Here is a 243,793-nt window from a genome sequence, read left to right on the forward strand (position 1 = left end):
TAACATTTTACATGTTGCCCTTTGCCCAAATTAGAAAACGGATCTAGCATTAGAAAATTAGAAAATAGTAATAAAAATTATTTTAAAATTTCTCTGTCATTGATTCACACACAGCAAACTGCAGTTTTCAGCAGCTGACTTGAGAGCTACTGCTTCAGGAGCAATTTGCTTTTTCAAATAATCTGTCTACTGATGCCATTCTATGTGTTACAATTGATCTTCCATCAGCTTTAGGACAACCGAGCTTTGCAGTACCATGCGCACATATTGGGAATTAATTGTGAAGTGCTATACAGCTGTTAATATCTTGGACTGTCGAAGTTATGAATTTAGAGATCACCATGAAAGGGGAACCAAGCTGACAGTAAATAATATGACGGAACATTTGCTCTGTCTACCCTATAAAATGACCTCATTTTATACAAAGCAGAATGCTGTAGAGGAAAAGCAACTAAAAATTTAAGCCAACACAACATTATGGGCCTGTTCCTGTGCTGTACTGTCCTACATTCTACTTTCTATGTTCTAACTTAACATACTAAAAATCTGTATCAAAAATTTAATAAAATGATGTGAATTCTCAGCAGATCAGAGATCACCAGAATGTACATGGTTGGTAGGGATGTGGAGGTCTACGGTCCCAGTGCAGGGCAATGGAAGTAGGCAGTTTAAATGGCTCAGCACAGACTAGAGGGGCTGAAGGGCCTGTTTCTGTGTTGTACTTTTCTATGACTCTATGACAGCAGACTCTAGGAATCAGATCTAAAAACAGAAAATGCTGCAAATTCAGCAGACAACATTGCCTGGTTATTGTTTCGTGTTGATGAACTTCCATCGTTAAGGAGTAGAGGGTTAATTATCAAGGATGAGGTTACGGAGTACCTGGAGGCATATGACAAGATAGGCAGAATTCAGCATGGTTTCCTTAAAGGAAAATCCTGCCTGAAAAAGCTATTACAATTTTTTGAGGAAATTATAAGTAGGCTAGACAAGGGAGATTCAGTAGATGTTGTATATTTAGATTTTCAGAAGGCCTTTGACAAGGTGCCACACATGAGACTGCTTAACAAGATAAGAGCCCATGGAATTACGGGAAAGTTACATGCGTGGATAGGGCGTTGACTGATCGGCAGGAAATAGAGAGTGGGACTAAAGGGATCCTATTCTGGTTGGCTGCTGGTTACCAGTGGTGTTCCACAGGGGTCCGTGTTGGGGGCCGCTTCTTTTTATGTTGTACATCAACGATTTGGATTATAGAATAGATGGCTTTGTGGCTAAGTTTGCTGATGATATAAAGATAGGTGGAGGGGTCGGTAGTGCTGTGGAAACAGAGAGTCTGCAGAGAGACTTGGATAGATTGGAAGAATGGGTAAAGAAGTGGCAAATGAAATACAATGTTGGAAAGTGTATGGTTATGCACTTTGGCAGAAGAAATAAATGGGCAGACTATTATTTAAATGGGGAGAGAATTCAAAGTTCTGAGATGCAACGGGACTTGGGAGTCCTCGTGCAGGATACCCTTAAGGTTAACCTCCAGGTTGAGTTGGTGGTGAAGAAGGCGAATGCAATGTTGGCATTCATTTCTAAAGGAATAGAGTCTCGGAGCAGGGATGTGATGTTGAGGTTCAATAAGACTCTGGTAAGACCTCACTTGGAGTACTGTGGGCAGTTTTGGGCTCCTTATTTAAGAAAGGATGTGCTGACGTTGGAGAGGGTACAGAGAAGATTCACTAGAATGATTCTGGAAATGAGAGGGTTAACATATGAGGAACGTTTGTCCGCTCTTGGACTGTATTCCTTGGAGTTTAGAAGAATGAGGGGGGACCTCATAGAAACATTTCGAATGTTGGAAGGCATAGACAGAGTGGATGTGGCAAAAATGCTTCCCATGATGGGGGAGTCTAGTACGAGAGGGCATGACTTAAGGATTGAAGGGCGCCCATTCAGAACATTTTTTTTAGCCAGAGGGTGGTGAATCTATGGAATTTGTTGCCACGGGCGGCAGTGGAGGCCAAGTCATTGGGTGTATTTAAGGCAGAGATTGATAGGTATCTGAGTAGCCAGGGCATCAAAGGTTATGGTGAGAAGGTGGGGTAGTGGGACTAAATGGGAGAATGGATCAGCTCATGATAAAATGGCGGAGCAGACTGAATGGCTGACTTCTGCTCCTTTGTCTTATGGTCTTATGGAATAGAGTCATGGACTCACAGCATCTTATCACAGAGTTATAATGAAAAATTGGATAGGCTGGGACTGTTTTCTCTGAAGTGAAGGAGGCGGAAGGTTGAGCTTATAAAGATTTATTAATTCACAAGGGACATAGATAAAATGGAGTGTCGCAGTATTGTTCCCAGGGAGGGGAAATGAAAATTAGAGGGTGTAGATCTAAAGTGAGAGAACAAGTTAAAGGGAACCTGAGAGGCAGGACTTCCACATGTAGAGGGTGGTGGGTATAAGGAACAAACTGCCAGAGGAAGCTGTAGAGGCACTTACACTGTTTAAAAACCATTACGACAGGTGCATGGATAGGAAAGGGTTACAGGATATGGGCCAAATGCAGATAGACGGGACTCATTCTGGAGGACAAGTATCATCTAGAATTCAGGTTTTCAAGCTACATAGAACATAGAATAGTGCAGCACAGGAGCAGAGAGTTCATCCCACAATATACTGAACTAATGAAAGTAGCAATTAAATGCCGAAATAAACGAATCCCTTCTGACCATATCCCTCCATTCTCTGTACATTCACCCCCCCTATCGGGAGCTTTTTTTTAAAGCCTTTATTGTATTTGCTTCCACTACCATCCCTGGCGGAGTGTTCCATGCACCCACCACTCTCTGTGTAAAAAAACTCCTTTGAACTTATTCCCTCTCACCTTAAATACATGCTCTCCAGTATTTGACATTTCGATTCTGGGAAGAAAGATACCCACTGTCTACTCTAAATATGCTCTATCCATTTATAGTCTTAGATCATATCACATCTCCTCTACAGAAAGGATGTGATAACAATATGTCACACAAAAGAGTTTCACCAAGACGTTGCCTGGATTGAAGGCTTGAGGTTGGATTGGCTGGGTTATTTCTCACCAGAACACAGAAGGTTGAGGGATGGTCTTATAGAGGTTAATTACATTATGAGGGGCGTAGAAGGGATGAAGAAAGTCTTCTTCCCAGGGTGGGGAAGTTGAGAACTGAAGGGCCCAGGCTGAAGTTGAGAACAGAAGTCTGATGAGTAGCTGTTTTTTACATAGCGGTGATTCAGAATCAGATTCATTTATTATATGTACATCAGAACATACAGTCAAATGCACCATTTGGTTTAACAAACAACACACCTAAGGATGTGCTGCGGGCAGCCCATAGGTACTGCCACACGTTGCAGTCCCAGCATAACGTGCCCATGATGCTCGGCAGAACACAACAACGCAGAACGCGCCAAGTAACAAAGCAACAATAGCAGAACAGGCCCCGTTTCTCCCTCCCACCCACCCACCCACTCACTCACATACACAGTCTTCTAACCCCAAGACAGACCATCTTCAGCCTCCAGACTCCAGTGGATTCACAAGCTTCAACTTCAGCTCAGGATTCCGGGCAACAGGCCTTGAATTTTGAACTTTGGATGGACCCTCGGGCTTTGGCCTGGGCTCCCAATGTCTTTCAGGCTTCAATGAGCTGCCAGGGGAAACGGTGGAGACAGATTCAACTACAATGTTTAAGAGGCATTTGGACCGAGATATGGATAGGTGAGGCACAGAGGGATACATTACTAAACCAGGTAACTGAGATTAAGCATTGAAGTCAGTTTAGGCATCTGGGCCAAAAACCATATAACCATATAAACCATATAACAATTACAGCACGGAAACAGGCAATCTTGGCCCTTCTGGTCCGTGTCAAACTCTTACTCTCACCTAGTCCCACCGACCTGCACTCAGCCCATAACCCTCCATTCCTTTCCTGTCCATATAGCTGTCTAATTTAACTTTAAATGACAACGTTGAATCTGCCTCAACCACTTCTGCTGGAAGCTCGTTCCACACAGCTACCACTCTCTCAGTAAGGAAGTTCCCCCTAAACTTTTGCCCTTTAACTCTCAACTCATTTCCTCTTGTTTGAATCTCCCCCACTCTCAATGGAAAAAGCCTATCCACGTCAAGTCTGTCTATTCCCCTCATAATTTTAAATACCTCTATCAAGTCCCCCCTCAACCTTCTACGTTCCAAAGAATAAAGACCCAACTTGTTCAACCTTTCCCTGTAACTTAGGTGATGAAACCCAGCTAACATTCTAGTAAATCTTCTCTGTACTCTCTCTATTTTGTTGACATCTTTCCTATAATTCGGTGACCAAAACTGTACACAATACTCCAAATTTGGCCTCACCAATGCCTTGTACAATTTCAACATTACATCCCAACTCCTATACTCAATGCTCTGATTTATAAGGGTCAGCATACCAAAAGCATTCTTCACCACCCTATCCACATGAGATTCCACCTTCAGGGAACTATGCACCATTATTCCTAGATCCCTCTGTTCTGCTGCATTCTTCAATGCCCTACCATTTACCATGTATGTCCTATTTTAATTAGTCCTACCAAAATGTAGCACCTCACATTTATCAGCATTAAACTCCATCTGCCATCTTTCAGCCCACTCTTCTAACTGGCCTAAACCTCTCTGCAAGCTTTGAAAACCTACTTCATTATCCACAACTCCACCTATCTTAGTATCATCTGCATACTTACTCATCCAATTTACCACCCCATCATCCAGATCATTAATGTATATGACAAAAAAGTCCTGTTTCTGTACTGTACAATTCTATGATTATATGATTCTATTTTTATTCCATACATTTTACCCCTCAGCCTGGGAATCATTGATTACCTCAATCCTATAGCCCATGTATCAAATGCACACTGAAGCTCTGTGGAAGCCCGGTGGAAAGAGGACGTCACTTCACCGAAGACCCATATGTTGGATACCGGTCCCAACAGCGGCTCCTAGTCTGGTCACCTTGGAACACACAAAAACCCGAGTGGAAGCAAATGATCCTCAATGTTGAAGGATTGCTTAAGTAAAAGAGCCTCATTGATCTTAGTTTTTTTTAAATAAACAAATCCAACATGAGATAATTTGCAGAACACCTTTTATTAATCCATAAACACAAGAGGTGCTGGAGATCCAGAGTAATGCATGCAAAGTGCTGGAGGTTCTCAGCAAGTCAGGCAGCATCTCTGGAAAGGAACAAACCCATCCCTCTGGGCCGAGATCCTTCATAAGTTTTTTTTTGGAAAGGAAGGGGGAAGAAGCCAGAATAAGAAGGTGGGGAGGGGAAGGAGTACAAACTGGAAGATGATAAGTGAAGCCAGGTGAGGAGGTTGGTATGGGTGTGGCGGGGGGGGGGGAGGGGGGGATGGTGTAATTTAAGTGAGAAGCTGTGAGCTTTTAGGTGGAAAAGGGCTGAACAAAATGGAGTGTGATAGGAGAGGAGAATGGACCATGCATGAAAGTGACAGGCAGAAGAGAAGAGAGAAAGATTTTTCTAATCCATATTTGCCACATTAATTACATACATCAATCTTCACATGAACAAAAACCTCCATCAGGTTTGCCAGGCAATATATACTATTAACATATTGGTGCATCAATCATGAGCCCAATAGGCAATTAATTGTGTCCTGGGTGAAAGACGGTAGCCCTTGGCTTTGGCTAGTGCAGAAAAGATGGCTTATAAAAGACATGTGAAATTCCAGAGCAATTGTGGTAAATGTGATCTTCTAGTCACTAAGTGAGTTTCAGAGGAATCACTGAAGGGTTGTCTACAGAGTCTCTGTGGGTGGAAGTTAGGAATAGGAAGGGGTCAATAGCTCTACTGGGTATTTTTTATAGACCACCCAATATTAACAGGGACATTGAGGAGCAGAGAGGAGACAGAATCTGGAAAGGTGTAATAATAACAGGATTGTCATGGTGGGAGATATTAATTTCCCAAATATTGATTGGCATCTTCCTAGAGCAAGGGATTTAGATGGGGTGGAGTTTGTTAGGTGTGTTCAGGAAGGTTTCTTGACACAATATGTAGATAAGCCTACAAGAGGAGAGGCTGTACCTGGTCAGGTATTGGGAATTGAACCTGGTCAGGTGTCAGGTCTCTCAGTGGAGAGCATTTTGGAGATTGTGATCATAATTCTATCTCCTTTACCATAGCATTGGTGAGGGATAGGAACAGACAAGTTAGGGAAACGTTTAACTGGAGTAAGGGGAAATATGAGGCTATCAGGCAAGAACTTGGAAGCACAAATTGGAAACAGATGTTCTCAGGGAAACGCATGGAAAAAATGTGGCAAATGTTCAGGAGATATTTGCGTGGGGTTCTGCATAGAGACAGGGAAAGGATGGTAGGATACAGGAACCGTGGTGTACAAAGGCTATTGTAAATCTAGTCAAGAAGAAAAGAAGAGCTTACAAAAGGGTCAAAAAACTAGGTATTGATAGAGATCTAGGAGATTATAAGGCTAGCAGGAAGGAGCTTAAGAATGAAATTAGGAGAGCCAGAAGGGGCCATAAGAAGGCCTTGGCGGACAGGATTGAAGAAAACCCCAAGGCGTTCTACAAGTATGTGAAAAGCAAGGGGATAAGACATGAGAGAATAGGACCAAACAAATGTGACAGTGGAAAAGTGTGTATGGAACCGGAGGAGATAGTAGAGATACTTAATGAATACTTTGCTTCAGTATTCACCACGGAAAAGGATCTTGGTAATTGTAGGGATGACTTACAGTGGACTGGAAACCTTGTGCATGTAGATATTAAGAAAAAGGATGTGCTGGAGCTTTTGGAAGGCATCAAGTTGGATAAGTCACCAGGACCAGACGAAATGTACTCCAGACCACTGTGAGAGGCGAAGGGGGAGATTACTGAGTCTCTGGCGATAATCTTTGCATCATCAATGGGGATGGGAGAGGTACCGGAGGATTGGAGGGTTGAGGGTGTTGTTCCCTTGTTCAAGAAAGAGAGTAGAGATAGCCCAGGAAATTATAGACCAGTGAGTCTTACTTCAGTGGTTGGTAAGTTGAAGGAGAAGCTCCTGAGAGACAGGATTTATGAACATTTGGAGATGTATAATATGATAAGGAACAGTCAGCTTGGCTTTGTCAAAGGTACGTTGTACCCTATGAGCCTGATCGAATTTTTTGAGGATGTGACTAAACACATTGTTCTGGGACCCCTACTCTTCATGATTTTTATAAATTACCTGCATGAGGAAGTATAGGGATGGTTTAGTAAATTTGCTGATAACACAAATTTTGGGGTGTTGTGGATAGTGTGGAGGGCTGTCAGAGGTTACAGCGGGACATTGATAAAATGCAAAACTGGGCTGAGAAGTGGCAGATGGAGTTCAACCCGGATAATAGTGAAGTGGTTCATTTTGGTAGGTCAAAAATGATGGCAGAATATAGTATTAATGGTAAGACTTTTGGCAGTGTGGAGGAACAGAGGGATCTTGGGATCCGAGTCCATAGGACACTCAAAGCTGCTGCGCAGGTTGACTCTGTGGTTAAGAAGGCGTATGGTGCATTTTCCTTCATCAATCATGGGATTGAGTTTAGGAGCCGAGAGGTAATGTTACAGCTATATAGGACCCTAGTCAGACCCCACTTGGTGTACTGTGCTCAGTTCTGGTCGCCTCACTATAGGAAGGATGTGGAAACCGTAGAAAGGGTGCAGAGGAGATATACAAGAATGTTGCCTGGATTGGGGAGCATATCTAATGAGAATTGGTTGAGTGAATGCAGCCTTTTTTCCTTGGAGTGACAGAGGATGAGAGGTGACCTGATAGAGGTGTCTAAGATGATGAGAGGCATTGATCATGTGGATAGTCAGAGGCTTTTTCCCAGGGCTGAAATGGCTAGCACAAGAGGGCACAGTTTTAAGGTGTTTGGAAGTAGGTACAGAGGAGATGTCAGGGGTAAGTTTTTTACTCAAAGATTGGTGACTGCATGTAATGGGCTGCCAGCGATGGTACTGGAGGAGGATATGATAGGGTCTTTTAAGAGGCTCCTGGACAGGTATATGGAGCTTAGAAAAATAGAGGGCCATGGGTAACCCTAGGTAATTCATAAGGTAAGGACATGTTCAGTACAGCTCTGTGGGCCTAAGGGCCTGTATTGTGCTGTACGTTTTCTATGTTTCTCTGTTTCTACCAGAATAATTTTTGCCTTTATTTGCCTATGGTGTATTTACTTTACTACAACTTCAGCAGGATTTTGTGTCGGCTGATTCTAGTGAAGAGAACTAGTGTCTACCTTCTCAAAATTTAGTCCTGTAATCTTTTTCAAGTACCTTCGACTAAATCATCTGTCCATCTAGCTCAGGGGTTTTTGCCAATCTTGTCCATCCTTTTCCCTTTATCCCATATTAGCGGCCATGGCTTAAGCCCAATACTTTTGCATTTTCTCCACAACTCTCTGTCTCTCCCCATCCTTTTGAAAACCTTCTTAAAACCCACCTGTTTTTGGATTGAACTCCTGCCCACTCTCTGGCTCTCCATCCACGTCTTTTACATCACCGTGAAGAGATTTAGATGACGTTTTATTCTGCGCGTGATAATAGGTGCTTTTCGCCCACAGTGCTGCTGATTTTTACTGCACATCATTTTCAATAGCTTTGTTTTCTGTTTTCCAAGAGCAAACCATACCTGAACAGATCTGAAATTACTTGCAGTCATAGTGGAATCAGTAAACTCGAGAGTATGCATTATGCAGACTTGAGAGAGCTTATGGCACTCACAAAATGATTTGGCGATGGGCTCAATATAAATGAATGAATTGAACTGATATAAAACTTCTATGTGCATTTTAAGTGTCATTCACAAATCCTGCATTCTGGCATCAGGCTGACTTGCTAAGAATGCTGAAACCTCAGTGTTGCCATGGTTTTCACTGACTATATTGAATTTTGATATAGATAACAGTAGGAACAGCTCATATTATTAATCGTACACTTACAATGGCTTAAAGCCAGACACCTGATAGTCATTTCTTCCCTGAACACAGAAGAAATCATTAAAATTTTATAACATTTGCCTCTATTAAAGGCATGGAATCATTTTAACAGCAAATATAATTTCTTTCTTCTATTTTATATATATTTTAGTCCTCCCTCTAACATTTATCCAAATGCCTTTAATATATTGCGTAGGAGTTACTTAATTACATTTACATTATGATTAACACCCAATTCTGTCATTAGTTGGTATTTTTAATGTAGATTAATAACTGTGTTTTAAATATCATTCCTTTTAAACATTTATTTTCATAAGCAAGGGAAATGGATGATAGGAATACATTAGACACTTCATTTGTTATTAGGTTGCAAAGTGTCACTTTCCCTCAGATGTAACATTCTATAAATGAGTTATATTATTATCATGAGACCCCCTTCATAATAGTCAGGCTAGATTCATCATACGCAGTAACAAAAGGATATTCAGCAATTTGTGCAGGTAGGTCCAATAATAACATCTCTTTACAATAAATCAGCTCCATCAACTTTGCTTCTAAACATATCTCTCATTCCCGCATACTTGGGCTTGCCTCCTGTGTCCAATAGCTCTGCTTGCGTCTTATGCCTGAACCTCAGATTTTATAGTCAAAGTGACTTTGCAAAGTAGTCACAGCACAAAAGCAAGCTACATGGATCATCAAACACATATTTAAACTAAGCTGGCAATAATTCCATGTCTTATTCTCCCTCCATTCTCTTCAGCCCTCTCCACATTCTAACACCCACTCGGAAGGGTGGGGGGGGGGTGGAATTTACAGCAGACAGTTAATTTTCCAAATGCCACATCTTTGTGATGTGGAAGAAACAGAACACCTGGAGTAGCCCACACAGTCAAAGTTCAAAGTTTAGGTAACTTTATTATCAAAGTACACATGCATCACCTGAGATTCATTTCCTTGCAGGCATACTCAATAAATCCAATAACCATATGATGAAAGACTGCATCAAAAGGGCAGACAACCAGTGTGCAAAAACAACAAACTGTGCAAATGCAAAAAGAGAGAAAAAAGAGCGGAAATAATAATAATAATAATAATGGCAATAAGTTCAAGGGGGAGGTTCCAAACAAAGATTGAACTCTACGGTGGAGCTGGTGGGAGACGACGACACATCTCAAAGGCAGTGAAGGTGGAGAAAGGCTGCAACACTGAGGGGTGCCCTGCCACCCCTGCACTCCACACTACCGGACCCCGACCCCGATCTGTCAAGTGCCATGTGGTGGCTGCCCACGCGTCAGCCTCCCCACGTAAAACAAAATCACACAAGGCATTTTTTCCATTAAGGAAATCCATCCGAACATCTCAGATTAAGTCCTGTGGCGATCATCAAGTGGTGACGGGGCCAGGGTTGTGAGGTCTGAATATGTTGATCCCAAGCTGCCCTTTCCAGCCTCCCGAGGACCCAACAAACCCCTTAGGAAAACATCATACTCGACTCTAGTGACTGCACTATTATCATCTATGGCTTCATTGAATGTTGGAGTAGTCATGAGGGGCCGAATGGCCGCCTCCTTTTTCTATTTCGTATGTTTTTAAATTCTTTAACCCAGCTTTCAATTTCAAGTTCACGTGATCAAAAACAAATAAAAAAGATATCTAAAGCTGGAAAATCTTTCTACTTAATTTGACAATTAAAATATGTAGCAGTTATAACACAAAAGTACTGGTGTCCCTCACGGTTAAAAAGCAACTTAAAGAAAGGGTCTGTATTATTTGAGAACTGCCTGCTTGTAAGAACTTCATGCTAGCTAAAGTAGTCTGAATGAGACCTCTTCCATCAATCACACGTTTGTCCTTCACTGGCTGTGGGAAGGCTTGAGACGTGGAACATTATAAATGTGCGTCTTTCTTCATTCTTTAATAGTTAGCTCCACCATGTGCCCCATATTCTTTCAGAGACCCTTATGGCCATTTATTTTAAGTCATACTTCAGCTGATCAGTGGAGCAGGAGACAAATGCTGCCCTGTGGCAATACTCTTGTCAGCACACTTCCTACAGATGCATTCCAGTCAGAGGACTTCAGCAGGGACCCAATTGTCTTTTTATATTGTGGGTGTGGTTAAGTGGCCACTTAATTGATGTGAAGTCAATTTGGATGAACATCAGTATAGACAGAGCACTTTTAGTTCCGGGGGTTACCGAACACATTTAGGACTTGAGGTGGGAGGTCTGCCCGGGAAACGGCCTCACACTCGTTGAGGTCGACCTGGGTGTGAAGATAAGTTGCTGCCGGAAAGCAGGCTTTTTATTTGCTGCAAGAGAAGATCTACAGATGCTGGAAATCAAAGCAACACACACAAAATGCTGGAGGAGCTTGGCAGGCCAGGCAGCATCTTTGGAAAGGAGTGAACAGTCGATGTGCCATGCCAAGACCTTTCATCAGGACTGCGTTAGGCTGCATTAGGGTTATCTGCTGCCGTTGCTGCAAGTGCACGTCAATCTGTCTCAAAAGCCGACGGAAGGGCTTAACTCTGGTTCACCGTTACTGTTGTTACAACCAGCAACAGCCTAGTATATTGTAAGACGTGAGGTAGCCCATTACAATACAGACTGGGTTCACCGACTCACTGAGGTGAATGTAGAGAACCTTAAACATGCTCTAAATTGATAAACGATTCATTTGAAAGACCCGTTATAGATTTCCAAGAAGCAATATCTCATCATTAAACCTTCCTACAAAGCGGAAAGGTTTACTCTGATGGGATATTTGTTTGGAGGCAAATTTTAAAGGATAAAGTCACAGAATGAATTGCTGCCACAAAATCCTTAACGTTATCGGGGATGATATCTGCACATTTGTTGGTGCCTCTAAGCTTCCCTTTGTTCCTGTATTTTAATCTTTAAACCTGCTGCACAGAGATAACTTCAGAGCAGACATTTTGTACAAAGACTTTCTGGTTAAAGTGCTGCCCACAAATCTTGATTCCACCCCCCAACACCTTTTTTTTTGTTAAAACTCACTATGTCTGGAGTTTCATTATGTCATTCAATGGAGAAACCTATATAAAAAACTTGTTCGAGCAGTTATCTCATTGAGAGCTATTTACATTTCTCAAACTCTTCACACAAATATGTCCATTTCCATCTCTGTAAACTAACCTACTCACTTAGGGATGAACATCCCAGCCATGCCTGTAACCTCCAAAACTCTGAGGCACAGGGGATAACTAATACCGAGTCTCCAATTCCATGCTCACTGACCAACATCAGACCGCAGTAAAGTACGTTTTAAGATTATCATCTTTACTTTTAAATCCCTCTCATTGCAACTGCAAAGATCTCCTGCCTGCTGACCCTCTGGAATGTTTAAGCTCCTTCATTCCTGCAGACCTTGAAATCACAGAAACCATTGCCTGTGGAGTTTACGCCAAATTTGAAAAGCGAGTGGGGCCTGTCCTGTTTGAACTTCCTTTGGAACTGTTCTATGTTCAGGCCTCTTGCTCATTTCCAAACTTGATTACTCCACAATCAGCACCAGTGTCCTCATCTACCAATGGATTAGAATTCCCTCCCTGACCCTCTCCATCGCCCTTGCTCTCGTTCTCTCTTGCTCTTTACGAAAAGCCTTACAACTTGATGGACAGTGTGGTACTGCTGGTAGAGCTGTTGCCTCACTAGTCCAGCGACCCTGGTTTGATCTGAAGCTGATTCTGTCTATGTGGCGTTTGCGTGCTCTTCCTGTGATATACAACGTAAAAAAACAATGCAGGAACAGACCCCTTAGCCCACAATGTCTGTGCCAACCCTGATGCCAATGTAAACTAATCACTTCTGCCTACACATGGTCTATATCACTCCATTCCCTGTCTGTTCGTGTGCTGTCTAAATGCATCATAGGTGTTATTCCACCACTTCCTCTGGCAGTGTGATCCAGGGACCTATCACACTATGTGTAAAAACCATGACTCATAAATATCCTTTAAACATATTACCCCTTCACCTTAAAGCTATGCCCTCGAGTATTTGATGCTCCTCACACCCAGATTATTCCCCTACACTTCCTCTGGATCATCTCCAATGCTACCTCACCCTTTTGGGATATGAGGCCTAAAACTGCTCCTTCAGTGAGAGGTGAGCAAAAGGAGGTACAGCCAGTCAGTTGTACATTGGTGGAAATAAGTGGGCTCAGTGATGGTGTGAATGCTAAAGGCAGCCTGGTTCAGGGTCAGCTGTGACTGCAGGGTTGCTGTGAATTTGGGTTAGTGGTACAGCAGTTAGATCATTGAACCAATGTTCAGACCTCTGGGTCATCGTTTGGGGGACACAAGTTTTCATTCGATCCTGGCAACTGGAATGAAAAGCTACCGCATGAAAGTAGGCTGGAACAACTGGGCAGCCACATACCCTCACCTTCTTCACCTGTGACTCCAGACCCCCAACGATCTGGTTGACACTTCCAAATCAGAATCAGGTTTAATATCACAGGCATATGTCATGAAATCTGTTATTTTGTGTCAGCAGTACATTGCAATACATAATAATAAAATCTATAAATTACAATGAGAAGTATGTATGAGAACACAAAATTAAATTAAATAAGTCGTTCAAAAAGAGAGTTAAAAATATACTGAAGAAGTGTTCATAGGTTCATTGTCCATTCAGAAATCTGATGGTGGAGAGGAAGAAGCTGTTCCTGAAATGTTGCATGCCTTCAGGCTCCTGTACCTCCTCCTTGATGGTAGCAAAGAAGGCATGCCCTGGGTAATGGGGGTCCTTAATCATAGATGCACCTCTTTGAGGTATGGCCTTTTGAAGATGTCCTGGATGCAGGGGAGTCTAGTGCCCAGCTGGCAGAGTTCACAACTTCCTGCAGTGTCTACCAATCCTGTGCAGACACATAAATTTCCTCCAAAATGGCTTGACAAACTATTTGATCAGTGTTGATATAGGGATGGGCAATAATCTCCACATCCCATTTGCTGACAAATATTCAATATTCAGGAGGGATAGACATGAAGGAAGGGGAGGTGGGGTGGCGTTGCTGGTTAAAGAAGAGATTAACGCAATAGAAAGGAAGGACATAAGCCGGGAAGATGTGGAATCGATATGGGTAGAGCTGCGTAACACTAAGGGGCAGAAGACGCTGGTGGGAGTTGTGTACAGGCCACCTAACAGTAGTAGTGAGGTCGGAGATGGTATTAAATAGGAAATTAGAAATGTGTGCAATAAAGGAACAGCAGTTATAATGGGTGACTTCAATCTACATGTAGATTGGGTGAACCAAATTGATAAAGGTGCTGAGGAAGAGGATTTCTTGGAATGTATGCGGGATGGTTTTTTGAACCAACATGTCGAGGAACCAACTAGAGAGCAGGCTATTCTGGACTGGGTTTTGAGCAATGAGGAAGGGTTAATTAGCGATCTTGTCGTGAGAGGCCTCTTGGGTAAGAGTGACCATAATATGGTGGAATTCTTCATTAAGATGGAGAGTGACATAGTTAATTCAGAAACAAAGGTTCTGAACTTAAAGAGGGGTAACTTTGAAGGTATGAGACGTGAATTAGCTAAGATAGACTGGCAAATGACACTTAAAGGATTGACGGTGGATATGCAATAGCAAGCATTTAAAGGTTGCATGGATGAACTACAACAATTGTTCATCCCAGTTTGGCAAAAGAATAAATCAAGGAAGGTAGTGCACCCGTGGCTGACAAGAGAAATTAGGGATAGTATCAATTCCAAAGAAGAAGCATACAAATTAGCCAGAGAAAGTGGATCACCTGAGGACTGGGAGAAATTCAGAGTTCAGCAGAGGAGGACAAAGGGCTTAATTAGGAAGGGGAAAAAAGATTTTGAGAGAAAACTGGCAGGAAACATAAAAACGGACTGTAAAAGCTTTTATAGATATGTGAAAAGGAAAAGACTGGTAAAGACAAATGTAGGTCCCCTGCAGACAGAAACAGGTGAATTGATTATGGGGAGCAAGGACATGGCAGACCAATTGAATAATTACTTTGGTTCTGTCTTCACTAAGGAGGACATAAATAATCTTCCAGAAATAGTAGGGGACAGAGGATCCAGTGAGATGGAGGACTGAGCGAAATACATGTTAGTAGGGAAGTGGTGTTAGGTAAATTGAAGGGATTGAAGGCAGATAAATCCCCAGGGCCAGATGGTCTGCATCCCAGGGTGCTTAAGGAAGTAGCCCAAGAAATAGTGGATGCATTAGTGATAATTTTTCAAAACTCGTTAGATTCTGGACTAATTCCTGAGGATTGGAGGGTGGCTAATGTAACTCCACTTTTTAAAAAAGGAGGGAGAGAGAAACCGGGGAATTATAGACCGGTTAGCCTAATGTCGGTGGTGGGGAAACTGCTGGAGTCAGTTATCAAGGATGTGATAACAGCACATTTGGAAAGCGGTGAAATGATCAGACAAAGTCAGCATGGATTTGTGAAAGGAAAATCATGTCTGACGAATCTCATAGAATTTTTTGAGGATGTAACTAGTAGAGTGGATAGGGGAGAACCAGTGGATGTGGTATATTTGGATTTTCAGAAGGCTTTTGACAAGGTCCCACACAGGAGATTAGTGTGCAAACTTAAAGCACACGGTATTGCGGGTAAGGTATTGGTGTGGGTGGAGAGTTGGTTAGCAGACAGGAAGCAAAGAGTGGGAATAAACGGGACCTTTTCAGAATGGCAGGCGGTGACTAGTGGGGTACCGCAAGGCTCAGTGCTGGGACCTCAGTTGTTCACAATATATATTAATGACTTGGATGAGGGAATTAAATGCAGCATCTCCAAGTTTGCGGATGACACGAAGCTGGGTGGCAGTGTTAGCTGTGAGGAGGATGCTAAGAGGATGCAGGGTGACTTGGATAGGTTGGGTGAGTGGGCAAATTCATGGCAGATGCAATTTAATGTGGATAAATGTGAAGTTATCCACTTTGGTGGCAAAAATAGGAAAACAGATTATTATCTGAATGGTGGCCGATTAGGAAAAGGGGAGGTGCAACGAGACCTGGGTGTCATTATACATCGGTCATTGAAAGTGGGCATGCAGGTACAGCAGGCGGTGAAAAAGGCGAATGGTATGCTGGCATTTATAGCGAGAAGATTGGAGTACAGGAGCAGGGAGGTACTACTGCAGTTGTACAAGGCCTTGGTGAGACCACACCTGGAGTATTGTGTGCAGTTTTGGTCCCCTAATCTGAGGAAAGACATTCTTGCCATAGAGGGAGTACAAAGAAGGTTCACCAGATTGATTCCTGGGATGGCAGGACTTTCATATGAAGAAAGACTGGATGAACTGGGCTTGTACTCGTTGGAATTTAGAAGATTGAGGGGGGATCTGATTGAAACGTATAAGATCCTAAAGGGATTGGACAGGCTAGATGCAGGAAGATTGTTCCCGATGTTGGGGAAGTCCAGAACGAGGGGCCACAGTTTGAGGATAGAGGGGAAGCCTTTTAGGACCGAGATTAGGAAAAACTTCTTCACACAGAGAGTGGTGAATCTGTGGAATTCTCTGCCACAGGAAACAGTTGAGGCCAGTTCATTGGCTATATTTAAGAGGGAGTTAGATATGGCCCTTGTGGCTACGGAGGTCAGGGGGTATGGAGGGAAGGCTGGGGCGGGGTTCTGAGTTGGATGATCAGCCATGATCATAATAAATGGCGGTGCAGGCTCGAAGGGCCGAATGGCCTACTCCTGCACCTATTTTCTATGTATGTTTCTATGTATATGATTTAAAAAGTCAACATCTGAAGTCACCAGATGAAATTTTAACTGACTTTCTCTCCATAGATACTGCCTGATCTGCTGAATATTCCTACATTTTCAGAATCAAACATCAGCTATTTCTTAGTTCCAACAGAAAACAGTTTCGATCAGTCTCTGACAAAGCTGTGGAAGACCAGATTGAAGCTTAGGAAATAAAACTTGTTACAGGGAAGAAAGATATTGGCTTTACACTCCCCAAAACTGGAACAAATCCAACATATTCAGTATCAATGTTGGGTGGAACAGTGGTGCAAATAAGGGAGACTTTGGTGACATGTAATCGGCATATGTGCGGAAGTTAACACCGTGTTTTGGGATTTGGGGACTTGACTGCAGGAAAGATCTCTTTCAAAAAAGAAAAAGCAGGCTTTCAACCAAGTCACCAGCTGAGCTTAAGCTGGAGAATTGCTCAAACGATCAGCAATTATCATTTCACAAGCACCAAGCTCAAACAGGCCTGTTTTGGTAAACAAATATCACTTCCAGCTATGTGGTTTGAAGATTCAATTGAAATGCTCTTCATCCTGCATTGCCACAAGCCCAGCAGACCTTAGAGTCATTATGAAGTATTAGATTACGGCACAAATGTAAGCTGACATCTAAGAAAAGCTGTCAGAACCTTCGTGGTGTATTAACACACAATAATTCCTAGCAGCTGAGCACTTAAGAATAGAATAGAAAAATGTTTTTTCCTTGCAGCCAATATGAATTCCATTTACTTAGGTCTTTGCGTACCTGTCTGGGCAGAGCTTATCCCTTATTAAGGAAAATTACTCTTTATGGCAGATTAAAGATAAATAAATATTTATAAATGCTGTTCATATGTTCTGTGCTTCAAAGTCCAGTACAATACTCAGATTTAGTCGAGGTCAAACTGGGTCCAATAGAGATTTGGGTATTTTATACAAATATAACTAAATGCTATCTCCTGGTGTATTCTGTTCATCCCACACAAACCCCAACCCCTATTCCCCTGTTTCTCTCCCCTTGTCCACACACTCTATCTGCCCATCCCCCACACACAACCCTCCCCTCTCCTTACATAGGAACATAGAACATGGAACAGTACAGTAAAGAAATAAGCTCTTTGTCCACAACACTGTGCCAAACTAATTAAACTAGCAATGAAATGCCTAACTAATCCCTTCTGCCTACACAATGTCTATATCTCTCCATTCTCTGCATATTCAGATGCCTGTCTAACAACTTCTGTAAGACTAGTCTCATACTTGCCTCTATTACCACCCCTGGCACCCAACACTCTCCGTGCAAAACAATTGCCTCACACATCTCCTTTGAATTTATGCTCTCTCACTTTAAATGCATGCCTTTGAGTCTTAGGCATTTAAAGTCCGGCTGTTCCTATCTGTCCATATTTGATTCTAAGTTCAAGCTCCCTTTCCTATCGCCTACAGCCCTTGGTATCACCTCCCAGCCTCTGTCATTATTTCCATTGTTCCCTCTTCCATCTGCTTATGACCCCCCTCCCCGTCTGGATCCATCTATTACTTCTCAGCTCTTGCTTCAACCCTGCCCTCACCTCTTTATACGGACTATCTACCCTCTATCTTGGGTTCCAGATGGAAAGACTCAACTCAAACCCACTTTCCTCCACAGATGCTGCCTGACCCGTTGAGTTCCTCCAGCAGTTTGGTTGTTTGGTCAAATGGCATTGTGTGCATACGGATGAAATAGGAAGAGAAGTAAGATATTCATCACCACAGTAAGTCTTCTGTTGCCCTGGACTATGACTATTCCAAGGGCACTTAAATCTTTGTGAAGCTGAAGAGGCTACAAACAATTTTTGTGTGCAACAATGATCAAAAGGGAGAATAATTTGCCGTGCCTTTAGAGAATGAGTAGAGGAATAGCACTGACCATCTTGCTCTACAGGGAGCTGGCATAGGCTTGCTGAGCTGGGTAGACAGACTTCGATTTTATGATGCTGTGAGCAGCATCGTCCGAGGCAACCAACATGACGAGAAACACAACAATTGTTCTCAAGTTTCTGAGCTCAAAATCTTGCCTGATGCTAAACCAAAAGCAATTGCCCTGTTGAGTGAGTGTAGATTTACCACTTTGCCTGAACACTGCTACATTTTGTGGTTAAATCCTGATAGGTTTTAAAGACTAGGCTGAGTGGTGGCAAGTGCAATTTAGTCCAGACCAGTATGAGGTAATGCATATGCTGTGTGTCAAATTCAGGTACGACATCAACAGTAAAAGGCAGGGACTTTCAGTGCATTCATGTCCAGAGAGACCTTGGAATGGGGATACTGGAGATGCTGGAGCCTAGTTGAGCTACAGGATGAACCCAACAAGTCAGGCAGCAGCCATAAAGGGAAATGAAAAGTCAACTTTTCAGGTCAACATTCTTCAACTTAATTGGTCTGACATGATGTGGAAACTACGGAAATGTTAATTTTCCACTTGCCATTCTATCTATCCGACAATTCAGAGTTAAGCAGAAATGAGTTGTCCATTGTGATTGCTAATGTATCATGGTTTCAGCGAACATCTTGAAGTGTCTCAGAATCATTTTCCTAATGGCCCTTACAACTAATCCTTTGCTGATTGACTGATCGTTATGAAAATGTCCCCACGTCTGAAATTAAAAATCTGTTGCCTAGCGCTTAACAGACTCTTAACAGAGTCAGTGCCTAGAGCAAAGCAGAATGGAGGGAGAGGCACAGTAACATTACAGTTAAAGTAAGTCTATTAGCAGCAGCTGAATGATCAGGGCTCTATTCCTGCAGCCGTCGGTAAAGAGTTTGTATGTTCTCCTTGCGATTACGTGGCTTCCCTCTGTTTGCCCCAGTTTCCTCCCACAGTCCAAAGGCGTACAGGATAGGGTTAGTGGGGTGTGGACATGTTATGTTGGCACCGGAAGTGTACTGAAAACCTAGCGGGCTGCTCTGCACAATCATTGCTGATGCAAACAATGCATTTCACTGCATGTTTTGATGTACATGTGACACATAAAGCTAATCTTTTTTTTCATATAAAGAATACCAGCCTTAACCCTCTGAACATTGAAATGTTTACCCAGTTTATTGATAAATGTGGACAATTGTTCAGATTTTTACCTATTCACACTTACTTTTTGTATCAATTTTTAAATAAAATGGGGAAAATGTGATTAAGATAAAGATTGGCTTTATTTGAAACAGGTACATTGAAATATTGAATAAAATACGTCACTTGTCTCAATGACCAACACAGTCCAAGGATGTGCTGGGGGCAGCCTGCAAATTAATAATTTTGCATACTGACAGAGAAAATTGACTCCGGCTAATTAAAAATTGCTTCCCTGATAATATGCACCAATTAGTGGTCAATGAATTCAATGGAATAAATATTAAGGATACAGTATGTGTTGACTGCAGATGTTAATACTTAACACTATGGACCAAACGTTAATTTCTTGGAAAGATTCTGGCCCACTCAGTTTAGGTGATACTTTAAGGATACAACAGGAATTTACAGTGGTACTTCTCCAATATAGCAAAGAGTTAAACAGGGGTTAAACACACAGGAGATAAGTAGAACTGATGACAGAAGAGCTGCTTAAAGTGAGAGAGAGATGAGGAAAACAAAGCAAAGCGATTTAGAGAGAGAATTCCAGAGCTTAGAAAACAGACGATTTAATGGTGGAGCAAAAGAAATTAAGGAGGTGCAAGGATGAAAGTAATGGCAAAGGAGTTTATAGAGCACATTGAGATCTGAACAAAGATAATTCAAAACTAAGGACAGACCACAGAAAGAACGGAGTAAGAAATGAACAGTCAGCAGGTCAGGACATGGGCAGGTGAGTTTGCATTGGGGAATTGGCCTATGCTTGCTATCCAATACCTCCTACTGGAAGGACCAGCGAAGAAGACAAAGGAACAGAGGAAGCAACACACACACAAAATGCTAAAGGAACCCGGGAGGCCAGGCAGCATCTCTGGAGGGGAATAAACAGTCACAAACAAGAAAAAATCTGCCAATGCTGAAAACCCGAGCAACACACACAAAATGCTGGAGGAACTCAGCAGGCCATGCAGCATCTATGGAAAAGAGTGAACAGTCAATATTTTGAGCCAAGACCTTTCATCAGGACTGGAGAAAAGAATGAGAAGTCAGAGTAAGAAGGTGGGGGAGGGGGAGGATGAAGTACAAGGTGGTAGGTGATAGGAGAGGAGGGGGGTGTGAAGTAAAAATCTGGGAAATTGATTGGTGAAAGAGATAAAGGGCTGGAGAAGGAGGAATCTGATAGGAGAGGACAGAAGGCCATTGGAGAAAGGGCAGGGGGAGGAGCACCAGAAGGAGGTGATGGGCAGGTAAGTAGATGTGAGAGAGGGAAATACCGAAGGAGAGGAGGGGTCATTACCGGAAGTTCAAGAAATTGATGTTCATTCCATCAGGTTGGGGGCTACCCAGATAGAACATAAGGTGTTGCTCCTCCAACCTGAGCGTGGCCTCAACACAGCAGTAGAGGAGGCCGTAGACTGACATGTCGGACTGGGAATGGGAAGTAGAATTAAAATGGGTGGCACTGGGAGATCCTGCTTTTTCTGGCGGAAGGAGCGCAGGTGCTCGGCAAAGCGGTTTCTCAATCCACGTACGTTGGGTCTCACCAATATACAGGAGACCACACTGGGAGCACCGGATACAGTATATGACCCCAACAGACTCACAGGGCCCTGAATGGTAGTGAGGGAGGAGGTGTAGGGGCAGGTTTAGCACTTGTTCTGTTTGCAAGGATAATGCCAGGAGGGAGACCAGTGGAGAGAGACAAATGGACAAGGAGTCACATCGGGAGCGATCCCTTCCCACCCTGTTACTTGTAAAAATGCCATCCCCCCCCTTCTCTCAATTCCTCCATCTCTGCCACATCTGCTCTCAGGATGAAGATTTTCATTCCAGAACTAAAGAGATGTACACCTTCTTCAAAGAAAGGGGATTCCCTTCCTTCACCAACACCACTCTCGCCTGCATCTCTTCCATTTCACGCATATCTACCCTCACCCCATCCTCCTGCCACCCCATTAGGGATAGGGTTCCTCTTGTCCTCACCTACCATCCAACCAGCCTCCGTGTCCAGCACATAATTTTCCGTAACTTCCGCCATCTCCAATGGGATCCCACCACCAAACACGTCTCCACCACCCCCTCCACTACCCCCTCCACTTTCTGCTTTCCGCAGGGATCGCTCTCTCTCATCCACTCATCCCTCCCCACTGATCTCCCTCCCAGCACTTATCTTTGCTACACCTGAACAAGTGCAAGTGCTACACGGGCCCCTACACCTCCTTCTTCACTACCATCCAGAGCCCTAATCAGTCCTTCCAGGTGAAACGACACTTCACCTGTGAGTCTGTTCGGGTCATCTATCCAGTGCTCCCGGTGTGGCCTCCTGTATATTGGGAGACCGCTTCACCAAGCGCCTAAGCTCCGTCTGCCAGAAAAAGCGGGATCTCCCAGGAGCCACCCAATTCAATTCCACTTCCCATTCCCATTCCAACATGTCGGACCTTGGCCTCTTATACTGCCGCAATGAGGTCACGCTCAGGTTGGAGGAGTAGCACCTTCACTGGGTAGCCTTCGACCTGACTGCATGAACATCAATTCTCAAACTTCCAGTAATGGCCACTCCCTCTCCTTCACCATTCCCCATTCCCATTTCCCTCTTTTATCTTATCACCTTACCTGCCTATCACCTCCTTCTGGGCACCTTCCTCTTCCATGGCCTTCTGTCCTCCCCTATCAGATTTCCCCTACTCCAGCCCTTTATCTCTTTCACCAATCGACTTCCCAGCTTTACTTCACTCCCCCCTCCTGTTTTCACCTATCACATACAACCTTGTATTTCTTCCTCCCCTCCCTCCTCCTTCTTACTCTGACTTCTCATCTTTTTTTCTCCAGTCCTGAGGAAGGGTCTCAGCCTGAAATGTCAATTGCTTACTCTTTTCCATAGATACTGCCTGGTCTGCTGATTTCCTCCAGCATTTTGTGTGTGTTGCTGGGAGTCAACAGTTGATGTTTTGGGTTGAGACACTTCATCAGGACTGGAAAAGAAGGGGACAGAAGCCAGGATAAAAAGGTGGGGGTGGAGGGTGGGGGAGGAGTACAGGCTGGTAGGTGATCAGAGAGACCAGGTGAGGGGGAAGGTGGATGTGTTGGGCAAGGAGTGATGACGTAAGAAGCTGGGAAGTGATAGGTTGAAGAGGTAAAGGCTGATGAAGGAGAAATCTGATAGGAGAGAACAATGGACAACAGAGTATAGGGAAAGAGGAGGGGAACCAGAGGGAGGTGATGGGCAGATCATGAGGATGGGGAGGGGAAGAGAAGGAGTGTGAGACCAATTGATTCTGTTTCCTCATGCCTGCTCCTTTGTCCAGTAAAGCCAAAGCTGATCTGATTTTAAACTCAGCGTCATCTTTTTGTTTGTTCTCTTGACTTCCCACATCCAAACATTAATCCATCTCATCTGTGAATTCAATGACTACACCCACTACAATATCTTTGGAATAAACAAAGACATCCATTAATTCCTGACCGTCTGTGAGAAGAATTTCCTCCTCAACTCCACCTCAATTAAAGTAGTTCATCAATACTCATTATTCAAGCTCAGACACATTTCTTTTTTTTAAATTTTGCCAATGTTTCATCTTGCCTTAGAAGCAAGATTGCCCAGAAGCAATTATTTATACAACTCAGAAGACTAACTCATGGAGTAATTAAGAATCATTTGCAAAGTCACGCTGGAGTCATCCACGCCGGACATGATGAGTAATAGGAGCCAATGGGCCCTCTTCCTCGCTGCTAATTCGGAAATAAACCAGCAGCTACCTCATCAGTTTAAAAATAAATTCAGTGAAAGAAGACTCGCATTTGCTTAATCCTTTCGTCATCTTTTCAGGAAGGTGCTGGAGCGCAAGAACTAGGGAAACAGGAGCGGGGGGAGTAAGCCAAATGGACCCTTGAGCTATCTGTTTCTGTTGGTTATCTGCTCCCCTATCTGGGCCAACATATTACTGGAAATCCTATGCACTTTTATCTTGCGAAATGGCTTGGGTCTGTATTCATTGGAGTTTAGCAGACTAATAGGTGACCTTATTGAGACCTAAGGGTTCCAGAGGGGGCTTGACCAGGTAGATGTTGAGATGTTTTCACCAATGGGAGCGTCTTGAATGAGGGGGTATAAACAGCACGGTAGTGTAGCTGTTAGCAGATTTACTTTGCAGTAGCAATGATTACCCATCGGCATTCCATTCCTGCCACTGTCTGTAAAGAGCTTGTGATACATAAAATATATTATAAATTACAATAAAAAATAATAAAATAAATGCAAGAAGAGAGCAAAAATGGTGAGGTGTTCTTCTTGGGTCGGTTCGGTGTCCATTCAGAAATCTGATGCCAGAGAGAGAGAAGTGTATCTTCAGGCTCCTCTGTGATGATAGTGATAAGAGAGAACACGTCCTGGGCGATGGGAGTCACTAATGATGGATGCCGCCTTTCTGAGCCGCCACCTTTTGAAGATGTTCTTGGTGCTGAGGAAGCAGGTGACCATAATGGAGCTGGCAGTGTCTGCAACCGTCTCCAGCTTTCTCCAGTCCTGTACAGTGTCTCTTTCATATGAGACGGTGATGCGAGCATGGTGGTTCGAAGGGCCTGCCTCTGCACTATTGACACTAGTCTACGTTTGATATGACTCTGAGATTCAAAACTGCAGCTGTACTCGGCTGTACTCAGGGTGTAGTCCCATAGCACCCCTGTGGAGCAGCATCAAAGCCTCCCAGTGAGAGACGAGTTTAATTTCACAGCACCGTCGGTGACCAAGTTTGATTTTCTGGAGTGAGTCTTGAACCTACAAAATTATAATTCAGATGCGAGAACGGTACTGATTGAGCAGCAGTTGACAGCAATTTCATATTTTGACACAGACTGACCACAGAGCCAGCGACATATACAGTTCACTGTTGCACCCGCATGAATAATCGCTCTGCCCAACCCACGTACACCAGCTACCCCTACCCACCACCTCCCTCCCAGCCAGGTGAATTGAACAGGCATTATTCTGCAAAGGCAGGGGACTGTAGAGAAGAAAAGCAATCAAAACATAAACCCAAGTTAAACTCCATTTCATTTGTTATTATGTTTAATATATATCAAACTGAATAACTCCATCATTAAAATATAAAGGAACCCCCCCCCATAAGTCGTATTGTATTTGATCTTGGAACCGGTTAGACTGATATAAACCCTGGAGAGAAAAGAAATTGTTTGACACTGCTAAAGGACAACAGCTCCATACAAATACCTCCAGATCAATTGAAATAAAAGCTCACCAACAACTGTAGTGAGCTTTCATATATTTGTATGTATGTATGCGTTCGTATATTTAAGTGTAACGTACACTTTATTAGATACACCTGTGCACCTGCTCAAGAATGCAAATATTGAATCAGCTTATCATGTTGCAGCAGCTCAATGCATAAAAGCATGCAGACATGGCCAAGAGGTTCAGTTGTTGTTCAGACCAAAGGCCAGACTGGGGAAGAAATGTAATATAAGTGACTTTGACCATGGAATGATTGATAATGGCAAATAGGGCTTGAGTATTCATTTATTTATTGAGACACAGCACAGGATAGGCCTGTCCAGCCATGCCACCTAGCAACCCCCCAATTTAACCCTAGCCTGTGTCCTCAGCACACTCCCCTGGTGTAAAATCATGGTCCTCCAGCACAATAAGTTGGACTCTTGACCTCACAGTCTGCCTCTTCATGATATTGCACCTTATTGTCCACTTGCACTGCACCAGCTATTGTACTTCTTTCTGCATTACCTCAATGTACTGTGCAGTACAGTAGCATAGTGGTTAGTGCCATTATTTTACATCACCAACAGTCATTGATCAGGTCACTGTCTGAAGGAGTTTGTACGTTCTCCTCATGATTGTGTGGGATTCCTCCAGTGCATAGGACCATAAGACCATAAGATATAGGAGCAGAATTAGGCCATTTGTCCCATTGAGTCTGTTCCACCATTTCATCATGACTGATCCAATTTTCCTCTCAGCCCCAGTCTCCTGCCTTCTCCCCACATTCCTTCAAATCCTGACCAATCAAGAGTCTATCAAACTCTGCCTTAAATATACATAAAGATTTGGCCTCCACTGCTCCCTGTGGCAAAGAATTCTACAGATACACCACTCTCTGGCTAAAGAAATACCTCCTCATCTCCATTCTAAAAGGACGCCCCTCTATTCTGAGGTTGTGTCCTCTGGTCTTAGACTCTCCCACCACAGGAAACATCCTCTCCACATTCACTCTATCGAGGTCTTTCACCATTAGATAGGTTTCAATGAAATCAACCCTCATTCTTCTAATTCTAGTGAATACAGGTCCAGAGCCATCAAACCCTCTTCATATGACAAGCCATTCAATACTGGAATAATTTTCATGAACCTCCTTTGAACCCTCTCCAGTTTCAGATAAGGGGCCTAAAACTGCTCACAATACTCCAAGGGAGGCCTCACCAGTGCTTTATAAAGACTCGATATTACATTCTAGCTTTTATGTTGTAGTGCTCTTGAAATGAATGTTAACATTGCATTTGTCTTCCTCACCATAGACTCAACCTACAAATTAACCATTAGGAAATGAGGGAGACTGGAAACTATGAGAAATTATGAGACTTACAGATACATATATCTATACATAAATATATGAAGGCCTTTTCCCTGGTACAGGATGCTTGCTGTCAGCAAATTTGGGCAGGTATAGGGAAAGAAAAGACTTAGCGTAAGTGCTACACCTGTCCCTACACCTCCTCTCTTGCCACCATTCAGAGCCCCAAACAGTCCTTCCAAGTGAGGCAACACTTCACTTGTGAGTCTGTTGGGGTCATCTATTGCATCCAGTGCTCCTGGTGCGGCCTCCTCTACATCGGTGAAACCCGACGCAGATTGGGGGACCGCTTCATTGAGCACCTCCGCTCCGTCTGCCACAACAGACAGGATCTCCCGATAGCCATCCACTTCAACTCTGCTTCCCACTCCCATTCAGGTATGTCCATACATGGCTTCCTCTACTGCCATGATGAGACTAAACTCAGGTTGGAGGAGCAACACCTCATATACCGTCTAGGTAGTCTCCAGCCCCTTGGTATGAGCATAGAATTCTCCAACTTCTGGCAATTCCCTCCCCCTCCCTTCCCCTATCCCTATGTCACTCTGCCCCCTCCCCCAGCTGCCTATCACCTCCCTCATGGTTCCGCCTCCTTCTACTACCCATTGTTTTCCTGCCTATCACCTCCCTGCTTCCCCTCCCCCACCCCTTTGTCTTTCAAATTACTGGTTTTTCAACTGAACCTACCAGCCTTCTACTTCCAACCCTCCCCCACCTTCTTTATAGGGCCTCTGCCCCTTCCCTCTTCAGTCCTGACGAAGGGTTCCGGCCCGAAACGTTGACTCATCGTTTCCACATGGATGCTGCCCGACCTGCTGAGTTCCTCCAGAGTGTTGTGAGTGTTGCTTTGATCCCAGCATCTACAGATTATTTTGTGTTTAGACTTAGAGCAATATGGGACAAACATAGGCAAAGAGCTTTGGTGAGCCTTCTGGTCAATATGGATGAGTTAGGCAAAATAACCAACTTCCACACTGTATGACTTCACTGAAAGCAGTCCCAGACCCAGCCCAGGTGGAAATAGGCCTTTCTGCCAACTGTCAATTGCATGCCATCCAATTGACATTAATCCCATGCTAATTTGAATTTAATTTCCCAATATTCTCACCTGTCTCCCCAGATTCTATCACTCACCTACACACTGTGGGGACCGGGGCGGGGGGAAGAGGGTGAGTGTAATTTACAGTGGCCAATCCACAACTTCCTCTGGTAGCCAAGAGGAAACCTCTGCAGTGAGAGGAAGAGGGTCCAATCTCGACACACACAGCTCCGAACGTTAGTCACTGGAGCTGTGAGCCAGTAGCTCTGCTGATGAATACCAAGAGCATACACATAGCATTTCGTGAGGCAAAATTCTCCAGCCACAATCAGGCTCCGTTTGTATCACATTGCCCTTGATGAAGTGATGTCAGTTCAACTTAAATCAGAAAGAAAAGTAATTCACAAGATTTCAAATGAACTCGATGAAAAAGAACTCAATCAAATGCCGCAAGACTGCTGATGGGCTGTGTCTACACCAGAAACTGTTTTTCCCTTGTTACTGCTACATTGATCTGTTGTTACTTTCAGCACTTTCCAGCTTGTATTCCATTTCTCACTCATTACCTTTCCTTACGTGCTTTGATCTCGACTGTACTCTGCGGCCGGTCAGTCCATCTGCTTTGAAGTTGTTGGCAGGGTTGTTACCCCCAACCCCTTGTCCCACTCCTGACCCGTCACCATCCCTGCCCCACCCCACACAAACCCTAGACTTACACTGCTGGAGCCTAGGACTAAATATTTGCTAAGTAGACACACTTGCTTCATCAGCACGGCTCCGGGTAACAAAAGCTGACGCAAGGTCATCTCGATTTCAGCTACATGAGACAAAGATGAATTTCAGGAGAAGCAACTCCTCGAAGATCAATGGCAGCACGCTTCAATCATGACAAATATCTCCCTTCATTACGTATAGTCCAACTTAGCTATTCACAGAAAGCAATGAGACACTGACATTTTACACAGTCTCAGCTGATAATGCAATTGGGATACTTGTGACATTTAGCTTATCATTTTCATCAGTGTCATCTCGGGAATGACCACAGCTGGCCTCAATATCAGACTCTGTCAGTCATCATCAGCGACTTTATCTGCATGTTTCTAATCATAATCGGTCGGCTATTGTTAACCCTTTCACTTATTCCTTTAGTAATTTCATAACGGGATTGCTTTGTGTGTGTGTTTGTCTCTGGAGTCCACATGAAAAGGCCTGTCAACAATATGTGCACACATGTCTGTGTTCATGGATCGGTGTGTGCATTTCCCATGCATTGTATGTTTGTGTTCATTTATATATATATATACAGTAATTATCTGTGCTGCTGTTTACATTACTTCATCTGTGTGTGTATGTGTGTGTGTGTGTGTGTGCGTGTGTGTGTGCATGCGTGTGCGTGTGTGTGTGTGTGTGTGTGTGTGCGCGCGTGTGTGCATGTGTGTGTGCGTGTGTGTGTGTGTGCATGCGTGTGCGTGTGTGTGTGTGTGTGTGTGTGTGCGCGCGTGTGTGCATGTGTGTGTGCGTGTGTGTGTGTGTGCATGCGTGTGTGTGTGTGTGTGTGTGTGTGTGTGTGCGTGTGTGTGTGTGTGCATGTGTGTGTGCACATGCACATATATACGTTAGTCCCTTCGCATTTGGGTTAATTTTGTGCTTACACACGTATGCCTATATGCGTAATATTACGTGCATTTAGTGTACGTGCATGAATGTGTATAGGATTATTTCTGCACTTCTGTGTTCACTGTCATGCCCCCGATGTCATCAGCACTTCAAACTGTTTTTCTGGAGTCCACTTTCACTACCATCACCACTGCCTTTAAATTTTGTTCGTTGTCCTATCAGGAAAGCAGCAACCATCAGCAGGAACCCCCAACACCCAGCCCATGCTCTCGTCTTGCTGCTGCCATCAGGAAGAAGGTACAGGAGCCTCAGGACTCACACCACCAGGTTCAGGAACAATTACTACCCCTCAACCATCAGGCTCCTCAACTAAAGGGGATAACTTTTCTCAATTTCACTCGCCCCATCACTGAACTGTTCTCACAACCTATGGGCTCACTTTCAAGGACTCTTCATCTCATGTTCTTGAAACTTATTGCGTATTTATTTTTCCTCTTCTGTATTTGCAGAGTTTGTTGTCTCTTGCACGTTGGTCGTTTGTCTGCCTTGTTGGCTGCGGTCTTTCATTGATAATATCATAATTCTTGGTTTTACTGAGTATGCCCACAAGAAAATAAATCTCAGGGTTGTATCTGGTGACTTTGATAATAAATTTACTTTGAATTTTACTTTTAACTTTCCCAACACTCCACAAGCCTGTGGACCACATCCAAAACCTTCACCCTCCCATTCTCTCAAATACAACTCTTATTGTTAATGCTGTAGAAATGTTCAATCTGCCAGCAGAACCTTTTCATTGCATACTCCTGCCGTTACATGACCTTGCCATTGTGTAGAGTGTCATGCAGCAAGCGGACAAACACCAAGGAATCACAGAGTCATTCAACACAAAAACATGCCCTTTGGTCCAACGTATCCATGCTGGCAAAGTCACAAAATCAGTGAAGTTCAGTAGCAAACTTATTAAAGGATGAAGAGATACGGAACCTTTATGAAAAGGTAGGGCCGTAAAAATGTTTCAGATGATTCATATGTCCATGTCATTTCGCTCCTGAAAATAAACACTCTTGAAGAAAAATCATCAAGAGCAGATCAAAGACTGCTTAAAATTGAGGGACATAGGGAACACTTACAGCAATAACAACCCAAACTCTAGGAATAGTTACTGAATCTGTTCTATTTGGAGGGAATATAGCTGCAATTAACAAAGATGAACACAATCAAACGGGAAGGATTCTGATCTGGAGCAAATGATTCAGATTTAGGGGAAATATGCAGAGCAGAGGGGCACAACTTCCCAATCCAAATCAGAATCACTGGCACGTGACGTGAAATCTATTAACAGCAGCAGCAGTCCAATACAATACATAATCTAGCAGAGAGAAAGAAAACAATAAATTAAAAAAAACAAGTAAATCAATTACATATATTAAATAGATTTTAAAAAACATGCAAAAGCAGAAATACTGTATATTAAAAAGAACTGAGGTAGTGTCCAAAGATTCAATGTCTATTTAGGAATCGGATGGCGGAGGGGAAGAAGTTGTTCCTGAATCACTGAGTGTGTGCCTTCAGGCTTCTGTACCTCCTACCTGATGGTAACAGTAAGAGAAGGGCATGCCCTGGGTGCTGGAGGTCCTTAATAATGGATAATTAAGGTCCTTAATATTACTAATGACTTTCTGAGACACCACTCCCTGAAGATGTCCTGGGTAATTTGTAGGCTAGTACCCAAGATGGAGCTGACTAGATTTACAACCTTCTGCAGCTTCTTTCAGTCCTGTGCAGTAGCCCCTCCATACCAGACAGTGATGCAGCCTGTCAGAATGCTCTCCACAGTACAACTATAGAAGTTTTTGAGTGTATTTGTTGACATGCCAAATTTCTTCAGACCCCTAATAAAGTATAGCCGCTGTCTTGCCTTCTTTATAATTACATCAATACGTTGGGACCAGGTTAGATCCTCAGAGATCTTGACACCCAGGAACTTGAAGCTGCTCACTCTCTCCACTTCTGATCCCTCTATGAGGATTGGTATGTGTTCCTTTATCTTACCCTTCCTGAAGTCCACAATCAGCTCTTTCATCTTTCTGATGTTGAGTGCCAGGTTGTTGCTGTGGCACCACTCCACTAGTTGGCATATCTCACTCCTGTACGCCTTCTCGTCTCCACCTGAGATTCTACCAACCATGATTGTATCGTCAGCAAATTTATAGATGGTACTTGAGCTGTGGCTAGTCATGTGCATATCGAGAGTAGAGCAGCGGGCTAAGCACACACCCTTGAGGTGCGCCAGTGTTGATCGTCAGTGAGGAGGATATGTAATCACTTATCCGCACATATTGTGGTCTTCTGGTTAGGAAGTCAAGGATCCAATTGCAGAGGGAGGTACAGAAGCCCAGGTTCTGCAGCTTCTCAATCAGGATTGTGGGAATGATGGAAATAAATGCTGAGCCACAGTCAATGAACAGCATCCTGACGTAGATATTTGTGTTGTCCAGGTGGTCTAAAACCGCGTGGAGAGCCATTGAGATTGCATCTACCGTTGACCTATTGTGGTGATAGGAAAATTGCAATGGGTCCAGGTCCTTGCTGGGGCGGGAGTTCAGTCTAGTCCTGACCAACCCCTCAAAGCATTTCATCATTGTCGATGTGAGTGCTACCAGGTGATAGTCATTAAGGCAGCTCACATTATTCTTCTCAGGCACTGGTATAATTATTGCCTTTTTGAAGCAAGTGGGAACATTCACCTGTAGCAATGAGAGGTTAAAAATCTCCTTGAATGCTCCTGCTAGTTGGTTGGCACAGGTTTTCAGAGCCTTACCAGGTACTCCATCGGGACCTTCTGCCTTGCGAGGGTTCACTCTCTTTAAAGCCTGCCTAATATCGGCCTCTGAAACAGAGATCACAGGGTCATCAGGTGCAGCAGGGATCTTCACAGCTGTAGTTGTGTTCTTCCTCTCAAAGCGTGCATAGAAATTGTCGAATTCATCTGATAGTGAAGCATCGCTGTTATTCATTCAACTTCATCCATGGCAAGAAAACACTAGCTTTATCTGTCAGGTGTACATCAAAACACAGCTACATACAGTGATATGTGTTGCTTTGCGTTAACAACCAACACATTTCCAATGATACAACACAAGTCCAAGGATATGCTGGGGTCCCAACATAACAAACTCACAACTAAGTAACCCTAATCTGCACAGTTTTGGACAGTGGGAGGAAACTGGAGCATCTGGAGGAAGCCTATGCCGTTATGAGGAGAAGGTAAAGAGAGCAGTGGGAACTGAACCCCAATCTTCCAATTGCAGATTCTGCAAAGCAATTGCACTAACTGCTACATTACCATGGAAGGGGAACCAGAGGCTTTCCATGAACTCTGTTGGGGCGTTAACTTTTTAATCTGCATATTTCAATTTTTTTAGCATGAGCCAGAATTTGGAATGCAAGTGGACATCTTAAACACAAGGAATTCTGCAGATGCCGAAAACCCAGAGCAACGCACACAAGATGCAGATCTCATACAATCAACAACCCCAGCGACCTTGGTTTTCATTTTGACAATGCAAGATCCAGACAAAACGCAGGTGCAAATTGGGGCAGACCGCTGCGTAGCAGCTGCCTAGGTTCAGTTTCGGCTTCCTGCCTGTAAGGGGTTTGTACGTTCTCCCTGTGACTGCGTGGGTTTCCACCTGGTGTTCTACTTTCCTCCCACAGCCCAAAGACACACTGTCTAGTAAGTTAATTGGTCATCGTAAATTGTCCCGTGATTAAGCTAGGGTTACATCAGGAGTTGCTAGGCGTCGCAGCTCGAAGGAGGGAGGGGGCTGTTCCACACTGTAGCTCAATAAACAAATAAATAAGTAAAAATCTCCTGTGAATTTCTCTGCATTACAAACTGGTTTGCAATGTGATTTATACTGTAGAATTATTCTCCAGTCACTGTTGGAGAATTAATCTTATATCACAAGGCTTTGTGCTAGTTTCACACGAGTTCAGAGACCAGGGTTCATTCTTAACCGCAGGTTCTGTCTGTGTGGAGTTTATGCATTCTCCCTATGACCGCATGGGTTTCCTCTGGGGTGCTCTAGTTTTCACCTACATCCCAAAAACGCACGTGTTGTAAAATTGCTGCTAGTGTGTAAATGAGAGGTAGAATCCTTGGGGAGTTGATGATAAAATAAAGAAAATGCAGATTAATGTAGGATTAGTATATTGGTGCTAGAAGGTTGGCATACACTCAATGGGCTGAAGGGCCTATTTCTGTACTATATCTCCCTATGGCTCTGTGACTAGGGAGACCAGAGCAAAACTTCACTAGAGCTGTGATTTGTCAGGAACCATTATTATAGTTATACGACATGGAACCAGGGCCCTTTTCCCAACTCATCCGTTGCATCTATCCCATTTGCCTGTGCTTGACCAATGACCCTCTAAACTTTTTCTTTCAATGTACCTGCCAGATGTCTTGTAAGCATTGCAATTGTATCAACTTTCACCACTTCTTCAGGTAACTTGCTACCCACGTCTGTGTGGAAATGTTGCCTCTCAGCTCCCCTTTCATCTCTCAGCCTAAATCTATCCAGTAACTCGTACGTGCCTGCTCTGTAAAGCCCAGCAATAGAGTCTTGGTGATCCACACAAAATGCCGGAGGAACTCAGCAGGTCAGGCAGCTTCTATGGAAAAAAGTACAGTCAACGTTTTGGGCCGAGACCCTTGGGCAGGACTGGAGGAAAAACGATGAGGAGTAGATTTAAAAAGTGAGGGGAAGGGAGAGAGAAACACAAGGTGATAGGTGAAACCGAGAGGGGCAGGGATGAAGTAAAGAGCTGGGAAGTTAATTGGTGAAAGAGATAGAGGGCTGGAGAAAGGCGGAGTCCAATCAGAGAGAACAGAGGTCATGGAAGAAAGGAAAGGGAGGGGAAACACCAGAGGGAGGTGATGGGCAGGCAAGGAGATAAGGTGAGAGAGGGAAAAGGGGATGGATGGGGAATGGTGAAGCAGGGGCAGCCATTACCAGAAGTTCGAGAAACCAATGTTCATGCCATCAGGTTGGAGGCTACCCAGATGGAATATAAGGTGTTATTCCTACAACCTGAGTGTGGCTTCATTGGGACAGTCGAGGCGGCCCTGGATTGACATATCGGAATGGGAATAGGGAGTGGAATTAAAATGGGTGGCCATTGGGAGATCCCGCTTCTTCTAGTGGATGGAGCATAAGTGCTCAGCGAAATGGTCTCCCAACCTACGTCAGGTCTCACCGATATACTGGTAGCCACACTGGGAGCACCGGACACCGTATATGACCACACCAGACTCACAGACAAGGTGCCGCCTCACCTAGAAGGACTGATTGGGGCCCTGAATAGTAGTGAGGGAGGGTGTAGGAGCAGGTGTAGCACTTGTTCTGCTCGCAAGGATAATGCCAGGAGGGAGTTCAATGGGGAGGGACGAACGGACAAGGGAATTGCAGAGGGAGCGATCGCTGCGGAAAGCAGAAAGTGGGGGTGGGAGGGGTAAGATGTGCTTGGTGGTGGGATCGCGTTGGAGGTGGTGGAAGTTCTGGAGAATTATGTGCTGGATGCAGAGCCTGGTGGGGTAGTAGGTGAGGACAAGAGGAATCCTATCCCTGGTTGGGTGGCGAGAGGATGGGGTAAGAAGAGACGTGCATGAAGTGGAAAAGATGTAGTTGAGGGCAGCATTGATGGTGGAGGAAGGGAAGCCCCTTTCTTTGAAAAAGGAGGGCATCTCCTTCTTTCTGGAAGGAAAAGCCTCATCCTGAGAGCAGATGCGGCAGTGACGGAAGAATTGAGAGAAAGGGAAGGCATTTTTACAAGTAACAGGGTGGGAAGATGTACAGTACAGGTAGCTGTGCGAATTTTGGTGATGTTGATTCAAGGCTAAGTGTCTGTACACTGTGGATGACTGCCTTGCTGTGTTCCATGAAACTCATCCAATACTGAAAGGCCTGGATAGAATGGACGGGGAGAAGATGTTTCCCTTAGTAGCAGAATCAAGGAACTAAAAAATGACTTTTCTTTAAAAGTTCAAAGTAAATTTATTATTGAAGTACATACATGTCACCATATTCTACCCCAAGATTCATTTTCTTGCGGGCATTCACAGTAGGACAAAAAAATAAAATAGAATAAATGAAAATTGAGGAATTCCTTCAAACAGAAGGTGGTAAATTTGTGAAATTCATGACCACATGGGCCAGGTCATTGTGTGTATGTAAGACAGAGATTGACAGATTCTTGAATAGTAAAGTTGTGTTCAGGATCACTGGGAGAAGACGGGAGAATGGGTTTGAAAAAGAAAATTAGCCAGGGCTGAATGGCAGAAAAGACCCAATGGGACAAATGGTTTGATTCTGTTCTTACATCTTACTGTCCACGGTCTCATGGCATCTTTTACAATGACAATGCAGGATTCGCTCAGATTTTTGTCCTCTGGGAAGAGAATGTGACCATTCTCCTCCACCCTGTTGTTTGGTCAGAACCAAATTTAGACAAGAATCATGAGCAGAATAATCTTTTGCTCCTGAGACCTAGGCCTTTCAATTTTAACCTCAATGGCCTGAAGGTAATGAAGGAATAACTACAAATGACAACCTGTATGATTTTAAGCACAGAGAACAGCAAGATACAACATTGTTGAGCAGTTAGCAACTTTAGCAAAAACTCTGCTGTACAATACTGTGGGAAAAATAGATTCTGACCACTTTATCACAAACTTAAACCCCAGCACAAAAGGAGGAGAATTTAAAAGTCTGCTTCCTATTTGAATCAGAATCAGATTTAACATCACTGAATGTTGTGAAATTTGTTGTTTTCTGCCACAGTACAATGTAACACATCAAATACTATAAATTACAATAAGAAATATATACAGCATATAAAAAATTAAGTCATGCAAAAAGAGAGTAAAAATGGTGTTCATGAGTTGTTTCATGTTCATTTACACATCTGATGGCGGAGAGAAAGAAGCTGTTCCTAAAACATTGAGTATGTGTCTTCAGGCTCCTGTAGCTCCTCTCTGTCGGTAGCAGTAAGAAGATAACATGTCCTGGGTGATGGGAGTCCTTAATGATGGATGCCACTTTTTCAGACGTTGCCTTTCGAAGGTATCCTCGATGCTGGGGAGGCTAGTACCCACGATAGAGCTGGCTGAGCTTGAGACAATTTAAAGGATTTCCCTATCCTGAGAAAATTGAAGGAGGCATCCCAAGGGATCTTTAGTGAGGTAAACTCCGTGTGCCTGGCCCTCTGATAGTCCTGCAGTGAGATGCACAAAGCATCTGGAAGGTGGAGTGAGGAGGAAATTCTAATAGTGCTTGAGATACCACCACAACAAGCCACACGTCAAGCCTGTCCTTTCTCAGCTTATCTATAATGCAACCATCAAAGCAGACATGTTATGGAGTTAATTGTGGAATAGTAATGAAGCTAACACACAAAGTGGAGAAAATCACTTCAATGTTCTGCTGTTCATCTCTAGGCCACGAGAAGGAGTTGGTTATCTGCCCCCTCCAATACCCAGCACACCTACTACAATATACCTGACATCTTTGCAGCCAACATTATGGACTGACCTGAACAACTTAGAACATAAATGATCAATGTAAAAGAAAGGGTTTGCATTTAAGTATCACCTTATCACATCCTCAGGCTTTCTGACTTCTGGCAGCATTTCATACTGGCAATGTTCCACAGTTTGGTTTTATATACTGTATATATAGATCTCAGAGAAAGAAACCATTTATTTCAACCAAACAGCCTAATCTGGTATCTCTAGGGACATATGGTAAACAGTTAAAGCACATCAGAAATTTCTAATTTCTTGAAAATCATCAATTTCATTCGGTGATGGGATGAATATATTCATCATCTCCAAACAGCTCTTGTTTAGTTCTTCACCAATATTGTTTGAGGAAGGGCTAGAAGATAATTAGGTGTGCACATGTTTATGTTTCTGTGAAAGAGTCCGAAAAAAAACATTGAGACACTAATTGTCTAATGATAGGATAGGGTTTTACATTCTATAACCTTTAGAAATATTATTATCTGAGAAAATAAGAGTCTTTCCTCAGGCGTTGTTTGTTCAATTTAAACAAAACATTGAATTCTGAATCCCATCAGCTCCCTTGCTAGTGAGTTATTGGAAATTAGAAGTTGTACGTATTCTAATAACTTGAATGAGTGAGAAGAATCCAAGTACTTTAATGGGCAAGGCATAGATCAGAATCTGCTTTAATATCACTGGCATATGTCATGAAATTTATTGTCTTTGCAGCAGCAGTACAGTGCAAAGCATAATAATAGAAGGAAAATATAAATTACAGTAAATATATATATAACTAGTTAAATTAAATAAGTAGTGCAAAAATAAAAATAACAATTAAGTATTGAAGTAGTGTTCATGGGTTCCATGTCCATTCAGAAATCCGAAGGCAGAGGGGAAGAATTTGTTCCTGAATCATTGACTGAGTGCCTTCAGGCTTCCGTAGCTCCTTCCTGATGGTAGCAATGAGAACGGGACACATCCTGGGTGATGGGGGTCCCTAATGATGGATGCTGCCTTTTTGAGGCATCGCTCTTTGAAGATGTTCTGAATACTACAGAGGCTAGTAAAGGTGAGGGTGGAGCTAACGAAGTTTACAACTCTGCAGCTTATTTCAGTCCTGTACCGTAGCCCCCCCCCAATACCAGACAATGATGCAGCCAGTTAAAATGCTGTCCATGGACATCTGTAGAAATTTGAGAGTGTCATTGGTGACATACCAAATCTCCTTAAACTCCTAATGAAGCATAGCTGCTGTCGTGCTTTCTTTGTAGCTGCATCGATATGTTGGGTCAGAGATATTGACACCAAGGAACGTGAAATTGCTCACCCTTTCCACTTTGATTCCTCTTTGAGGACTGGTGTGTGTTCCCACATCTTACTCTTCCTGAAGTCCACGATCAGTTCTTTGGTCTTGCTGACATTGAGTGTAAGGTTGCTGTTTTGACACCATTCAACAAGCTGATCAATCTCGCTCCAGTACACCCTCTTGTCTCCATCTGAAATTCTGCTAACAATAGCTGTGTCGTTAGCAAATTTATAGAAGGCATTTGAGCTGTGCCTAGCCACACAGTCATTGGTATAGAGAGAGTGTAGAGCAGTGGGCTAAGCACACACCTGTGAGGTGTGCCAGTGTTGATTGTCAGTGAGCTGGAGATGTTATTTCCAATCTGCACAGATCGTAGGTGGATACAGACATAGTGCGGGTAAATGGGGTCAATGCAGATGGGCAAAAAGGTCAGCATGAACACAGTGATTGGAAGAGACTGTTTCTGTCCATACAGTTAGTTCTTTGACTCTAAACGAAGAGAGTAAGGGAAAAGAGAGTGATAGAGAATGAGTCTGATAGAGGAAGGACGTCAGAATTCTTTTTCAGCTGCCAAAGTCTGAGAAGTAGATCACTGAGGGAGAATTAGAAAAAAGGTGGTAAAGGAGAAAGGAGTGCTGTGTGTTAAGGTGAAGAAATTAAACTACTGAAGGAGAGGTTAGAGTATTCAGATCTCTCAGATGTGTCAGATTTTCCATGACGACACCACGGTAGGGCACTTTGGAAGATTTGCTAAGTTGTGGGTGCTATATAAATGCAGATCGTTAATGTTAATGAAGATGAATAGGCCTCTGGTGGCCCTTCCTTGGAAGGCATAGATGAGGAGTTAAGGTTGATGGCAGTATTGGTAGGGAAGGAAGAATGAAGATTTACAGTAATTCAGGATGCATGAAGCAGTGAGGTAGAAAGTGATGCCACTGATCTGTAACCTCAGATGAAAAGCTGGGAGATATAGAACAGGGCCACTACAACTTCACCATGAGTGCGTTGGTAAAATTACAGCATGATAAGGCACACATAGTTACCGTTAGCTGACGAAATGGCATCAAGTTGAAATGTTGACTCTGTTTTCTTCTCTCCAAAGATGCCGTCTGACCATTTGAGTATTGCCAGTATTTTCTGCTTCTCATTTTCCTTTTATTATCAACATAGGGAGGGAGGAGAAGATGGCGACGCGACGCAGCGCGTGCGGCTGTTCCGAATGAATATCGTATGTGTTAACTAGGGGGCCGTGCACAATCCACATTTGATGGAGACAGCCGTGAGAAGCATGGAGGAACACCTGGAGTAACTTCTGAAATGCCCGCTTCACTGCCGCTGCTACTGTGTGATCGAGAATCTCCGGAGGGGAAGGCCCCAAATCCTCGGCTTTGCCTATTGCCTGTTGCCGGGGCCGGGGTCGAAGCGCTCGGCAGAGATGGTGCTTGGTGCTCAATGCCGGAGAGCTGGTTGGAGGCTCGGAATTTTCGGATGGACTCGGAGTCGGACTGCGGTCGGATGCTTCCAGGATGCTGCATCGGCAAGTTGGTGGTGCTGGAGGTTTACCATCTGCGTGAGATGATGGGACTTTCGAGAGACTTTGAGACTTTTACCATGCCATGGTCTGTTCTTATCAAATTACGGTTTTGCTTTGCACTGTTGTAACTATATGTTATAATTATGTATTTTTTGTTAGTTTTTAAGTTGGTTTGTCATGTGTTTCCGTGATATCATTCTGGAAAAACATTGTATCATTTCTTAATGCATGCATTACTAAATGACAATAAAAGAGGACTGCGTGTCCTCATAATCATAATCATAATAATATGGACAAATAATTTATGATGGAATAACTTGGGCATAAAAGTGAGCAGAGAGCAGTGGGCGTGAGAAACACGCTGCCAGGGATGGTGGTAGAGGTACATTAGGGACATTTAAGAGATACTTTGATAGGTACATAGATGCCAGAAAAATGGAGGATTATGTGGGAGAGAAGGTTTAGATTGATCTTAGACTAGGTGGAAATGTTGGCACAACATCATGGGCCAAGGGGCTTGTACTTTACTGGAATGTTCTATGTTCTACAGAGCTGCAAAGGAATGGCACTAGGCAACAAGAGCCTATAATGCATTCAGAAAAGAGATTGAAACCTAAAGTGTTCAATAAGTTGCCACTTATTCCTGATAGCAAAGCACATTCACTGGTCAGTGAAGAGCTTTGGACTTCCTGAGAGTGAGAGAAACACCTCTTTTGTTCTGCCTTTCTGTAAACTGGACTGTTACCTTTCTGTAAATGTCAGCAAGTAACAGGCACAATTACAACTTTTAGAAGACCTTTGGCCAAGTACATGGATTAGAAAGGATCTGACGTCATGTGCCAAACACTGGCAAATGGGGTCATCTTGGACATGGCACTTGTGTCAGCATGGACCAATTTGGCCAAGGGGTTTGGTTCCTTGCTGTAGAATTCTGTGAGTCTGTGAATATTACGGACGGGAATTTAAATGCTGGCACAGCTTGCAAAGCCCGCATCCCTTGAATGATGTTTTAATATCAAAGCCAGAAGCAAAAGTTGGCCAACTGGTTCCTTCAAGCCTGTCCCAACATTCAATAAGATCAAGCCCACTCTCAACACCACTTCCCTGCTCTCTCCCTCGTAGTTCAAATATTTGTCAATATTCATATGAATATATTCAATGACTGTCTCCACAGCTCTCTGGGGTAGAAAATTCCTCCTCATCCTTGCCTTAAATGGGCAATCGCTTATTCTGAAACTATATCCTCCCGGGAGGAGGGGAAGATGGCGACGCGACGGCCACTTTGGTGGTGATGTCTGTTGTCTGTCAAGTAGGGGACTGTGCACAATTCTGATTTGATGGAGACAGACGTGAGAGCACGGAGGAACATCTGGAAAACTTCTGAAATGCCCGCTTCTCTGCCGCTGCTACTGTGTGGTAACCGGAATCTCCGGAGCAGAAGGCCGTGAAATCCTCGGCTTTGTGTGTTTCAATGGCCAGGGAGAGGTCGAAGACACTCGGCAGAGGATGGCACTCGGGAGGCTGTATCGGAGAGGCTGGTTGGAAGCTCGGAGTTTTCGGACAGATGGACTCAGTGTCGGCTGTGGTCGGCTGCTTCCAAGGCATCGGCAAGTTGATGGTGCCTGGAGGTTTATGGCAGGGAGTTTCTCCCTTTTGTCGTCTGCTATCGGGGACTCGGTAGTCATACATAGAAACATACATAGAAGATAGGTGCAGGAGTAGGCCGTTCGGCCCTTCGAGCCTGCACCACCATTTATTGTGATCATGGCTAATCATCCAACTCAGAACCCCGCCCCAGCCTTCCCTCCATACCCCCTGACCCCCGTAGCCACAAGGGCCATATCTAACTCCCTCTTAAATATAGCCAATGAACTGGCCTCAACTGTTTCCTGTGGCAGAGAATTCCACAGATTCACCACTCTCTGTGTGAAGAAGTTTTTCCTAATCTCGGTTCTAAAAGGCTTCCCCTCTATCCTCAAACTGTGGCCCCTCGTTCTGGACTTCCCCAACATCGAGAACAATCTTCCTGCATCTAGCCTGTCCAATCCCTTTAGGATCTTATACGTTTCAATCAGATCCCCCCTCGATCTTCTAAATTCCAATGAGTACAAGCCTAGTTCATCCAGTCTTTCTTCATATGAAAGTCCTGCCATCCCAGGAATCAATCTGGTGAACCTTCTTTGTACTCCCTCTATGGCAAGGATGTCTTTCCTCACATTAGGGGACCAAAACTGCACACAATACTCCAGGTGTGGTCTCACCAAGGCCTTGTACAACTGCAGTAGTACCTCCCTGCTCCTGTACTCCAATCCTCTCGCTATAAATGCCAGCATACCATTTGCCTTTTTCACCGCCTGCTGTACCTGCATGCCCACTTTCAATGACTGGTGTATAATGACACCCAGGTCTCGTTGCACCTCCCCTTTTCCTAATCGGCCATCATTCAAATAATAATCTGTTTTCCTATTTTTGCCACCAAAGTGGATAACTTCACATTTATCCACATTAAATTGCATCTGCCATGAATTTGCCACTCACCCAACCTATCCAAGTCACCCTGCATCCTCTTAGCATCCTCCTTACAGCTAACACTGCCACCCAGCTTCGTGTCATCCGCAAACTTGGAGATGCTGCATTTAATTCCCTCATCCAAGTCATTAATATATATTGTAAACAACTGAGGTCCCAGCACTGAGCCTTGCGGTACCCCACTAGTCACCGCCTGCCATTCTGAAAAGGTCCCGTTTATTCCCACTCTTTGCTTCCTGTCTGCTAACCAACTTTCCACCCACACCAATACCTTACCCGCAATACCGTGTGCTTTAAGTTTGCATACTAATCTCCTGTGTGGGACCTTGTCAAAAGCCTTCTGAAAATCCAAATATACCACATCCACTGGTTCTCCCCTATCCACTCTACTAGTTACATCCTCAAAAAATTCTATGAGATTCGTCAGACATGACTTTCCTTTCACAAATCATAGAAACATAGAAACATAGAAAATAGGTGCAGGAGTAGGCCATTCGGCCCTTCGAGCCTGCACCGCCATTTATTATGATCATGGCTGATCATCCAACTCAGAACACCACCCCAGCCTTCCCTCCATACTCCCTGACCCCCCTAGCCACAAGGGCCATATCTAGCTCCCTCTTAAATATAGCCAATGAACTGGCCTCAACTGTTTCCTGTGGCAGAGAATTCCACAGATTCACCACTCTCTGTGTGAAGAAGTTTTTCCTAATCTCGGTCCTAAAAGGCTTCCCCTCTATCCTCAAACTGTGACCCCTTGTTCTGGACTTCCCCAACATCGGGAACAATCTTCCTGCATCTAGCCTGTCCAATCCCCTTAGGATCTTATACATTTCAATCAGATCCCCCCTCAATCTTCTAAATTCCAACGAGTACAAGCCCAGTTCATCCAGTCTTTCTTCATATGAAAGTCCTGCCATCCCAGGAATCAATCTGGTGAACCTTCTCTGTACTCCCTCTATGGCAAGGATGTCTTTCCTCAGATTAGGGGACCAAGACTGCACACAATACTCCAGGTGTGGTCTCACCAAGGCCTTGTACAACTGCAGTAGTACCTCCCTGCTCCTGTACTCAAATCCTCTCGCTATAAATGCCAGCATACCATTCGCCTTTTTCACCGCCTGCTGTACCTGCATGCTCACTTTCAATGACTGGTGTATAATGACACCCAGGTGACGTTGCACCTCCCCTTTTCCTAATCGGCCACCATTCAGATAATAATCTGTTTTCCTATTTTTACCACCAAAGTGGATAACTTCACATTTATCCACATTAAATTGCATCTGCCATGAATTTGCCCACTCACCCAACCTATCCAAGTCACCCTGCATCCTCTTAGCATCCTCCTCACAGCTAACACTGCCACCCAGCTTCGTGTCATCCGCAAACTTGGAGATGCTGCATTTAATTCCCTCATCCAAGTCATTAATATATATTGTAAACAACTGGGGTCCCAGCACTGAGCCTTGCGGTACCCCACTAGTCACGGCCTGCCATTCTGAAAAGGTCCCGTTTATTCCCACTCTTTGCTTCCTGTCTGCTAACCAACTCTCCACCCACACCAATACCTTACCCCCAATACCGTGTGCTTTAAGTTTGCACACTAATCTCCTGTGTGGGACCTTGTCAAAAGCCTTCTGAAAATCCAAATATACCACATCCACTGGTTCTCCCCTATCCACTCTACTAGTTACATCCTCAAAAAATTCTATGAGATTTGTCAGACATGATTTTCCTTTCACAAATCCATGCTGACTTTGTCTGATCATTTCACCGCTTTCCAAATGTGCTGTTATCACATCCTTGATAACTGACGCCAGCAGTTTCCCCACCACCGACGTTAGGCTAACCAGTCTATAATTCCCCGGCTTCTCTCTCCCTCCTTTTTTAAAAAGTGGAGTTACATTAGCCACCCTCCAATCCTCAGGAACTAGTCCAGAATCTAACGAGTTTTGAAAAATTATCACTAATGCATCCACTATTTCTTGGGCTACTTCCTTAAGCACCCTGGGATGCAGACCATCCGGCCCTGGGGATTTATCTGCCTTCAATCCCTTCAATTTACCTAACATCTCTTCCCTACTAACATGTATTTTGCTCAGTTCCTCCATCTCACCGGACCCTCTGTCCCCTACTATTTCTGGAAGATTATTTATGTCCTCCTTAGTGAAGACAGAACCAAAGTAATTATTCAATTGGTCTGCCATGTCCTTGCTCCCCATAATCAATTCACCTGTTTCTGTCTGCAGGGGACCTACATTTGTCTTTACCAGTCTTTTCCTTTTCACATATCTATAAAAGCTTTTACAGTCCGTTTTTATGTTGCCTGCCAGTTTTCTCTCATAATCTTTTTTCCCCTTCCTAATTAAGCCCTTTGTCCTCCTCTGTTGAAATCTGAATTTCTCCCAGTCCTCAGGTGATCCACTTTCTCTGGCTAATTTGTATGCTTCTTCTTTGGAATTGATACTATCCCTAATTTCTCTTGTCAGCCACGGGTGCACTACCTTCCTTGATTTATTCTTTTGCCAAACTGGGATGAACAATTGTTGTAGTTCATCCATGCAATCTTTAAATGCTTGCCATTGCATATCCACCGTCAATCCTTTAAGTGTCATTTGCCAGTCTATCTTAGCTAATTCACGTCTCATACCTTCAAAGTTACCCCTCTTTAAGTTCAGAATCTTTGTTTCTGAATTAACTATGTCACTCTCCATCTTAATGAAGAATTCCACCATATTATGGTCACTCTTACCCAAGGGGCCTCTCACGACAAGATTGCTAATTAACCCTTTCTCATTGCTCAAAACCCAGTCCAGAATAGCCTGCTCTCTAGTTGGCTCCTCGACATGTTGGTTCAAAAAACCATCCTGCATACATTCCAAGAAATCCTCTTCCTCAGCACCTTTACCAATTTGGTTCACCCAATCTACATGTAGATTGAAGTCACCCATTATAACTGCTGTTCCTTTATTGCACACATTTCTAATTTCCTGTTTAACACCATCTCCGACCTCACTACTACTGTTAGGTGGCCTGTACACAACTCCCACCAGCGTCGTCTGCCCCTTAGTGTTACGCAGCTCTTCTTTAACCAGCAACGCCACCCCACCTCCCCTTCCTTCATGTCTATCCCTCCTGAATATTGAATATCCCTGAACGTTGAGCTCCCATCCCTGGTCACCCTGAAGCCATGTCTCTGTGATCCCAACTATATCATAATCATTAATAACAATCTGCACTTTCAATTCATCCACCTTATTACGAATGCTCCTTGCATTGACACACAAAGCCTTCAGGCGCTCTTTTACAACTCTCTTAGTCCTTTTACAATTATGCTGAAAAGTGGCCCTCTTTAATGCTTGCCCTGGATTTGTCGGCCTGCCACTTTTACTTTTCTCCATAGTACTTTTTGTTTCTACCCTCACTTTACACCCCTCTGTCTCTCTGCACTGGTTCCCATCCCCCTGTAGTGAACTAACCTCCTCACGCCTAGCCTCTTTAATTTGATTCCCACCCCCCAACCATTCTAGTTTAAAGTCACCTCAGTAGCCCCCGCTAATCTCCCTGCCAGGATATTGGTCCCCCTAGGATTCAAGTGCAACCCGTCCTTTTTGTACAGGTCATGCCTGCGCCAAAAGAGGTCCCAATGATCCAAAAACTTGAATCCCTGCCCCCTGCTCCAATCCCTCAGCCACGCATTTATCCTCCACCTCATCGCATTCCTACTCTCACTGTCGCGTGGCACAGGCAGTAATCCCGAGATTACTACCTTTGCGGTCCTTTTTGTCAACTCCCTTCCTAGCTCCCTATATTCTCCTTTCAGGACCTCATCCCTTTTCCTACCTATGTCATTGGTACCTATATGTACCACGACCTCTGGCTCCTCACTCTCCCACTTCAGGATATCTTGGACACGATCAGAAATATCCCGGACTCTGGCACCAGGGAGGCAAACTACCATCCGGGTCTCTGGACTGCGTCCACAGAATCGCCTATCTGACCCCCTTACTATCGAGTCCCCTATCACAACTGCCCTCCTCTTCCTTGCCCTACCCTTCTGAGCTACAGGGCCTGACTCTGTGCCGGAGGCACGGCCACTGTCGCTTCCCCCGGGTAAGCCGTCCCCCCCCCAACAGTACTCAAACAGGAGTACCTGTTGTTAGGGGGCACAGCCACCGGGGTACTCCCTATTACCTGACTTTTCCCCTTCCCCCTCCTAACCGTGACGCACTTGTCTGCCTCCCGTGGCCCCGGCGTGACCACCTGCCTGCAACTCCTCTCTATCACCTCCTCACTCTCCCTGACCAGACGAAGGTCATCGAGCTGCAGCTCCAGTTCCGTAACGCAGTCCCTTAGGAGCTGCATCTTGATGCACTTGGCGCAGATGTAGACGTCCGGGAGGCTTGGAGACTCCAGGGCCTCCCACATCCGACACCGAGAACAGCAAACTGCCCTCACACTCATACTGCCCCTCTCCTCAAATAACAAGAGAAAATGAATGCCAAACCTCCCTCGCCTCGCCCGTTTCCGCCTAAGCCAGTTGAGCCGAAGCCCTTAAGTCTTCACTCTGCTCCCGGCTCACTCCGCAGCCCGCAAACTACGCTGCCCGCTCTATGAGGCGCTGTTCCTTTTAAATCTGCCGCGCTGCACAGCCCGACGTCACATGCCTGCGCAGTCCCGCCTCTCAGAACGCCGTTGGAGAAAAAAAATAACGAAAATTTCAAAAATGTCTTTCTCGGCACTCCCACTCAGACACTCAGACTCCTTCTTCGATCGACTCGGGACTTTGAGACTTTTTTTTATTGTGCCCATTGTCTGTTCTTCATCAAATTATGGTATTGCTTTGCACTGCTGTAACTATATGTTATAATTATGTGGTTCTGTCAGTGCTAGTCTTTGGTCTGTCTTGTGTTCTGTGATATCACGCCAGAGAAACATTGTATCATTTCTTAATGCATGTATGCATTTCTAAATGACAATAAAAAGGGGACTGAGTGTTCTCATCATCTAACACCATCTAGATCCACAGGATGTTCAGTTTCCCAGCAGAAAGGATAATGGAAGTGAAGTTGGCAAATATATTCAAGATTAATGCAGATTAACTTCTAAATGTAGACATCAAGGGGAATGGGGAAACTTCAAGAAGGGAATTTGCCTCAATTGGTAGAAGAGGCTCAAGTACCAAATGGCCAACACCTGCCTTTATTTTCATCTAGAATCATTAACATTAACATTAATTGCACTGTTGACTTTATCCACAAATGATCTTCAATGACATGGAAAAGTAAGGCATGCACTTTTCTGAGCTTTACCAATATGCCCATAGAGTATAAATGCTGGGCAGTTATGCTGAACCTTTGTAAGATACCAGACCAGGGAAAAGCTGAAGTCAGATGTATCAGTGTAACCATGGAGTAAAGAGAACTACAGAGCCATGAGAGAGGAGCTGGCCAAAATTGATTGGGAGGGGCCACTAGCAGAGATGACGGAAGAACAGCAATGATGGAGTTTCTGGGTGCAATACAGAAAGTGCAGGGTAGATACAAAGATGAAGAACTATTCTAAAGGGAGGATGGCACAACCATGGTTAACAAGGGAAGTCAAAGACAGCGTAAAAGCAAACCAGAGAGCATATAATACTGCAAATATTTGTGGGAAGTTAGAGGATTGGGAAGCTTTTAAAAACTAACAGAAGGCAACTAAAATAATACCACAAGGTGAGAAAAGATGAAATATGAAGGAAAGCTAGCCAATAATATTAAAGAGAATACAAGAAGTTTTTTCAGATATATAAAGAGTAAAAGAGAGACGAGAGTGGATAATAGACCGCTGAAGAGATAGTAATGAGGGACAAAGAAATGACAGATAAACTAAGTAAGTATTTAGCAATAGACTTTACTGTAGAAGACACTAGCAGTGTGCCAGAAATATGTCAGTATGTCAGGAGTCAGAAGTGAGTGTAGTTACTATTACTAATAGTTTCAATAGTTTCAATTGTTCCATTTAATACAACCTGAAACTTTTGTTCTTATAGACATCCATGAAAATAGGAGAGTGCCCCCAAGAATGAGAGACAATAAAAATGCTAGAACCCCAAAGACCCCCCTACTCCCCCTCCTCCCCTCCCAAGCACAAGCAGTAGAAAAGAAATTACCCTCTTCCACCCCCACTTACATCTGCAAAAAAGCATCAGCACTATCCACCCACCAAGCAAGCAACAGCAAAGCCCCCAAGAAAGACTATGATCTGCAGTGCAACAAAAACTAATTGTTCACCTGACAATTCAACATACTACAGGCTCTCTCTCTCTCTCTCCCTAATAAAGGGAAAGAGAGTTGTCTCCCTTTCCCAGCGAGAGGGGAGACTTAAGCAAAACAACTTGCTGTTTCATAGCGTTAAAGACTTCCACGTGTTTTGTTTTCTGAGTTCTCCAACTTGAGAATCGGCAACAAACTCTCCCCCACCAACGAGAGAAAGAGAAAGAGCATGCAATTTGCCGAGTACAGAGTCCTCAAATGCTGATATTCCGTTTTCTCCAGCAATTCTTCAGTCAGCAGCACCAGCATGGGATCAGGTCATCCCCGGGGCTGCAAAGCCTCGGAACCCCGAAGGTGTGCTCATCGTCCAGGACGTGCCCTTGAGATATCGAAAAACAGCCACAAAGATCCGAAGCCCCAGGTCAGGGTCTTCGACAGAATCCCATCCACCTTGAAATGGAACAAAAGAGAGGCATTAAAGGTAGAAATTAAACTGTTTCTGCAGATGAGCTCGGAGAAGGCACTGTTGAGCTCCATCGTAGCTCCACTAAGAATGGTGGAGCTGAAATCTGAAAGGTCTGAAGTAGATAAGTCACTTGTACCAGATGCACTACAACCCAGGATACTGAAGGAGGTAGCTGAAGAGATTGTGGTGGCATTAGTAATAATCTTTCAACAATCACTAGATTCCGAAATAATTCAGGAGGGCTGAAAAACTGAAAATTTCCCTCCACTCTTTAAGAAGGGAGGGGGACAGGAGAAACAAAATTATAGGCCAGTTAACCTGACATCAGTGGTTGGGAAGATGTTCGAGCCCATTATTAAGGATGAGGTTTTGGGTACTTGGAGGCACATGATAAAATAGGCCAAAGTGAGCATGGTTTCCTTAAAGGAAAATTTCGCCTAACAAATCTGCTGGAGTCCTTTGAGGAAAATTACGGGCAGGGTAGTCAATGGAGAATTATTGGATGCCGTTTATTTGGATTTTCTGAAGGCCTTTGACAAGGTACACACAAGAGGTTGTTTAACAAATTAAGAGCCCATGTTATTACAATAGAGGTACTGACATGGATCGAAAATTGCATGATCAGCTGTAGGCAAGGAGTGGGGATAAAACAGGCCTTTTCTGATTAGCTACCAGTAGCTCGTGATGTTTCATAGGGGTCAGTGTTGAGACCCCTTCTGTTCATGATACAGGTCAAAGATTTGGAAGACAGAATTGATGGCATTGTGGCCAAGTTTGCAGACAATACAAAGATAGGAGGAGGGGCAGGTAGTATTGAGGAAGCAGGGAGTCTTCAAAAGGACATTGACAGATTGGAGAATGGGAGAAGAAGTGACAGATGGAATATGGTTTGGAAAATGTATGGTCATCCACTTTGCAAGACAAAACTTCTTTCTAAATGGGGAGAAAATTCAAAAATCAGAGATGCAAAGGGACTTGGGATCCTGATGTAGGATTCCCTAAAGGATAACTTGCCAGTTGAGTCAGTGGTAAGGAAAGCAAATGCAATGTTAGTGCACATGGAACTAGAACTAGAATATAAAAACAAGGATATGCAGTAATGCTGAGGCTTTATAAGGCACTGGTTAGACCACACTTGGAGAATTGTGAGCAGTTTTGGGCCCCTTATTTAAAAAAAGATATGCTGACATTGGAGAGGGTCCAGAGGAACTCACAAGAATGATTCCAGTAATGAAAGGGTTAACATATAAGAACCATTTGATGGCTCTGGGTCTGTACTTCCTGGAGCTTAGAGGAATGATGGTGGATTTCAATGAAACTTATCGAATATTGAAAGGCCTAGATGGAGAGGATGTTTCCTACAGTGGGGGAGCTTAGGACCAGAGGGAACAGCCTCAGAATAGAGGGATGTCCATTTAGAACAAAGCTGATGAGGAATTTCTTCAGCCAGAGGGTGGTGAATCTGTGGAATTCATTGCCGTGGGTGGCTGTGGAGGCCAAGTCATTGAGTATATTTAAAGTAGAAGTTGAGAGCTTCTTGATAGGTCAGGGCATGAAAGGTTATGGAGAGACAGCAGGAAAATGTGTCTGAGAGGAACAAGAAATCAGCCACGCTGAAATGGCGGAGCAGACTTGATGGGCCGAATTGCCTAATTCTGCTCCTATGTCTATGGCCAAAAGAAGACTAACTGTGCAAATAAAATTAATCTGAAGGTAGGTTCAGCGATCAAGAGGTCATCGTTATCGTATAAGAGACCCTGCAAGAGTCTTATAACAGCAGGATAGAAGTTATCCTGGAGTCGAGTAATACTCGCTCTCAAGTTTTTGTACCTTTCATCCGACGAGAGGGGGAGAATAGAAAATAAGCTCAGTCATCTATCAGTGCAAGTTGTTGTTGCCTGGTATGTAATTTTTGATTTTAATGGATGCTTAGAGGCTCCTTACCTTCGAGGTGATCATATTACTGAAGACAGGTGATTGCTATTGATGGAACTGAAATACTGAAAATAAAATTTTGATACTGATATCCCAGTATTGCCACAAAGCCAATAAGGAATTGGCATTTCTGTCGTGCATTTAGAAAGCCATCGCACTTAACTATTTATTTTATTTGGAGGTACAGCACAGAACAGGCCCTTCCTCATGAGCCGCACTGCCAAGCAACCCTTAACACAGGACAATAAACTTGCGTCTTTGGACTGTGGGAGGAAGCTGAAGCCCCCCGGAGGAAACCCACGCCATTCATGGAGAAAGCATACAAATTCCTCACAGACGGCGCCAGAATTAAACTCTGAACTCTGGAACGCCCCGAGCTGTAATTGCGTCGGGATGTTCCACAGCGCCCAGAGTTAAACTTCTGAAGTTCACAATGTCATAATAGTTATTGAAAACAACATGACTATTAGAGAGTGAGCATTGTATGCCCCCTATAGGAACACACATCTTGCACCGTTTTATGCCTTTTTGAGTAAGTGACAGTTTTAAATCTCCTATCTGGATTAACATCGGTGATATTGTAATACTAACTGTAGGCCGATTTTGTTAGTATTTCATTACACTAAAGAGCTTCATTTATATAACAATTTAATATGGATCAATGTTCAAATGTTTGTCTTCATTTTGGCCGGGTTCGGAACCAGTTGGTGCTTCATTATGTGGTTTTCTTTATTTTAACTCCTGCACCATAAGGAATTAAAATTTTAATAAGTACGTTATTTTTACATTTTAAATAATGAAAAAGGGTTCCTGCTCTGCGAAGATCCATTTCAATGTCATTGGTAGTTTTTAAATGTATTTGCCCATTTACAAAAAGCTAGTAACAGGAAGAATAAATTGCTTGATGCCCTTCGAAGTGGGTAATTTGGAACAATTTTAATGAATCTCTGTGGCACAAGATCCTTGCTTACTGCCATATTTCACATCCTTAATTCCAGGGGCCTAGTCTCTGAGCAAGTGGGAGGGGGCAGAGGTCACAGGCCCTCTCATCCACACCAGACCACTGAAGAAGAGGCAGACAAGAAAGCACTCCGAGTGCTGAAAGTCAGTCTGTGAAAATTTTGGAGGGAGGGGAGGGAGGCCAAACACAATAGTTAAAACAAAAGAAAGGTCACACATCAGGCTAAATTCCCCTGTCAGTGACTAAAAAGTATAAAAGTTTCAAATGGCAGGATTTGGCTTAGCAGGCAAAATGATTTTTTTCCTCTCTGAAACAAAGCAGGAAGAAATTGGATGAATACTCAGTTCCATATTGTACATCACTTTCCCTCTGAAGCTTAAAGATACTACAAAGGTCACAGAGTTCATTAAACATTCTATAGGGCTTCAGTGAATAAAAGCAGATAGTAACTCTTATTTTACTCTTTGCATAATAATTGACATTAACCGTCTGCTCTCTCCGTCGTGGCACCTGGGACTATGTGGTTGGCACATTCTGATTTAATGTTGAGGATTGTTATAATGAACCAAGGAGTACAAGAGATGGTATTTGAACTCATCTGCATTTCAGATCAGACAGCACACAGAAAATCAACCATCCATAATTCATTATACGCTTCCTACTGGGTCTAGACACCACAGAGATCCTAGCAACAGAGTCATGGCAACAGAAATTTATTTGACCAATCAAGGCATCTAGCCGTTGGATTGCAGTCGACCAATCAAAAGAGATGAGAGAGTCAGAAAGACCTAGCGGCTGGTTGAATTGACACCTGACCTGTTCCTACTGATCATAGTTTAAGGTTGAAGCAGAAAATTCTCAAATGAACTGAGATGGAGAGTTACAGCAGTAAGGTTTCACGGAGCTCCTTAGGCCTAATATAAGACTTGAATCTGTCTGATTCTAGGCTTTTAAACAAATCCTAAACTGGAAGAGGATTCCCCCAAATTAATCATTGAAGCAAAACAATCATAGATTGAAACAGAATGGAAACAGACCCTTCAGCCCATCGTGCCTATGCTGACCCTTAGCAGCCATCTAAACTAATCCCATTTACCAGCACTTAACCTGAAGCCTACTATGCTTTGGCAATTGAAGTACTCATCTATGTACTTGTCTACATCATCTATATGTTATGGGAGTACCTGCTTCCACTAATCCCTCAGGCAAATTTTCTCGGATTAAAACCACTCTGTAGTTGAAAATAATTTTCCTCAGATCCCTTCTACTCTCTTTCTCCTCAACTTAAAACAAGACTTTCTGGCTTTGGATGTCTCCACCATGAGGAAGCGTTTCACTCTATGCACTCTATACCCCTCAGTTCTGTTTGAATACCCTATAGCAAGTTTTCCAACTCTTACAAAGGAACTGCACTCGATCTTCACCCATGAGCCTCTTTCAATGAGGGAGATGGAGGGCAATAAGATAGGGGAAAGACGGAGGAAGAGTATGAGGAGGAGGGAGGGAAGGAGGGAGGGAAAGAGGGAGCGAGAAAGCAACAAGGAGAAGAGGAGGTGAGGCAGCCACAACAACAATAACATGATTGTAGCATTGACACAGTCGGCCGAAGGGCCTGATCCTTATTTTGAAAACAACAGGAATTCTGCAGATGCTGGAAATTCAAGCAACACACATAAAAGTTGCTGGCAGCATCTCTAGGAAGAGGTGCAGTCGATGTTTCAGGCCAAGACCCTTCGTCAGGACTAACTGAAGGAAGAGTGAGTAAGAGATTTGAAAGTTGGAGAGGGAGGGGGAGATCCAAAATGATAGGAGAAGACAGGAGAGGGAGGGATAGAGCCAAGAGCTGGACAGGTGATTGGCAAAGGGGATATGAGAGGATCATGGGACAGGAGGTCCGGGAAGAAAGACAAGGTGGGGAGACCCAGAGAATGGGCAAGGGGTATATTCAGAGGGACAGAGGGAGAAAAAGAAGAGTGAGAGAAAGAATGTGTGTATAAAAATAAATAACAGATGGGGTACGAGGGGGAGGTGGGGCATTAGCGGAAGTTAGAGAAGTCGATGTTCATGCCATCAGGTTGGAGGCTACCCAGACGGAATATAAGGTGTTGTTCCTCCAACCTGAGTGTGGCTTCATCTTTACAGTAGAGGAGGCCGTGGATAGACATGTCAGAATGGGAATGGGATGTGGAATTAAAATGTGTGGCCACTGGGAGATCCTGCTTTCTCTGGCGGACAGAGCGTAGGTGTTCAGCAAAGCGGTCTCCCAGTCTGCGTCGGGTCTCGCCAATATATAAAAGGCCACATCGGGAGTAGGTTACATGGTTGGTACAACATGGTGGGCCGAAGGGCCTGTAATGTGCTGTAGATTTCTATGTTCTATGTTGGAATGTTTGGGAGGGTTTTACTCATGATATCCTGGGTCCAATTCACTACCTTTTGTAGGATCTCCTGCTGAAAGACTTTGGTGTTCCCATTCCAGGCTGTAACGCAGCCAGTCAACGCACTTCCCAACACACATCTATAGAGGTTTGCCAAGGTTTTTGATGACATGCCAAATCTCCGCAGGCTCCTGAAGAAGTAGAGGCGCTGTCATGTTTTCTTCGCAATTATATTTATATTATGGGTTCAGGACAGGTCCTCTGAGACAGTGTCAATAAGGAGACACAACCTCCTGAGAGAACGTATTGTGATTATCTCCAAAAAATTTGATGAAAAATTCAAAATGTTCAATGGAAACTCTTCACACTTTAAAAAGTGTTAAATTTCATTTATTTTTCAGGATGTAAGTGTGAATAATATTTATTGTCTCTACACAACTGCCCTTGAGAAAGTGGTGGGACGGCTCCTTCCTGAAAATCTGCAGTCCGTTAGGTGAAGGTATGTCAATGAATTGCATGACTGAATTGATAGCTTTGTGGCCAAGTTTGCAGACAATACAAAGATAGGTGAAGGAGCAGGTAGTGTTGAGGAAGCAGGGAGGCTGCAGATGAAACTGGACAGATTAAGAGAATGGGCAAAGCAGTGGCGTATGGTCATGCACTTTGGTAGAAGATATAAAAACATAAACTATTTTCTAAATGGGGAGAAAATTCAAAAATCCAAGATACAAAGGGACTTGGGAATTCTTATGCAGGATTCCCTAAAAGTTAACTTCCAGGTTGAATTAGTGGTGAGGAAGACAAATGCAATGTTAACATTCATTTCAAGAGGTCTAGAATACAAAAGCAAGGATATAATGCTGAAGCTTTATAAGGCACTAGTAAGGCTTCACTTGGAGTAATGTGAGCAGCTTTGGGCCCTTATTTAAGAAAGAATGTGCTGACATTGCCGAGAATTCAGAGGAGGTTCAGGAGAATGGTTCCAGGAATGAAAGTCTTATCGTACACGGAGCAATTGATGACTTTGGGCCTTTACTTGTTGGAACTTAGAAGAATGAGGGGGAGATCCCATTGAAACACTTGAAATGTTGAAAGGACATAGAAAACATAGAAAATAGGTGCAGGAGTAGGCCATTCGGCCCTTCAAGCCTGCACCGCCATTTAGTATGATCATGGCTGATCATCGAACTCAGAACCCTGTACCAGCCTTTCCCTCATACCCCCTGATCCCTTTAGCCACAAGGGTCATATCTAACTCCCTCTTAAATATAGCCAATGAACTGGCCTCAACTGTTTCCTGTGGCAGAGAATTCCACAGATTCACCACTCTCTGTGTGAAGAAGTTTTTCCTAATCTCAGTCCTAAAAGGCTTCCCCTTTATCCTCAAACTGTGACCCCTCATTCTGGATATCCTCAAACTGTGACCCCTCGTTCTGGATTAGGATTAAGTTCAGGACTAGGTAGACTGGATATGAAGAGGATATTTCCTATCATGGAGGAGTCTAGGACTAGAAGGCACAGCCTAAGTTTACAGGGATGTCGCTTCAGAATGGAGATGAGGAGGAATTTCTTTAGCCAGAGGGTGGTGAATCTGTGGAATTCATTGCCACAGGCCAGGTCATTGAGCGTATTCAAGGCGGAGGTTGAGAATTTCTTCATTGGTCAGCACATGAAAGGTTACAGGGAGAAGGCAGGAGAATGGGGTTGAGAGGGAAATAGATCAGCCATGATGGGATGGCAGAGCAGATTCAGTGGGATAAATGGCCTAATTCTGTTCCTATGTCTTATATAATGGCAGAATATAGTATTAATGGTAAGACTCTTGGCAGTGTGGGGGATCAGAGGGATCTTGGGGTCCGAGTCCATAGGACGCTCATAGAAGCTGCGCAGGTTGACTCTGTGGTTAAGAAGGCATAAGGTGTATTAGCCTTCATCAATCGTGGAATTGAATTTAAGAGCCAAGAGGTAATGTTACAGCTATATAGGACCCTGTTCAGACCTCACTTGGAGTACTGAGCTCAGTTCTGGTCGCCTCACTGCAGGAAGGATGTGGAAACCATAGAAAGGGCGCAGAGGAGATTTACAAGGATGTTGCCTGGATTGGGGAGCATGCCATATGAAAACAGGTTGAGTGAACTCGGCCTTTTCTCCTTGGAGCGACGGAGGATGAGAGGTGACCTGATAGAGGTGTTTAAGACGATGAGAGGCATTGATCATGTGGATAGTCAGAGGCTTTTTCCCAGGGCTGAAATGGTTGCCACAAGAGGACACAGGTTTAAGGTGCTGGGGAGTAGGTGCAGAGGAGATGTCGGGGTAAGTTTTTTACTCAAAGAGTGGTGAGTGTGTGGAATGGGCTGCCAGCAATGGTGGTGGAGGCGGATACGATAGGGTCTTTTAAGAGACTTTTGGATAGGTACATGGAGCTTAGAAAAATAGAGGGCTATGGGTAACCCTAGTAATTTCCTAGGTAGGGACATGTTCGGCACAACTTTGTGGGCCAAAGGGCCTGTATTGTGCTGTAGGCTTTCTATGTTTCCATGTCTTATGGTCTTATGGTCTTACCACATACCTTCTTTGCCACTCTTTCTGGCTGTATCGCCATTTTTAGAGAACTACAGTATGTATTTGAACCCCAAGGTTCTGATGTTGAATAACACTCCCCAGGCCTGATCAGTCACTGTATAGCCCTGGTCTGATTTAACTTCTCAAAATACATCACTTTGCCCTTGTCTGAATTCCATCAGCCATCCCTTGACCCCTTTGCCAGTTGATCGTAATGCTAATGGAAGCACATGAGACTGCAAATCATTTTATCCCAAGCCGAATTGTTGAGTAACACTTCTCATGACCTTGCCTTGCCATTCACTGTAGTCTCCACCTTCCCAAGTGATCTAAATCCTTTTGTAACCAACCTTCTTCACTCCATCACAAATTGTGGAGTCATCGACAGACTTACTAATCATGCCAATAACATTCTCTTCCAAAATATTAGTACGTACAAAATGTCTGGATAGAATGGACATGAAGAGGAGGTTTCCAGTAGTGGAAGAGCCTAGGACCAGACGGCCGAGCTCAGAGTAAAAGGACATCTCTTAGAAAAGAGATGAGAATGAATTTCTTTGGCTGGAGGACAGTGAATATGTGGAATTCATTATCACAGATGTCTGTGGAGTCCAAGTCATTGGTTATATTTAAAGTGGAGGTCATTAGGTTCTTAATTAGTAAGATTGCCAAAGATTAGAGTGAGAAAGCAGGAGAATGGGGTTGAGAGGTAATAGTAAACCAGCCATGATCGAATGACAGAGCAGACTGGATGGGCCAAATGGCCTAATCCTGCTCCTATATCTTCTGATCTTATGAACAACAGAAGACCCAGCACTGATCCCTGAGGCATGTCACTAGTTACACGTCTCTGATCTGAACATTAACTCCCCACAACCCTACTCTGCTTCCTTCCACCAGCCCAATTTTGAATCCGTTTTTCTATATCACCCTAGATCCCATGTATTCTAATATTCAGGGCTAGCCTCCCATGTGGGACTTTGTTAAAGGCCTTGTTAAAGTCCATGCAGACAACAATCACTACCTTGTCCTTGTCAATCTTCTGGTCACCTCCTCAAAAAAACTCAAATGAAATCTGAGAGAAGTGATCTCCAATGAACAAAGCCATGATGACTCTCCTAAATCAATCCTTGTTTTTCCAAATACAGATCATCTTGTCCTTCAGAAATTTATAACTTTCCCACCAGCCTTTTTTACTTCCTGGCTTGTCTTTGCAGCTCTTCTTAAATCAGTGGCACTAGATTATACCTTATCCAGTATGATGGATATGGTATAATTTCCGATAGGATGGTGGCGTGTGCATTCACAGCAGTCTCTCGGGGGCCAACCAAAGGTGCTTTTTTCTTTGTTAAATATGTTTTTTTTAATCATAAGACTATATCTGACTCCAATAACTATGGGTTCAGCAGGTCTACCGCATCATGAGCTGTTCGTTGTTCAGAGTAGCTGGCCCAGGTGTCATAGGAGCCCGTCATTGACTGTGGGAGGAGAATCAGGCCCTCGGGCTGTGGGGGGAGATTTGGGCCAGCAGACCATGGGACGAACCGGATTGGGTTCGGATGAGCTGACCTGGGTGCAGATCATGCTGCTGCCTGCTACTCAAAGCCACTTAAGTTGGTACGCGAGGGCGGCGTGCAGTGAAACCACGAATGGCTCTCTTGGACGCTTCTCTTGTGATCACAAGACCCTGTTGGACATTGATTGCTGCAGGCCTGTTTTCACTGTTTGGTGGAGGAGACTGGCGGTGAGGCAGCAGTGTCGCCTCAGTTGTAGCAAGGACTAGGCCTCAAGCCAGTGGTGTGTCTGCTGCTGCAGTGCAGGTGAGGAGATACCAGAGGCAGTGTAGCATGGCATCCATGCTCAGGCAGGGGTGACCTCTTCCATCAGTGCTGCCCTCCAGTGTTGTACCAGTGGAATTACAGGCTGGACTGACAGAAACCATCAATTTGGGGGACTCATTGCTTATGGTCTTGGACTAAAAATGTGTTTTCTTGCATGACTATGTTCCTTTTTTTTAATTCTTCCTTGATATTTTGAATGCACGTGTGTATTTTTTTGCACCTTGGCCCCAGAGAAACACTGTATCGTTCAGCTGTATCCATGTATGGTTGAATGATAATTAAACTTTATTTGATTTGATTTGATTTGATTCACATCCTGTTGGAGGATCTGATGAAGCCTGGTCTCAGCCCTAAGCATTGACAATAGCTCTACCCCTATAGATACTGCTCAGCCCACTGGGTTTTTCCAGCAGACTCTTTGCTGCTCCAGATTACAGCATTTGCTATCTCTTCTGCCTCTACCTTGTAAGATAATTCTTTTTACCTTTCTGCCCTTACCCATGGCTCATTTCCCTTATGACTGGAACTCAGAATTCAAATCAGGAATGAGTAGCCCAAAAGTTCAACTACCTTTAGATGATATTACTATTACGGTGTTCATTAACAATCTACTGAGGCAATGAGTAAGTGCTTAAGTCAAATATAAAATAAAACCATGCTGATCCTGCATGTTCTACTTTCACCTTTATGCATAACCCCAGTATTGGTTTTCAAATCCAATGAAAAATTAATATGCTAATTTACTACCACAGCTAAAGCTTGCTGACTTAAAGTCCTTTCAGACATGGCTGTCTTGATTTATTAGTATCCCGAAAACGAAAAGGAGATGAGTTTAAATATGCTGACGGTCTTTCTGGTGCCAAAATCACCACTGTGAATTTCCTTGCATGCTGGGACCCACAGTCCAAGGCCAACCTCAAGCATTTTGCACAGGTGACCATTCAGGGGCATGACCCTCAATGAGGGTCTATAGGCCATTAACTGGCAGGATGATCGGTCAGGGACATAGATATTCTGTTGTTTTTGATTACCTTGAATGCCAGTGCAGTCTAGAATAGGGCTAAACCATCTGACAAAGCTGCAGATTAGAACTGCGTTTTCTCAAGGAAGCTCTTGCCAAGGTACCTGTTCAGTGCACGGGCCGGTTTAGCAGGTAGGCAACCAGTGAGTGGACATTACATGTGCAAACAATAAGTGTGAGCAGTAAGCTGCTCAGAAGAAATTCCAAATCAATGAAATGGAAGCAGGCAAAGACTGCCAATCACCTGTCCAGCTCCTGGCTCCATCCCTCCGCCTCCTGTCTTCTCCTATCATTTCAGATCTCCCCCTGCTGCGTTCACCAGCAACTTTGATGTGTGTTGAAAGACTATTCAACTCCTCATTTGTGTCCTACCATTCAATAAAACTTTGAATGACCTTTTACCTCAAAACCATTTTGCTGCTGTAACCCTATATACTTTGATTCCAATAACATAAAAAAATCTGTTGAGTTCTTTCTTGACTGTTTCTCCACAGCTCTTATGTCTAAAGAATTTCAAAGACATCCCATCTTCTTGATGATGAAACTTTTCAACTCAGTACTGAATTGACAACCACTCCTTCATCTCCATATCCATTCTGTAAAGTCCTTTGTATATTTCAGTGAAATCACCTCACATTCTTCTAATTGCTATAGATGATCATCTCAGTCTACTTAATCCCTTTTTTGTAGAAGAAGCCATCACTTACAATATGAGAAAATATTTCCTGCAATGAGTATATTGGATGTTTGAGGATATCAGTGAAAAATTGAAGAGGAATGTCAAGGTTAACTCAAAACATTTATCAAATTATATAGAGTAATCCACAGAAAATGCTAGAAGAACTCAGCAGTTCAGGCAGCATCTATGGAAAAGGATCACGTTTCAGGTCAAGGTACTTCATCATCATGTGTTTATCAAATTATTTTACAAGTCAGTAGCCAAGGATGAGGAGAATCTGATAGAATCTAGAACAAATGTAAAAATAGAAATAAGAGATAATTTCATAAATGGTTTGTGTCAGTCTAGTACGTATATAGTCATGGTCATATTTTTAATAAGTGTATGATATGGCCATACTGCATACAGTATATTATTAGTAGAGTATATAATCATATTCTCTAGTCATAGGGAGAAAGAAATAATAGAGGGAAAGTAATCAAGAAAGTAGTGATGCATCAAGGTTTGAATATTCTTAAATAGAGTCATTGAATGATAAAGATTACAACACAAAACAGGCCCCTTGGTGCAACAAGTCAGCACCAGCCAACAAGCACCCATTTACACTAATCCTACATTATTCCCACTTTTATTCTCCTCACAGTTAACCTCAGTACTAAAAAGAACAATTGCACGAATAACTGAGAACTCACCAAAGCCTGACAGTTTCTGGTCTTGCACAACAAACACAGTAAATACTAAGTACACAGATACTGCAGCCATAACCTAAAAAAGAAAATTAGTATTTAGGTCCCGTCAGATTTGAATATTGTAAATTTAATTCCACAATTAAAAAAGGTGTGAGGGGTTAAAAAACAGGAAGAAATTAGCATTAGCCTAACAGCTGCTGTAGGGAAGATAGTGAAATTTACAATTACCGACAGAGTGACTCAGCACTTAGGCAAGTTCCAGCTGATTAAAGAGAGACAAAATTGTTTCATACAGGGATGTTATATCTCCATGAACTTAATTGAATATTTAAACTGAAGTTGTAGACAGGAAGTTGTCTAAGAGTCTGCTTTATTTGGACTTGCAGAAGGCATTCAAAACTATTTCATGTAAAGTATGATACCCTTAAATTAAATCTCTTTGGATTGAAGACAAACTATTGACCCAGTTGAAGATTGGTTAGACAAGAGAAACAGTAAAGGATATTACTCAAGTAGGAAGAAAGTTACAGATATTGTGTCAGAAGAATCAATGCTGAAAGCTTGAAAACTCATTATATTTATTAATGGCTTAGATAACACAATAGGGGGCCATATATATCCAGGTTTTTCAATGACATGAAGATTGGTGGCATAGTAAATAGTGTAGATAAGAGCATAAAATTACAAAGAGACATTGATAGATTATGTGTAGATAAAACAGTGGCAAATAAATCTCAGATCAAGTGAGAATAAGGCCATCTATTTAGAAACCATAGATCCAGGTATAACTAAAAGATGAAAATCTGGAACTAGTGATTACTAGAAGATTACTATTGATGTGGAAGCATTGGAAAGGGTACAGAGGAGATTTACCAGGATGCTGCCTGGTTTAGAAAGTATGCATTATGATCAGAGATTAAGGAAGCTAGGGCTTTACTCTTTGGAGAGAAGGAGGATGAGAGGAGACATGATAGAGGTGTACAAGATAATAAGAGGAATAGGTAGAGTGGATAGCCAGCGCCTCTTCCCCAGGGCACCACTGCTCAATACAAGAGGACATGGCTTTAAGGTAAGGGGTGGGAAGTTCAAGGGGGATATTAGAGGAAGGTTTTTTACTCAAAGAGTGGTTGGTGCGTGGAATGCACTGCCTGAGTCAGTGGTGGAGGCAGATACACTAGTGAAGTTTAAGAGACTACTAGACAGGTATATGGAGGAATCTAAGGTGGGGGCTTATATGGGAGGCAGGGTTTGAGGGTCGGCACAACATTGTGGGCTGAAGGGCCTGTACTGTGCTGTACTATTCTGTGTTCTATGTTCTATGTTATCCTCAAGCAAGATGTCACAAGACCAATGTGTTCCTTTGTTCTAGAAGGCAGAAGAGTTTAGTGAGGTAAACAAGAGCCTGTTTTGGTGCTGTACTATTGTAGGACGACTTCTCACAAAGGATGGCTCATTTGTGGAGTTCCCTCCCACTAAGGCGGGGGGCGGGGGGGGTGTCTCTTACAACGTCTTGACAGATATTGCTCATCAAGGAGTGAGAAGGAATATGTAGAGGCAAGGCATTGAGTTAGGATAGGGAACAGACGTGATCTTATTGATGATAAACTGGTTCAGTGGGCTGAAGATACTGAATGGCATGTTCAGATGTGACAGGCAATCCCCTGGTATCCAATGCTATTTGCCGAACTGGGGCAAGGGATTCATCACAGATACAGAAATCTTCAAAATTTACAGATGATTCAATGATACAGACATTGCAGTGGGAGGACCCTCAGGCCCTTGGCATTAAGTTCAGAGTTTAAAGTATATTTATCATCAAAGTATATATTGCAGTATACAACCGTGAGATTTGCCTTCCCACAGACAGCCGTGAAACAAAGAAACCCATGGAAACCATTCAAAGAAAAGAGACATCGAGCCCACAACACGCAAAAAAGAAAAGAACAAATTGTGCAATCGCCAAAAAATTGAGTGAAAAACACAGAACACAAAACATCAAACTGCAGAAGTCATCAAAACAGACCAGGAATGCCCAATTCACCGCAGTTCAATCCAGCACCATGTCGGCCATCAACCACAGACTGCAGAGTTAGTCCACACTGATCAAAATCCCTCAAAACAGCAACAAAAGGGAGCAACCAGAAAGCAGAAACACGTCATAACATGAACCACAGAGTCCAATCCATAAACCACGTCGATTTAATTTGCTCAAGACCCAAGACTCCAGCACCATCCTCCAGCAGCACAGAGCAAGAGGGGGAGAACTGGAGGAGCAAATTTGTAAGGAGATAGCAGATACTTGTAGTAAGCACAAGGTTGTCATTGTGGGAGATTTTAAATTTCCACACATAGACTGGGAAGCCCATACTGTAAAAGGGCTGCCTGGTTTAGAGTTTGTAAAACGTGTGGAAGGTAGTTTTTTGCAGCAATACATAGAGGTACCAACTAGAGAAGGGGCGGTGTTGGATCTCCTGTTAGGAAATGAGATGGGTCAGGTGACAGAGGTGTGTTGGGGAGCACTTCGGGTCCAGTGATCACAATGCCATTAGTTTCAATATAATTATGGAGAAGGATAGGTCTGGACCCAGGGTTGAGATTTTTGATTGGAGAAAGGCTAACTTTAAGGAAATGCAAAAGGATTTAGAAGGAGTGGATTAGGACAAATTGTTTTATGGGAAGGATGTAATAGAGAAATGGAGGTCATTTAAAGGTGAAATTTTGAGGGTACAGAATCTTTATGTTCCTGTTAGGTTGAAAGGAAAGGTTAAAAGTTTGAGAGAGCCATGGTTTTCAAGGGATATTGGAAACTTGGTTCGGAAAAAGAGAGATATCTACAATAAATATAGGCAACATGGAGTAAATGAGGTGCTCGAGGAATATAAAGAATGGAAAAAGAATCTTAAAAAGAAATTAGAAAAGCTAAAAGAAGATACGAGGTTGCTTTGGCAAGTAGGGTGAAAATAAATCCAAAGTGTTTCTACAGTTATATTAATAGCAAAAGGATAGTGAGGAATAAAATTGGTCCTTTAGAGAATCAGAGTGGACAGCTATGTGTGGAACCAAAAGAGATGGGGAAGATTTTGAAAAATTTCTTTTGTTCGGTATTCACTAAGGAGAAGGATATTGAATTGTGTAATCTAAGGGAAATAGGTAGGGAAGTTATGGAAACTATGATGATTAAAGAAGAGGAAGTACTGATGCTTTTGAGGAATATAAAAGTGGATAAGTCTCTGGGTTCTGATAGGATATTCCCTAGGACCTTGAGGGAAGTTAGTGTAGAAATAGCAGGGGCTCTGACAGAAATATTCCAAATGTCATTAGAAACGGGGATGGTGCTGGAGGATTGGCGTATTTCTCATGTTGTTCCATTGTTTAAAAAGGGTTCTAAGAGTAAACCTAGCAATTATCGGCCTGTGAGTTTGACGTCAGTGGTGGGTAAATTGATGGAAAGTATCCTTAGAGATGGTATATATAATTATCTGGATAGACGGGGTCTAATTAAGAACAGTCAACATGGATTTGTGCGTGGAAGGTCATGTTTGACAAATCTTATTGAATTTTTTGAAGAGGTTACTAAGTTGACGAGGGTAAAGCGGTGGATGTTGTCTATATGGACTTCAGTAAGGCCTTTGACAAGGTTCCACATGGAAGGTTAGGTAGGAAGGTTCAATCGTTAGGTATTAATATTGAAGTAGTAAAATGGATTCAGCAGTGGCTGGATGGGAGACGCCAGAGAGTAGTGGTGGATAACTGTGTGTCAGATTGGAGGCCGGTGACTAGTGGTGTGCCTCAGGGATCTGTACTGGCAACAATGTTGTTTGTCATATACATTAATGATCTGGATGATGGGGTGGTAAATTGGATTAGTAAGTATGCAGATGATACTAAGATAGGTGGCGTTGTGGATAATGAAGTGGGTTTTCAAAGCTTGCAGAGAGATTTAGGCCAGTTATAAGAGTGGGCTGAAAGATGGCAGATGGAGTTTAATGCTGATAAATGTGAGGTGCTACATTTTGGTAGGACTAATCAAAATAGGACATAAATTGTAAATGGTAGGGCATTGAAGAATGCAGTAGAACAGAGGGATCTAGGAATAATGGTGCATAGTTTCCTGAAGGTGGAATCTCATGTGGATAGGGTGGTGAAGAAACCTTTTGGTATGCTGGCCTTTATAAACAAGAGCATTGAGTATAGGAGTTGAGATGTAATGTTAAAATTGAGCAAGGCATTAGTAAGGCCAAATTTGGAGTATTGTGTACAGTTCTGGTCACTGAATTATAAGAAAGATGTCAACAAGATAGAGAGAGTACAGAGAAAATTTACCAGAATTTTACCTGGGTTTCATCACCTAAGTTACAGAGAAAGGTTGAACGTTGGGTCTTTATTCTTTGGAGCGTAGAATGTTGAGGGGGGACATAATAGAGGTATTTAAAATTATGAGAAGGATAGAGTTGATGTGGATAGGCTTTTTCCATTGAGAATGGGGGAGATTCAAACAAGAGGACATGAGTTGAGAGTTAAAGGGCAAAAGTTTAGGGGTAACATGAGGGGGAACTTCTTTACTCAGAGAGTGGTAGCTGTGCGGAACGAGCTTCCAGCAGAAGTGGGAGAGGCTGTCATGGTCCGGTCCATGAAGTCCGCATTCCGGTTCACGGTTCGGTCCATCGACCCTTGCTCCAGGTTTTCCTGTCTACCCTGTTTCTGTTCCTGTTGAGCACTAATTGAGGCAGCTGATTCTCGTTAGGGCTGGCTGCATAAATACCTCCAGAGATCAGAGCGTGGCTGCTGGATTGTTCTTGTCCTTACTCCTTGTATCCATTCCCCTGTCTTTTGTTTCCTCACCTGAAGCCCTGCCTTGTCTTGCTGGTAACTCTCGCCTCGTCTCGCCTGCGGTCTTGTCCTGGAGCCACCCTGTACCTAGGTCCCTTTCTGTCCCTTGCCTCTGCCAGGTAAGTCAGGCCGTCTTGCTGTCACCTGTGGTTGGTTCTGTCCCTTGCCTCCATTGGGTAAGCCAGGCCATCTTGCTGTTACCCTATGGTTGATTCTGTCCCTTCCTGTCCCTTGCCTCTGTTAGGTGGAGATCTGTGCCCTGCCCAGGAGTATCGCACCCTACCCAGGAGGAGCTTCAAGACCCCAAGCCTTGAGCCTCACCCCAAGCCAAGCTTCAAGACCCCTAGCCTCAAGTCTCTAGTCTCAAGTTTTTGGTCTCCGACCTCACCCCAAGTCCCTGGTCTCAAGCCTCCAGCCTCATCCGGCCTGCCAACCAAGTCACGTCCTTGCCTAGTTCTGGGGTCTGAGCCAGAGGCAAGACCCAGGTTCTGGGTCCTTGTCCAGTCTCTGGCTTGGAGTCCAAGCCCGGGCCCCTGGCTCTCTTGTCCAGTCCTGTTCCAGGTTTCTGGTTTTTGAGTCTGTGTCCTAGCCCTCACCCTGTATTTTAGTCCTGCCCCTAGTACTTCAGTGTCTTGCACTTGGGTCTGTTCCCAGCCACACCCTTATGACAGAGGCAGGTTCGATATTGTCATTTAAAGTAAAATTGAATAGCTATATGGACAGGAAAGGAATGGAAGGTTGTGGGCTGAGTGCAGGTCGGTGGGACTAGTGAGAGTAAGCGTTCAGCACGGACTAGAAGGGCCGAGGTGTCCTGCTTCGGTGCTGTAATTGTTGCATGGTTATATGGGGAGAGAGACCTGTCGAATGTAGGCACCTTCCTCCAGGAGAGTGAGCAACAGACAGACATATGGTGCTGAACACCTGCTTGCCTTCAGCTCTTGTCCTCGTTGACTTCAATCTTCCTCACTGCTTTAATCAGTGAGATCAGTGAGAAATGGAGTTGATCATGGGTTTGCACCACGTCTCAGCCTCCAGACCACACTCTTCGTTGGAAACCTCACCGAACTCCTCAGAGACAGCAAAGTGCCAGATCGCTCAATCAGCCCAAGAACACACCATCAAAAGGTAGACCACGGGCTCCAATAGCAGCAGAACTAGACTGGAAAGAAGAAGAAGAGGTATAAGAAATGAAAGAAGTAGTTTCATGGACTGTCCGAAGGATTTTTAAATCGGAGCAAGAGGCCGAGAGTGAAGGAGTAAGGAATCTCGGAGATGAGACATTTTTTTTACACTGCTCGGGGAGAAGGGTCTGCACTGTGCAGGCGCGTGAAGTAGAGCGCCAAAGGTTTAAAAAAAGACCACCATATACAGCAGGCAGTAGAGTGAGAGGGAGCAGAGTGGGATGGCTTTGGCTCAACAGGCTTTGGCGTTAGTAGGTTCTGGTGAGGTTTTGTTTGTTTAGAGTAGAGAGAATGCCAGGCAGGATGTTGGAATGCTCCTCTTGCAGGATGTGGGAAGTCAGGGAGACTCCCGGTGTTCCTGACAACGACACCTGCAAGAAGTGCATCCAGCTGCAGCTCCTAACAGACAACATTAGGGAACTGGAGCAGGAGCTGGATGACCTCCGGATCATTCGGGAGAATGAGGAGTTAATAGTCGTAACTTCAGGGAGGTAGTTACGCCAAAGGAGCAGCGCACAGGTAATTGGGTTACGGTCAGGCGAGGGAAGGCGAAAGGGCAGACAGAGCAGGGTTCCCCTGTGGCCATTCCCCTCAACAACAAGTATACCGATTTGGATACTGTTGGGGGGGATGACTTACCTGGGAAAAGCTGCAGCAGCCAGATCTCTGGCACTGAGTCTGGTTCTGCAGTGCAGAAGGGAGGGTGGAAAAAGGGGAGAGTGGTAGTGATAGGGGACTCGATAGTTAGAGGTACAGAAAGGAGGTTCTGTGGTCGTGAGACTCCCAGATGGTTTGTTGCCTCCTGGGTGCCAGGGTCAGGGATGTCTCTGATAGTGTGCACAGCATTCTGAAGTGGGAGGGTGATCAGCCAAATGTCATGGTATACATCGGTACCAATGACTAGGAAGAAAGAGTGAGGAGGTCCTGAGGAGTGAGTATAGAGAGCTTGGTAGGAAGTTAAAAAGCAGGACCTCGAGGGTGGTAATCTCAGGATTGCTACCTGTGCTACGTGCCGGTGAGGGTAAGAATAGGATGCACTGGCGGATGAACATGTGGCTGAGGAACTGGTGTAGGGGGCAGGGTTTCAGATTTCAGGATCATTGGGACCTCTTCTGGGGCAGGTGGGACCTGTACAAGAGAGATGGGTTACACCTGAACTACAAGGGGACCAATATCCTTGCAGAGAGGTTTGTTAGTGCTTTTGGGGAGGGTTTAAACTAGATTTGCAGGGGGATGGGAACCAGAGTGCCAGAAAAGATAGTGGAGCGGGGTGAAAATAAATGATGTTAAAAGTTCATGCAAAGTCACAAATAGAAGGGTTGTGTGTGGTGGTAATAATCTTCTGAGGTGTGTCTATTTCAATGTGAGGAGTATTGTGGGGAAGGCAGATGAGCTGAGGGCGTGGACTGACACATGGAATTACGACGTTATAGCCATTAGTGAAACTTAGCTACAGGAGGGGCAGGACTGGCAGCTTAATGTTCCAGGGTTCCGATGTTTCAGACATGTGTTACGTACCCTGTAACGGGGTTGCCAAGCCAGCAGAAATGGATCACTCAGTTGGAGTCTGGATTACTAGAACTAAGAAAGTTTTATTAAAGAAATAAGCAACACAGTACTCTAATCAAAAGGATAATGAATGCAACAGTTCAGCAATGATAAACATACATGTATACAGAATTAAGATAACAGGATCAATCAAACTCTATCGTTGTCTAGGGGTAAATGACCAGTTTCAAAGTGAGGCAAAGTTCAGTTCAATTTAGTTCAGTTCAGTTCGCAGTAATCGCTGCCATGGCGATGGACAGTGGGGGGAAGGAGAGAGAGAGCAAAATGAATGAATATTCAAAACGGCTTCCACACAGACCTTCGCAGTCAGCTTTCGGGCGAGTCCTTTGTGATGTCATCTGAGGTCACCGACCGTGAACCCTCCGTTTCCAGATACGATCGTTTCTCTGCGGTGAACCCAGCACCCAGGCAAGGGTGGACACACACCAGGTTCCCGCCGATCGTGCCTTTCCACCCTAAGCGTCTATGGCTTGATCCCGCGATCAGCCGTCCAAGAACTTCCCACTGGCTTGTGGGAGACGCACCGCTTCCAGGGTCTCGTTACCTTGGGGTGTCGTGTGTGTCTTGCCTTAGCGAACCTGTCCCTTTTTATTCCCCTGCTGGGGTATCGCCTGTCCATCACTTCAAACAGTTCAGGGTTCAAAGGGGGAGCCGATCTTGACAGCTCTCCTTCCTTCATTAACATCTCCAAGTGCTGCTCCATTGTTTTCCTTATCTCTATCTCTCCTGAAGACAGATGGCAGACCAACTGCTGATCCCACTGGTGCCAGCACAGGACAACTCACATCTTAATCTATGTGTATTCTTGTCACACATGATAGAGGCAGAGGAATGAAGGGTGGCGTTGCTAGTCAGGGAAAGTGTTACAGCAGTGCTCAGGCAGGACAGATTAGAGGGCTTGTCTACCGAGGCCATATGGGTGGAGCTGAGAAACAGGAAAGGTATGACCACATTAATGGGGTTGTATTATAGACCACCCAATGGTCAGCGAGAATTGGAGGAGCAAATCTGCAGAGAGATAGCAGACAACTGCAGGAAACCTACAGTTGTGCTAATAGGGGATTTTAATTTTTCACATAGATTGGGATTCCCATACTGTTAAAGGTCTAGAGGGATTAGAGTTTGTAAAATGTGTTCAGGAAAGTTTTCTAAATCAATATATAGAGGTACCAACTAGAGAGGATGCAATATTAGATCTCCTATTAGGAACTGAGTTAGGACAGGTGACGGAAGTGTGTGTAGGGGAACACTTTGGTTCCAGTGATCATAACACCATTAGTTTCAACTTGATCATGGATAAATATAGATCTAGTCCTCGGGTTGAGGTTCTAAACTGGAAAAAGGCCACATTTGAAGAAATGAGAAAGGATTTAAAAAGCGTGGATTGGGACAGGTTGTTCTCTGGCAAGGATGTGATTGGTAAGTGGGAGGCCTTCAAAGGAGAAATTCTGAGAGTGCAGAGTTTGTATATTCCTGTCAGGATTAAAGGCAAAGTGAATAAGAATAAGGAAACTTGGTTCTCAAGGGATATTGGAACTCTGATAAAGAAGAAGAGAGAGATGTATGACATGTATAGGGAACAGGGAGCAAATAAGGTGCTTGAGGAGTATAAAAAGTGCAAAAAAAACTTAAGAAAGAAATCAGAAGGGCTAAAAGAAGACATGAGGTTGCCTTGGCAGTCAAGCTGAAGGATAATCCAAAGAGCTTCTACAGGTATATTAAGAGCAAAAGGATAGTAATAAGATTGGTCCTCTTGAAGATCAGAGTGGTCGGCTATGTATGGAACCAAAAGAAATGGAGGAGATCTTAAATGGGTTTTTTCCTTCTGTATTTACTAAAGAAACCGGCATGGAGTCAATGGAACTAAGGCAAACAAGTAGTGAGGTCATGGAACCTTTACAGATTGAAGAGGAGGAGGTACTTGCTATCTTGAGGCAAATCAGAGTAGATAAATCCCCAGGACCTGACGGGGTATTCCCTCGGACCTTGAAGGAGACGAGTGTTGAAATTGCAGGGGCCCTGGCAGATATATTTTAAATGTTGGTATCTACGGGTGAGGTGCGGAAGGATTGGAGGATAGCTCATGTTGTTACGTTATTTAAAAAAGGCTCTAAAAGTAATCCAGGAAATTATAGGCCGATAAGTTTGACGTCGGTAGTAGGTAAATTATTGGAAGGAGTACTAAGAGATAGGATCTACAAGTATTTGGATAGACAGGGACTTGTTAGGGAGAGTCAACATGGCTTTGTGCGTGGTAGGTCATATTTAACCAATCTATTAGAGTTTTTCAAGGAGGTTACCAGGAAAGTGGATGAAGGGAAGGCAGTGGATGTTATCCACATGGATTTCTGTAAGGCCTTTGACAAGGTCCCGCCTGGGATGTTAGGAAGATTCAGTCACTAGGTATACATGGAGAGGTAGTAAATTGAATTAAACATTGGCTCAATGGAAGAAGCCAGAGAGTGGTAGTAGAGGATTGCTTCTCAGAGTGGAGGCCTGTGACTAGTGGTGTGCCACAGGGATCAGTGCTGGGTCCATTGTTATTTGTCATCTACATCAATGATCTGGATGATAATGTGGTAAACTGGATCAAGAAAATTTGCTGTTGATACACAGATTGGAAGTATAGTAGACAGTGAGCAAGGTTTTCAAAGCTTGCAGAGGGACTTGGACCAGCTGGAAAAATGGGCTGAAAAATGGCAGATGGAGCTTAATACAGACAAGTGTGAGGTATTGCACTTTGGAAGGACAAACCAAGGTAGAACATACAGGGTAAATGGTAGGGCAATGAGGAGTGACAATAAACTGGACTGGTCAAAGAACACTGAGGCTGTCTACAAGAAGGGTCAGAGCCGTCTCTATTTCCTGAGGAGACTGAGGTCCTTTAACATCTGCCAGACGATGCTGAGGATGTTCTACGAGTCTGTGGTGGCCAGTGCTATCATGTTTGCTGTTGTGTGCTGGGGCAGCAGGCTGAGGGTGGCAGACACCAAGAGAATCAACAAACTCATTCGTAAGGCCAGTGATGTTGTGGGGATGGAACTGGACTCTCTGACGGTGGTGTCTGAAAAGAGGATGCTGTCTAAGTTGCATGCCATCTTGGTCAATGTCTCCCATCCACTACATAATGCACTGGGTGGGCACAGGGGTACATTCAGCCAGAGACTCATTCCACCAAGATGCAGCACTGAGCATCATAGGAAGTCATTCCTGCCTGTGGCCATCAAACTTTACAACCCCTCCCTTGGAGGGTCAGACACCCTGAGCTAATAGGTTGGTCCTGGACTTATTTCATAATTTACTGGCATAATTTACATATTACTATTTAACTATTTATGGTTCTATTACTATTTATTATTTAAGGAGCAACTGTAACGAAAACCAATTTCCCCCGGGATTAATAAAGTATGACTATGACTATGAGTGCAGTAGAACAGAGGGATCTGGGAATACAGATACAAAATTCCCCAAAAGAGGCATCACAGGTAGATAGGGTCGTAAAGAGAGCTTTTGGGACATTGGCCTTTATGAATCAAAGTACTGAGTATAAGAGTTGGAATGTTATGATGAGGCTGTATAAGGCATTGGTGAGGCTGAATCTGGAGTATTGTGTGCAGTTTTGGTCACCAAATTACAGGAAGGATATTAATAAGGTTGAAAGAGTGCAGAGAAGGTTTACAAGGATGTTGCCGGGACTTGAGAAACTCAGTTACAGAGAAAGGTTGAATAGGTTAGGACTTTATTCCCTGGAGTGTAGAAGAATGAGGGGAGATTTGATAGAGGTATATAAAATTATGATGGGTATAGATAGAGTGAATGCATGCAAGCTTTCTCTACTGAGGCTAGGGGAGAAAAAAATCAGAGAACATGGCTTAAGGGTTAAGGGAGAAAAGTTTAAAAGGAACATGGGGCGGGGGGGGGGGCGCTTCTTCACACAGAGAGTGGTGGGAGTGTGGAATGAGCTGCCAGATGAAATGCGGGCTCATTTTTAACATTTAAGAAAAACTTGGACAGGTACATGGATGAGAGGTGTATGGAGGGATATTGTCCAGGTGCAGGTCAGTGGGACTAGGCAGAAAAATGGTTCGGCACAGCAAAGAAGGGCCAAAAGGCCTGTTTCAGTGCTGTAATGTTTTATGGTTCTATGGATGTCGCATTGCTTTCACCTAGAACACTCAGTAGCAATTTGCTCATTCCAGTGCAATCTCTGCAGCTAACATTTGTCCCAAAACTGATAGCTTATCATTTACGAAGGACATTCACGTAACCATTGACATTGTCATTCTCAGCACGGAACAGGCCCTTTAATCTGATTTCTTCCTGTCTATCAAAGCTAGTCCCATTTGCTTGTATTTGGCCCATAGTCCTCTCTGCTGTTTATCAGGCTACTGTTTATCCATTACAGTTTGACCTTCAACACGATCTATCCCTCAGTACTAATCAACAAGCATTAAAACCTGGGCCTTGTACCTCTCTCTGCAACTGGATTCTTGACTTCCTCATCAGTATAGATTAGTGATGACATATCCTCCTCACGGACAGTCAGTGAAGGTGCATCTTAAGGACGTGTGCTTAGCCCAGTGCTCTACTCTACACTCATGACTGCATGGCAAAACATACCGTAGCTCAAACACCATCTATAAATTCTCCAGTGACACCACTGTTGCTGGCAGAATCTCAGATGGCAAAGAGGAGGCATAAATGAGCAAACTAGATCAGCTGGTTGAGTGGTGAAGCAACAACAACCTTTCACTCAACGTCAGCAAGACCAAGGAATTGATTATAGATATCTGGAAGGGAAAGTCCAGAAAACACGCACCAGTGCTTGTTGAAGGGTCAGCGGTGGAAAGGTGACCACCTTCAAGCTCCTGAGAGCCAACGTCTCAGAGCACCTATCCTGGGACCCCCATATTGATGCAATCATGATGAAGGCACACCAGCAGCTGTACTTCATGAGGAGCTTGAGAAGATCTGGTGTGTCACCAAAGACTCTAGCGAATTTCTACAGATGTACCGTGGAGAGCATTTAGTCTGGTTGCATCACCGTCTGGTATTGAGGTGCCAGGATACAGGGTCATACGAGATTTCAGAAGATTGTAGACTCAGCCAGCTCCATCACGTGTATAAACTTCCCCGTCATTGAGGACCTCTTCCAATGGCAGTGTCTCAAGAAGATAGAATTCATCATTAACAACCTCGCCCTCTGGGATATGTCTTCTTCTCATTACAGCCATCAGGTAGGGGGTATAGGAACCTAAAGCCCCACACTCAATGTTTTAGAGAGAATATTTTCTCCTTTGACATCAGATGTCTGAATGGTCTGTGAACAAATAAACACTACCTCAATATTCCTCTTTAGCAATATTTATTGATTTTTACTGTAGCATTTTATGCCTGCACTATACTGCTGCCACAAAACAAAATTCACAGCTTATGTCAGTGACAGTAAACCTGATTTTTATTCTGATTCTAAACATTTTCTATCCATTTACCTTTCTATGTATCTTTTAAACATTGTGACTGTTCCCACCTCTGCAGCTTCCTCAAGCAGCTTGTTGTACCCAGATCCACTGGCACGAAAGGCCAATCACTTGCTTAGGTGCATTGAGTGTTCAATCAAGAACTGTGACAAGGAACCTGGGGAAGTTAACGGGGCTGGAAAGCTGTGATGAGGAATACAATTCTGCCCACGCAGGAAGTGGTTGCATCACGGCAGGCACAGAAAAAGTGATCGGCCACGTACGGCTGCGACTTGAATGAAGTGGGCACCCCAGTGAGCACAGCATTCATCACCTTCTTCATGAACTTGCACATCAGCAAAGCAAAGCAGCTCTGAAATTCATTGCCACAGACGGCTGTGGAGCCCTAGTCATCCGGTGTATTTAAAGCGGTGGTTGATAGGCTCTTAATTAGTCAGGGTACGAGGAGAAGGCAGGAGTATGGGGTTGAGAGGGATAATAAATCAGCCATGATGAAATGGGGGAGCAGACGCAATGGGTTGAATTGGCTAACTCTGCTCCAATGTCTTACGGTCTCATGAACTTATAGGTCTGTGGCACATTAACTGCAGGACTACCATAAGAATATAAGATATAGGAGGAGGGTAAGACCATTTGGCCTATTGAATCCTCTCCACCATTTCACCATGGCTGATCTACTTTCATTCTCATCCCCAGTCTCTTGTCTTCTCCCTGTATCCTGCCAGGCCCCAACTAATCAAGAATCTATCAAACTCTGCCTTAAATATACCCAATAGCTTGGCCTCCACAGTCACCTCTGGCAACGAATTCCAGAGATTCACTACTCTCTGGCTAGAAAATTCCTCCTCATATCCAATTAGAAGGACATGTCTCTATTCTGAGGCTCTGTCCTCTGGTCTTAGGCTCCCCCACCATAAGAAACACCTTCTTCACGTCCACGCTATCAAGGCCTTTCAACATTTGATAGGTTTCATTTAGGTCACCCAGAATGAGTATAATAGAACATAGAAACATAGAAAATAGGTGCAGGAGTAGGCCATTCGGCCCTTCGAGCCTGCACTGCCATTCATTATGATCATGGCTGATCATCCAACTCAGAACCCCGCCCCAGCCTTCCCTCCATACCCCCTGACCCCCGTAGCCACAAGGGCCATATCTAACTCCCTCTTAAATATAGCCAATGAACTGGCCTCAACTGTTTCCTGTGGCAGAGAATTCCACAGATTCACCACTCTCTGTGTGAAGAAGTTTTTCCTAATCTCGGTCCTAAAAGGCTTCCCCTCTATCCTCAAACTGTGGCCCCTCGTTCTGGACTTCCCCAACATCAGGAATAATCTTCCTGCATCTAGCCTGTCCAATCCCTTTAGGATCTTATACGTTTCAATCAGATCCCCCCTCAATCTTCTAAATTCCAACGAGTACAAGCCTAGTTCATCCAGTCTTTCTTCATATGAAAGTCCTGCCATCCCAGGAATCAATCTGGTGAACCTTCTTTGTACTCCCTCTATGGCAAGGATGTCTTTCCTCAGATTAGGGGACCAAAACTGCACACAATACTCCAGGTGTGGTCTCACCAAGGCCTTGTACAACTGTAGTAGTACCTCCCTGCTCCTGTACTCCAATCCTCTCGCTATAAATGCCAGCATACCATTCGCCTTTTTCACCGCCTGCTGTACCTGCATGCCCACTTTCAATGACTGGTGTATAATGACACCCAGGTCTCGTTGCACCTCCCCTTTTCCTAATCGGCCACCATTCAGATAATAATCTGTTTTCCTATTTTTGCCACCAAAGTGGATAACTTCACATTTATCCACATTAAATTGCATCTGCCATGAACTTGCCCACTCACCCAACCTATCCAAGTCACCCTGCATCCTCTTAGCATCCTCCTCACAGCTAACACTGCCATCCATCTTCGTGTCATCCGCAAACTTGGAGATGCTGCATTTAATTCCCTCATCTAAGTCATTAATATATACTGTAAACAACTGGGGTCCCAGCACTGAGCCTTGCGGTACCTCACTAGTCACCGCCTGCCATTCTGAAAAGGTCCCGTTTATTCCCACTCTTTGCTTCCTGTCTGCTAACCAATTCTCCACCCACACCAATACCTTACCCCCAATACCGTGTGCTTTAAGTTTGCACACTAATCTCCTGTGTGGGACCTTGTCAAAAGCCTTTTGAAAATCCAAATATACCACATCCACTGGTTCTCCCCTATCCACTCTACTAGTTACATCCTCAAAAAATTCTATGAGATTTGTCAGACATGATTTTCCTTTCACAAATCTATGCTGACTTTGTCCAATCATTTCACCGCTTTCCAAATGTGCTGTTATCACACCCTTGATAACTGACTCCAGCAGTTTCCCCACCACCGACATTAGGCTAACCGGTCTATAATTCCCCGGTTTCTCTCTCCCTCCTTTTTTAAAAAGTGGAGTTACATTAGCCACCCTCCAATCCTCAGGAACTAGTCCAGAATCAGAACAGTGGATTAAGTTACAAAACAGAATTTAGGGACCCAAACTAATGACCCAATGACTGCCCGAAGAATTTAAAGTCATCTGGCTTACTATTATCCTTCACTGAAAATACCTGTATCGTTCCTTGCTTGGTGTAAATACCTTCTCTGAGGATCATCACCTTGTTGTGCTGGAGAGGCTTCTAATTTCCTGAGATCCTAAGAAACATGTTGTCTGGAGTTTATCCATGAGGCACTAGGAACTGCTAGGGTCACCCATGGAGGAAAGGTCAAGGGGAAGGTTCTAGAGAAAGAGTGATCTGACCAAAACCTCATCAGTGGAGATGGCGGTAGACGATGACACATTATAATGGCAGTGAATGTAGAGGAAGACTGCAACAGAGAAGGGTCCCCAGCTGTCTTGCATTCCACGCCACTGGAACCTGGCCCCATTCTGTCAAGGACCGTGTGGTGGCCACCCATGTATCGGCCTCCCCATGCTAAACAAAGTCACTCATAGGAGTTCTCCATTACAGGAGTCCATCCTAACATTCCATACATTGGATCTTGCATCAGCCTCTACACCCATCAATGGACAATCTCTTTGGAGAACATGATACTTAACTCAAACGATCGCTCTACTAGAGTAAATATGAGCCACGAAAATGCCACATTTGATATTTGACTCCTAATCACCCTGTGAAACAATCCAGTAAGGAAATCAGTTCAAGAAACAATTAGGGACAGACTATAAACGACTTTAATAGTGAGATTTTCAAACAGCTTAAAAATATGTAAACAGATAAACACAGGGCAGTGAGGGAGAGTTAGAGACCGACAGTTCTGGTAATATCATTGAGATATCATTGTGAATGGTAGGACCCTAGGGAGAATTGAGGATTGCAGTGGAACACTCATACAGTTAGTTGGATCTTTACATTAAACAGAAAAGGAAAACATAATGAGTGGGTAATGACTGAAAATCTTGGCAGTGGTGAAACAGAATTGGCACACTTGAAGGCTACTGTAGGCAGAAGTAATCTCCACATATACTCTCATATCTAAATCCTCCAGAAGCTGGATGAGGTAAAGCCACCAGATTAATCATTTGTTATTCACTAATCCTGTTACTGCCTTCATTCGCTCTGCTCTGTAACCCACTTCTATCACTTCTCTGTCCTATCACAGAACTTCCTTTGCTGTCACTCTCCCCGCCCCCTTTCTCCTTAGATGAAAATTTGCTTTAATTCGAACTTCTCCAATTCTGATGAAAGAATATAAACCTGAAATGTTAACACTGATTCTCCCTCCACGGATACCGCCTGACCTGCTGTGTATTTTCAGATTTTAACTTCAGATTGCCAACATCAAGAAGTTTTTGCACTTCATTTGCCACCCAGTAGTTTTATCACCGGACACCATTTACTTCCAGTGCGTGCCTGGGCAGCTGAATAATACAGGCCGTCCATGAGTTACAAACTCCCAAATTATTGATGCACCTACAAATAAGTGACCTTCCCATAATATTATTACATTCAAAAGTCCAGCGTATGCACATATTGTATATTCATTCCTACAAATGACAGAACTTGTTCTCTCTTGCTCTCCAATTTTAGTAATTGTTCCTTCGTATCAGCCTTGGGTGCTTGTGATGCCATTCATTATAATACTGAGGAAGTCTCGTTGTCATGTTGAGTGATTTTTGTGTATTTTCTGACTTCTGGACAGATCGAGTTATATAAAGAGGAACCTGTTCATTACCCAGGGAAGGCCTTGTTGGATTAGGGTCTAACTTGTTATTTTTCTTGTAGTTTAACTTTCTTTATATTAGCTCATATGTTAGTATAATCACCAGTTTGTCTGTAAATGTTCTGTAATTTGCAGTATGGCTGGTTCAGTATTTCTATGTTATCTTTGTCTGCAAGCTGGAGACAACATGGCAGCATAAAACAAAGCTATCCTCATTGGCCCACTGGAAATTTTCCTCATCTCCCCACTTGAACCAGTTTTCAATATAAAGAACAACCACAAGGCAAGTTCTTTGTTCTTCTCTTTTCTCTTTACTTTATCTTTATCATGTCCAGATCCAACTCCCTTTTGGACAATATCATGTCCAGATCCAACAGCCTGTACCTAATAACAACAAGACTGGAAACCAGCTAACAAAATGGGGTAGAAACTTTCTTTGGGGAAGAAAATAACAAAATGATTTTAGAAATCCTCAAATGTGCTGAGCCATGAGAGAGTTTGATTTAAAAAAAAGACTTTGCATTTCATACATTGCACAAGTTTTGACATCTTTTAATTCTGTAACGACCACCTGAAAACAAACTAAAAGTCACTGAGAGGCCCAGTGAGGGAGTATCTCGCTGTATGACGCGCTTCCAGTTCTTGGGAGTGTGGAGGATCTGGAGGTCCGTGTCCATAGGACACTCAAAGCTGCTGTGCAGGTTGACAGTGTCGTTAAGAAGGCATATGGTGTGTGGGCATTCATCAACCGTGGGACTGAGTTCAAGAGCCGTGAGATAATGTTACAGCTAAGACCTTGGTCAGACCCCACTTGGAGTACTGTGTTCAGTTCTGGTCACCTCGCTACAGGAAGGACGTGGATACTATAGAGAGAGGGGGTTATAGCTTTAGCTTGGAAATAGGTACCGAGGAGTTGTCAGGGGTAAGTTTTTCACACAGGGTGGCGGGTGTGTGGAATGCATTGCTGACAGCAGTAGAGACGGATGCAATAGGGTCTTTTAAGGGCCTCTTAGATAGGTACAAGGAGCTTAGAAAAATAGAGGGCTATGCTCTAGGGAAATTCTAGGCAGTCTCTAGAGTAGATTACGTGGCTGGAACAACATTGTGGGCCAAAGTGCCTGTAATATGCTGTAAATTTCTATGTTCTATGTTCTTCCAACTAACCATATTCCAAATCGAAAAAGTACAGTTAATTCTTTATTACAAACCAACATTAAAATCATTCGACTCTTCCATAATTCATGTCAAACAAAAATGAGTAAGACGAGCACGTCTGGATCAAATTCAAAGAAAGACGAGCGGTCAACAAAAAGTATGCGCTCCCTATGCCACCGTGCAGGTGAACAGGTGAGTACATTCATTTATTGCTGCCATCACCCAAAGTGACATGACAGATTACCTTAACCCAGACCTGAGGATGTGCAACACAGGATGTACTGAAACTGGAGAGGGTTCAAAGGAGGTTCATGAAAATGATTCCAGGATTGAATGGCTTGTCGTATGAAGAGCTTTTGATGGCTCCTGGGCCTGTATACACTAGAATTCAGAAGAATGAGGGGTGACCTCAATGAAACTTGAAGTGTATGGATCTATTTCTTTTAGACCGTTGACTGCTCTTAGCACATCTGCACCAGGTGTGTCGAGCTGCAGCTCCTTAGGGATCGCATTAGGGAAGTGGAGCTGCAGCTCGATGACCTTCCTCTGGTCAGGGAAAATGAGGAGGTGATAGAGAGGAGCTATAGGCAGGTGGTCACACGGGAGCCTCGAGAGACACATAAGTGGGTAACAGTCAGGAGAGGGAAAGGTAAGGGTCAAATATTATAGAGTACCCCTGTGGCTGTCCCCCTTAACAATAAGTACTCCAGTTAGAGTACTGTTGGGCAGGGGGGGGGGGCAGCCTACCTGGGGGAAGCAACAGTGCCTGTGCCTCCCCCACAGAGGCTGGCCCTGTGGCTCAGAAAGGTAGGGAAAGGAATAAGGCAGCAGTAATAGGGGACTCTATAGTTAGGGGGTCAGACAGGCAATTCTGTGGACGCAGGAAAGAAACACGGATGGTTATTTGCCTCCCAGGTGCCAGGGTTCAGGGTGTTTCTGATCTTTTGGAAAAGCTTTTGAAAAGCATCAAGTTGGATAAGCCTCTGGGACTGGATGAGGTGTACCCCAGGCTACAGTGGAAGGTGAGGGAGGAGACTGCTGAGCCTCTGGCAACGATCTTTTAACATCAATGGGGACAGGAGACATTCTGGAGGATTGGAGGGTTGAAGATATTGTTCCCTTATTCAAGGAAGGAAGTAGAGATAGCCCAGGAAATTATAGACCAGTGAGTCTTACTTCAGTAGTTGGTAAATTGATGGAAAAGATCCTGAGAGGCAGGATTTATGAATATTTGGAGAGGAATAATAGGATTAGGAATAGTCAGCATGGCTTTGTCAATGGCAGGTCGTGCCTTATGAGCCTGATTGAAATTTTTGAGGATGTGACTAAACACATTGATGAAGGTAGAGCAGTAGACATAGTGTATATGGATTTCAGCAAGGCATTTGATAAGGTTCCCCATGCAAGGCTTATTGAGAAAGTAAGGAGGCATGGGATCCAAGGGGACCTTGCTTTTGGATCCAGAATTGGCTTGCCCATGGAAGGCGATGAGTGGTTGTAGTCGGGTCATATTCTGCACAGAGGTCAGTGACCAGTGGTGTGTCTCAGGGATCTGTTCTGGGATCCCTTCTCTTCATGACTTTTATAAATGATCTGGATGAGGAAGTGAAGGGATGGATTAGTAAATTTGCTGATGACACAAATGTTGGGGGTGTTGTGGATAGTGTGGAGGGCTGTCAAAGGTTACAATGGGACATTGATAGGATGCAAAACTAAGCTGAGAAGTGGCAGATGGAGTTCAACCCAGATAAGTGTGAGGTGGTTCATTTTGGTAGGTCAAATATGATGGCAGAATATTAATGATAAGACTCTTGGCAGTGTGGAGGATCAGAGGGATCTTGGGGTCCCAGTATATAGGACACTCAAAGCTGCTACGCAGGTTGATTCTGTGGTTAAGAAGGTGTACAGTGCATTGGCCTTCATCAACCATGGGATTGAGTTTAAGAGCCGAGCAGTAATGTTGCAGCTATATAGGACCCTGATCAGACCCCACTTGGAGTACTGTGCTCAGATCTGGTCACCTCACTACAGAAATGATGTGGAAACTATAGAAAGGGTGCAGAGGAGACTTACAAAGATGTTGCCTGGATTGGGCAGCATGTCTTATGAGAATAGGTTGAGTGAACTCAGCCTTTTCTCCTTGGAACGTTGGAGAATGAGAGGTGACCTGATAGAGGTGTATAAGATGATGAGAGGCATTGATCGTGTGGATAGTCAGAGGCTTTTCCCAGGGCTGAAATGGCTAACACAAAAGGGCACAGTTTTAAGGCGCTTGGAAGTAGATACAGAGGAGACGTCAGGGGTAAGTTTTTTACACAGAGAGTGGTGAGTGCGTGGAATGGGCTGCCGGCAACAGTGCTGGAGGCAGATACGATAGGGTCTTTTTAAGAGACTCCTGGATAGGTACATGGAGCTTAGAAAAATAGAGGGCTATGGGTAACCCTAGGTAACTTCGAAAGTAAGTACATGTTCGGCACAGCATTGTGGGCTGAGGGGCCTGTATTGTGCTGTAGGTTTTCTATGTTTCGATGTTATGTATGGAGTGATAACTTACCTATGCGTATTGATCTGTTGTCTTGCATGCGTATTGATCTGTTCTGTCTGTCCCTCTCTCTCTCTGCAATGAGAACACACCAGTTAAAGCCACCAGCCCTGTGCGTGTTTTATTTAATTGATATGTAGTTGCACAGACACAACAAAACCTATCGAATGGTGAAAGGCCTTGATAGAGTAGATGTGGAGAGGAGGTTTCCTATGGTGGAAGAGTCTTAGACCAGGGGACACACCCTCAAAAAAGAGGCCTTATAAACAGGTCCTTCATCCCATAGTCCATGCAATCATCAACTACCCACTTACACACTTACACTAACATTAATTAATATCTGTTTTTATTTATTCCCACTACATTCTCATCAATCCCCCCAGATTCTACCAGGTACCGACACACTCAGAGTGATTTACAGCAGCCATTAAAACTACCAATCCATAATTCCTTGCAAAGTCGGAAGTCGGACGCCAAGGAAACCCAAATTGTCACATGGAAAATCTGCAAACTACACTCAGACTGCACCCAAGGTCAGGATTGAATCCACTTCTCTGGCGTTGTAGTTCTATGGGCTATGCCACTCTACCACCGGCGCTTAAGAAATCTTTTCCATGTCTTCAGAAGGTAACTATAGTGTGCCACCAGGATGAAGACGTGTCATTTGGTAGTCATGTGGTCCTCCCTTTGGGTGGCTGGCTTCAATCACCCTGCGGTGCGGCAGAGTCTCACTTAAACTTTTAAACTTTTCCAGCTACGTCTATTGGCAAATTGAGTTGATTCATATTCTCAAGCATGAAACATAAGACGTGCCCCAAAGTTCGGCAACTGAATGATAAAAAGATTTGGATTAACTACTTGCACTGAGCATTTCTACTTAACGTAAGGTCCACCATTCATGTTGGTCTCAATGTTGTCAACTGTTCTGTGCAGTCAGATAAGATTTTCACCCATAGTGACTGTGAACATAGACACTAAAAAACAAAATTATTATGGATAAAACTATCCTACAATTTCGAGTGCTTTGTAAAAAAAAATTAGAAAACCCGGAAGACAAGTGAATAGATTTAAAATATCCAAGCTGTCACTTTTGTTTAAGCTGGAGCTGTTTCGAAATGCCTTTGTGAGCAATGATTTATTATAACATCTCAAAATGAATCATTACTTCATAAAATTGTTGCAACACCGAAGATAGCCATTTGGCCCATTAAACCTGTATTTGTCTGCAACAGTCAAGAAGAATATCAATGGTTATATCTGTGTTGTCATTTCAGACACTAGTTCTGCTCACTGTGTTATAATAAAGTACGATAAAATGGATTCTTGACTTCACAATCTACCTTGCAGCTTACCCATACTGCACTTTCTCTGTAACAATTTTTTTCTGCACTCTGTTGTCACTTCATTTTGTACTATCTCAATATATTATTGTAATGAATTAACCTGTATGGACAGTACAGCAAACAAGTTTTTCACTGTACCTCTGTAAACTAATTTACTGATTTATCAGCAATCTGGAGTTTCAGGATGTTTACTTATATAAAGCTTGAGACCAACGCGAAAGTAGCTTACAGGAAGCAAACTTTAAAACTTAACATAAAGTTCAGGCTGTTATCTGATACGTACAACAGACAAGAAACAACAAGGTGGAAAAAGTTGTGCATTGAGTCCATGTTTAGTGCATAAAGAAACTTTGAACTTTACTGTGTTCATGGACTTCTCCATCAAGTTATGGTATTGTTGCACTGTTGTAATTATATGTTATAATTATGTGGTTTTGTCAGTTTTTTCAGTCCTGTGTTTTGTGATATCACACCGGAGGAAATAATGTATCATTTCTTAATGCATGTATTACTAAATGACAATAAAAGAGGACTACGTGTCTTCATAATTATCATAAAATAGACAGAAAGCAAACCCTGCATCACCGTCCGGTACGGGACAGGATCAAAATAAACTGCAGACAGTTGTGAACTCAGTCAGCTCCATCATGGGCACTAGCCTCCCCAGCATCCAGGACATCCTCAAGGAGCAATGCCTCAAAAAAGGTGGCATCCATCATTAACGACCTTCATCACCCAGGACATGCCCTCTTCTCATTGCTACCATCAAGAAGGAGGTGCAGGAGCCTGAAGGTGCCCACTCAACAATTCAGGAACAGCATCTTCTCCTTTGCCACCAGATTTCTGCATGGATTTTGAACCCATGAACACTAGATCACTACTTTTTAAAAATGTTTTTGCACTACTTATTTAACTTAACTTCTGAATATATATACTTAATTATATAAATTAGTCATAGTCTGAAATGCCCACTTCGCTGCCGCTGCTACTGTGCGATCAAGAATCTCCGGAGGGGAAGGCCCCAAATCCTCGGCTTTGCCTATTGCCTGTTGCCGGGGCCGGGGTCGAAGCGCTCAGCAGAGATGGTGCTCGGTGCTCGGTGTCAGAGGGCTGGTCGGAAGCTCGAAGTTTTCAGACAGACTCAAGGGTCGGCTGTGGTCGGGCGCTTCCAGGATGCTGCATCGGCAAGTTTGCGGTTCTGGAAGCTCATGGCAGGGAGAGTTTTTCTTCCTTCTACCGTCTGCGTGAAATGATGGGACTTTCGAGAGACTTTGAGACTTTTTTTTACCATGCCCATGGTCTGTTCTTTATCAAATTACGATATTGCTTTACACTGTTGTAACTATATATATTATAATTATGTGGGTTTTGGCAGTTTTTTTAGTCTTGGTTTGTCTTGTGTTTCTGTGATATCATTCTGGAGGAACATTGTATCATTTCTTAATGCATGTATTACTAAATGACAATAAAAGAGGACTGTGTATCCTCGTAATCTAATCTAATCTAATAATCTAATCTAAACTGTAATTTGCAGTTTTTTATTATTATGTATTCCTGCTGCATAACAACAAATTTCATGACATATACCATTGATATTAAACCTGATTCTAATTCTGATTCTGAACACTGTCAGCTTTGGGAAGGACTGGTGTATTGCACAGGCTATGCGTCAGCTATTAAAACCTGGGGTGTTAGCTCTTTGCATATGTTAATTAGGGTAAAATTGATTTCCTGAATAGTTTAATAGATCAGTGCTTAATAGTTTAATAGTAAAGGGAGACCTTTCCCTCCATTATAAAACTAGTATGTAAATGGCAGATTGGGGAATAGGTCCTCTTTGCTTGTGGAGACTAAAGTATATATCAATTGCTTGCTAACTATGATTAATTTTAAAAAAACAAAATCCAAATCTGATTATTATTTTAGAAATCAGGATCATAATTTGCACACAGTTCCCATTCTCCTCCGCATGAGTCTACAATCCATCAGTACATCTCCATTGTAAATCACTATAAACATCTCAAGGAATTTCAGCTCAGCAATGGAGATGGAATTGGAGTTAGTATTGGTTTACAGACAGTCCCCGGGTTACAAATGAGATCCATTCCTAAATCTGTCTTTAAGTCGGTAAGTCGGAACAGGTACATACGGTTCTTATTTAGCGTCATTTAGTCAAATGTTTGTCTTAGTATATATTATATATTTTACCTTTCTATGCATATAAAACACTTAAGAAACACTTCCAAATACACTGAAACATCTTAAGCATAATAATACAATACAGGTCAGCCTTCTATAATCCGGCACCATTGGGACCTGAGGAGTGCCGGATTTGTGAAAATGCCGAATTACAGAAGGATCACATTAAGCAATAGTTAACCACCTCATCATACCTTTAAAATATCATGTAAATCAGTACAAGTTCATCTTTCAAAAGTTGATAGATTCTGGCATGGTTCCGGAAGACTGGAAGATTGCAAATGTCACTCCGCTATTTAAGAAGTGGGCAAGGAAGCAAAAAGGAAATTATAGACCTGTTAGCTTGACATCGGTGGTTGGGAAGTTGTTGGAGTTGACTGTCAAGGATGAGGTTACAGAGTACCTGGAGGCATATGACAAGATAGGCAGAACTCAGCATGGATTCCTTAAAGGAAAATCCTGCCTGAAAAACCTATTACATTTTTTTGAGGAAATTACTAGACAAGGGAGATGCAGTGGATGTTGTATACTTAGATTTTCAGAAGGCCTTTGACAAGGTGCCACACATGAGGCTACTTAGCAAGATAAGAGCCTATGGAATTACAGGAAGTTACATACGTGGATAGAGCGTTGACTGATTGGCAGGAAACAGAAAGTGGGAATAAAGGGGTCCTATTCTGGTTGGCTGCCGGTTACCAGTGGTGTTCCACAGGGGTCCGTGTTGGGGCCGCTTCTTTTTACATTGTACATCAACAATTTGGATTATGGAATAGGTGGTTTTGTGGCTAAGTTTGCTGACGATACGAAGATAGGTGGAGGGACCGGTAGTGCTGAGGAAACGGAGAGTCTGCAGAGAGACTTGGATAGATTGGAAGAATGGGCAGAGAAGTGGCAAATGAAATAAAATGTTGGAAAGTGTATGGTTATGTACTTTGGCAGAAAAAATAAATGGGCAGACTATTATTTAAATGGGGAAAGAATTCAAAGTTCGGATTTGCAACAGGACTTGGGAGTCCTTGTACAGGATACCCTTAAAGTTAACCTCCAGGTTGAGTCAGTAGTGAAGAAGGCGAATGTAATGTTGGCTTTCATTTCTAGAGGAATAGAGTATAGGAGCAGGGATGTGATGTTGAGGCTCTATAAGGCACTGGTGAGACCTCACTTGGAGTACTGTGGGCAGTTTTGGTCTCCTTATTTAAGAAAGGGTGTGCTGACATTGGAGAGGGTATAGAGAAGATTCACTAGAATGATTCCAGGAATGAGAGGATTAACATATGAGGAACGTTTGTCTGCTCTTGGACTGTATTCCTTGGAGTTTAGAAGAATGAGGGGGGACCTCATAGAAACATTTTGAATGTTGAAAAGCATGGACAGAGTGGATGTGGCAAAGTTGTTTCCCATGATGGGGGAGTCAAGTACGAGAGGGCATGACTTAAGGATTGAAGGGTGCCCATTCAGAACAGAAATGCGAAGAAATTTTTTTAGTCAGAGGGTGGTGAATCTATGGAATTTGTTGCCACGGGCAGCAGTGGAGGCCAAGTCATTGGGTGTATTTAAGGCAGAGATTGATAGGTATCTGAGTAGCCAGGGCATCAAAGGTTATGGTGAGAAGGCGGGGGAGTGGGACTAAATGGGAGAATGGATTAGCTCATGATAAAATGGTGGAGCAGTCTCGATGGGCCGAATGGCCGGCTTCTGCTCCTTTGTCTTATGGTCTTATGGTCTTAATCCAGCCCCAGGGCATCACTGTGGTAGCTAGTTAGGACAGTGACAAAGGCTAATAGACATAAACATAGATATACTTTATTGATCCCAAGGGAAATTGAGCTTCATTACAGCTGCACCATCCAAGAATAGCGCATATATATAGCAATGCAAAAACCACAAACAATCAAACAACAATATGCAAACTATGCCAGATGGAAATAAGTCCAGAACCAGCCTATTGGCTCAGGGTATCTGACCCTCCATGGGAGGAGCTGCAAAGTTCGATGGCCACAGGCAGGAACGACCTCCCATTACGGAGCACTTCAGATGCTCCATCAAGGTTGGAAAAGGGGACATTCTAAAAAAGAGACTCACTTTATTTGTTACATGTATATTTAAACATGCAGTGAAATGCGTTGTTTGGTGTCAATGACCAGGGATGTGCTGGAGACAACCAGCGGGTGTCGCCATGCTTCTGGCACCTACATAGGATGCCCACAACATATTAACTCGAACCTGTACCTCTTCTGGAATGTAGGAGGAACCAGAGAACACGGAGCAGATCCATGCAGTCACAGGGAGAACGTACAAGCTCCTCACAGTCCGTGGTGGGAACTGAACACCGTTCTTCCAGTTGCTGGCTCAGTAAAGCATGATACTAATCACTATATCATCATGCCACCCTTCTAGTGTTCACTGATAATTGCACATCATCCAATTCTGTTTCCCATTCCTCAGAAAATAAAGCACCAAGCGGCTCGATCTGGATCTAGTTGTGAGCTGTTAGGTGGCAGCTATCATTCATCTTATAAGCATCCAGACAATGAACTATACCACCAAGAGAATTTCTCATTTTATAGTTCTTCCTCACAGCATACAAGGAAGTTTTTTTTTGGCCCATCCTGCCTTTGACATCTTCTATTGCATCGCCCCATTTATTCCCCTGTAACCTACTCTCTCTCTCTGATGCCTATCAGCACCCTCCCTATGAGTCTGAGGGTGGTGGCCCATGAAAAGCACTGACATTGGTTGGGGTCTCTTGAGAAAGTGTGGCAATGGTGCTAATGACAGACAATCAGTCCAGAAGAGGAGTAACTAGAGGAAGAACAGGCGAGGAGAAAGGACAAAAAAAATCAAATGCAGCAACTGTGAGAAATGTTACAGAGCAACGAGTGGAAATCTGAACTAAAGGAGAATGCTGGGAAAGCTCAGGAGGCTGGCAATGGTCAGATACTACAGATGATGGGAACCTGAAAGGAACCGCAGAAAGGTGAGATACTACAACCATTCAAACGTATGAATTAGAAGTTGGAATACACTCGTCTCTTCACCGCATAATGACATCATGCTTGGTCTGATTGTAACCTGAACTCCAGGTTCATAAGCACCTGCAGTTTGGTCACTTCCCTTCTGTTGTCATATGTCTGTCACTTCTTCCTTATAAACATGACACCATAAGACCATGAGATACAGGAGCATAATTAGGCTATTTGGCCCATCGACTCTGCTCCGCCATTTCATCATGGCTGATCCATTTTCCCCCTAATCTCCTGCTTTCTCCCCATATCCCTTCATGCCCTGACTAATCAAGAATCTATCAATCTCTGCCTTAAATATACCCTATGACTTGGCCTCCACAGCTGCCTGTGGCAATGAGTACAATATCCACTCTCTGACTAAAGAAATTTTTCCTTGCCTCCATTCTAAAAGGACGCCCATCAATTCTGAGACTGTGCCCTCTGGTCTTAGACTCCTCCCAATCTTTTCCATATCCAATCTATTGAGGCCTTCCAACATTCAATAGGTTTCAATGAAGTCACCCCTCATTCTTCTGAATTCCAGTTTATAAAGCCTCAATATTATTCCTTGCTTTTATATTCTAGTCCTCTTGAAATGAATACTAACATTGCATTTGCCTTCCTCACCACTGACTCAACCTGTAAATGAACCTTTAGGGAATCCTATACCAGGACTCCCAAGTTCCTCTGCACCTCATATTTTTGAATTTTCTCTCCACTTAGAAAATAGTCTTTCCTTTTATTTCTCCTACCAAAGCGTATGGCCATTCACTTCCCAACACTGTATTCCATCCTTTGCCTAGTCTCCTAATCTGTCTAAGTCCTTCAGTAGCCTCTCTACTTCCTCACATCTACCTGCTTCTCCACCTATCTATGTATCATCAACAAACTTGGCCACAAAGCCATCAGTTCTGTCATCCAAGTCATTGACATAGAATGTAGAAAGAAGTGATCCCAACACAGATCCCTGTGGAACATCACTATCACTGCCCACCAACCAGAAAAGGTTTCCTTTATTCCCACTTTTTGCCTCCTGCCATTTAGCCACTGCTTTATCCATGCTAGTATCTTTCCTGTAATGCCATGGGCTCTTAACTTGTTAAACAGCCACATATGTAGCACATTGTCAGAAGCATTCTGAAAATCCAAGTACACAACATCCACTGATTATTCTTTGTCTAAACTGCCTGTTATTTCTTCAAAGAATTCCAACAGATTTGTCAGGCAAGACCGAAAGAACATCCTTAACAATTGACTCCAAAATCTTCCCATCCACTGAAATCAGGCTAACTGGCCTATAATTTCCTTTCTTCTGCCTTTCTCCCTCCTTGAAGAGAGGGTTAACATTTGCAATTTTTCATTGCTCGAGAACCATCCCAGTATCAATTATTGAAAGATCATTACTAATGCCTCCACAATCTCTTCAGCCACCTCTTTCAGAACCCTGGGGTGTACACCATCTGGTCCAGATGACTTATCTACTTTAAGACCTTTCTGTTTCCCAAGAACCTTCTCTCTAGTAATAGTAACCTCACTCACTCTGCCCCTTGACACTCTCGAACTTTCAGCACACTGCGAGTGTCTTTCACAGCGAAGACTGATGCAAAATTCATCCACCATTTCTGTGTCCCCCATTACTACCTCTCCAGCATCATTTTCCAGCAGTATGATATCCACTTTCATCTCTTTTACACTTTATGTATCCGAAGAAACTTCTCGTATCCTCTTTAATGTTATTGGCTAGCTTACTTTCGTATTCTATCTTTTCCTTCTTCATGACTTTTTAGTTGATTACTTGTGGTTTTTAAAAGCTTCAAGAATCATCTAACTTTCCACTAATTTTTGCTCTATTATATGCCCTCTCTTTGGCTTTTACATTGGCTTTGACTTCTCTTGTTAGCCACGGTTGTGTCATCTTGCTTTAGAATATGTGTTTGTCTTTGGGATGTTTGCACCCTGTGCCTTCAGATTTGCTTCCAGAAATTCAAGTCATTGCTGCTCTGCCAACATCCTTGCCAGTATTCTTTTCCAATCAATTTTGGCCAGCTTCTCTCTCATGCCTCTGTAATTCCCTTCACTCCACTGTAATACACACTGATATAACTGTTTTTAGCTTCTCCTCCTCAAATTCGAGGATGAATTCTATCATATTATGATCACACACCTAAGGGTTCCTTTACCTTAAGCTCTCTAATCAACTCCAGCTCATTGCACAACACCCAATCCAGAATAGTTGATCTAGTGAGCTCAACAATGAGCTGCTCTAAAAAGCCATCACGTAGGCATTCTGGAAATTTCCCCTCTTGGGATCCAGCACCAAATTGATTTTCCCAATCTACCTGCGTATTGAATTTCCTCCATGATTATTGTAACATTGCCCTTTCGGCATTCATTTTCTATTTCCTGGTGTAATTTGTAGACCACATCCTTACTACTGTTTGGGGGGTCTATATATACAGTAATTCCCATCAGGGTCTTTTTACCCTTACAGTTCCTTAACTCTACCCACAATGATTCAACACCTTCTAACCCTATGGCACCTCTTTCTAATGATTCGATTTCATTTTTTAACAGAGCCATACCACCCCCTTTGCCTACTTGCTGTCCTTTTGATACAGTGTGTATTCTTGGAACTCAGAACATTATCTTTTCTTGTACCTATCAGCGAACCCCTCTCTTATCCCCTCACGTATAGATGGGGCCTTTGATGCGCGGTGAGAATTAGGGATACGAGGCGTTGGAGACTTACACATGCAAAGGATTTTTGCGTCATTTCGGAAGCTCCAGGACAAATTCTGATTGCAAAAGAGTCATGTTTTTCAGGTATCTCCAGCTAAGACACTATATAAGATCACACCTTTCTGGTTTTGAGATGGCAGAACCTGATAAATTAGATAATCATTTAAGATCATGTTTACATAGAAACATAGAAACATAGAAAATAGGTGCAGGAGTAGGCCATTCGGCCCTTCGAGCCTGCACCGCCATTTATTATGATCATGGCTGATCATCCAACTCAGAACCCCGCCCCAGCCTTCCCTCCATACCCCCTGACCCCCGTAGCCACAAGGGCCATATCTAACTCCCTCTTAAATATAGCCAATGAACTGGCCTCAACTGTTTCCTGTGGCAGAGAGTTCCACAGATTCACCACTCTCTGTGTGAAGAAGTTTTTCCTAATCTCGGTCCTAAAAGGCTTCCCCTCTATCCTCAAACTGTGGCCCCTCGTTCTGGACTTCTCCAACATCGGGAACAATCTTCCTGCATCTAGCCTGTCCAATCCCTTTAGGATCTTATACGTTTCAATCAGATCCCCCCTCAATCTTCTAAATTCCAACGAGTACAAGCCCAGTTCATCCAGTCTTTCTTCATATGAAAGTCCTGCCATCCCAGGAATCAATCTGGTGAACCTTCTTTGTACTCCCTCTATGGCAAGGATGTCTTTCCTCAGATTAGGGGACCAAAACTGCACACAATACTCCAGGTGTGGTCTCACCAAGGCCTTGTACAACTGCATTAGTACCTCCCTGCTCCTGTACTCCAATCCTCTTGCTATAAATGCCAGCATACCATTCGCCTTTTCCACCGCCTGCTGTACCTGCATGCCCACTTTCAATGACTGGTGTATAATGACACCCAGGTCTCCTTGCACCTCCCCTTTTCCTAATCGGCCACCATTCAGATAATAATCTGTTTTCCTATTTTTGCCACCAAAGTGGACACCTTCACATTTATCCACATTAAATTGCATCTGCCATGAATTTGCCCACTCACCCAACCTATCCAAGTCACCCTGCATCCTCTTAGCATCCTCCTCACAGCTAACACTGCCACCCAGCTTCGTGTCATCCGCAAACTTGGAGATGCTGCATTTAATTCCCTCATCCAAGTCATTAATATATATTGTAAACAACTGGGGTCCCAGCACTGAGCCTTGCAGTACCCCACTAGTCACCGCCTGCCATTCTGAAAAGGTCCCGTTTATTCCCACTCTTTGCTTCCTGTCTGCTAACCAATTCTCCACCCACACCAATACCTTACCCCCAATACCGTGTGCTTTAAGTTTGCACACTAATCTCCTGTGTGGGACCTTGTCAAAAGCCTTTTGAAAATCCAAATATACCACATCCACTGGTTCTCCCCTATCCACTCTACTAGTTACATCCTCAAAAAATTCTATGAGATTTGTCAGACATGATTTTCCTTTCACAAATCTATGCTGATTTTGTCCAATCATTTCACCGCTTTCCAAATGTGCTGTTATCACACCCTTGATAACTGACTCCAGCAGTTTCCCCACCACCGACGTTAGGCTAACCGGTCTATAATTCCCTGGTTTCTCTCTCCCTCCTTTTTTTAAAAAGTGGAGTTACATTAGCCACCCTCCAATCCTCAGGAACTAGTCCAGAATCTAACGAGTTTTGAAAAATTAGCACTAATGCATCCACTATTTCTTGGGCTACTTCCTTAAGCACTCTAGGATGCAGACCATCTGGCCCTGGGGATTTATCTGCCTTCAATCCCTTCAATTTACCTAACACCACTTCCCTACTAATATGTATTTTGCTCAGTTCCTCCATCTCACTGGACCCTCTGTCCCCTACTATTTCTGGAAGATTATTTATGTCCTCCTTAGTGAAGACAGAACCAAAGTAGTTATTCAATTGGTCTGCCATGTCCTTGCTCCCCATAATCAATTCACCTGTTTCTGTCTGCAGGGGACCTACATTTGTCTTTACCAGTCTTTTCCTTTTTACATATCTATAAAAGCTTTTACAGTCCGTTTTTATGTTCCCTGCCAGTTTTCTCTCATAATCTTTTTTCCCCTTCCTAATTAAGCCCTTTGTCCTCCTATGCTGAACTCTGAATTTCTCCCAGGTGATCCACTTTCTCTGGCTAATTTGTATGCTTCTTCTTTGGAATTGATACTATCCCTAATTTCTCTTGTCAGCCACGGGTGCACTACCTTCCTTGATTTATTCTTTTGCCAAACTGGGATGAACAATTGTTGTAGTTCATCCATGCAACCTTTAAATGCTTGCCATTGCATATCCACCGTCAATTCTTTAAGTGTCATTTGCCAGTCTATCTTAGCTAATTCACGTCTCATACCTTCAAAGTTACCCCTCTTTAAGTTCAGAACCTTTGTTTCTGAATTAACTATGTCACTCTCCAACTTAATGAAGAATTCCACCATATTATGGTCACTCTTACCCAAGGGGCCTCTCACGACAAGATTGCTAATTAACCCTTCCTCATTGCTCAAAACCCAGTCCAGAATAGCCTGCTCTCTAGTTGGTTCCTCGACATGTTGGTTCAAAAAACCATCCCGCATACATTCCAAGAAATCCTCTTCCTCAGCACCTTTACCAATTTGGTTCACCCAATCTACATGTAGATTGAAGTCACCCATTATAACTGCTGTTCCTTTATTGCACACATTTCTAATTTACTGTTTAATACCATCTCCGACCTCACTACTACTGTTAGGTGGCCTGTACACAACTCCCACCAGCATCTTCTGCCCCTTAGTGTTACGCAGCTCTACCCATATCGATTCCACATCTTCCCGGCTTATGTCCTTCCTTTCTATTGCGTTAATCTCTTCTTTAACCAGCAATGCCACCGCACCTCCCCTTCCTTCATGTCTATCCCTCCTGAATATTGAATATCCCTGAACGTTGAGCTCCCATCCCTGGTCACCCTGGAGCCATGTCTCTGTGATCCCAACTATATCATAATCATTGATAACAATCTGCACTTTCAATTCATCCACCTTATTACGAATGCTCCTTGCATTGACACACAAAGCCTTTAGGTGCTCTTTTACAACTCTCTTAGCCCTTATACAATTATGTTGAAAAGTGGCCCTTTTTAATGCTTGCCCTGGATTTGTCAGCCTGCCACTTTTACTTTTCTCCTTAGTACTTTTTGCTTCTACCCTCACTTTACACCCCTCTGTCTCTCTGCACTGGTTCCCATCCCCCTGTTGTGAACTAACCTCCTCACGCCTAGCCTCTTTAATTTGATTCCCACCCCCCAACCATTCTAGTTTAAAGTCACCTCAGTAGCCCCCGCTAATCTCCCTGCCAGGATATTGGTCCCCCTAGGATTCAAGTGTAACCCGTCCTTTTTGTACAGGTCACGCCTGCGCCAAAAGAGGTCCCAATGATCCAAAAACTTGAATCCCTTAGGGATAGAACACATCATCTGTATGATGCCATACAAAACAAGTGTCATACAACAATGGATAATATTAAAAAAAGAGTGGGAAAAGGAGTTGGATACAGAGATAGAGGAGGTTATGTGGAATGAGGCTTCGAAGTATGTTAACTCCTGTTCCATCAATGCCAGACATTGTTTAATACAATTTAAGATCCTACATAGACTACATAACTCAAAAGTAAGGATTCATAAAATATTCCCAGAGGTGTCCCCAATGTGTGAGAAATGCAAGTCCTCGGAGGCAAATTTGTTACATAGTTATGCTTTATGTCCCAGAATCTAAGAGTATTGGAAGCAAATATTTGAGGTCCTATCGAAGGTACTAAAGTTTCAGATAATAATTTAATAATTTTAATAATTTTTGGAACTTCTGCAAGGTCAAATAAATTCCAGGCTACCCAGCAACAACTCCCGATCTATGGCATACTTAACGGAAAGAAACTCATACTGATGTTCTGGAAAAAGGACATCACTCAGACAATGGCTGGCTGCATTAATGGATACTCTGCATCTAGACGGGATAAGATACGTTATGAAGGACAGACTCAAGGAATTTGAAAAAATCCGGCAACCATTACTGTTGTATTTAGAAGAGACCGACAGCTGAACTAAGTGTGGCGGGGGGGGGGGGGGCGCGGTAGGACCTAAACAGCACATACGGGAGAGGGGAGGGGAGGGCTGGGAAGGGGAAAGGAGATGGGGTGGTAGGGTTTCCTTTGCTTTTTGTTTGCTTACTATGTTGTTATAAGAAAGAAAAGGAAAAAAGAAGCATTGTACTTTAGGGTATTGGCGGTTGTGGTTAAACTGATGTTGCTTCACAATAAAATCATTTGAAAACAGTGTGTATCCTTGGATGTTAAGCTCCCAGCTATAATCTTTTTTAGCCACAATTCAGTGATGCCACAACGTCACACATGCCATTCTGTAACTGTGCTACAAATTAATCTACTTTATTCTGTTTACATCACTCTTTGAAGAAGAGAATTTTAATACACATAACTTATATTTGTGATGTACTGTGCTACTGCAAAAAAAAATCCTGTATGCATAGGCCCATGATGGTGAACTTGAACTTGAGGCCAATGCCAAGGAGGTCAAAAAGTGAGCACACGAATGGGGAACTAAAGTAATAGATGACTGGAAGCTCGGGAGAATTGGTTGGCAGACAGGAAGCAAAGAGTGGAATTGTTTACAATATATATTAATGACTTGGATGAGGGAATTAAATGCAGCATCTCCAGGTTTGTGGATGACACGAAGCTGGGCGGCAGTGTTAGCTGTGAGGAGGGTGCTAAGAGGATGCAGGGTGACTTGGATAAGTTGGGTGAGTGGGCAAATTCATGGCAGATGCAATTTAATGTGGATAAATGTGAGGTTATCCACTTTGGAGGCAAGAACAGGAAAACAGATTATTATCTGAATGGTGGCCGATTAGGAAAAGGGGAGGTGCAACGAGACCTGGGTGTCATTGTACACCAGTCATTGAAAGTGGGCATGCAGGTACAGCAGGTGGTGAAAAAGGCAAATGGTATGCTGGCATACATAGCAAGAGGATTCGAGTACAGGAGCAGGGAGGTACTACTGCAGTTGTACGAGGCCTTGGTGAGACCACACCCGGAGCATTATGTGCAGTTTTGGTCCCCTAATCTGAGGAAAGACATTCTTGCCATAGAGGGAGTACAAAGAAGGTTCACCAGATTGATTCCTGGGATGGCAGGACTTTCATATGATGAAAGACTGGATCGACTAGGCTTATACTCACTGCAATTTAGAAGATTGAGGGGGGGATCTGATTGAAACATATAAAATTCTAAAGGGATCGGACAGGCTAGATGCAGGAAGATTATTCCCGGTGTTGGGGAAGTCTGGAACGAGGGGTCACAGTTTGAGGATAAAGGGGAAGCCTTTTAGGACCGAGATTAGGAAAAACTCCTTCACACAGAGAGTGGTGAATCTGTGGAATTCTCTGCCACAGGAAACAGTTGAGGCCAGTTCATTGGCTATATTTAAGAGGGAGTTAGATAAGGCCCTAGTGGCTAAAAGGATCAGTGGGTATGGAGAGAAGGCAGGTATAGGGTTCTGAGTTGGGTGATCAGCCATGATTGTACTGAATGGCGGTGCAGGCTCGAAGGGCCAAATGGCCTACTCCACCTATTTTCTATGTTTCTATCTTTCCAGACTGAACAAACTGTCTGTATAGCACATGTGGTTTCTCTAATGTAGACAACAAAGTCACACTTTCAACACATTGACCAGATATCAAGCACAGATTTCATGTTGACTAATGAGGAAAACCACCAGGAATCCAACTAGTCTAATAGTCCTTTCCCTGGATTCCATATTGCGTTGTGATTCTTTATCTAAATTTACCACATACATATATGTGTTCTATGGTGTATGGAATTTCAATTTATGAACATTTGCTGTAATGCCATTAAGTGTTGAGCTGCAAGTTCCTGACTTCTGCAACTATTTATTGCAAGAATGAATAACATGCTCTCCATGTATAGTACCGAGATTCCCAAATGCATTTCTACCAACCTGTGTCATTTACAAAATTTTGTTTACCAAAATGTTTTCCAGCAAGTTAGCTCGAACATAAATTGGAGGGATATGATTTTCACATGGATGCTGGTGGTTATCCGGAACAAGCTGCCAGAAGAGGTGTTAGACGCAGGTACGACGACCATGTTTAGAAAGCATTTGGAAGAAAGCATTCTGCATGCACAGTCGTTGTAATTTTTTAAATTTATTTAGAGATACGGCACAGAACAGGTCCTTCCGGTTCACTGAGCTGCACCACCAAGCAATGCACTAGCCTAATCACAGAACAATTTACAATGACCAATTAACCGATTAACCAATACATCCTTGGACTGTGGGAAGAAACCAGGGTATGCAGAGGAAAACCCATGTGTTCATGCAAAATGGTAGTCCAAATGAAGGGTCTCAATTCTACAATGTCACCAGTCCGGGTGAAAGATGTTGACTTCAATCGTTGATGAATTATATCAATCAATTGCAAGGTTAATCAGTAGGGCCTCCTGCATGTAGGAGACACGCTTTTAAGCGCAGCCCTTTGAAAGCACATGTTTTCATCTCAGCGAATCTGGTTTGTATGTCCTGCACTGTACCATTACTAACAGGACTTAGTCAAAATGTCTAATCATGCAATTTCATTGTCGTTCTTTCTCCATGCTTATGTAACCGTTGAAAGAAAACACGAAAGAAAAATGGACAGCTTTGTGCGAAGGAAGGATTGGGTTGCTCTTAGAGAAGATTAAAAGGTCAGCACAACATCGTGGGTTAAAGGGTCTGCGTTGTGCCTCACTGTTCTATGTTCAATGTTGTCTGTCCATTTCCCTCCATACATGCTTCCTGACCAGCTGAGTATCACCAGCATTTTATGTGTTGCTCTCAATGTCTGCAAATGCTGAAAATTTTAAATAAAAATAGAAAGGATTCCCCCTAACTTTGTCCTGTCACAGATGCACACAAGGAAGTTGGACAGACTTCAGTTCTCCCTACTTGGCATCTCTTGAACTACATCTAACCAGCATTGCACTGATGCCAGTCTGATCAAAGGCTGATCCATTGCTGCATACTAAACATCAGGTACATATTGTATTTAATGGCCATTCATCACTCTTTCTATTGGCTTCACACTTTTCTATGACATCAATGTCAAAGTTCAAAGTCAAAGTATATTTATTATCAAAGTACATATAGTGTAAATCACCACATACTACGTTGAGATTCATTTTCTTGCAGGCATTTACAGGAAAATAAACAAATGCAGCAGAGTCAGTGAAAAACAACACACAGAGACTGGTAAACAACCAATGTTCAAAAAGAAGACAAACTGTGCAAGTAAAAATTTAAAAATATATAAATAGTACTGAGAACATCAGATGTACAGTCCTTGAAAGTGAGCTTCTAGGTCGTGCAGTCAATACAGAGTTCAGGTGAGTGAAGTTATCCACACTAGTTTAGGAGCCTGATGGTTGTAGGGTAATAACTGTTCCTGAACCTGATGGTGTGGGACCGAAGGATCCTGTATCTCCTTCCCAATGGCAGCAGTGAGAAGAGAGCATGGCCTGGATGGTGGGGGCCCTTGATTAATCTTCTTTAAACTTACCTAAGCTCATGGCTATCAATTTCTATTAGGGGAAGGGGAAGGGAAAGGAGGAGGGGTGGAGGGGAAGGGGAAGGGGTGGAGGGGAAGGGGAAGGGGAAGGGGAGGAGGGGAAGGGGAAGGAGGAGGGGAAGGAGAAGGAGGAGGGGTGGAGGGGAAGGGGAAGGAGGGGGTGGAGGGGAGGGGGGAGGGATGGAGGGGAAGGAGAAGGAGGAGGGGTGGAGGGGAAGGGGAAGGGGTGGAGGGGAAGGAGGAGGGGTGGACGGGAAGGAGAAGGGAAAGGGGAAGGAGGAGGGGTGGAGGGGAAGGGGAAGGGGTGGTGGGGAAGCTTCTGTCTGATGGTAGTACCAAGAAGGGAGCATGGTTTGGGTGGTGGGAATTTTTGATGATGGATGCTGGTTTCTTGTGGCAGCACTCCTTATAGATGTACCGAATGGTGCCGAGGGCTTCTCCTGAGATGGACTGGGCTATATCCACCACTCTCTGTAGACTTCTCCATTCCTGAGCATTGGTGTGATTTAGAGATGTAAGGTGAAGGGTAGATACAAGGGCACGGTGTGAGGGCCAGTATTGTCAGGAGGAGGTCAACATACGACTGGAGACCAGAAGAACAGTTAGGTGTGCTTTCTGCTCTAGATGCCCTACCTACAGAACCCTGATTCTTTTTTCTAATAAGAAACCATCAGATCTTAATATTTTCAATTGGCACAGTGCCAACTACAGTTTGGGGAAGCTAAATCCAGCTTCCCTTGAAGGAGTGAAGCCTGAATTAGGACCTTGAGTCCTAAAGATGTTGCTCTAAATTTAAGTATGGCCCCAAAGACACCTGAGGCAAAATGCGGTAAAGTGTAAATCTGCAAATACGCTGGAGGAGAAGAAGCATCCAAGGAGGGAGAATCAGAACGCTTCAGGTCATTCACCTTTCACAAGCAGAAATAGTTTCTCCCCATCTAATTCATTAAAAACGTTAAAGTTTGAGCTGTTTTATAAATGTCCTAAGTAAAGACAGAAGTGGACTATATTTTTAATGGAGCTGTCTGGACATACGCACATCTCTACAGTGTACCCTGTCTATTCCTGGATCAATTACTTTTGCTTGTCTCCGTTCCTGCTGCATCATACAAAACAGCAGAGATTTATCAGAACTGGAACGCAGGTACTGAAAACTCAAGGGTACTATAAAGTAAGTTTGTTGGCGAGATTTCAGATAAATAGGGAGCTGAACAACACAGGCTTGCTAAAAAAATATCTAAGGAAGGAATCCAGCGGTTTGTGAACCGAATGTAAAACCTTGGCAGTACAAGCTGAAATGTGAGCTATATGTCAAGTGAGACTGAATACAGAAGAAGCAGATTTTGTTACAGCTTTGTATGCAAGTCCTAATGTTGGCAAGGCTGGTGATCTTCATGCCAATGTTTTCTACAAATTCCTCCTGAAATTTATGCTGTACCCATCCGGCACATATCCCAAGGTCCTGTTTAGTTTCCTCTCTGCTTGGCATTACACTTTAGTTTTTACTGAGTTACTCAGTGACACACCTAGATTTCTAGCTGGACTGAACTTACCTTTTTCCTTGGGGTCCTGCTGTCACAGAAGCCGGACTCCAACCAGTTTGTTTCACTCTACATGTTATCAAGGAAGGGCCAAGAGCACTGGATCAGCAAAGATACAAATCGGACAACATCCCAGCTATGGCAGTGATGAAAGATGCTCCAGAGCTAGTTGTGCATCTAGGACAATGTAATTTATGAGGAGTGGGTGATGGCTCTGGGTCTGTACTCACTGGAGTTTAGAAGAATAAAGTGGGGTTGGGGTGGGGGGTATCTCATTGAAACCAACAGAATATTGAAAAGCCAAAATAAAGTGGATGTGGAGAGGATATTTCCTATAGCAAGGGGTAGTCTAGGACCTGAGGGCACAGCTCTGGAATAGAACAGAGATGAGGAGGAATTTCTTTAGCCAGAGGGTAGTGAAGCTGTGGAATTCATTGCCACAGACAGCTGTGGAGGCTCTTCAAGATGACACCGATAAATGACAACGCTTTGCGTGCAACTCCAGTGGGAATCATCAAATATTCCCATTTGGGACTACTACAGCTGAAAGAATCTTTCAAGTAATGATCTTTCAAAAATCACTAAATTCTGGAACGAAAACTGGAAAATTACAGATATTGCTCTACTCGTCAAGAAGGAAGAGAAGCAGAAGAAAGGAAACTATAGGTCAGTTAGTCTGATCTCAGTAGTTGGGCAGATATTGGAGTTGATTATTAAGGATGAGATTTCAGGGTACTTGAAGGCACATGATAAAATAGGCCACAGTCAGCATGGTTCCTCAAGGGAAAGTCTTGCCTGACAAATCTGTTGCAATACTTTGAAGAAATAGCAAGCAGGATAGACAAAGGAGAATCTGTTGATGTTCTGTACTTGGATTTTCAGAAGGCCTTTGACAAGATGCCACACATGAGGCTGATTAACAAACTAGGAGCCCATGGTATTACAGGAAAGATTCTAGCACGGATAAAGCCGTGGCTGATTGGCAAGAAGCAAAGAGTGGGAATAAAGGGAGCCTTTTCTGATTGGCTGCCAGTGACTAATGGTGTTCCACAGGGGTCCCTGTTGGGACCAATTCTTTTTATGTTATATGTCAATGATTTGGATGATGGAATTGATGGCTTTTTTTGCAAAGTTTGCAGACAATATAAAGGTAAGTGTAAGGGCAGATAATTTTGAAGAAATAGAGAGTCTGCAGAAGGACAGACACATTAGGAGAATGGGCAAAGAAGTGGAAGATGGAATAAGTGTCAAGAAGTGTATGGTCATACACTTTGGAAGAAGAAATAAAAGGATAGTCTATTTTCTAAATAGAGAGAAAATACAAAAGACTGAGATGCAAAGGGATTTGGGAATCCTTGTGCAAGACTTCCCAAAGATCACAAGATCACAAGATCACAAGACAAAGGAGCAGAAGTAGGCCATTCGGCCCATCGAGTCTGCTCCACAGCTCCCCCATGAGCTAAACTATTCACCCATCTAGTTCCAATTTCCGGCTTTTTCCCCATATCCCTTGATACCCTGACTAATTAGATACCTGTCAATCTCCTCCTTAAACACCCTCAACGATCGGGCCTCCACAGCTGTATATGGCAACGAATTCCACAAATCCACAACCCTCTGGCTAAAAAAAATTTCTCCTCATCTCTGTTTTAACTGGGTACCTCTAATTCTAAGACTATGGCCTCTTGTCCTGGACTCACCAACCAAGGGAAACAACCTTTCCACATCTACTCTGTCCAACCCTTTCAACATTAACAATCTTTCCACATCTACTCTGTCCAACCCCTTCAACATTAACAAGGTTAATTTGCAGGTTGAGGAAGGCAAATGCATTTCAAGAGGACTAGAATATAGAAGTAAGGATGTAATGCTGAGGCTTTATAAAGCACTGGTGAGGCCTCACTTCGAGTATTGTGAGAATTTGGGACCAGTATCTTAGAAAGAATGTGCGGAAACTAGAGTGGGTTTAAAGGAGGTTAATGAAAATGATTCCAGGATTGAATGGCTTGTTGTATGAAGAGTGTTTTATGGCTCTGAGCCTGTATTCACTAGAATTTAGAAGAATGAGAGGTGACCTCATTGAAACCTATCGAATGGCGAAAGGCCTTGATATAGTGGATGTGGGGAGGATGTTTCCTATGGTGGGAGAGTCTAAGACCAGAGGGGACAGCCTCAGAATTGTGGGGCATCCTTTTAGAATGGAGATGAGGAGGAATTTCTTTAGCTATAGGGTGATGAATCTGTGGAGCTCTTTGCTACAGCAGCTGTGAAGTTCAAGTCTTTATGTATATTTAAGGCAGAAGTTGATGGATTCATTATTGGTCAATGCTTGAAGGGATATAAGGAGAAGGCAGGAGATTGGGGCTGAGAGGAAAATTGGATCAGTCATGATGAAATGGCGGAGCAGACTCGATGGGTCAAATGACCTAATTCTGCTCCTATATCTTATGGAAATCTATAGCCACAGCCTTGGGTACTTCAGGAAGCAACGTCATTCTAAGACATTTAAAAAATCTATCAATGCTCAAAATCGACAGACCCCAGACGGCAGCCTCAGGTCACAAGTGCAGTTCCCCTTTAAGAAAGCAGAAGCAGGGAAGGTAAGTGGGTCTAGAGGTACAATTGAAAGGCCGAAGCCTTAGGCCCCCACCCCTGACTATCCTGCTAGTGAATGTACAGTTCCTGGAAAATAAAGTTGAATTCCTCAGAGCAAGTTTGCAGTACCAAAGGGGCATCAGGGACTGCTGTGTACTTTGCCTCATGGAAACATGGCACACCTCTGCCATTTCAGATGCAGCACTGCAGCCCAACCTGGAATACCTAGCAGTTAAGTATTGCCCATTTTATCTGCCAAGGGAGCTTTCCACCATCCATCCTGGCAGCCGTCTACTTTCCACCTCAGGCTAACATCAGGCAAGCACTGGAATAGCTGAGCAACATAATCAGCAGGTACAAATCAGCACAACCTGATATCTTCCCTATCATTGCAGGGCATTTTAACCGGGCCAGCTTGAAGAAGTCTCTGAAGAACTACCACCAACATATCACCTACTGAACTGAGGAACCAATATACTTGACCACTGTTATACCAACATCAAGGACATTTACCATGCCATCCCATTCCTGCACTTTGGAAAGTCCAATAATCTGGCTGTACTTCTATTCCTGGCATATAGGCAGAGAATTAAGATCACAGCATCAGTTGTGAGGACCGGGAAGTTATGGTTAAGGGAGGTCGAGGAGAGCTTACGTGACTGCTTTGAGTCAGTGGACCGGATGACATGCAGTCACCTTCAGATCTGAATGAAAATGCTACAGTTGTCACCAACTTCATCAAGACCTGTGTGGGTGAGTGTCTGCCTTCAAGGATATACTGGGCATACCCAAACCAAAAGGCAAGGATGAAGCAGGCTACAGTCTGCTGAGGGCTAGATCTGTGACATTAGAGACCGGTGATCCAGAACATTACAAGATCTACTGCTTTAAGAGGGAGAAAACAATTCCAAATGAAGTTAGAGATGGAATCAGATGATTGATCAGAGTTTGCAGGCTATTACTTGTACATGGCAAAACCTAACATCATGAATGGCCATGACGTTTCACTCCCAGATGAGCCTTTTATAAACAAGAGAAAATCTGCAGATGCTGGAAATCCAAGTAACACACACACAAAATGCTCCAGGAACTCAGCAGCATCTATGGAAAAGAGTACAGTCGACGTTTCAGACCAAGACCCTTCATCAGAACTGGAGAAAAACAGCTGAGGAGTTAGATAGGTGAAACTGGGAGGGGGAGGGTGAAGTAAAAAACTGGAAATTTGATTGGTGAAAGAGATACAGGGCTGGAGAAGGGGGAATCTAACAGGAGAGGACAGAAGGCCATGGAATAAAGGAGAAGGGGGAGGAGCACCAGAGGGAGGCGATGGGGAGGTAAGGAGGCAAGGTGAGGGAGGGGAATGGGAATGGGGAATGGTGTGGTGGGGAGGTGGGGCATTACCGGAAGTTCGAGAAATCGATGCTCATGCCATCAGGTTGGAGGCTACCCAGACAGAATATAAGGTGCTGCTCCTCCAACCTGAGTGACCTTTTATGTACACTTTGAAAGGGAGTATAAAACTACACCTGTGTGGATCCCTGCAGTATCTGGTATCCTTGTAATCTCCATCTCAGAAGCTAACATCAGAACAGTTTTCATGAGGGCAAACCCTTGCTAGGCCCTGATGGTGGTGCACCAGGTGGGTCACGAAAAACCTGTGCCGACAAACTGGCGAGAGTGTTCAAGGACATCTTCAAACTCTTACTGAAGCACTCGGATGTTCCCCCCGCTTCAAAAAGGTGGCAATCATGCCAGTGCCCAAGAAGAGCAGGGTGAGCTGCCCCAGTGACCATCACCCAGCTGCACTCACATTTACGGTGAAGAAGTGCTTTGAGAGGTTGGCCATGGCCCGAATCAAATCCTGCCAGAACAAGGGCCTGGACCTGCCGCGATTTGACTATTGCCACAACAGGTCTACAGCAGATGCAATCTCACTGCCTCTCCAACTGGCCTTGGATCACATGGACAATATCAATACCTACATTAGGCTGCTGTTTATTGTTTGCAGCTTAGCGTTCAACACCATCATACCTTCAGTACTAATCAGCAATCTCCAAAACCTGAGCCTGTGTACGCCCCTACAAATGGGTAGTTGATTTCCCTACTGGGAGATCACAGTCACTGCACATTGGAAGTAGCATCTCCACCTCACTAACAATCAACACTGGCCCACCTCAAGGATGCATGCTGTGGCTAGGTGTAGCTCAAACGCCATCTATTAATTTGCCGATGACACAACTATTGCTGGCAGGATTTTAGATGGTGATGAGGAGGTGTACAAGAGTGAGATCAATCAGCTAGTTGAGTGCTGCCGCAACAACAACTTTGCACTCAACATCAGTACGTCCAAGGAATTGACTGTAGACTACAGGAAGGGGAAGGTGAGGGATCACCCGCCAGTCCGCATTGAGGGATCAGCAGTGGAAAGGGTGAGCAGTTTCAAGCTCCTGGACATTAACATTCCTGAATACCTACCCTGAGCCCAACATATTAACGCAACTACAAAGAAGGCATGACAGTCTTGGTATGTCACCAGACTCTTGTAAATCTCTATAGATGGTACCGTGGAGAATATTCCAACTGACTGCATCACCGTCTGGTATGGAGGATCACATAAAGATTTTCAGTAATAAATTCACTTAGAAATTTTAATCTATTTCCAATCAAGAGTAAAGTGATGGAAGCCATTGGTAATAGTGCCAACAGGTGGCACGCTCACCAATAACCCGATCACTATGACATAATTTGAGTTTTACCAGAACCAATAGACGTGGTCTAATGATGGATCAAAGCTGGAAGTCATTGTCAACAGTAACCAAATCACTATTTGGACTTTGTCAGGGCCATTAGACTTGAGATAACTATGGATCAACTATGGGTTCTAGAGTTGAGATAAAAGTGACTGCCCAGGACAGCACTGCAATGTTTCCTTGACTGTGGCATTCCACAAGAAAGCAGCATCCATCACTGAGGACAGCCCCACCATCCAGACCATGCTCGCTTCTTGCTACTACCATCAGGCAGAAAGTACAGAAGACTTAGGTCCCACATCACCAGCCTCAGGAAGTTATTACACTACTCATGAATCAGCGTGGACACTTCACTCACCACCTTGAATTGACTCAACAACCTACAGACTCAGAAGTTCCCACCTGTTTCAAAAGGGCAACTATTATACCAGTGCCCAAGAAGAGCAGAGTGAACAACCTCAATGACCATTGTCCAGTAGCACTCACATCTATGGTGATGAAATGCTTTGAGAGGTTGGCCATGGCTAGAATCAACTCCTGTCTCAGTAAGGACCTGGACCCACTATCACCACAATGGGTCTTTGGCAGACGCAATCTCAATGGCTGTCCACATGGCCTTGGATCACCTGGACAATGTAAATACCTCCATCAGTATGCTGTTTATTGACTGTAGCTCAGTGTTTAACACCATCATCCCTACAGTTCTGATCAAAGAGCGACAGAACCTGCGCCTCTGTACCTCCCTCTACAACTGGATCCTCAGCTAGCTAACCAGAAGACTGCAATCTGCGCGGATTGGAAATGACATCTCCTCCTCACTGACGATCAACACTGGCCCACCACAGGGGTGTATGCTTAGCCCACTGCCCTACTCTTGCTACACCCATGACTGTGTGGCTAGGCCCAGCTCAAATGCTATCTATAAGTTAGCTCTCTTTTTTCCTTTTTCCAATATTTCATTAAATTTCATATGCACAAATACAAGATTCATAAAGATCTTATAAATCAAAATAAGATAGCACAAAATGCACTATATATAAATCACACTGATACAATCACGGTATCCCATATTCATGATCAATCAAATAAAATAAATTGAATTATGAAATACAATAATATGGTTAATTATATTATTAAAAAAATCTACACCCACTACCAAGACAAAGCTGGTTGGTGAAAAAACAAGAGGAAAAAAAAAGAGTACTTTACCAGATAGTATTTTATAATAATAGCCCAGATCTATATTTTAGTAACAATAACAGTTCAAAGATTTATAAAATAGTTCAGAAAGGGTCCCCATAGCGTTTGAAAATCTTGGTTAGAATCAGAAATCAAACAACGAATCTTCTCCAAATTTAAGCATGACATAACATCGCATAACCATTGAGCATGTGTAGAGGGGCAACCTATAAGTTTGCTGTTGATAGTTGGCAGAACCTCAAATGTTGATGAGAGGGCACACAAGACTGAGAGATACCAGCTAGTTGAGTGTTGTACACTCAACGTTAGTAAGACCAAATAGCTGATTGTAGACTTCAGAAAGGGTAAAACAAGGGAACACAAATCCATCCTCATAGAGGGATCAGAGAGTGAGCAATTTCAAGTTCCAACATCTCTGAGGGTCTAACCTGGTCCTAACATATCGATGCTGCTATAAAGAAAGCAAGACAGTGGCTATATTTGATTAGGAGTTTGAGGAGATTTGGTTTGTCACCTAAAACACTGGGAAACTTCTAGAAATGTACTGTGGAGAGCATTCTGGCAGGCTGCAACACCGTCTGGTATGGAGGGGCTACTACAATGGATCGAAGTAAACTGTAGTAATTTGTAAAATTAGTCAGCTCCATCTCGGGTACTGGGCCTCGGTAGTATCCAAGACGTCTTCAAACAGTGATGCCTCGGAAGGATGGTGCCCATCATTAAGGATCCCCACCTCAAGAAGGAAGTACAGTAGCCTGAGGGCACACACTCAGTGATTTAGGAACAGCTCCTTCCTCTCTGCCATCCGACTCTTAAACCGACGTTGAACCCATAAACAATATCTGAATACTTCTTTAAAATTTCTGTTTCTGCAATACTTATTTAACTTAACTATTTAATAAACATATATATAATTACTGTTGTTCATTTATATTACATATATCATGTATTGCATTGTACTGCTGCAGCAAAAGTAACAAATTTCATGACAGTATAGTAACACATGCGTACTTTGATAATAAATTTACTTTGAAGGTGTTTTGATTAAAGTGAAGTAAACGGGCATTGAATGGAATCCAGTCCAATAACTGGAGAACTGGATTTCAACCTTCGACACAACCGATCGGCGGATGATGCAATAGCCACAGCTCTACACAACTTTACAACAGATAAAGGAGATTAGTTGTGATTGTCAGGAATGAATCATCCTATTTTCAGGAAGTCACTGCTAGAGTTTCCCAGGGCAGCTCCCTCAGCCAGAACACCTCTTGTTGCTTCTTCAGTTCCCTTCCTTCAGTTTATTGAAGTCTAAGGATAGATAGCAATAAAACTTCTGAAGATAGTTGGGCCAGGGAACATTTCCCAAGGAGTACCTGTTGTGACATCCTGGTATAAAAGTAATTGACTCCCAGCACCTCGATGTGAGGAACAGATCCAGCCTTTTCCAGGAAACAAAATTGATTTCAGTTTTACCCAGTCATTCAAAGGCAGCCCGAGATGCAAGGGCAGTCACTCTCACTTCACCTCTAGAATTCAGCGTTTTAGTTCATGTTTGGACCAGGGGTCCTGGTGAAATCCCTGGAATTAGTGGGCAGGTTATTTTCTTTGTTGCAACATAACAGTTCCCTGGTAATAGCAGTGTTGACAACACATTCCATCACTTTGCTGAAGGTTGAAATCAAAGTCACAGACCACTTTATTAGCAAAGCTGTGGATGTACCTTTCACAAGGACATTGCCAGGATTGAAGGGCTTGAGTTCTAAGGAGAGAGACTGGATAGTCTCTATGTTCGACTTCTGACACAACCAATCGACAGATGACACAATAACCACAGCTCTACACACTGCCCTTACACATCTGGAGAAGAGGATTCCTTTATGTGAATGCTGTTCTTGGACTACAGTTTAACATTCAACACCATAATTCTCTCCAGGCTTGACGAGAAGCTCAGATACCTTGGCCTTCACCATGCCTTGTGCAGCTGGATCCTGGACTTCCTGTCAGATCGCCATCAGGTGGTAAGGGTGAGCTGCCTCACCTCTGCCCCTCTGACCATCAACACAGCAGCCCCTCAGGGCTGTGTCCTAGGCCCCCTCCTTTACTCCCTGCATACCCATGACTGTCTTGCCACCCACAGCTCAAATCTGCTAATTAAATTTGCCGACAATACTACGTTGATTGGCCTAATCTCAAATAATAATGATGTAGCTTACAGAGAAGAAGTCACCACCCTCACATAGTGGTGTCAAGAAAACAACCTCTCCCTCAATATCGTAAAAACAAAGGAGGTGGTTGTGGACTACAGGAGAAATGGAGACAGGCTAACCCCTATTGACATCAATGGAGCTGGGGTTGAGAGGGTGAACAGGTTTAAGTTCCTCGGCATAAACATCACCAAGGACTTCACGTGGTCTGTACATACCGGCTGTGTGGTGTAAAAAACACAACAGCGCCTCTTTCACCTCAGACGGTTGAAGAAGTTTGGCATGAGTCCCCAGATCCTAAGGACTTTCTACAGGGGCACAATTGAGAGCATCCTGACAGGCTACATCACTGCCTGGTATGGAAACTGTACTTCCCTCAATCGCAGGACTCTGCAAAGAGTTGTGCAGACAGCCCAGCGCATTGGTAGATGTGAACTTCCAACTACTCAGGACATTTACAGAGACAGGCACGTCAAAGAGCTTACAAAGTGAAATGCACAAGATGTCCCTGAATGGTGCAAAAAAAAAATTATTGATGTGGCAAATCCTCCCATGATGCAAGTGACTGTTGGTTCCAAGAAAAAGTTTGCAGAAAATGTTACAGACAAGAGAGTGCAAGTCGGACAAAAAGCACAACCAAAGAGAAAGACCACACAGAGTGAAAAGTTTCAAACAGAAAACTAAATAAATGCATAACGTGACCGAATATGAAATGGACTTCGACAACACAGAGACTGACGAAGGTGAGCCTAGAACTGAATAGCATTACTGAAGCTGATCACAGAATCATATGGATCATAAAAACTGTGTCTGGTGTAAAACTGAAAACGGAGCTGGAAGCAGAATCAGCTTGTGCATAATCCCTGAGGCTGACTACGACAGACTGTTTTCTCAGCTACCATTAGAAAAGACCTCAGTGATGCTTGGGCGGCAAAAAGTGTCTCCCAAAGACAAAATGAAAGGGAATGTGATGTACAGGGACAAAAACAGTAGTTAGAGCTTTATGTGTTGAAAAGTGAAGAGCCAGTATTCTTTTGGACATGAATGGCTGAAAAAAATCCAAGCAGACTGGCACACGATCAAAGCTCTCAATGTGTCACCAACTGGCAACTGCAGGCCAAATGGAGGCACTAATCAGAGACTGTCACAGCTGCTTAAGGTTAATAAGAAGGTGTTTGAGAAGGATACTGGGAAGCTCAAAGGCATGCAGACCAGAATTGAACTGGATGAAGTAGCAACATCAAGACTCCATAAAGTACGTCCAGTGCCTTATGCGCTACATCCTAAAGTAGATGCTGAACCTCAGAGCCTGGAAGCATCTGGCATTCTCTTCAAGGCTGAGTGGGGCAATTAGGTCATGCCCATTGTCCCGGTGATCAAGAAAGGGAAGACCGGAGCCGTTCACATATGTGGGGACTTCAAAGTGACCATCAACCCTCTGCTGCATACTGTGCAGTATCCCCTGCCACGAACAGAAGACACCTTTGCAACTTTGGCAGTTGGGGAGAGGTTTCCAAAGATTGACTTGTCTCAAGCCTATCTGCAAATGGAGATTGAGGAGCCAGTCAACACTCACAAGGGACTGTTCCGGTTTCATCATATTGTCTTTGGTGTTGCATCAGCTCCAGCAATTGGGCAAAGAGCAATGGACCAAGTGCTCCAAGGTATCCCAGGAACACAATATTACCTTGATGACATCTTCATGACTGGCAAGAATGATGAAGATCACCTCCAGGACCCTGATAAGTACTTACCAGGTTGAGTGAGTATGGTCTGCGTGTAAAGAGAGAGAAATGTGAGTTTTTCAAGAATGAAATCTCATTGTGGACATGACATTGACTAGCAGGGCTCACATAAGTCACAAGGGAAGGCCGAAGCAGTGCTGCGAATTCCCAAACCAGAAAATGTGTCACAGCTCAGGTCATACTTGGGTCTTTTAAGCTACTACCATGGGTTTCTCCCAAACATTGCTACAGTGCTGCACCCATTGAACGCACTGTTACGGACAGGAGCAAAGTGGGAACGGTCAGAGAGAGGTGAAAGAGCATTCATGGAAACCAAGAGACTAATAACATCAGATGAACTGCTCACCCATTATGACCCATCCCTACCCATCAGACAGGCATGTGATGCATCCCCTTATGGCATTGGAGCCATTTAGTCACACACTATGACGAGTGCAGAACACAACTACTCACAAAATGAACGAGGGGCCCTTAGTCTAGTAGGGGGAATAAAGAAGTTCAGCCACTACCTCTATGGACTAAAGTTTACTCTAGTGAAAGACCACCAGCCCCTTGTGTCCATTTGCAATCCCAGGAAAAGAATCCCAGTGATGTCTGCTACCCAGTTGCAACATTGGGCATTTTACCTAAGAGCCCACTCTTATGACATAGATTTCAAGGGTACTAAACAACACAACAATGCAGACAGCTTGTCACATCTTCCATTGTTGGCAACTAAGAAGAAAAGTATTCATTCTATGACCCAGCAGAGGTGTTCCACCGTGACATTCCTGGACCAGTTGCTGATAACAAATTCCGAAATACAAAGAGAATCAAGGAATGACCTGACATTGTTGAAAGTCTATGACATCACCAACATGGATGGCCAGCTCATGGTAATCCTATTATTTCCAGAGTTTTCAGTGAGATGACACCAACTGTTGGTATATCATGTCTGATGTGTGGATCTCGGGTTGTGGTTCCCTCTAAACTGCACACCAGAGCGTTAGAAAATCTGCATGAAGGACACCTGGGTACGGTCAAGATGAGGAGTCTCACCTGGAGCTATGTGTGGTGGCCAGGATAGACAGACAGATTGAAGACTTGACCAAAAGCTGTTTGGGATGCCACAAAGTTTAAAATGCTCCCCCGCAGGCACTGTTACACCTGTGGGGGTGGCTGTCTTCACCATGGCAAAGAGTGCATATTGACTTTGCTGGGCCAGTCGTGGACTCCATGTTGCTGATTGCTGTGGATGCTCATTCAATGTGGCCAGAGGTTACACCAATGAAGTCAATCACATCAGAAAAGACTGTTTCTTCTCTGAGGACTATCTTTACCAGAAATGGCTTACCAGAACAAATTGTGAGTGACAAAGGACCACAATACACGTCAGAAGAGTTTAGACTATTTATGAAGAAAAATGGCATTTCAAGTCAGCTCCTCACCACCCAGCAATGAATGGGTTAGCTGAAAAGTTTGCCCAAACCTTCAAGAATTCCATTAAAGCAATGGACAAGGAGGATATTTCTCCACAGCATATGGTGGGCAACTTCCTCTTTGTGTATCGGAGGAACTCTGTTCATGCGACGACAAATCAAACACCTGCAATGCTGTCCATGAGCTGGAATCTGGGATCTCGCATAGACCTCCTGAAACTAGATCTATGGAGGGAATTGCAGAATAAACCGTTCAGCCAGACGCCAAGTGAACCAGCAAGGAACTTCGAGGTTGGACAGGAAGTCCTAGCGCGTAATTACCAAGAAGTCAAGTGGACACCTGGTAGGACAGCTACAAGAACTGGACTGCTGATTTACACAGTGGTTGCTGGAGATCAGACATGGAGATGTCATGTGGACCAGATAATGGATGTCCAGCCAAAGAACACACCTGAGTCAGCTACATCCAACAAGATGGACACGTTACGGTCACTGGACCTACCTCTCAGTATGATCATGTCACAGACAGCAATGCGACAACTGCAACAGAGAACGTTGTCTTTGACAAGACACCTGCCAAACTTGATGCCACTCCACAGGTCCAAAGCACTATCCTGAAAGAAACAGACTACCACCCAAAAGACTTTAATATAGCAAAGTTAGTTATGGGCTGTTATTGTGAAAGCACGCTTATTTGAGTATGGATTGTTAAAGGGAAGTTGAATGTTTTGTTACATATACAGTTTTACAGTATATCACATTAATCTAAAGGGGGAGGAAGTATAATATAATGATCTATTTCTTTTATAGCAATGACTCTCCTTGGCACTGATTATGAACTGAGAACTGCACATGAACATTGATATCTCTCTCTCTGTCTTCAATGTGAATATACGAGTTAATCTCACCTTCCATCTGTGTGCCTTTATATAATTGATATGTAATTGTACATCTGGATGATGGCCACTGATGAAGAGAGAAATCTTGCGACCTGTTATTCCCGCATCACTCTTGTGTAAGGTGACGCAGGCTCCTGCCATGCCTGAACTCACTCTAACAACCTATGCTTCATTCCCTGTCTCGTGTGGTTGGACAACATTAAACCTGACAGCACAATCCCAGAACTGGCTCAGATGTGCTGCTTCTCCTAAATTTACTCTAAAAACTTTCACTGTGGTAACAAAAGAGGAGCAGAAAATCAATCCTTCTGGGAGCCATTTCTTGTCACAGCAAGGCTTCCTGAGTCTCGGAGATAGTTAGACTCTGCAAAGGAGTTAAATGGCTCAGTGACGTATCTCAGTATTTCACTCCTGATAAATGACTCACGACCGACACGTCAGGATAATAGGGCAAATAAATTGTCATGGGGAAGATGATAGATGGGGAAATTGGCAGAAACAATATGTATGGTGAATGGGGAGCTCCTAGCTGCACAATTTACCTTTCCTTGCTATACAGCTCAGCCCACACCGATGTTTGAGATTTTCATTCAAAATATCTCAAATGCTAAGATGATAGACTTATTAACGACCTTACATACACTTCTTTCTTTACTACCCTAGGAACCGTAACCCTATAGAGTGCAAGGATGTCTTCCAGTCAGACAATTTGACAATAGCGTTAAGCTTTTAATTGTAGGATTTTTCTCCCTAGTATGATAGGATGGTCTCATTTCACAACTTACATCATTATGGCCTGCGCCTGCACTTTATTGTCTGCCAGCTCTGCACCTCTTGTAACAATAAATCTATTCTGCATCCAGCTATTGTTTTCCCTTGTAGATTCAAGATTCAGGATTCAAACTTACATCGGAACAGACAGTGAAATGTGCCACTTGCGTTCACAACCGATACAACCTTGGGGCAGACGGCAAGTGTGCCCACTCATTCCGGCGCCAACATAGCATGCCCACAATGCTTAGCAGAGTAACACAGAATGCAACAAGCAACAAAGCAACAATAAAGGAAACCCCTGTCCTCCCTCCCACCCGTGCATAAACACAGTTCTCCAACACCAGGGAAAGACTAGATTTCTGGTATATCTTTGTGTGTAAGTACTCAGATCAGAGAAATCGGTGCTGAAATATTGCTGGGTTAGTGCTCAGAATCCATTCTTCCAAAACACCAGAACAGAAAGTATTCATTCATCCGGAATCAGAAAAAAACCGACAGATACTGGAGTGACAGAAATCCGGGAAACACTCAACAGATGACATAGACTCTGTGGAAAGAGGAACAGAGCAGTAGTTCATTTATTAATAAAGCACTTGATAAAATCCCACATTCCCAGCTCGAAGGAATCTCAAATCCAAGATCTAGAGAAGGGGTTCTCAATCTGCGGTGCATGGTTAATAAGACCGTAAGATATAGGAGAAGAATTAGGCCATTTGGCCCATCGAGTCTGCTCTGCCATTTCATCATGGCCGATCCATTTTTCCTCTCAGCTCCAATCTCCTACCTCCAACGCCCCTCCCCGTATTCCTTCATGCCCTGATCAATCAAGAATGTAATGGTAGGGGTCCATGCATAAAAAATGGTTTAGAATCACTGATCTAGAGCCTGCACGATCTAGGACCATTGCTTCACCAACTTCTGATGTTTTGATTTCAGCAAAGTATTGGTGGTTTCCATATTGTTTCATTTTTGAATCTTTGAAGGTATACTTTATTTTTCTACCTGGTCTATTCAGTTTTCTGTATTTCTTTAGGATAAGAGGTGGGAGGAAAATTAAAAAGGGGGCAAGATAAGAATGATTTTTTGCCAACATTTGCCTTGATGGGGAATACATTGTCCAAAGCAACGGCAAAAATGGTTAACAACACACATAAAAGTTGCTGGTGAACGCAGCAGGCCAGGCAGCAACTCTAGGAAGAGGTGCAGTCGACGCTTCAGGCCGAGACCCTTCGTCAGGACTAACTGAAGCCAAAATGGTTAAATATAATATTGCAAAGGGAACCGGGGAAGGATTGGAGGACAAACAATATTTTGCAGATGCTGGAAATCCAGAGTAACACATCTAAAATGTTGGAGGAACTCAGCTGATCAGGCAGCATCTATGGAAAGGAATAAAGTGTTGACGTTTCGGGCCAAGACCCTTTCATCAGGATTGCAGGACTCTAGGGAAAGTGGATGGGATTGAGATAACAGGGTAGCACTTTAAAGTAAGTAGGTGATGCAATGAAAGGCCTCTTTCTACACAAAATGATTCTATATCTCTGCACATGAAGTAAAAAATATTCAGTAATCTTTGCCCTCTGAGCTACTGTCTATATATACTGCGTATATCTTGTTTTTATCATACATGTATATCATTTTGGTAGGTCAAATATGATGGCAGAATATAGCATTAATTGTAAGACCCTTGGCCATGTGGAGGATCAGAGGGATCTTGGGGTCTGAGTCTATTGGACACTCAAAGCTGCTGCACAAGTTGACTCTGTGGTTAAGAAGGCATATGGTGCATTGGCCTTCATCGATCGTGGGATTGAGTTTAAGAGCCGAGAGGTAATGTTGCAGCTATATAGGACCCTGGTCAGACCTCACTTGGAGTACTGTGCTCAATTCTGGTCACCTCACTACAGGAAGGACATGAAAACCATAAAAAGGGTGCAGAGGAGATTTACAAGGATGCTGCCTGGATTGGGGAGCATGCCTTATGAGAATAGGTTGAGTGAACTTGGCCCTTTCTCCTTGGAGCAACGGAGGATGAGAGGTGACCTGATAGAGGTGTATAAGATAATAAGAGGCATTGATTGTGTGGATAGTCAGAGGCTTTTCTCCAGGGCTGGAATGGCTAACACGAGAGGGCATTGTTTTAAGGTGTTTGAAAGTAGGTACAGAGGAGATGTCAGGAGTAAGTTTTTTATGCAGAAAGTGGTGAATGCATGGAATCGGCTGCCGGCGATCGTGGTGGAGGCAGAAAAGATAGAGTCTTTTAAGAGGCTCCTGGATGGCTACATGGAACTTAGAAAAATAGAGGGCTATGGGTAAAGTCTAGGTAGCTTTAAGGTAGGAATATGTTCAACACAGCTTTATGGACCAAAGGGCCTGTATTGTGCTGTAGGTTTTCTATGTTTCTATGTTTTTCTTTTGAATTAATCAACAGTGATTAGGTTTGTAGATATAATATACTCTAAAGCTTTCCTTGTAATTCTGTTTAAGACCAGGAACAGGGGACTAGCTGAGGAGCAGGATTCATACATTGAGCTCAAGTAGCTGACAGGTAATAAGAGAAAATGGTCCAAGGAGTGGGAGGTGGAGCCCCTGTAGTTAATGTACACCACAGGACTGACTTACAGAGCTCACTTTCACCTCAATAAGGCACGGACATCTACATTCAGCACTCTGGGGAAACTGGTGATGGTGTCAAATGTTAGCTGTGCAGCAAACTGTTTCATCGGGCTCCTGGAGAAATGAATGATCCTGCCATCATTCTGGATCTGTGCATCAGTCACCTGGACAACGCACTTGAACACCGTACTTAGAATGATGTTGCAGTAAGCTCTTTCTTGTCCCCAGGAAGAACCTTATAAAAAATCCATCACTCCTCTGACCTTAACTGCCACGGGATTAACAAAAAATTGGAGTTCTCGAGGACCTAAGCAATTCTGAAGATACACAGGTCTCTGAGAGGGGGTTTCAGATGGTGGGTTCAAAGAGACTATTTCTTCCAGCTCGATAGTCTAGAGCCAGGAGGCATATTCATCGGGAAAGATTTGGACCATTTATGACTAAAAGGAGACATTTGCTTATGTAGAGGGCTGTGTAGATGTTCAGACATTGAGTGTATTGAGTCTCCTGGAGGCTAGAGGCCAAAGAAGACGGTATGTCTTGGGGTTAAGGGACTGCATATGTGCATTGGTACGTGTGAGGGAGGAACAGGGCTTGTTTTGTTACTTGTTGTGTTGTGTTGATCTGTCGAGCATTGTGGGTATGCTATGCTGACACCGAAATGTGTGGCAACATTTACGGGCTGCCCCCAGCACAACCTCAGGCGTATTTGTACATGTGATAAATAAACTTGAATCTCAAATCTATTCGAGATTTTTGGGCACCAAGGTAATTGAGATCTGGGGATCAAAAAATAGCAGACTTCTATGATGGAATCTATCATGATCACTGAATTACAGAGCAAGTTTGAGGCATCCCATGTCCAACTCTTATTTCTTACCTTCATCACTCACTCTCCAAATCAGTAGATTTTCTTTTTGGTACTTAAAGGAATAAAGCACCACCTGACTGCAACATGGAAGAGTAAGGCTCAAAAGCTGATATTGCTCTGGAAGTCTTGGCAGAACAGGAGGGCTGGACAAGTGTCTTCTTCCATCTGTGGGAGGACACGAGGTGAAAAGGCAGAAAGACTAGATGGCCATGGAGATCTGGAGTTCAGCCATGAAGAAATAAAGCAGTGTAATACAGTCTCACATGAATGGTAAAACCCAGTGAAATTATCTTCAGGTTCCACACCTTACCAACAAACAATTTGCTGTGGGGAGGGGGCCCAGTGGGAGGAGTCTGTGGGTGATGGGAGATGGAGTGGGTGGAGGTGGGGAAAGAAACAGAGTGATGTGGGATGAGGTGGGTGTAGAAGGAACTGGGAAGATCAGGAGGAGGGAGAAAAGGGACAGAGAGGGAGTAGATTACCTGAAATTGGAGAATTCGTTTTTCATGCACTCTGTCTGTAGAATACCCAGGCAGAATATGAGGTGTTGCTCCTTTACTTTGCACTTAGCCTCATCCTGGCAGTGAAGGAGGCTGTGGACTGGCATGTTGTGGTGGAAATGGAGAGGAGGATGAAAATGGATTGCAACCAAGTGTTCGCGATGGCCATGACAAACACACGCAAGTGCTCAGCAAAGCAGTCGCTTATTCTGCCCTTGGTCTCACCAATGTCACGGAGGCCATATCAAGAGCAGCGGATGTAATGAACAAAGTTGAGGAGATGTATGTGAACATCTGCCTCATCTGGAGGTGCTGTTTAGGACCCTGGATGGTAGTGATGGAGGAAGGTGCAGGGACAGGTGTTACACCTCCTGTGGTTGCAGGAGAAAGTGCATGGAGGGGAAGGGTGGGGTGGGATAAGTAAACCAGGGAGTCACAGGGAGAGTGGTCCCTGCAAAAAGCAGAAAGGGGTGGGGAGGGACAATATGGCCAGTGAAGCTGGTGGAAGTTTTGAAGGAGGATGTGCTGGATGTGTAGGCTGGTGGGATGAAAGATAAGGAGCAGGGAACTCTATACCTGCACTGTCTGGTGTAGAGCGGGATGAAGAGAAGATGTGCAAGAAATAAAGGAGGTGTAGTTGATGGCTCTATCAACCATAGATCTTGTGGAAGTTGTGACAAAGCAAGAGATAAGATAATGTCCAGGCAAGGATAGGTTACTGATAATGTGCAGTCAACCCAACTGAGAAAGGTCTTTGAAGAGCATAGCTTCCCATTGCAGAGCTTGGGACTGGAGCTATTTGACACACCAAAACAAGACAAAGATGCAAATGAAGGAGTTTACTATTGATCAGTTAATTTACTAATTCTGAAGTATTGTTGGCCTCTGGTGTATAGATTCCATTGGGTATTAACACCTGTATTATAATAGTGTGAGTGTTGATGGATTTTGTAAATAAGGAATTTGAACATCCACAAGGTTACCAATTGGTCAACTTCCGTATAAACTGGCATTTCCTTGTTATAACAGTTTGGTGAAGGGGCCAGGCTGTTCTCCTTGTGTACAAATAAATAAAGTGTGAGCCCAGTTAGTCAACAATGACATTTCCATTTCTTTGTGTCTCAAAATTTCACTTAGGTTTTAGAATGATTTTTTTATTGTTTTGTGTGACATGGAATTAATTGCAAGCTGGTGTTTGTGGTCCATTTACTTACACTCAGTGGCCACTTTATTAGGTACACCTGTACGTAAATGCAAGTATCTAATCAGCCTATCATGTGGCAGCAATTCAATGCATAAAATCATGAAGACATGGTTAAGAGGTTCAGTTGTTATTCATACCAAACATCTCTTTCAATATCTTTATTAGTTTCTACATATAAGAATACAGAGTACAAGAAGATACATATTATAAATCAAAAAAAGATTATTACTACCACACACAACCCTTCTATTTGTGACTTTGCATGAACTTTTAACATTATTTATTTTCACCCCCACTCCACTATCTGCTCTGGCACTCTGGTTCCCATCCCCCTGCAAATCTAGTTTAAACCCTCACCAATAGCACTAACAAATCTCCCTGCAAGGATATTGGTCCGTTGTAGTTCAGGTGTAACCCATCTCTCTTGTACAGGTCCCACCTGCCCCAGAAGAGGTCCCAATGATCCTGAAATCTGAAACCCTGCAAATAATATAATCTATTTTGTTTTATTTTACTTGTATAGGTTGTTCTCTGGCAAGGATGTGATTGGTAAGTGGGAGGCCTTCAAAGGAGAAATTTTGAGAGTGTAGATTTTGTATGTTCCTGTCAGAATTAAAGGCAAGGTGAATAAGAATAAGGAACCTTGGTTCTAAAGGGATATTGGAACTCTGATAAAGAAGAAGAGAGAGATGTATGACATGTATAGGGAACAGGGAGCAAATAAGGTGCTTGAGGAGTATAAAAAGTGCAAAAAAGTACTTAAGAAAGAAATCAAGAGGGCTAAAAGAAGACATGAGGTTGCTTTGGCAGTCAAGGTGAAGGATAATCCAAAGAGCTTCTTCAGGTATACTAAGAGCAAAAGGATAGTAAGGGATAAAATTGGTCCTCTTGAAGATCAGAGTGGTCGGCTATGTATGGAACCAAAAGAAATGGGGGGGAGATCTTAAGCGTTTTTTTTGCGTCTGTACTTACAAAGGAAACTGGCATGGAGTCAATGGAAAAAAGGCAAACAAGTAGTGAGGTCACGGAACCTATACAGATAGACAGGGACTTATTAGGGAGAGTCAACATGGCTTTGTGCATGGTAGGTCATGTTTAACCAATCTATTAGAGTTTTTTGAGGAGGTTACCAAGAAAGTGGATGAAGGGAAGCAGTGGATGTTGTCTACATGGACTTCAGTAAGGCATTTGACAAGGTCCCGCATGGGAGGTTAGTTAGGAAGATTCAGTCACTAGGTATACTTGGAGAGGTAGTAAATTGGATAAGGTATTGGCTCAATGGAAGAAGCCAGAGAGTGGTAGTGGAGGATTGCTTCTCTGAGTGGAGGCCTGTGACAAGTGGTGTGCCACAGGGATCAGTGCTGGGTCCATTGTTATTTGTCATCTATATCAATGATCTGGATGATATTGTGGTAAATTGGATCAGCAACTTTGCTGATGATACAAAGATTGGAGGTGTAGTAGACAGTGAGGAAGGTTTTCAAAGTTTGCAGAGGGATTTGGACCAGCTGGAAAAATGGACTGAAAAATGGCAGATGGAGTTTAATACAGACAAATGTGAGGTATTGCACGTTGGAAGAACAAACCAAGGTAGAACATACAAGGTAAATGGGGGGCACTGAGGAGGGCAGTAGAACAGAGGGATTTGGGAATACAGATACAAAATTCCCTAAAAGTGGAGTCACAGGTAGATAGGGTTGTAAAGAGAGCTTTTGGTACATTGGCCTTTATAAATCAAAGTATTGAGTGTAAGAGTTGGAATGTTATGGTGAGGTTGTATAAGGCATTGGTGAGGCCAAATTTGGAGTATTGTGTGCAGTTTTGGTCACCAAATTACAGGAAGGAAATTAATAAGGTTGAAAGAGTACAGAGAAGGTTTACAAGGATGTTGCCGGGACTTGAGAAACTGAGTTACAGAGAAAGGTTGAATAGATTAGGACTTTATTCCCTGGAGCGTAGAAGAATGAGGGGAGATTTGATAGAGGTATATAAAATTGTGATGGGTATTGATAGAATGAATGCAAGCAGGCTTTTTCACTGAGGCAAGGGGAGAAAAAAACCAGAGGACATGGGTTAAGGGTGAAGGGCGAAAAGTTTAACGGGAACATTGGGGGGGTGCTTCTTCACACAGAGAGTGGTGGGAGTGTGGAATGAGCTGCCAGATGAAGTGGTAAATGCATGCTCACTTTTAACATTTAAGAAAAACTTGGACAGGTCCATGAATGAGAGGTGTATGGAGGGATATGATCCAGGTGCAGGTCAGTGGGACTAGGCAGAAAAACGGTTTAGCACAGCCAAGAAGGGCCAAAAGAGCCAGAAGGTCTGTCTGTGTGCTGTAATGTTCAATGGTTCTATTAGAATCACACTTGCAATCACATTACCCTATATTCATGTAAATTAAATTAAATCATAATATTGAAATGTAATGATTTTATTATACAGAAAAAGAATCTAAGCTCACTACCAAGATCAAAGCTGTTTGGTAAAGAAAGAAAAAAGGAAAAAAAATCCTTATCATAAAGTGAAATATGTTATTAGCCACCATCTGTACTTTAACAGCAAGTCAAAGGTTTTGAAAATAGTTCAAAACTGGTCCCCACAATGTTTGAAAGTCTTGGCTAGATTCAGAAATTGAACAACGGATCTTCTCTAAATTTAAGCATGACGTAACATCATGTAACCATTGAGCATGAGTAGGCGGAACGACATCCTTCCATTTAAACAAGATCGCCCTCCTAGCGATAAGAGAAGTAAACGCCAAAATGTGTAAATTAGGTGTCTCCAAAATAATATCTTTTCCTCCAACAATACCGAATAGGGCCGTCAAAGGGTTAGGCTTAAAATTTACCTTAAAAAGTACCGAGAAAGTTTGGAATACTTCCTTCCAATATCTTCCAAGACTCGGACATGTCCAAAACATGTGAATTAATGAAGTTTCTCCACTGTTACATCTATCACAAAAGCGAGATATATCGGAATAAAAATGAGATAGCTTATCCTTAGTCATATGAACCCTAAGGACCACTTTAAATCGTAAGAGGGAGTGGTGGGCACATAACAAAGAAGTGTTAACCAATTTAAAAATTTCATTCCAAGTTTCCTCAGAAACTGAAGTCTGTAAATCTTGTTCCCAGAGATTCTTAATTTTGTTTAAAGGAGCATTTCTCATTCCCAACAACATACCATAAATATTGGATATTGAACCATTAAGAAAGGGTTTCAAATTAGAAATTATGTGCAGGTCGTGCATGCAGCCTGGTACAGCTGTTCCGATCTATTCTTACTTTCTTCTTCTTACTTTTTAATTTACGTTACTTTTTGTATTTTTTTTCTCACGGTAACACGTCGAAGCTGCACCCTCTCTAACATGCCGGTAGAGAGAGTTTTATTTGAGTTTTCTTTAGCGCTGGAAATGGTTACATCCCGACACGCGGGACAGAAGCAAGGTCGCATTGTGTATTCCACGGAACAGCAAATACCGGCCGGTTTAGCGAACAGAGCGGTGGACAACCCTGCTGAAATCCGGAGGAAAACACATGGGGGGGGATCACAAAGCCGAGGAAAGAGGACCGGGTCGAGATAACAGAGACTTTTGGAGAAAAGGAGTTTGGTGGGTAATACCGTTCTGGCTGACCGGAAGTGTACTGAGAGTGGTAAGCGTAAAGGAGTTGGGTGCTTACTGATCTGGTTAGCAATGGATGGTGCAATCCGGGGCATATTACGATCGAGGAACGTGTTTACAGACTGGATATTGAACTTTTTACTGTTGGACTTCGGCCACATTCCACCGTGATACAACACTTGGTGGCACGGGAGGTTGTTCCTGCCTGTGGCCATCGAATGTGCAGCTCCTCTCTTGGAGGGTCAGACACCCTGGCCAATAGTCTGGTCCTGGACTTATTTCTGCCTGGCATAGTTTGCATTTTGTTGTTTGATTGTTGGGGGGTTTTGTATTGCTATATTTACGCTCTATTCTTGGTTGGTGCGGCTGTAACAAAACCAAATTTCCCTCGGGATTAATAAAGTATATCTATCTATCTAATAAGTCCTTACCGGGACTATTAGGAAATGTATATAATTCAGAATGCAGAAAGTCTCTAATTTGTAGATATCAGAAAAAGTGGGTTTTTGGTAAGCTATATTTAGCTGAGAATTGCTCAAACGAAAGGAGACTTCCTCGAACAAACAAATCCTGAAAGCATTTAATACCCAATCTATCCCATTCTGTCCTGACGAAGGGTCTCGGCCTGAAATGTTGACTGCACCTCTTCCTAGAGATGCTGCCTGGCCTGCTGCATTCACCAGGAACTTTTATGTGTGTTGCCATTCTTTAAAAACTGGATCGGTCATAGAGGGTTTAAAAAAATAATTAGAAAAAATGGGACTTGAAAGAGAAAATCCCATTAAACCAAATTATTTTCTAAATTGTACCCAGATCTTCAAAGTATGTTTAACTACCAAATTATCAGTTAATTTACTTAAGGATAAAGGAAGTGAGGATCCAAGAAGAGAAATGATAGAAAATTTATTAACAGAGTTAGCTTCTAAAGAAACCCATATTAGACAGTCCTCACGGTTAATATACTGTAATATGACCAAAACGTAAGATTTTGTATATTGACTGCCCAATAATAAAACCTAAAATTTCGTAAAGCTAAACCTCCATTCTTTTTAGCTTTTTAAAGATTTACTTTATTTAGTCGAGAATGTTTATTTTTCCATAGATAAGAAGATATAATAGAATCAAGAGAGTCAAATAAGGATTTAGGAATAAAAACGGGTAAGGCCTGAAAAAGGTACATAAGTTTAGGTAAAATATTCATCTTAACAGAGTTAATTCAGCCAATCAATGATAATGAAAGGGGCGACCACTTTGATAGGGCCCTTTCTACATAATTCAGAAGGTTAGGAAAATTTTCATTAAGTAGGTGTTTATAATTCTTAGTAATTGTTACACCCAAATAGGTAAATTGGTTTCTTACAATTTTAAAAGGAAGGTTAGTATTAATTGATAGCAAACTATTCAAAGGAAAAAGTTCACTCTTATGTAAATTCAGTTTATATCCTGAAAACTGGCTAAAGCAAGAGAGTAAAGAAAGCACAGGAGGTAACCAAGTCTCAACATTAGAAATAAAAAGCAATAGGTCATCAGCAAAAGCAAAACTTCATGGACAGTACCTGTCCTTAAAATACCAATAATATCATTAGTTTCTCGAAAAGCAATGGCTAAGGGTGCTAAGGACAGATCAAAGAACAAAGGGCTCAAAGGACAACCTTGTCTGATTCCATGCTGAAGTTTAAAAGGTTTGGAATTCTGAAAATTAGTAAGAACCCGAGCAGAGGGAGATAAATAAAGTAATTTAAGCCATTGAATAAAATCGGGCCCAAAATTAAATTTTTCTAAGGTTTTAAATAAATAATTCCATTCAACCAAATCGAAAGCCTTCTCAGCGTCTAAAGATATTCCGATATCTCCTTAGAAGGAGAATAAATAACATTTAATAAGCGAAGAATATTAAAGTGGGAATACCGATTTTTAATAAATCTAGTCTGATCAACAGAAATGATAGATGGTAAAATATTTTCAATCCTATGGGCCAAAACTTTGGATAGAATTTTAGTATCAACATTAAGTAAGGAAATTGGTCTGTATGAAGAGCATTCAGTTGGATTCTTATTCTTTTAAGGATAAGCGAAAAAGAAGCTTCATAGAAAGATTGTGGCAACCTACCCAACTTAAAGGAATCTGAAAAAAACTGAACATAAATGAGGTATAAGCAGTAAGGAAAACGCCTTATAAGATTCTGCAGAAAATCCATCAGGACCCGGGGCCTTCTCTGAGTGCAATGAACGTACATCCTCGGCAATTTCCTCATAAGAAATAGGTTGATCCAACTGTTTATGGTTATCAATGGAAAGTATAGGAATGTTTAATTGGTCTAAAAATTATTCATAATAGTATTATCTTTGGGGGGGGTCGGAAGTATAAAGTTTAGAATAGAATTCTCTAAAGTTATCATTTATTTCCGAATGGTCAGTTGTCTTATCACCATTAGCTTTACAAATTTCTTTAATTTGCTGTTTAGCTATAAAGGTTTTTAATTGGTTAGCCAGTAATTTACCTGTTTTGTCTCCATGAATATAAAATTGACTTCTATCTTTTAGGAGTTGAGTTTCAATTGGATAAGTTAAAAGAAGATCCTATTTAGTTTGAATTTCAACACCCCTTTTATATAAAGCAGCAACTGGAGCTATAGTTTTTGGTCTAATTGTTTCAACTGATTAGCTAACTCAATTCTCTCTTTATTAGCTTTTTTCTTGACACTTGCAGTATATGAAATAATTTGTCCTCTAATATAGGCCTTAAAAGCATCCCATATAATAAGACTAGAAGTCTCTTCCGGTGTATTCTCTTCAAAAAAAAAGAATAATTTGTCTCTCCAGAAACTTTAAAAAATCCTTATTCGATAGCAAAGTTAGATTAAAGCACCAAGATTTGTTTGTTTGAGGAAGACCGGAGAGATTTAAAGATAAAAGCACAGGGGCATGATCTGAGACAGCAATCTCTTTATATTCACAGGATCAAACTAATGGAATCATTTGGCTATCAATAAAAATAATCAATCCTGGAAAACGTATGGCGGACATGAGAAAAAAACGAGTACTCCCTGTCCAGTGGATATAAGAAACGTCATACATCAACAATACCACATTTCATTAGAAAAGATTGAATAAACAAAGCTGATTCATTAAGTGTCGCTGGTTTAAAAGATGACCGATCTAAGGCTGGACCTAACCAGCAATTAAAGTCTCCTCCCATCACCAATGAGTAAAGGCTCAAATCTGGCAAAAACGGAAAAAAACACTCGAAGAATCCTGGGTCATCTGTATTTCGGGCTTACGGATTAGCAAATACCATTAATTTATTATCTAATTTTCCTGACACTATGACAAAACACCCATTAGTATCAGACACTACTTTATGTTGGACAAAGGGAACTTTATTATCTATAAAGAATGAAACACCCCTAGACTTAGCCTGAAAACAGGAATAGAAATAAACCTCCAACTACTGAAAAGGCGTAAATTGTCACAATTACGTACGTGAGTTTCTTGCAGAAAAATAATTGGAACCTTAAGTTTTTTTAATATATGCAAAAATCTTATTCCATTTCACGGGGTGATTTAAAACTTTCACATTAAGACTAAGTGAGTTAATAGTTTGTTCCATTTTTAGAACGATTTAATAGAAAGGTTAAAGTAATAACCATATAACAATGACAGCACGGAAACAGCCCATCTCGGTCCTTCTAGTCCATGTCAAACTTTTACTCTCACCTAGTTCCACCGACCTGCACTCAGCCCGTAACCCTCCATTCCTTTCCTGTCCATATAGCTATCCAATTTAACTTTAAATGACAACATTGAACCTGCCTCAACCACTTCTGCTGGAAGCTCGTTCCACACAGCTACCACTCTCTGAGTAAAGAAGTCCCCCCTCATGTTACCCCTAAACTTTTACCCTTTAACTCTCAACTGATGTCCTCTTGTTTGAATCTCCCCCACTCTCAATGGAACCACTGGAATGTATATTCGAACCAAACAATAAATCTTGAAATGTGGTAACCAAGCAACAGATTTGGCTAAAAATCCAAAAGAGCTTCCAGAAAAAATATCCATCCCCCCACCCTCCTCCCAAAGTCAGAAAGCTGGCCAAAAGAAAGCCAACAGCTAAACCTAATGATGTCACCCTCCCAAAAAAACCTACTGGTTTAGCTCCTAATTAGCTTCAAGGTTAACTGCATTTCAACCTAGACAAAACAGCAGACAAAGAAAAAAAACTTAACCCTCATAACAAGAACACATATTAGATTATGAAAACATGTAGTCCCCTTTTATTTTCATTTAGTAATGCATGCATTAAGAAATGATACATTATTTCCTCCGGTGTGATATCACAAAACACAGGACAAACCAAGACTGAAAAAACTGACAAAACCACATAATTATACATATAGTTACAAACAGTGTAACAATACCATAACTTGAAGAAAGTCCGTGAGCACAGTAAAGTTCAAAGTTTCTCAAATGTCCCACATCTCACGCAGGCGGGAGAAGGAAGGAAGAAAAACTCTCCCTGCCATGCCGACCACAATCTGACTCTGAGTCATCCGAAAACTTCAAGCTCTGATCAGCTCTCCGAACACCGAGTACTGAGCAGCATCTCTGCCGAACGATTCGACCTCCTTCTTGGTCACCAAAAGCAGGCAAGGCCGGGGATTTTGAGGCCTACCCTCTGAAAGATTCCCGACCACACAGTAATGACAGCAGCGGACGAGTATTTCAGAAATTTCTCCAGATGTTCCTCTGTGCTTTCACGTCCATTCTCCATCAAATCAGAATTGTCCACGGCCTCTATTTAACAGATACAACATTATTTTTCAACGGAGAGCTGCGCACGCGCAGCGCACTGTCATCTGCATAATATAAATTAATTATTACAGTTTCAAAATGATAAAATGAAAAATACCCAAACTAAGCCTTATTGACAGAAAAAAACTCAAGAAAAATAAGCATAATATAAAATAATTAAAAAACTATCAAAATTCAAAACCAGAGGACATGGGTTAAGGGTGAGTGGGGAAAAGTTTAAAGGGAACATTAGGGGGGGCTTCTTCACACAGAGAGTGGTGGGAGTATGGAATGAGCTGCCAGACGAGGTGGTAAATGTGGGTTCTTTTTTAACATTTAAGAATAAATTGGACAGATACATGGATGGGAGGTGTATGGAGGGATATGGTCCGTGTGCAGGTCAGTGGGACTAGGCAGAAAATGGTTCGGCACAGCCAAGAAGGGCTAAAAGGCCTGTTTCTGTGCTGTAGTTTCTATGGTTTCTATGGTTTCTATATGAACACACAAGATATTAACTCGTTAAAATCTTGTTCTCTAAGTAAAGCATTTAAAGTTTCAAAAGCAGAGTTAGCTACAAAGGTTTACCAAAAGTAAAAGAAGCAATTATTCATGTAGAAAGATACTGAACAGTTAATCTTCTGATTTTAAGAATTTCTGAGCTTCTTCACTCGAATGGAAACATTCGTTAGAGCCATCCTTCAGTATAATTCTGAACCGAGCAGGATAACAAAGACAAGGTTTGAAACCTTTGTTATAAAGTTCCGACATAACCTTTTTGAACTTAGCACACTCATTCATAACCTCGGGTGAAAAATCCTCAACGATCCTCATCTTCTGACCATTGTAATCAAACATCCCTCTTTGACGGGATTCATGAATTAAATGATCCTTTGTTTGAAATTCATGAAAACAGATTATTACTGATCTGGGTCTCGCTCCTGGAACTGGTCTAGGCACGGGCAATCTATGAGCTCGATCAATCATAGTTAAAGACTTTAAAGTTTTAGGAAATAATTGTGCCAAAAAGCTTGCAAAGAATTCCATCGGCTTATCACCTTCCGTTGACTCTTCAATGCCCAAAATTCATAGGTTATTTCTTCTGCTTCTATTCTCTAAATTGATAATCTTCTGTCTTAATTTTTCATTAATCTTGGATTGTTTTTCACAAAGCTTTTGCAGGTCATCAATTCTCGCATCCAAAATCCCCAGAGTTGCTTCATTCTCTTCTACTCATTTATCATGTTCAATTAAGGTTTTTTCGACAGAATCCAATTTTGTATCTTTTTTTTAATTTCAGAGCTGAGTTGCTGGAACTCCTGCTGGAACTCCTCGGAAGATTCTTTTCCGTGTTTTTGAAGCAATTCCATAATAGATTCCAAAGTTGTGGGCGGCTCTTCTTCTTTTTTAGTACTTTTGGCACCCCTTGTAGCCATAGTAAAACAATATCACATTTAAAAGTAAGGTTGAAAGCAGTAAAGTAAGTAAAATAGGAGCAACGGTAAAAAGCTGCTAATCCATCGACGACCAGTAGGAATCTCCCATACCAAACATCTGAATGGGGAAGAAATGTGTTCTAAGTGACTTTGACCGTGGAAAAATTATTAGTGCCAGATGAGGTGGTTTGAGTACCTCGGAAACTGCTGATCTCCTGGGATTTTCACACACAACAGTCTCTAGAGAGATGCAGAAAACAAAAAAAAACAACAGTGAGCGGCAGTTCTGTGGGTGAACACACCCTGTTAATGAGAGGTCAGAGGAGAACAGACAGACTGGTTCAAGCAGACAGGAAGGTGACGGTAACTCAAGTAACCACATGTTACAACAGTGGTTTGCAGAAGAGCATCTCTGAGCACACAATACATCAAACCTTGAAGTGGATGAACTACAGCAGCGGAAGACCACAAGTATACCCTCAGTGGCCACTTTAGCAGGTGCAGGAGGTAGCTAATAAAGCAGCGGCTGAGCGTATACAACATCAGTGTGAGCTTTCACTGGATGACTAAACCATTGGATAGGACACTTAAGGCCGACCATATTGATATGGGTCTGAAGTCACATGGGAACCAGGCTGGGTAAGAGCAACATTAGGAGCCAATTGGGGCTTACAACAATTTAGTAGTTTCATGATCACCACTGCTAATACCGCCTTTCAATTCCAGATTTATTTAATTAATGGAACTTAAATTCCCCAACTACTGAAGTGTGAATTGAATTGATATCTCAGTGTCAATTATCTAGCTCCATGAACTACTGGTACAGCAATTCCCAGTATGCTGCCTTCCTCATGGTCGGTAATGTCCAGAATCCTATACCTTGCTCTTTATTTTGAAGTCCGCTGATGAATCAGAATCAGAATTAGGTTTATTATCACTGACATAGTTTATGAAATTTGTTATTTTGTGGCAGCAGTGCAGTCTTAAATGTCCTTAATGAATCAGCCTCCATCACTAGCCCCAGCAGTGTGTTCCAGTCACTTATCACTCTCTGTGTTAAAAAAAACCTTACCTTAGCATCTCCCCTAAACTTTCCTCCATTCCTTTTAAAAGATTAGCTTTATTTCTCATACACACATCAAAACGTACAGTGATATTCGTTGTTTGAGTCAAGTTAATCACCAAGGATCGTGCTGGGCAGCCTGCAAGGGTCACCATGCTTCCAGAGGCAACATGGCATGCCACAGTTTACCAACCATAACTGTTCGTCTTTGGAATGTGGGAGGAAACCAGGGCACCCGAGGGAAACCTACGTGGTCACAGGGAAACATAGAAATTCCTCACAGACAGCAGTGGGAATCAAACCCCACTTAGCGATAGTTGGTGCCAACCACTACGCTACAGCGCTGCCCTGAACGTCCTTCATTCCCGCTGCTGTCTGTAAGGAGTTTTTACATTGTCCCCGTGACCGTGTGAATTTCCTCCGGGTGCTCCAGTTTCTACCCACAATACAAAGACGTACTGGTTAGTATGTTAATTAGTTATTGTAAATTGTCCTGTGATTAAATTGGAGGTTGCTGGGCGGTGTGGTTAGAAGGGCTGGAAGTGCCTATTCCTCACTGTAACTCAATAAATAAATAAATGATCTTATATCATATTTCCTTGGTTTATATTTCCATGTCAATAAAATTAAGTTTCTAGGTGCCTTCGTTCATTCTACTGTCTATAACTTGAAGTCACCTAAAATCCTACTGCCCATTTCCTCACACATGTCAAGCATTGGTGCCCCATTTCCACACCACTGTTGATCTATATCAGCCCCTAATCAAGCAATCCCTCAGTTTAAAAATTCTCATCCCAGTTTTCTGCATGGATGCAAGTTTTGGATCTGGAGGGGCTGACTGTAAGAAGAATCAGGATAACAGTAGAGGCTTTAATGTAAGAAAATTTCCTGCATCTGATCACCACTTCAAAGCCAGAAGGTGCTGGGCAGAGACACTGCTCAGGTACGAGGCTAGGTTGACTGTCCAGTGCAGTATCAAAGAGGAATCATTAAACAGGGAACCTGCCTGCACCAGTGGATGCAACAGATTCTGTGGAAGACAGGGACAGAACTAATCTCAAACTGATGCATTAACTCTGCTTCTCTTTCCTCAGATGTTAGCTGAGCCGCATTTTGTTTCCATTTCAGATTTTCTTTGCCCAAGTCTTTTAGTTTAGTTTAGTGTTTTTTTTTCTTTTGGGATGGGTTTTTTTTCTTTTTTTTGTCTTTTTCCTTTTTTTTTGCTTTATATTATCCGTGATCAGTTCTACATGTATGGGAGTTTTGGTAATTTCCACTATTTGGTTTTGCAATTACTCTTTTTTTAAATGTAACAATACATCTCATATTATCTGTATTATTGCTATGTTTTGTTTCTATATTTTGAAATTAATAAAAAGATTGAAAAAGAAAGAAAGAAAAGATTTTCAGCATCTGCGACTGCTTTGATTTGCGGCTAGTCAAGCTGACATCTCGTAGCTGTAGTGACGCGGGTTCAATCCTGACCTCGGAGTCCCGATGAGGGGTCTCCGCCCAGAATGTCAACAGCTTATTTCCCTCCATTGATGCTGCCTGGCCTGAATTCCTCCAGCTTCTTGTCTGTTTCGCTCAAGATTCCCAGCATCTGCAGAACCTCTCCTGGACTTTGCACGTTCTCCCTTTGTCTGTCTGGGTTTCCTCCAGGTACTCCAACTTCTTCTCACATCCCAAAGACATGCAGGTTTATTACGATTTGTTGTGACGTGTAGGTGACTGGTAGAATCTGGTGGGATGGGGTGGGGTAGAAGGTGGGGTTGATGGAAAATGGGGCAGGTGTAGCATTACAGCAAATAGGTGTCAGATGGTGTAGCGGTCAGAGACAGTTGACCAAAGTACTTGTTTCTCTCTCCTTCCTATCCATCTGGCCCCCATCATTATGCCTCTTTCCCCTCTCCCACCTTCTCCCTGCCCATCCCCTCACTGGTTCTCCTCCTTACTTTCCTCCCTTTATTCCATGCCCCACACTATAGTACCAGTGAGGATGATAAGGAACATCGCCAAAATCTCAAGACAGTGTTAAAAAGCTTAGAAAATTATGGAGTCAGAGCACAATGCAATAAGTGTGAATTCTTTAATCCAAGCATCACTTACTGTGGTCACATGATTGATGCACAAGGATTACACGAGTGTGTTGAGGAAATTCAAAGCACTGTTGGCCCCAAGGCCAAAGGACATGTCACAGTTATGGTCCTTTTTAGGATTTGTCAACTACTTTACAGATTCCTGCCAAACCTGGCTACTGTGCTTCACCCTTTGAACTCATTTCTACAGATTGGGAAGGAATGGTAATGGACAAAGCAGTGTTAGGTGGCTTTCCAGAAGATAAAGAAAGACACTGACGTCAGACACTGTACTCACACATTATGATCCACAGTGTCCAGTGAATCTTGACAGAGGGGCCTTCTTGAGGTGTAAAATGTTTCAGCCAGTACTTGTATAGGAGAAAGTTTATCCTCGTTACTGATCATCAACCACTAGTGTCCATTTTCAATCCACGAAAGAGTGTTCCACTAACAGCAGCTGTGTGAAGCAGAGATGGGCTCTGTTTCTTGGAGGATGCAATAACAAAATTGAATCCAAGGGGATGACTAATTATGGAAATGCTGATGGATTATCCCTTTTGTGCTTGGAAAAGGAAGTACAGTACTGTATACATTTACTAAAAAAGACACTCCTCTTGATGTACTCTCCCAAATGCAAACCGGAAGTCTCCCTATTACGGCAGAGATGATCCAAAGGGAAACCAGAAAAAAATCCAAACTGCTTTAAGTCTATATAGACACACAAAATGGTTCGAATATGCAGCAGAATTCCCACTTTCCCCATTTTTATCAGCATTAGCATGAACTTGCCCTTGATGGGGGTCACCTTATGGTGGATTGAGAGTTGTTGTACCATCCAAGCTGAGAGCTAGTGTTGGAGGAGCTATATGCCGGTCACCTAGGTGTGGTTAAAATGAAAGCGTTGGCTTGAAGCTTTGTTTGGTGGCCTGGGTTAGATCAGCAGATCGAGCAGCTTGCCATGTACCATCTGGGATGCTAATATCCAGAAGATGCCAAGAGCAGTGTCTGTCCATCCCTGGGAATGGCCTGCATTGCCCTAGCAGAGAATTCATGTGGATTTTGCCAGACCATTCATGGGCACAGATTTCTTGGTAGTAGTGGATGTAGCTGCGATGTGGCCAGAAGTGTTCCCCATAGCCTCCACTGCAGCTTTGCACACTGTCAATCTATTGAGAAGCCTCTTTCAAGGACTGGTGTTCCAGAACACTTAGTTTGTGACAATGGACCACAGTTTGGCGTGGTTAGGGGGACAGTTTCAGTCATTCCTAAAAATGAATGGATTATGACATATTACATCTGCACTGCACCACCCAGCTACAAATGACTTGGTGGAGAGGTGTGCCCAGAGTCTAAAGAACGCACTGCAAGCAATGTCAGCAGAACACGCTACACTGACACTGAATCTGAAGCTCGGCAATTTCCTCTTTGCAGGTCATAATGCAGCACACTTCACAACCAACAACTCACCAATTATGCTGTTCCTGGATTGTCCCCTGTGCTCACGCTTGGATCTCCTCAAACCCAATCTGAGGAGGATGCAAGACAAATGGCTGAGACAAATTGAAGGCTCCTCAAACAAGTGGGTTCGATGTTTAACTCCTGGACAAACAGTCCTGGCGAGGGACTACAGAGGTCATCAAAAGTGGGTGCTTGGAAAGATTAAGGACGGAACTGGACAACTCTCCTACACAGTGGAGACTGAGTCTGGTATCATCTGGAGATATCGTATCGATCAGTCGAGGAGAGCAGAGTCAATGGAAAGAGAAGAAAGTTGGCTATCGCTATCAGAACCACTTCCTGCCGTCTCAGAGTCATCTCCTACAACCGCCACGGAGGAGGCCCCAGAACCTGAGATTGCTTCACAGCCACAAGTCTCACCGGCCAAGCAGAGTGACCTCTCTTGTCAGGAAAGAAGTTATCCCACAAGAGTAAGGAGTCCTCCACAGCAATTAAATCTTTAAGCCTGAATGGGACAATTTAAAATTTACTATGCTGTAGATGTCTACATAGTTATTGTATTATATATTATGTATAAATTGGAATTTGTTGTTTTGCGGAGCGATATATAGACAAAACGTATTTATAGACAGATATATGTACATAAATAGATAGATAGCACTCATGGGTTCATGATCCATTCAGAAATCTAATGACAGATGGGAAGAAGCATTAGCTGTTCATAAAACATTGAGGTCCAAGCTCTAGTATTACCTGGACAATGAAGTTCCTCTTGAATTCTTTATTGGATTTGGTAAACTATATTTTACCTACAGCCCCAAGGCCAGGACTCCATTGCAAGTGGGAACAAGTCTAATTATTTGACTCCCTATTATGCGCGTTGTGGAGAATGAAACTTATCTAGTGCACATGGCATGGTTATGATATTTGAAAGGCTCTGCTTTTAGCTTTGTGTATCCGAGATAATAGGATCTTGAACATCCACCTGTAGTTCTGAATGCCCATTACTGCCAGGTGTCACGTAATAGTTTTCTTGATAATGTCAGTCAGTGCAAGCACTTGTACTTGTACAGTGCTTGTCTTCTTCTGAGAATGTATTTCTGAACGTGATTACTTTAACAAAGTGTAAAGGGGAGACGGAGTTCATATTATTTCTTACTAAGCACATTGTAACAACATCACAGCCACTAATCCTTTACTAGAAGGGGCCAGTACGTACGCCGACTGTTGGCCCCAGAATGAAACCCAACCCAAAATAATACATGGTCCCCGATACACACATGACAAAGTCATAAACCCACTGGGAATCTGGAGTATTTATCATAAATAATAAAAGGATGTTATTTAAGATATCTAATGTAATTCTTTAGAGCATAGGGGACTGAATGGTGATCTTAAGGAGGTGTTGAAGGCCATGGGGCACAGATAGCATGAATGCACTCAGTCTTTTTTCCCAGGGATGGGGAATCAAAAACCAGAGAAGGGGAGAGGGGAAAGAGTTAATAGGAACTTGAGGTACAACTGTGGTATCTATGTGGAATGAGGGAATAAAGAAAGGTTAGTTTTACTTGCCATAGGTACATACTGTATAGTCAAATGTATCGTTTGCGCCAAATCAAATCAATGAGGATTGTGCGGGCAACCCGGAAGTGTCACCACTCTACAGGCATCAACATGGCATGCCTACAACTCATTAACCCTTTGAATGTGAGAAAAACCCAATGCATATCATGAAACTTACTGTTCTGTGGCAACAGTACAGTGCAAGATATAAAAATTACTATAAGTTAGAAAAGTATATAGAGTACAAGTAGAAATAATGGGGTAGTGTTCATGGATTCGTGGACTGTTCGGAAATCTGAGGGTGGAGGGAAAGAAGCTGACCCTAAAACATTGAGTGTGGGTCTTCAGGCTCCTGTATCTCCTCCCTGATGGTAGGAATGAAAAGAGGGGACGCCCCAAATGGTGGGGACCCTTCATGATGGATGCCATCCTCTTGAGGCATTGCCTTTTGAAGATGTCCTTGATGGTGGCATTGCAACTGTAGCCATTTCGTCTTCTGCAATTTATGATCTTGAGTCCGTCTGTTAATTGACTCTTACACACCTGTGGTTCCATAGAGGTGATCAAGTACTGACTTCATATTGAGTGAAGCCTCTTTCAGAAATCACTGCTCTCAGATCCGGCACCATGTTGTCGGAATTTGTTCCTCCAATTATATGCTGTTGGCTTTGGGAAGGTGGGGGTGTGGTAGGACGGCAATTTTATCACCGTGTGTATAATCTAGAGGGCTTCCTAAGGTTCCAGAATTGTAAACTCAATTCCCTGTAAGCTTAGGCAGCTGGACAGTCTCACTTCAATTCATTAAATTCTACCATAAAATAGTATAGAATCAGAATCAGAATCAGGTTTATTATCACCGGCATGTGACATGAAATTTGTTAACTTAGCAGCAGCAGTTCAATGCAATACGTAATCTAGCAGAGAAAAAATAATAAATAAAATAAAAATAATAATAAATAAACAAGTAAATCAATTATGTATATTGAATAGATTTTTTTTAAATATACAAAAACAGAAATACTATATATTTAAAAAAAGTGAGGTAGTGTCCAAAGATTCAAAGTCCATTTAGGAATCAGATGGCAGAGTGGAAGAAGTTGTTCCTGAATCACTGAGTGTGTCTTCAGGCTTCTGTACCTCCTACCTGATGGTAACAGTGAGAAAAGGGCATGCCCTGGGTGCTGGAGGTTCTTAATAATGGATGCTGCCTTTCTGAGACACCACTTCTTGCAGTTGTCCTGGGTACTCTGTAGGCTAGTACTCAAGATGGAGCTGACTAGATTTACAATCCTCTGCAGCTTCTTTTGGTCCTGTGCAGTAGCCCCTCCATACCAGACAGTGATGTAGCCTGTCAGAATGCTCTCCACGGTACCACTATAGAAGTTTTTGAGTGTATTTGAGTGCACAAAACCACAGACAGTGATTTTTGAAAGAGCAAAAGGAAAAATACACCTGGCTCAGTATTTCATAAGGACATAATAATAGCAATGTTAGGCCACTTAACTGTGCCCCACCGTCTATTATTGTTGTCCATTATGACATGGGTGCCAGGAAGGTTGGTTGTGGTGGTCATTGAGGTAATGGGTTAATGACAGAAGCTATTTAGAAAGAAAATTAACAAAACAATGAATTGAGGTCAGTAACACAAAGTAACATAACTATCGTGAAATGTAGGGTAATCGGAAATGCTCAGCAGGTTAGGGCCCCAGCTGCAATTCCTCTTCCTAGGCTTCCCTAGCCTTCAATTCCCCAATCTATCAAAAGTGTATCTACCCCTTCTTTAAGTAGCTTCAGTGATAAAGCCTCCACAAGCCTCTGGGGTAAACAGTTCCAGAAATTCACTGTTCACTGTGAGAAGTTCCTATGCCTGCCAATTTTAAATATTCCTAACTATTCATCAGTGGAAACATCTCAGCAGCTACTCTGCCATCTTCTCTGAGAATTGTCACCTTGTCATGGTGGAGAGGCTTGTGAGTTCCTGAGATGCTGAGAGTGATACCATCTGGAGTTTGGCTTCTAGTAGGGTCACCAATGGTGGGATGTTCAAGGGTGAGGTTCCAGTCAAACGGCAATCTAACCAAGATATCAACAGTGGTGCTGGCATAAGATAATAGCAGTGAAGGCGGAGGAAGACTGCAGCATTGAAGAATCCCCAGTCGTCTTGCATTCCATGCTATGATCTGCCAAGGACCGTGTGGTGGATGCCCATGCATCGGCCTCTCCACATTAAACAAAGTCCTGCACAGGCATTCTCCATTAAGGGAACCCACCATAGCTCTGTCATGCCCCTCAGAATCTTAAATGCTTCAATAAGATCATCTCTCCGGCTTCTAACCTTGAAACACTCTGTAGATTTAACTTCTTAAGTCTTCTTTTAATAAAAGGAACTATCTGGCCCTGTAAGTTCCAGCTGAGAACCAAAATAAACTTGAGGAACAGCAACTGCTTTGGGCAAGTTTGCAGCCTTAATATCAAATTATACAACTTCAACTGCTGGGCATGGCGAACTGCCCAGCATTTCACAATACATATGTTGCTTTGTGTTACTGATCTCATTTCATTTTTCTTGTTAATTTTCCTCCTGAATAACTTCTGCCATTAACCTATTGGCTGAATGACCACCACAACCTATCTCCTTGATTCAGGATTCAAGATTGTTTGTCATTTCCAGTACACATGTGTAAAGGAGATTGAAATAACTGTTTCTCTGGATTTGATGCAGCACAAATAAAACACATTAAGATGAAGAACACAATAAAAGATACAGGAGTTTCTGTACATAAGGTGACTTTTACAGGAAATGATAAAGCAGTGGTGGTAGGAGGTATAGTGGGTGGAGGTGTTGATCAGCCTTACTGCTTGGTGAAAGTAACTGTCTGGTGGTCATGACGTGTGGAACAAAAAGGGTGAGGTAGGGTCATCCATGATGTTGCTGGCCTTTTGCAGCACATTTCTATAAATATATTTGGAGCCTGTCCACCTAAACCAGGAGCGAGGTTTGATCCATCTAAGCATTGGGCCAATTTGGAAAGATCGGGTACAGCCGAGATATGGTGGCAGTTCCAGGCCCAGAACATACCCATGCAACAGGGCTCAGGTCCTAGTGCGGGGAACGACCCGGTGTTTGGGCAATTTAAACATTGGACAGATGGATTGAAAAGGCTGAATATCGGGACTGGAGTCGAGGGTCAGGCCAGTTCTGACCCGCTATCCACTGCATTGAGGCTGAGGTTGCAGGCCAGCTCCAGAGTTTGTGTCTGTGAGCTCCACCGTGTGAACTGACTCCAGACTTTTGTCTGAGAGCTCCATCGTGTGATGAACGGAGGCTAAGGCTGTGGCCCAGTTCCGGGCATCATGTCTTTGGACTCACTTTCATTCTGAATGCTGTTGCTTGCTTTTTGTTATTGCATGATTTGTATTTTTTTCTCTCTCTCTGCGTATTGGGTGTTAGCTGGTCTTTTTTTAATGGGTTCTTTTGGGTTTCTTGTTTTGTTGCTGCCTGCGAGGAGATGAATGCCACATACTTTGATAATAAAAGTAATAAAAATAAAAGATAATAAATGTACTTTCAACTTTGATATGTCCTTGATGGCAGGTAGATTGGGTCTCACCCTATCTTAGGTTTCCTGCTGTCCCATTCACCCCTCCCCAATTTAAAACTAACTTCTTGTTTTTTTTTCTCTCTCTCAGTTATAACAGTCTTCGATCAGAAATGTTAATTTTGTTTCTTTCTCCACAGATGCTGCCTGAGTTGCTGAGCGTTCCTTGCCTTGTCTGTTTTTATTTCAGATATACAGCATCTACCCATTTTTTATTTTCATCTTCAGCTCTGACAGTTTAGAACACTAATCTAAATCCATCATATGTTTTCCAGGTGACAATATATTCTGATAGATTTGCAGACCAGTCTGTTTAAATCTGAACCGTTGTTACAAGTGCACAGAACCATGTTTTCAGACAGAGCTTGAAGCCCTCCAGTGGACTAAGAAGGAAATGCAGACAACACATGCATGGAAAACGTCAAAAATAAGCTTGTCAAGTTCCTGAGGTAATTATATAGATCACAATAGGCTATGTAACTGCTCTGACATTCACTTAGATCATGACTGATATTTACCTCGGTGTCCACATTTTGCATTAACCCCACATTCCTCAGCTCCCCCACTATCTTGTCCTATCCTCATTGCTTAGTTTGAAATGTCTCTCAGAGTCATTTTCATGCAGTTTAATGCCATGTTCTCTTGGCATTGATTTTACATTATCACTATCCAACAGGGACATACAATTGCAAGAGAAACATCCAGGAGCAAAGCCCAAGTCTATCTGAGCCTAACACTATAATATCTACACTACTGTCTACACAGCCTCCAGTGATTACAAAATTTGGTATACAAGGTTCACGTTCAAGTTCAATTACACTGGATAACTAAGATATTGCTTCCTGAATATTTTTGGGTGTATCGTATGGATTTTGTGCTGCTGATCATGAAAATTACCATGAAATTTCTCTATTGCAATCCATTGTTTTAAAATCGCCCATATTTGTTATTTCAATTCATAATTCAAGTCAGAATAACTGAAGCCAAGATTGAGGAAAGCATTCTTGTTGGTCCACAAATAAAACAGGTCAATTTGAAGAACTTCTAGTGGGACTGGAGAAAATTGCATGGAGGCATTCAAGGATGTGGTTGAAATTTTTCTCAACAAACTACGTGCAGCTGGTTGACAACATGCTTCAAGTATACAATATGTCGCAAAAGATTCATTTTCTGCATTCCCATTTAGCCTTCTTCTCTGCAAATCTTGGTGCTGACAGGGATAAACATGGTGAAAGGTTTTACCAGGACACTGCAGTCATGGGGAAATGGTATCAGGGCAATTGGGATCCATCAATGCTGGCTGCTTATTGTTGGACACTTAAGCGAGAAGCCTCAGACACCGAGTACAAATGAAAATCATCAATAAAACATTTTTAGCTTAGTCAAACTTTTCCAAAGCAACAGCACCTTTATGCAATTAAACACATTTTATTCAATAAAACTCGATTTCTTGTTTCTCCAAATTCCTATATGATATAAGTAATCTGAAATTATATTTGTGTTCAGCTTCAAGCAGTCTATCATAAATAAAAAAAATCTGAGGAAGCAATACTTTCAAAAAATTTGTTGTCCAGTGTCATCATTCAACCATACATGAATTTCCATGAATACAGCCAAATGAAACAGCGTTCCTCTGGGGCCAAACTGCAAATCACAATATCAACAGTCATGCACGGTACAAGGCACATATAGCATTTATAAGATAGCAGTAAAAAAGTCACACTAAAAAGTCCCTGAGTGACACATCCTGTAAGTTGATGGTACAATGGTGTTATCAACAGGAATAAGCAGTTCTTAGCAGTACGCAGACGAACATGCACACACACTCTCGCGCAATTCAGCTTGTCATTCCATCAATTGAACACTGGAGGGCAGTACGGACCGGAGGTAACAATCACCAGCATAGCATGGACACCACGCTACACCGCCTCCAGTGTCTCCTCTCCTGCAACAGGCAAGACCACAGCTTGAAGCCTTGTCCTTGCTACAACCAGGGCCATGCAGCTTTCCCGCCATCTGTCTCACCAATAAACAAGGGAAATTGACTTGCAGCACTTTACATTATCAATGTCCAACGGGGTCATGCAATCACAAGAGAAACATGCAAGACAATCACTCGGAGTTAGACTGCACACCACCTCCGCACACTGTCTCCGAAACCTTCCTATAGCAGGCAGTAGTACGCTCTGCAGCAAGTCCAGCTCCTCCACCAACAAGCAGCTCACTGATTGGGTAGACCTGCAGTATAAGAAGTTCTTAATATCCAGCATTGTCCTGTGGTTGTAAAAAAGACATTTTAAAAAAAACATCACCTTTGGTTGGCCTCCAAGAGGTCACTACGTCTGATGCACCCCACCATCTTACCAGAAGACTCATCAAGCTGAGTTTTGAGCTGAATCAACAATTTCCTTCCTCCCATAGATGCTGCTTGACCTGCTGAGTTCCTCCAATTTGATTGAAGTTCCTCTAATTCTTCTGAATTGACTACATAAGACCAGTGGGCTTCTTGTTGGCTTCTTCGCATTTCATTGAAATCTATTGTACATTTAAAGGCCTATATAGAGTGGATGTGGAGAGGATGTATCCTATCAGTGGGGGAGTCTAAGACCAGAGGGCACAGCCTCAGAATCGAGGGAGGTCCATTTAGAACGGAGAAGAGGAGTAATTTCTTTAGCCAGTGTGGTGAATCTGTGAAATTCGTTGCCATATATGCCACTGGGTATATTTAAAGCCGAGGTTGACAGCTACTGTACTTGATTAGTAGGTGTATCAAAGGTACAGGGGCAAGATAGGAGAATGGCATTGAGGTTAAATAATCAGCCATGATGGAATGGCATAGCAGACTCTATGGGTCGCAAGGTCCAATTCTGCTCACATGTCTTATGGTCTTATGGACTATGTCAGTTTATCAACTTTCAAGAACAGATGTTCATCACCTGATTCCTCCTTTGACTCTCCAGAATCTTCACTGACTCTCCCAGAATTATTATCAGTGCTTCATAAACTTATCCACTAGTTGCTCTTTAAAATCTGGGCTAAATACCTTTTATCCCTGAATTTGCTGTTTTAAGTCCATTCAGTTTACCTCAGATATACATGTCATTTCAAACCAATGGATTGGTCTTATATTTTGGAATGGCAAGTGGTTCAAGTGATTTTTTATGAATCTTTGAAGAAACAAGCAAGCACTCAGAATATTTATTATCGGTAGCGTAGCAGTTTGCACAACTGCTTTACAGTGCCCGTGATCACTGATCAGGGGTTAATACCCGCTGCTGTCTGTAAGAAGTTTGTATGTTCTCCCCGTGACTGTATAGATTTCCTCCAGGTGTTCTGGTTTCCTCCAACACTGCAAAGGCATACGGTTAGAGTTAGGGTTAGTCAGCTGTGGACATGTTATGTTGGCACGGGAAGTATGGTGACACTTGTGGGCTGACCCCAGCGGATTTGATTTGCAAACAATGCATTTCAATGTATGTTTTGATGCACACATGACAAATAAAACTGATCTTTTAAATCTTTATTTTCTGTCCATCAAGTTATTTGCTTAATTTAGGATTATCGCTTCTCCATCACACCTTCTACTAATGTAGCAACAGAAGAAAATCTTTTGGGCAGATTTATCACCCTTTTGTGCATAATGTTATGTCAACCTTGTGAGTCTTGTCTCCCTGCAGGACTGGCAGAGGTCATATATCATTTCTATTTTACTCTTAATGTGACTGTTAGTCTATTTCTGGTCAGACTGGTTTGGTCTCAGTTCTTTGCATCTGCTCTATTTCCTGTATTATTCTTAAAAGACATTCCATTTGTCTTTTACTCAAATACTGAGCAACATTCTCTTGCGGTCCATTTGTCTCAAATCCACTACTGCTCAAACGCTGCACTTGCCTGTAGTGCACAGAGCTGGCCTCGTGCCATAATTTGAGCTCGGCTCATTAACGTCTTATTAAACAGCTCTTGGCACACAGCACACCAGGGTCAGCTCATTAATGTTGTAGCACAGAACTGCTGGTACACAGCACACCAGGGTCAGGGCTGCCGGATGACCTTTTGTTACAGTAGTGGGGAAGAAATGATTGGAGCAACTTTCCTACCTTTTTCACAGCTGTGGCTACCGTTCATTGGCATCTCCACTGTGGCCAACAGAGAGCATTTGCATCATATAATGGCTTGTTAAATCTGGCTTCTACTACATTTTAAACACCTCAGGAGCAAAATTCAACTCAGCCTGTTAGTGCTAAACATATGCACGAGTATTGGCTGCTTGCTGTAGCTATTTCCCTGTGTTCAGTGCCGGTGACAGAAATGAATCTGATGTGCAGAGATAAGAACCGATACTCATGCACATTCAGTGCTAGCAACCAAAGATAAACTTCTCCCTGCTCGCCAACAACACAAGTTCTTGCACACTGCGTGCAGACAAGGTCACATAATCGCTGGGGGGTGGGATTCGGGCAACGTCATTCTGAGCTTGTTGTTTCAACTTTCAACTGGTAAGCCCTCCAACTCGCACTAATGTGCACTACAAATCATCTGAATTTTGTTCTCAGGAGCTATCAGATCAAGAATGATTCCATGAACAAAAGGCTTTACCTTTGAGGACTGGTTAATGTCTCTGGGTCTATACTCAGTGATGTTCAGAAAGATGAGGAGATGGATCTCCAGATACTGAAAGGCCTGGATAAGCTGAACGTGAGGAAGGTGTTTCCATTATAAGGAAAGTCTAGAATCCATGAACACCACCGCAAAATAAAGGGTTTAAAACGGAGTTGGGAAGGAATTTCTTCAGCTAGGGGTTGGTAAATCTGTAGAAGTTGTTGCCACAGAGGGCTGTAGAGACCAAGTCATAGGGTGTATTTAAGGCAGAGATGGACAGGTTCTTGATTAGTAAGGGCGTCAAAGGTTACAGGGAGAATGAGTTTGGAAGGGAAAACAGCCCTGATTGAATGCTGGAGCAAATTGATGGGTCAAATGACCTAATTCTTTTCCTATGTCTTATAATTGAAATCATTTTGTAAGCCGAGGGTAGGTGGGACTTCTATTAAAAATAATGGGCTTCATTTTTCCCCCATTCTTTCTTTAAATGCAGTAAACTGACCAACTCCAGTTATACCTGAAAACCTGGAGATTGTGTTAAATATGAGTCCTGTTTATACTTAAGTGAACAACTTACATCTGAAACAGGGCAAGTTACTTGAATCCTGACATGCCCTGCTGAAACCAAAAGCAGTCGAGGGGAATTAGATCCATTTGCACACACTTGGTTAAAATTTTCAGCATTTTTCCCAGATCCTTGTCTGGACACTGTAAACTGAGCACGTTTGTAAGGTCAAACTTTTGACTAGAGAAAGTTTGAGAAAAAAAATTGCATCGCTTTGATTTTGTGGTGTCTTTTCTTAAATAAGTACAACAGAAAAAGTTGTGAGGTTTTATTTTTAGGACAATAGGGCAAACCCCTCTTTACTGAGGTTACAAAGATCTGCAATCAAACGAACCAGCAAGAATTCAATATATTAATAAGCAGAAGGCACAGTCATACCAAATGCATAATAAAAACCGGAAGTAGAAGCTATATAGTAACACAAACTCCCTCTTGCAGCATTTGAGTATTGAGATATAACACAGTAAATTTGCTGTTTACACTATCTTATCTTTAACTATGTGCATCACAGAATGCCACCAAAGTAACAGTTTCACCTAAAATATCCCAGAAATAATGAAACTTTTAATTTGCCTGCACAAGAACAAATCACATGTCCAAGTGATCAACTTTTGGCAAAACAGAAGCATTTTGGTAAACAAAGTAGAGGAGAAAAAGGCAACTAAATTAACAGCCATGGTATAACAAAAGATATAGTGAAACAACAACTTTACAATAATGCAAATAGAAGGTGATGGTAAATCATGAGCAACAGCAGGTTCTCTATTCTGAAATATAAAGCTTATTTTTAAAACATAAACCATGTGTGTATGCATTTCTGTGTGCAATGTTTTAACTTTACTAGTACTAAAGTTGAACTGGCAGCATTCAATGGGTTGAAAGAAACTGATTCATTACATTGTGCACAATATTGAGCAGGTGTTGCCCTGTGTGAGCTGTAGACTTTTTGCTGAGGATATTAAACTCTCGCCCCATTTCACTATTTAAACAGATTTAAATGATCCCATAGCACTATTTGCAGAGAAGTAGGTGCCACTACGCTTAATCGTTACTGTCAGAAAAGAGCTTTCCTGTGATTTCTTAAATTACTGTTTGTGGGACCCTGTGCATAAGTTAGCTGTTGTGTTGGAACACTTTGAAGAGAAATTTCTTCATTGTAAATAATTTTCTGACCATTTAAGAAGAAAGACATTCTTCTATTTTTTTTCTCTGTATCTTGGTACCCTCTATTCTGACAGCATGTTCATTGAACAGGTTCAGAAAGGTGACCCACTACCATCTTTTTGTGGCAAATCAGAGTGTCCAACCATGATGAAAATACCCACATTCCGAGCAAGATTTTTAATGTATTTTCCTTCTATTGCACTTGTATACAATAGTACACATAAATTCTGCACTAGGTATTCATTCCAACTTTGCCAGTTGGAATTTCTACTTGCTTTGCTCTTCAGATGCAGTCATTTCAAACACAATAGGACCATTTACAGTGTGATTAAAAATAAAGCAATAAGCAAAAGGATTACAGCATAAACAGACAGGAAATCACCACACGTCATTACTTAAAGATGATCTACTTTATCAACGCCCTGCAATTCACTTAAGATTCATTTACTTGTCGTTAGAATATTTTTAGGGAGACTTCTCTTTCACTTGTGGGAGCTCCAACCACATCTCGATTGGCCTCGACTGCCGAGACCTGCACAAGATCATATTTTGACAAGAAATTAAATTATGGCTTTCACAAAGCATTTCTCCTGAAATCCTACTGGTTTAAACTTGAACCATTGTCACTAGTTTCAGACTCATCTTAGATTTATGTTTCCTGACTTTAGTGCTTCCTGGGGCATCTTAGTAAGTGGGTGTATGTTAAACATATATCTTAATCTTAACTGAACCTGTGAATTTTATGTTGAGGTGTGGCCTGCCTTTGAAGTGGAGCAGAATGGGACTCGGAACTTGGAAACAATTTTGCATGTTACCTGCAACACCCTGTGTACAAAATCTGTTCTGCACAGATGCTACTGCTGACATGGGAATGCGCAACAATAAATTGTACTTACAACAGCATTCTTAAGCAAGTGAAATGCCCTCAGGCATTTCATATTGGCTATCAAAAGCATCTGGTATCGAGCCACCAAAGGAGAATTTGAACACTTTATCAAACCTGTGGATTCTGTTTCTCAGAAAAAAATGGTGAGGTGGATGGGAAGAGAAATCGAGGGAAGGAATTTCAGGGCTTAGCATCCGGTTAAGGTACGACATACACGAATGCAGTTATAGAAATCATGAAGGTTGGAAGAGGATCCAGAAAAGTTCAGGGAAAGAGATGCCTTTGCTTTAACTTCTTTTTCTCTTGTTAACAATTTTAAATCCACTTCATCCTAATTTGTGTTTCACCATGTAGGGAAATATCTCTTTGATATACAGCATAAGAAATGTATTTCAAGGATGTAGTAATTCTTGGACTTATCTCAATGGAGATCTTCTTAATAAAGTGTTGGAAAGAAAACCTGCGATAGGCAAGGCCCCATGCGTGCCACCGTGTCAAAGTCACCTTGAAATCCTGGTGCCATTAATGTGAAGCATGTTGGTACCCTCATTTCAGTTGTAAAATAGTAACTTGGATGGATGTTTCAAGCTCAAATGCCATCACACCAAATATCATTTAATAAACCTAATACAACTTGTGTCTTAGTGCCAGAAAGACATTTAGTTAAGATTGTAAAACCCACAAAGGGAGACCACCATATCTGGTCTATACACGACTCCAGCTCCAAACAATATAGTCGTTGCCTAATTTAATCTCTCAGTCATGTTCCAGAAAATAGGCATTCTCATTTTTTCCCCCAAGAAACAAGGAATGGTCAATTATTGTATTTAGAGAATGGAACTGAATGAATAAAGAGTAGAACCTAAATAAAGAAAGAAAGTACACTCATTCTTGAGCTAAATAGCCAAACCTGGCCACTGAAAATAAGGTCATTTTTACCCAAGATAGCTTTGAAACATTCTGATTCAATCAAGGTGCACTGGTTTACCAACAAATTTAAATTCTGCCCAACCCCAAAACAGAAATCTTGATTTTTGTTCCAAGTGCTGAGTTTTTCAAGTTGAGAATTTTGGGTATGAGAAGACTTTGGAAGAAGTTACTCGGACCTTTCCTATTATAGGCACTGATTACGAAATTATTTGAAGCATAGAAACATAGAAAACCTACAGCACAATACAGGCCCTTCAGCCCACAATGCTGTGCCAAACATATACTTACTTTAGAAATTACTTAGGGTTACCCATAGCCCTCTATTTTTCTAAGCTCCATGTACCTATCCAGGAGTCTCTTAAAAGGCGTTATCGTATCCTAGGGTCATCGATCAACTGCTTAAGAAAACATTCCATCTTCGTCTTCTCCGAGGACTAAGGAATGGGCAGTAATTGTCAACTACTTCCAGAGAAATGAAGCAGAAATGAATGAATGGAATAAAAATGGAAGTGGGAAAGAATGATGAGGTTAGTATTGTTAGGGCATTTAAGGGTAGATAACAAATACTAATTTCACCAGCAACAAATCTTCAGACATGAGTGTGGTTTGTAGATTGAATATAAAATGCAGGCCCTGAACAATTGCTTTCCTGGAGCTGTGGACTGGAGTTGATTGCAAACCAAGCAATGCTGATTAACATTCATTTTTGGAGTCTGGGGTGTGGGTGCGAAGAAGGAGCTATGTGAAAACTATATGTAATTCAAAGGAAGCATTGTAGATACACTGTAACTATAGAATTGTCCTGCTCTTACCTTTGATGTTTAGCATATAAAAATGGCATGTAACATTGGGTCAGGAGGCCTCTTCTTCCAAAAGGGTCTCAATATGATGCCTACTGCTTGTTTTTGTTGAATAAAACACTTCTGTAGCCATTTGCTTCAGTGTCTCTCCGGTGACTTTGTTCACATTACAAGTATCAAAGGCTAATTCAAAGAGATTCAAAAATGACAAAAATATCCTATTGCTTCCTACTATAGAGGCCTCCCATGTAAAAGACTACATGTTTTCAATGACTGCATAGTGGCATCTACTAAGCAGGTATAAAGTATCTCTTAATAAGTATTATTATAATCTTTGAAGTTAGTACTTCTGTCGTTATTGGTGTTGACCACCAGAAGGGCACAAATATGGTAGACATCTGAAGAGTAAAAGTAGGCCTGCAGTCTGCAGATGAGACAACCACAGCCTGGTTGTTTTACACTTGCAGAAATAATACCCATTATTGGTGTGATTTCAGCGTGCCACAGTGCTGACATTGCTGAGGAACTTGCCTGGGCTGGGGTTGGAAATGAGCTGAAGGACAGGCCGTCTCCCGGGTTATAGTTGCCCATAATATTATTACATTCCAAAGTCCAACATATTTAGTACATATGTTCATTCCTATGAATGGCAGAATTTTCTCTCTCTCTCTCTCTCTCTCCCACACACACACGCACACACTTCCTCCTCATGGTACTTGCTCTCTCTTATCAGTCTTAAGTGTTTTTGATGCCATTCATTCCAATTCTGTGGAGGTATGGTTAACATATCAAGTGATCTTTATGTATTTCTTGACTTACCACCCAGGTCATGCCTTGTTCTCATTGTTACTGTCAGGAAGGAGGTACAGAAGCCTGAAGGCACACACTCAAAAGTGATTCAGGAACAGCTTTTTCCCCTCTGCAATCTGATTTCTAAATGGACATTGAACCCAGGAACACTACCTCACTATTTTTTAATTTCTATTTTTGCACTACTTATTTAATTTAACTACTTAATATATACTCTTACCGTAATTCACATTTTTTCTATTATTATGCATTGCATTGTATTGCTGCTGCAAACACAACAAATTTCACAACATATGCGAGTGATATTAAACCTGATTCTGATTATGTATAAAATGGACTAACCAATGTCTGTGAAAGCGGAACCCATTCATTACCCGGGGCAACCTATATCCCTTGCAGGTTCAATTGGTGTTTCCAATAATACAACATAAATCTAGTTTTCTTATTCTATTTGGTGCACAAGCCTTAGCCAATGATTACACTGAAATATTAAGTAGTCCCTGCATTGCCTGCAGCAATACTAGATGCCAAGGATGAATAAACATTGCGTCTCTAGGTCACTGTGGCTCAAATAAACAGAATTAAATTTAATTATGTTACCTATTATTAGGAAATCTGATAAACAAGGTCTGCCAGTGTGACTTCAAAAGAAAATACTACTCCAAAATCAATGGAATAAATATTGTCATAATTTGACAAGAAGTATATACAACAAAATCTTTACTTCTAAACCAGTTAGTTTTCATCAGGACAATAATAACATAGTATTTGCCACACTGACATTTCCTAGCCAAACAATCCAAAGGACGACAAAAGGGAGACAGTATTTATTCTTGCCAAAAGAACAAATATGAATGTCTGCTTTAAGTATCTATGAATATTGAGTTCGGGAACCTCAGGTTCCACACCAGCAGGTTTTACCCTTCAACCATCAGGCTTCTAAACCAGCGTAGATAACGTCACTCACCACAACACTGAACTGATTCTACAACCTATGGACTTATTTTCAAGAACTATACAACTCATGTTCTCTTTATTATTTATTTGCTTATTTTTTTATCATCATCATTATTATTTGTTTTTTTTGTATTTGCACATTCGTTGTTTGTCAGTCTTTGGGTGCAGTTTTTCATTGATTCTATTGTATCTCTGTGTTCTGTGAATGCCTGCAGGGAAGTGAGTCTCAGCACAGCATATACTGACATGTATGTAGTTTGATAATACATTCACCTTGAACTTTGAACTTTGCAGAGCCTCTAATAGTGGCCAACAAAATGTACAGGTAGACATTTTGCAGTAAAATACAGCAGGAGGTTAGTTAGACTGTTACTATCTGCCTGGTTATCAGAGAACGTCTGTCACATTGAGAGAAAGCTGCAATGGCACAGAGAAATATTTGCAATTTTAATTGTGCAAACTCCTTTAGGATGCAGTTGCCGTGTCACTGCCAAAGCTTGCAATTAAAACTGGTATGAACTGGCAAAAGAACTGATTCCATTCTGAAACTAAAATCTAATAACATTAAGATTTCAGCTAATAAAATAATGAAACAAGTAGGGCAGAAAGACTAAAAGATGTGTTGGGTCCCTAGGCAGGATCATTAATGGATTATATATGGCTAATCATTTGATTAACCCAAGAGATATACAGTGGTCTACAGTAAGAGGGATAAACTCTAACAGTCCAATCATACAAGACTTTGTTAAAAATTATTTTTTTAACAGTTTGTCTTTCATTAGACAGCTTTAAAGACTATTAAAAGAATGCACAAAGACCTTTTAAAAACATGTGCTAACCAGTACGTTATCAGAGAATATTAAACACTTAGTTATGAAATTCTGCAGCACGTCACAATATTGAAAGACCTGATGCTGCAATCTTGGCTTAGTATTCGAATATCCATATGTAACTGAGAGAACAGCTGCTTTCAGTTCTGCACCTGTGAATGGGAAATGAATGACACATGCCTGATGGGTACTGTAGAGAGCAACACTTTCTATTGAAATTGGTTTTTGGGTTTTCTGGAGTATCACTCACTAAGTTGCATATATATGATCTTCTGAACTGTCCTTTAAGAGTTACACAGATGTATAAAGTTACAGCAGAAACATTTTTGTGATGTACTTCCAAACTATTTATTAATTCAATCAGATCATGGATTTACGTATATAGGTCACATACTTTTCCTTTTCCCAAAAGTTTTGCCCGTGATCCTTTCATGAAGGCAGTGATAAGCACTCTCCCTCCTCGTATCTTAATCCCTCTTAGAAGTGAGTATCCCTTATAGGGTTTAAGATCCTGGTGTTAAAAGATGGTTGAATATGAAGAAATGAACAAACTTGCATTTGTATAGCACCTTCCATAACTTAGGATATCCCGGAGAACTTCAGATTCTCTGAATAATTTTTAAGTATAGTTACCGTTACATTGTAGAAAATGTGGTGGAAGATGGCATGGTCTCATGATCTGCAATGCAATCGTTTAATGACGTACTGTACATATACCATCCGAAGTACCGAGGACATCTCCAGACTGCAAAATTATGCTGAGATCTTCCATGTAAATTGAGAGGCAGACAAACAGCACATCCAAAAAATGGCATTTCTGACAGAACGGCACACCCTCAGCTCTGCCTCCGAACTGTGCTAAAATTCACGCTGTAGGACTTGAACCCACATCATGGTGAATCAGAAACAAAATAGAGGACAGAGCCAACATATAAATGCGAGAAATTAATCTATTTACATCTGATTCCCTCTCACCACCATCTCAATCCCAGTGAACAAACAGCTGCCAACAATTAAAAGCCTGACTGAATTTTCTATATAAACGTGCTTGGATGGTTTGAATGTTTTAGTGTTCAGCAACTGGAATTTGCTCAGGAAATGGAGGATTGATCTGTGCTAAGAAAAAGAAATTATTTAACCTAATTTCATGTTGTCAGTTACAGGAAGTTTCTTTCCACATAGCACCAATATGGAAAAAATATACTTTCTTAAATCTGCTTATTGAACCACGTTCTCTTCTACCCTTAATACAACATCATGTCACCTCATCAATGGAACAACTTGGAAGAATGTCTATATATGTAATGGAGGGAAAACAAGGAACTATCCATTTGCTCATATGGTTTTCTGAGTTACCTCCAAATCCCATCATGTTGAAACTTGTCTAAATCCAAGCAATACCAAATCTCAGTCCAATCCATAACCCGCCCTTAAAAACAAGGTCTCAGATGTTAAAATAGCATTCAAATCTCTCCAGAACATTTTTTCTCTTTATCCTTGGAACCTCCATCAACCTCGCCCTTCCACCCACTGCGCAGCCCCTGTCCTTCTCACCTCTATAACAAATTCTCACTCTATGGAAGCCCTCTGCCAATCCATGCCATCATCCTGCTATAATTCATGTTTCCTTTGTTTAACCACACATCTTTACTTGACTAACACGTACAAAGTACTGGAGGACCTCAGCAGGTCAGGCAGCGCCTACAGAGGGGGATGAACAGTCATCATTTCGGGCTGAGACCCTTCTTCAGGACTTTACACGACTTCCTGCAATGCTTCAAGTGCCTTCCAGGGATGGGAGTGCTGTGTAAGTGCAAATTATTTTTTTCTCCAAGGAGAAAAAGGAATATTATGAAATAAAAACTACTGCAAAGTGGCTTGCTTGAACCTTAACCAAGACACGTGATTACAAGATTAGAATGGAAATTCTATGACCTGGTGTTACCAGCTGGAGGTACCAGATCACAGAAACAATCCTTAAATCCTGAATATATTTTATTTGTGTAGACATTATTTTTAGATAGCATAACAAAAACCCCAACAAAAACAGAAAAAAACACTCATGCTCTGTGTTACGGTAAAGTTATATTAATTAATAGGAAAAATAACTATTCTGGTGGATACCAGATATCACCCACTGCACCTTAGAACTAATGCTTCACTTTTGTTGACCGCTTCTTCTTCAACTCTTCCTTGTGTCGTTGCTTCCTTCTCTTCCCTCCTTCTCTTTGGCCTGTGAAACACAACATCATTTCATTAACCTGTCTGTCAAAGACTTTAAAATTATATTACATAGTAGTGCAGTTTACCAGAAAAAGGGCGCAGACATTCAGAAGTCTCTTCTGCAACTGGGTCACTTGTTAATTTTAAATCAGAGGCCGGTTGTCTTATGTTAAGTGTTATGGAAAATGGAGTTAGGTCACTGATCACCTAAGGTATGACTGAATGATAGGACAGGCTCGCGCTGTAAAATGGCCTTACTCACGTAACTACAACTACTATGCAACTTGGCCAAATTGTAAGTGACCAATAGAAACGATAAGTTACATAAAGTATAAAACATAGAGCATTTGGTTCCTTGTTCTTAACCTAAAACCTGAATATATTTTATTTGTGTAGACATTAACAGCCGTTTAACCCAAGGTGGGGAAAAACTCAGGCAACATCAGTGGTGACAAGAACAGAATTACCAGTTCAGGTCATCTTTTCATCAGAATTCAGAAAAGCTAGAGATTTTAAAACACAGTGGATTCCAGTTAATTGGAACACACCAGGACCAGTACATTTTGAACCAATTAAATGGTTGCCCCAATTATCCGAAGTTTCATAGAAATAGTTAAAAAGGTATAAAAAAGACAAACAACTATTTAACTGGGTACCAAATTACAAATACAAAACAAATTAGACTACCACTAATACAACTACAATACTATAAAACTGGGTAGTAGTTGATAATGGCTATTGATGGAGGAATTCAGCGAGTGTTCTTCTGATGGACTGTAAAGGCAAAAATCAGATCAGACACCTAGTGCAGAAAATGAACTGCCTTCATACAATTCTTTCGATGATTGCATCCTCCAAATCTTCATTTTTGTTGCAATATTCAAGATGATTGTAATAATCTTCAAATTCTTTGCAGTTCCAAACTTGCTGAAGTAATGAAATTGTTTAATTTTCACTCCCAGCCATCTCTGATATCTCCAAGCCTCAATGTTTGAAACCACAGTGCGCAAAACAGTTCTGAATTTGTCTTACTGCTTATTTTCCGCCAACTATCAGTGAGAAAAATCGCTGCTTTTTGAGCAGAAACACACGCTACTGACACTATTTAAAAACTGTGGCTCTAAGCACAATGTGCTGTCTACAGCCCACAAGTGCACGCCACTGAAACTGTTGAACAACTATAACCTGTCCCAATTAAGCAGCATAGTGTCCCAAATAAACAAAGGGAATCCCGGCTATTTTCTCAATTAGTTTTTGTTCTGTAGAGTGTCCCAAGTAAGCAGCTGCCCTGACTAACTGATGGCCCAGTTAACCGGAATCCACTGTACCTTTAAACTGCAGTGAAAATAGGAAGGTTACACAGATCAAAGGGGAAGGTGCATGAGAGCAGAAACCAGGAGAAATGTAATAACATAGGAAGTGAGGGTGCCAGCTGAATTGGCTAGCAAGTAACAAACTGCATTTCTGAGGAAAGTATAAGCAGGATAAAACTGAACTTATCAGCGGACTGCGGGGAGGGGGGTGGAGGAGGGAGGTGGTAGGAATGGCGGGGAGAGAGAAAAATAGAGATAACAAACCTGAATTAGATAAACAACAGGAATTCTGCAGAAGCTGGAAATTCAAGAAACACACATCAAAGTTGCTGGTGAACGCAGCAGGCCAGGCAGCATCTCTAGGAAGAGGTACAGTCGACGTTTCAGGCCGAGACCCTTCATCAGGACTAGTCAGGCAGCATCTCTTCCTAGAGATGCTGCCTGGCCTGCTGCATTCACCAGCAACTTTGATGTGTGTTGCCTGAATTAGATAAAAACTGGACTGAGTTATAAAAATATAAAACCATAAGAATTAAGCCATTCAGCCCAAGGAGACTGTTCCGCCATTTGATCGTGTGTGATGTATTTTGCCTCCCAACCTCATTTCCCCACATGAGTTACACAGATTCACCACCCTCTCGCTAAAGAAATTCATCCCCATCTCTGTTCTAAGGGAACATCCTTGTATTCTGAGGCTGTGCGCACTGGTCCTAGACTATCCCACTATAGGAAACTTCCACTCCATGTCAATCTTACTGTGCAAGTTTAGAGCTGAACAATTTGAAGCCAGCCTCTACAGTTGTAGAGAGATGGGTTTACAGCTCAAAGGCTGGGACTGCCTAATCCTAGTGCAATATCCAGAAGTAAGCTTGACATTGTTCTACAGTACACAGTTAAATTAGCCACATGAAATAGGCATTCAAGGGTATATTCAAACACACATGTGCATGCACTCTTCTCCAAAGGACCCTCCGATGTTTTGTTTTCCTTAGCTAAAGAAAACCTCTGGCCTTCTCTTATTTCACAGATTCACTGGTCCTGTGGGACAACGATAAATTTTAGAATCACAGATTGCATGGGTTTGAATTTCCCACTGAAGCAGGAAGCTAATTTGAAAATTGCAAAGAAAATTGTAAATTTAGAAGTAATCCTCAATCATGATATAAAAATCACCTTTTAATCAGCTTTTTACCTCAATTCTCAGAGCACAGCAAACCTACTTACCAACAGATCTTCCAAAGAGTATCACTTCACATCTTTCCCGATTCAACACCATCTGCCACTAATCTGCTCAGATTTGCATCCTGTCTATATCCCGCTGTAACCTGCAACAACTTCTACTATCCACAACATCTCCAACTTTTGTATCATCTGCAAACCTACTAACCCACCTTTAGACTTCCTCATTATATAAACAAATCACCAAGAATAGGATTCCTGCAGAACACCACTAGTCACTGACTTCCAGAGAGAATACGTTCCACATGGTCAGCATATCCATCCAACTTCCTTATAGTCAGCATTATGATGACTTTAGAATGGAAACAAGAATCAGGAAAACTACAACAGTTCCAAAGCACAATTAAATAGAACCTTAGGAGAGATTGGCCAAAGGCTCGGCCTAAGAGTCCGGGTCGGATTCAGAAGCCTCAGATCTCGGGGCTCTGGAGATGGGCGGATCGAGGGTCGATGTCACAACAGGAGACCCATGTGTCGGGTTATCTACAACTGCGTGTTTGGAGACCCGAGATCTTTGCGATCTTCAGGCACAGAGCTTGAAAAAAGCAACGTAACAGACTTTTAACATCATAAGCCAGCCAGTTGTTTGTTATGTCTCCCTGTTTGCTGGGAAAATGGAGACACCTCTTCCTCCCTTATTAGGGAGAGAGAGAACCTGTGGTGTGTCGAATACCGGGTGAAACGCAAAGTCTTTGGGGTAACTGCAAGTCTGTGTCTTTGCTGTTGCTTTGCTCACACTTGAGTGCTGGGTGGCGGTGCTGATGCATTTTTTTGCCAGTTGGGGCAGGAGGGATTGTTGCTTGCTGCTGCTTATGCATGGGAGGGAGGGGAGCTGGGGGGTGCTTTGGGGTTCTAACATTTAACTGTCGTTCATTCTCTGGGCCACTCCTCTGTTTTTGTGGATGGTTGTGAAGAAAAAGCATTTCAGGCTGTACATTGTATACATTTCTCTGACATTAAATTGCACCTTTGAACCTTCGGTATCATTTTTCAGAAATGTGATCATAAATCAAATAAAAATTGTAGAACATAGCACAAAAGACCATTTTCTTTGAACATCTATGCTAACTTTTACATTTCAAAGGCACTTCAGAATCTATACTACAGATTTCTCCAAGCCTAGTGTATTTCTTTCCACACCAGCACTTACCACACCACATTTAGATATTTAAAGGGAAGAGTCTCTTTACTCAGAGTTCAGAAATAATAATCTTTTGAGCTTAAATTAGTACTGTTTCTAGAACTGATGGTCTTGTTTGATAATGAGTGCTCTGAGCTTACCAGAAAGAGCAAGGTCAGAACTAAGCTGGCAGAGAAGATGGATAGTGAACAACTGTGGTTGAGTTTGTCTTGAGCACTGCTCTTCCATTTTGGATACAGCCCAATGCTTTTCTCTCTCATCTCTTATCTTGTGTCCTACCTGCTATGTTGGAACTGTCCACTTCACTGGTGGCCATTGTTGCTGAGCCGACATCATCATCATCTGCAATATGATACTGGTAGTCATGTTTTGAGTAGGACGTGGAATGCTGGCGTGAAGAGTTGGTGTGAGACAAATGACTTGGTAAGGCCTGCTGCCCTCGCTTTCTGAGCTCCAATGCTAAGGCATGTTGATCTTCAACTCCTAAAAGAGAACGCACAGCACAAATTCATCAATGCAATTTCACCAATGTAGAATTCTCAAGCACTTTCTGAAACAAAAAGTCACATTGCATTTCTCACTTGACTTTACACCTGAGTCAAAATGTTAAGGCACGCATTTGATTCAAAGATGACTATAAAATCGAGGTTGATAGTTCAGTGCAATACCGTGGCAGGAGCAAAGTTTCAGATGAGAAATTAAATTTAAGTGGCTTTCTCATGTGGATCCAAAAGGTCCTGTGGCATTATTCCAGGAAGAGAAATTCTTGCAGGGTCCTGCAATATTTATTTCACAACCAACATCACAAATAATGAAATCTTTTGGATATTATCTCATTGGATCTTGCTGTATACAAACTGAATGTTACATTTTCCACGGTACAACAAAATTCATAGATTATCATTGACTGCAAAGTTTATTTGAAATATCCTTGTATCATTAAAGGAGGTACATACTGTAATGTCTCCTTGATATTGGTGCTGCATTTGTTTGATATAATTTCCAGCCTGGTCAGCACAGTGCATTAAATCTTCCATCAATTGCTTATTTTATAATTCAGTTTAAAGAGGAGACAGACACTGTACTAATTCCACTTTGTATTTCCACAATGAGTGCAATATACTGCATATATTAATCAAAGTTCACAGTAAGTTTATGTATGTCACAATATACTACTCTGAGATTCATTTTCTTACAGGCATTCACAATAGAACCCAGTAGAACGAGGGAGAACAGAGGGAGAGGGAGAAGCGTAAGTCCCATACATCAGTATCGCAATGGAATAAAGGGAACTACAAAGGCATGAGAGAGGAGCTTGCCCAGGTGCATTGGAGATGATGGCAGAGCAGAAGTGGCTGATGTCTCTGGGAATAGTTCACAAGGCGCAGGATATATATGTCCCACAGAGGAAAAAGTTCTCAAATGGCAGGGGTAGGAAACTATGGCTGTCAAGGGAAGTCAAGGACTCCAAAAAAGCTAAGGAAAGGGCATATAAGGTAGCAAAAGGTGAGTGAGAAGTTGAATGATTGGGAAGCTTTCAAAATCCAACAAAAGACAACTAAAAAAGCTACATGAAGGGAAAAGATGAAACATGAGGACAAACTAGCCAATAATGTAAAGCAGAATTCGAAAAGTTTTTCAGTTACATAAAGAATAAAAGGGAGGTGAGAGTTAATATTAGACCATTGGAAAATGATGCTGGTGAGGTATTAATGAGGGACAAAGAAATGGCAGATGAACTTAATGGGTACTTTGCATCAGTTTTCACTGTGGAAGACGCTAGCAGTGTGCCAGAGATCCATGAGTGTCAGGGAACAGGAGTCAGTGCCATTGCTACCACAAAGGAAAAAGTGCTGGGCAAACTGAAAGGTCTTAAGGTGGATAGATCATCTGGACCAGATGGACTACATCCCAGAGTCCTGAGAGAGATTGCTGAAGAAATAACGGATGCATTGGTCATAATCTTTCAAGAATCACTTGATTCTGGAATAGTCCCAGAGGACTGGAAGAGTCACTCCACTCTTTAAGAAAGGAGGAAGGCAAAAGAAAGGAAATTGCAGGGCAGTTAGCCTAACCTCAATGGTTGGGAAAGTGTTGGACTCTATTATTAAAAATGAGGTACTTGGAGACTAATAATATAATAAGTCAAAGACATCATGGTTTCTGTAAAGGGAAATCTTGCCTGACAAATCTGTTGGAGTTCTTCAAGGAAGTAACAAGCAGGGTGGACAAAGGAAAGGCAGTGGATGTCATTTACTTGGATTTTCAGAAGACATTTGATAAGATGCCACAGATGAGGCTGCTTAACAAGATAAAATCCTACGGCGTTACAGGAAATATACTGACATGGATAGAGGAATGGCTGACAGGCAGGAGGCAGTGAGTGGGAATAAAGGGGGCCTTTTCTGGTTGGCTGCCAATGACTAATGGTTTTCCTCAGGAGTCAGTATTGGGACCGCTGCTTTTCACATTGTTTGTCAATGATTTGGATAATGGAATTGATGGCTTTGTGGCAAAGTTTGTGGATGATATGAAGCTAGGTGAAGGGGTAGGTAGTGTTGAGGAAGTAATGTGATTGCAGCTTAGACAAGTTGGAAGAATGGGCAAAAAAAAGCGGCAGATGGAGTACAGTGTTGGGAAATGTATGATAATACAGTTTGGTAAAAGGAACCATAGTGTGGACTATTATCTAAATGGGGAGAAGGTTCAAACATCAGAGGTGCAGAGGGACTTAGGAGTCCTCGTGTGAGACTCTCAGAAGGTTAATAACATAGGCTGAGTCTGTGGTAAAGAAGGCAAATGCAATGTTGGCATTTATTTCAAGGGGAATGGAACATAAAAGCAAGGAGATAATGCTGAGGCTTTATAAGGCACTAGTCAAGCCACACTTGGGAGTATTGTCAACAGTTGTAGGCCCCATATCTCTGAAAGTATGTGTTGTCATTGGAGAGAGTCCAGAGGAGGTTCACGAGGATGATTCTGGGAATGAAGCGGTAACATATGAGGAGCATTTGCCAGCTTTGGGCCTGTACTGCTGGAATTTAGAAGGATCTCATTGAAACCTACTGAATGTTGAAAGGACTAGATAAGGTGGATATGGAGAGGATGTTTCCTATGGTGGGGGCATCCAGAACTGGAGGGCACAGCCTCAAAACTGAGGTGTGATCTTTTAGAACAAAGGTAAGGAGGAATTTTTTTAGCCAGTGAGTGGTGAATCTGTGGAATGCTCTGCCACAGACTGCAGTGGAGGCCAAGTCTGTGGGTATATTTAAAGCAGAAGCTGATAGTTTCCTGATTGGTCAGGGCATCAAAGGCAGGTGTATGGGATTGAGTGGGATCCAGGATCAGCCATGATGGAATGGTGGAGCAGACTTGATGGGCCAAATGGCCTAATTCTGCTCCAATATCTTATGGTCTAACAACTAAACACAAAGACGAACAGCTAATGTGCAAAGACAAACTGCAGATACAGTCAGATACGAGGAAATCTGCAGATGCTGGAAATTCAAGCAACACACACAAAAAGTGCTGGTGAACGCAGCGGGCCAGGCAGCATCTATAGGAAGAGGTACAGTCGACATTTCGGGCCAAGACCCTTCGTCAGGACTAACTGAAAGAAGAGATAGTACAGTTGGATAGACAAGTAGATAACTAAATAAACAGACAAATAAAGAAGTAAAATGACATGAGTTGTGGAGTGCTTGAAAGTGAGTCCATGGGTTGTGGAATCAGTTCAGTTTATATCACTAATTGTCCTGATATACTTTCTGAATTTCATTTTAATTATTGAGGAACGTGAAGCATAGCCATAGGTTAATGTACATTCAGCAAAATAAATAAATATATAAATACACACGCTACCTAAGACTTACTCTTTGTATTTTTCAGAAATCATAGGTGCTACTTGATATTAATCAAACGGAAATCTTAAATGATTTGGATCTTAGAATCACAAGCACAATGGCTAAAGTCACAGATAGTAGAAAACTAAAAAATGTGATAACTTTCTGTTCTTACTTCTCCTCCCCTTTGCTCTGTATCAAATACTAGAAGGTGAGACTGGCAAGGTTTAAAGGGGACGTGGGGCATTTATTTTTGGTAAAACAGAGTTGTGGATGTCTCGAGCACCCTGATGGGGATGGCAGTGGAACAGATACAAAAGTGGCATTGAAGAGGTTTTTTGATAGGCACGAAGTTCAAAGTACATTTGTTATCAAAGTACGTATACATTATACAACCTTGAGATTCGTCTCCTTGTAGGCTGCCACAAAGCAAAGAAACCCAAGAGAACCCATTTAAAAAAGACCATCAAACACCTAATGCGCTGAAACCATGAAGTAGGCAAAAAGCAAGCAAGTAGCTTTCAGAACTGAAGTTCACAAAAGAAGGCAGAGGGTGGTGGTGGAGGGAGTACATTCAGATTGGAGGATTGTGACTAGTGGTGTCCCACAAGGATCTATTCTGGGACCTCCACTTTTTGTGATTTTTATTAACGACCTGGATGTGGGGGTAGAAGGGTGGGTTGGCAAGTTTGCAGATGACACAAAGGTTGGTGGTGTTGTAGATAGTGTAGAGGATTGTCGAAGATTGCAGAGAGACATTGATAGGATGCAGAAATGGGCTGAGAAGTGGCAGATGGAGTTCAACCCGGAGAAGTGTGAGGTGGTACACTTTGGAAGGACAAACTACAAAGTAAGTGGCAGGATACCTGGTAGTGTGGAGGAGCAGAGAGATCTGGGGGTACATGTCCACAGATCCCTGAAAGTTGCCTCACAGGTAGATAGAGTAGCTAAGAAAGCTTATGGGGGTTAGCTTTCATAAGTCGAAGGATATTGTTTAAGAGTCGCGAAGTAATGATGCAGTTCTATAAAACTCTGGTTAGGCCACACTTGGAGTACTGTGTCCAGTTCTAGTTGCCTCACTATAAGAAGGATGTGGAAGCATTGGAAAGGGTGCAGAGGAGATCTACCAGGATGCTGCCTGGTTTAGAGGGTATGGATTATGATCAGAAATTAAGGGAGATAGGGCTTTACGCTTTGGAGAGAAGGAGGATGAGACATGATAGAAGTATACAAGATATTGAGAGGAATAGATAGAGTGGATAGCTAGCGCCTCTTCCCCAGGGCACCACTGCTCAGTACAGGAGGACATAATTTAAGGTAAGGGGTGGGAAGTTTAAGGGGGATATTAGAGGAAAGTTTTTTACTCAGAGAGTGGTGGGTGCATGGAATGCACTGCCTGAGTCAGTGGTGGAGGCAGATACACTAGTAAAATTTAAGAGACTAATAGACAGGGGTATGGAGGAATTTAAGGTGGGAGGTTATATGGAAGGCAGGGTTTGATGGTCGGCACAACATTGTGGGCCGAAGGGCCTGTACTGTGCTGTACCATTCTATGTTCTATGCTCTATGTTCTAACGTCCACAGACACAAAGCCACAGACCTTCAGTTCTGCGCTGAGCTGAGTAAACGTCATAGAGCAGCCAGCTAAACCAGCTATTCCTCGCCTCGGCCCCTGACATCCTGACCTTTTCAATCTGACCTAGCATTAACTCACTGTCCAAACATTGTGCTCTGTCACTTCGATAAACTCTGAGGCCTGGACTCCACCACCTCAATCTGGCCTGTGCCCAATCTTTCCAATTTGGCCCCATGCTTAAATCAATCAATCCTTGGGTCTTTCCCATTGCCTCACCTCGCCACTGTCCTGCCACATCGAATCACCTCCAAGTCCAAAGGGAGGTTACAGGCTATTGTTTGCAGTAATTATTTAACAGAAAAAGTATGATTAATAAAGCATTTAGTTGTTTTCTTTGTTTCACTGGCCACCTGCAAATAGTTGCTGAGCTTCAGCAGCGTAATCTTAAACCATTAGTTTTTATACAGGCAATGGAGAGTAATGGATCATGTGCAGGTAGAAGGGATCACTTTGACTTGTCACCATGCTTGGCACAGACATTGGCTGCTGTGCTTTTCTGTTTTATCTCACAACTTGTTTTAGCCAATCAGTTGTGAAGCAAAGTCATTGACCTATTTCATATTGGCCCAATGAGTATTTTCAGGATGCTCTGTTTTATTACATGAGATCATGCCTTGCCTTGTACAGTATGTAACCTTGAATAACATTGTCCATGGAAAATCTATCAATAGCAGTTTTGAAAGTTGCAGTCTCAGGCTTAGCTTTTTTTTCTAGGAAAGAGTTCCAGAACTGGGCACAAAAATCCTCACAAAAACAGGACTAATATTTCAGATTATATCTCTGGTGACCTGAACAAAGGCCACTGACCTGAATGTCAGCTGTTTCTCTGTCCCCAGATAGTGCCCGGCTTGCAGAGCATTCCAATATATTTTTGTTTTTCTTTTACATAATATTTCCAACTTTACTGATAACACAAAACTAAGTGAGAATGTGAGTCAGAGTCAAATGGGAAAAGTTGTAGGAGAAATAAATTGTACTTGGGAATAATGCAGGTAGGTGGCAGAAGAAATTCAATGAAGAGAAATTAAACAGGATTCACATAGGGATGAAAAATCCAGGAATATGTAAGATGCAAGCAAATGCACACAGAGAATGAAAAATCTGGAAAGTTTGATTGCTTTTGGGAAATTAAAGTGAGAAGATAAAATAATGAAACCGGTTTATTTTGTCAGAGCTAAAAAAAGGTAGCTGTACTTGAAACTAAGAAATTAAAAATTATTTCAATGAGCAAGTGTTATATTTATAAAACACTCTAAGACCAGGGCATAGAAACCAACTATGCTAATTCATTTAAATGTAAATTAGACAGCACTTTTCAAAAGGATTTATTCTTGGATCCAGCTTATGATGTATCATGCTTGCAAGGTACAAATTATTTTGGACTCAAGATCCAAAAGGTTATGCACTTGGAGTTTTTCTTGTTTTGTGCATGTGTCTGTTGTAAACTAATTGATAAAACTTGATTCCTTTCAAAAATCAATATAGTCAATGTTATTTCTACCTGTATGATTGACTCCTCCATCACCTCTAAAACCCACTCTTCTCACGCCACTAGGCAATACCTGCCCTTTAACCTCTTCCCTTCTGACCACTAATTCACTAAGGCAAACCAATTCACTTGCACGCCTGTCAAAGTAGTGTACTGTGTCCATTGCTCAGAATGAGTATCCTCTACTTTGGAGAAAGCAATTATAGATTGGGTGACCATTTTGAAGAACACCTTCATTCTGACTGCAGGAGAACCCAGAGATCACAGCTACCTATCTCATTAATTCTGTAACCTACTCCTCCTCCAAACTTCTCAGTCTTTAGCTGGTTATACTGTTCCAGTGAAACCCAACATTGGCTCCAACACAAGCAATGCATCTTATGGCTTGGCAAACAACAGCCCACGTGACAATAATAAAGTCAGCAAATTCAGATAACTTGCCTTCTCAGTTAGTATCATATTTGGCCAGTTCTTTTTCAGGTTATCAATCAACAGTATTAACACTCTTTATCTCCGCACAGTTATTTCCTAACCTGTTGACTATGTGCGGCATTTTCTGTATGTTTCTGATTTTGAGTAGCTACACTGCTTGATTTCTCCTGTACATCTTTTTAACTCAGCACTTATTTTCTTTCTCTTCCTTTGTTTTCATTTGTTTCCTTTGATTACATCTCCACCAAGCAGTTCAACTGCATGTAACAAGGCATCACCACGTGTACAATTAATTCTCTCTTGGTCTCTACTCTATATTTTTCTGCTGCATCAGATCCACAGTAACAATCATTTTGTTCTTCTTGACACTTGTGTACTGAATAATGATGATAAACAATCTTGAATCTTGAAACTATAACAGTCATTCCTTCTGTCAAAGAATTGCCCCATCTTTGAAGTCCTTAGCTATCAACAACCTAGACCTCAAAAATTTCCTTCCCAATGACTCCCTATCCTTTTTTATATTGTTTTGCTCATCTAGTCCAGAATCTCTGTGTGTGGTTTATCCTTACCCATGAAGGAGCTACATAAACATTATTTGGTACATGGTAGTGTTTTTCTAGAATGTCTGCTTCCTTTATGTACACTGTTTGCTAGACAACTATCACTAGACACTTGCTAGATTCTAGCAACTAGTTACAAGAAGAAAATGCACAGCAAATAAAAACTAGTTTTTTGATGGAAGATTTATGTATTTATTAATTTAGCAGTAACAGCATGGAGTAGGCCCTTCTGGCCTTTTGAGCCCTGCTGCCTCAGCAACCCCTGACAACGCTAATTAACCTTAACCTAATCTTGGGGCAATTTAGATTATGGGGACTCTCAGTCCTCGTTTATTGTCATTTAGAAATGCATGCATTAAAAAATGATACAATGTTCCTCCAGTATGATATCACAGAAACACATGACAGACCAAGACTAAAACTGACAAAAACCACATAATTATAACATATAGTTACAACAGTGCAAAGCAATACCGTAATTTGAGAAAGAGCAGACCATGGGCATGGTAAAAAAAAAGTCTCAAAGTCCCGATAGCCCCAACATCTCACGCAGACGGTACAAGGGAGAAACTCTCCCTGCCATGAGCTTCCGGCACCGCAAACTTGCAGATGCAGCACTCTGGAAGCACCCGACCACAGTCTGACTTTGGGTCCGTCCGAAAACTTCGAGCCTCTGACTAGCCCTCCGACACCAAGCACCGAGCACCATCTCTGCCGAGCGCTTCGACCCCGCCCCGGCCGCCAAGCAACAGGCATAGCCGAGGATTCAGGGCCTTCCCCTCTGGAGATTTTGGATCACACAGTTACAGCAGCAGCAAAACAGGCATTTCAGAAGTTTCACCAGATGTTCCTCCGTGCTCTCACATCTGCCTCCATCAAATCAGAATTGTGCACGGCCTCCTACTTGACAGATAACAGATATTCATCACCGGAGAGGCCGTGCGCGCTGTGTCGCGTCGCCATCCTCTCCTCCTCCTCAATGATCAATTAACCTACCTAGTACAGTCTTTGGACTGTGGGAGGAAACTGGAGCACCCAGAAAAAGCTCTTGCATTCCACGGCGAGGACACACAGAGACTTCTTACAGACAGTGCCAGAATTGAATTCTGAACTCTGACACCCCAAGCTGTAATAGCGTCACACAACTGTGGTGCCCACATGACAATTTACAGTATGAAATTCACACCACCTCTCGCCTCTATTGCAACATTTTTCTTTCACTTATTACTGTTGCCAAAATCTTCTTGACAGAAATATAGTTCTGCTGCATGGACTTTTTAGGACTTCACATTATTAACAGAAGTAATACCACTGAAGAACTAAATCAGTGGGCTAATTAGATTATTAAAAGTAATCTATGTGGTTCCCTAATACATCGAGCAGGTAAGGTGAACAATATACATCACAGAACATAGAACAGTTCAGCACAGTACAGCCCTTTGGCCCATAATGTTGTGCAGAACTTTTGACCTACTCTAAGATAAATCTAATCCTTCTCTCCCCTATGACTCTCTATTTTTCTTTCATCCATGTGCCTATTTAAGAGTGCCCCAAATGCCTGTATGTATATGATCAGGAAGGTTCAATCCTTGTACCTGGATAACTGATCAGTTCAGAACACTATTATCAGCCATGATAAACAAAGAAAATAAATGCTGCAATGCTTGCAGCAAGTCAGACAGCTTCTGTGCGAAGTAAAAATGAGTTAACATTTCATGTCAATGACCCTACATCAAAACAAACTATTATTGACCTCAGGTTGGAAACAAAGGATTACCAGTAGCTCATTTTGTTACTTAAATCAATGCCGTCTTTCACTTAGATTGTGGCTCGCCTAGTATTTAAAATTATTTATCCACCTACTTTGACTCTGTAAACCACAATACCCTTGCCACACTAAGTCAATTAATCTTAATGAGCAAGAAGAACAACTGTTCCTGATCCGACTCCAGCAATCCACATTAGAAATATTTGTTATGCAGACGAGCACAGAGAACGTTAATGATGGTTGAGGTAGGGGACGAGGATGAAGACAAGGTCAGGGTCAATTGGGATGCCCATTACACAAGGCTGTGGGTCAAGCATAACCTAATGACCATCTGCGGAAGTTAAAAGGTGGTCTCTACATTCATATACTGCAGAAATTCAGCCTCTTTAAGAGGGAAAGAAAATAATTTGTTTGAAGGTTTTACAACACAATAAAATGGAAATCCAAAACTATCGAACCTACTGGGAGAGTTGTTCCTATTAACTTGCTATCTTACCTATCAATATAACAAGGATGCAGAAAAGCTTTTAAAACCAAGTATCTGCACTGAGAAACAACAATTAAATCCTAATTCTACACTTTAGGGAAACTGATGCTTATTTTAAGAAATCATCAGGCTGAACTTTGCTCTCATTAAATACAGAAAGATAATTTCTAAGTGTTTCAAGTACTTTGTAACTGATGCATTGGATGAATATTACACATGATAATGAATACATGTTGCTCTGGTGTCTAGAAAATATATGCAAATAAGATATGAAATTGTCAGATATACTATTAAATAGGATTGACTAGATTATGAATAAAATCCCACACAACCTTTGCATAGCAATGTACCACTAATTAACCTTAGAGGCATAGCTTTAACTTGAAAGGCAGCATACTAATGAGATACAATTTCATATTGCTCAAAATTTTCAAGACAAGTAATAATTCAGTTGTCTATTAAAATTGCACTTGCATTCTTAGCAAAACAATAGCAACTTATCTTATGTCATATGACATTTAAATTAAAATATAGAGCACACAGAGATTATAACGGCAATTTTGCATTTTCTGAAAGGTGAGGGAGGACTATTATAAACACAAATAATTATTTTGGAGCTGTTCCAATCAAGTTTCCAATGAAACACAGGGAAGGCACATTCATACATTTCAGATTTAATCTATAATGGAACCTAACAATTAGAACTTAATTACTTTGATGAGCTTTGTTGTAATTCATGTCATTTATTCATGGGCCCTTTTTGCATCCGGACACTGCATATTTTACATGTACTAATATATCACATTAAGCTAGCTGCTGCGAATTTTGTAGATTTTTATTGATTGAAAAATTTTCTATATTTTTTTCAAAAGGACCCTTTTCTCTCCTGGAGGCAATGGTTCCTGTTTGGAAACTAGCCCATGGGTGACAGGAACCATCAATATTATCCCACTTTACAAGGGTAAGCCCATGAAGTTGGTTACCTACCACTTGGCCATAGAAAAGGTGACAAATGTAGGTATTTTATTAATCTTAATCCCTCTTCGGCCTTTGATAGGTTTACCCATACAATCATTCTCCTGGCCACTAATGTTGTCTCTATGTGGTCAATCAATATTTTGAAGTTTTTAAAACTAGATTAGGTGGACGTTCTCTGTTGATACAGTAAGCTGGATTCATAGCATCAGCCAATGATATTTGTAAAGGCTAAATTTGTTAAATATTTAGGGTTTCCATTTTGCCTGTAAATGTAATGGAGTACAATGTTAATAAATCACAGTAAGTGCTGACAACATTTTCTCCCTAAGTGGTCTATGAAAGGGTGCTCGGTATTTACAGCTACAGTTATTCCAGCATGTATTGCAGCGAATGCCACACAGAGCAAACATTTCCTTAGCAACCGCCCAGCCACCAATTGAAATGAGATCAAAATTAACCAGTTAAAATAGTTCCTGCAGTTGCCGTCATGATAAGGCCACAGGAAATGATTAATTTACTAATATGATACCACTGCCGGTCTTTCCCAGGTTACACCAGGATTTCTCCATTTTTCTTCTTCTGCTTGGTACTGCGCAAGCACTGCCGGACGGCTGTTATAACGCGCAGCCGGTGAGAACGGTGTGGGAGTTAAATTGCAAAGTAAGCTTTTTTGACTAGATCCCCTAACTCGATTTGATTGCGTCTATCTTTAAAAATATTAATGTCAGAAATACTGCGCAGCAGAAGATTCCACTCTCTTGTTGATCTTGGGCAGAGGGAGTACTGGTAGCAAATCTTATTGAATGAAGGAGTTTCCAATATGTGAGATCCAGTTTGAGAACTGCTCAAAACCTAAACAGTTTAGCAAGTTGGAAATGCAGCCAATCAGCAATATGGTTAAATAAAGCACAAGCCAACCAAGGGTTACATGCAGTTGAACTGGGGTGTTTCACTGAACTACTCAGATATAGCTGCTAACTGAGCTCTCACATGGCAGAAGATGACAGCAGCCCCGCAATCATTGGTACACCCATCCTGTCGGTGTCCCAAATGCATAATAGGCCATTCATAACCTGGAGACAATTTGTTCCTGTCATATCATCTTAAGCAGAGGTATTTGCCGTCCAGTTTTGTTTTATTTTTAAATCTTCTTCGTGTTCCTCATGATAATTCATTCATTATTGCGTTATGTGCCGTGTCATATGACATAGGCAATCATGGCCTTTCCATGACCATGATTGTCTTTGGCAAATTTTTCCACCGAAGTGGTTTGCCATTGCCTTCTTCTGGGCAGTGCCCTTACAAGATGTGTGACCCCGGACATTATCAATACTCTTCAGAGATTGTCTGCGTGGTGTTAAGTGGCTGAATAACCAGGATTTGTTATATGCACCAGTTGCTCATACAAACATCCACCACCTGCTCCGTGGCTTCACGTGACTCTGATCGGGAGGCTAAGCGGAGGGAAGTAGCACCTAACACCTCCTTTGGTAGAGCTGTTTCTCTACCCCGCCACCCAAACATATTTACATATGTAAAAGAAAGATGCTTGGGAATTGAAACCATTAACAGTTTTAGTGAATAAAAACATGCTACTTATTTTGGCCTCAGATTCAGGAGAAGGAATCGGACATCAGGTATGATAAATATTCAGTAGATTGATCCAAGTCAAAGCACGGAGGTAACTTAAATGGAAAGCACTTCTTGTTTCGGTTTGCTTGGTGCTCAAGTAATGTAGAAAATTTTCTATATCAAGCAGATATTTTCACTGAGCAGATCTTGTGTCTGTTATAACTGGCAATTTGAAACGTCCTATCGAGGAGGGTAAGCGATTAGCAATCGATTCACTTCACCTTCTCATGGCTATTTCAATTGTCTAATAGTCTCTTAAACGCAGGTCATAGCTAATTAAGAGGATTAGTGCTTCTCACTTCCAAATGGCTGCCTCTTTTATGGATGATTATTCTTAAATGGTAGATTGAAAGCTGCAAAACAGAGTGAAAACATAGAATGGTATGTCACAGGGACTTCGGCCCACAATGTCTGTGTTGACCATGATGCCAATCCAAACTAATCCCATCTGCCTGTACATGATCTATGCCCCTGCCTGTTCATGTGCTCAAAAAATGCTCCTTAAAGGTTGCCATCACAACTGCATCCACCATCTTTCCTGGCAGCATGTTCCAGGCATTCACCACTCTGTGTGTAAAAAAAAGTTGCCTCATTAACTTCCCCGCCTCATCTTAAATCTATGACTGACATATACATCGGCATTTATACCTTGGAAAAAGACCTTGACAATACCTTTGCCTTGGGACCCCTTCTTTAAAGAGAGGATCATGGATGGAAGACAAGCCAGCCTTTTGACGCAACCCGTTCAAACTAGTGTGTATGCACCAATCTTGGGCAACTGTTTACTTCCAAAACATCTTTCTTTCTTTTCCATCATTGAGCTATTCAGCCTCCTCTTAAGTGCATCTATATTACTTACTTTCACCATTTCCACTGGTAGCAAATCCCATATTCTCACCACTTTTTGGATGACGATTTCTGAATTCATTATTGGATCCCATAAGACCATAAGACATAGGAGCAGAATTAGGCCATTTGGCCATCGAGCCTGCTTCAATTTCCCACTCAACCCCATTCTCCTGCCTTCTCCCTGTGACCTTTCATGCCCTGACTAATCAAGAACCTATCAACTTCCACCTTAAATACACCCAAGGATCTGCCCTCCACAGCTGCCTGTGGCAATGAATTCCACAGATTCACCACCTTCTGGCTAAAGAAATTTCCCTTCATCTTCTTTCTAAATGGACGTCCCTCAATTCTGAGGCTGTGCTCTTTGGTCCTAGATTCCCCACCATAGGAAACTTACTCTCCAAATCCACTCTACCTAGGCCTTTCAACATTTGATAGGTTTCAGTGAGATCCCCCTTCATTCTTCTAAATTCCAGCGAGTAAAAGCCATCTATCACTCCTCATACGACAAGCCTTTCATTCCGGGAATCATTCTCGAGAACGTCCTCTGAACCCTCTCCAATGTCAGCACATCCTTTCTTAAATAAGGGGCCCAATACTGCTCGCAATACTCCAAGGTTCATTAATCATCATCCTGTCGATGGCCTTTAGTTATGCTCTTTCTCCCAAGAAGAAACATTTGCTCCATCAAAACCTAGCATAATTTTAAAGGCCTCGGTTAAGTATCCCTCAGCTTTTGGTTTGGTTCTCAAGAGGAAAGGATCCCACTCTGTACACCCTTACCACGTTTTTAAATTCTATCCCTACAGAGAGAAAAAAAAGTGTTTGTTTAGCTTTTTGTGCACCTGTTAACGTATACTCTATCCTTTAGTAATTAGTACAGTCAGTGTCCACTTCATTCAGGAGGTACCTAATGAAGTGGCTACAGAGTCCAAGTTCATGGTCGTGCTATAACCCCATCCACTTCAAGTTTCAACGTACTGTATTGTGTGTTCAGAAATACTTTTCTACACACCACTGTTGTATTGCGTGGTTAGTTGCATTACTGTCAGCTTGAACCAGTCTGGCCATTCTCCTCTCTCATTAACAAGGCATCTTTGCCCACAGTGCTGCCACTCAGTGGATTTTTTTTTTGTTTTTTTCATTTTTTTTGTACAAACTCTAAACCATTGTGTGTGTGAAATTCCCAGGAGATTAACAGTTTCTGAGATGCTCAAACCATCCCATCTGGCACTAACAATCATTCCATGGTCAAAGTCACTCAGGTCACAGTTCTTCCACATCCTGGTGTTTGATCTGAACAACAACTTAGCTTCTTGACCACGTCTGCATGCATTTGTCCATTGAGTTGCTGCCACTTGATATTTGCATTAGCAAGCAGGTGTACAGAGATGAGCTGAAGTTTATTGTCATTTAACCGTATACAAGCTGTCAAACGAGACAACATTTCTCCGGACCAGTGTGTAAAGCGTAGCATTTCACATTACACACATATAACCCACAATAACTTAGGAAAGTAAGAATTAAATTTACACATAGATAAACAAAGTAAAGTGCATAAATTACATATTGTAGGGTACAGTACAAATTACCCAGTGATACTTCGAATATGATGCGGCAGGGAATTCAGAAGGCTAATGGCCTGAGGGAAGAAGCTAACAGCAATAATCAGTCAGGTTATTTTGCATACTGGTTTGGCCAAACTCTAAAGATTCAGGTTCAGCTTCATTTATTTACTACATGGATATTGAAACACTGGGGGAAATGCATCATTTGTGTTAACGACCAACAAAACCTAAGGATGTTCTGGGGGCAGCCCTTAAGTGTTGGCACACATTCTGCAGCCAACATGTTTGCAGAAAACACAAGCACCAACAGCAGAAGAGCAACAAAACAACAGTAGCAAAACAAGCCCCTTACCTCCCTCAGACAGTCGTCCATCCCCGGGACAGACTATCCCCGGGTCTCCAGCCTCCAGGAGACTTACAAACTTGCAGACATTGGGCCTTCACTTTTCCCTGTGGACACACAGATTGCAGATCCAGAGATTGGATCAATGGTCCTTGATTTCCAAGCAACCTTTGAACTTCAGTCTTCACCATTGAGCTCACGACCCGCCAATGACAATGAATGAGGATCCTGGAAGAGGATCTCAAACTCCGGACTTGCCGATGATGGGACCCCGAACACTAGGCCTCAAACTCTGGATTCACATACCAGGGGGGTCACTGAGCCTTATGCCTTCTCCCCTCATGGAACTCCAATCTCAGAACCCACCAACGACTTGCTGACCTGGTGGGGGAGTGGGATGGATATCCACCAGCTCTTGTCCTCGCTGGTCTGCCACCCAAAGTTACAACCACAGATACCCTTCGCTACATCCTTGCATAGCACTGGCCTTCAAACGCAGAGTGTGGATCAGAGGCCTAGACTCTGGACCGACCATTAATTCTTTACACCCCTGTATCTAAACCTTAACCTGATCCCTAACTCCTCGCTCTGTCCCCAGAACCATCCCTACAAATGTACAGACCAGTGAGGAACAAGCTTGTAAAACATGCCTGATGTCCTTCATGCTTCCAGTATTTTCTGATTACATTGGAATGGTAGCTGACCTAACAAATGCACTGGAGATTATGGCTCGTGCATTTATACCGTGGTCATGTGCACAACTCTTAAAATAGAGCGAGATTACTAACTCATGAATACTGAAAACATATTCATTTAAGCAACACATTCACAAATTGTTTCTGAGTAACAGCAGTAAAACAAGAGAAGTTTATAAGCTCCAATAAAACAATCACCCAAGTGCTAATGGAAATGTAATAGCTCATGGATAAAAGACGACATCGTGAATACATAACCAAAGGCCCACTTATGCACTATGGTTGGTACTGATATATCAATGTGACGCTCTTCACACACATTTGGGACTCACAGGCTAAAAACCTTACTTGTCTAATTTTGATTCCTTGATGAGGTTTGTTCAGAAACACAATATTGGACAGACATAAAATTCTAATCATAAACTCAGAGGTTTCATATAATTCCTGCAGCCAGATACTTTTTACAAATGCCTTTTCATTACTGGAAATGAGATTGTCAGAAAAGCTTCAGTTATAACAGGGATGTACTTAACAAGGTCGAAACCTTGCAATTTCTAAACCAACAACTGCATTATATATGTTTGCCTGATTCCAACGCGGTTGCTGTGGTTGCCCTGAGAAAAGGCTTCTGTCAGTGTAAGTATGTAATTTTGCAGTCATCTGTGTTATTTGCTTTCTGAAGTTGCTTGAGCTCAAAGCTGTCTCAAATTAACCTTTCCATAGCAACATGAAACAAAATGCTATTGGGATGGGAGAAGTGCCAAGGTGAAGCAGGGAGGGGGGAGGTGGAACGGTTTCAGAGGAGGGAAGAAGAGGCAGAAATTATCCATTTCCAAGGAACCAGAGAGTGAAAGTTTATAGTAATAAGAAATATAAGCTAATAATTTGCAGATGACATGAGGATTGGTGGTGTGGGGGATAGTGTAGAAGGTTGTTGTAGCTTGCAATGGAACATTGATAGGATGCAGAGCTGGACTGAGATGTGGTAGGTGGCATTCACTCCAGAAAAGCGTGAAGTGATACACCTTGAATGGTCAAACTTGAAGGCAGAGTACAGGGTTAGTGTCCGGATTCTGAACAGTGCGGAGAAACAGAGGAATCTTGGGGTCCGTATCCATAGATCCCTCAAAGTTGCCACACAAGTTGATAGCGCGGTTAGTTGATATGGTGTGTTGGCTTTCATTAGTTGGGTGTACCAAGGTCAAGAGCCGAAGGGTAATGAAACAGTTCTATAAGAGCTCTAGTTAGACCACACTTGGGAGTATTGTGTTCGGTTGTGGTAGCCTCATTATAGGAAGGTGCAGAGAGGGTGCAGATGAGATTTATGAGGATGCTGCCTGGATTATGAGGATAGAGCTTTTCTCTTTGGAGTGAAGGAGAAAGAGGGGAGACTTGATAAAGGTGTATAAGATGTGAGGTTTTGATGAAGTGGACAGCCAGCAACTTTTTTCCAGGGAGGAAATGGCTAATACAAACGGGCATAATTTCAAGGTGATTGGAGGAAAAAAATCATAGGGTGGATGTCAGAGGTAGGGTTATAGCACAGAGTGGTAGATGTGTGGAATGCACTACTAGGGTGGTGGTATAGGCATATATAAATTAGAGACATTTAAGAGACACTTGGGTAGGCATACGGATGAAAGAAAAATGGAGGACTATGTGGGAGGGGAGCATTAGATTCATGATAAGACCATAAGACAAAGGAGCAGAAGTTGGCCATTCGGCCCCTCGAGTCTGTTCCGCCATTTTATCATGAGCTGATTCATTCTCCCATTTAGTCCCACTCCCCTGCCTTCTCACCATAACCCTTGATGCCCTGGCTACTCAGATACCTATCAATCTCTGCCGTATATATCTTTTACGTATATTTAAGGCAGAGGTTGACTGGTCAGGGCATGAAGAAGTATGGGGAGAAGGCAAGAGATTGGGGCTGAGAGGAAAAATGGATCAGCCACGATGAAATGGTGGAGCAGACTTGATGGGCCAAATGGTGTAAATCTGCTCCTATATCTTATGATCTTATGGAGATTAATGTTCAAATCCAGAAAACTTCCCAACAATCAGGAGGAATTGGCAATCCAATACAGGGGAACTCTGGGTTTCGGAAGACCGCGTTATGGAAATCCAACTTTTACCCATGTATTTCCATAAACTTCTGAAGAATGCTTTGAGATAGGAAAGTTAGTTGCAGAAATGCAAACATCATCTGGAGTTATGTAATGAGATAACAACTAGATAATTCAAAAGACAGCTGTTTACATATAACATCCCCACAGTACTCAGACACAATTGTCTTGAGGAACAAGACTGCCCTTTTTTTGCAGGAACCACCTAAGAAATTTACTTTGGAAACTGACAAAGCAATCTCCTTTATTGACACTTGGGACATGAATGAGCAGGAAAAGAGACAGATGGACATTATTTAGGTGGAAAAGATTAATTTAATTACTCATTCCATATTAGTTTAATTGGCTCAGCACAGCGTGGGCTGAAAGGTCTGTTCCTGTACTATACTGTTCTATGTTCTGTGACACTTGTACATTGAAAAATATAGCGTCCAATGATACCTTCATAGGGCCATTGAAACTAGCCACTGGATGTGGAACATTATGATTCTTTCAGAGGAAAATACAATAAGTAAATGTTCACATTCTCAACCCTCATTGTTTACAGGAAGAGAACCTTATGTAACCTGGGGATTGTGTGTATGTCAATCTTCAGGCTTGCCCAACTACCTTCCTTTCTAAAAAAAATTACCAACTCAGCCACAGACACTTCAAACTAGTAATAATGGTGGTCACTTTAAAATACACCCAAGATATCAAAAAAGGTCAATGATATCCACTTAAGAAGACTGCTTTATAGAACAAGCTTAGCAATTAAAGAATGGAGCTATTAGTTAAATGGGTTTCTGTAAAGTTTATAACTAATGTTGCAATTAGATTTCCTCTTACATGTTCTTACAGTCTAGCTACTTTCACCTAAAAAGCAATTTTAGAATAATTATATTTTGGCAATTTCCATATATCTCAATTCTGAAGACTCAAACTTCATCTAATATAAAATATTTTGGAATTACTGAGTAGCTAGTCTAAATGATCCAAGACCAGAATAGATCTTGTCTTGGCCCAAACTTTATTTTTACTTTTAATGTGCTAACTGCACATATGATCTGTTTCAACTGTATCATAACATGTTGTTATCTCAGCCAGCTCCACCATGGGCACTAGCATCCTTACCACTGAGGACATCTTGCATAGGCAATCCCTCAAAAAGGTGGCATCATCATTGAGGGCTGCAACCACCCAGGACACGATCTCTTCATGTTACAAACATCAGAGAGGGGGTTCAGGAGCCTGAAGGCACATACTCAGAATTTTAGGAACAGCTTCTTCCTTTCTGCCATCAGATTTCTGAACAGGCAATGAGCCCACAAAAACTACCTCATTATTTTTGCTCTCATTTTATGCTATTTACAGTATTTAATTTTTCCAACATATTTCTTATTGCATTTTATAGTATATTTTAAGTACTGCTGCACAAAACAACAAAGTTCACGACATATATTGTATCAGTGATAATAAACCCGATTCTAATCTAATTCATATGTCAGCTGTAGCTCAATTAGCAGCCCCCACAGTTCTAACTCCTGTGTCTTCAAGTACCATTAAAACTTTGGCCACGTCCACACTACGCCAGATAATTTTGAAAACGCCGGTTTTGAGTAAAAACGACAGGCGTCCACACGAAGCATTTTTCAAAATATCTCTGTCCACATTAGAACAGATACTTGGGTGAATCTCCTCCTACTGGGCATGCGCAGGACACGTAGAAAATAAGCAAAGAGGAAATGGTATACTCGGTGCGTGTTTGTCCAGTTACAGAGTAGAAAAACTTAAAAGGAATTGCTCTTGGCTCTTGCGCAGGAGGACTTAAAACTGAAAAAAAACAAATATTGGAGCGTATGGAGGCAACCGACAGGGAGTTCACGGACAGTATGACTCGGCTAATGACGAACATTGAAAAACTGACTAACTCTGTTGCATTAATAAAGCACCTTGTTAAATGTATAAAACATGATTGCGTCAGTGTTATCTTCTATTTCCATACAATGTTACATTAGGTTGTTACCCATCTATCGTCAGAGAAGTACTTGCATAAATAGGTAAACTACCTTCATACAAGCAAGGACAGAAAACAGGGCAAAGTGAGTATACTTATTTATTCAGTAAGCTATGGGTCAAAGTATTTGGTGAGTACATTTCTAACTCTTCTGGCTTCAGTCCCATTACCATCTGTTCTGAAATTGTTAGGTTCTGCGAAGCGCAGAATCAGATATTGCTGTGATGATTGTACACTCTAGTATCAATTGTTTGGCAACAATAAAGTAATAATAATAATAATAAGAAGAAGAAAATAATGAAATGCCGCGCTGCCACCATCTGTTCCGGCACGTCATGACAACAGTTTTAAAAAGCTCTGGTTACCCCGCACTGCAACGGATATTAGGCGTTTTCAGATTTATTCACTCTGGAGACTGTTTTTGAAAATCTCCGTTTTCAGGGGATGAAAACGCCATTTTAGTGTGGACGGAGGGTCAAAACAAAGAGAAAAGGCTTCGTTTTCAAAATTATCTGGCGTAGCGTGGATGTAGCCTTAGATTGCCACCTCTGTGGCAGCCTTATATTTTCAGAGGTGGCATGTTTCAGATGAGATGTTAAAGCTAAGCTCTGCTTGTCCTTGTAACTGGATGTAAATATAACACATTGTTTCAAAGAGCAGCAGTGGGGACTGTCACACTTTTGCTTTAAATTAGACCATAAGGCCATAAGATATAGGAGCAGAATGAGGCCATTTGGCCCATTGAGTCTTCTCCACTATTCCATCATGGCTGATCCAATTTTCCTCTCAGCCTCAATCTCCTGGGATGTGGATGAAAATGCAGATGAGTGGGTTGGTAAGTTTGCAGACGATATGATGATTGGTGGCATTATGGGCAACAATGAAGACTGGCAAAGCATACAGTGGTATGTAGATCAGTTGGAGAAATGGGTGGAGAAATGGCAGATGGAGATTAATCCGTCTAAATGTGAAGTGTTTCACTTTGGGAGATCAAATGCTAAGTGACAGTGCACGGTTAACGGCAAGACCAATAACAGTGTTAGTGAGCAGAGGGATCTTAGGGTCCAAGCTCATGGTTCCCTGAAAGTGAGGTAGAGGAGGCATATGGCATACTTGCCTCTATTAGTCAAGGATTTGACTTCAGGAGTGGGGAAGATGTGTTGCTTTATAAAACTCTAGTTAAGCTGTTTCTAGGGAAATTCATTCTGTTCTGGTCACCCCATTATAGGGAGGATATGGAGGAACTGGTGAGGGTATAAAAGAAGTTTACCAGGATGCTGCCTGTGTTACAGGGATCAGACAAATTTAGGTTATTTTCTCTGAAGCAACAGAGGTTGAGAGGAGATCGGATAGAGGTTTCGGAGATTATGAGAGGCATAGGGTAGACAGCCAGTATCTTTTTCCTAGGATTAAAATACCTAAAAAATACAAAGACATAAAATTACTGTGAATAGCAAATTCTTCTAAGTTAAAATGCTCATAGGTGGGTAGTGGGAAAATTATCCCTCTTGTGTTTTATCAATCTCATTACTGTGAGATTCAGTGTCAATGGACCTGCCACTTTGCAATGTCTCACACCTTCATTAACCCGTTCCAAATCCACTTGCCTTTTTTGGAATCTATCTTTATTAATCATTTATCTTATTAAGAGTAGGAGGGGGTGCCAGGTATTGTCCTATATGTGGGTGTGTGGGGTGGGGGGAGGGGAATAGGCAGTGTGTCCGGGGTGGGAGTGGAGCAACTAGGGAATTGGAAGTTAGAGATTAAGTTTATTAACCACTGGGTAAATAAGCCATTATTTTATGAAGTTGTAAGTGTGAAAAAAAACAACTGGACTCCTTCGGAATGACTAATAAAGTGACAGGCCAGGATAATTAGTAGGAATGCATGATTAATTATTGATGAGTTTATTAAAATGATGCAATGTAGCCTGACCTTGTGGATGGGATTTGTAAAGAATCATAAACCACAGAAAGGCCAATTATACTATGAACAAGTAATGCCCCCCAAGCAAGTTGGCTGCATGATGACACACTTACTTGAAAATCTTGATCTGATAATTAATGCAGAATACTCATCCTGCAATTAAAATTTAGATCATTCCAGAAGAGAGAATATCATGTGGAATTTTGGATTATCTTGAGTTTGCCTATGCCCAAAATAGTCTGCTTTCACTTACAAATCGATCGAACTTCAAGAGTTCATAGTGTGTGAAGAACCTTTGGATGGGTCTGAGCGTTGATACTGTATTGCAGAAATAAAGTTCATTATAAGGACAATGAAACCAGTGGCAAAGTCTTGAGAGCTATAAGCTTTAAAACTAGTACTATGTATTGGATTCACATAATTTAACCCTGTGCTTACCTTGGTCTGTAATGACATAAAAATAAAAAACATCAACTAAACAATGTTTTACTCTTCACAACTGCAATGAAGGAATAAAGTCTGAATTTAAATGGAACTTTTAATGTCCATAAAACATACGAATTCTGAAAAAAAAGCTTAATAATGCAAATTTCAGGAAAACTGAAATTAAACTCAGAAAATGCCTGAACTACTCTTTAGATCAGATGGACTGTGTAGTGAGAAATAAAAATGTTTCAGGGGAAATAGCCTTTCAATGTTACAGGGGCATAGGTATACAGCGTTAACTGTTCTCAGTTCATAAGTGCTATCTGAAATGGGTGTGTACAGTATTTTATTAAATAATACTTCAGTATAGTCTCAGGGGGTGGGGGGGTGAAAGCAAAAATATTTATTTGGTATACGATAGATGTCCACCCATGACCCAACAGAAAAGTTAAGTATTTTTGAACAATTGCCACCATTGTTTCGATAAACACTTTGCTCCTCTTAAATATACAATCTTTTATACAAATTTGAGGGCAGGTCTAATATGCAACATGGGTCTTACAAAAGTGAAAATTGTCATCAGTACTTCATTTGAGTATAACCTTAATCTTCTGCACGAGTTCTGGAAATTGGACTTGAATCCAATAAAATCTGATTTAGAAGTCAAGCTGCTACCAGCCAACCACTGCAAACACAAGTGACAATTTCTGCATGATAGGAGCCACCTGATATCTTATTATACACCATTTATATTTGCTATCGATTATTTGTTTCGAGAAACTAGAGGTCAAGTCTGAGCACAGGACATTATTATGGTTGAAGAGAGTCAAAGAGCACATGGTAAATCCATGTGGTTTATTTAAAGATACAGTGTGGAACAGGCCCTTCTGGCCTAACAAACTGCACTGCCCAGCAATCGACTATTTAACACTAGCCTACTCAAAATCCTACTAACTGGTATGACTTTGGACAGTGGAAGGAAACCGGAGCACATGGAGAAAACCCATGTGGTTCATGAGGAGAATGTACAAATTCCACACAGATGGAATTGTACTCTGAACTCCAGAATGCACCGAGCTGTAATAGCGTCGCACTAACCACGACGTTACCATGGTGTGAGCTCTCAGTGGCTCAAAAACCAATTATTTTAGGAATAAATTATTTCTGCTCTCTTCTCTCAAATGTACCAGTTTTACAATGGCCAGAGTGTTAGCATCTCCTGAAATTCATCCAGTAGGAAAGAACTGTGAATAGTTTAATTTGAGGTGAAGCATTTACAACAGTAGGTAGCATAACTATAAGTTGGTACAGATAGTTGGAGTAACACTTATTATTGCAAACAATATATTGTAAGTTAATCACTTTCTTACAAAGTATAAGTTCTTAACTGCTGTAACGTTAACACAGATGTAATATATTGCTTCCAATAAAAAGATATTCAAATCCTTAACTAAACAAATACTATTGTAATCCAAGCACATGACTGGTAATATTTATAAGAAAGATCTGTCCATGTTTAAAGTAAACTAATACTATAACAATGCTATTTAAAGTAAACATGATTTTTACTGGTACACTTGCTGAAAGATTCACACTAAAATAGATTCAGTATGCTGCTGTTTAGAAGATGCTGCTGATCATAAACTGGCTGGTGTTAGTACCACAATAACAATAGTCACATCACTTCAGAATAATTAGCTGTATGAAAGTTCATTAAGACATGCCCGTGCAAGCTTTCTGATTACAAGAAGAACACTGTTGATTTCTTTCTGCAAATGTTATTGTCTATTGTAAGACCTTGCCTAGCTTAGAGGAGAATTTTTCATACCTTTCCACCAAAGTGGCCAAAAAAATGTTCAATATCAATATGTGAACTAGTAATAAATCTATCTGCAATATTAAGGGTCTCCAGGTCATAGTCATACACCATAGAAATAGTCCATGAGAACTACACCAATCCCACATTAACTCCTATCAATTTTTACTCTCCCCACATTTCCATCACCTATACATTACACTGATATAAAGCAGCAATTTATTTATTTACTGAGATACAGTGCAGAATAGGCCCTTCCAGCCCTTTGAGCCGTCCCGCCCAGCAATCCCCAATTTAACCCTAGCCTAATCACGGGACAGTCTACAATGAGCAATTAACCTACCAACTGCTGTGTCTTTGAACTGTGGGTGGAAACCGGAGCACCCAGTGGAACTTACAAATTTCTTACAGGCAGCAGCAGGAATTGAAATTGAGTCACTGGTACTGTCAAGCATTGTGCTAACTAGCACAGTACCATGCCATTCCTTTTAACCTACTGACCTGCATGTCTTTGGGACGTGCAAGGAAACCCGAACACCTAGAGGAAACCGATGTAGTCACGAGTAAATTCTGTGAATTCCACACTGCATCAGGTCAGAAATGAACCCAGACTGCTGGAGCTATGGCATTGCAGCTTTACTGGCAGTTTCTTTTATTTGAACAGTTTGTCTTTTTTTGCACATTGACTGTTTATTAATCTTCGTCTGTATAAGCATAGGTTTTCATAAATCCGATTGCACTTCTTTCTTTCCTATAAATGCCTGCAAGAAAATGAATCTCAAGGTAGTATATGGTAACATATAGTTGCTTTGATAACAAATTTACTTTGAACTTTGAAGACTGTTCCACCTCAGCCAGGTAAAAAGAGGAACAATGGTGATGCGAGGGTAAGTGCCACAGACATTTAGGAAGCTTTTGTCCAAAGTGCCAACATGGAGCTCAAGGCCTCTGTTCTCGCCACAGCTAAAGTGCATGACCATGACTGAATGTGTCAGTTTCAGCAAGAAGTTGCTGACATCAGTAACAGCCCTGTTTTTATTAAATATTAGGTCCTTGTAGTCAATTGGATTATTTCTACTATAATAAATGTCTGCATTTTTAACTGTAGCTACCATGTAAATGTAATCCTTATTCATTGTAAATCATCACAACACACACAAAAAATGCTGGTGAATGTAGCAGGCCAGGCAGCATTATTTTTTGTGTATGTTGCTTGAATTTCCAGCATCTGCAGATTTCCTCATGTTTGCATTTTTAAATTCATTGTAAATCATACTGGGCCATCCCAAAAAGGGGTAAGTTTTTAAAAATCTGTCCTGTCGAAGGGTCTCAGCTCGAAACGTTGACTGTTTATTCATTCCCATAGAAGCTGCCTGATCTGCTGAGTTCCTCCAGTATTTTGTGTATATTGCCTTGGATTTCCAGCATCTGCAGATTTTCTCCTGTTTGTGTAGTTTTAATTGTCTGACCACTGAGTTTGATAGTGCTGGAGTCTGAATGTTGCTGAGGGAATCCAAATTTCATGCCATAATCTCCTAAGGAAATTAAATGTTAACCAGGACAATCAAAGAAAGCACAGATGGAAGTCTCACATTCACTGGTGAACAACATGTACACACTGCTGAAAAAAAAAGCCCAATTTATTGCACTCTGAGCAATGATCACTTTGGTTGTTTGCTGAAACTCTGAGCATGTGCTTAATGGTGCCCCTGCCAATGCACAGGGTAGTGTGTAACCTCCATGTGACTGTTTTCAAGTCAGGATGGTACGCAACTTGAAAGGGAAACCTGCAGGTGATGTCCTTGCATGTCTGCTAGCTTTCTTCACCTCTCAGTAAAAGTTATACCTCTTATTGGCAGGGAGTTGACGGATTGCTCACAAGTCACTGAATGAAAACAGCTACCTCTGTAGACCTTGATTGTTTCAACATTGATCTTCTTGCAGCAATGCAGCTGATGCCAATCCTTGGGGGCCATGTTGATAGAGGTAATGGGGCAGATTAGGCAGCAGTCACCAATACCTGCCATTGTGTGGATGAGGTGGGCAATATTGCTTGGATGATGCTGTAATCTATCAAGTGCCGGTCATCAGAGTGACCAGCACAAGACATCCTTTGTCAAGGAAAGGACATTGTTGGGAGGATAGTGATCATGTGCCAGTGCCCTCTGTATATCGATATCTCTAGTTTTGCAGCTCCAACATCACTCCGTTAACCATGCTGGTAGGGCCATGTCACTCCCATGCACAACATAATTGTAAGAAAGACACTATTATGAGGCAAAACAGGCTTTCCCTGCTTTTGGGGGGCAACAGGATGTACCTGGAATATTTTCAATGTTGTCAGGTGGACACCAGAAATGTACTGAAACAGCTTGGCTAAAAGTGCAGCCAACACAGGTCTTCAGTAATACAACTACATTGTTTGTTTCAGTAGCCATTGCTCATTAGAGGACTCTCCACTCTTTCTTGCTATCATAATGTGCAGAATAAGGCTATTCAGCCCATTGAGTCTGCTGTCATTCAATCATTGCTGATCTTTCTTCCTTCAGTCCCATCCTTGCACCTTCTCCATGTAACCCTCTAGCAATCGTGAACCTACCAATCTCTGCCTTAAGCACACCTAAAGATTCGGCTTCCATTGTCCTCCGTGGTAACAAATTCCACAGACTTACCATCCCTTGGCTGAAGAAATTACGCTTCATCAGTTTTAAAGGGACATATAGGATCTGAAGCTGCAACATCAGATCCCAGACTCTCCTACAAATGGAAGCATCATCTGTGTCTACTCAATCAAAGCCTTTTGGCACCCAATAGATTTTAACAATTGAGGTGATAGCACAAGAAAACCAAACTGGACCATTCAATCAGAAGTTCTGGCTGCACATAGTTATGAACGTCCAAGCTTAGTCTTAGAACTTGCTATCACCATCAATGAGGATGCTTCTCTTCTCAGGTGTTCAGTTTACAACTATCATTCCTGACAATCAGAATCAGATTTATTGCCACTGATATGTCATGCAGCAGTGCAGTGTAATGCATTCAAAATTACTATAATTTACATTAAGGTATATAAAAAAGTTAAAAAAAAAGTAGAGGTAGTGTTCATGGGCCATTTGAAAAATCTGATGGTGCAGGGGAAGAAGCTATTCCTAAAGTGATGAATGCACATCTTCAGGCTCTGGTACCTCCTTCGTTATGGTGGGAATGAGAAGAGGGCATGTTCTGGATGGTGAAGATCCTTAATGATGGATGCTGACTTCTTGAGTCATTGCCTTTTGAAGATATCTTTGATGGCAGGGAGGCTAGTGCCCATGATGGTTAAGTCTACAACACTCTGCAGCTTTTTTTGACCCTGTGCACCAGCGCCTCCATACCAGACTGTGATACACCAGTCAGATTGCTCTCCAAAGTATATTCATAGAAATTTGCTGGTTTTTGGTGACATACCAGATCCTCTCAAACTCCTAATGAAATATAGTACAGCTTAGATCCAAATTAATGGTTGTGAGAGTGCATGGTTTGCCTCCTTTCCCACTCCTCCACTTTTTACTTATTTTTCAAATTCATTACAACTCATTGTTAGGTGCACATGGTGTTAGTCCAGAACATCTGAGAAAAAAAATGGCAACTTTATTTTTGATCTCTGGAAGGTGCATAATCTTTGGAAGTCTATTAATTTTGATATTGCTAGTGTATAATGTACATGTTTTTGTTTAATTAAAAAAGAAACAAACTCTGAAAATAAACAGTGCACCAAAATGGCCTAAATTTAGAAGCAGTGCATCCCCTGGTGGTGGACCCATGTTACAGCATACATCTTTCTGTAAACAATTTTCTTCATCAGAGACAAATCCATTAAAATCAGGCACAAGGTCAACTCTATAAGCCAATTTCAACATTTTCTCCTCATAGTTATCACAAGTCAGGGCTTATGTTAATATTTAAGTTGTATATAGTCTTTTGTCTATTGTCAGCAGCATCACCTGTCATCAAAATAAGATTAAAGCTATAATAATGGAACCTAACATCTGACTGTGTAATAAAGCCACATCAGGTTAATTGAAAAGATGGTAAGAAATGCCACGCACATTTAGCAAGATTATTGATAAAGTAGGATTGGGTAAAACTCAGAAAAATTTTGAACACTAAACAGAAACAAAGGCCTGGAGTTATTCTCTGACAAAGTTCAGGAGCATGTACAAAAATACACAGAAACAGACATCAGAAGTGGAAAACCGAAGGTCATTCGGTCATTTACACAGTAGCACGATTTCCGCCACTGTCTGTTAGGAGCTTGTACATTCTCTCTGTGAGTGTGCGGGTTTCCTCCAGATGCTCCGGTCTCCATACACCATACAAAAATGTACCGGTTAGTAGGTTAAATGGTCATTGTAAATTGTTCTGTGATTAGGTTAGTGTTAAATAGGTTGGCTGTTGGGTGGTGTGGCTCATTGGGTCAGGCAGGCATGTCCCACACTTTATCTTCAAAATAAAATATATTGAAAGTGGAGGCTCATAGGGTTTTTGATTAGTAAGGGCATTAAAGGTCAAGAGAAGATAGAAGAATGGGGTGGAGAAGGATAATAAAATCAGCCATGATAGAATGGTGGAGAAGGCTCGATAGGCCGAATTGTCTAATTCTGCTCTTATATCTTGTGATCTTAGCACCAGTCCTAATTTAACCAATTTCCCCCGGGATCAATGAAGTATGACTGCTACTACTACTACTACTAATTGAGGAATCAGCGGTGGGAAGGTGAGCAGGTTCAAATTGTAGGTGTCAACATCTCTGAAGATCTATCCTGGGCCCAAAATATTGATGCAATCAAAAAAGCCAAGCCAGCAGCTACAAGGAAGTAGGAAGGTAGAAGTAAATCTTAGGCCAATAAGTCTGACTTCAGTGATTGGGAAGATTATGAAGTCCGTTATTAAAGATGAGGCTTTGGGATTCTTGGAGGTGCGTACTAAAGTAGGCCAAAGTCAGCACAGTTTCTTTAAGGGGAAATCTATCCTGACAAATCAGTTGGAATTCTTTGAGGAAATAACAGGCAGGATAGACTATGGAGAGTCAGTGGATGTGTGTACTTCAATTATCAGAAGGCCTTTGACAAGGTGCCACACATGAAGCTGCTTAACAAGAGCCATGGTATTACAGGAAAGATACTAGCATAGATAGAAGATTGGCTGACTGGTAGGAGGCAGAGTCAAAATAAAGGGGGCCTATTCTGACTGGCTGCTGGTGACTTGTGATGTTCCACACGGGTCAATATTCGGACTGCTTCTTTTCATGTTATATGTCAACAGTTTGAATGATGATATTGACAACATTGTGGCCAGAATTGCAGATGATACAAAGAAAGGTGGAGGGGCAGGTAATGCTGAGAAAACAGGGAATCTGCAGGGCTTTGACAGATTGGGAGATTGGGTAAAGTAGCAGCAGATGGAATGTAGTCTCGGGAAGTGTGTGGTCATGCAGAAGGCATAAAGACAGACTATTTTCTAAACAGGGAGAAAATTCAAAAAATAGAGGTGCAAGGGGACCTGGGTGTCCTCATGCAGGGTTTTCTAAAAGTTAACTTGCAGGTTGAGTCAGTGGTGAGGAAAGCAAATGCAATGTTAACATGCATTTCGAGAAGACTAGAACGTAAGAAAAAAGAATGTTATGCTGAGGCTTTATAAGGCATTGATCAGACCGTGCTTGGAGTATTGTCAGCAGTATGGGGCCCCTTATCTAAGATGTGATGGCAATTGAGAGGGTCCAGAGAAAGTTAAGGAGAATGTTTCTGGGAAAGAAAGGGTTACCATATGAGAAGCATTTGATGAAAAGAGAACAGTCAACATTTTGGGCAGAGACCCTTCATATACTTTTTTCCCCCCCCCATAGATGCTGCCTGATCTGCTGAGTTCCTCCAGCACTTTGTATGTATTGCTTAGATTTCCAGCATCTGCAGATTTTCTCGTTTCTGATTGGATCAGTACACTGAAGCCCCTTCCAGGGATGCCTACCCTGAAGTTATTGAAATCTTCCCTTCAATGGGAGTTCAGTGAACCCTCTCTCATTGCTCCCCCTGCAGTGATCTCTGCTGCATCCAACTTAAGGGTCTTGGCCTGAAATGACGACTGTACTCTTTTCCATAGATACTGCCTGGCCTGTTGAGTTCCTCCAGCATCTTGTGTGTGTTGATTGGATTTCCAGCATCTGCAGATTTTCTTGATTGCAAAATAGTGAGGCAGCGTTCATGAGGCCGAGTTCCTCCAGCATTTTGTGTTTCACATTTTCCTCTCTTTTTGCACGACTGATTTTTTTTATTGTAACCTATAGTAAGTTTTATGTATAGCACTGTACTGTTGCCACAAAGTAACAAATTTCATGCCAGTGATAATAAACCTGATTCAAATTTAACATTACCTTATGGTTGAGAAACCAGTAGACAATCAAGAAATGGATTTAAATTTAGTAGGTGATAACTATTGAGCTTATTGTCCAAACACGTTTCATATCAAGTTTGTTAATAACACAAACATTTTTTAAATATTCACTTTGTTGTTGTGCACATGCGCCGGTTGCACATGCAGCCTGTTACAGTTGCTCCGTAGTTCCTTACTTTTAAACTTAGGTTATATGTTGTATTTTTTTTTCCTCACGGTAACACGTTGAAGCTTTTTCTTTTTATTTAACCAATTTCCCCCGGGATCAATAAAGTATGACTATGACTATGTTAGCTGTGCTGACAGGATTGAAAACTCACAAGGTTTTGGGCTTCATATTCACGTCATAAGAAAATAAGAAATGGGGACCGCAAGCTTGCTTCTCTATTCAAAGTATCATAGCTGTTCCAATCTGAACCTCAGCACCACCGCCCCCCCAACAAAAAGGGATCATTTGAATAGAAAAAGGAACCAAATCTCTAGTGCATGTGGATTTCAAAAGCTGTTCTGTGATCTGAAACCCTCGAGAAAAAGGAAATTGTCCCAACTTGGATAGAAAATTAACAAACAAAACAAAATGGATGTTAGTGCTGTACAGAATTAAGGATGAACAAGATAAATCAAATGCACTAGAGATTGCTCATGAACTATGGCTCCTGCTATATTAGGGCTTTTGCTTTTTATTAAAAGGGATTTGGATGATGGACTACGAGCTCAATGGTTATGAATTCAAATCCCGCATGACAAAGTATAGGCACAAAATGCTAGAGGGAACTCAGTAAGCCAGACAGCATCTATGGAGAAGAGTGCAGTCGATGTTTCGGGCCAAGACTCTTCGCCAAGAACGGTCTCGGTCCAGAAGTTCGACTGCACCCTTTTCCATAGTATGCTGCCTGGCCTGCTGAATCCCCTCCAGCATTGTGTGCGTGGTGCTTGGATTTCCAGCATCTGCATATTTTCTCTTGTTTGTGACAAGGTATAGAACTGAAAATACTCTGGGGAAAAAATAGGTATACAAATACAATTTTGTGTTTTTAAAAAAGAAACTACTGATGCAGCATTATAACTTCACTGAAGCTGCATGAAAAATAGAGGGCTATGGGTAAGCCTAGTAATTTCTAAGGTAGGGACATGTTCGGCACAACTTTGTGGGCCGAAGGGCCTGCATTGTGCTGTAGGTTTTCTATGTTTCTATGAAAAGAAAATAAAGTTGAAATGGTAAAGATGAAAATTCATTTCTTTTGATTGCAAGTCAGCAAAGTTAAGTGTCTGAGACACAATCCATGAAATGAGAACTGGATTTGAAAAACTGTTCAGTGATCTGATACCCTCTAGAGAAAAAAAAGTATCTAGTATAAAAGGAAAATGTCCCAACTTGGACAGAAATTTGATTAGCAGCGTAACAAAGTGGGTGTTGGTGCTGTGCAGAATGGAAGGAGGAGGGATAAATCAAATGCACTAGAGATTGCTTGCAAAATGATAATTCTTAAATGTTATTGCATTCATCAAAAGTCCATGACCTTTGGCACAAAACTACAAAAAGAGGTACCTTTCTTTTGAAAATGTTGATTCACTGTGCAGCTACACTAAATGCACTGTGCTTGTACAAAAGTTTAGTTAGAATACTACGGATAATTCTCGTAACACACACAAAATGCTAGAGGAACTCAGCAGACCAGACAACTTTTGTTGCTTTACATCAAGTTCCATAAACTGAAAGAAGTTGTAAGAGTAGGAAAAGTACTAATTTGGGAAATCAAATAATATGCTACAAGTGGCAGTCAAGAAGCAAAGTACTATAACATCTTGAAATCTGAAATAAAAACAAAAATACTGGAAATATTCAGGTCAGGCAACATTTCTAGAGGGAGATGTGATTCAGATAGACAAGCATTTACCAGAACTGTAAAAAGTTCAGATGCTACCTGACCTACTGATAATTGCCAATATTTGTTTTTTTAGGTTTTCAGCATTTGGAATCTTAGTTTCCCCCCTCCTGAATAATAACCAGAAAGACAAAAACAGGAGCAAGGCCATTCAGCCCTTCAAATATCCCCTCCATTCACAACCATCACAGATAATCATCCAAATTCAATACCCCAATCCAGCTTTTTCCTAATGTACCTTAATCCCTCTGGCCCCTAAAAAGTTCAAATACACAAACAATCTGAAAAAATCTTCATAAACTTTTGAAAAATCTAGAACTTACAAATAAGAGCCAAATTCCAAGTTAATAGCTCTGATACACTGCAGAATCTTGGTGAAAAATTTGGGAAGTTGGCCTAGTTTTGAGCCAAACATCTCACAAATCTGACCACTTTTTTGGTAAGATATCTAAAAAAAAACTGATGAAGCTAGAACAGGAAATGTAGTACATATGGATTTTAGCAGGGCTTTTGACAAAATTCTACATGGTAGATTGAGCCAGGAGGTTAAAGAATAAAGTACACAGGCAATCTAGACCCAAAATTAGCTCAGTGATAGAGGATAACTATGGCTATTTTAACTGGAAATCAAGTTAGAGGTGTTAAATAGGGATTGGTGGTAGGAGCTTTGTAGTCTGTGATATATAAAATGGCAGTGAGGCTCTTGGTGCTGATAACACAAAATTAGGAGCCATAGATTGTGAAAATCGTTGTCGAACCTGCTGAACAGAGCCTACCCTCATTTGGATAAACAGGGCCATGTGAGGGTCATATTTTTTTTAAATGTACTTCTCAAGTGCCTTCAATACCATACAGCCCTCATTGCTGAAGGAAAAGCTCCATTCAATGCAGACTGGGATTTCCATTGTATCCTGGATAACGGGCAGGCAACAGTCTGTGCGGCTTCAGAGCTGTGTGTCAGACATGGCTATACCCAGCACTGGGGCCTCACAGGGGACCAAATTAGCTCCCTTCCTGTTTACCCTGCATACCTGGGACTCCAGATACAGAGTCATGTCATCTGCTGAAATTCTCCGATGGTTCAGCAATAGTTGGGTGTATAAAGGGAGGTCAGAAGGATGAATACAGGGCCCTGGTGGAGGACTTTGTCAAATGGTGCAAGCTGAATAATCTGCAGCTCAACATCTGTAAGACAAAGGAAATGGTGATGGACTTTAGGAAGACTAAGCCTGCATTACTCTGTTACTATTGATGGTGAGGACCTACAACTACCTGGGAATGCACCTGAATAACAAACTCGAATGAAGCAGCAACACAGGGGCTGTGTACAAGGGCCAGAGTCACCTCTACCTCCTGAGGAGACTGAGGTCCTTTGGAGTATGCAAGCCTCTCATTCACATGTTCTACCAGTCTGTTGTCGTCAGTACAAACTTCTATGCGGTTATGAGCTAGGGCAATGGCATTAACACAGTTGATGCCAACAGGCTCAATAAACTGATTAGAAAGGCTGGCTTTGTTACAGTGGTCAAACTTGAACAAAGGACCCTGCAAAAAATCCTGGCAATTCTGGACACTGTTTCTCACCCTCTGCATGCCATCTTGGCTGAACAGAAGCACTTTTAGTAATTGACTAAGACCAACTGCACTGCTCCAGAGAGCACTATACAGGACATTCTTACCTTCCTCAGCTGTTAGGGTCAACCTATAGCTGGAGAAGTGATGACTCCCTTCTGCAAGACTGTTTGCAGAAATTAATTTTTATTCTTTTTACCTCTCATCTAATATTTATATCTATGCACTTGTAATGCTACTGTGACACTAATTTCCTTTGGGATCAATAAAGTATCTATCTAAGAATACAGAGGCGCACATATCAGCTAGAAAGTTGAGCAGAGTAGTGGCAGAAGGAATTTAAGTGAAGTAATACATAGTGGGATGTCAAATGGTGGCAGGACATACATTACAAATTATTGCAAATGGCAGCAACCTTAGAAGTACAGAGTGACACTGAAGTGCAAGTTCATAAATTCCTTGAAAACTCCAATTGAGATGTTTAGGGTAGTGAAGACAGCCTTTTGAATGCTTGTCTCCATAGGTTAAAGCACTGAGTATGAGATAGATTGAAATGATCTGTAGGGATGGCACACAAAACAATGATTTTGTTTTAAACTGTACTTTGGTAGGTGATAAACCAGTTTATCAATGTTGCAGGTATGCAAATTTTTGACTAGGCTCTACTTAAAAAAGTTGTGTACAGTTCTAGATGTCACATTAAAAATGTGGTAGCATTAGAAAGAGTGCAGAAGAGATTTACTAGGGTGTTGCATGGAATGGACAGCTATAGCTACAAGAAAAGATTGTTCTCTCAAGAATGGCAGAGGATCAGCGGTAGACTTCAAGGTTTTTAAAGAATGAGAGGCATAAGTGTGACAGATAATCAGTCTCCCCCCCCCCCCCCCCCCCAGGATATTCGAATCCAAAATTTGAGTGCATGTTTACAGTGAAAGGGGAGAAGGGTTTAGGAACACTGAAAAGCAAGTTTTTTTTTCTATTGGGTGGTGGTAAAGACAAATAAATCTTAAAAATGTATTTAGACATGTACTTGGATAGGAAAGGAAGCTGAGGGATAGAGCCAAAATGCAATCAAAAGGAATTAGTGTAGATGGGCATTATAGTCGGCATAGACAAGTTGGTCCAAAGGGCACTTTGCTGTGCTATACAGCTCTACAACTCTGACACTGCTACTTTCGGATATGGAATCAGCCAGCCCTTTTTTAATTTAAAGTATCTTAAATAATAATCAGGTCATGTTGAAATAGCTTGCAAATATATGGAAGTACAAATTACTAGGCATCCAATTACTTTAGGTATCAGTAAAGTCTTTTGAAAAGAGTACCGATGTTAAGAAAAAATACTGTGCACTCATGCAGTAAGCATGTTTAAATTCATTCTGCTTTGTAGCTTCATTACTGAACATTACAGATTAGATGCACTAGCTGGTCTTTTGCAGTCAATTGATTTCATACATTTATAGTTCTCCAATAAGAGGTCACCATTTTAGAGCAGCTACTTGTGAGAGAGAAGGAGCTAAGGGAAATCATGGCGCATGAAACACTATCAGAATCATTACCATAATTTGTTTTTAAATGCCAGGTAACAGAAACAGTCAAAAACCACACTAAGTTGTACAGTTGTGGGTTGGAGATTTGGATTGCTGAAACAAAGGCTCAAAAGATAATGAGTGGAATGATTTTGTACAGTACTAACTATTAATGTGCTGTCTCTACAGTGACCTAATCTAAATGCTATATTCCTGCCAAATAAAAAGAATCAAAAAAGCACTTAAGTGGCATTTCACATTAAACTGCAAGATATTCTTTGAAGCTCTATGGTTTGTGCTGTGCTGCAAAAAAAAAAGCGCTAAAATTTGCAGGTACACAAACTGCTGCTTGATATCCATGTGGAAAGACATTCAATTTAAACTGTTTACGTAACAGGCAGATGTATTTACAATATTTCAGAAACATTAAATTCACAGTTAACTCATAATGCTGTTTAATTAGTAGATAGATTGAGAACCTCAGTATTCTTCCATAAAGGTTATTTCAGAAACATTTAAGTTCTGAGGCAATTCCAATACTATAATGAAGGAAAATTGGAATCTAACTATTAATACCACCAGATGAAATGGATAGGGGCCAGATACACCAAAATATCAACTACATCCATAAGTAGCTTCAGAATATACTTGCCAATGAATGAATGATACTGGATTCCTTTGTTGTTAGTCACAAGGATTTGAAATAGAATGTAGGTGGCATGATAAACAAGCTTCAACGGCAACAAAACTGGTGATACAGTGGTCAGCGAAGAGGTTTTCTAAGCTTTCAGCAGGATCTAGATCAACTGGGAAACATCAATTGAATTTAACTCGCAAGTACAAAGCGAGGCATTTTGGCAACTTAATGCAGACCAGGACATATAGAATGGCAGGGCCATGGGGAGTGTTATTAAACATGACAAGTAATGGTCCCTTTAAAGTGGCAACAGAAGGACACAGTGCAGGCAACTCAAGGTATGCTTGCCTTCATATGCCAAAACATTGAGGACTTAGATGTCATGCTGTGGATGTACACATTGTCACCTGGGCCACAGTTGTGTATTGTCTGCCATACTAGATAAAACTAGTGTGCGCAGAAAAGAATGTTGCTTAGAGGGCTTTGATTACAAGGAGACTACATGAACTAATACCATCTTCCTTGCAGCAGAGGCTGAGGGGTGATAAAGAGATTTATAAAATTATGAAAGTCATTGATAGGATAGTCACAATATTTTTCCCAGCCTAGGGGAGTCAAAAATTAGAGGGCATGGGTTTAAAGTGAGTATGGAAATATTTAAGGGGGATCTGAGTGGGGAAAAATTTAGAAGGGACCTGAGAGTCAAGCTTCCAACAGGGAACAGTGGATACTTAGGTGAGCTGCCAGAGGTGTTAGAAGTATATTTAAGACAGTTGGACAGATACAATGTCAGAAAGGTTACTTTCATGGGCCATATCGGTTGAAGGAGATTAGCTTCAATGGGCATCTCGATCGGCATGGACAAGTTGGGCCAGAGTTGGTACACTTTCTGTTTGAACTCTATGAATCTCTAAACTAGGTTGAAACTATCTGCTCTATTATCAAAGTATTTTATTTGGTATTCATATAAGATTCTTTCACTGGTTATTTTAAAGCTCTTTTCTCTTAGAATCACATTAATTCTAAAACCCGACATGCTTCCCAATATTGCTTCCATACTTCCTGCGTCTGATTCTACCACATCAGTTTGTATGCAGGTTTAAGATGAAAGATTGACAAGTAACTGCTTCATCCCATTAATGCACCTTGACCTTCTGAGAATTGCTGCATTTACTGCAGCTTTTGCTTATTTTTAAATGTTCAGCAAACCCATAAATAGAAGCATTTCTGAATGAACCTGAATAATACAGAACCTTTTTTTTAAAAAAAAACAGGTGAAGATCAGGGAAGGCAACGTAATGTTTTTCTGGGTATTGGTGGTGGAGTAATGAAATTGCATGTGCAGTATGGAATCAAGCTTGGCACAAAACAGCTCAGAATCTGTGACTACTGCATAAAGAATGCAAATCAATGAATCTCCCATGGAATAGACACCAAGGCCCAGATAATTACAGGGCTGGCTTGAGGGTACACAAGTCTGAACAAGTTCAATCCTCATTTTTGTCAGGCAACTTCTTAAGATGCAGCAAATTAAAATTTTGCTCGAGTTGTGTTCAATGCAGCTTATGTTAGCATTTCTTTGCAGCATTTATTTTACAATGATACAGTAGCAAATTCTAGTAATCGTTGGCTACATGCTTAAGCGTGCCTGTCAGAAACAAACAGGAATGTGTGCGTAGAGATTAATTATAATGATCTTAATTACGAGCAAAGCATCACATGAAGCTACATTAGTGTCAATAGCATTTTATAATAAGCACAAGATCTAATCTCCTAGCGCAGGGGTCCCCAACCTTTTCTGCACCGCTGACCGACTGACCGGGGGGGGGGGGGGGAAGAGAGAAGAGCAGGGGAGAGGTGTTCAAGTAGGGTTGCCAACTTTCTCACTCCCAAATAAGGGCCAAAAGTTGCAGTCAAATACGGGACACTTGTGTTTACCCCAAGAAAAAACTACCATGACCACAAAGCCTTGCGCGGGCACCTTTGTGCGCATGCGTGTACGTGCTGATTTTTTTTTCCACAAATCGGTTTTGGCTTAATCTTCCCGATTCTGTTATTTCTACTTTATATAGGCTGTGTATTTATCATATCATTCCTGCTTTTGCCATATGTTAGTGTTATTTTAGGTTTTGTGTTATTCGGTATGATTTGGTAGGTTATTTTTTGGGTCTGGGAACGCTCAAAAATTTTTCCCATATAAATTAATGGTAATTGCTTCTTCACTTTACGCCATTTCGGCTTATGAACGGTTTCATAGGAACGCTCTACCTTAGCGGGGGAAATACAGGACAAAGGCGGTCCCATATGGGACAAACCAATTTAGCCCAATATATGGGATGTCCCAGCTAATACGGGACAGTTGGCAACCCTATGTTCAAGTTCAACAGTGCGTGACAGGGAATGAGGAAAGGTGCAGCTGACTCCTATCTTTTCATATCACCAAATCGTATTGTTTCCTCGCAGCCCAGTAGCACATGCTTTGCGGCCCGGTGGTTGGGGACCACTGTCCGAGCGCATAAAAATGGACTCAAACTGTACAAGGAAGCAAGGAGGGAAAGTTGAGTGACAGGGTCACTTAATGAAGTTTAAATAGTTTTGAGTAACATTAAACAGCTTCATAATTAACTCATGATCAAAGATAAAACTTTTCAAATGATGTGCAAACACACTACCAAAGTGATCTAATTTAATTGATTCACAAAAAGTTGGATTTCATAGGACTGAAGTTACCAAAAATTCAACAATCTTGGACAAATGGATAAATCCAATGACATTAAAATAGTGCTATGGAATAAGAAATAAAATTTCAAAATTATCCAAATGTAAAATTTTCTCAGTTTCAAAAACAGCACTGTTAAATCAAGCTAACCACAGTGAATAAGAAGGATTTTTTATTAACATGCTCTGCTACCTGACAAGTGCTCAAGTCCTCCGAATAGCCAAAAGATCAGTATAAAGAATAGTCTGTATCTGGATTTTGGCCCATAACAACAAACTAAGTTATATTAGTGAGGATCACAAGGACTGCATCAAGGATCTATAGGATCATCCTGATGGCGCTTCAATATTCAAAAAGCAAAGCACTATTGTAGGCTTATTAATCTAATGTCAGTGGGAAGAAAGTTTGAAGGATATCAGGGATACTCTTTACCAATTCTCGACATCGACAGAGGTCGCCAAAAATAAATAAAAACAAAACACAGCTTTGCTAAAAAAAAAAAAAAAAAAAAAAAATGCAGTTTTGTATTACTGATCTGGTGAGACCTTACCCTCCTTATCCAACATGCCAAATCCACTTATCATGTTCACAGATAACATCACAATTAGACACCGCATTTAAACTTCAACATGATGAAGTACCTCAAAATCAGCTGTGGATTGGTGGAAAGATTAGTTGAAGCTGGAATAGTGGCAAGTGAAATCCCGAAATGTTTGGATCATTATCCTTCACATGATTAGACAAGGACAATGTTAATATTGTTTACCATTTGCAGATGGATCAAAATCTGTCAATGCTCCACCACCTTAAACATTGTAACTTTGTTCAGATAAAAGGTTGCACCCCAACACAGTCAACATTGAACATACACATCACACTATTTATAAATGTTAAATTGATGAAAGAAAATGTGTGCAATAACAGTGCATCGAACTCCACAACCAGTGCTGTTAGGCCACAACAAAAGCAAATAGTTTATTAGGATACATAGATAGGCTGAAGCAATACAAAACAGAGCATAACAGTAAACAATATTCTAGTTAAAATACATTAAGAACAATGGACGATAGAGGCCTGTAAAAGGTTTAGGTGTGGTGGTAATCATTAAATTTATACCCATCTTAAAATCCCTGAGCTACCACAATGGATTCAGAGACTTGGGTCTTTCGTTAAAAAGATTAAATCATAATTAACAGGTTATCCTTGAATACACTTGTATTTCCTTATAAAAGATTAAGGAGTAATATTGAGAATATAATTAAAGGAATAAAAAGGTTAAGAAATTGTGAAAGGGAATTCAATAAAAGGAAACATTAAAATTAGAACCTAATCAGAAACACTGATGTCTCCAAGAACTCCTTTACACCAATAGCCATGGAAACATGAAAGGTTTCCCAGCATTTACACAAGTGTTTAGGTAGTATTTTGATTATTACTGATATTTGGAATGGGTCATTGCCAACTAGCCAAATGAAAGTAACTTGTTTGTTATCTTTAATTGCCAACACAATTCAAGAAAACTAACTTAATTAGCTCACATTCATTTTGTGCAGAAAGTGGCACTTGCTGAACATGTTGTCAAGGAAGCTGTAAGGAACAGAGCTTAAGGCCTACTTGTCATTTATGTTCAGGTTTTTGTCTTGTAGCACTGAATTAACATTGGCCTCTGCTACTGAAAATAATGTACATTCAGTACAAGTACAGCAAGCATTTGAAACCAGTCTGAAACTGGCATCTAAGCAACAGATATTTTGTTATGCAGGAGACCAATGCTGGCTAAACAAAGAAATACCTCTAATAATGTTAAAAGCATATTATTTAATGCTTTTCTTCCAAGATTGCACTAGAAAGCCATTAATTATTTGTTTACTAATGAAATTAAATGCAATACAACTATTTATCAGATGTTTATACTTCTGTTCAAATTTTATTTTATTTTTATTCAATTCTTCAAACTTTAAATTCTCTCCAGACAATGGATTTTAACTGATGGTCATCTTGCCATGCCTAATAATTCAGTAGGAATTATTCCACAAGGCAATTAAGACTTTTAAGCCATATTGTGATTGTAAGAAAGCACTGCACACTAAAACAGCTACAAATAAAATGTGCAAATTTGCAAATAAACTAAATCACCACATAGACGCATTATATTTTTCCATGCCCTTTTAATGGTTGTGCCACAAACATTTTCATGTCATTTGTTAACAAATATCAAGATTTCATTCTGCCAGCATCAACATATTAAATTGTCAATGTGATCAGATATTAACAGCATAAACACTAATAGGTCCCAAAACGTAATTAATGTGGCATACATGCAAACTAAAACCACAAAAAGACAATTTAAAGCAAAATTGCAAACTATGTCATTAAATATTTTTAATTATAATTACTGGCAAGTACAAAAGAGCGTTAGAAAATTTTAACAGGTTCAGCAAGTTCGACACTAAACTGCATTCATTTAACTGGAGAAATTTGGAGTGGACAAGTTTTCTTAAATTCACAAGGTAAATATGCTCAATGGAAACTGTTATACAGGAAAGTGCATCAATAATTTGTAACAGTTCAAAAAAAAATACTAGATGGTCCTATTTTGTGGTCCCGTCAAAGTAAACTCCAAGTATGGCATAAACATCATCGAATTATTGGTGCCACGAGCAGCAGAACTAACTTGAACTAAACATAACAAATAATGTAAAGTTCCTTCAGGATTTTCCCAAAAATCTTTTCCCCATGAATGCTCTCCATTTTCATATGTTAAATATGAGGAACATTTACTTGTTATCCAACCGAAGTAGCTGCTCCTTACCATTTATCGTTAAAGATTTTAATTGGCCATCTTCCTCTACTTCCACCCTTTCTTGGCCGTTTTCTACAATCCTGAAAATTTAAAAGCCAGGCATCAACTTCAAAGATAGATTTGGAAAACTAACATACAGGAGTGACTGATCTGAAAACAAAGTAACAATTTCAAAAATAGGGAATGAATAGATAGAGGAAATATTTGCAAAACCCCGCCATAGTTCAATTGACCAGACATCAGGCTCTATTAGATTCTGCTTTGTATGATAGGACAGGGTTAATCAGCACTCTTGTAAAGCCAAGGAAATTCTAACATGGAACAAGTGCCAAGCGCCTCAAACATCACTAATGAAGACATCTAAATACTTGCCTGGAGAACAAAAAAAAAAATTCCAAATAGAGAAAGGACCAAGCAGCATAATATTCAGGAAGTTAAATATTAGTGATATGAGAGAGGCTAAAGGCACCAAAAGCTTTGAAGCTCCTGTACTTCGAACACTCAATATAGTTAGAATTAGTAATGGTCTAACAAAATTTCAGATTTAAAAAAAAAATGGCCCCAATTGTTTGGAAAAGTTTAAAACTAATGGTCAAGGAGAGGGAAAACAGTACAGTACAGATCAGTTGGCCTGAAATCAATAATACAGAGGATTTTGAAATCCATTTAAGAGTTTGAGCATGTGATAAGGAACCAGTGAATATAATTTCTTTACATTTACAAAAGGAATTCACAGCACAAAAATATTTTTAAATGTACTCTAATGAGCACACTAAAGGAAGGGTATGGAATTTGTACAATTAAATGAATCTGACGTAGAAGCAATGATCTCATTAAATAGAGAAACAGATTTGAGGGGTGTATCGTCTATGCCTTTATGTGCTAATAAAGTCTACTTGTGTACAAATGCAAGTCCATGATAAAATAACATGCCAAAGGAACAGGATTGACAGATCAATTGCCCCAACTGAATTTCTACCAAATTAAATAAAGCAACTTTAGAAGAGGAGATATAGGGTTTGTTAGAAGAATAAGTTCAGTAAATCTTAACAGAAAATTTAAACTTAGATATTTTACCATGAATAACAAAACTTAGAATACCTCTTAGTGATGATCTTCCTGCCATTAATAAATTTTGTGGATGTTGATACTGATCGGAAGTTACCCATTCCACTACCGCCAAATGAAGAGGAGGAAAATGATGCTGTTCCAAGATTTCCAAATGAACTGAATGAAGTAAAACCTATAGAAAGAATTCAACAAATATAATAATTTTTTTTAAAAATTCACTTAAAATTAAATTTTCTTTGCAAGTTGATGCAACATTAAGTGCAACCTAAATTCGGATCATGGAACAAAAGGTTTCGAATTATTCTGCCTCTTTTCAGTCATGGGAGATATATACTAACAGAAATAATTATAAAACTGAATAGATTGTATGCAATTTCTACCAGCAGTATTATGTACAACTTCAAGCCTTCAGGAGAAATATGCCTTCTATAGAGCAAGCATTCTAAGGTTCACCATCCTGGCATGCAGACATATAGAGACTGGATGAATGAGGCTTCTAGTTAGAGCTTAGAAGCTCTCAAACCAATATAATTCCAACAGGACTGGAAGTCTAAATGTAGGGACAGTGAGAGAATCCCAGAGCAGATTAACACAAAAATCCTTTTGAGACTGTAGTGTATGTATGGAATTTACCAAAGAAAACAGCTAAAGCCAAATCATTAGATATATTCAACAAGTTGAATATAGTTCTTCAGGATAAAGAGATGTGGGAGAGAAAAAGCAGGAAAGAGGCATCATCAAATGAATGACAATCAGATTTGAGGTGTCAAATATCCAACTCCAACTCTCAACTACTTTGTTTCTAAATTGATAAGGACTTGAAAAGAAACGTTGCTTACGCAGTTAACAGATGAAAGTCTAATGGCATTACTTCACTATTAAAAAATACAAATCTGAATTTATCATTTTAGGTCCACTTTCCCACAATACATTTATGTTAACAAACATTGATCACAATATATTAGCTCACAACCAAATGTATTAAGTTAAAAGTCTAACAGCCCTCGAACGCAAGAATCATTTCCAACTCATTTCTGTATTAGACAATGAAGAAACATCTTCATAATTTTGTTCATTTTTGCAAACTTGAAACATACTGCACATCAGAAATAAATTCATGTCAAATTCAAAAACTTTTATACCCAAAATAGACAGAATTTGCATTCCATTTAAAACCTGTTACAATATCCTCACTTGTCCTTCAATATGCTCTACTGATTAGTTTGACAGCCAAGAACCCGATTAAGAGGATTTAATGATATATAGTCACTGGTCCAGCAGTGTTTTAGTCCCCATATACTTAGTCAGCTAGACTTGCCCTGCAGTTAACAATTCCTTCAAGTCAAATCTCCATTCCTGAGCAAAACAAAAAGTTCGATTTTCCAAAGTAGATATCAGGAGTGTACAGCATCAATTTCAAAACAATGAGAACTTTGTCAAAAGTAGCCAGCCAATTGCTAGTGAAGTCAGCATTTGTTTTTACATACAGATATTTGTGTTTAAATTATAACATGGTTTTAACTATAAATTTGTAAGTTTTGAAGCATTACATATCGATAATCGTTTCAAGATTCATAACCCATGAGCAACGGTTATACAATCAAAAACTCGTCATTTTATATTTACCAGTATCAAAAGCAGGAAATCCACCAAAGGGAGAGAAGAAAGGCCCTCCTCCACCCCTGCTTCTCTCAGGACCCCTTCGACGTCGTTGTCCAAAAAAACTTTCAAAGGGATCATCCACTGTTAAACAAGACAGCCACAAAATGAAACAATTGTGCTCTTTATAGTCATAATTACAGTTCTGGAATTTGATTCTTTACTACATATTCAGTTATAAAGCATTAATTTTCCTGAAAGCATGGTGTGAACAATTCCAGCAAATCTTAATTTCTTTTCCAAGAACAAAAAACCTTCTGCATCAGTGCTCAACATATTAAGTTACATTTTTTTACTTGAATTTTTCGGGATGTGGGCAAAATCATTTATTGCCCTGCCATAAGTGCTCTTCAAAAGGAACCTTGAAATGTCAGGTCCTTCAGTCAAAGTTACTCCCATAATGCAGTTGGATACGGAAATCCAGGAATTATGTCACTTTTCACAATAAGAGACAATGACAAGATTTTTTTAAATTTCAGGATGTTGTATAACTTGGTAGGTAGAGGGGATACTCACCAAGGTAAAGATTCAAAGACAGATTATTGTATGCTATTACAGACTCAGGAGTATTCATTTATTCAAGTGAAATAGTGCAGAGTCGACCCTTCCAGCCTTTTGAGCCACGCTGTCCCAGCAGCCCCAAACAACCCCAATTAACCCTAATCTAATCACAGGACAATTTACAATGACCAACTAACCTACCCAGTGTCTCTATAGACTGTGGGTGGAAACTGGAGCACCCAGAGAAAACCCACACATGCCAAAGGGAAGATGTACAGAGACTCCTTACAAATGGCATCAGAATTGAACTCAGAATTCAGATGCCCTCAGTCAGTAATAGTGTCGTTCTAACTGCTTTGCTACCATGGTTCCCCACCACCTTTTAATATTTCAATGTTTCAGATAAGGAAGACAAAAGTATCACCCCTGAAGAATATTATAAATTAGTTTTGTACTCCAGCTGCACAAGATAAACTTGATCAAACTGTCAAATGGAGTTACAAGCTCTCGATTAAAATTAGAGAAGTTTCCAACACATTTGGACTTGAACAAAATGATTGGAATTTATTATGCATTGGTGAAATATTCCACCAGTCAAAACAAATCCATGCATAAGACCTGGTACAAGAATTTTCTTCAATTAACAGTTACTTGATTGTAATACAAAAGCCTCAACATACAGCTCTAAAGTCTAAAAGCTAACACTGCCTAAGAGTTACAATTTCTTTTAATTTTTGAAAACGAAAAGCTTGTTTTCTTAAAAAGTTTGACTCAACTACCCACTGAAGTAGTTAAGCTCCCCACAGAATTTCTTTCCCAGGGAAATTCTACCCTTCATGTGCAAAGTATTGTGTAAAATATAATACTGGCATCCCAATGATTCAAGGTGGAAAATAACTTACTGAAGAAATCTGCAAATGGATCTCTTCCTCCGAAGAATTCCCTGAAAACATCTTCAGGATTGCGGAATGTGAAACCGAAGTCAAAGCCTTCACCATGATGACCACCTGCATTATTTTTAAAATAAAGAATAAAGAAAATAAAAAAAAGTTATCAGAAATTACACACAAAAACTTCATGGTATTATCTAGGAAAAAGAGTAAACAGTCCACGTTTTGGGCTGAAACATCTTACTCTTGGGCTGAAACAGTTTACTCCTTCCCACAGATGCTGCTTGGCCTGCTAAGTTCCTCCAGCATTTTGTGTGTCGTTTGGATCTCCAGCAGCTGCAGATTTTCTCTCGTTGTGATTCATGGTATAATACGTTAATCACTAATTATTTTTATTTCAAGTTTCTTCAAGCAATTAAATAGTTTAAATTGCAGTAAGACTTCATAGATTTTTGTGTAGTGCACAGGTGGTTGTTGTATACAATTTGACCTAGACTTCTCATGCATTACAAGAAGAACATGCTTGCCATCGTCTTTCTTCACCTCACTTCCAAATAAAAGAAAAAAGTTTGACCTCATTGCTCAAAAAACAGCATTCACTTCTGCATCACCATTAGCGCAAATCCACATTTAAAAGCAATACCAGTGTTTAATTCTCACTAAACCACAGAATGTATTATATTCAGTTGCATTTTTTATAGCATAACTCTCAACTGCTATCAACTGAAAATGTCCTTGCACAAAATGGAAATCTCATTCCTTCATATCTAAATTTCTATTAAGAGTATTTTTAAATCCAATTTTTCCCCAATCATCTTTCACTCGCACTTTCAATTTCTGAAAAGAATTTTGAAGTAATAACTCCCCAATTTAGATTTGAGTAATTCAGTAAAGCATTTCCAATTCACAGATTCACATAGGCCCAGAGTTTGCCTGTTTGTCTACACCTAACTTCCAATACCCCAGCAAGGTCCAGAGCAGCACATAGTACTCTCCTGACAAAAATGACTGCTAAAGCTACAAGAAAGTCTGTGACAACAGTCAACAGTCCTGAATGAATGACTGAATGTCAACAATTTTGATATTCAAATATTTATAATCATTGCAGACTTGTCAACAAAAAAACAAAACCAAAACATTTCAACAAAGCACCGGAGGAATTCAGGTCAGGTGGTATCTACAAAGGAAATGGCCATTTCCCTCCATGAACCTGGTGACTCCCTCCAGCATTGTGTTGTTGCCTCTTGTGTCCATAAAGCCGGTCACTTAACCTCTTCCCTAACGGAATCTATACAACTGCTCTCAACTAATGCTTAGTTTTCAACAGATAATTCACAGGCTATAGGTGGCAAATCTTCAGATGATTGCACCAACTCATTTCAAACAGGCAGCACAGAAGTCCCACTAAGTAGAATGCTGCACCACAGCCTCTGCTCTAAAATCAGGCAGTCCAGTGCCCATCTGCCAATATGTCCACACTCCCTGAAGATTCACCTCATTTTGTTGGCCCTGTTGATGCAGAGTAATATAATGCGTCTGTAATGTTTCTGACTGACTGAACTATCAAGTGCAAGTCCCCACCTAGGCTGTAAGGAATAAACAAGCATTGCACCTTCACCTAGAATGTAAAATTGCGGTCAAATATAAAGCTATTCCAAAGAAAAATAAAGTCCTCACGAGCTATAATGACGTCTGTAACCACGTTAAATATCTGGCAACAATGAGCAAAATGCTGGAGGGACAGAGCAGGTCAGGCAGCAACTTTGGGAGGAAATGGATTGTCAACATCTTGGGTTGAGAATCTGTATTTGGACTGGAAATAGTAATTTGTTATTATATTTAAAAAAAAACGTTTTAAAACTTACCTCCACCAGCATTAGTCAAACCTTCTTTGCCATATCGATCATAGATGTCACGCTTTGAAGCTGTGTTAAGAAAAAATAATTTTAATATCAAAAGTATTAATTTGACTTTGAACCAAAATATTTTTATACAAATGACATTTTTTTTAAATCAGCCACAAATTGTTTTGATAATACTTTAATACTGGTGTTTATTTTTTTAAATCAGGCTGAGCTCTGCTGTCTGTAGACAATGGTTCCATAAGGAACCATTGTTTAGGTATTCAAATGTCTACCAGATTTACATATATATGCAGAGTTTAATTGAGGTTTTCCGTTTGCATGCCTAAATATCAGACTTTTAAAAACTCTAAATCCATATAATTGGATGTGTTGGACGAGATACAAAATATAGTTCTAGCTGGGTTCTGACAAAATGTCTTATCATAGAAATATGCTAAGACCATGAGGAATAGGTTATTCTATCCCTCAAGCTTTCTTCACTATGGAATATGATCATTGTTAATCCAACAATCCTCAAAGTCACTTTCCTGCCTTTTCCCCATTACATTCCATTCCTTAATAGAAGCCTTAATTGTTTGGATTAATATTGTCCAATTATACTGTTATTACTTCCTCAATAATTGTTAACGTTTTTTCAAAAGTCAGTAATCAGCTAATACCCACTTTTGCATCCCTTGCTTTCTGAATAGTTCTGAATACCCCAGCAACTGATCAGAATCTCGAGATTCAGCCCTGGAATGAGCTATCTTTTCACCAATGGCTAAGTGTTATTTTATGACTAGATCAATAAAAGCATTCCCTTTTTCAATGATTTTCAAAAATCTTGGACAGTTAGAACATAGTTTGACTCAATAGAAGTTAGAAGGAAACACTAATCAAACTGCAAATCAAATGCACACAGTTCTATCAGAGTTAGTTAAAGGGCAAAGTAAATATCTACTTCTCTGAAAAATAATGCCTGCAGATGTAGGAAAATAAGCAAAGATTGCTGTAATTAACTTGCTACTAATAACAGTAAAAGCTAAGTAGAATATTTTGGGACACGGGACTTCACTCATCACTGAACTGATCGAGATATCTACGCACTCACTTTCAAGAATTCTTCATCTCATGTTCTCAATATTTACTTATTTATTACTTTGTATTGGCAGTTAGTTCACTTTTGTACAATCATTGTTTTGTCTTGTTGGGTGTGGTCTTTCATTGATTCTATTGTTTCTTTGTACTTACTATGAATGCCTGCAAAAAAATGAATTTCAGGGTTGTACATGGTGACATGTATGTACTTTGACAATTTACCTTAAACTTTGAAATCACATGAAACACCACTGCTGATAAATTATACCAAATGGAAAACTTCAGACTGTAAATTAATTTTGAAACAAAGAGGTACTATTCTGCTAATTAAAGTGCACATTTAAAAAAAGCCAAGGGAAAAAAAACTTTTACAAATAACACTGAAGTATTTCCATACAATGCAGCAACATAACATTTTCCAGGTCTATGCAATCTTATTCTCCCACTGATCTCCCATAAAACCTATTCTCCCCACATTCCTATCAACTCCCTCCAGGTTCTACTATTCACTAACAGTCAAGGGGCAATTTATAGTAGCCAATCAATCCAGCAACTAGTACAGCTTTGATTTTGTGCAAGAAAACCAGAACAGCCAGGAAACACATGCAATTCTCACTTCAGCAGAAGGTGTCTGGATTGAACCCAGGTCACCAGTGCAACTTGTAGAGCTGCCTCAATTCTAGCATACTGCAGACACACACAGTACTCCCCTGATGTACAAGCAGCTTACCTCAGTACATCAAATCTTAGCAAGACTTTGCAAAGGTAGTCCAATCAGTAGGATGATGGTGGTAGAGCAGTAGATACAGTGTATATGGATTTCAGCAAAGCATTTGACAAGATACCCCATGCAAGGCTTATTGAGAAAGTAAGGAGGCATGGGATCCAAGGGGAAATTGCTTTGTGGATCCAGAATTGGCTTGCCCACAGAAGGCAAAGAGTGGTTGGAGACGGGTCATATTCTGCATGGGGGTCGGTCACCAGTGGTGTGCCTCAGGGATCTGTTCTAGGACCCCTACTCTTCCTGATTTTTATAAATGACCTGGATGAAGAAGTGGAGGGATGGGTTAGTAAATTTACTGATGACACAAAGGTTGCAGGTGTTGTGGATAGTGTGGAGGGCTGTCAGAGGTTTAGCAGGACATTGATAGGATGCAAAAATGGGCTGAGAAGTGGCAGATGGAGTTCAACCCAGATAAGTGTGAGGTGGTTCATTTTGGTAGGTCAAATATGATGACAGAATATAGTATTAATGGCAAGACTCTTGGCAGTGTGGAGGATCAGAGGGATCTTGGGGTCCGAGTCCATAGGACACTCAAGGCTGCTGTGCAGGTTGACTCTGTGGTTAAGAAAGCATACGGTGCATTGGCCTTCATCAATCGTGGGATTGACTTTAGGAGCTGTGAGTTAATGTTGTAGCCATATAGGACCCTGGTCAGACCCCACTTGGGAGTACTGTGCTCAGTTCTGGTCGCCTCACTACAGGAAGGACATAGAAACCATAGAAAGAGTGCAGAGGAAATTTACAAGGATGTTCCCTGAATTGGGGAGCATGCCTTATGAGAATAGGTTGAGTGAACTTGGCCTTTTTTCCTTGGAGCGATGGAGGATGAGAGGTGACCTGATAGACGTGTATAAGATGATGACAGGCATTGATTATGTGGATAGTCAGAGGCCTTTTCCCAGGGCTGAAATGACTAGCATTAGAGGGCAGAGTTTTAAGGTGCTTGGAAGTAGGTACAGAGGAGATGTCAGGGGAAAGTTGTTTTTTTTTTAAGCATGAAAATTTGGACCTTTTTCTTCCTGCATGCTCATAATGCACATTTTCAAATATACATTCAGATCAAAAGTAGCCTTCATCATTACTTTCAATTGATACATCAGTTATATTTTCACTTCCAGGGAAGAGTTCAGTGAAGGAACGTAACCTAAGCCATTTTGAGTAAGGCTACTTTGTCATTTACTGTTAAATAATACATGTAAATTCATAAGTTACTTCAAGTCAAGAGACAAACAAAGCAGCTGGATGCCAGTTTGAGTGAAGAAATAGCCACAGAGCCAAATTTCAAGAATATGACTACACAAAATAGCTAAGAACAAGTTAGAATAGCTAAGAACAAGCAACAGTCTATCAAAGATGATAAATGTTACTGGTGAATGCTTCACAGCATTCTGAAAAGGCATAAAGGTATTTGCACAGTGATCTAACATATATATAGGCATCCGTTAGTCTCGTGGGACCACGAATTTGCACCTCGGAAGGTTTCCAGGGCACAGGCCTGGGCTAGGTTGTATGGAAGACTGGCAGTTGCCCATGCTGCAAGTCTCCCCTCTCCACACCACCGATGTTGTCCAAGGGAAGGGCACTAGGGCTGATAAACCATTTGCCCATTAAGGCATTGGTCTAGTGACCTGAAGGTCGCTAGTTCGAGCCTCAGCCGAGGCAGCATGTTGTGTCCTTGAGCAAGGCACTTAACCACACATTGCTCTGCGACAACACAAGTACCAAGCTGTATGGGTCCTGATGCCCTTCCCTTGGACAACATCGGTGGTGTGGAGAGGGGAGACTTGCAGCATTGGAAACTGCCGGTCTTCCATATAACCTTGCCTAGGCCTGCACCCTGGAAACCTTCCAAGGCGCAAATCCATCATCTCAAGAGACTAACAGATGCCTATATATAGTGATCTAACAGAGTGTTAGAAATACAAATCAGAGACAACAGTGACATTGTTTGCAAATTAATTGGTAGAAGCTACAATATCTAGAAGTGTACCAGTCTTGACTCGAATCTTTTTTTTTTATTTTGGGACAGCAGATAAAGCTTCCTTGATCACTGCAGAATGCTACAAAATAACACCCTAGAAATCAGAAATCATGAGCATTAAAACTAGTTATTAAAAAATGTAATATTTCCAAAATATTTTTGGTATGAAATTTGAATTTTTCAAAAGCTTTCATAAATGTTAGTTTCATTCCAGATGAGAACATTTAAAGCTACATTTCAAGAATAATCGACATCCTTCCATACTGACCTTAAATTGCTTTAATAACAGCTCAAATAACATTATTTCAGATGAAGTATTCCATTCTTAATAAAACTTACAATCAGAAAGAACTTCATAGGCTTCTGAAAGTTGCTTAAATTTTGATTCTGCTTCTTCCTTATTGTCAGGATTCTTATCAGGGTGCCATTTCAGCGCCAGTTTGCGGTATCTATCCAAAAATGTAGCACTCAATTAAGTATAAAGAATATGCAGAAAATTCCTTGTAAGCCAACATACTGGTAGATAAATAAAATATAATACATGCAATAATAGGATCATTTCATTAAAATTGTACACACTGAATCTGACTTCCATTTTTACAGAATTTTCAGTTGAAAATGGGAAAATGTCTAAATTAACAACCAAAGTAATTAGTTGCAGTGAATAATTTATTGAAGTATAATTTAACTCAGTGACTCAATAATGTATTATACATCACAATTTTATTGTTGAAGTGGCCTTTCGGACAGCAGTTTGCCAGAAATCCCATGAATTTATCCATCCCCATTACCATTTTGATTGCACTTTATTCAACAATGCTGCTACAACAGATATTTTGTTACTGCATTATCCAATTTATTTGCAGTTGGGTGCATGCATTTAGCACTACTCACTGCAACACAGTGTGTTATCTACACATATGATCCAACCTTATGTACTTTGAATACCAAATCTCATCATATTTGCTGCAGTATAAAGCTGAAAGAATTACAACGATGGGCAATAGAGCCAATGCTAGTAAGTTTAATTCAGCTATATACCATTTCTTTTATCCTATGATTATGGTTTGTACAACATGGCAGAGGTCTGGCCAACTGCCACACACAAGATTGGACATGCCTTTCAAGTAGACTGGAAGCCAAAGTCATTAAAAAGACAAAATTGGAATTCAGTATGCAAAGAATTAAAGTAAAAAAAAACACAACCTCTGCATTTCCAGTGGCAACACCCAGCTTTTATATTTCCATGTAATTTATCAGCAATTCTGAAAAACCCCGATCAAAATTACGATAGCAATACAATGAGACCAATTACCCAAAGACCAATTCTAAGGAGAGGGAAAGAGAGAGTTCCCAGTTTGTTCTCAAGAACTTTGATGCTCCCTGGCAAAGGAAATTATCAAAGGACATGCTTCTGGTAAACAAAATAAATGGAATGATTCTGTGGGGGACCTCAACAATGTGAGCTTCCTACTATTAGAGAGACAGGTGCAAAAAAAGGGCCCAAAGGATCATTGGGGACCTGAGTCACCCCAAGCATAAATTGTTCCAACTGCTACCATCTGGGAACAGGTACCACAGCATTAAAGCCAGGACCAACATACTCCGGGACAGCTCCTTCCACCTTCCACCAGCCCATCAGACTGATTGATTCACACTGATACAATTGCATTTCTATCCTATATTGACTGTTCTGTTGTATATCTTACTGCACATACTATTTATTACAAATTACTATAATCTGCACATTCAGATGGAGACATAACAAAGATTTTTACTCCTCACATATGTGAAGGATGCAAGAAATAAAGTCAATTCAGTTAGGAACAGCTTCTTCCCGCTGCCAAGCGTTTCTGAATGGACATTGAACCCATGAACACCACCTTACTGCTTATTTCATTCCTTTCCTTTTGCAATACTGAACTGCTTAAAATGCTGTAATTCAGGTTTTTTCTTCATTATGCATTGCATTGTACTGCTGCCGTAAAGTTAACAAATTTCACAACATATGCCAGTGATATTAAACCTGATTCTGATTATCATCTAGTTAACTATAGCCTCTACACAGTTTATTTTAAAAATAAATGAACCACAATACTGTGCAAAAGTTGTAAATATGCACATATACACACATTTTGAGTGCCTAAGACTCTTGCACAATACAGTATATTATGTCTTTCCAGTTACCACATGACAGTGAACACTCCAACTAGTTTATCAGCACTGGTTTTCAGTTCTCGGCCAGTTTCCACACTTGAGCTGGATGCTTTCTAAGGATTCACATCAGCCTCAGAGACTGAAATCAGAGGGCTGTAGGAGTTTGCAATGATGTCTCCATATTTCAACAGTCAAAGCAAGCTAAAAGGCATTGAGCTCATCTGGGAGCAAAACCTTGGTGACACCAATGTCGTTTGGTTTCACTTTGTAGGTGGTGATAGATAGCATTCAAACCCTGCCACAGTTGTCGGGCATCCTTCAGAGATTCACGTTTAGTCTGGAATTACCACTTTGCATGCAAAATGCCTTTCTGGAGATGAAAGCTGGACCTCTTGTATTTTACTTGGTACCTGAATACCACTGATATGGCCCTCAAGCAGATTGTGGATCTCTTTGTTGAGCCAGGGCCTCTGGATGGAGAACCCTCAATGATTTTGTGGGGACATACTTGTTTATAACTGTTTTTAAAGTCTGTGACAACCATGGCAGATCTATTCAGATCTTCTGACGAGTCCTTGAACATAGTCCATCCCATAGCTACTCCTCTGCCTTCCACAATCACCTCTTTGTTGTCCCCATCTGAGTCTTGCCCTTCAGACTGCCTGTACGTAGGCAGAAAGACAACCAATGGTCAGATTTCCCAAAATGCAGTCATTTTCCCAATGGAACAAGAGGCATTCTTAATCATGATAAACAATGGTTGAGTGTGTTTGGAACCCTTATGCTGCAGGTGACATGTTGATGATAATTGGGCAGAACTTTCTTCCATCGAGCCTGATTGAAGTCTAAAACAATGATTTGGAAGGCTTTGGGATAGATTTTTTCTTGTTTGCTAATTGCTACACTCAATACCTCGAGCCTTTGGCAGTAGGTAAACTGTGGTCAGAATCACGGAGGAAGGAGAACTCTCTTGATAAGTAGAACAGTCAGCACTTGATCATAAGATATTTCAGGTCAGGGGAACAGGAATGGAACGAGACTGCAAGTTCCGAACACCACAAAGATTTTAACATGAAACACAGAGCCCCATCCCCCACCTTTCACACTTTTCAAATCAGCAGTCCAGTCTATAGTGTATTGTGAAGCCCTCAGCACTTACTGACATATCCAGCACATCCAGAGCAAACCATGGCTCCAGGAAACACAATACAGCAAATCCTTATTTTCCTCCGATGCTGCAATCTTATTCTCCAGTGACTGAAATTTTGCTAACAAGACACTAGATAGAGGAAGTTTTACCAGACTGCTGTTTTAGTCTTTCTTGGAGTCCTCCCCTCCTCCCTCTTTTCTGGCCACAATATATCTTGACCACTTAAAGGTGCCAGACCTGCACTCCTGAGAGTTAAGTCCACTGAGTCCTTCAGAAGATAGTGAAATCATTAGTTTTTTAAGATGGTTTGAAAGTACGTTACTTATAGGGAAATTACAGGCTCCAGATTGCAATGAAAGTAGTTCATAAGTTTATTCAGACGTTTCATCAGCTGCCTGCAAAACATTGCCGTGTTTCACCAATGCCATACTGAATGACAGGTATACAAAAATCACCACCCAATCCCTTGTCATTACCTACAAGCCACAACTCAGGATTATGGTGGAATACTCTCAATTTGTCTGCGTGAGTGCCACTCGAATAACTCAAGCTTAACACGATCTACAACCAAGAGGCTCACTTTAGTTAGAGATTGTTTAGGTGCTTCAGCACTCTGCCGTCTCCAAGAGGATTGGGAGGCAGAGGCAACATGCACGAACCTCATGACATGCAGGCTGCGAGCCGATGTTTGACTTCATTTCACCAATTACTGGTCGATTAAGGCAACGGAGGGAAATTGAAACATCAAGGCGAAAGTAGTAGCCGCACACCAGCTGCCTGCCTTTTGATCGCTGAGGATCACCCTGCTATGCTACCGAAGCAGGGAGAGCCTGCAGCTGTGCCAGAGGATATTACTCAGGTTTTCTGCGTTTTGAATATGGACTTGGACTACAGACATTTTTTTCCAGTCTTATAATTTCTTTATATTGTGTTTTTCGCTTGAACTATCATTTTTCTGTGCAAGGAAGGGGGATTTTGGGGTTGGGATTTTGGCCTTTTTCTTTCTTGGTTTCATGGCAACCTGAAGAAGAATTTCAGCATTGTATACTTTGATAATAAATGAACCTTTGAACTTTATTAACACTGACATTGGAGTCTACTAATCCATGAGGGGAACCTAATTAGTGGTTCTCTTCTGAACTGCCAGAAAATGCAAATAAATTTTAGCCAATAAAATTCATGGAGTTTATTGCAGGATTGGAAAGGTGATTCTACAGCAAAATACGAGGACAAGTCCCAGCAAGACTGCTTCATTGTTTGCCCTGAAGGGAAATAAATTGGCAGAAATGACGTTTCTGAATCTGTCTTATTTGACAGAATAAGTGCTGAAGTCAATTATTTAGCACACCTTAAATATCTATTCACCAACAGTCTGAACACAAGACCTGATCATCTTACCTCAAAGATAAACCACTCAAATCAACTGCAAACTTCCTACCTCTGCACTAAACACTGCACCCATTTTCAATTTTTCTGTTCTACCTAGAGTCAGACACAATTTGCATTTTATAAAACAATGTACCTTCACCGTTAATTCGGACTTCTCCATGATTATACCTCACTAAAGCTTAAATTTATCTTTTTTCCCCCTACCTATGACCTGCCAGAGTTTTCATTCTCCATATAATTTGACTGCATGCTCATTCTTGGTAAAAATGAGATAAAGTAAAAGGGGACTAAGAGACCCTTTATTTGTTTCTTTTGTGTGGTTGGAGGGATTTGAGGGCCAAGGTGCCTGATCTGTTTTTGTGTAGGGGAGGGATTTGGGGGCTGATGTGCTTGTTCTTTATTTATTCTTTTCTTTTTGCAGGGTGGTAGGACTTAGGGGTTGATGATCATGTTGCCTTTCTTTCTTGGTTTCATGGCTACCCAGAAATTTGCAGAATTTCAGTGTTGAATATTTTGATAATAAAATGAACCTTTCAACCCAAGAGACAAAATATTTCTTTAGTATTCCACTCCATTCCTACTGCCACTATGCATAGATCTAAACTAGTCCCTCAGGACTGAGCATGACTTGCTGCCTCAAATTTTGTAAGTTCTGAGGTCCCCGATGAGGTTAATGTAGAAACCACAAACTCTTCACACAGATGAAGCTAGAGGTACCAAATGGGACAAACAGTCTGAGATGTTACACTCCTTCCTGTTTACATAGGGTGCTCGCAACTCAGATTGCAGGCTCACAATACCAATGTCTTTTCTCCACTAAGAATTCATAGGTCAGACACTCCCAAGAATCAGTAATTAACAAGGAGGTTTCCAGCGCATCCTTGAAAATTCTCTATTCACATGACAACTTCCAGCAACAGAGTTTGGAATACATTTCAAGAGTGGCGTCAGGCATGCGTAAGACATGGTCTGCCCAACAGAGAATCCAAGGTCTTAATGTTGGAGATTTTGGCCTGGGAAAGGCTGAGGGGTTCATTTCTTGACTCCCGTTTTGAATTTAGAGTGTTTTCACAGAGAGAGCATTGCTCTATGTTGGTTCTTCAACACCATCAGGGCCATCCACCCAAACACCCAAAATGCTATCCAGTGAGAGCAAGCAGAAATAAACTTAACAAGGACAGAAAGAAAGGCAGCAGCTACTGGATGGAACACTGCAAAGGCCCCCTTAACCATGATATATTGTGATGCTACTCTCTAGCCCAATCAGTTATTGAGACCAAACTTGCTGCTGCTGTTAATTGTCAAATATGTTTAAAAAGCCATGTCCTTAGGAAAAGATGACTAAAGTTCTAAAACACAAATCCACATCTAAGGAAGGGAATGAGATATCAGGACATCTCATTCAAGAGGAGGCAAAGCTCACTGTGGCAATTTACTACTCTGACCTAGTTTTTAGTCACCTCGGGTATTTCTTACTGCATTACCACTTGTAGGTAAGCATGGTTTGGCTGGATGGATTACTACCCTGTAGGAGGCTTTCAAATGAGGAAGAGGAGGTAGTCTTAATGTTTCAGGTTTACCTTTAGCTAGTTCATGAATCAAGTCAACAGGAGTTGTCTACTGTTCAAGTAATTCATTTTTGATTACAGTGCCAGAAGCATGACACTTTATTAATGATGAAACATCAAAATATTTCAGCAAATACTACAAATATGGCAGGTAGAGTTGAGGAAACAGGAAGGCTGCAGAAGGACTTAGATTAGGAAAATGGGCAATAAAGTGGTAAATGAAATACATTGTTGGAAAATTATGATTATGAAGATACTTAGTCCTCTTATTGTCATTTAGTAATGCATGCATTAAGAAATGATACATTATTTCCTCCGGTGTGATATCACAAAACACAGGACAGACCAAGACTGAAAAAAACTGACAATATCACATAATTATAACATATAGTTACAACAGTGCACAATACCATAATTTGATGAAGAAGTCCCTGAGCACAGTAAAGTTCAAAGTTTCTCAAATGTCCTACATCTCACGCAGATGGGAGAAGGAAGAAAAACTCTCCCTGCCATGCCGACCACAATCCAACTGAGTCATCCGAAAACTTCCAGCTCTGATCAGCTCTCTAACACCGAGTACTGAAAATGCATTGTCGTGCACTTTGGTAGAAGAAATAAATGTGCAGACTATTTTCTAAACGAGGAGAAAATCCAAAAACCTAAGATGCAAGTGTCCTTGGGAGTCCTTGTGCAGAACATACTAATGGTTAACTTCCTCACCAGAGTCGGTGGTGAGGAAGGCAAATGCAATGTTAGCATTCATTTCAAGAGATCTCGAACACAAGAGCACAGATGTGATGCTGAGACTTTATAAGGCAGTGGTGAAGCCTCACCTTGAGTATTGTGAATGGTTTTGGGCTCCTTTTCTAAGAAAACATGTGCTGGCATTGGAGAGGTTCAGAGGAGGTTCACAAGAGTGATACTGGGAACGAAACGGTTAGCATATGAGGAACATTTAGTGACTCTGGGCCTGTACTCGCTGGAATTTCAAAGGATGGTGGGAGGTGGGGGGATCTCACTGAGACTTTCAATGTTGAAAAGCCTAGACACTGTAAATATGAAAAGGACATTTCCCATGGTGGCGGAGTCTAGGACAAGAGGGCACAGCCTCAGGATAGACGGGCATCCATTTAAAACAGATGCAGAGTAATTTTTTTTAGCTAGCAGGTGGCTTACCACAGGCAGCCATGGAGGACAAGTCTTTAGGTGTATTTAAGGTGGAGATTGATAGTTCTTGCTTGAGATATGGCATTGTTACAGGGAGAAGACTGGGTAGTGGGGCTGTGGAGGGAGGAAAAAAAGCATCAGCCATGATTGGATGGCGAAGCAGATTTGACGGGCCAAATTCGGCTCCTATGTCTTATGGTCTACGGTCTTTATACTACCTTCCTTGGTAAAATTTAATCTCACGTCACAAAAAGTGACATCTTTAGCAACCCAAATTCACTTCCAGTCTTCAGTGCTGATGAGCAGAGTTTAGATGCTTTCCCAGTGACTGTGGAATTCCTTCAGGTGCTCCAGTTTCCATAACTCAAAAATTGAAGTCTCATAGGTTTACAGCTGCACTAATATAGGTGCTTAGTGGATGGCACGGGCTTGGTGGGCTGAAGGCCTCTTTCCATGCTGCATGCCTCTGCAGCCAAATCCTAACATTTTGTAAGTTGTAATACCAGTTTCCAGCCAACAGATGTCATTGCAGCATTTAACATTAACTGCTGCAGTAAAACACCATTTAGGTCAGTCTTGACCCAAATACTTTGTTTAAATTCTTTCATAGCAAGCTGCAGAAAAGTGGCAACACGATCAAATGAAAAAGGTCACCCTAGCACAAAGTTATGGGGAAAGAAATAGATTAAACATTGTATTGGAATTGGTTTATTATTGTCACATGTACCAAGATACAGTGAAAAGCTTGTCTTGCAGACTGTTCATACAGATCAGATCATTACACCGTGTACTGAGGTGGTACAAGGTAAAACAATAACGAAACAATAAAGCACATATCTACAGAGGAAATGCAGTGCAGGTAGACAATAAGCTGGAAAGTCATAGCAAGATAGATTCTAAGGTCAGAGTCTGTCACAACATACTAGGGAACAATTCAATTGTCTTGTAACACTGCAGGGTAGAAGCTGTCCTTGAGCCTGGTGGCACATACTTTCAGGTTTCTGTATCTTCTGCCCACAGAGGTGTTTGGGGCTTGTGGGGGGGGGGGGGGGAGAGAAGAAAGAAGAAAAATTGTTTGGGATTGGTGGGTCTTCAATTACACTGTCTGCTCTGAGGCAGTGAGAAATACAGAGAGAGGCCATGGAAGCAAGGCTGGTTCCTATTATGTGTTGAGCTGCGTTATTAGGAAGCAAAAATCTGTTACCAAGGGTATACCACAAACGTCAATCCTGGGAGCCTAGATAGTTGTGATATTAATGAGTTAGATTTGAATGCAATACACTCAAAATGGTGGAGGAACTCAGCAGGCCAGGCAGCATCCATGGAAAAGAGTAAAGTGTCGACATATCGGGCTGAAACCCTTCATCAGTCTCTTCTTGACTCTTCATGAAGGGTCTTGGCCCGAAACGACGACTGCTTACTCTTCTCCATAGATGCTGCCTGGATTGCCAAGTTCCTCCAGCATTTTGTGTGCACTGCTTTGATTTCCAGCATCTGCAGATTTTCTTAGATGTGAATGCAGTCAGTATGATTAGTAAATTTGCAAATGTAGTAGTATTCTGGTCTCCTGAAGCAAAGAAATTTGATTACAAAGGAGTACTACAAAGATTCACTAGGACATTCCTGAGAAACAGTTTCTTAATTCTCATTCAAACTCTTAAAAAGGCTTGAGGAAACAAAGGTATTTCCGAAGACTGGAGTCCAGATGTCAAGTCTCCAGGGTAGGATTTGGCCAACTAGAAATGAGGAATGGGTTCTTTACTCAGTGAAAATGCTTGGAATTCTCAGATCCAGAATTCTCTCATCCTGTGCAGGCAAACTTCCAAGACAGGAATAGATTTTTTTTATATATACAAAAAGGACATTTGGTAAATTCACAGTCACAGCACTCAAACTCCAAAATAACAAAGGAGGTTCAGATAAACACATACTAAATGTTTGTGAAGTCCACATTAATATGGGAAAATTCTGCTCTGAAATAGATGCACAAAAAATAGGAAATTGGATTAAAGAAATAAATAATATCTACATTACAGCATTAGATGAGGAACCATTTTCTGCTTTCTAGATCCTTACTTAGAATAAATCTCAGTTGTGATCGTTACCAAGTTATTAGCATTCATACAATTTAGACTTACGCTTTTTTAATTTCTTCTTGAGAAGCATGTTTTTGTACTCCTAATACCTGGTAGTAGTCCACCATCGTTAACGACTCAGTTCTTTAAAACCCTACAATGATAAAACGTAAAGAAATCAGATTTATAATGTATTTTTAATTAACAAAAAGTGATGACAAGTTTTCAGCTTCTCTTTCCAGATCATGCATTTCAAAGCAAAAGCAACACCTAAGAAACCTATACAACCATCCTGTTCAATTATTTTGAACCTTTTGGCCATAAGTTTCTATTACTATTCAAGTTCACTAATGCCGTGTTTCCAAAATCAGACTGAATTGCAATGAATTGTTGTTGTTTGTCCATTGTCGTCGATAAAGACCTCGACACCATTAATGATGATGATGAAGGTGTCCACACTAGTGCTTGATTTGGATTTACATGAGGGAGAGTTGCGCAGCATCAGCCTCAATCCTTCTTCCCAATTCCCAACTGGATCCAGTAGCAAGACAAGAGTCGAGACGGCTGGAGATGGGTCTAGGCGTAGTGGATGACCACTACTCTGCCTTGTCGTGCTCTACACATTCCACAACGCTTGCAGAGACTGCCTTCTTGACTGTTGGACCTTCCATTGGTCTCGTTTACTCAATCCGCCGGAGTCTGTCTTCACATGCTGGGATAGACAACTCCCTATCTCACCGAGGGTTTCAGACCCGTCGGCTACCCTCACCTGGTTTAGCCAGCTTGCAATGATTAAGGTATCTACTGCACAATGATTAACAATTTGAAATTGCATTGCTACAATCATTTGCAAGTGTATTGAAAAATATTTAAGTACACTGACTTTAAATCAGCGGTTACCTAACTGCTATACAGTACTTACTTTCAAATACCCAACCATCACCTGCAACGAGACATGGTTTAGAATATGGTTAAAAAAAAATTCCAGTTCAAGAAATAATGCAGAAACGCCACAATGTGATGTCTAATGAAATTAAGAAACTCCCAGATTTTTCCTACTTAGAAAGGAATAAAGGAAGAAGCACAATAAACCTGAAGCTTAATTCCCAGTTGACCTTGACTGCAAGACAAAGGCTAGCACTTCTGAGACACAGCACAGGAAGTTTATGCCCTAATCAATTAAACAGCACTTGAATGCGATCAAATTAAACCCGAGCATTAAAAACTAACCACTCAAATCACCCTCTAGTTTAACAACACCACAAGGAGGCCAAAATTGATGACTCAAAGCAATCATCCTGTGGAATTTATTGAATTAGTTTGTTAACAATTGGTTCATCAACTCACTACTTTTTTCAAAGTTATCTTGAACTGTGAATACCAATTGATCAATTGCTAACAAAGGGAAAAAAAATTTTTATACGCAATACCTCAAAATTTACTCCCCACAATTGAAGGTATCAAGTCTCTTGTAAAAGTTGCCTTATTGCTATTATTTGCACCTTAAAGTTAACTTCAGAACAAGTCACAGGCTAAAACACCAAAACAAAACTGATTTGCTGAGTTCCAATTGTAGAAAGGTCAGGCAGAATGATACAAGTGAAAAATATTAGATTAAAAGGAACAATGTGACACACATCAAGTTAGCCAGAACAAGTTTTCCCAAGAGTCCCAAAAATAATGAAACTCAATAAAGAATTTCTAATAAGGATATTGTGCTAAGAATTAAATACAAATTTGATGACTGTATGGAGAGAATAATTAGCTCATTATCTTCTAGACAAGACTTCTTGAAAAACTGGACTATAGTTAATTGAAGATCAATGGGATATTTCTAGCACTGCCCAGAGGTATTCTAAATAGTCAAAGGTTTATGTGTGAGTCCCTTTGATGTTTCATGAGCTCAGATGCATTTAACACTTGGTGGCCACTTTATTAGGTACTTCCTGCATCTAATAAATTAGCCAGTGTACGTTTGTTATGTCTGCTGCCCTTGCAGTTCACGGTTCAACATGCGCATTCATAGATGCTCTTCTGCACATCACTATAGCAACACATTGTTAGTGTCTGGCCATTCCCCTCTCTCATTAACAAGCCATTTTTGCTCACAGAACTGCCACCGTTGGATTTTTTAAAAAAATTTCACCATTCTCTGTAAATTCTGGAGACTCTTGTGCATGAAAATTCCAGGACAGCAGCAGTTTCTGAGATACTCAACCACCCCATCTGGCACCAACATGGTCAAAGTTACTGAGATTACATTTCTTCCCCTTTCTGATGTTTGGGTTGAACAACAACCTCTTAACTAAACTGCACACTTTTACGCATTGCGTTATTGCCACATGACTGGATGATATTTACATTAATGAGGTGTACAGGTGAACCTAATGAAGTGAAAAGTGTATGTGGAAAAGCACAACTGAGTTTTTCTGTAAATAAGCGTTGAAAAACTAAGCAAGAGTTTTCACAGAGAAAGGAATATTCAAAATCCTCACTTTATATTCTTTACTTTATTGTCGCCAAACAATTGATACTAGAACGTACAATCATCACAGTGATATTTGATTCTGCGCTTCGCGCTCCCTAGAGTACAAATCGATAGTAAATAGTAAAAATTTAAATTATAAATCATAAATAGAAAATAGAAAAGGGAAAGTAAAGTAGTGCAAAAAAAAGAGGTAGGTCCGGATATTTGGAGGGTACGGCCCAGATCCAGGTCAGGATCTGTTGGGCAGTCTTATCACAGTTGGAAAGAAGCTGTTCCCAAATCTGGCCGTACGAGTCTTCAAGCTCCTGAGTCTTCTCCCAGAGGGAAGAGGAACAAGAAGTGTGTTGGCTGGATGGGTCGTGTCCTTGATTATCCTGGCAGCACTGCTCCGACAGCGTGCAGTGTAAAGTCAGTCCAAGGACGGAAGATTAGTTTGTGAGATGGGCTGGGCTGTGTTCATGATCTTTTGTAGCTTCTTCCAGTCTTGGACAGGACAACTTCCATACCAGGTTGTGATGCACCCTAGAAGAATGCTTTCTACGGTGCATCTATAAAAATTAGTGAGGGTTTTACAGGACAGGCCAAATTTCTTTAGCTTTCTCAGGAAGTAAAGGCGCTGGTGGGCCTTCTTGGCAGTGGACTCTGCTTGGTTGGACCAAGTCAGGTCATTTGTGATATTGACCCCGAGGAACTTAAAGCTTTTGACCTGTTCCACTTGCGCACCACTGATGTAAATGGGGTCGTGCAGTCTGCTACTCCTTCTGTAGTCAACAACCAATTCCTTCATCTTGCTGACGTAGAGGGATAGGTTATTGTCTTCGCATCATGCCACCAGGTTCTTAATTTCCTTTCTGTACTCAAACTCATCATTACCCGAGATAAGGCCTACAATTGTGGCGTCATCAGTAAACTTATATATTGAGTTCGATGGAAACTTGGCTACACAATCACGGGTGTACAGTGAGCACAGCATTTCTTACAACACACATCAAAGTTGCTGGTGAACACAGCAGGCCAGGCAGCATCTCTAGGAAGAGGTACAGTTGATGTTTCAGGCCGAGACCCTTTGTCCTTCTCCTTCCAATCCTCCCCCACCTTCTTTATAGGGCCTCTGCCCCTTCCCTCTTCAGTCCTGATGAAGGGTTCTGGCCAGAAACGTCGACTCATCGTTTCCATGGATGCTGCCCGACCTGCTGAGTTCCTCCAGTGTGTTGTGAGAATTAGAGATCATAGGTTAAGGGTGAAAGATGAAATATCTAAAGGGACACGAGGGTAAACTTCTCTGCTCAGTGGAGAGTATGGAACGAGCTGCCAGAGGAAATAATGAGATGGGTTCAAGAGCAATATTTTAAAATAAGCTTGGATAAGTACATGAAAGGGAGGTGTACTGGGGCTGTAGTCCAGGTGCAGGTTAATGGGAGTAGACAGAACAGTTCCTCATTGACTACATGGACCGAAGAGTCTGTTTCTACGCTGTAGTGTTCTATGACTGGCTATTGCACGAATTCATAACTGAATTGGGAATATGTGCCATTACAATGACTTAAGTAATTTTTCAAAACTGATGCAAAAATTCAATAAACTGCCCACAAAATTGGCAAAACTAGTAGTTATTTGTTGAACGATAACAAGAACAACACTACCAATGTTGCTATGTCTGCTTGTATAAACTAGGCCAACTGGCTGTGAAGCATTCATCATGACCTTATGTCTATTTATAAATGATAGCTATGAATGAGATATTTAGTCATAGGAGCATGGAAGACCAAGAGCCAAGGATGAATTTAGAACTGCAAGACATATTGTTCTATTTATAAAGGGTTTGCAAGAATTCAAGCATGCCAGATAACATTTTGGAAGTAAATGCACTAGAGTTTGATGCAAATAGAACATTGCTTATGGTACATATGTTACTGTCGAAGTTAACTTTGTGAAGATATCAATATTTGGTGCAAATGGTGCAGTCTTCCAGTTGTTCAGACATTCAATAGGAATAGCTGAAATGCTCGCCGAAGTGTTTTCCCACCATTACCAAAAATGACACAAGGACAACCTCATTTTTACCAACCTAATAGTGATGGTCAAGAATGGACTGCCAAAATAGTTGTGATGGCAGGTTCAATTATTTTGTTCTGAAAATAGCTATAAGTTTCTGAAAGGATGTGGTGATAAGGCAGAAGCATGGAATAATTAGATGGCACTACAGACTTGGGCTGAATGGCCTTTTTCTAAATTATAACCATTCTGTGATTCTGTATACTACCAAAACTGTGCTAAATACATGCCACTGTTGAGAGAAACCAACTTATACCTGACCATGAGCCATATTTGTTCAATTCCTAAAACGATACAAAGCTGAAAATTCAAGCAACACACACAGACACAATGCTGGAGGAACTCAGCAGGCCAGGGCAGCATCTATGGGAAAGAGTACAGTTGACATTTCAGGCTGAGACCCTTCATCAGGACTGAAGGGGTAAAAAAAAGATGTCAGTATGAAGGAGGGGGAGGGGAGGAAGAAACACGAGGCCATACTGAGGTTGGAGGAGCTTATATTCCATCTGGGTAGCTGCCAACCTCATTGTATGAACATTGATTTCTCAGACTTCCAGTGATGCCCCCCACCTTCACCGTTCCCATTTCCATCTCTCACCTCATCTCCTTACCTGCCCATCACCTCCCTCTGGTGCTCCTCCCCCTTTTCTTTTTTCCATGGCCTTCTGTCCTCCATCAGATTTCCCTCTTCTCTAGACTTGTATCTCTTTCACCAACTTCCCAGCTCTTCACTTCACCCCTCCCCCTTCTGAGTTTCACCTAACACTTAACTCTCCTCCCCTCCCCTCTGCCCACCACCTGATTCATCTTTTTCTTCCCTCCAGTCCAAATGAACGATCTTGGTCTGATACATCGACTGTACTCTTTTCCATAGATGCTGGTCTGCTGAGTTCCTCTAGTATTGTGTGTTGCTTACTTCAATTCCAACTATTTTCCATTTTATCTTTTTATGTAACTATTCAAGATTTTAATGGTCTTGGAAAAATTCATACAGGAAATGATATAATCAATCACCAAGCAGGTTTTTCAGCTATTTCATAGGAATTAAGAAAGTGGCTTTTCAAAACCACCATTCTCATTCTCTTCTAACTTATTCCCTTCTATAACTGCAATATTGTCACATCTCCCTTCCCATTCCTTTGGCTATCGATCTGACCTCATTCACAAACTATAAACACCTCCTGCCCCAATCAGCAGCCAGTGTAGGCTATTAATCTAGCACCATCCTTCTCATCCACACAGCCTTTACCTTCTGAGCATCTGGTCACCCTATCCTCTGCTTCCCATTGTTTTCTTCAAGTTGCACTTCAATTAATACCCTAGTTCAATTATGCATATTAATTCCAAAAGCAGGCTTCATCTGCCCCAACATGATCATTCAACCCAAAACCACTTTCTTCTGGCTGTTCCACCTTTCACTGACCTCCACTACCTGACCTCAAATATGATTTCATAAAATGTTAAGGCCTGTTAAGGATACAGGAGTTATGCAATCATATGAATTATACCAGCATTAATTCAAGTACAAATCATTCTTCAGGATTTGTAAATTACAAACATTAATCCATTTGAAATTAAAAGGTCAGCTTTGTAAACAAACAGTATCATCTACAGATCACTGGCCCACAGCTGGAGGCCAGCTGCTCCAGAAATGTGGTTTGCAAAGTGATAAAACTATGAGGCCTTCTCACATGCATCAGCCAAACAAAACAATGAGGGATGTTTCCTTGACAACATCAAAGCAGAAAATGCTGGGTTTTTCCCATCATTGTGACTGAGAACATAGAAGCTTCCAGATCAGACTGATAGTCATTAAGAACAGAAAATACAATCACAGGTGCATTTGCTCTTTTAATAATTGGAATACTTCTGTATTCAGTCAGCCCACACATTAGTTCTGAATAGCACACACAAAATGCGGGAGGAACTCAGCAGGCTAGGCAATATCTATGGAAAAGAGTAAACAACCAATGTTTCCAACTGAGATGTCAATTGCTTACTCTTTTCCATAGATGCTGCCCGGCCTGCTGAGTTCCTCCAGCATCTTGTGTGTGTTGTTTGGATTTCCAGCATCTGCAGATTTTCTCATATTAGTTCTTTCTGGATGCCCGAGATCTGTTTTAGGAAGCTTTTGGAACATCCATGTGAATTATTCTGTCCCAACATAGAGGCGCATCTTCAGTTATAGTGAACTCTTATTGTAAATGCATAACTCAATAGAATAATTTGTCAAACTGAAAATACTGAAACAAATATTGTAGCTGTTGAAAATGTATTGAATCATCTGAGTTAACTTTGTACGAGTACAAAAACTTGTACTCTACTGACAGGATCTCCAAGAGTTCTCCTTGTGATGAATAAAGACTTTTTATATCAAGCAGCTTCAGTATCTCTGCCCTGTAGTGACAAGACCCAAGTTTTGAATTGATTGGAGATTAAATTTTCTGACCCTTCTTATCCCCATGCTGTAATAAGCTTCTATGAACAGTGTCTTGCAAATAAAGATGCTCTTCATCCATTTTCTGTCGCTCATAATTACACCCACCACTACACAGGAGATCCCCTCTCCTTTGTTTTATTTGTCTTTCAGCTCCGCTCTAAATGGTCCCCATTATTACTCTGTTCTCTTAGGCTACGTCTACACTACGCCGGATAATTGTGAAAATGCTGGTTTCAAGTAAAAACGACAGGCGTCCACATGAAGCGTTTTTCAAAATATCTCCGTCCACATTAGGCGGATATTTGGGCGAATTTCCTCCTACTGGGCGTGCACAGGACACACAGAAAACAAGCGAAGAGGAAACAATATACTTGGTGCGCGTTTGTCCAGTTAGAGTAGAAAAACTTTAAAGGAATTGCTCTCCAGCTCTCGTGCAGGAGGACTTAAAACTAAAAAAAAACAAATACTGGAGCGTATGGAGGCAACCGACAGGGAGTTCACGGACAGTATGACTCGGCTGACGATGAACACTGAAAAACTGACTAACTCTGTTGCATTAATAAAGCACCTTGTTAAATGTATAAAACATGTCTGCATCAGTGTTATCTTGTACTTCCATACAATGTTACATTAGGCTGTTACACATCTATTGTCAGAGAAGTACTTGCATAGGTAGGTAAACCACCTTCATACAAGCAAGGGCAGAAAACAGGGCAAAGTGAGTATACTTATTTATTCAGTAGGCTATGGGTCAAAGTATTTGGTGAGTACATTTCTAACTCTTCTGGCTTCAGTCTCGTTGCCGTCTGTTCTGAAATTGTTAGGTTATGTTCAAGAAAACATCGAAACGCCGCGCTGCGGCCACCTGTTCCGGCATGTCATGACAGCGTTTTTAAATAGTCAAAAAAGCTCATTTTACAATTTAACTCTCATGCTGTTCACACCGACTGCGTGTTATAACAGCCGTACGGCAGTGCTTGCACAGTACCAGGCAGAAGCAGAAAAATCATTGTTGTTGTGGTGTTGTCATGACAGCGTTTTTAAATCTCTCTGGTTACCCCATACACACTACAACAACGGATATTAGGCGTTTTCAGATTTATTCACTCTGGAGACCGTTTCTGAAAATCTCTGTTTTCGGGGGTTGAAAACGCCGCTTTAGTGTGGACGGAGGGTCAAAAACGAAGAGAAAAAGCTTCGTTTTCAAAATTATCCGGCATAGTGTGGATTCCAACCCTGGTAATGTGTGCATTTCTACTTATCACTGAGCAGCTACTGGCATCCTCCACTCCCTCCACCTGGCTCTATCTGCCAATTTTCTTCAGACTGCCTCTACCTTTCACCTACCTGTCCCCATTTTACTCCACCCTCTCCTTTTATTTTTCAAACTGGCGTTTTTCACTCTCCAAACAGTTACAATGTAGGGTCATGACCAGGATATAGACAATTCCTGACCTCAAGTGAATTGCTGCTGACTAGCACATTACAAGTTCCAGCAGTGTGTGTTGAAGGGTGCACTGAAGCTTGGTGCAGCCAGTGCAAAAAAGGCTCTGTGGGGAAGGATAATAGTCTAGCAATAATGGACGCCAACAGGCCAAGTCCAGTGAGGAATGTACTCAAACAGCAAAAGGATCACCCCAGAGGGCTATAAGTGACAAAGGTGTTACTTTTTAATATATTAACACTACTGAATGCACTCAAATGATAAGGTAAAAATTTCAAAATGATTAGAAATGTTCTTAAAAATCCTCCTTCCCAAACATATGCTGCTTGACTGTCCGAGCTCCTCCAGATTCCAGCATTGGCAGTCTCTTGTCTCTCCCAAGATAGTTATCACTGCAAATAAAAATTCAGTTTGTTGCTACTGACCCTTCAACTTCCTCAATTAATATACAAAATAATTTGTATTAGTTAAATCACATGATTAGAATATGTATTTTGAAGGATATAAAATTAGCAAAATTGAATTCCATTTGGCCCAGTTCCAATTGCCATAATGGCTTGAAATGAGATTCCAATTGTAGATGCTGTTTCCAATCCAGAACCATTCCATTAAAAATCAGATTTTAGAATTTTTGTATAGGAGACGCAAATTAACTCCACAATCTTAACTTCTGTATATATTGTGTAAATTCCTCTCGGACTTCCAGCCAGGTACAGGTATCGATATTAACTGACGTTTTGATAACAAACTGTAATCTTAATCAAGGATGATTCCTGGGCATGGCCATCTGTCCCTTCTGATTGGTTAGTCTTCATCCAATCAGGTTTCCACTCTCCCATCTTGTTTACAATCAAATTCCAGTTCTTACTTAGAGCGAGATCTTTGCTTTAGTTAAAATTCTTTTCCTCTAGTTTTATTTCAATGGCTTCCTTCATCAGGCAGTCCCAAAAGCCATTGGCATGGCACAATAGTTCTGTCCTGAAGTCAATCTCCTGGCCAATGCGAATGCATTGTTCTGCTACCACCAATTTCTCCGGGTAACCCAAATAGATACACCTCCTGTGCTCCTTGATGCAGTTTTCCACCACGAGTCCCGTCTGGTCTGCATTCACAGGGAATACTGTAAACTTCAGCTGTCCCGAGTCCCAGGTCATCTTTGACCCGCATTAGCTTCTTTACAGGTTTGTGAATGGTATTAGTCCAGTATTTCTTCAGGATCCTGGCGATCCTTCCAGAAACCAGGAAAATATAGGGAAGATGGGCAGTAACAATGGGTTCCTCCTCGTTGTTAGGTTTCCTTTTTATTTCAACCTTTTAAGGGCCTGACTGATGTTCTTCACCTTGAAACCGTTCTGTTAGGAACATTGTGCAGCATCATCTTATTTCCTCATGGAGAGTCTCCAGGTTCGAATTAATTTTTGCAAGGTTAATCAAAGTAGAAAGAACTACTCTACCCTGTGAGGCGTGATGGTGGCTGTTATTGTTGAGGTACAAGTCCATGTGAGTGGGTTTCCAATAGACATCACGTTCCAGGCACCCGCCAACGTTCTGTAGTGTTATAATGTCCAGGAACGGGAATCAACCATTCTTCTCCAGCTCCATTGTAAATTGATGTATGCTGTTCAGATAGTCGTGGAACTGCTGGAGTGTCTGGAATCTATGAGGCCACACTACGAAGGTGCCATCGAGGTATCTGAAGCAGCATTTGGGGTGCAAGGGCAATGAATTCAGAAATATAGCAATAGCCGGCAACAAGGGCAATCCTATGGCCACTTCGTCCTTACAGAGGAAATACATTGATATAAAGGTGTTCGAAAAGGTCAATTGTATCCTTATCAAACCTTGACTGCAGCTGTCCTAATTGGGAACTCTCGTGAACAGGGACACCACATCAAAACTGACCACTATGTCCTCCAGGGTCAGCTGGATGTTGGTTATCATTTTTACAAAGTCAGTCGAATTTGTGACGTGATCCTCACAGCCCCCAACAAGGGGAGACAGCATAGCCGTTAAATGCTTAGTGAAGTAGTGTTTGATAAGGTTACCTTCCAAGCACCTTGTGGAATTTTCCATTTGTGATGATATGTCAGCGTTCAAAACATTTTGGATTTCGGGAGTTTTCAGATAATCTGTACCTTTATACTGTATACCATACATCAACTATCATTACACAAAAAAATGGCTGGACCCTGGAGAGTGTTGTTATACAGACATCTCAGGGTATAACCAATTTCCCCCAGGATCAATAAAGTATGACTACGACTATACAAACATAGCTCCCTGTAGAAAGAGAGACAGGTAAAAAGAGTGGTGAAGGGAATGTCTGACACATTTTTACTGAATGTCACACCTGATAAACACAAGCAATTTTTGCTCCCAAGGATGGGTGGTCTAAAACCAGAGCACAAAGGGTGCCTAAAGGGCATATTCTTTCGAACAGATGTCAGTGGCTATGTGGACAAGCAGCCGGAAGTGGCAAAAGTGAGTACTTTTGAAACACTGCAAGCAATTTTGAAATCCATATCCAAGGAAGCATATGGAGAGAATCCAGGAGGTTCAGAAAAATTACCCTGAAAATGGAAGCTTTCACAAAAATTACCCTGGAAACGAAAATGAAAGCTTTCCACATCTGGGCCTGTACAGGAGGATGAAGGCTGGGAAGGTGGGGGGCACGAATGTCACTGAAATCTGAATATTCAAAAGGCCTGGATAGAATGCACAGAGAGGAAGTTTGCATTAGTAGGAGAGTCTACGATTCAAGGATGAGGAGGAATTTCTACATCTAGGTCAGTCTGTAGAATTTTGTTTTCTGAGGACTGTGAATGCTGTCATTGGGTGCAGAGATTGACAAGTAGAGGGTTTAAAGATTACTGGAAGAAAGAGCACGAAGAAAATCAACCTTCATTGAATGGTAGAGCAGATTTGATAGGCCAAATGGCTCAATTCTGCTCCAATGATCTTAATTACAATGTTTAAAAGACATTCGGACAGGACCATGGATAAGAAAGGTCAAACATAGGCAAAAATGATGCTCAGGTAGGCACCATTACTGGCATAGACATTAGAAAGAAGTGCCAATTATTGTACTGCATAAATTTAATTGGGTCAGATCAGTTATTTTAATAACAGGACTTTGCCACTTCAATTTCACCCCATTTCGGAGTGATATCTGGTGAAAGAATAACTTACACAGCATAACAGTTTTCATCATTTAATCAGCAACTATCCTGCCTTTCTATATCATTTGTTTTTGAAGCATCAATCCCATGTATTATTTGGATTTAATCTAAATCTGGAAATAGAAAAGGGAAATATTAATTTTACATCAGTAGGGAGTGTGTCAACCCTGATTTCTAATATTTTAAGGTCTATGCATGCAATTTTTGCAGAGAACTTGCTCCACATTAGATATTAGCTATACAGGCATGGAAACAGGTTCTTCAACCCAAATCACCTGAGCTATTTTTGCTCCAAATAGTCCATACCCTAAACCTTTCTTAACTATGTAGCTGTCTAAAATGTCTCTTAAACAATATAACTGCACCTACCTCAACAGCATCCCCTGGTAGCTCAACCCGACACTCTGTGGAAAAAGTTGCCCTCTCAGGTCTCTTAAATCTTTACCCTCATTTTAAACCCAAGCCCTCGAACTTTAGTCTCTCCTATCTGGGAAAAAGACCATTAGCATTCATCCTATCTAAGCCCCTAATGATTTTATATACTTCTACAAGGTCACTCTTCAGCCTCGTAACCTCCAAAGGAAGAATCCTGGCCTACCTAGCATCACACACAAAATGCCGGAGGAACTCAGTAGGCCAGGCAGCACCTATGGAAAAAAAAGAGTACAGTTGACATGTCGGGCTAAAACTTTTTAGCAGGACTGGAGAAAAAAAGATGAGTAGATTTAAGAGGTGAGAGAAGGGGACAGAGAAACACAAGGTGATGGGTGAAACTGGGAGGAGGAAGGGTGAAGTGAAGACCTCGGAAGCAAATTGGTGAAAGAGATACAGGACTGGAGCACCAGAGGGAGGTGATGGGCAGGCAATGAGATAAGGTGAGAGGGAAAACCGATGGAGAATGGTGAGAGGAGGGTGGCATTAGCAGAAGTTCGAGAAATTGATATTCATGCCATCAGGTTGGAGGCTACCCAGACAGAATACAAGGCCACGCAGGGAACTATGGACACAGTACATGACCCAGAGAGACTCTTAAGTGCTGCCTCACTTGGAAGATCTGTCTGGAACCCAGAGTGGTAGAGAAAGAGAGAGGTGGTGTAGGGGCAGGTGTAGCACCTTTTCTGCTTGCAAGGATAAGTGTCAGGAGGGAGATTAGAGGGGAAGGACGAATAGACAAGGGAGTCGTGTAGGGAGCGATCCCTGTGGAAAGCCGGGGGGGGGGGGGGGGGTGAGTGAAATGTGCTTGGTGGTGGGATCCCGTTGGAGATGGCAGAAGGTGGAAGTTGCGGAGAATTATGTGCTGGACGCAGAGGCTAGTGGAGTGGTAAATGAGGACAAAAGGAACCCTCTCCCTGGTAGGGTGGCAGTAGGATGGGCAAGAACAGATGTGTGTGAAATGGAAGAGATGCGCAGTTGAAGGTTGAGGAAAGGAAGCCCCTTTCTTTGAAAAAGGAGGACATCTCCTAAGAGCAGAAGCAGCAGAGACTGAGGAATTGAGAGAGGGGGATGGTGTTTTTACAAGTAACCGGGTGGAAAGAGCTATAGTCCAGATAGCTGTGAGAGTCCGTGGATTTATAATGCAGTGATAAGCTGTCTCCAGAGGTGGAGACAGAGAGATCAAGAAAGGAGAGAGAGGTGTTGGAAATGGACCACATAATTTGAGGGTAGGGTGGAAGTTGGAGGCAAAGTGGATAAAGTTGATGAGCTCCAAATGGGTGCAGGAAGCAGCACCAATGCAGTCGATGTAGCGTAGGAAAGGTTGGAAATGGACACCGGTGTAGGCCTGGAACACAGACTGTTCCACGTGGCTGACAAAAAGGCAGGCACAGCTGGGACCCATGTGAGTGCACATGACCACCTTTGTTTGAAGTGGAAGGAGCCAAAGAAGGAATTATGAAGAGTGAGGACAAGTTCTGCTAGACAGAGGAGAGTGATAGTGGAGAAGAGTGATGGTGGAGGAGAACTAGTCAGGTCTTGTGTCCAGAAAGAAACAGAGCTTAGAGGGCTTCCTCCTACGGGATGGAGGTGTATAGGGACTGGACATCAATAAAAACCAAGATGGGGGCCAAGGAAAAGATCCAGAGTGTGTGAAATGTCATGATATACGTAGGAAGGGACTGAACTCCGGGGGTGAAATAAAACAGGGTCGAGGTACGCAGATACGAGTTCAGCGGGGCAGGAACAAGCTGAAACAATGTGTCTTCCTGGACAAGCAGGTTTGTGGATCTTGGGCAGCAGGTAGAAATGGAAGGTGCAGAGCATGGGAACTATGAGGTTGGTGGCAGTGGATGGGAGACCCTCAGAGCTAATAAGGTCAACGATGGTGTGGGAGACAATGGCCTGGTGCTCCTTAGTGGGGTCCTGTTCAAATGGCAAGTAAGAGGAGATGTCCGAGTTATCACTGGGCCTCAGCAAGGTAGAGGTCAGTATGCCAGACTACTACAGCATCCTCCTTATCTGCAGGTTTGATGGAGGGGTTAAGATTAGTACAGAGTGAGTGGAGAGCAGAGTGTTCAAAAGCAGTGAGGTAGGAATTGGAGAAAGGAGTGTTTAAGTCAAGACAGTTGATGTCCCATTTGCAGTTGGCAATAAAAGATCCAGAGCAGGGTGTCCAGGAAGAGGAGGGTTGAAAATGGGAGAAGGGGTCTTCAGTGTAGGTAAAGAGTTCTCGCCAAAGAGGTAGGCTCAGAGACGGAGGCGGTGAAAACAAAAGCTCAGTCATGACAGGCACATGCTGCCTGGCTTGCTGAGTTCCTTCAGCATTTTGTGTGTGTTGCTTGTATTTCCAGCATCTGCAGATTTTCTCTTGTTTGTGAGTGGATTACTACCCAGCATCTTCTGATTACTGAAGCCCTCCAGTTCCAGTATGATCCTTCTGAATTTTTGCTGTCCTTTTCCACCTTAAATTATATCCTTCCAAACTAAGTGATAAGAACTGCACACAACATTTCCTTGAACTCAATCAGGTTTGAAAGGCATGACTAGCTAATCATATTCAATCACCTGTACCCATTATCCTCCCGCTCCCAATTCTTCCACCACTCATACTCATTAGGAGTAGTTTATAGCAGGCAAATAGCCAAACAGCCAACGTATCAAGCTAGTCTGCTATCAATTAAATATCAGAATATTTAATATCACCAGCAAAAGCTGTAAAATTTGTTTTTTTTTACAGCAAAAGTACAATGGAATACATATACAATTAAGTAGAGAATAAATTGAGTTACATTAAGAATATATGTTTATTAAGAAGTTAAAGTCAGTAGTGCAAAAAACTTCTATAGTTGTACCGTGGAGAGCATTCTGACAGGCTGCATCACTGTCTGGTATGGAGGGGCTACTGCACAGGACCAAGAGAAGCTGCAAAAGGTTGTAAATCTAGTCGGCTCCATTTTGGGCACTAGCCTACAAAGGACCCAGGACATCTTTAGGGAGCGGTGTCTCAGAAAGGCAGCACCCATTATTAAAGACTTCCAGCACCCAGGGCATACCATTTTCTCACTGTTACCATCAGGTAGGAGATATAGAAGCCTGAAGACACACACACAGCCATTCAGGAACAGCTTCTTCCCCTCTACCATCCAATTCCTGAATGGATATTGAAGCTTTTGACACTACCTCACTTTGTTTTAAATATACAGTATTTGTTTTTGCATATTTTAATAATCTATTCAATATATGTAATCAATTTACTTGTTTATTTATTACATTTTATTTTAATTATTATTTTTTTCCTCCCTCTGCTAGATTACATATTGCATTGAACTGCTGCTGCTAAGCTAACAAATTTCACGGCACATGCTGGTGATCATAAACCTGATTCTGAAAATAAAGTAGTGAGGTAGTGTTCATGGGTTCAATGTCCATTTAGAAATCGGATGGCAGAGGAGAAGCTGTTCCTGAGCGAATAATAGCAAATTATAGTCCCTTTCCTCAGACACCTTGGAGTCTTTCACAAGAGTAAACAAAAGCAGAATATTGTTTTGGTGCCTGCACTCTTAGGCAACCAAGTCATATTTACCCTTCACTTTTAGCCTGCAAAATTCTTTCGTGGGTTACTCGAATTACAAGCACAAATCAAGCAGTGCTCCACAATGCAGTACCTTATTACTAAGACACTGAAGGACATTAATTTTGCGATTTCTGAAAGCTAATTGATATTGTAGCTTTTTAAAGTCTATTCAAATCCTGCCAAATAAGGCTCCAATTACCACAATGAGAAAGTCTTCCAATTATACAACATTTTATTGCCCATTCACAATAACTTCCAGGTAGTTTGTTAGCATTTTGCTGTCGACCATTGCATTAGATTTCAGGAGACAAATCCAAACTGGGCGAAGCTGGAGTTCAAGAACATTCATACACCTGACACAAGGAACTAGAGCTGGTTATGAGAATTTGGAGGATCATCGTCTGATTAGGAAGTCAGTTGAGAGCCCCAGCTCATGCCTCACGAGCCTGACTGAATTCTTCTACAACAGACAATTGATAGGATGCAGGACTGGGCTGAAAAGCTGGCAGAAAAGTGCAGTAATGCAACATAAAAGGTCAAAATTAGATGGCAGAGTACAGGATTAAACAACAGTCAAAATGCTAGAGAAACTCAGCAGGGCAGGTAGCATCTATGGAAATCAATAAACAGCCAAAGTTTCGGGCTGAGACCCTTCATCAGGACTGGAAAGGAATGGGGAAGATGCTAGAATGAGGTGAAGGAGAGTAAGTAGTACAAACTAGAAAGTGATAGGTGAAGCCAGGTGGGTGGGAGCACGGATAAAATAAGAAGCTGAGAGCTGATAGTTAGAAAAGGTAAGGGCTAAAGGAATCTGATGGGAAAGTAGACTATGAGAGAAAGGGAAGTATTAGACAGGTGAAAAGAGGTAAGAGGGAGGGCCAGAGTTGGCAATTGAAGAGGGAGAGGGGAAAAGTATCAGAAGTTAAAGAAACCTATATTTATACCATCAGGTTGGAGGCTACCTGGACGGCATGTCAGAATGGGGATTGGAATGGAAATAGCTGGCCACCAGGAATTCCTGCTTTTTTCTGATGGACCAAAGGTGCTTGACAAAGCAGTCCCACAATCTACATCAGGTCTCACCAGTTTAGGGGAGGCCACATCAGGAGCAACACTGAGTATTGCGTTCTGCTCCTGTCCCCTCATTATAGGAAGAATATGGAAGCTTTAAAGAGGGTGCGGAGGAGATTTTCCAGGATGCTGCCTGCTTTAGAGAGCATGTTTTATCAGGAAAGGTCGAGAGCTAGGGCTTTCCTCTTTGGAGTGAAGGAGGAAGAGAGGTGACTTGACAAAGGTTTACAAGACAAGAGGCATTGATAAAGACAGCCAATGCCCTTTTCTAGGGTGGAATGTATAATATATGAGGGTATAATTTTATGGAGATTGAAAGTATGGGGGAAATCAGAGGTAGGTTTTATTACACAGAATGGTGGGTGCGTAGAACACACTGCTGAAGATTGTAGTAGAAGCAGATACGTTAAGTACATTTAAGAGTCTCTCAGACAGGCACATGGAGGGAAGAAAAATAGAGCAATGCAGGAGGAAAGGGCTAGATTGATTTTGGAGTAGGTTAAGAGGTTAGCACAACATTGTGGGCTGCAGGGCCAGTACTGTGCTATACTGTTCTATGTTCTATGTACACAACAACGCAGTATTGTTATTATTGATTTGGTCCATTTATTCCTGATTTAATTACTTTAATTCCAGAAGGAAAAAAAGGACCACTATGAAAATAATTCTAAATTCTGCTCAAGAATTCTAAACAGTCTAATCAGATAAAGAGTCATGTTATCAAATATCACCACATCCCACTCATTTTTTTAAAACCACATCCCAACCTTTCTTTTAACATATGGCACAAATAAGGTGACAATGGATGAAATCACATTGATTCTAATAATTAAAGCAAATTATCAGAGCAACATTAAGCAAATAAGAAAAATAGAAAAGATTCTCATTTAATATTTTCCTCAAGATTCTCAACCCTCATTCTTTTGCCTCATCCATCTTAAACTTCCCTCAAATTCTAGATTCTACTACAGGAGGAAACATCCTCTCCCCAACCAATCACAATCTATGCAAAATATTTTTGATTCATGATAAGAAGATTCTCACTAGCTACATCAAATACAAGCCAAGTTTGTCCAAATTTTCCTTCATGGCTCTTGCAATAGCAATCTAGCAAACTTTCACTGAGCTCCTTCCAACATAATTACTTTCGTTCATTATGTGCCGTGTCGTTTGACATGGGTGATCATTGTCTTTCCATGACCGTGATTATTCTTGGCAATGTTTTCCAAAGAAATGGTTTTCCATTGCCTTCTTCTGGGTAGAATGTTTACACGATGGGTGACTCTGGCTATTATCAATACTCCTCAGAAATTGTCTGGCTGGCATCAGTGGTCACGTAATCAGGATTCGTAATATGCATCAGCTGCTCATACAACTGTCCACTACCTGTTTCCATGGCTTCACGAGACCCTGATCCGGAAGGTGCTACACCTTCCCAACGGGTGACCTGCAGGCTACTACAGGGAAGGAGTGCCTTACATCTATCTCCCTTGGAAGAAATATATCCACTCTGCCCATCAAAACATATTTACATTCTTCCTTAAATAAGGAGACAAAGTACTTCACGTAATATCACCGATGAACTATACAACTAAGCATAACCTTCAGTACATTTCCTTGACAAAAAGCAACAACTTTCTATTACTTCTCTCATTTTTCATTACAAAATACCATTGAGAAAGCTGGCTCTCAAACCAATAGCGAGGGAATGCTATTCCCTCACCCACTTCATTCCCCACAGGCTATGCAATCATAAATGCCCATTATCCTCCCCCTTACAATTCTCCAACCACTCACATTGGAGGTAGTTTATAGTAGGTAAATAGCCCAACAGCCAGAATATGTCTCAGATGTGGCAGGAACAGAAGCACCAAAACAAAACCCACACATTCTCAGGGAAAACATGCAAGCTTCACACAAACAGTACCAGAAGTGAGGATTTAACTTGGTCTACTGGGTATGAGACACACTTGCACTACCTGCACTGCAATTATACACAGCAGCTAATACTAACCATGTGATTCATGCAATTGGATATCCAAGGCTCTCTGCATCTCAAGAGTTCCGCAGTCTGTCACCATTTTTATATCTTCCCTGCCAGAAGGGCAGTTTCAAATTTTACTCCAAATGCCAGATCTTTATGTACGCTAACAATATTCCACTAACCTCCTTATATCCTCTTCACAAACTGACTTTCTGCCCTACCATTGTGTCACTACCAAGTTTAAGAAACATAATTGCCTGTCTCCAACAAATTCACTGCACAGACTGATCACTAATGGTGGCAAGGGTGATACTTCACCTCCTGCAGGATGAATTGGCCCAAACCAGCTTACAAATCATGTGAAGCAATCCAAAAGATAATCAGTTGACATCAGACCGGTGACTGAAGATGTTACCAAGGGTTGCTGGGACTGAACTTGGGGTTTCGAAGTAAGCCACAGGCTTTGTACAGCATTATCCCTTGGACCAACAGGGGGATGGCAATTAGGAAGGAGCCTCAGAGAGCATGCCTCAGAAGTCCGCTTCACTCTTGAGGAACAATAAAAGATGGTGGAAATCACAGAAAAGGTCTGAAAGGGAAGAATGTGATTGAAGGTCAGAATCAGGTTTAATATCACTGGCATATGTTGTCTCTGTGGCAGTAGTACAGTGCAATACATAACCAAAAAAACATGAAGTATATAAATATAAAAGTTTACATCAACAAATCAAGAATATCACTGGTAAAAAGCTCCTCTGTTCTTCAGGTGGATGTTTGAAAGCAAAGGATGGCACCATTATCATGGAAAAAGATGAGATTATGAACAGATAGACTGAGTATATTCAGGAATTGTTTGAAGATGATCGAGGCGAAAAACCAGAAATTATGAAGAACCTTGAAGGTCCAAGTATTTTAAAATCTGAAGTTCATAATAAAATAAACAAGATGAAGAAAGGAAAGGCAGCAGGTCCTGATGAATTAGTAATAGAACAAATTATCGCCCTTGAAGATCATGGAATTGTAAAACTTACTGATTTAATCACTGACATTTATGAGACTGGAATAATACCAGAAGAGATGAAAAAATCAGTATTTATCACTCTCCCTGAGAAACCTGGAGCAACAGAATGTGAATTAAATACGACCATAAGTTTAATGAGTCACATCACTAAGATACTTCTAAGAACTTTGAATGACAAGAGCTAGAAGTAAGATACAAGCTGAGATAGGTAAAGAACAATGTGGTTTTGTGAAAGACAAAGGTACAAGAAACGCGATATTGATGTTAAGGATACTATCAGGATGAGGTATTCAAGTGCAAAAAGATTTGTTTGTTTTATCGACTACACAAAAGCATTTGATAAAGTGAAGCACAATAAGTTATTCAAAATATTACAGGAAACTCTAGATCTAGATTTGAAAAACCTCCACCTCATCAGAAATCTGTACTGGGAACAAACAAACTGCTGCTGTAAGAATGGATGGAGAAGTGGGTCAGTTTACAAAAATCAAGAGAGGTGTTAGACAAGGGTGTGTTTTCTCTCCTGATTTGTTTAACGTGTACAATGAAACAATATTACAAAAAATAAGAGACATCTTGGGAATCAAAGTTGGTGGTGAAAACATTAATAGTCTTAGATATGCGGGTGACACTGTGTTAATTGCAAGTACGGAGCAAGAACTACAAAACTCAATTGATACAGTTGTTGAAGAAAGTGCAAAAATGGGTCTATCATTGCAAAAAGACAATGTATGGTGATATCTAAAAAGGAGAATCCTATCTGCAGGCTGAGAATAAACGAGGAAGACATAAAACAAGTACAGAACTTTTGCTACTTAGGAAGCTGGGTGACATCAGGTGGCAGGTGCGACATGGACATCAAAAGAAGAATAGGGATGGCAAAATACACCTTTACGAGAATGAAAAGTATATTGACCAACACTAAACTAGGCATGACAACCCGCCTCAGAGCATTGAAATGTTACGTTTATCCAGTTATGTTATATGGCTCAGAATGTTGGACAATATCTAGTAACATGAGGAAATGAATTGAAGCAGCAGAGATGTAGTTTTTGAGGAGGATACAAAGAATATCATGGATGAAACAAATATCTAATGAAGATGTCATGAACAGAGCAAGCACAAAAAGAGAAATAATGTATAAGATCATGAAAAGGCAACGTAACTTCATCGGACATGTGATTAGGAAAGAGGAATTAGAATGCACGGTAATTATGGGAAAGATTGAAGGGAAGAAAGCAAGAGGAAGGCAAAGACAAATGCTGATGGAGACAGCAGCCAGAGAACTGGAAATGAATACCAATGAATTGATCCACCTGACCCGAAACAGGAGTGTGTGGGCCACGGCAGTCAAAGTTCAAACTGGGCATGGTACCTGATGATGATGATGATGATAAATATATATTAAATACTTAAATTAAATTAGCAAAAAAATAATAAGTAACATATCCTCCACAATCACCATCAGCACAGCTGCACCACAAGGCTGTATGCTTAGCTGCCTGCTGTACTTGCTTTATACTGTGACTATGACTGTGTAGCTAAGTGCAAATCCAATGTCATATTTAAGTTTACTCTAAATGCCTACAAGGAAATGAATCTCAAGGTGACTGATGCATACTTTGTTAATAAATTTACTTTGAACATGAAAATATTTCACCAACTCCCATCAGATTCAAAGTAAATTTATTATCGATGTATTTAAGACACCATATTCTATCTTTTGAATCTCTGTGAAGAACATAATTTCATCTTAAAGTCTCCCCAAAAGACACTTTTCCAATAGGTGTGATGCTCACATCAACAATCTGTTGATGCAGATTAGTGCTCAAATATCTAAAGGAGCAATTCAATCCACATTTCCCTGATTCACTTCAGTACTTCCAAATGAGACACACTGTATCGCTCTATATAGAACAGCAAGGAGTAGCTAGATAAATATAACTGCATAATTAATAGCTTTACCTTTTAGTGTCAAAGCTCTGAAATTTCCCCCATACCTCAAATTTTCTCAATGCCTTTAAGACATACATCCTTCCCTGAGTCTCCTTATGTCATCTGGGTGTTAGCTTTGGTAATGCCTGCAAATTTTGTTTGGATGTTTTTCCCCAGGTTAAATAAAAGTAGTTGTAAGCTAGGAAAGGCCAGGGTCAAATTTCAACATTTATAAGCCATAACAGGGAGGAGGCTCATTTCCCAGATAAACCTTGACCATGAAACACATTGTGAAGTCCATATGCAAATGCTGACTTGCAAAATTCCTTGAAGCAGGAGTTGCCCCTCTGGTTGAAACAAAGATCATTGTACAGAAAGGTAGTTACAAGCATGACATTAACCAGGATCATTGCTATCTCCTGAACTATTACTTCAAAGTGAGATTTCCCCATTCCAAAGCTGGTCTAAATTTCAAAAGCTTTTATTTCTGAATAAGACCATTTGGCCCATCTAGTCTGAACCAGCATTCCATTCTGGTTGATTTATTACCCCTCAACACCACTCTCCATTTTCTCACAGGTACTCTACTAGGCAACAGTCTTAAGCACATACATATAGCTACGGTGGAGCGGCGAGTGAGTTTGTAAATCTGGTGGGAGCAAAGGATATTGGGAATAGCGAGGGTCAAGGAGGGACAGCTGGCAGAGAAGTGCCAGGGGCAGGGAGGGAGGTGCAGGTGCAGACACACCCAGCCCTGAGACAACAGGCAAGGTCATTTGATTCCAAATAATTGGTTTATTGATCATTACAGAACGTCTCTCTGGTATTTCCTGCTCCCCCCTCCTCTTTTTCCAGCCATGATTCCCCACTCTGTGTCCCCTTCCAACTCTCAGTCCACAAAAGAGACCCATATTAGAATCAGGTTTATCACTCACATGTCATGAAATCTGTTTTGTGGCAGCTGTACATAAAATTACTACAGTACTGTGCAAAGGTTTTGGGCGCCGTAGTGCTCTACATACACATGTAGACCTTAGCACAGTACTCTGCCTTATAAATCTACAAATAAAGCTATGTGTGTTTTATTAGTTCTGTTCTAACAGTCACAGCTTCAACCAGTTATAATTTTCTGGCCCTGCTCTACACTTTTCAATCACAAGTGGTGACAAAAAGTTGGATACGTTTCAAAACAGAAAAAAAAACACATTTTCTATTAAGTAAAAATAACCTTTTCCAAAAACAGCTAGAATATACCCAAGCACTTTTAACCCAAAATAGTGATTCTGACATTTTCCATCTTCAAGCATAGCAATCTAAGAAATGCAACAATCAATTATATCAGACAGCTTTAGGATCTTCCATCTGTTTCAAAGATGCTTGATGGGGATTAATTATTAGCCACAACCACCAAGAAGAAGCCTCTATGCAGAAATTAACTGAACAGTGTGGGGAAGGCAGCACATGGCACAGTTGCTTTGATGGGAAGGGGCACGAAGTACAACAGTTGGAGATGCCAGGCTGCACCTGTAGAACACATTTGTGAGCCCTCACCTGGGAGTACATGCACAGTTCTAGTCACTATGTTATAGAAAACATGAGATTAAACTATAGAAAATGCAAACAAAAAAACAGCAAGGATTTTGCCATGACTGGTGGACTTGAGTTACAAAGAGACAGAATAGGCTGAGAATTAATTTCCCAGACAGGGTACCTTACAGGATTTTATAATTGTAAGGGAAATCTTAAGGGACATAGATAATATGAATGGTCAGCTTTTCCCCAAGTGTTTAAGGTGAGAAAAAAAGATTCAAAGGGGACATCGGACATAGGAGCAAAATTAGGCAATTTGGATCATTGTGTCTGCTCCACCATTCTATCATGGCTGATCTATTTTCCCCTTGACCCCATCACCCTGCTTTCTTCCCTGTAATCTTTGACACCCTTACTAATGAAGAACCTATCAACGTGTTTTAAATATACATGACTTGGCTTTCAAAGCCGTCTGAATTCCACACATTCACCACCCTCTTTGGCTCAAGAAATTCCTCCTCATCTCTGTTACTAAAGGGACGTTCTTGTACTTCAAGGCATTCAAGACTCCCAACTACAGGAAACATCCTAGCCATGACCACTCTAACGACATCTTTCAATATTCAATAGGCTTCAGTGAGAACTCCCCAACCCCCATTCTTCTAAACTCCAGTAAGTACAGGCCCAAAACCATCAATGACTCCAAGACACAAGAGGCCAGTTTTCCCACACAGAATGGTGGTGACATGCAAAAGCAACCCGAAGAAATGGTAGAGACGAGTGCAATTATTATATTTGAGAGGCAATTGAATAAGTAATGGATTTAAAAGGCTTAGAGATGTTGGTCAAACACAGGGCCACAACCTGTGGCCAAACTAACTTGCATTGGGACAGCGGCTGGCATAGACAAGTTGGGCAGAAGGGCCTGATTCCCTGTCATGTCAGGCACTGAAAGCTGTTCAGCTCACAATGCCAGCGCCAAATACAGTGCCAAATTAAACTAAATGTCTCAAGCCCGCACAAAATCCATCTCTCCATTCCTTGCATTCACACGAGTCTATCTAAAAGCCTCAAACACCTCCATTAGATCTACCTCCACCACCACCTCTGGCAGCCTATTTTAGGCACCTGCCACTCAAAACCAACCTTCCCCTTTTTACCTTAAATGCACGTCTTCTGATACTTAAGATTTCTACTCTGGGAGAACAAACCTCTGCATAACTGTCACTCGGTTCCTTGAAAGCATAAGTTTTGAATCTCACTGAAGAGGAACAATTGTGTCTCATCTAAGACACTCTGCTTATAGGTATGTTGATCCAGATTAGTGCTCGAATACCTAAAGGAGCAATTCAATCCACAGTTGTCAAAATTTCTTTCAAAATGATTCTAAATGAGTCACACGGCTGCTCCCCATGTAACCAAGTACAATAGCAGGCAATTCCAATCAGAAAATAAAAGTCACTTCCTTGTTTGTGTCCTTAGCTTTCAAGCCTTCTTTAAAAACTACAGATTTAGAGGATTTTTTTAAATCTCAAAAAGTATTTCTGTACTTTTGAGATTCTTTCCTCCCTCGAGCCCTTGAAGATTTCACAAGATAAACAAAATATATCGGTGCGTTAGCTAAAGTTACCACCTGAAACACACAATTTATTAGAACTAAACCATTGTTCACTTACAAATCAACGAATCATATCCCATTACTATCAAGGTTTTAAAAATTCAGATGGTTGTGGCCCTGAATCTTTTAACAGTCGTCGGAACACTCTGTACCAACTTTCCATATAACTACTACATTGCTGAACTAATGAATCAGTAAGAAACAAATGTGGAATGCTGACTTCTGGACAACTAACAAATCCGGTTCTAAACCATTATGCAACAGTAAGGCGTTGACTAGGCAACCGCTGGTAAAATACACCAATTATATCTAAAACCAGATTAAAACTGTAGTGGTGAGAGCAACCACAGGAAATTATCAGCACGATCTGTGTTCCTGCCTGCCTGTACGAGATGGAAGCAGAATGGAGAGGACTGGTGGGGATCAGCGGTGACAAGTTTATCACAAGTCATGATATCGTTGCAAAAAGCATTATGACAGGGATCGTCGGTTGGAGGCCAAGGCCAAACCCTGAAATCTCAGTGCCCGGTGGAAGGGTAGGTTACAGTTCGATTGGCACATGAGCCCACCGCCGCTTGGAAGCCGAGGGACGGCGCACACCGAGCGGCGGGATTGCAACTAGAGGCCGCGTCGCCCGCGATCCTCCCCACCCACCGACTTCTCTCGGATGCCTGCACCCCCCCCCCCAAAACTCCTAGGTGGACGGGGAGGGTGAAGAGGCGCTCGGCGGCCTCGGCTTCCCAGTGCTCCCGCTTCCCCCATTTTGTTCTCCCAGGCCGCTGTTTCGCTTTGGTTTATCGGCCGCGCAGTCCGCCATGGCGGTGCCGGAGCCCGGGCCCCGGTCATTCGCTCACCTCCTGAGCCCGTGCCCTCCTGTCCACACTCGGCCGCTTCAACCTCCGCTCGTTGCCACCAGCGAGCCGATCTAAAACATCCGCCGACCAGCAACCAGAGAGGAGGAGGGGAAAACACGTAACCTCTGCGCTCACTTCCGCCTCTGTTATTACGTCAGCTCGTCGTCACCCGGGCCGCTGCCGTTCCGTGACGTCGTGAGCGAAACTTCTAGAAAATGCGAGAAAAGCGCTTGTTCATTTGTCACCTCTCATTCACCGTAAATTTGTATTAGTCTCCCGGCGTTATTCATGTGCTCGTCAGAGTGAACCATCCCCTTCCCTTTCTGTCTTGGGTCGCTCTGAGGGAAAGTTCGAGATCCACTACAACACATAACAACATTTTTAAGTGTCCTACAGCACTTTGGACCGCAGGGGGAAAACATACCTGGCTTCCAGGGCAACAAACGCAAAAATGTTGGAGGAACACAGCAGGTCAGGCAGCATCAATGGAGAAGAATGACCATTCCACCTGAGTAGCCTCCAACCTAACGGCATGAACATTGATTT

At 41.7% G+C, this 243,793-nt stretch overlaps 1 protein-coding gene across 5 annotated transcripts; it reads right to left on the minus strand.

The window, feature by feature from the left end:
• Positions 1 to 127,270: 127,270 nt before the first annotated feature.
• On the minus strand, positions 127,271 to 243,377 carry dnajb6b (DnaJ heat shock protein family (Hsp40) member B6b). Of its 5 annotated transcripts, XM_072254035.1 has the most exons (12): positions 243,248 to 243,377; positions 236,705 to 236,878; positions 217,683 to 217,773; positions 208,453 to 208,562; positions 204,272 to 204,331; positions 202,419 to 202,523; positions 200,983 to 201,099; positions 199,387 to 199,528; positions 198,295 to 198,365; positions 156,419 to 156,622; positions 152,367 to 152,456; positions 144,101 to 145,542 (listed from the first exon to the last, which is right to left on the minus strand). In XM_072254035.1, exons 3-11 carry the CDS (start codon positions 217,745 to 217,747, stop codon positions 152,374 to 152,376), a joined length of 957 nt encoding a protein of 318 aa, XP_072110136.1. In that variant the 5' UTR covers positions 217,748 to 217,773; positions 236,705 to 236,878; positions 243,248 to 243,377; the 3' UTR covers positions 144,101 to 145,542; positions 152,367 to 152,373. The 5 variants fall into 5 exon arrangements, with proteins under 5 accessions (XP_072110135.1, XP_072110136.1, XP_072110134.1 ...); XM_072254034.1 differs by lacking the exons at positions 144,101 to 145,542; positions 236,705 to 236,878 and adding an exon at positions 127,271 to 127,488; XM_072254033.1 differs by lacking the exon at positions 236,705 to 236,878 and having other exon boundaries at positions 243,248 to 243,376.
• Positions 243,378 to 243,793: the final 416 nt, after the last annotated feature.

Source organism: Mobula birostris, chromosome 3 (genome assembly GCF_030028105.1).
Source record: "Mobula birostris isolate sMobBir1 chromosome 3, sMobBir1.hap1, whole genome shotgun sequence".
Lineage (NCBI taxonomy): Eukaryota > Metazoa > Chordata > Chondrichthyes > Myliobatiformes > Myliobatidae > Mobula > Mobula birostris.

Bases quoted from the DNA above. Each gene is read 5' to 3' on its own strand.
- dnajb6b (XM_072254034.1), bottom strand. From the start codon at position 217,747: ATGGTGGACTACTACCAGGTATTAGGAGTACAAAAACATGCTTCTCAA. The intron at 198,366-199,386 runs GTATTCTAAGTT...TTAAATTTTCAG, and splicing joins AGGAAGATCATCACTAAGAG to GATTGTAGAAAACGGCCAAG. The intron at 152,457-156,418 runs GTAGGACACAAG...TGTGTTTCACAG, and splicing joins GGACAGTTCCAACATAGCAG to GCCAAAGAGAAGGAGGGAAG.